This window comes from Ursus americanus, chromosome 2, assembly GCF_024610735.1.
Source record: "Ursus americanus isolate L20-20 chromosome 2, mUrsAme1.1.p, whole genome shotgun sequence".
Classification (NCBI taxonomy): domain Eukaryota; kingdom Metazoa; phylum Chordata; class Mammalia; order Carnivora; family Ursidae; genus Ursus; species Ursus americanus.
In genome coordinates, this window is record NC_142128.1 from 81202487 (window position 1) to 81456408 (window position 253922).

Genomic DNA, 253922 nt, shown 5'->3' on the forward strand with positions numbered 1-253922 from the left:
GAGGTGAGAGGAGTCCTCACTCCTGTTCTTGTTCTTCTTCTTACCATGACTACCCTTTCACCAGTGGTTGAAACTTTTGTACAAGAGTCAGAAAGACTCCTAGCCTATGCCTATTTTCCATCATGCCTCATCCCTCTCCAGAGGAAATGGTGGCAGAACTCTACTAGCATGAATTAAGAGGAAGGGAAAGGGGAAGAATACATGGAGAGAGAGAAAAAAAAAGCCAACAGCAAAGACTGATACCTCAGAATACTGTCCTGGTCACAGTGGTCCCCTGGTCTCTTTGGGTCTCATCAGAATTGTGAGAATTAAAGGACAAAGAACATGTAAGGGGTTTAGAATAGCGTTTGGAATGTACACAGTGAGCGCTTAATAGATGTTAGCTGTTATTATCCAGGGCTCCTTCACTCAGGGAAGGACCTAGGTTTCTGTCTCAAATCAGGTCCTCTAGGACAATCACTCACACACTCAAAAGTAGCTTTAAACTGTGCGAGTGATCTATTCCCTATGCTTCCCTAGAAGAGCTCAGCCTGGAGGCCAGATGCATTTCTGGTTTCCCTGGGGGTCAGGTTGTCATGGTACCCCTAGGGGATTCTCTTTCCTCCCAATATTGGTTTCCCTCTCAACCTCACCCTGAAACCCCAGGAAGCTCAGTCACAGGTCCAGTTGGTACCTTTCCCCCAGTACGCCCCCTCCCAGTACTGGTTTAGGTGCGGGTGGTGTTATTGACCTTTCTGGTAGCCCTGGGATTAGATAATTACGTCGAAATTCAGAAACAGCATACAATTTTTGGCACTGACATCTTTAATGAAATCCAATGAGCATTTATTGAGCACCTAAAGCGTGTACAATACAGTTCCTTTAAATACTTCTTTTTTTTAAAAAAGATTTTATTTATTTATTTAACAGAGATAGAGACAGCCAGCAAGAGAGGGAACACAAACAGGGGGAGTGGGAGAGGAAGAAGCAGGCTCATAGGAGAGGACCTTATGTGGGGCTTGATCCATAACGCCGGGATCACGCCCTGAGCTGAAGGCAGACGCTTAACGACTGCGCCACGCAGGCGCCCCTAAATACTTTTGATCCTTAACTATTTAGCCTGTTTTACTCGCTCAATTTGGATTAATGTTGATCCATCCTTAAGAGTTTTATGAAGAACAAATATTAAAATGAAAAACTGTTTGCACAATTCTTTGCAAATATAAATGCCTTGTGTAAATTATTCTAGCTACAGTATTGATATTAATTGCAATAACAACACTGCCGCTTCCCAGGCAGGCGGTAGAGAGCAGTCGTAAGGCCAACGGGAGAGGTCAGGGGAGGTGCCTCCAGCACGTTCTGCCCAGAAGGGGAGGAGCCTCCAGGAATGTACCCAAACCCAGCCCCTTACCCCGCCCCTTTCGTCGGTGCGGCGTAGGCGGTTACCATGGGGATGACGTCTAGAGGGCGGGGCGGGGCGGGGCTATGGAGAGGAGGAGGAAGATGGCGGGAGGGCGGCTCTGAGGAGACCTCGGCGGCGGCGGAGGAGGAGAGAAGCGCAGCGCCGTGCCGCGCCGGGGCCCATGTGGGGAGGAGTCGGAGTCGCTGTTGCCGCCGCCGCCGCCTGTAACTGCTGGACCCGAGTGGGAGTGAGGGGGAAACGGCAGGATGAAGTTCGCCGAGCACCTCTCCGCGCACATCACTCCCGAGTGGAGGAAGCAATACATCCAGTATGAGGTACCGGCGGCCGCCGGGGTGTGGGAGGACTCTGAGGGGCCACCATCTCGCCAGTCCCGACCTCACTGCCGCCTTCCGCTCCCGCTGCCTCCCAGCGCTTGGGCGGACTTTGACCCGGTGCGGCGGGGAGCCACTGCGGCATCCCCGCCGCGGCCGGCCCCCTCTGGGCCCCGCTGACCTTCCCCTCCCCCGCAGCCCCGCTGCCGCCGGGGTAACGGATATGCAGGCGGCGGGCCGGGAGGGAGGGCACAGCTCGGCCGGGGCTGGGGAGTAGTGGTGGGAGGGCGAGCCGCAGGTTGGGGAATCGTGGTGGGAGGGCAGCCCGGGGTCGCGGTGGTTCCGCGCTAATCCCCTCCACCCCACTCACTCTGACCTCTCGTCCCCACCCTGGGCGAGCGCCCCCTCGCCAAGGTTAGGTTTTGTTTCTCTCTGCTCACCTCTCACCGAGGAATCCTTCTCTTCCGAGATAAAACCCTTTAGTGATTTTCTTCATTCTACAGTCCTTCCGCTTTTCCCCACTTGCCCACTGTCGACAAAGGCTTTGTAACAGGGTTGAAACTTGATTTAAATGTATATCACATATGCAGTGGTTACTGTATGGAAAGGTATTGTAATCATCTATTCTGTTTTGATAAGACGGTGACTGTTCTTTTTACTGATTACGCGAAGTATACAAAGTAACCACATCTCTGGTTTTGACTCTCCTGTTGTTTTGGAATGGAGTGAAGGGGGAAAAGAAAATAATTAAAATTTTCAGGTTTTCTCTCCTAAGATTTTTGTTAGCGAGGGAGAAAACTGTATTGTAAACAATGTACTTTGAAAACATACCTGTGTATTGCAGCTATCATGGCCCTCTTTCCCCCCCAGTTTCTGTGATAACAGCTCCTGGAGAGTATTCAGTAGGTACTGATAAGGAACCTCACGTTAATATAGGGAAAAGTAAAGATAATGAACCCATTTATATATTCACAAGGCAAGATACCTGAAGAGCTTTAAGCACTGCAATAGGTTATTCTCAGTTGCTGGCAATTCAGCTCCTTGGATAGAGAAAGAAAGACTTATCTGTAACCTCCAGGAATTCACATCTATGTGTGTGCAGGAACAAAGAGTATAAAATCAATATGAACACAAGTATGTTAGCTACATTTTATGAATTAAAATATTTTAGTTCTCTTTAATTTCTATTTAAGTTCAGTGATAGGATGTTTAGGCAATAGCACAAAGTTTATTTTTCATATAGCTGCTGTAATAATTGAAGAAGACAGGGAAAAGGGTGTAGGTAAACAAAACCTTGAAGATTGTAAAATAAATTAACCTTGTAAAATACAGTATTTGATTATTGCCAGAAATGAAACGCCCAGAATTATTAATGCTTTCTTGTCACTTAATTTTCTTACAGTGTTTTGTGGCTACATTTTGTAAGAATGAAATAAGGCACTAGCTTTTCATCCTGTGGAGTTTTTGATTTATTGTTTCTAATAACATTTGGTCAGTTTTAAAACCTTGGCTAGAGTCCAGATTATGGTTTTTATTGAAAGGAGGGTATTGGTCTTTCATCTTGTAGTAGTAATTTTCAGCACCACTGCCAGTTCTTCATAGAGGCATAGGACACAGCATGCCAAAGCAACATCTTATACTTGTTATATAGTATGGAATGCCTGATTTGGGCAAAAGTAATAGTGGCTGGTTGTATGCTGTGATTCATTTTAAGTATTATAGCACTTAACTGTCTCATAGAATTGTATTAATTTGGAATATCTGGGGCTGGAAGGGGAAGCATAACATTTAGTTTGAAAATTCAATTACCTCTTGATTCGTAATGTCAGCTTTGTGGCTGGAGTAACCACAGTAATTCTGGGACTTCTCATTCACATACTCCGTTTAGACACTAACACTAATTGGTTAGGTTGGTTACAGAGGGAGTGTGACTGCATTATCTTTCCTGGGGCAATTATGAATTATTTTTTAAAAAATTCATTTATTATGGATAATTGAAATTCTATTCTGCAGAGTCCCTACTACATGACTCCTGTCCCAGATAAACTCATTGTTTGGTAGGTAAAATTAAATAAGGGGGACTTTTCTTTGTGAACTGGAGCCATGAAAGACATTTTTTTTTATAGGGTTGGGGTCTGTGTTGTATATTGTTTCCAAGAGCTGATGCTATTCCTTTAAAATACTTAAAAGAGGCATAGATAGGAGTTTTCAGAGTCCAGACATTTTGGCAACTTAAAAACTTAGGGGAAAAACGACATCTTAAAAGAGGTTAGCTGTTGCTAGAGAAAAGAACCTTCTTATAATGCAGTAACATGTAGTTTCTCATGTACGAAGATCATGCCCTGAAACACTGTTAGCAGAACAGACACTTGAGTTTGTTTTTCAAACACTGGTGGTGAAATTTTGGGGTATTACCCCTGATGTGTAGCCTGTGGTGTTTTCTAGTGCTGTGAACCACTATGAACTATTCAGCTTCTTTGGTTTTTATGTCATTTCACTGCATTAAATTTTATTTGAAATAAGAGAGCATTAGATAGAAACTGAAAATTTTGTTTTACGTCTATAATTATTTGTGTTATTGTGTATACATGGTCACACAATAAATGATAGTTCTTGTATATGTTAACCATGAGACCCTGAGGACAATCTTTTTGCCTTTTCAGGGCTCTTTCCTTTTCCATAACGTAAGAATATAGGGCTAGAGCTTTTCATGGTCCATTGTGGTTCATAGGTTTTTGGTTTAATTTTTAATGGTTTTTGGTTTTTGGAATGTTAAAAATTATTAATATTAGTGACTCTCAACCTAATAACTACTTGAGTTTCTGATTTAAAAATAAATTGTAGAGTTCATAAATTCAATCTTCATAGGCAGAATAATAAAGCATAAAAGAGAGCAACAAGAAGAAACTGTATAAAGAAAATCTATTTGATACATTTGTGAATAGTTTTTACAGAGAATAAACACAAATGAGCAGAGACCATCCCTGTTTCCAGTAATCTATTTGAGTGTAAATCTTTGCATAGAAAATAGAACATCAATAAATCTTTATGAGAGCACTTTAAAAAAAATTTAGAATCCGTGATTGCAATTTTAGAGCTCTGTAATTGATTAATCAAAATTAACAGACCAGTTTCAACCACATAGACTAGTATGACTGTGTTAATATTTTACAGAATATTAGCAAAAGAAGCAAATATTTTGATGCTTTAGGCTGCTGACTTGTGTTCTCATCCCTAGGGTCCTGTGCTGCTTTGGTTTCTCAGGAATTAGGAATGGTTTTTTTTTTTCAGTGTATACGGTAGTTTTGTTAAGATACTAAAATAATGAGGTATCTAAATTTCAGGATTTTAAAGGGAATTTAAACACTGTCTACCTTCTTGTTTTTTTCAGACAGGGAAACAAAGGTCCAGAGAGGTTAACTTGTTTGTCTGGGATCATTTATAGATAGCTCATCTCTTGAGCATAGAAGTGTAAGTAAGCATTGGGAGTCAGGCCACCCTAGCTGTGTGTTACCCTGATGAAATTACTTCCTCTTTCTGGGTTTTAGGTTTTTCATTTGTAAGGTGAGAGAACTGGACTTGATGGTTTCTAAACTCACAGGGCTATGTTTTCTAAGGACCTATCTAGCTGTAAATTTATGTTTTTATGGTTTAATTATGTTTGATATATGAAGAAGACAGAATTCAAATTTAGGACTATTTAATTAACATATACTGTAGTATTAATTTCAGAGGTGGAATTCTGTTGATTCATCAATTGCATACAACATCCAGTGCTCATTACTTCAAGTGCCCTTCTTAATGCTCATCACCCAGTTACTCCATCCCCTACGCACCTTCCCTCCGGCAACTCTCAGTTTGTTCCCTATAGTTAAGAGTCTCTTATGGTTTGCTCAGCTCTCTTGTTTTCTAGGACTATTATTAATAGCATCTTTCTACATTAAGGTTCTTTCAGAAAAATTTTGAAGAGGTTTTAATCTGTGAATGGAAAACTGACCCAATGAAACTTTTATTTAGCTTAAATAAATAAAAAGTGATGATCCTGGATTAATTTTTTGTTGCAGGATTTGGAAAAGGAGAGATTCTGTATAAACTGTACATTCCTTTTTTTCAAGTGTAAGGAAACATTGCCATGACTTTATTGTGATTTTTATTTATAGAACTATCCCATGAGAACACTTGTGTTGCAGGCTTCAATTTCCCAAAGGTATTATGTTGATTCGTTAGGGTTAACTTGTCTTGCTAGAACTTGTTTGAAATTTCCAGTTTGGCCACCCGATGGGGCACAAACCACTTTTTCTTTCATGCACTTCTGCAAATGAAAGTACAGTATAGCATATTTAAGATAACACTTGTAAATAAGATGCCTGGCATTTACCAATGTTTCTTAAATGAGTAAATGAATGTTGTATAAAAGAGGAATCTATTAACTATTCTTTATTATATTTGTATAATGAAGTATGTTAGGGTGAGTATCCTGGAAAGATTATACTTGTCCATCTATCCCTGAAGGTTGGTTTTGGATCAGCTTTTGGGTGAAGGCCCAGATCATAAGAACATAAGAATCTTATTTGACCCGTGGTGACCATGGAAAATTAGTCCTGGCTTCAAATCCAGTACTAATCTGGAAAGCATTTGAGAGACTGATTGACTTATGCTGGCTAGGGGTTTAAAGTATATTTGTATCATAGTCCCCAAAGGAGAGTACCCCAAACTTCCATGGAGTAAGAGAAGATAATATTAGAACTGTTAGTTATATTCATTTTTATGCATAAGACAAGGAAGAAATAAAATTTTACTAATATTTAATAAATGGATCAATTTGATGACCTTGCTAGGAGATATTCTGAGAAAAAAAAGGATTGCTAATATGTTTTTTACTTGTTTGTCCATTTTCAGCAAATATCAGTTCATCTAGTTTATAGGTATGTAGAATTTATGGATATTATCTAGTTTTGACTAAACTTACCCTTATAAAATGAATGTGACTTAGACTTAAAAAGACTCCTGTAAAGAAGCCCCAACAATACCACTAAAGCAAACACATGTGAACAAAAAAAAATGGCAGAGCTGATAATTCTACTTCTAGTTCTAGTTTTTGGTCAGGCAAATTACAGATAATAACAATGACACTTTAATAGATTGGACATGGAGTTTGCCAAAAAAATTTCAAAATAATTAAGATAATTCTTTGAAATAAGATTTTACATCCACTGTCAATCCACAGTGAACTTCACCCTAAGCGTATATTAAGCATTAAGAGTATCCTGCCTTTGTCAGGTCTGTTTTTCAGTTTATAACAATTCTAATTAAGTTTTACAATGAACTAATTCCTGAAGTTTGAACTAGACCTTTGAAATGCTGTATCATAAAATGTTAAACTCAGGTTTTAAAAATGATGAAACTTTTCAGTTATGTTGTTTTCTGAAAGTATTGTTATTGATGATAATTTCTTAGATTAAAAATATTTTTGTACGGGACACCTGGGTGGCTCAGTCGTTAAGCGTCTGCCTTCGGCTCAGGGCATGATCCCAGCATTCTGGGATCGAGTCCCACATCAGGCTCCTCCACTGGGAGCTTGCTACTTCCTCTCCCACTCCCCCTGCTTGTGTTACCTCTCTCGCTGGCTGTCTCTCTCTCTGTCAAATAAATAAATAAATAAATAAAATCTTAAAAAAATATTTTTGTACTATTTATAAGTGAAAAATAAAAATTGTTTATCATTGTCTCAACTTTTAGAAACTATTTAAAAATTCTGTTTTAGGCATGCCTTGGTGGCTCAGTTGGTTGAGTGTCCGGCTCTTGATTTCGGCTCAAGTCATGATCTCAGGGTCCTGGGATCGAGCCCCACGTTGGGCTCTGCACTGAGCATGGAGTCTGCTTGAGATTCTCTCTCTCCCTCTGCCTCTGCTTCCAGTCGTGCACTCTCTCTCTCTCTCTCAAAATAAATAATTAAAATCTTAAAAAAAATAAAAAGTTCTATTTTATAATATATACAGTTGTAGAAGGATATAATTTATCAATAAATATACTGGAAGTACATAGTAAGCTTTTGTTTTTGTATTTGATAGGGATATGATATAAAAAAAGGTTTGGAAGACTTTGCTCAAGTTTTGCAGCTTAACCCAAGCTGGTTTGTGGGTTCCCTTGTATTGAACTGGCCTTTGGGATTGAGAGAGTGTCAGAATTCACTAGGTTTGGCATTTGCTTTTTCACATATTCCTGTTACCTAGTAAATGCTGAAAGAAGCCAAGTTAACAAAGCTCATGAATAAATGCCTTAAATTATTTATTATTTCCAACAAATATTTATAGGGGTTCTATTATTTGCTGTAGGCTGATCAATTTATCCTGAAATTCTAGTTCTTTCATTATCTTAAAAATAGAAAAAACAATAGTATTTTTGTTTGTTTTGTTTTTGGTTTTATATTTCAGTCAATGCATGTTTTCAGAATTAAAAATGGTGTGGAAAGGGAAAATTGCATATTGAGGACTTGGAACATTGTTATAAATTTGGATCCCTTTGTAAATGATGTGGAAGACTTTCTCCTTAGCTTTTTAAACTTTTTATGTTATATACCTTTAAATCTAATTTGTTTTTATTTTTTAAAAATTATTTATTTTTAGAGAGGGAGGAGGAGCAGAGGGAGAAAATCTCAAGCTGACTCCCCGCTGAGCACGGAGTTGAACACTGGGCTGGACTTGATCTCACAACCCTGAGATCATGACCTGAGCCAATATCACGAGTTGTATGCTTAGCCAACTAAACCACCCAGGTGCCCCTAAATCTAATTTGTTTTTAGGATCAGATTTAGTTACCTCTTTCTTGCCATCACCATGCAGGTATGGTATATCTATAGGTACTAATCAGAAAATTCTTAAAAAGTTGTTTATTTATTAGAGGTTAGAGGAAAGTATAATTAACCTGCTGTAAGCATAACTTACACCTGTATATTCTCTGTAATGAGGATGATATGTTGATTATGTCTTCTCTTATTTGCTGAGGATGATCTGCAATATTTAGAAAGACTAGACTAGGAATAAGGAGGTGTAAGTCCTTAGACCTAGTTCTATTACTGACTATTCATAGAGAATTAGTGAACAAGTGATTTTTTTTTTTTTTTAAGATTTTATTTATTTGAGAGAGAGAAACAGAGAGAGACAGAGAGGGCACACAAGCAGGGGAGAGAGGCAGCGGGAGAGGGAGAAGCAGACTCCCCGCCAAGCAGGGAACCCGATGTGGGGCTGGATCCCAGGACTCGGCGATCATGACCTGAGCCGAAGGCTGACATTTAACCATCTGAGCCACCCAGGTGCCCCAACAAGTGATTTTTTTAAGATTGAAGAGCCGAAATGTAATCATTTAGGAAAGTGGGAAATTTTTAGATTATTGTGTGACTTATTTAGGGTAAATTGGTAAACTTGTAATTCAGAGTAATCCATGTACTTTCGAGGCTTTTTTTGTACTTCAGAGTAGTGGTTTTTAAACTTTTGGTTTTGGGACCACTTGAAACTCTTGACAATTATTGAGGATTCCAGAGTCTGCTGATATATGCTGTATTAGAAATTAAAACAGAAATGCTTAAAACACAGGAGTATACAAGCGTACCTACTAGAGACATGCTCTCACACTTCTTGCAGCCTCTGGAAAACAGTTTACTTGTCAAAGAATGAGAGTGAAAAAGCAAATGAAGTTTTGTATTATAATTAAAAAAAAAAAAAGAGTTTGGATCTTTTGGGCTCCCTGAAAGGGTTTCTGTTTTTTTAAGTTTCTTTAAGTAATCTCTACACCTAATGTCGGGGGGCTTGATTGCATGACCCCAAGATCAAGAATTGCATGTTCTTCTGACTGAGCCAGCCAGGGGCCCCTCCCTGAAGGGTTTCTGAGAGTTGTTGCCTTAGAGCCCAGGACTCCTTTCAGAAAGTTCAGAGATGGGGGCGCCTGGGTGGCTCAATTGTTAAGCGTCTGCCTTCGGCTGAGGGCGTGATCCCAGTGTTCTGGGATCGAGCCCCACATCAGGCTCTTCCGCTGGGAGCCTGCTTCTTCCTCTCCCACTCTCGCTGCCTGTGTTCCTTCTCCCGCCGGCTCGCTCTCTCTCTCTCTCTCTGTCAAATAAATAAATAAATAAATCTTAAAAAAAAAAAAAAAAAGTTCAGAGATGGCCTGAGAAAAAGTTCTTTAATTTTAGGAAGCACAAAGAGGAATAAGGGAATCTCTTGGGTGAGAATTCTCTGGTATCTCCCCTACTACAAAGGATGTTCATTTGGGAAAAGTGAAGTTGGCTTCCTTGGGATTCCCAATTCCATTCTCTTTCCTTTGAATTGAATTAGTAGATATGTGATCAGCTTGTCATTAAGGAGAATGGAATTAATATTTATTGAGCAGTTAGGAACCCAGTGTCAGCTGCTTTCCATAGGTTAATCTCATTTAATCTTCACAAAATATGATTTATTATTTTCATTTTAGAGAGATTAATCAGTTTGTTCATCGCTACACCCCTAGCAAGTAGTAGAGCCAGAATTTGAAATCAAATCTGTCATAAAAAGCTTTTGCTTTTATACAGGAATTGTAAATAACAACAGTGGTGATATCAGGGGGCAGTAACAACAGCTGTGATTTTTTTGAGTGCTTACCCTGTTAGGCACTGTGGTAGGTACTTTAAAAACATTTTCTCTTTATAGCAAGCCATTTAGGTAGGTTGTTAGCTCTGTTTATAGATTGGGGAAACTGAGTCTTAGGGCCATTGAGTAATTGATATATTGATACTGCTAATTGTGGGTAGGCTCTTCTTAATTCCTACATCATATTGCTTTATGAAAAATAAACCAATAAATTCATTCATTTATATATACATCCAGTTAGATGTAGTCTGATCTGTTCTTGAGCACCTGCTGAAGTATTGGCTGGTCTGTTTTTAGTCCCAAGTTTCAGTCTGCATGGTTTAGAGGTAGTGGAGTGTGGTCTGGAGGTCAGAGTTAATTTATATTTTCCTCAAGATTATCTGTGTGACTATTATTAGATAGTAGTTGGTAAGAGGACCTTATGAAGATGAGGCCATAAGAAAGAGATATTAGTGATAAGAGTAAAAAGAGGAAGATAAAAATGGGCACAGGGCACAGCTGTTACTATGCCAAGTTGTGGCGTTTGGCTTCTAGCTCATAGATCATGGAACATTAATTAGACCTGTAGGGAATTTCAGAGATTATTTAACGCAGTTCCTTTTTTACTTAAATGGGCAATGAGGTTTAGAGAGGTTAAGTGATTCAGGGTTACATGGTGTGGTTAGTGGCGGAGTTAACACAATTACCCTGTTTCATTTTATTGCTTATTATTTTGCCTTATATGCTAGTAGGTTCATATGCATACAGAGGACAAACTCTGAAGCCAGACTGCCTAGTTCATATTCCAGCTCCATAATTTACTAGCTAAGAGACCTCAGACAAGTCACTTAACCTCTCTGTGTTTCAGTTTCCTCATCTGTAAAATAGGGATAATAATAGTAGTTATAGCACTTTGTGAGGATTAAAGGAATTAAAATATGAAAAGTGCTTAGAACAATGCCTGGCACATAGTAAGAGCTATATATTAGCTATTAAAATTCTTTCTCCAGCAGAGCTCAATGGTACTAGATAATGTTGGGTTAACAGTATCTTTGTAAGGGAAACTGAGCCTTAAAGCTTGTCACTGTCGGCTTATCCAGTTCAGATTTTCTTGGAAAATGGCTTTGTTGATTTTAGCTATTACTCTTATTATTTGTGATACTTATATTAATAAATTGTCCTTAACCTTTTTATATATAGTGAGAAAACCAGGTGGGAAGAATTATATGGTTTTTGAAGTCCCCTGGGTCACTTATAATTTAGACATTATTTATTTAAGTTATAGACACTGTCTGTATTTTTTTTAAATTGGGGTGAAATTCACATGTGTATTCTTAAGTATGACCAAATAGCTTGAGTGAGTTGTTTGAGTTTTTAGTTATTTTCAATTTTCTAATGAAAATTTTATTTCTAATACTAGAATTGGTTTTGGAGTTGAGAAAGACCTTTCAACCCGTCTACTTCATAGATGAATTAATTGAGGGTATTGAAGCCAAGATATGTATGTGGTCAGAGTCTTAAAACTAGCTGATAGGAGAGCCTAGAATAAGAATATTGGCTTCCGACTCACTGCTGTACCTTGCTGAGGCTTGTCACTGCTGTAATGTGTGTTGTTGTTGTTGTTGTTGTTTTGCTTTTAAATTTTAAGAATGAATTTTCTTTGCAAGAGTCAGTATGAATTTAAATGTTCTAATGATTATTCGGATACTTTGCATTAATACATTTATCTGAATCTAATACAGTAGATCACATTATCAACCTAAAATAATTCTTGTGTGTGTCACTTAAAAGACTGAGTAAATTAAGAGACTCAGACCTTAAAAATACTATTGTTTACTCAGCTACAGAAAATTAGCCATTGCCCTGTCTAGTTAGAAACCTATCTTACTTGAAAAGACAGGACTGAGGAATTATGGTAAAGCTTGAGAGTTTAGGTAGGAATGAGCAAGCTTGAAAAATCATTTGGTCATTCCTCTGTAATATATATGTTTGAATGGTAACTCAGGTTACATCTGTTACCTGTATATTAGGAGTAACCCTCCCTCCCCACTAAGACCTCTTTTGACGTCTTACCAGGCCAAATCAGGACGTATATGACCAGAGCAGATCAGAATATGTGTAATGTGTTAAATCAATTCACGAAGTATTCATGAATGACTGCTTCCTTATTTTTTTTTTAATGATAAAGGGATAATGATAATACTACCAGCTAATGTTTATTGAATGTTTCTGATGTGCCAGGTATTTTACATTTAATCCTTATCCTCTAAGGTAGGTTTTGTTATCCTTGTTTTTAGAAGACACCGAGTCTTAGATTGAGTCAGTTGCCCAAGGTCACATAACTAATGAGTGGTAAAAGCCAGAATTCAAACACAGGTGTGTCTTATTTCAGAGCCTGGATTTTTAACATGGTGTTACTCTGTCAGGATCATGCAAGAGGCTAGAGATGTAAAGATAAGTGCCTGTCCTCGAGGAGCTCATAACTTGGGTGGTTTCCTCATCATAGTATACTGTGGTTGTGTTACAGAAGAATGCCAATTGATTTTGCCCTGAAGATCAAAAATATTTATCTTGGAAATTTTCACAGAGGTGGCATTTGAACCGGGTACCAGAGATTGAGTAGGGTTTGATTACATGGTGAAGAGGAGAAAGGGCGCAGGGGGCAATCTAGGCAGATAGAGTAATATTGAACAAAGGCATAAATAGGTGAAAATATCTAAGCATATTAATGAACTCTGGTTTAGTAGGTAGGTTGGAGAACTGATGTGGTGAGGTTGGAAGGGGAGACTAGGAGGGATCAAGGGGTGAAGGGATGAGTATCTTGCTGAATTTAAACACTTCCTGGGTGTGAACCATCAAGGATTTTAAAGATGTTAGTGGGGAGGGATCAGTACAAAGTGAGATGTGTAATTTAGATCTCGGAGGCTGCATTGGAGAGAACAAGACCAGACAGGAAAACCAGACAGTATGGCCAGATATACTGAGGGCTTGAGTCAATAGCTTATTTAATCAATTTTAGTATTTTTCCCATATTTTAATATTGAAATCAGAATACATCTTATAATTAATGCTGTGTCATAGATTAATTGGCAGACATGTTTTTCATTTTCAGAAGCGCAAAATATAATGGTGTCTGTTACCATTAGTGACATCTTAGATTTGATTAAATTTGATAGTAATATATATAATACTTAATGCTTACTGCGTGTATGTCAGGCAGAGTGTGTATGTCAACATCCAGCATCTGACAGTGTCTGCCATATTTAGCAATTTTTTTTTAAAATAACAGAAAGTGACCGAAAGGCCATGGAATCTACCTGGGACATCATTAAGGGTTGAGAAAGAGATTCATAAGAGCATGGTTGAAGAGTGAATGGAAAAAATAAGAAAAGTTCACGTTTGTCTCCACAGAGTGTGGCCAGAGCTCTAGAAATAAATTACTTTGGTATCAATGTAGAGTTTTTTTTTTTTTTTTAAAGATTTTATTTATTTATTTGACAGAGATAGAACAGCCAGCGAGAGAGGGAGCACAAGCAGGGGGAGTGGGAGAGGAAGAAGCAGGCTCATAGTGGAGGAGCCTGACGTGGGGCTCGATCCCGTAACGCCGGGATCACGCCCTGAGCCGAAGGCAGACGCTCAACCGCTGTGCCACCCAGGCGCCCCAATGTAGAGTTTTCTTATATTGTTTAGTCAGTGAATACAGATTTAGCCCTTTTATGTAATAAACTCAAATGCAGTTGTTTTTCAAATGTTTTTATAATAGCAGGTAACAAAGATGTTGATAAGCAGGTGAGGCACCACTTCTTATCACAGAGTTCATTGTCTTATGATAAACCTTTCTTTTTGAGTCAAATATACTTAATTGAAATATAAGTATTGAAATATAAGTATCTCAAATTATACTCCTGTTAGATATTTGCTAGAGAGAGCTACAAAATGTTTTTTCTAGAATTTGTTTGCTTAGTATCATGGCCTTTGAAAAGTTCAGTTCTTGACAGACGGAAAAATTAGAAGTTACATTAATTTAGAGATGACTGAAATTGAAATTATAATAACCCTGTGAGCCTGGGCAAGTCATTTAGCCTTTCTGTGTTAAAATTTTCTCATCCTTAAATTGGGTATAATAATAATGCCTACTTTAGAGGATCATGTGAAATGAAATGAATTAATAATTGGAAAGCACTTAGGACAGTACATGTGTATAGTAAGTAATAATACTATGTGTAGTAAGTGTTGTGTATGTATTAGCCATTATTACATATCTGTTCCTAGTGGTTTGAAACCAACAGTTGAGCAGGGTGCTAGTTGATTTATTTATTCTTGAGACAACTTGGGGAAGGGACTCAGTGAAACTCTAGGAAGAAAACAACTTAGCTACTATTCAATTATTGGACAAATGGAAGCTGAAAGAATTTTACCTTTTTAAAAAAGTCTGGTATTTCACAGAACGAAGTTTATGTTACTACTTGTTGATGGTTATTGATGAAATAAAAATATTTATACATTTTTCAAAGTTTTTTTGATTTTTGAGATAGATGAAAAACTGGGAAGAATGTTGGTAACTTTTTCCTTCTTTCTTCCACACTTCTGTTGTGAAGTCTTATTAGAATTGATTGATAAACTTACAATATTAGAGAAAAAAATGTTTTAGGAAAAGTAAAAATCAAATGCAATATTTTAAAATTCTCCCTTGACCTTTCTTTCATCTTAAAGACAATATTATATAACATGGTGGATTTTATATAGGGAACACTTAATAAACCATTGTTTATTTACAACTATAATTACAATGATTTAAAATTTTTAAAGATGTATCAATGATTATTAATAATAATTTAATGCATATTTTGTGAATCTGCCCTGTTAAACACAGAATATCCTATTAAAATGAACATCTTCCTTCCAAATGGTGTAATATGCAAACATACACAATATTGTAGTAGTTGGATCATTTTATTATCATTAATATTTGAAATTAAATAAAAATATCATTGGTAAAGATGAAGTAATACTATTAAACCTTTTTGTTTAAGAGAGGGAGGGGCAGTGGGAGAGAGAGAGAATCCCAAGCAGGCTCCACAGCTCAATGCAGGGCTCGATCTCACAACCCTGAGGTCATGACCCGAGCTGAAATCAGGAGTTGGACACTTAACTGACTGAGCCACCCAGGTCCCCTATTAAACATTTTTGAGTGCATCACTTTCTCGTGCTTAGCACAGTGATTTATTATGTAGGTGCTTCAGTGTTCATGTATTTTATAGGGAGTGAAGGAGGGAAGAATTCACTATAAAGGTTTAAACCTCGGGAAACTGGTAGAGAATAGCTACTTTTGGTGATGGTAAATTAGATCTTAAATATGCTAATTTCATGTGTGAAATGTTTATATGTAGAGAAGGAACTAGGATTCGAAAAATTCTATCAACAGATAGATTACCATAATTGAGATAGTAATTGAATTCACTAAGGGAAAGTATGTAAGGCAGAAAAGTAGAAATGCAAATAGAGGAAGTCTTGGAAAATACATGTTACAAGAGTCAAGAGTTGTAAAGATAAAATGGATTATTAGCAGTGACATGCTGTGTAGACAGGTCAGTGAGAATGAGAATTAAGGATAGGCTTTGGCTATGACAAAAGGAGCTTATTGGGATTCTGAACGTAAATTGTCTTTTGCAAACTGACTTCCAGGTTTTAAGAGGTTAAAGTCATTGATACAACATGTGTGTAATTTTCATTTGAGAAATGTGGCTACTAACAGAGTGAGGAAAATAGGGTGGAACCTTTAGGAGTAAGTAGGATAAAGCTTTAAAAGTTGGAGGATATATGAGATCTGTTCATATGTGAAGGCATTAGAGAAAGTAGCTTTAATTTTATCTAAATTTTTGGCTTTAATTGCATTTCTCTCATTTATTGGCTATGAGAGGTTCACAAAGTTATTTCTCTGAACCTCAGTTTTCCTTTGTGTAAAATGGGGATATTTACCTTCAGGCTAATTGTGAAAATTGGATGTAATAATATATGAAAGTGCCAGCAAGGGCCTAATAGAAGATACTCTTCAGTAAAGTATAGCTGTTAATTTCTGTCATTATTAAAAATAAGCCACTGGCGTAACTTTTATTCATTTATTCAACAGACATTTTATTTTGGGGTGCTGGTGCTTTATCCAGTAAGACTCTCTTTCAATGTCATGAAATTTCTTGGAAAGCAAATGATGGTAGCTGGACTTTTAGAATCTGTTGCTTGAGAAACTACCTTCTGACAAAATGAATTACTGTATTTCATAGATTCTAAGATGCACACTCCCCTCTTCCACATTCCAACACCTTTGAAATTGGGATTCGTCTCACACATGTCATAGTTTAACTGGTAATGTTTTTTTTTCTTAAAGATTCTTGAAATAATGCTGTGCCTTGACAATTGATGATGTCTTTAGATTCAATGAATATGGTAGTATTTTATTAAGTACAAATATCTTCATGTATTTTGACAAGTAGTATTTTTGTGGGAAACATTATTCAGCCTACAGAGAATACCTAGTTTATTAAGGTTTTGTGATATTGAAATTGGAGCTGTGAAGTGGTCTGACACCCATAGATTAGGAACCATTTTTGGGGCAGCTGGCTGGCTGAGTTGGAAGAGCATGTCACTCTTGATCTCAGGGTTGTGAGTTCAAGCCCCATGTTGTGTGTAGAGATTTCTTTAAAAGAAAAAGAAGAAACCATTTGTATAGACGTATAGGAAAGAGCATTGCAGAGCTTTTGGATTTCTTTTTGTTTTTGTTCAGATAAACTGGCAAACTGTTACTAAGAGCAAAAGTGAGAATTTTATGTTGTGATAACTATTATTTTTGGGCAAAATCCAACATGTTTTACCAACCTGTATAAAACTTATATGTTAAAGAGAGCTGGAAGCCAAAAGCGTTAAGAGCTTTTCTTGTGACTAGTAAATGAAAATGGTTTGAATTTTGTGTGGAAATAAAAGATAATGAAAATTGGGAAAAATAAAAAAGGGCTTTGCATTTAGGTATTTCATGAAACTGGAACTGCTGTGAAAGAATATAAAAGAACTGGTGTAGAAGAATTCAATAAAAATAACAGTAGCTTAAAAGTGAGATTGCTCTCTGCCCTCAGAATTTATAGCTGTTACCACATAAGAATGAGCCATATAGATTTAATTAGTTAGAAGAGAGTATTTGTTGTCAGCTTTATTTTATCACCAGAATAGTATCCTTAGACAAGGAAGATGCTGATTTAGTTTGTCAGACCTGCTCCAGCTTAGAAGTGCGGCTGCATGACTTCCCAAGGACATTCAGTGTAAGTTAAATTATAGTGTTGGTGGCTTTGACATATGGGAATGCAATTTTTTCTTATTATTGCTAAATAAATCATTTACTTCAAATTGTCATAATTTTCCTTTCCATAATTTTGTATACTTACAGGAATAAGAATCTTAGCTACTTTTTTTTTTTTTTTTTTAAAGATTTTATTTATTTATTCGACAGAGATAGAGACAGCCAGCGAGAGAGGGAACACAGCAGGGGAGTGGGAGAGGAAGAAGCAGGCTCATAGCAGAGGAGCCTGATGTGGGACTCGATCCCGGAACGCCGGGATCACGCCCTGAGCCGAAGGCAGACGCTTTAACCGCTGTGCCACCCAGGCGCCCCAGAATCTTAGCTACTTTGATCAAGATGAGCAGTGAATGTTGGTTATTATCTAATAACATGTACATTTTGTGACATAAAGATATTTTTCAAATCTACCTCATGTATTAATTATCTATTGCCATATAACAAGTTACCCCCAAACTTAGTAGCTTAAAACAATAATAAACATTTATCTCATGCTGTTCCTGTGTGTCAAGAATTTGGAAGCAGCTTAACTGGGTGTTCTGGCTCAGGGTATTGTGTTCAGTTGCAGTTAAGATGTCAGCTGGGGCTGCAGGTCATCTCAAGGCTTGACTGGGACTGGAGGATCCAATTCTAGATAGCTCACTCAGATGGTATGCAAATTTGTATGTGTGTGTGTGTGTGTGTGTGTGTGTGTGTGTGTGTGTTTGTGTTTTCATGAGGCCTCAATTCTTTGCCACTCAGAACTGTCTATAGGGCTGCTTCTGTTTTTTTATGGCTGGCTTCTCCCAGATTAGGTGATCCAAGAGAGAGCAAAATGAAAACCACAGTGTCTTTTATGACCTGGCCTTGGAAGCAGTACTCTGTGATTTATGCAATAATCTATTGGTTGTACAGGTCAGCTCTATTTTGTATGGGAGGGGTTGCACAAGAGCATTATTGCCAGGAAGGAGGAATCTTTGGGAGTCATCTCAGAGGCTACTTGCTACACCTGATATAAAAGTCTAATGATTAAGAAAACTTTTGGAAATAAAAAGAATATCAGAAAATTGAGTTGCCAAAAAGAGAAGTAAATCATAGAAAATAAGGTTTCATTTGAAATAATGGGCTATGTGTTTTTTTCCTCAAGAATGGATTATAGAATTTGCAGTACTTGGGCAGGATACTTTAGTAACCTGAGTCTCAGATCTTCAGGGGTAAAATGAGAAGTATGTTTACATTAAAGAGTTAAAACTCTGTGTTTTAAGAGTTAATGCATTAAAGAGTTAAGCAATGTGTTCAAAATACTCAAAATGATATCTGATAGTAGGCATTCAATAAATGTAATAACTATGATTGCTTTTATTATTGATCAGTATTTGTGGCCATCATTTCCTGAGCTTTCATGTATACTCAACCCAATGTAATCTAAGCTTGGTCACCCTACTGAAACCATTTATTGATGGTTACAGGTGAGCTCCTGGTCCTCAGATCTAATAACCTCCACTTAGTCTTTTTCTTTTTGATCTCTAAGCAGCTTTTTATTTTTCTTTCCTTTAACTTAAGGTTATATTTTTTAAATCTTAGATATGGATAGTTTAAGTTACAGGCTCTAAAGTAGAGAGTCAGAGTATAGGCATTCTAATGCTAGCTACTTTTCTTTATAATTCAGTTGTAGCATTCCAATTAGATAGGGAGATACGTAGACAGCATTCCAATTAGATAGATAGAATAGACATCTATATTCACCATCCAACTCAAGAAACAGAAGAATTATTAGTATAGTGAACCCTTCCTTGTTTTACTTAACTCAGATGTTTTCAGTCTTCTTTTTAAATTATTTTTCCAGCTTTATTGAGATGTAATTGACATATAACACTATATAAATGTAAGGTGTACAATATATTGATTTAATACATTGATTTATTGATAAATGGTTACTACCATAGATCAGCTACCACCTCCATCCCATCACATAATTACAGTTCTTTTTTGTGGTGAGAACATTTAAGATCTGCTCTCTTCACAACTTTCAAGCATATAGCACAGCATTATTAGGTATAATCACCATGCTGTACATTAGATCCTCAGAACTTATTAATCTTATAACTAGCAGTTTGTACCCTTTAATGAATATCCCCCCCAGCCCTTACCCCAACACACAGGCATGGTAACCACCACTCTATTCTCTGTTTCTCTGAGCTTGGCTTTTTTTAGATTCCACATATAAGTGATATCATACAGTATTTGTTTTTCTCTGATTTATTTCACTTAGATTAATGCCCTCAGCATTTATCCAAGTTGTTGCAAATGGCAGGATTTTCTTCTTTCTCATGGCTGGATAATATTCCATTATATATGTATGTACCGCATCTTCTTTATCCCTTCACCTGTTCACACTTAGGTTGTTTCCATGTCTTGAATCTTGTGAATAAATGCTGCACTGAACATGAGGGTGCAGGTACCTCTTCTCTAAGCAGTTTTTGATAGTTTTTAAAGCTCTTCTTTCTTTTTTCAGTGTTACATTAGTTTCAGGTATATAACATAATGATTCCACAACTCTACACATTATGCTGTGCTCACCACATGTGCATCTATGATCTGTGACCATACAGCACTATTATAATACCATTGATTAGTATCTCTTCCTTCCTGAAATGCTCCTTTAATATTTGTGGCCATGTGTATATATATTGATTTTTTTCCTCATTGTCTTCTCTGCTGCTTTGTATTCCAAAAGTTTATGTCTTGGGCCCACTTCTCACTTTCTGAGAAATTGCATTTATCTAGAGCTTAGGCAGTTTCAGATCATGTTTATGTAGATGATTTCCAACTCTTAACCACTAGCGCCGACCTAGCTTTTAAATTGTAGATCTCTATTTTCATCTGTCCATTAACTATCTCAGTTATCCTGTAGATACCCAAAATGGTTTGTCATCCAAATATCTATCTTTTCTTTCTTTTTTTTTTTTTTGCTCAAGTTTTTTTCTTTTGGATTTTCAAGTCAGTTAATAGTATCAGGAATTATCTTTCTTTTTACCTGGGCTCAAAATCTTGCAGATCTTTAGTCCCTTAGTTCATGTTTGGTTGGTTGTCTAATCTTTCTTTTTTGCTTCTTGGTTTTTGCTTCTTGGTACCCCCCTCTTTCCCATATTTCACCTGCTTTTCACCCCATATTTTCCCACATTTTTTACCCATATTTCACCTACTGCCTTAGACTTTCAATATGCTTTGTTTATTTTTAAAGTATTTAACATATTGTATTCTAATTTACCTATTTATGTGACTTCTCCTTGTTTGAGTCATCATCATTTCTTTAGAGCCTGGCACAGTGTACAGAGTAGACATCCAGTGATGTTCATTGAATGAATAAAGCTTGGTAACTTCCTTAATGATGATAATAATAATCTAGTGTGCCTCTTTTATGTAAGTACAAGCAAGGTGGATAAAACCCTGACTTTACATTAATATGGGGAGCAAGTGGCACAGATAACTAAAACATAAGGTAAATATATTAAGTGCTATAAATGGTTTCAAATAGAGTACTATAGGATTTCAGAGGAGGGAGTGATGATTCCTAGCTGGAGAAATCAGGACAAAGCATAAAAAAGGCTAAATTTGATCTAGACCTTGAAGAATGGTTAAGATTTGGAAATTAGATTTTACTCTCTCTTTTTTTTTTTAAAGAAGTTTTTTTTTTTTTTAAAGATATTTTATTTATTTATTTGACAAAGATAGAGACAGCCAGTGAGAGAGGGAACACAAGCAGGGAGAGTGGGAGAGGAAGAAGCAGGCTCATAGCAGAGGAGCCTGATGTGGGGCTCGAGCCCATAACGCTGGGATCACGCCCTGAGCCGAAGGCAGCCGCCTAACCGCTGTGCCACCCAGGCGCCCTGGAAATTAGATTTTAAAGGTGTGGGTAGGGTGGGGGATTCTAATAGAGGTAATAGTTGTAAACAAAGGCAAAGATGGAAGAAATATTGAGGTCCCTAAAATGAGTAATTTAATAATAAATAATTCATTTTGGCTTGAAGGTCAGGTGAAAGTGAAAGTGATTTTCTTCAGTTTGGAAGATAAGCCTAAAAGATAGTTTGGACCATTCTGGGTACCTTAGAGACCAGCAGAGGATTATAAGCTTTATTTTGTGGTCATTGGGAAATCCTTCTAAGTTTTCAAGCAGGAGAATCAGACTGATGATTTAGGAAGATTGATATAGCGGCAGTTTGTTAGGTATTTTAGAGAGATGAAAAGCTATAGGTTGGTAAACCAGTGAAGAGTTCACTGAAATAGTGTAGGTGAAAGGATAGGAGAGAATGTATGTAAATGAGGTTGTGATAGTGGCATTGACTGAACCAGATCATTAAACTCATGGGTAGAAAGGAGAATGTAAGAATGTTAACACGGCTAGGACAGGGATTTTTATTTTCCTCACAATGTATTCTAGGTGTCTAGAGCAGTGCCTGGCACATAGCAGATACCTAGTGAATATTTGTTGAATGAGTGACAACTGAGATTGTGAATCTGTGTGATTTGGATGTTGGCTGGCAATGGCATTAAAAGAAATATAGAACATGAAGAGAGCAGGCTTGGGAAAAATGAATTTTGGACATTCTGAGTTTGTGTTAGCAGACATGTGGCTGAGGATATAGTTTTGGGAGATATCCACATAGAAATAGTAAAAGCCACGTCAGTGAATGTCAGAATATATTAGCGCAGTAATTTATAAATGTGAATATAACATGACGTGTTCCAAATTAGTTGTTCCTATTATATATGTTTTATACATTTAATAATTTCAATTATAATTTATGTTGTAACAAATTTTGCATATTGAATTGCCTTTTGCTGATGGGGTGCTTTTAAATTCCATGAAAATTGACTCATGCATAATCCTAATATACTATAGGTTTTGGATTAATGTGCAAGAGTACATTAATTTTGAACTTTAATATATTACATTATAAGAATTTGTGTAAGAGTTTTTATTGACTTTGCAGATTATTTCTGTCATCAAAAACAGAGCTAGGTTAGTTTATTTTTATACGGGGATAGAAATGAGCATTAATTAGATGGTGATTCTTTGTACAGGACACATGAGAATGCTAGCTGCCCTCTTTTGAGGTTTATGATTTGATTTACAGAACTGCCCTTAACACTTCAGTATCATGAAAACATGACCGATTTCTAGACGATGAGACAAAAACCAGGTCACATGTAACTGACTTGTAAATTATTCACAGACTACCCAGTATTTCTGGTGAAAAAATTAAAAAGGGAATGCAAAAAGAGGAAGTAGAAACTGAAAAAAAATAATTGGAGAATGTTTCTCGGGTGCTGTAGATACGCTCATGGTGTACATGTTTTGAAAAATACATCGCAATTTTGTTATTCAGGAGTTCCATTTAGAAAAGTTTTCATATTAAAAAAAGTCTGTGGTGCAAACTTTATCTAATTATTAAACACTGTTAATAGAGATTATGACTGTTGTAAAGGTTTATGACGAATACCCCTTTCCCTTCCTCTTTAAATGCCTGTTTCATTGCTTACTATTCAGTAATTAGATTCCAACGTGCTGACTTTGAATGAATATTGAAGCCATGAGAACAACATGGGTTAGATATTTTATTGGTGGGAGTGTTAATATTTATAGTATGATATATATGAGGCTAATGGTGAGTTGATAGGAAGTAGGAGTTTCTTTTTCTTTTTTTCTAATTTTTATTTAAATTGTAGTTAACATACAGTGCAATGTTGGTTTTAAGAGTGGAATTCAGTGATTCATCACTTATATACAATACCCAGTGCTCATCATATCTAGTGCCCTCCTTAATACCCATCACTCATCTAACCCATCTGCCACCCACCTCCATCCATCACCGCTCAGTTTGTTCTTTATCTTTAAGAGTCTCTTGTGGTTTGTTTCCCTCTCTGTTTTTTTCTTTATTTTTCCTCACTCCCATATGTTCATCTATTTTGTTTCTCAAATTCCACATATGAGTGAGATCCTATGGTGTTTGTCTTTCTCTTTGACTTTTTTCGCTTAGCATAATACACTCTAGCTCCCCCCCATGTTGTTGTGAATGACAAGACTTCATTCTTTTTGATGGGTGAGTAATATTCCATTGTATATATATCACATGGAAGTAGGAATTTTTCTAGCTTCTCATCTCAGTTTGTGAAAAGGCCTGTGCTTTGGAAAGGAGATTAATGATGATCTCTGTGTTATTAAAAATGAACAACATAAGAAATTTGTAATGGTAGTATTATTGAGCATACATGTTAGGTTTGAGCTATACCCTGTTTCATACAATAGATATATATATTATAGAAAGTTTAATACAATCAGGAGACCTTGTTCTTTAAAGCATATGCAACCTGGGATTTGTATGTATTTTCTTAGGAGTCTGTAGGTTTCCTATGAGAATTAAAAATATAGTACATTCATGATGGTGGTATTCTGAAAATATAGCGTATTCTAGATCATGTAGATGACTGTCTTATAAACTAGTAAATGCCAGGAAATTGCAGTAACTGTGTTTATGCTTGTTTGGTCATGTTGGCTCCAGGTAGTATTGTACTACTTTATGAAGAGTTAATAAGGACTGAGGTATATCTAATGCATAAATGATGTATTCATGTCCAAATAGTTGATCGCCAAATGATGCCACAACCTACTGTATGATGTAAGTTTTGTGGTAGTTCACATTGGATTAGCTAACATTCTTTATCTTTTATGTTCTAAGTACTCTTCATGTATAATCATGAATTATAATTAATATGAGGATTTGTGTTTTAAGAGTTTTTAATTCTCATAATAGACCTGTGAGATATGTGCGATCACTTCTGCTGTATAGATGAGGGCATTGTTATACAGAGAAGTTAATTTTCCCAAGCTTACGTAGCTATTAAGTGGTAGAGTTGGTTTTCATACACATTGTCTGGCTCCATTGCTTCTACCCACTGTACTATGCTACCTCATAGTAGGGAGAGGTACTAGGAGAATTATATCACAGCTGATAGTCACATAGGCATTCCAAATTCAGAAGAACAGATATAATGACAGTATTGTATTCATGTTGCCAGTTGAGATTTTGTTTCCACAAACATCTTTTTTTCCTGTCATGTTAATGTTGTTTGTTGAATAGTATTGGTTTTGTGGTTGTGTTTGGATTTAATTTGGAAGATTTTACTGTTACCTGAGTTGTTATAAGCACTAAAGGAGTTTTTGCCTTAGTATATATATATTTCAATAACATAACAAAAACAACTTAACACTCAGAGTACAGTAGAGATATTGATATAAAAGATTGCTTTGAATCCTTTGAAAATCCAAGAAATCTATTGTGTGGCGGGTGGGTGGCTCAGTCAGTTAAGTGTCTGACTCTTGATATCAGCTCAGGTCATGATCTCAGGGTCGTGAGATTGAGCCCTGCGTCGGGCTCTGAGCTCTAAGGGGAGCCTGCTTAGGATCCCCTGCCCCCCATGCTCTCTCTCGAAGTAAATAAATAAATCTTTTAAAAAATCTATTGTAATGCACATGAATGTATATTGATTTTATTATACAAATTCAGAGGGTTTTATTTTTGTTTTTTTTAGGTGGGGAGGGGGAAAGGGAGAGAGAATCCTAAGCAGACTCTATGCCCAGTGCAGAGCCCATCACTGGGCTGGATCTCACAACGTTGAGATCATGACCTGAGCCAAAATCAGTGTCAGACGCTTAATGGACCAAGGCCACCAGGTGCCCCCAAATTCAGAGTTTTATACAAAGTAATGGATATCCTTAAAGGGAAACAGCATAAATTGAGGAAACTCTTTGAATGTGTTGTTTTGTGTAGTTGGACGTACTGTTCCTAATCCAGGCAAGTGGTTTCATATTATAGACAACAAAATATAGGTACTAATGTAGACATTACTTTGTAGGCTTTTTCCCCCTTCTTAGTTCCTAATTGGGGGCTATTCTCATGTCACAAGAATAGAATGGTATCCTGTATATGGAGTTCTCTAGAGACTTACTACAATAAAAAAACTTAGAGGTTTCTATTATTCAGAGGAACACTGAAGTAGTAAGAAGCAGAAAGAATTGTCCCTGATTTTACTGAGAGTTGTCTTGATTGAAATGAAATTATGATTCAGTTTTATAATCAAAGTGAAGGCTATCATCATTTTTCTCCTTATAAAATTTTAATCATCTTTTAAAAACTTAATTTGGTAAGCTTCCCTTTTGCAAATTTAATTCATTTTCATTAATATGTCACTAAGGTACTGCTTAGTATGCTTTTTCAGTGTGCTTTGTTCATTTTTAAAGTAATTTTCTCTGAGGAAGAAAGGCTTTTGAATTCAAGAACTATTTATTGAGCTTCTACTGTGTAGAAGCCACTGTGCTAGTCATTAATGGTTTATTTGGTTCTTGACAGCATCATTTAATTTTGGGACACATGCCATTTATACTCCAGAAGTAGAAAAACTTTATTCAGATATTTGAGTCTCCGATATTACCTGTTCCCATAATAGATTTATCTCTGTAAATATTCTCTGTCTGGGTTTATGTGTTCCTTCTTATATTTTTCTATCTAGAGATTTACCTTGCTGTAAGCAATCTATTCATTTACTCTCTTAAAATACCTAATGGAAGACTATAACATAACCACTACTCTATACTTGTGTAGGACTTTATTTTTTTTATTTTTATTTTTTTAAAGATTTTATTTATTTATTTATTTGACAGAGAGAGAGAGACAGCCAGAGAGAGAGGGAACACAAGCAGGGGGAGTGGAAGAGGAAGAAGCAGGCTCCCAGTGGAAGAGCCTGATGTGGGGCTCGATCCCACAACGCCAGGATCACGCCCTGAGCCGAAGGCAGACGCTTAACGACTGAGCCACCCAGGCGCCCCTTTGTGTAGGACTTTAATATGAAATTCCAGTCCAAACTGACATAAAGACTTTCTGATGTTTGATAAAATCTTCTGGACTAATTTCTTTTTTTAGACTCAGATGTCCTTGAGACATCTGAAATTTTAAAGAAAATAGTGAATGTGTATACTTTGTTCCTAAAAGAAGTTCCATACCTTTGCCATATTTACTTAGGGCTTTTGTACGTAAATAAGTTTAAGAATTAATGGTCAGTAAACATGAGGCTGAGCTTCAAATGTAGTCTTAGAAAAGTTGTGACCCAGTAACGAAGGTTTTGTAAAAAATATTTCTATTTGTGTGTTTTCTGACACCACTTCTGACCAGTTCTTTTTTCTACACTTGATCTTAACCAAAAGGCCGAGAAGTGATGACCAGTTCTTTTTTCTAACACCAATAACCATTTCTCTGACACCACCTGGGTGTCTAATAATTCAGTTTAATTCTGACACTATCCAGAGTTAGCACAGACCCCACGGGTAAAGGCTTAGTCCCATAAGACTGCCCTCACTTGAGATTCCAGCTATAAATGGGGTACCCAGGATACCCATACTTCTTCTGCCTGGGTGACTACAAATCTTTAGCCATTGGTGATTGAACTCAGTCCCCAGCCATTTTGTCTTCCTCAGAGATCTGGGGGTAGGGCTGAAAGTTTTATCCCTCTAATCACATTAATCAGGTGGTCAGTTTTTCTGGGGACTAATCTCTATCCTGAAGCTATTTTGGCTCCCCCCCCCCCCACTGCCCCACCATGAGCTGTCTCACTAGTATGTAGAAGAGAGTAGATTCTAAAGGTTTTCAGAAATTTGTACCAAGAACCTGAAACAAAGAGCAAATATTTTTTATTATACCACAATTGCATTACTGTAGTGTCTCAAATTTTATATAAACAGTGAATCTTACTGAATGTTACAGATTTAAGCATGTGTGCTGTTAAAATTTTTAAATATACACAATTTTCCTACGAAGATTTTTAAAAAACATGGATTAAAATGAGCAAAATGCATTGATTAAAAATTTTAATTTTCCTTGTTTCATTGGGAATCTTTTTTACATATGTTGTCAGGCTTGGTTAGTCATAGAACTAACAGGTTGGTCCTAAAGCAAATGGTAAATTCATTTGGAAAGAATATAATTTACTGGACTTGAATATAGAATGGGTTACCCTGGAGGTTTATTTCCTCCTTTTTGGGTTTAAACTTGAGTGACTCTAGGGCAGTGGTTCTGGGTGTGGGGGTAGTGTGTTCATTTTGTCCCCCACGGGACATTTGGCAGTGTCTGGAGACATTTTTTGTTGTCACGGTTTTGGTGGAGGTGTTGCTACTGGTGTCTAGATGAGTCTAGTGGGTCTCTTGATGCCAGGGATGATACTAAAAATCGTATTATGCACAGAACAGCCCCCCCACCTCCTCTCCGAAACAAAGAATTATCTGACTCCAAATGTCAGTTGTTGAGGGAGGCTGGAGGCCACTTTGAGAATCACTAATGTTAGGTGGTATTTGAAACTTTGAAACTATGGGACTGGATATAGCCACCTGTTTATGACCAGCTCTTCAGCACTGGAGCCTTATCCACTCGATTGATTCTACCATATTAATGGGTATAGGGAAATGCTTTTCATTACTGCCCCAAAACCACTTATTGGGAGACCGAACTGTAGCCATCCAAATTACTTATATATTATTGGTAGTTAATTCATTGGTTTGGAAAAAAACAATAAATCTGTAAATATATTTATAGTCCTGAATTCTTACGGAGGACTTTCCAGGCCTTCATTGAAAGAGTGTTTGTATCCAAGATAAAAAGAATTCTGGAGATTGCCTATACAGCAGTGTGAATGTACTTGACACTACTGAATTGTTAATGTTAAAATGGTTAAGATGGTGAATTTTATGATACTTTTATGTTACTACAATTAAAAAAATTTGTATCCAGTGTCTCATATTTTCTTAAGCAGAGTTCCATGTATTTCTCTAGGACCATTGTTCTCAGTTTCTGTCACTGTTTTCTTCTAGTCAAGAGTTTATGACCTCTCAGGAGATTTTTCATTCTTTTCCAAATGTCCTTTAATTTTTAAAGTGTACGTATTAGCCATTTTCTTAAAGATTGGACAATACTGGATTGATATGAAAGTATAGTATTTGGGTTTTAGCTTATTAAAATTAATTGATGTATTTTACTAAATTCTCAATTTAGGGAATCATGTAGTCTGGATATTGAAAAAGAAGTAATTGTTTAGCATCAAATGCTTTTAGTGTAAAGATTACTCATGATTTCATTCATTTTTTTTTTTTAATAGGCTTTCAAGGACATGCTGTATTCAGCTCAGGATCAGGCACCTTCTGTGGAAGGTAAGATGCATTAATCCCTAATTTAGTCACGTAAAATCCCTTTGTAAGGGAATATATATTAAACTGCATAGTATAAAACTAATATATCCTGCCCTATTATATAGATCTTTTATGCTTTTAAAAATATATATTATGATTACTTTATATTTTCAATCAGACTTTTTGTTTGTTAAGCTCACATTTACCCTACGATGGATCCCTTACTGAGTCCTTGAATCACCTTAGCATTGTGAATCACAGATACTGGTTTAGAGTCAAAGTTCTTATCTGTATCATCCCACCACCTCCAATGTATTTTTATATCCGTCTCTCCATCCATCCAACCATCCATCCATCCATCCATCCATCCATCCTTTAGTGAATCCTTAGTCCATAATTAGTCTGGGCAATTTAGTTTTTCCTTTCTATTTATGCCATGTCTTTAGATTGGGATTAGTGAAAAAACCAAACCAAACCAAAACAAAAAAACGAAGCATATTTACTGTGTGTATGTGTGTAGGTGATATAAGCATGTATATATATGCACGTGCACAGTTTGGCCATCACTGACCTAAGGACAGTAGTCCTCTCTCCAATTATCTTTATTGATCTTTTCTGTTATCTCAGCTTCTACTCACTGGCTCGTTCTTATGGGTTTAACCTTTAGTAGGTTTAGAGAGTTGTAATTTAAAGTTGTAAGAGTTCCTGTGTTATTAAATAATGGAGCTAATTCAACAGTTATTTCTTGAAGGAGTGTTTCCTCCAAGGCTGGGTAATCTTTTAAAATTTCACATCACATTTTTTTCAGGAGAGGTGAATGTGAAAAAGTATATACCAAGAATAATCTAGATAGTGTGTACAGATTAATATTTTTTTAATAATAATTTTTTGTTATGTTAGTCACCATACAGTGCATCCTTAACAGATTAATATTTTTATGAGATACTGAACTGGAACTCTATGAAGTCATTCTAGTGACAGGCTTTTGGAGGCTATTTTTATGACATGTAACAGATGCTTAAGTTGTTTAATAAAAAGTGTAGGTCTATAATTAAAAATCTCATTTCTTTGCTGAATCACTGAATTCTACTCCTGAAATCAAAAAAAAAAAAGAAAAAAGAAAAAAATCTCATTTCTTTAATGACGTAGAAATGTACATCTTTCATCTCTAACCATTCTGCATTCAAAATGTGCTTCCTTTAACATCTTGAAATCTTTACCAGGGTATTGGCATTTAGGTATTAGTTTTATAATATGTCACTGAATTTTGGATTATAATATTTAATATATTTAATTTTCTAATGTTTAACTGAAAGCACTTAAGATTTATCAAAATGTTTAGTTCTTTATTCTTATTTTATGTGTCTTAAAGAGTACCTCAATATTTTAAAAATGATTTTCTTAAAATTTCATTTTAAGAAAAATGAAATTACGTGGAAGTTTATCTGGTTCCCTCATGCTGTGTAACTTGCTTTATTATTGGTTCTTTTAATTTTATTCTCAAGGTTGGGCTACTTATCTTTAGTTTTTTTTTAAGTTTTACCATCCAGTTTGTAACAAACATATTCTGACATGTTCTGGTGATCCTCATTTCATCCCTTCATGCTGGCTCATGTTGCTAGTAATTTTCATACACTTTACCTGTTATCAGAGAAAAACTGAATTCTGTGATAATATGCTAAATTGCTTATAGTTAAGAACTTTTTTTTATCTCATTGCTCAGAGACATTAACTTCTTTGGACCCTGTTGTAAAGGGAGTATTGTGGGCTGATCATGCAGATGTATATGCTACTTTCATAAGGGAAATATTCCACACTTGTTTGTTCTTTCTAATCTCAAATTAAAGCCGTGTAACTTTATCTTCTTAAAATTTATTCTTTTCTTTTGAGGTACTTAAGAATTGAAGGTATTGGAAAGTGGTTTAAAGAAACACTGTTTTGTGTAGTATTGAGGTTAGAAAATGTTATTAGAGTGACTTTAATTTTGTGTTATTTGATCGTGATACTGTATTAATTTACTGTCTTTCTGTGGTGTTAAATTTGAATGGTAATTATTTCTGTCATTCATTCTTACTATTGTGTTTGTATTGCTAGGCTTGTTCTTTATAAATAATGCAGCATAAGCAGATCTATCAACCAAGTCTAAGATAAGGCTTTCAACTTTTAACATGTTTTAAAGGCAAAAATGTTTGCTAGTCCTTGATTATTTTTTTGAGTATTGTCTTTTTCTCTTTTCTTCACTCTCTTTTTTTCCTACATCTTTCTTAAGTTTTTAGTGGACTTAAAACTTTTGGTGTCAGTGAGCAAGTTCTTTTAATCTTAAAACTGAAGTATATCCTAAGTTGGTAGTTCTCAAATGTGCTCTATTTTTTTTTTTAAATATTTTATTTATTTATTCGACAGACATAGAGATAGCCAGAGAGAGAGGGAACACAAGCAGGGGGAGTGGGAGAGGAAGAAGCAGGCTCATAGCGGAAGAGCCTGATGTGGGGCTCGATCCCACAACGCCAGGATCACGCCCTGAGCCGAAGGCAGACGCCCAACCGCTGTGCCACCCAGGCGCCCCTCAAATCTGCTCTAGTTTTAATTCAGTTTGCCTGTGTTTGTTTTGTTTGTTTTATACAAATACTGATACTTGGTTCCCATCTCAGCCCAATTAAAATAAGATCTGGGAGTGAAGCCCAGGCATTGGTAGTGCTACACTCCCCCAGGTGATTTTGATGAATAGCCAAAGTCCAGAACCCTTGCCATAAATCTTAAATAATTTTGGCTCAATATGATCAATGCTAACGTCTTTTAGACAGTAATTAGTAGTAGATTTATAGGCTTCTTAAATTCATTGATAGTTTGATTATTCTGTTAGAATACAGGAGTATTTGTTTGCTTATAGCATCCAGAGGACATTTATATTTTTTAATATGTTTATTGTATTGAATTGGATCTAATAGCTGTGCTGAATAATTACATATGTTGAATGGCTATAGCTTAACATCATTATTAGAGTTAAAAAATATTTTTGCTGGGTGCCTGGGTGGCTCAGTCGGTTAAGCGTCTGCTTTCAGCTCAGGTCATGATCTCAGGGTCCTGGGATAGAGCCCCACTTCAGGCTCCCTGCTCAGCAGGGAATCTGCTTCTCCTACTGCCCCCTCCCCCATTCTTTCTGTCTGTTTCTCTCTTTCAAATAAATAAAATCTTTTTAAAAAAGAAGACATTTTTGCTGACTTGTTACTTTAGATGAGTTACAGTAAAATAAGCAGCTTCCTCACATTTCATACTATTTTTGTTTAAGATGGAATGGATTTATAATTATAGTGAAAGAAAGGTGACTTGAAATTGATTCTGTAAGAGTGAAGTGGTTTATTTTATAAAAGGCATAGTATATGAAAGTGTTTGTTGATGAGAAGTTGACCACAGACACAATTTTTTATACTAGTGAGTTATTTTCTTTCAACTTTGTAGGACATTTCAAGATAGTGCCTTTACTCATCATTAATATAGTGGGCTTTTTCCTCATTTAAAAATAAACCAACCAACCAAAGTGATTTCAATGCATTAAGAAATTAAGACATGTTCACTTAAAGCTGCTTTTTTTACTCCTATGAATAAACATTCAGATTTATGGTGTTTTGCTTCATCCTTTGAGAGTGAATTTCATGGATCATTCATTTATATATTAATTCTTGAAAAATAAAGGGTCTCTTTTTATTTAAAATATATGTCTTATAATTGTAATTAGGTAGTGCTCACGTTCCAAAAATATATACATAAGAAAACTTAAGGACTATTCTCAGGCATTCCTTACCAATTTATATTTAATCTCTTTTGATATATATTATTACCTACTCTTCTGTATAATCTGTTTTTTTGGTAACTATTTACATTTGGAAATATTCTATTACTGAGAAGGTGACTTAAATTCCATGTTAAAGTTTATACAATTTGTTGATTTTTAAATAATGGCATAAATAATTAAACATTTTAGTACTTAATTGGCATTTTTTTTCTGCAGAAAGACTTGTAGAGCAGCATACCATGATAGTAGAATGAGAAAATTAAAGTGACTAGAATTGTGGATTTTTTTAATATAGAGATTAGGTACACACCTAGAATCCTTGGAGTCAATCTTTAGTGGAATGTGTTTTAAGGAATTTTTGGAAAATGATGCTAAAAACGCTTAAACTCTAATGTGTTTTTACAATTCCTGCTGCCATGAGGTATTGGATATTTGGGACAGATTAAATGAGGCTGCCAGTTAATGGTTCCCCAGCAGTAAATCAGTGACACCTTAATAGGATTGTTTTGAGACAAAACAATTTAGTGTAGATGTGAAAACAGACCTCTTAATTGCAATACCCATTTGACATCATCAAATTTTCAGTAATAGAGAACTGGTGGTAAATAGTTGAGAGTAGAAATAGAAAAATTGATGAATTGATTTTTTTTTTTTTTATACCTCTTCTCTCATGCTTTTTTTTTCCTTTCCCCATTTGGTATCTCAGCCGCTTTATGAAATTAATATACTTGGGTAAATATTCACACCTTTTTGTGGTGGGGGTGAATTTCCCCTTTTCCCAGGGTACTTTTGATTTACATAGTTTATATACATATAAATTTATATATTACTCATTTAATTTATACACTATATTAATCTGTTTTTGTTTTTCTCTGGATTAATTTCAAGTAAAGCTTCAGGCTTTGACATTCTCTTTTAAAAATGTACTATCTTTTGTTTAGAAGCATACTGTTTTCTGCTCTTTACTTGTGATGGCAAAATAAGAGAATCTGACAGTCAACCTAAGTCACAGAATTAAGAGATCATTGACATTTATAACTGAGAGGGACTTCAGATCATTTTGCCTCACCTTCATTTTAGATTTGTGTGATCTGAGACCACGCTAATGTTGCATGGCTCAGTAGGGACAGTCAGTATTACTAATGCTGTATGTGTCAACAAAAGGAGAATTCCAGAGAAAAAACTAATATTGAAACATAAAAAATACTTTTTTTTATATTGACTTTGCATTTTTATCCAAATGATATATTCGAGTACAGTTTTTAATTGGGTATTTTTTTGAGTCTCTATTTTTAAAAGATTTATGAAGTGTTATTTTGAATAATACTGAACTGTATGACTTGTTGGGAAAAAGCTAATTTTAACTTTCAAGAACTCTCTCTCTACTCATTTTTGTTGTTCTTGTTGTTACTCCACATGGTTCCCAGACGTATTGGGGGAGGTTTATAGAATTAAAATATATTAGGTAATAATAGTTACAGAGGTAGAATAAGGGGGAAATTAAAATAGAATAGTGAGATAAAGCTCCAGTAAATTTAGTATATAGACTAGATACTGTAAAGATCCTAGAACAGAAAAAGAACATCAGGTAAAAATTAAGGAAATCTGAGTATATTATAGACTTGAGTTTATAATAATGTTTCAGTTTTGGTTCATTAATTATGACAAATGTACCATACTTACGTAAGATGTTAATGATAGGGGAAACTTGTGGGGGTATATGGGAACTCTGTGGACTATCTTTGTAACTTTTTTGTGAATCTAAAACTATTCTAAAATAAAACTTTTATTTAAAAAAATAGATGCCATAAGGTTTTATACAATTGCTAGAAGCGAATTGTAAATTCAACTCTCAATTTTCTGGGGTTCAGATGAGAACATCATTAATTTCAGAATTCATGTAAGGTAAATTTATATCAGTTTCTCAGAAAAAGTTCAGCTGTTATTGACCCTGAGATTTGAGAGAAATTCTTCCTTTGGACCTTCATGAAGAGTATTTGTTTGGTGTGGTGAATAGTATCCCTCCCCAACAGCAGTTTTACAAGCATGACAGTGGAGTTTCATAAGGCTCCTTCTTCCAGTCCAAGGGTATAATGTAAAAATTTATTGCTCTGACCTATAAGACCCTAAATAATCTGGTCTTGTGGTCATGACTTTTATCTTCTACCATTTTCCCCCTTCCCCCCAAAGGCACTAGTCACATTGCCTTTCTTTCTGTACCTAAATTAGCCCAAGCTTGCTCTTAGAATAAGGCTTTCTAGCTCTTGACCTGAGGAGAATCATTTGATCATTGTGGCTGTGTCCTTCAAAGGGCCTTCTGAATATCCAGTCTTACATAGCCACTCAGTCACTTTAAATTACATCACTCCATTTTATTTATTTCTTTTCATAGTATTTGTCCCTTTCTGATATCTTATGTATTTATGTTTCTCATTGATTTATTAGTTTTCTTGAGACCAGTATAAGTCCCTTGAGACCAGAGATTTTTTTGTCTTTTTTTCTGTTTTATACCTTATATCTGAAATACCTTACGTATTTACTGAGCACATCAATGAGTAGGAATAAAAATGAATCCTTTCCTTCAATCTTCCTTGAAGCCAAAGTACTATTTGTGGGAAAAAGGGAGTAGCTTGCTTCTTGCTTTTATTTTTGTTTTTAAATTTTTAACTTGATCTTGAGATGCAGAATTTTACTTGCTGGTTAGATGGCTAAGCATATTATTATTTGTTGTTGTTTTATAATGGTAATACTGTAATTTCATAAGGTATAGTCTGAGGTGACACATGTAGCATTTCTTTAAAACCAGTAGAGAAGCAGATGATGTGAGATCTTCATTGAAAGATTTTGTGTTTTTGTGGCATTGTGTTGTCTTGATGCCAAGTGTAGAGTTTCATTTGACTGCTGAGAAATCATATTTTATAAACTGTTGAGTGACTGTATATTTTTTGTAAGACAACCTACTAATTTTTGTGTTTGAAATGCTTCCTTTCAAAGATACATGAAATAGGCATAAATTTGAAAAATCATATATGAATTATTAGAATTTTTAAAATATGTCTATTCAGTGGAATATATTTTTTAGATTATCTGAATTAAAGTGGAAAGACCTACTGCTGCTTTGATTGTTTTCCTTTCACATTCTGCCTCTTGTTATCTTATAAAGTAATCTTTTGGGGAGTATATATAGCTAATGTTAACCTAATACAGCCCTCTGATTCAGTTGGCTTAATACAACTATCTGATTTTCTGAAGTGGAATGAATAGATACTGTTAAGGACGTAAGTCAGTGTCCACAACTACACTATCCTCTGCTATTCTGCCATGTCTTTAGTTTCCCCACCCCCTCCCCAATCTTGTGAACAGGTTTTGTTGGATCATTTTTGCTTAGGTCCCCTCTGCTTTTTCAACTTGGTTAGCAGATGTGTTACAATCTCCCTAAGCTCCTTAGAATTCAGCTCTTAGTGGCATTGAAGATGAAAGTATGCTTGTAAATTATTCATTCCGATTATACACTTGAATGGACAGAGTCCACTTCAGGCATCTTCTTCTACCTTACCTCTGTCCCCAGGTCTTTGTTGTTTTAACAGATGTGAGCTTGCTTTTTAGTTCTAGAAGATGGAAGACTGAATTGCATTTCTAAAATTCATGAAGTAGTTTTTGTATGTATATGATTACTGTCAAATCTATGCATTCATAATATATTACTTTTCTCATATTTATAATCTTGTATCTCCCCTCCCCCTGGTTTTCCATTTTGTTATCCTATATCATTATCTCCTTAAAATTATTTATATGACTCTTCTGAACTGGAAATAAAACCATTTTATATTTATAATAGGGAGAGCTATATCTAATTTGCTACATTTTCAGGTGATCAGTGGCAGGAGAGTGTCTTTTCTTTTCCACTTATCTGTTAGTATTGTTTAGTCCTTTATTATCGATTTTCAAAAATCTTTCTGCTTGTAGTGGGTTAATATTACATGAGAAGACTATATCCCAGGGACTAGTAGAGAGTTTAACCGAAAAAATGAAATACTGGATTCATTTGTAGACCCTGCAACCTTGTTTTGAGAGCCATTGAAAAATACAGATGGCTAAGAGTGAAAGTTGAGACAAGAGCCAAGCTAAAAAGATAATTATCATCTCTGTAAGAGTGATATACTTTTTAATCCTCCATTAACTTCTTTAAGAAAGGATAAAAAGATCTGATTGATATTCAAGCCATGTAATGAAGTTTTCGTTCTTTTTTCCTTCTTCCTTCCTCCTTCGTTCCTTCCTTCCCTCCTTCCCTCCCTTTTTCTTTCTTCTTTCTGATTTAAAAAAAATTGAAGCATAGTTGACACACACTACATTAGTTTCAGGTGTATACTGAAGTTATTTTTGAAGGGTATTATTTCATGCTTACAGTGGAATAGAATTGCATATTCATTTATATTGTAGAAATGGCCGCTTCTAGATAGTATTATTACCTGCAAAAATAATCTGTGTATTCTTTAAAGGTGCCACTAACCTCAGGCTCATTCACTAATAGGAAAGATGTGCTTCTGAATAGTAAATAGTATTGCTCTTCAAGTTGATGAAATTCCTTCTTTTTCACTGAAAGAGAATTAAATGTAATTGGATGCTCGTTGCTAAAACATAAGATAATGATATAAGTAGGTAGTAAAATTGTGACAAAAATGATTATCAACTTTGAGTAGCATACAGGTAGGAAGCTAGAAGAAAGGAAGAAATGCTTGGGACACAGGTTTATAATCCTTTCTTTGCACACCACAGAGTAAAGTCTTGTGTTTCAATTTTTCCTTCCCTTGTAAAAATTAATGACATACATAAAGATACTGTGTCAGTTACCACACAGTGCTGTTTCTTTATTTTTTAAATTTTTTATGGTAAGTTTGAAGGATGGAAGGTCATGAAGTAGAGGGGATAATTACAAAACATTAAATCATGAAACAAAATTTTTGTGACTTATTGGTATATACTCTACATGGCAGAGGAAAAGATAACATACCAAATGAATGAATCTGTTGATTTCAGACAGAGTTTCCTAAATTAGCTATTAGACATCTGGAACAATTGTTAAAGCTTCAAGATGGCAGAGTTTAAAGTAAGGTAAATTCTTTTTATGCTCTTTGTTTTCTTTGGGCAGGGCCACTTTAGCTGTTTAATGAAAGAATGCCACTGAGAAAGGTAGAAAGAAACATAAAAAGTTGTGATCAGTGACTAGTTTCCAGCAGTAGATGTACATCATTGAATAAAAGAAACAAAAATTCCTGCCTTCAAATTGGAAAAGATACTCAAAAAATTATTTACATTCACAATAACTTCTAATTATTGAGCCAGTGTGAGGAAGGAATAGGTAGTCAATATTTAAAAGAGTAGATAATTCCTTGTATTAGTTTTCTGTGGTTGTTTTAACAATTTACCATAAACTTAGTGGCTTAAAATGAGAGAAATTTATTCTCTTACAGTTCTGGAGGCCAGTCTCTGAGATCAAACTACACTTGTGGAATGTTGGAGGGAGAATTTGCCTCTTCCAGCCCTAGTGGTTGCCAGCTTGCTTGGCTTGTGACCACTTTACTCCAGTCTCTGCCTCCTCACTTTGCCTTCTACTTTGTTTATTCTCCTCCATGTATCTAAGGACATTTGTCATTGGATTTCAGGCCGCAAGAAATCAGGATGATTTCTTCTCAGGATCATTAATTACATCTTAAAGACCCTTTTCCCAAATAAGATAACATTACAGGTTCCAGGGATTTGACATGGATATCCTTTGGCTGGGGGTGGTGGTGGTGGTGCATTTTTGTCCTACCATATCCCTAAATCTAAATTGAAAAAAAAATACATTGTAATGCTCTTGCTTCAAATTGTGAACCACATCTGTAGATCCAAGTGAGGCATTTGCTTTTACATTCTAATCTAACCACATTTAAAGGAACTGCCAAATGATGTCAAAGAAAAATTCAGGTATGACACCTAGAAAGTGAAAAACTGACCAACAGATAGTTAGGCTTGAGTGTATAAAATAAAGGACAGTTTAGGGCACCTGGGTGGCTTAGTTAGTTAATGGTCTGACTCTTGATTTTGGCTCAGGTCATGATCTCGGGGTTATGGGATGGAGCCCTGTGTTGTGCTCTGCACTGGTCATGGAATCTGCTTGAGATTTCTTCATTTCCCTCTCCCTCCCCCATACCCCTCTCCGCCCATCTGCTTACGTGCTCTCTCTTTCTCAAATAAATAAATAAAATCTTAAAAAAAATTAAAGGACAGTTTATTGGCTTGTAACCAGAGTTACCTGCAAAGTATTCCAAACTATCCTTTCTAAGAATTTCTTTTACATTTCTTGTATCTACTCTCCTTCCTGGGGGAAACAAAAAAAAGCAGATTTCTTCCTAGCATACAAGTTAAGTGTCCCCTCTTCTCCAGAGTTTCTATTATGGGAATTTTCAAAGACATACAAATACAGAGAATGTATTCAGGATCTGATACCCATCACCCAGCTTCAGTCATTATCAATACAATGCCTAATCTTTCATCCCACCCCACCCCCCATTAGTTTGAAGCAAATTCCAGAAATTATAACATTTTATCTATAAATATTTTTAAAGAATGATCTCTGACCCCATTATCAAAATACAGTTACTATACATAAAAATATTAATAGTAATTTCTTAATATTATTGAATATCTGACAGGAGTCACATTTCCCTAATTGTTTCATACTCTTTTTTTTAAAAAAAAAGATTTATTTGTTTGAGTAGGGACCCAAATAAGATCCATCATTTGATAAATTGCAGATTGATTAATAAGTCCCTTAATTCTCCATTGATTTATAGCGGCACCATCCAATAGAGTAGCCACATGTAGCTATTTAATTTTAAATTAATTAAAATTAAAATGGAATATTCTGATCCTTAATCATCAAGTGCTCAGTAGCTACATGAGGTTAAGGGCAACCTTACTGGACAGTACAGAATATTTCTCTCATTGAAAAAAGTTCTTTTGGTCAGAGTTGATCTATAGGTTTTCCCTCCAACTCTTTTATTTATTTTGCATTTTCTGTTTTCCTTTTTAAAATATTATTTTTATTACTTGGTGGAACAAACTGGCTAGTTTGGTTTTCTTTGTCTCCCAGAGTCTGGATTTTACTAATTACATTCATGTGGTATACCTTAATATGGTTTCTATTCTTGTTATCTCTTGTAAATTTGTAATTAAATCTAGAGGCTTGATCTAATTCAGATTAAATGTTATGCATATATATTTTTTTCCTAAGAACATTTTATAGGTGCTGATGTATACTTCTATTAAGAGAGGGATATGTATTATCAGATTGTTTCTGTCTTTGTAATGTTACTAAGCTATTGATGATCAGTGCCTAGCCCTAGATTCATGACTTCATTGAGTTCACAAAATGGTGATATTCCAGCATTCCTGTGTTTATTAGCCAGAATTTTATAAAGAGAAACTTCCCTTTGTAAACTGGTTATTTTTAGCTATTGATATGGAAAAGGTAGGATAATTGCTTAATTCTTATCCTTTATTTTCTAGTTTTCAAACTAATACTGGTTTTCTAACATTTTCTGAAAGATGAGTGGTGAAATTTTTTAAAGTGTATTAATGAATTAATATATTTAAACATACTTGGTATGTTTTGGTCCAGTATAGCTTTATCCCTATTATTGATCAGATTTTCAACTTTGGCCCATTAGGAGCTCTTGTAGTTTCTCACTTGTTTTGATATGACTCTCATAACCCTTGATAGCTTCTTTTCTATCTGATAGAATTTTTCCACACTCATATATTTCCAGGGTGGGATCTGAGATTAGCTATTTTGCAAAGGAGACTTAGTTCTTTTAGTGATAACCAGTGAGTCTTAATTTCCTTAGAAGCCACATACGGGCATTTCTTTCAAATGTCAGTGGTACTGAGTTATTCATTGTTTCAGGTTTTATTTTTTAGCAGAAAGAAATATATATACATATATACTCACACATGCCTGCGCGCGCGCACACACACACACACACATGAAATTTAAAAATATATATATATATATATTTAAAAGATAAAATATCTGTTCTTTAAAGCTTAGATTCTTAGTATATTTTGAACTTCAAAGTATCTACTCTAGCTGAAAAAGTGAAATGTGATAAATTTTAAGATTGAATAATACTCTTAGGCATACCCACATGTACAACTTTTTGGGATTAGAGGGTTGAGGGTAGGGAATCTACCTGTACTGATTAAATTTTCATTTTCTTCATTGAAGGTTGAGAGGTGAAACATAGTTTATCACCTGTGAGACAGAGTGCCAGTTTGTGGTTCTTGATGAAAAATTGATCAGTTATGTATGCTTGTTACAAGAGGTGTGATCAGTGAGATTAGAAAGGGAAATTAAATTTATATTGGTGTATTATCATATGCAATTAATTTTGCATATACACCTGAGGCACATGAATCTTATTTGAGTTTGAAATATCTACACTTTGAATCAAACATTGCAAATTTAGCGTGATTAAACATATTTAAGAGTTTCTGTTGTTCGACAGTTGCTGTGCAGTTCCAAAATATGTTCTTATTAGGCTGCTCACAAAGGAATCTTTTGGTTGCTATAACGAGAAGATGAAATAGCTAAATTTGTGTATTTCTTTTAGAAAGAATGAAATAGAATAAAGTGATTTATATTCTAAGATTTATTATTTTTATACTCTTATTTTTTCTGAATGGAATGTCCTTCATCTTAGGTAGAAGGATGGATTGTTGTTATCTCTTTAAAGGACTACAACAATGGGGCTCCTGATAGCCTCAGTCAGCTGTCTGCCTTCAGCTTAGGTCATGATCCCAGGGTCCTGGGACCAAGCCCTGCGTTAGGCTCCCTGCTCGGTGGGGAGTCTGCTACTCCCTCTCCCTCTACACCCCCCCCCCCGCTTGTGCTTGCTCTCTCTCTCCTCTCTGTCAAATAAATAAAAGTAAAAAAAAAAAGATTACAACAACTAGTCTTTCTACTTAAGGAAAAACATGATACAGTTCACTAATGACACAGTAAAAAAGAGTATTTATAGCAGAGAGGAATTTTTAACAATATAAGAATAACACAGTATATTGGGTAGATATTCTCAGGAGTAGTTTATCCACAATAGCCATAAAATAATTTTCATAAAGAAAGTAGTAAGAAAATGATAACTGGAAGAGGTGAGATTTGAATTGGGTCTTAAGGCATAGTTACAGCTGTAGGAGAGGGCCTTCTAGGCAGAGAGAAGCAACAGGACAAAACCAAAGAGGTGCAAGACGTTCAGGGGAGATTCAGTAGAGCACTTTGAATGAAGTAGAGGGTTATTACAGGTGAATAGTGAGCTCTAAGGATGAGGCCAAATTTCCAAGGGGCTTAAATTTTTTTAAAGTTGGACTTTATTTGGTAGACCAGTATACTGAAACATTTGGGCTGTTAGTCTAATGCAGGTCAGAATTGAGAGATCATCTTGAGTTCCTTGTTCCACTTTAGCAGTATCCAAAAATAGTCTTGGTGCTGTTTTGAATGGGTTTCACGATTAGAAGTCCAGACGAAAGCAGGCTTTATTTAGTTACGGTACCATCCAGTCTCCAGTTCCGCAATTTTTATGTTCGGAATCCTTCAACAGTCTGCCATTAACAATAAGGGCCACGTGCTTGCTTCTTCAAGAGTATTGGGAAAAGCAGATTCATAATTTTTAGTTAGCTGTATGACCCAAAATATGCACAGAAGCAATCCTTTTTTTTGTGTGTGAAATTAACATAACATAAAATTATCTATTTTTTAAAGATTTTATTTGAGAGAGAGAGAAAGCACAAGCAGGGGGAGAGGGAGAGGGAAAAGCAGACTCCCCACTGAGCAGGGAGCCCAATGAGGGGCTTGATCCCAGAACCCTGGGATCATGACCTGAGCCAAAGGCAGATGCTTAACTGACTGAGCAACCCAGGTACCCCAAAATTAATGATTTAAAGTGTACTGAGATTCAGTGGCATTTTTATTGTATTCAGTTTTGTGTGACCATTATCTTTATCAAGACACCGAGCATTCTCTTTTTTTTCTTCCAAAGTTTATTTTTTATTTTTATTTTTTTAGTAATCTGTACACCCAGTGTGGGGCTTGAACGCACAACCCTGAGATTGAGAGTCTCATGCTTTTCAAACCCAGCCAGCCAGGTGCCCCAGGACACAGAGCATTCTTAGATGGAATTTACTTAACAGAAAACAAGGTTTATTATAAAGTAATTTGTGGCATGATTTAGCTTGCTAATTTTTCAGTATGTGTCGTAGAATTTTTTTTTTTTGGAAGCTTCCTTGCGATCATATTTAAGCTTATAATTTTGGGGACTCAGAAAAACTGTTAGAATGGAATTTTTTTGTTTTGATAGTAGTTGAAAAAATAAGCAACAAGGTGAAAACCTGAATTGATTTTTTTTTTCACTTTTGAATAGAATGAAGTCGTTTATTTAATAGAAAAATTGTTTTTCACATTAGAACTGTCCATGGTGGCATATGTATTTTGATTCTGACTTTTTAGCATGTCTACACAACACTATCTGAAGAGGGCTGTGGAATATAGGAGGACCTCTTTCTCTTCTATTTTTATTATAGGTTGTGTGTTATGGACCTAGAAGAGTCAAGGTTATGCTTCCTGATTTTAGTTTTCTTTTTCTTGTTTTTATCCCATCTCTCCAGGAAGTCTACATGATGTTTATTTGTAATAACCCAGTAGAAGCAAAGTGTTGATTATTGTAAACATAAATTCTGGGCATTCGTGCAAAATATTTTAGAAGGATTTTAGCTTTTATTTCTTGGTAAGAAGAGATCTTTCTGGGTTCTGATTTTGCTTGTGGATATCTTCAAGCTATATGCTAATTTTTTCTCTTAATCCCTTTGTTCTCTGTGAGGTATTGATGTTGGTGCTGAAGTAGTAACATGAAGATGGCAGTGGTATTTCCAATTAGCATTTCTTATTTAGGTCCTTAAGAACCTCTAGTGAGAAATTAGAAAAAAACAATTAGGTCAAATTAATTAGAAAAGCTAAGTAGACTATTTAAGGTCACTATATTCAATCAGTATGATACTGTTTTTAGATTAATAAGTAAAAATGCAGTGTAATTGAACATATATTACAAATATAAATTTTGTGAGTTATCAGATGGACTTAATCACTAGGCAGTAATTTCTGCTTGCTGTTCTTGTGGACTTTCACATCATCTATGATTTACAACACTGGTTCTAAAGAAGTACCCTTAATTTCCTGCTGTTGTTTCATTTAATAAACATTTTGTCATTATCTACTGTAGTGGCATATACATTTGAGGTAATGAAAATTTTGGAAAAAGTGGTAGTGATTGTACAACATTGCGAGTGTTTTTAATATCACTAAGTTGTACATTTAAAAATGGTGAAAATGGTAAATTTTATGTTATATAATTTTACTACAATAAAAAAGGGAAGAAAAATCTTATCAGTAATTGTATATTTCTGGAATGATTTCTTTGTAGTTATGGAATTTTTTAGTCAAGATTTTATTACAGGGTGATTTTTAATCCTAGCTTAACTGGCTTCTACTTTTAGCCCTAAGTATTCAGAAGAACAGGAAAATGGAATCTGGTTATGAATTTTCTTAAATGTTTTTATAAATGTATTATTTATCATGCAATTAAAAATTATAAACTTTCATAAAGATAACATTTAATTTTCTATGTTGTAAAATTAAGCATTTTGTTTTTATAAAATCTTTCCCCCAAAACGAAATGAAGTCTACTTCTCATTTTTTAAAAGATGATCCTTGAATACCTGTAATCCTAACAAGTGTGTAAGTGACAAGAAAAGCCATTTTCTTTTTTCTGGTTAATATATATTTTTAACAGCTTTTTTGAGGTGTGACTGCTATTTAAGAAACTGTATATACTTAAAATATGGAATTTGAAGTTACGGCATGTGTATACACTGATGAAAGCGTTAAATATAATCAAGATAGGGAACGTAGCCATCATTGCCAAAAGTTTCCTCCACACTTTTTCGTAATTCCTCTTTCCCACCCTAATTTTTCCCCTCTTCAGTTAACCACTGATCTTTTTTTCACTGTTAATCAGTTGACATTTCCTAATGTTTTATGTAAATGTGTTTATACTGTGTCTTCTCTTATTTATTAGTCTTCTTTCAGTCAGCTGAATTTTTTTGAGGTCCAAAGTAGTCATTCCATTTTACATTCCCACTTGCAATTCCAGTTTTTCCATGTTCTCTCCAGTACTTGGTATTGTCACTATTTTAGTAGGAATATAGTGGTATTTTATTGTGGTTTCAATTTGCACTTCTTTAATGACTGATGATAATTGAGCATTTTCTTTGTGCTTGTTTACCATTTATATATATTCTTTGGTGAAATGTCTTTTCAAATCTTTAGCCCATTTTAAAATTGGATTTCTTTTTTTTCTTATTCCTGAGTTTTGAGTGGTTTTTTTATATTCTGGATACCAGACCTTTATTAGATGTAGAGTTTGCAAAGATTTTCTCCCAGTCTCTAGGTTTAAAAGTGTCTTCTCAAGAGTGGAAGTTTTAAAATTTCAGTATAGTTTCATTTATCAGTTTGTTCTTTTATGATCATGCTTTTGGTCAAATCTAAGAATTCTTTGCTTAATTCATGGTGCAGTGGAATGAATGTTTGTATTCTCCCCACAATCATATGTTGAGTCCTGTGAATGGGATCAGCGCCCTTATAAGAAAAGGCATCAGAGTGCTTGCTTCCTCTCTTTGTACTCTGCTGTGTGAACCGTGTGAAGAAACATAAGAGGACAGCTGACTGCAAGCCCGAAAGAGGGTCTCATCAGAACCTGAACACACTGGTACACTGATCTTGGACTTCCCAGCCCCCAGAACTATGACAAATAAGTTTCTGTTGTTTAAGCCACCTAGACTATGGTAATTTGTTGTAGCTGTCTGAACTAAGACACAGGGTCACAAAGATTTTCTTTTATGTTTTCATCTAAAGCATTATAGATTTAGGTTTTGCATTCACGTCTGCAGTCCATTTTCAGTTAATTTTTTGTGTGTGATGTGATATATGGAACAAAATTCACTTTTTAAGTACAGGTATTATTGTTTCAACACCATTCGTTAAAAAGACTATCCTTTTGTTCACTGCATTGTCTTTGCATGTTTGTAAAAAGTCAGTTGTCTGTATATGTGTGGGTCTGTTTCTTGATTACTGTAGCTTTAGTAAGTTTGAAATCAGGTAGTGTTAGTTCTCTAGCTTTGTTCTTCTTTTGTTTATTGTTTGGCTATTGTAAGTCTTTTGCATTGCCATATGAATTTTAGAGTAAGAGATTTTGATTGGGATTGTGTTGAATCTTTAATTTGGGGACAGTTGACATCTATATGGTATCAACTCTCTTTAATTTTCCATCCTATAAATAAGAGATCTCTTCTCTTAGGTATTCTTTAATTTCTTTTAACAGTCTTTTGTAGTTTGTATAAGTTTTTCACATCCTTAGTCAGATTTTTCCTAAGTATTTAACATTTTTTGATGCTGTTATAATGCTATTTGTCTTTCCATTTCAATTTCCAATTATTCACTGTTAGTATATAGAAGTATAGTTGATTTTTGTATATTGATCTTGTGTTCTACAACTTTGGTAAACTCGTTAGTTCTGGTAGCTTTTTTGTAGATTTTCTATACATACCATCATGTCATCAGCTTTTTTTTTTTTTTTTTAAGATTTATTTATTCGTGAGAGAGGAAGAGTGAGAGAGCACCCTGCAAGGGGCAGAAGGAAAGGGAGAGAAAGTCCCAAGCAGTCTCTGCACTGAGTGTGGAGCCCAGTGCGGGGCTTGATCTCATGACCCTGAGACCACCACCCAAGCTGAAGCCAAGAGTCAGGTGCTCAACTGACTGCGCCTCCCAGGCACCCCCATCATGTCATCTTCTAAATAATACAGTTTTACCTTTGCCTTTCCAATATGGTTATCTTTTATTTTTCTTGCCTGATTACACTGGACCAGAATCTCTAATAGAATGTTGGTAGAAGGGGTAAGAGTGGACATCCCATTTGTTCTTAATTTCCTGAGTTTTATCAGGAGTAAGTAGTGTTGGACTTTGTTGAGTGCTTTTCCACATCTATTGAGATGATCATATAGTTTTTCTTTTTTTAGTTTGTTAATATGGTGAATTACATTAATTGATTTTTAAATGTTAAATCAACTGTATTTCTGGGATAAACACCATTTCTTAGTTTGGGCTGCTCTACCAATATACTATAAACTGAGTGGCTTATAAGCAATAGATATTTATTTCTCATGGTTCTGGAGACTGGGAAGTCCAAGGTCAGTGAACTGGCATATTTAGTGTCTGTTGGTGGCTTACTTCTTCACTGATAGCCATCTTCTTACTATAACCTTACATGGTGAGAAGAATGAGGGAATCTCTGTAGAGTCCCTTTTTAAGAGCACTAATCTCATTCATGAGGGCTCAACTCTCAGAACCTAAGCAACCTCCCAAAGGCCCCATCTTTTAATACCATCTCATTGGACATAAAGATTCATATCAATTTTTGGAAGATATGCATGCTCAGTATATAGCACTGTACTTTGTCATTACATACCTTTTTAAAATATTGCTGAATTACATTTGCTAAAATTTCATTAAAATTTTTACATCTGTATTTGTCTACAGGTATCTTTTCTGGTAATATCTTTGTCTTGTTTTGGCATCACGGTAGTGTTGGCCTCATAGAATGAGTTGGGAGAAATTCTTTCCTCTTCAATTTTCTGGAAGATTTTGTATTGAATTGGTATTTTTCTTCCTTAAGTGTTTGATAGAATTCATCAATAAAGGCATCTAGGCCTGAAGTTTTTTCTGTGGGAAGGTTTAAATAGGAGTATTTAGATTATCCATTTCTTTTGAGTAAACTTTGGTAGCTGATGTAAGTAATAAGAGATTTCAGAGATTATTTGGTCCATGTTTCATAAAGGGTGTTCTCTGGTATGTTGAATGATTTATGAGCAGGTGTTCTGTGGCCAAATAAGTTTGGGAAAATTTTAATAAAACAAAAATAGGATTTTCTACTATTGTTTATTAGTGTTTATTATTATTGTTATTATTATTACTACTTTAAATTTCAGGGCTTTTCCTACTTAGTATTTATTACACATTGTGAATCTCAAAGAAAAGGAGATTCAGTATTTAATGTTTCCCAAATTTATTTGACTATGGAACTCTTTTTTCTTTTTAGGGACTAAAGTTTTGTGAAGCACTTTGGGAAGGGCTGACCTTGTCCATTCCACTTAATTCAGAAGATGAGGTGACTGAGACCTAGAGAGGTGAACCGAATTCCCCAGGGTCACTAGTTAGTAATTGAGTAGAAATCATAGTTCTGATCAGTTTTGGGCCTCTTGCAACTAAAAAGTTAATATACCTTCTATTTATATTTTTTATGTTTCTCATTCAGTTACTCTTTTTCCTCACCTCTTACCCACTCTTTTTCTCTTCCCAACTGTTTTGCTCTTTTGTCAGTCCTATGTCATTTCTTTGCACGGTTAAGATACTTGAAATTATGGTTTTATATAGCTTCTCAAATCATTTTTTTCCCTTTTAGAATTAAGCTTTCATTTTTGTTGGTTGAGACCTAAATATATTGTGTCTTTCAAAAGCAGACTCCATTGTGCAATTTTTAAAAAATGTCCTGAGAATTGTAGAACTCTTCAAATGGGTGAGAATAATTTTTATTTTCTCTAACTCTAACAATAGAAAGTGTGACTCTAAGGTTGCTTTCATTCTGACATCTAATGTAGGCTAACTGTGGAAGTTTTAGTTGGTTGCTAAGGTAAGTAGGAATATGAAGAACTTGGGAACATGGATTGTTTTGGGGAGTTAAGATTGGAATGGACCTTATTGACATAAATGTAGCCATGTTTAAAGTTAGTGACCTTGGGAGGCTGTTTTTTCTCCTTGCCATTTGCAGTGAGGAAGCTGAAATAAAATGTACTTTGCTTTGCTAAGATACTAATACTGATGCATGTAGAAATATCTTCAGTATGAATTATTGAAACAATTTTTATTTCTGGGTATTCTGAATTTCACTTGTTTAGTTTTAACTCTATAGTGAAATATAAGTGTATCTCCTTAAGAGACAGTTCCAACTTCGTAAGTGTGTAACATTGAATAGGTTCAAATGCCTATTGTAGTTACTTTTTAATGTAATTAAGTCTTTGACAAATAATTAAAATTTGGGGTGTATTGGATGTTGCTCTGTAATAGTTGTTTCTTGGTATCTTTGTCCTGCAGGCACTGTATGACTTGGTTTGTGTCAGAATTTAAGTAACAGTAAACATGAGTTAGGTAATTCAGTGAAGAATATCAAATTCATGGGATATTTTTTGGATAGTGAGCCAGCGTTTGGAAAACAATGAGTTAATTAGGTTCTGAGGCAGTGTTGCTAGAGCTATTAATGGGTTAACTATTAAAGAGTAAAACATTTGGGGTGCCTGGGTGGCTCAGTTGGTTGAGCATCCAACCAAAATGACTGGTTTTGATCTCAGGGTTGTGGAATCAAGTCCCAGGTAGGGCTCTGCGCTCAGGGCTGAGTCTGCTTGTCCCTCTCTCCCTCTGCTCCTCCTCCCCATTTGTTCATGCTCTCTCTTTAAAATAAAAATAAATAAATAAATAAGTAAAATCTTAAAAAAAAAAAAGTCTGAATAAAATTCTCTATTGAAGTTAATTAAGTGAATTTGCAACTTTTTGCAGAACTTAACTCATTAGTTTGTTACTTTACAAATGTCAGTTGTGCTTTTATACTTTTCTTTTTTTGAACATTTTTATTTATTATTTTTTGTTTTTGTTTTTAACTTTTTATTTAAATTCCAGTTAGTTAACATACAGTATAATATTTGTTTCAGGTGTGCAATATAGTGATTCTTATGCCTTGTTAACATATTTCTTTTTATATAAAAGTAATTGTACTGTACTTTAAGCTTAGTTACCCCAACCCTTGCTTTTATTCTATCATGTAGACTGTCGATGTGGTTAACATCTCAGGGATTATGGTAGGAATCCAGATTATTTGTTTACTTGCATAAATGTTTCATAGTGGTTGCAAGAGTTGGGTAAATATTCTGTGTAGTACAAATTTTCCATTACAAGTGATTCCTTAGTATTTTTTTCTAATTAAACTTCATTTTGTTCTATAGCATTGATTTTTGTGACAGTTTTTAGTTTCTAAGACTTTTAAACTCTCCTTCTCACCTTTACATCTCTGTTATTGGTTGCTATCATTTGTACAAATTTTCCATTACAAGTGATTCCTTAGTATTTTTTTCTAATTAAACTTCATTTTGTTCTATAGCATTGATTTTTGTGACAGTTTTTAGTTTCTAAGACTTTTAAACTCTCCTTCTCACCTTTACATCTCTGTTATTGGTTGCTATCATTTGTTTTTTATTTATTTATTTATTTTATTTTTTATTTTTTAAAAAATTTTTTATTATGTTTTCTTAGTCACCATACAGTACATCCTTAGTTTTTGATTTAGTGTTCCATGATTTATTGTTTGCGTATAACACCCAGTGCTCCATGCAATATGTGCCCTCCTTAATACCCATCAGCGTTTGTTTTTTAAATAGCCATTCCCGTTCTTCTACTTTTCTTAGTTAATTGAATTCCAGGGTTTTTTTTTAGGTTTTGAGCTGCTTTGTTCAGAAGTTGAACTCTTCCCAGCCTCAGAGGATGAGTTTATTATTCCCTGGTCTAAGCCAGACTTTCTTAAAACTTGGACCCTAGTGGGTCTTTGAGGTATTTTTAGGGAGTGTGTGATGTATAAACTATTTTTACCATATTTGCTAAGAAGTTACTAATTAAAAAAAAACAAACTTCATTTTATCTTGAGTACATAGCAGAGTTTTTCCAGAGGCCTGTATGATGTGAGATACCCAACAGACAGGAGAAGCCAGATATTAGAGAGATTTACAAAATTATAAAGCGGTGCCATTTATTTAAATTTTTCTCATTTTGGAAAATAGTTATTTTTAATTAATATGTTATAATTTCAAGAGAATTGATAAATACATGTCATAAGCATTTCTCAAACTTTATTTTTATTATGGTAAATAGTGATAGATATTATTCATATAAACTAAGCCTTTTGGGAGATATTTAATAATCTTTTTAAGAGTGTATAAGAGGTCAGGGTGCCTGGGTGGCTCAGTCGGTTAAGTGTCTGCCTTCGGCTTAAGTCATGATCCCAGCATCCTGGGATCGAATCCCACGTTGGGCTGTCTGCTCAGCAGGAGTCTGCTTCTTCCTCAGCCCTGCTGCCCCCCCCCCCATACTCTCTCTGTCAAGTAAATAAATAAAATCTTAAGAAAAAAGATGTATAAGTATGTATAAGATGTCATGAAATAAAAGGTTTTAAAATGACTGGTCTAAGCCACTGTTTGTTTTGTTTAGCAATGAGCACGTGACAGTTTTGTCAAAACCTGAGGTGAGGATTTCTGTGGTATGGATGCCTTTGTAGATGTCCTTGTTTTTATAAGAATTGACACAAGAGAAGAAATACTTTCCTGTTAGACATTTGTTATGTGGTGATATGCCTGAAACTGCTGCAACCATCTTCTGACTATGAGGGGAACAACTGACATGCTAAGGGTGGCTGAGCAAAAAGGTGGAAAGAGTTCGAATCTTTGATGATGATGTTGATCCAAAATTAATGAACCCTGGAATTGCCATATTTCCAGACTTCTTGTTATGTGAGATAATAAATTTCTTTCTTGTTTAAGCTATTTTTATTTAGGTCTTATTTTATTTGCAGCTAAAAACATTTTACCTGAAAAAGCTTCATTTTGACCTATTAAATTCACGAATATTTCTATGTATAGTAATTGTTTTTACTTGAGACATATTTCTTTGTCAGAAACTTATTTTCAGGGGCGCCTGGGTGGCTCAGTCATTAAGCGTCTGCCTTCGGCTCAGGGCGTGATCCTGGCGTTCTGGGATCAAGCCCCACATCAGGCTCCTCCGCTGGGAGCCTGCGTCTTCCTCTCCCACTCCCCCTGCTTGTGTTACCTCTCTCGCTGGCTGTCTCTATCTCTGTCAAATAAATAAATAAAATCTTAAAAAAAAAAAAAGAAACTTATTTTCAGAGATAGGAATAGGGATGCTAGTCTCTGGATAAATCAATTAAGTTTGTCTTTTTGATTTTTTGTTCTGTGTTTTTGAATGCCCTTTGTCTTGAAATGTAACCAGCAAACTCCTACTCCAGCTAAATGTCATGTCCTTTTCTGATTTTTGTCTTCCCATGAAAGTTTTGTGTATAATTTTCTTACAGTACTGATCATATCATTATAATAATAATTTTTTGAACATTTAAAAAATTTTTAAAGTAATCTCTACACCCAGCGTGGGGCTCAAACTTACAGCTCCAGGATCAAGAGTCTCACACTGCAGCAACTGAGCCAGTGAGGTGCCTCTATTATTATTTTTTAACCTAAGGCCCCATTGTGAGCTTTTTTGTTTTTTCCAGATTCTCCATATGAGTGAAATCATTTGGTATTTCAAGTGAAATCACATGGTATTTATCTTTCTTAGTCTGACTTATTTCACTTAGCATATACCTGATAGGTCCATTCTTGTTGTCACAAATGGCGAGATCTCCTCCTTTTTTATGGCCGAGTAATATTCCTCTGTGTGTGTGTGTGTGTGTGTGTGTGTGTGTGTGTATTCCTCTGTGTGTGTGTGCGCGTGCGCACGCATGCACATATCAAATCCTTTTTTTAATATATTGCACCTTCTTTATCCTTCGTCTATTGTTGGACACTTGGATTGCTTCCATATCTTGGCTATTGAAAATAATGCTTCAGTAAGCATAGAGGTGCATATATCTTTTTGAATTAGCGTTGTTGTTTTCTTTGGGTAAATACCCAGTAGTGGAATTACTGAATCATATGTATTTCTGTTTTCAGGTTTTTGAGGAAACTCCATACTGTTTTCCACATTCATTGCATCCATTTACATTCCCACCAACAGTGCACAAGGGTTCCCTTTTCTTCACATCCTCACCAACACTTTCTATTTCTTCTGATACTAGCTGTTCTAATTCACATGAGGTGATGTCTCATTGTGGTTTTGATTTGTTTTTCTCTGATGATAAGTGATGTTGAGCATCTTTTGATTTGTCTGTTGGCCATCTGTATGTCTTCTTTGGAAAAATGTCTAATCAGGTCTTCTGCCCATTTTTAATTGGATTATTTGCTTTTCTGGTATTGATTTATAGAAGTTCTTTATGTATTTTGCATATTCACCCCTTATTGGATGTATCATTTACAAATATCTTCTCCCATTCAGTAGATTGCCTTTGTGTTTTATTGATGGTTTTCTTTGCTGTGCAGAAGTTTTTTATTTTGGTATAGTCCCAGTGGTTTATTTTTGCTTTTGTTTCCCTTGCCTGAGGAGACATACCATAAATTTGTTGTTAGGGTTGATGCCCAAGAGATTACTGCCTGTTTTCTGCTAGGAGTTTTATGATTTCTGATCTCATATTTAGGTCTTTAATCCATTTTAGGTTTATTTTTGTGTATGGTGGCAGAAAGTGGTCTAGTTTTAATCTTTTGCATGTAGCCCATTTATTGAAGAGACCGTCTTTGCTCAAAGGGGGTATATTCTTACCCCCTTTGTCTTAGATTAATTGACCATATAAGTTTGGGTTTATTTCTGGGGTCTCTGTCTTGTTCTGTTGATCTCTGTGTCTGTTTTTATGTCAGTACCATACTGTTTTAATTACTGCACCTTTGTAGTGTATCTTGAAATCTGGGATTGTGATACCTCCAGCTTTGTTCTTTGTCAAGATTGCTTGGCTGTTTGGGCCTTTTTTGGTTCCATGCACATTTTAGGATTATTCTGTTTCTGTGAAAAATGCTGTTGGTATTTTGAGAGGGATTGCATTGAATTTGTAGATTGCTTTGGGTAGTATGGACATTTTAACAATATTAATTCTTCCAATCTATGATCATGGAATATCTTTCCATTTGTTTGTGTTCTCTTCAGTTTTTTTTCATCAGTGTTTATGGTTTTCAGAATACAGGTCTTTTACCTTCTTGGTTAAGTTTATTCCTAAGAATTTGTGTGTGTGTGTGTGTGTGTGTGTGTGTGTGTGTATGTGTGTGTGTGTGTGCAATTATAAATGGGATTGTTTTCTTATTTCTTTTCCTGCTACTCTGTGTTAGTGTACAGAAGCAACAGATTTCTGTATATTAATTTTGTATCTTGCAACTTGACTGAATTCACTTTTTAGTTCTAGTGTTTTTTGGTGGAGTCTTTAGGATTTTCTATATATAATACCACATTATCTACAAATAGTGATAGTTTTACTTCTTCCTTATCAATTTGGTTACCTTTTGTTTTTTTTTCTTGTCTTACTGCTTTGGCTAGGACTTCCAATAAAAGTGGCAAGAATGGATATCCTTATCTTGTTCCTGATCTTAGAATAAAAGCTCCCCATGATTAGGATGTTAGCTGTGGATTTTTCCACATAAGGCCTTTATTATGTTGAGGTTTGTTCCTTCTAAAACCACTTCATTGAGAGTTTTTATCATGAATGGATGGTGAATTTTGTCAGATGCTGTTCTGCATCTGTTGTGATGATCATGTGATTTTTATCTTTCATTTTGTTAATGTGATGTATCATGCTGATTGATTTGTAGGTATGGAATCATCCTTGTATTCCTGGAATAAACCCTAGTTGATTGTGGTGAATGATCATTTTTTAATATATTATTGAATTCAGTTTATTAATACTTTGTTGAGGATCTTTGCATCTGTTCATTAGGGATATTGGCCTGAAGTTTTGTCTTTTTTTTTTTGTAATGGCTTTATCTAATTGTGGTATCAGGGTCATGCTGGTGATGTATAATGAATTTGGAGTTTTCCTTCCTCTTCCATTTCTTGGAATAGTTTAAAGAGAATAGGTATTAACTCTTCTTTAAATGTTTGGTAAATTCATCTGTGAAGCCATCTAGTCCTGGACTTTCATTTGTTGGAAGTTTTTTGATTACTGATTCAATTTCATTATCTAGTAATTGGTCTGTACAGATTTTCTATTTCTTCCTGATTCAGTTTTGGAGGATTGTATGTTTCTATGAATTTATCCATTTTTTCTAGGTTGTCCAATATAATTTTTTTTACTTGAAGTTTTAATCCATGAATTTCTTAAAGTTAGGGCTTTATTTTATTCAACTTTATGTTGCTTCATAATATGGGTTCCAATGCATAGTGGATAGATCATTATAGAAAATGTTTGAGGCAAAGATCTGCTCATCTGTGGCTGCCCAAGACAAGCCTGGTACACACAGCTTGATCTGCCTCAGCAGCCCATCAGGGTGCCCTGCATCAGCTTCCTGGCTGTGGAAGGACTGTGGCTGAAAGGGAACCAGAGGCCTAGCCTTGCAGGTGTGAGAGTTTGATGGGAAAGTCCTAATATCAAACTTCAAAACAATTTCATCAAAACAGGTTATTCAAAAGATGTTCAAACCAAATTTGGTGCAAAACCTCTTTCAAAACATTGGTTTGAAATAATAAGTCAATACATAAGTGGAGACCAAGTTAAGTGGATGGATTAGAAATGCATTTTGGAAGTAAACAAGACTGTTGGTTTCTTTTTTCTTGACTATTAGACACTTCCAGAAATCAAGTATTCTATACAACAAGTGAATGCTCCAGGTAGCTACCAGAAGATTTTGATATTAAGATTACACAGATCACATACATCTTGAATTTTTCCTATAACCTGATTTTAAGGATGAAATTTCACTGCTGTTTTGGATCATTGGATGTTCCTCGGGCATGTGAGGGAAGCTTGATACCGTCTAAGTCCATGGAGCTGCTCCCTCACAGAAATGAAGTCGATCTCTTTCTGTCTTGGCTCTTGTTTACATGCCCTTTTACCTATTTTCACAAAGCTTTGCGCTCTTATATTCTGTCTTGTAAGCGGATGTGTGAATAAGTTTCAGGTCCATTGAAATCATCATATGAGACTGGAATATCTTTTTTGTTTGTTTCAGCAACTAGAAAGAGTTGTGTAATGTGTACAGCTATATGACAACTCAGAATGCTGTCTACCAGAGTAATCACAAACTTGTCTAATTACCATGCTATTGCTCACCAAAAGATGCTCTAAGAGAAGGGCAATAGGCAGTAATATATAAATCGTCTTGCAGGGCTGAGGGCTAGGAAGAATGTGTGGATAGTGACCTTTTAAAGACTTTGAATGTCTGAAATATCTTTAGTTCACCACTCTCAATTTGGTTGGTTTGATTAAGCATTAAATTCTTTTTTAGAAGTTATTTTTACCTCAGAATTTTGCTGCTAAAAAGTCAGATGTCATTCTGTTTCCTCTTCCAGTGAATATGAATTTTCTCCTAGTTTGTCGGACTCTCTCTGTCCCTCTATCATTGTCATCACTTTTCTATCTCTGGTGTTGTGAAAATTGATGGTAATGTATCTCAGTGCATCTTTTTTCCCCTGTATTTTATTGGTACACAATGATATATTAGTTTCAGGTGTACAAAATAGTGATTAAAAAACTATACATTACACTGTGATCATCCCAAGTGTAGCTACCATGTGTCACCATAAAATGCTGTTGTAATACCAAAAAAAAAAAAAAGTTTGAATTAAGTTGCACGGTACTGTTGGGCAGTTGACTTGGTCACATCTCATTGAACCAATTAGATTAATGCTTTAATAACGTGACAAAACCTGGAGAACTGTAAATCATTACCTGAATTTTTGAATTAGATTATTTCAGAGAAAAATCCCAAGTAATACACTCACATGTATGCCCTTAAACATGGAGAGGAAGATGTGAGAGATCAGCCAATGGTAGACCAACATTCTAGTGGAAGATGTAGGGAGATTTGGACAGATGTGAGTATGTACAATTTATAAACATAATCAACATTATGGAAAATGGTAAAATAATAGTATGGAAAAAATTTGTAGATTGGTAGATGAGAGAGTAGGAGGAGGGAGGCACCAAGCGAATAAGCTGTATAATTTGTCTAAAAATTAGCAATGAAGAGAATGAGCCAGTTTTGGGAAAAGCCAAATAATAAATTTAGCTTTGTGTAACATGTATATAACTGATTAGGTTGAGCTTTTGATATTTCTTTATTTGTTGATTAAAGGTTAAAATGGTTTAGAGTGCCTGGCTGGCACAGTTGGTGGAGCACGCAGTTCTTGATCTCAGGGTCGTGAGTTCAAGCCCTTCATTGGGTGTAGAGCTTACTTGAAAAAAAAAATCAAAATAGTTTAAAGTTTAAAAATTTCATTTTTATTAATATGTTTTTCTCCCCAAATAGATTGTTAACTTATTGAGTCTGGTAGCAGTTCAACTTAAACCTTATTATGTCTCCTTTGCTTTGCTTTAGGGATTTAATAAATATCAGCTGATTAATTTTGTTGATGAGCAAAGCCTCTGTTGGGTTTAGAAGACCTTTCATTCAGAGGCTAATAATTACTCTTGGTCTCCCAGAGTTTTTGTTAAGAGCAGAATCAGACACAGTTTAGTCTCAGAAACTCAGATTATCCTTTTCCCGGTTTGAGTTAACTTCTTTTTTTTTCTTAGTTTCTTAGTTTCTTAAAATGTAAGCTTTTGTCTCTGTTAAAAACATTGTTGATTTATATGGCTCCCAGCTGCAGTCCTTTGCACAGGCAAAGTCCAGGTTCTTGGCTTTATGCCAGAGCATCAAAAAAGCCAATGTGCAAGCCTTAGCAGCTTCAGAAGGTCAACTCACCTCTCTAAGGTTCTTCTCTCTATGGAACTGGATCTTTTACCTCAAGGTTTTGTTCTTTCAGCACTTATTTGCTACTTTAAAACAGATTACTTATATTATTCAATATTCTAGTTGTATAACGTGTGTGCTAGTTGACTTCCAGCTACTCCTTCTTTCCCAGAAGTGGACCTTACTTAAGTGTATTATTTTTGAGTGTTCAGTAATTTGCTCATCGTCTAGGAGTGCATATTGATTCACTAAAGCAAGTTATGCTAAACTCACTTAATTTTCTTTTGAAGTTGGTTTTCTTAGTTGAGTAGGAGAATGATATAGGCAAACATTTCAGGAACACAGTTTTTTAACTTGTCATGCCATGTTTGTGGACAGGATGAAAAAAATGTGAGATGGATGATAATATAGTTAGGGGGATTTGTGGCTGATTAGACAACTTCTAACGGAGTAAAGACAGATTTATGTCAGCTGAAAGGGAAAGTTTTAGTTTAATATTTTTAGTAATTAAAATATTAATGAAAACAAGGCATGGTTTAAAATTGTTGTTTCATGAAGCAATTAAAAATTTGTTTCTCTTGACAGAAAACACATTAAAAAAAAAAAAAGATCTCGATGAGTTGAAACAGTGGTTTTTTGCCTGGGTGTGTCCCTCAGAACCACGTAGAAATTGTTAAAAAATATATAAATGCTTGGATTCCAGTCTATACTCACACTGCATCAGAATCTTCAAGGTAGGATGCTCTGGGAAATGTATTTTCAAAATAGGATTCTAAAGATTGTGATGGAAACTCCAGTTAAGAATGATGAGTTGTAATTAGTGGTGTGCTGGAGCATCTCTTCCCAGACCTTTGGTGTTGGTAGCTTGAAATTGACCATGATGGGAATATTTACATTACAGATATTAGTAAAAGCTACAAGATCAGCCTGCTACCTTGCTGAACATTTATCAGCCACTACTATTAAGTGTAATAGGATGGGATAAATGCGAACTTTAAAAAACCTGTAGGATGGGAGAACGGTGGCATGATTACAGTTAATATAAAAAATATTTAGGGATTTCCTGTTTTTTTGGTATGAGCTAGTAAGATACAGCTTTCAAAAAAAGTTAATGTTCTATATTAAGTTGTATAAAGCAAGAAAGGTATTAATACTACTGTGTGAAGCACTGATCATTAGACCATCTTTTTCTGGAGTAATGTAAATGATTACAGGTACTATGTTTTTTTAAAAGCATATTGATTCTTCATAGCTCTGATACTGAAGAAGAGTAAGAATTATTTTATATGACTATATAAGGTAAAATTTTGATTGGTGGGTATGGAGCAGCATATTTTGCTTGTTGGAACTTTCAAATAATTAAAATTGCCCTAAAGTCTCTTTAACAAAATTCAAACAAATGAATTTGAAGATCTAATTGGCTTTATTAAAGAATTTATGAATTAGGCAGTACTCCCATCTAGCAAGTAGAGAGGCTTTCCAAGGAGTTGTACAAAATGGAAGGTTTTTATAGATGAAGGGTGTGGGCAGGAAAGTTATTAGCAAAAGAAAAGGATTGTTCCAGGAAAGACTGGTAGGATGAAAAGCAAGATGTCTTCTCATGCAGATTACCTCATCTTTCTTTGAGGGATGGAAAGGATTCAGGTGACAAGACTCTTTGGCGCTGATGGAAAGAATAATTTTCTTACTGACCTTTTAAGGTCCCATTCCTAGAGAGGTTAAAACTGCAATTAGATTGACTATTAAGCCCTAATTTGGGAACTTGGTCTAAGTGACACTGCTTTGGGCCTGTGGTTTCCTTTTTTTTAACAAGTTAAACTGACTGAGATATAGTGAGTTTTGGAATTGGTTGTCAGGTGGCTACTACACACGAATATTGGAGGGATTTTTTTTTTTTTTAAGATTTATTTTATTTGAGAGAGAGCGCTAGCACACTTGGGAGAGAGAAAAATCCCAAGCAGACTCCCTGCTGAGCGCAGAGCCAGATGCACCCTAAGATCATGCATGACCTGAGCCAAAATTGAGAGACTGACACTTAACGGACTGAGCCACCCAGGTGCTCCTGTAGGGAATTTTTGCATTTGGTAGGAAGCTGAACTAGATCAGTGATTTTTAACCATGGTTGTACATTAGAATCATCTGGGGAACATTCAAAACAAAAACACCTCAGTGTACAGACTGCATTTAAACGGACTAAATGAGAATTCTGGAACTGGGGCATCTGTATATTTTAAAGCCCTTCAGCTTTTATTATATTGTGTAGCCGATTGTGAGAATCACTGGATACGATAAACTATAATGTATTTTCCAGCTTAATTTTACAAACGTAATCCTGATCATTGGATGGTAACACTTTGTTTTCCTGGAACAGATTTTGAATAATCTGCATTTGTAAAATACTTAGAAAACCTGGGATATATAGGTACCAAGAAAATACGTAGACATTGATTTATTGAATCTATGAACAGAGGTTCTAATTCTGGAAACCCAGGTTAAACATTTGTATGTTAATTTCATAATGATTAGCAGTAAAATAATTGAAATCCAATATGTTTAAAATCAAAATGCATTTAAAAATTATGAAACAATGGGGCGCCTGGGTGGCACAGCGGTTAAGCGTCTGCCTTCGGCTCAGGGCGTGATCCCGGCGTTCTGGGATCGAGCCCCACATCAGGCTCTTCTGCTATGAGCCTGCTTCTTCCTCTCCCACTCCCCCTGCTTGTGTTTCCTCTCTCGCTGGCTGTCTCTATCTCTGTCAAATAAATAAATAAAATCTTTAAAAAAAAAATAAAATAAAAATAAAAATTACGAAACAATAAAAAAGTTATGAATATATTTAGAATTTTATTTCTTATGGTTGAAATGTGACGATGATATTGGCAAAGTGTTAATGATTGCTGAAGCTGGACAGTGGGCACGTTGGGACTTATTCTCTCTACTTACCACTTTATTAATTTTGGAATTTCAATAAGTAGCTAAAAAAAATACAGCTAATGGTAGTCTTTTAACACATTGAAAAACAATGTGTTGCTGGTGTGTCCTGAAAACATAATGAATTAGAATGTAAAATTTTCCTCTTTTTAAGTTGGTTCTTTATTTTATGTGGCTATAATCTTTCTAGGAAAAACAAATTACTGGTGAATTATATTGGATGCTTGGAGCAGATACCCTTGGAAGCTCACAAAGCTCTCCGAAATTCTGTCAATGAGGATTTAGTACCTAAAGTAAGAGAGTGTAGGTTATATTTGCTAATGTATGCAGAGTGAGACAGTTTCCCCTATGGCCAGAAAAACTCTTGGTGTTCAGAGCTAAGCATCATTAATAATGGTTGTGCTAATTCCTAGTTCTTTTTCATGCACTCTTTAACTGTAGGGATCATGCCTTTAAGTAATGAATTGATGGTAATGTAGGAAATGTTAGGGTTCACAGCCAAAGGCCAAGAAAGAATTCTTGAGACATCTGTGCAGAAAGATTTTATTAAAGCACGGGGATATGACCTGTGGGCAGTAAGAGCTGCACTGGGGTTATGAGGAGTGGCTAATTCTTTCAAATTAGGAGGGGGTTAGGGATAGCGTACGTCTCTAAGGAATTTTGGAAGCAAGGTTCCAGGACCTTGAGGGGCCTAGCTATTATTAGGAAAAGGTCGTTTATTACTGTCTGGTAAAACCCTAGTCACAAGACCCTTCAGATGTATCAGTGGGCCATGTGCTTGGGGGATGATTGCTAACATATATCTTGGGAGGTAGAGATAAAGGAAGTTTTCAAAGGAATTTTTATATGTTAAAGTAGACTCACAGGATCCGGGGTGGGTTGGGATAATGTTAAGCTAAGATTGCCTTTGGCCGTCAGCAAAGTATTAACACAGGCAGCTGAGCTCCCAGAGGAAGGTCACTCTGCCTGTTTTAAGGATTGTCAGTGGACCATAAGTAGTAAGGAAATTTAATTTTTTTCTTTTGCCTTTGGTTCCGACATCAGTACAATCCTTTTTACAGTGGGTAGAGGTGGTGTTAGAGGAAGCTTCTTTTTTCTTCCCTTCTGTCCTCCCTGAGTTCCTTTCTTTCTTCTTGCCTGCTTTCCTTTCTCCTTCTCTCCTGTGTGCCCCACTGCCTCTCTGTCTTAATCTTTTCCTCTTTCACTTGTCTCTTCCCTTTTCTGATAGCTGTGTCTGTCTTTGCCTATTTCTCCCTGACAGTTTCTCCTTATGTCTCTGACTCATGGTTTCCCCTTTTACCTCTCCTTGTCTTTTAATGGTGCCTCACCCTTGTCTGATCCTCTCTCCTGTGTCTCCCTCCATTTGTTCATCTGTTTCTTTTTGTCTTTCTCTCCCCACTTTGCTATGTCCCTGTTCCTGACTGTTAGTCAACCTGTTTCACCCCCCTCTTTGCCTTTTGGGTGTCCCCCCCCCCCCCCCCGGTCTGCTTGTCTCCCTCTTCATTTTGTCTCTCCCTCTTTGTCTTTCTGTTTCTCTTGGTATGTCTCTTTCTCCCTGGCCATCTGTTTCTGTCTCTTCCTGTCTTTGTCTTTTTCTTGTTCTCTAGGCTATGTTCTGTTAAAGCTCTTTTTGTTGCTCACTCTTGCTTTCCATACCTTCTGTCTGTCCCCCACTCCCCTTTCTCTCCCTTGCTCATTATCTGTTACGTGTTCAGTCTCTGTTACTAATGTTTTACTCATTCTTTCACAGAAACAGTCATTGCTGATATGTGAAGTAACCACACAGTCTGTGTACAGAGATGCTGTGGGGTGCCATAGGAATACCAGTAGAATTTACGTTTACATTTTTTAGAGAAATGTAATTGCTCGAACTACTAGTTCTAGGTAGTTCACAATTTCGCTACATTCCTTTTGATATTACGTATTTGTGAAGATGGATTTTCATTAGTTTTAAGATAACATAATACTACACGAAAATCACTGAAATCAGGCATGGACCATGTCCAATGTGATTTCAGTGTTTGAGAAGTTACATGGTGCCCAACAGGACCTAAACACTTAAGTTATTTAGATCTAACTATTTAGTAAATGGAAATATTAGGTATTTCTTTTGGCCTGGAGTCACCATGAAAAAACTACTGGGACAAATTGTGATGTGATTCAGGTAGATTCTGAAACTATGTTCCCAAAGGGGATATAAACTGAGGTATATTATTGTGAGCCATGTTTATGTTAGAGGTGAGAAGTCTTCATTGTGTGAGTGGAGGTGTTGGTCCTTGGATTCCCAACAAGATTTTCATGGGGATGTGTGCTCTAATAGACAGAAGGAAAGTAGCAAGCACAAAGCAGTTTATTTAAGCAAAAGTACACTCTCAAGGAGGAGAGTTCCTCAAGGTAGAACTGGCCTGTGGGTTGTTTTTTAATTAAATATTATTGGGTCTCTCTAGGTTGTGAGGATCTGTGATGTAAAGTGAGGTGGAGTCTAATGGAGGCTGCTTCTAATTGTTTGGGAAACTCCTTCCACAGGTTGGGAGGGGGAATTTTTGACCCTACCAAGGTTTGTACCAGAACTGTCAAGGCAGCCTTTCTGGGGGTGGGGTGGGGGGTGGGAGTGGGGAGTGCAGTGCATGTAATGCAGATGCATTATAATGAGTCTAGGGGTTACCCTGGGGCAGAGGTGGGAGAGGAGAACTGCTTGTTCTTTACCTGTGATTCTTGATCTGTCAGGCCCAAGGTCATGGAAGCTACAAGGTCAGGATGTTGAGCTCCTGGCCTTATAACGTAGCTTTTTAAAAAATCCTCATCCTTGCCTCCAGCTCAAATGTCTGTCACTCCTACTCAAGGACTTGGGACTCTACCTTGGGTTATTCCTTCCCTGATCATGTCTAGCTTCTACCTAACAGTTATAATGGTGAACTTGGTAAAGCATAACTTCCTTGTGCACGGGACACTTCAAGTTAGAGATGCATATAATTTCTGAATATAGTTCCAGAGTAGGAAAAACTAACTTCTCCTGTATATCTCTCTGTTACTACTCACACCAGACACTTCATTTCTGACTCTTCTGACCACCAAATATGTAAGTTTTCTTCCCCCGCCAAGCTGTTCTCTGTGACACTATTGGTGTCCCATAATTCCATTCAATTTGGACACTCTATCTGGAGTTAATTCTAGATCCCACAAGTTAGGGGCTCAGGTCCCCACTTCGGATGCCAGTCACAAGTCCTAGGTCTTCATCTGTACTTCTGACTGACTGGCTATAAATCAGGGTTCTCATGACCTGTTTCTTGGGTTCAGTAATTTGCTAGAATGGCCCATGGAACTCAGGGAAATGCTTACCTAATGTTTAATGGTTTATTATAAAAGAATATGTTAAAGGATACAGATGACCATCCAGATGGAAGATATACACAGGACAAAGTATGTGGGAAGGGCTGTAGAGCTTCCATGCCTTCTACGGGCACATTATTCTCTCAGCAACCCAGAAGCTCCCTGAACCTTGTACCTTGGGATTTTTATGGAAGCTTCATCACACAGGCATGATCGATCATTAACTCAATTTCTGGCCCCTCTTCTCTTCCTGGATGATAGGGGATGGGGCTGAAAGTTATGAGTTTCTAATCATGGGTTGGTCTTTTTGGTGACAGCCCCAATCTAAGAAGCCCACTAAACATTTCCTTATTAGAACAAAAGATGCTCCTATCACCCAGGAAACTCCATGGGATTTAGGAGCTTTGTGTCAGGAACTGGGTGGGGAGACTTAACAACAGAACAAAAGAATCCTCCTCGTGCTCTTATTACTTAAGAGATTACAAGGGTTTTAGGAACTCAGAGCTTTGTGCCAGGAAGTGGGGACAGACACTGAAACATGTATTTTTTCTCTTATTTCACAGTTCCCTAAATGTATCGTCTTAAAATTTTCCTATTGACTTAGAGTTGAACTTTAATAAATCTATGACTCTAATTACTCTTGGTTCTTAGTGTACATGTTTTTGGGGTTGTGTGTGTGATTTATTACATTGTATGCCCACAGATTTACAGCCGCTTTTCCCCAGTAAATGTCCTGGTATACAAACTATTAGGTGTCTCCTTGGATCATCTCTAATCAGACCCAAATTTAGGGATGCCCAGTGCCTGTGTGAATGTGGAATAAGTATGTCTTAACATCTTCTATCTTCTTGATTATATTGTTAGACTATCTTTCTTCAGGTGCTTCTGCCAACTTATGTACTTTCCCTTTATGAATGTCAGCCTGAGAATATCTGTGTTGTATTTATAGCTGCTTCTTTAGTTTTATACCTGAAATGTTTCTATGAGGATAAAAGATTTCTAGTGGAATTCTACTCTGTCACTTTTTTTAGTTTTTGCAAATTCACATCACTAATCATTTATTTGGCTTTCAGATTATGCCTTATGTGTCATAATTAACTATATATTTTCCGGTCATATAATTTATGATTTTATAATGGTGGATGTTTAACATTTGCGTTTTTCTAGAAACTGATAAATGTTAAATTTTTTAACACTGAAGATTACGAAATGCATTCTTGAATTATTAGCTCAAATATAAATTACTGCTTTCATCACTTCAATAGAACTTTAGAACTTTTTTTTTAGATTTTTTTTTTAAGATTTTATTTATTTATTTATTTGACAGAGAGCTACATAGCCAGCTAGAGAGGGAACACAAGCAGGGGAAGTGGGAGAGGAAGAAGCAGGCTCCCAGTGGAGCAGGGAGCCGGATGCTGGGCTCGATCCTAGGACCCTAGAATTATACCCTGGGCTGAAGGCAGACGCTTAAGGACTGAGCCACCCAGGTGCCCCAGAACTTTAGAAATTTAACTTCATCTTTGTTCTCTGCTTTTTATATATGGTTGTTACATATTTTAGTACTACATATATTACATATATTTCACATTCTGCAAATCATTACAGGTTGTTTGTTGTTGTTGTTTTTTACAGTTAAAGATCATTTACCCCGTATTTATTTACTCTATATTTACCCTTTCTGGTATTCTTCATCCTTTTCTGCATTTATTTTTCCATTTGAGATCATTTTCCGTTTTCTAAAGGACTGCCTTTAGTTTTTCTTCTGCTGCATATCTATTGGCAGAAAATTCTGCCAGGCTTTGTTTGTCAAAAAACTTTTTTTTTTTTAAGATTTTATTTATTTATTTGATAGAGAGCCAGGCAGTGAGAGAGGGAACATAAGCAGGGGGAGTGGGAGAGGGAGAAGCAGGCTCCCAGCGGAGGAGCCTGATGTGGGACTCAATCCCAGAAAGCCGGGATCATACCCTTGAGCCCAAGGCAGACGCTTAACGACTGAGCCACCCAGGCGCCCCTGTCAAAAAACTTCTTATCACCATCCTTTTTTAAGGATGTTTTCACTGGGATTATAATCTCAGGTTGACGGTTTTTCTTTCAGCACATTAAAAATTCCATTCCATTGCTTTCTGGCTTCAGTATTTTCTCATGGAAAGGCAGCTGCCTCTCTTGCTGTTGCTTTTTGAAAATAATATGCCTCTTTTTCTTTGGATGCTTTTAATTTTTTTCCCCTCTTTTTGATTTCCAGCAGTTTTACTGCAATGAGCCTAGATGTGGTTTTCTATGTGTTTATTCAGCTTGGAGTTTGCTGAATTTATTGCATCTGTGGATTTTTATTTGTTTGTTTGTTTGTTTATTAAGTTTGGCAATCTTCTTCAGCCATTATCTGTTCAAATAATGTTTCACCGTATTTTCTCCATCTTCTCCTTCAGAGACTGACTACATATACGCAAGCCCTTGTGCATTCCTCGCATATCTCTCACACTCTTCTGTATTTTCCATTCTCTCTTCTTAACATGCTTTGATGTTATCAATCGAACTGTCTTCCAGTATACCTATCTTAGATTCTGTCATATCTAGTCTCCTATTAAATCCATCCACTGAATTCTTAATTTCATATGTTGTATTTTTCAGTTGTATAATATCCATTTCATTTGTTTCTATATATTTTGTTTTTCTGATGATTTTATCTTTTCATCTATTATGTCCATTTCTCCCAATATTGAAATATTAATCACAGATTTTTTTTTTTAAGATTTTATTTATTTATTTGACAGAGAGAGACAGCCAGCAAGAGAGGGAACACAAGCAGGGGGAGTGGGAGAGGAAGAAGCAGGCTTTTAGCGGAGAAGCCTGATGTGGGGCTCGATCCCAGAACACCCGGATCACGCCCTGAGCCGAAGGCAGACGCTTAACGACTGAGCCACCCAGGTGCCCCTAATCACAGATGTTTTAAAGTCCTTGACTTTTTTTTTATTTTTTATTTTATTTATTTATTTATTTATTTTTAGAGAGAAAGAGAACACGAGTGGATTGGGGAGGGGCAGAGGGAGGGGGAGAGAGAGAGAATCTTAAGCAGGTTCCACACCCAGTGTGAAGCCTGATACAAGGTTTGATCTCAGGACCCTGAGATCATGACCTGAGCCGAAATCAAGAGTTAGATGCTTAACCAGCTGAGCCACCCAGGCACCCCTAAAGTCCTTGACTTTTAAATCCAATATCTGAATGATCTGTGAGTCTCCTCTATTGTCTGGCTTTTTTCCTCTTGGTTAGCATGTTTTCTTGCCTATTTTCATTATATGTAGAATATCGTATATAAAAGAAGCTTAGAGTTTTCAGATGAATAACATCCTTGACTAGAGGTGATTCCCTTTTCTATGTTAGGCTGATAGGTCAGTGGCTGAGTACTTCAGTCCACTCAGAGATTGAGCTGGGTTTGGGCTTCAGTACAGTTTTAGTAGTTTCATTAAAATTCTGGCTGCCCTTGTTCCTAAGTCCTGTCTCTCAGGTGCTTTGGTTGAGAGCCTGGCGGATCTCTGTCTCTTCAGTCCTGAAATGCTACAGGAATTCAGCTCTGCTTTTCAGAGGTTCTCAGCCCACTCACTCTCTAGCCTCCTGCCCCATGTACCTTCCAATCTGGTAAATGTCTTGAGGAGCAAGTATACTGATTAGTTGTGTACTTGAGGCAAGGCCGCTTTCTGCCAGATTTTTGTGTATGCTCAAGTTTGTGATCCCATACAACCACTAAAAAAGCTAGTGGGTTCCTCCCCCCCACCCCCAATCAGAGATTCCCTATCTAGGCTAAGTCCATGCCCTGTATCGGAAATTGTCTCAGTCTGGAAACAAAGAAGCAACTGGTGATGATTAGTTCTACTCTGAATAGTTCTCCTCTAAGTCTTTGTGGCTCCCATAGCAATCTGATACTTCTACAAATAAGATTTTAAAATTTATCCAGCCTTTTCTAGTTGTTACAGTGTGTTTGCTTTGACCTACTTCATTCTTCTCGAAAGTAGAAGTCTGCAAGCATTTTTTAAAATTAAAAGGATGCAGTTATAAGAGCTGTTTAATAAAATATAAGCTTATTTCCCATATATAATATGATTTAGCCGAACCATTTCTCCTTACAAAGAATAATTTTTGATCTTTACTCTGATAATATCCGTCACTTTCATTCCTCCAGATGCAGAATACATTTTGAAGGAAATTTCAAATTTCTTTTTTTACTTATAGCAAAGGTAACTAGAAAAAGCAGCAGAAGTAACATAAGACATTTTACAAAGGAGCTGTTGAACAGATATGATGAGAGAAGACAAGTAAAAGGGAGTTGAAGATTGTGGTCACTGTAAAGTAAATACTTTTGAAGATTTTTGTAGTCAAAATACCCTAGAGGATCAAAAGTTCCCAGTAAGGCATAGTTTTTGTCCTTCAGATGTTTATATTCTAATTGGGAGATTTAAGATTAGGGTCATGTATATTTTAAGTGCCATTTGAGAAAAGGACATGCAACAAGGAAGTTTATCGTTAGAGAAGATGGTAGGGAGAAACAGTATATATAACTGGTCTGACTGAAAGGTTAGAAAATTGTATTTTTTTAATACTCGTACTTTTAAAATAGTTAAACCATTTTATTAATCTTTAATTCTTTCAGCAATATTTATTGAGTACCTGTATAATGCAAGGAGATAAAGTTATAAACAAGACAGGTATGGTCTCTGTGACTGTGGAGTTTATAGTCTAATGATAGAGAAGTATCATGCAGATACTCAACTTTGTTTTTAATAAGTAATCTGAAGAAATACAGGGTTTTTTGTGAGTTTATAGTGGGAAACTTGATGAGTTGGGGGTGGATAGTTTGAGACGGTTTCCTTGAGGAAGTGATTTTTGATTGAAGGATGTAGAGGAATTAACTGGGAAAGGGGTATAATTGAGATTTTTATACATTGTAGGACTGGTTCTAGAGATATACCCCAAATGTGATCATACCTCGGAATGCACTCTAGTTATCATCCACAAAAGTCTCTGCTATGAAATATAATAAAAGAATCAGTTGACGTTATTCTTACACACTACAAAAATGTGTGCATTTCTTAGTAGAGTATATTACACAATTATTGCAATAGGCAGTCTTATGAGACATTTAAATTATAATTTTTTTAAGTGTTCAAGAAATTCCTTAATAGTTAGAAAAACAACGTGAAAATTTGGCTTTAGCAATTTACTCATTTATCAAATACATAATGCATATCACAAATTTGATCTCGTCTGTTACAAAAATTAAAATTTATTAAAATCTATGCAAATGGCCTTAATATTTACAACTGTCAGTTGATTAGCCGTCAAAATAAGCATAGATTTCATTGGAGTTTTAAAAATTTATTTTGGTTTTAGCTCTACCTTGTAGAAACTTTCCTTAATATGTTTAGATCATTAAATTTACTTATATTTTTTGTTTTCTTTGGAATAGCAAATGAGGCAGTTATGAACTTCTCCCATGATTTTCTACAGAAATAATGAAGTAAATATTTGGAAATCAAGATTAACCTGTTTAGTCAGCCTTCTAGTGCAAATTGTGTTTGCTTTTATATTAACTTTGTTTTTGCTACTTTTATAAATCACCTCTAGCCTATTGGAGGTTGTGGGTTCCTTTGTTTTTTAAAATGAGGTTCGCTACATATAAACTTAATAGTGTTGATGCTCTATGTGATTTTTAAGACTGCTTTAGGAATTCTTATTTTATATGTAGCCAACTAACATGCCAAAAATAGATGAGAGAAATATACAAATTACAAACATAAAATTAACTGATGTACAGTAGTGACCTTATATATCCTTAACAGATGGATAATAGTGTTTAATAACGTTCAGTAAGTATTTGTGGAATGCCAGACATTTGCTAATATAGAATTAATTTTACCTTCAAGGATCTTGTTATTTCTTTAGGAAGATAAGGCTGTGTAATTGGATGCTCACTTGGGCAGTTCATTTTTTGTAGTTTTCTGCCCTGGAAGTCATATCAGCATGGGTAGACAAATAGTATTAGATCAGATTGGAAATAGCAGTTCATTTCCTTGAACTCTTATTGTATAAATTCCTTTTTATTCCGCTATATTCTTCCTTTGTGCAGAAAAATTTCAAATATTCGTCCTGGTATGTGACGGTAACTGTAATTCTGATTCATCCCCCTCTGAGAATTCCAGAATGCATCTTCTAATTGCCATATTTACCAGACATTGTGTTAAATTAGGTCTGATCATTCTGTGGGAGATAATTTTGGACGTATTTTGCTTCTTTCAGCTATATCTCAATAATATATTAATATTATAATAATGACTGATAAATTTGATCAGATGCCTTTTCAGTATCTATCAGTATGATTATATGACTGTTTTCTTTTAATTTGTTAGTTTAATGGATCTTACTGATAAATTTATTGGTATTTTATCTCTCTCCATTACCTTTTGGAATAAACCAGGCCTGTTGATAGTATATTAATTATTCTTTTGAACATTGCTGGACTATATTTTATGTGGGTTTTTTAAAACTTACTATGTAAGTAGTATATGAGTTACTGAAGCTCTCAGTTTCTTCACCTACCAAATACAAGTAATAGTAGTTACTGTTTCTAGTCTTGTATGAAAATTAATGGAGATAATATGTAAAAGTACTTAGAAGGGTGTCAGGCCCATAATCAGCTCTAGATAAGTTTTATTTATCATAATCATCTTTTTACTTTTCCCCTAAGTGAGGAATAAGATGGTGAAGCCATCTGATCTTGAATGGTACTTTATAGTCATCTTTTCAATTATTTCTGTAGTAATTTGACTATTCAGATTTCTTACTTATTATTGAGTCATTTCGGTGATTTTTATTTTGCTGGTAAATTATTCATAATTTTTAAAAAGATTCATTCTTTTATTTTAATGTGCAGGGGGAAGGGGCAAATGGAGAGGGAGAAAGAATCTCAAGCAAGCTCCATGCTGAGTTTGGAGCCCAAAGGGAGGCTCAGTCTCATGACCCTGAGATCAGGACCTGAACTGAAAGAGTCAGACGACACTTAACCAACTGCATCACCCACATGCTCCATTTATTATCTATCTATCTATCATCTATCTATCTATCTATCTATCTATCTATCTATCTATCATCTATCTATCTATCTATCTATCTATCTATCTATCTATCTATCTATCTATCTTTCTATCTATCTTGGGGGGGGGCAGAAGGAGAGAGAGACTCCTAATCTGACATGGGGCTTGATTTTACCACCCTGAGATCACGACCTAAGCCAAAAAATCAAGAGGCGGACACTTAACTGACTGAGCCACCCAGGTGTCCCAAATTATTCATGATTCTAAAGTTCACAAATATTGCTCTACTATTGCTTGGGGTATACTTTTTTTTTAAATAGAGAGCCCGTGTGAGCAGGTAGGTTGGAGAGGGGCAGAGGGAGAGAAAAAGAGAGAATCTTAAGCAGGCTCCATGTCCAGTGTGGATCCCAATGTGGGGATCATGACCTGAGCAGAAATCAAGACTGGGAGCTTAACTGACTGAACCACCCAGGCGCCCCTGGGGTATCCATTCTAATGTCTTTTAAACTCTCCTATATCTGTGGTTATGTGTCCTTTCTTTTTTATCTTGTCTGTTTTCTTTGTTTTCCTAATCGTGCTTTTGGATTTATATAACACCCTAACACCCTTTTATTGTTTTTTCAATTGGATTAATTTTAGCTTTTATTTCTATTGTTTGGCTTGATAGGTTTGGCCTGAATATTTTTTCCTTTTTAATTGCTTTCTGGATAACTTTGAAATTTCCTTCTAATATCTTCCTTTATCCAAGGGTTACCTAAGTAGTTAGGTAGTTAGTTAAGTAGTAGTAGTAGTAAATTTTTAAGTAGTTAGGATTTTTAAAAAAATCATTTTTATTATTTGATTTTAATTTTAGAGGATGTGGCTTTAAATATCCATGTTTTTAAGATCTGTTAAGGATTTGAGAATGTTCTATGGTCATATGATAATCTGTTTGAAATTATAAGAATCTGTTTTTATATATTTGTTGAGTTATATTTAACAATTGCATTTTTATTACCTTAATGAAGTCTTCTTTGTCTGTTCCTTTTGTCTTTTGGTCCATTAACTCTTGACCTAGAGAGCAGGAATTTTGTAGTTTTATGTCCATGTAGGGGGTGTTTTTCTTATTAATAGTGAGTGCTTTTGGTCTGCACATCTAGGTCTTTATATAATTTGTTTAAATAACATATACGATTATTTGTTTGAAGTTATTTAGATTGACTCTGCTATGACACGTACTGTTTGTATTTTAGATATCCTAAATACAGTCTCCAAATCTCTTATCATTTTCCTCATTTTCTGTATCATATTTTTTGCTCTGTGCTTAGAAATATTTCTTCTGTTTTTTCCAGGCTATAAATTTGGGTTTGAATGGTGAATATCTACTGAATCATTAATCAAGAAATTATGTTATTTAGAAATTGAAAAAATTTCTTGTTCCATATTCAAATTTACTTTAGTTGTCTGATTATCTATTGTTTCATCTCTCTCCTTCGATATTTTATTTCAGTGAGTCTTCTGATTATTTTTGTGTTCTGTTGTTCTGTATTCTGATTATTCTACTTGATATTTGCTCTGTTGGATCCCTTTGTCTTTGTTGGGCCTTTTGAATTTAGGTCTGGTGGTTGGACAGTATGAATTAGTGGGAATCTTGTGGATGGTTGAAAGCCAAGAGTTCCTACCCCCATGGATCTGAAGTGGTAAAGATATACAAGTTGTTCTCAGTTTCCTTATGGTGCAAGTAGGGGAATCCTTCTGTTTGCTATTCTCTCTGTACACTCTATAAGGAGACTCAGCCCACCCATTTATTATGGCGATATTAGGGAGGTGTGGACCACTAATGCTAGGCAGATGTCAGTCTTTTCGCAGGATTCTGTAGTGTTCTGAGTGTTGACAGCCTTCCAGAGTGACTTAGTTTTTCTTCCTCTTCCTAAGCTTCAGTGCTCTTCTACCATTGCTTGTTCAGTAAGTATCGCTTCAAGAAAAACAACTGCCAGTATTTGTTGCCAATAAGTAATTGGAGATTTTAAATGAAAATTAGAGATTTTAAAAAACCTTTATCTGCTACTGTAAGCTTGACAGCTTCCTATACTTAACACTTCTTTTGAGACCAGTAGTAGTATTAGCTAATGCCATTTTATAATGAAATGTATCAACTTTTGCAACATCTGTATAACCCAGAGAACTCATATTTTCCATATGACCAGTGCATGATATTACAAAGTAATGAATGGATGCAAGATCCATTAGAAGTGTAGGATAGACATGGGGGTTTTAATGTTAACAGTGTGAAAAAAGATGCTTAATGCATTGCCACTAACCTTTAAGAAGCTACCACTTGTTGTGTTTCGGTGTAGTGTCAAAAAAGAATATCCACAATTATCTGTAAAGGATATTAAGGTACATTCTATTTGCCAGCTATGTATGTGTGAGGCTTTATTTTCTTCAATCACAACATACTGAAACAGACTGCATGCAGAAGCAGATAGGAACATCCAGTTGTCTCCTGTTAAGCCAGGTGTTGAAGAGATCTGAAGAAATGAAGAACAGTGCTAATCTTACTACATTTCTTTTATTTTGGAAAGTATAATTATTTCTCTTAAAACACGTTACTTATGTCAACGCATTAATGGGTTTATTATTTTTCCTTGTTTTTAATTGAGATATAATTGACATGTAACTTTGTATTAGTTTTAGGTATACAGTATAATGATTTGATATTTGTGTATATTGTGAAATGATTACTACATTAAATTTAGTTAAAGCTATCACTATTTTAAAGTGAATTAGTAACTAAATAATGTAAATGTGTTAAATTTTAGTATGGTTTATATCCATAGATACAATCCACATAAACAGCACTTTTGGGGCATCAGTAATTTGGGGTCCCAGACCAGATTGTTTAAACAATCACTGACTAAGTTGATATAATGTAGTATCCTAATTGAATTTTCTAACTCTACCATATTCTTCCAAAATCTAATCTTGTTACTCTCCTGCTCAAAACTTTTTATTGTCTATCAGGTAACACTTAATACTTGTTTACTTGGATTGCAGATGGGTTTATCTCAGATTAACTTTCTAGCATACTTCTCAGTATTCTCTAAAGTTAAACTCGATTAGTTGTTGTTTCTTGAAAACCCAGCATTTTTTTAGTGAGTTGATTTTTGCTTATGCTGCATCTTCCTAGAAAGAATGCAACTGTCTTCCGATATCTACCAGTAGGAATTTTGTCCAAGTTTATAGATTCATTTAATGTCACCTTTCCCTAAAACCTTCTGTAATGCTCTTAGAAGTAATATTTTCCTAATACTCCTAGCTCTTTCTTTTTCCCTTATGGCACTGACCAAATTCTAATTTGTATTTTAGTTTTCTGTGTATATGTTTTATTCCCTTTAATATCTTGTAAGATATTAAAGGAGGAATAAGTTTGTACCTCTTCTTCCCAGTACATACTACTTGTATACAGTATGTGCCCAGCAAACATTTATTTTATGAAGATTATTACTTTATATGAATTATGGCTAGTATAAAAGGGTCTTTCTCAAGTTAGACAAATAATTTCGAGGCTTGTGTGTTGTTCTTTTTTTCTTGTTTTTAACCTCTTAAATTGTGAGTTTAACATTATCTGTCTAGGTAAGTGGTTTTTCCTGTCACGTAGTCTAACTTATGTTTTAGAGCATTGTTTCCTAAAATGTAATATGTATCCAACAGATAGGATTATTTTAAGTAGTACACTTAATAAACAGTTTCACTTTTAATCTTTATTATTTTGATGTGCAGTAGACAAAAACAATACTAGCACATCATGATTTCACCAAGAGCTGTATATTTTTTTTACAAATATGTTCCAGAAATTATTAATAGTTTTAATCTGGTTTATCCTCTTTTGACAAAACAAGGCTAAAATTATGGCACAGAAATAAGCATTTTATGATTGTCTTATTTCCTTAGCTAAGCACATCAGGCACTACCCTTTGTTTTCAAATGCTTGTTTATCATTATTACCTCTTTTTATAGAACAGAGAAACTGAAGGGTTATTATGTATAAGAAAGAAAAAAATGGTATATTTTTTATAGAGTTTTACTCTTTTTCAGATCAAGTATTTTGCTCTCTAAGACTCATTGCAACTTTTATTAAGAATCAAATAGGACAGACTTTTTTTTTCCCCCCCGGCTCAGTGACTGTAACACTTTCCTCATGGTGAGTAGTGTATTCAGTGACATCAGGAATTGTTTCTAAGGTTTCTTTAATTCTTTTCTAATGTAATTTAGTCATCACTTTTTTCTCTTTGAGTTACACACAGTGTTCATATAGGGACTAATGGGAACAGCTTAACCCTGTATCAGAAATGAATATATTAACATAGGAAGGCTGCTTCGTAGATTGTAGTTCATCAATGGATGGTAAGACTTAAAAAGTTTCCTGAATACATTCTGGATTTTCTCACCAATACTAATGTAATGATTTTCATTAAAAAAAATTTTTTTTTAAGATTTTATTTATTTATTCGACAGAGATAGAGACAGCCAGCGAGAGAGGGAACACAAGTAGGGGGAGTGGGAGAGGAAGAAGCAGGCTCCTAGCGGAGGAGCCTGATGTGGGGCTCTATCCCACAACGCCGGGATCACGCCCTGAGCCGAAGGCAGACGCTTAACTGCTGTGCCACCCAGGCGCCCCTCATTAAAATTTTTAACTGTATTAAGTAACTATTATGTAGTAGATTGTGGGGGGGAAGGTTTGGGGAGGTGATGGCCGTTTTGAAACATGTTCTCCATATTTAATAGACTTTTATAGTTTCCTCTAGTAGTGGGGATGATCTGTTAGTTCTTAATTTCTTTACCTTTAGAAAGGCATGTTTTGTTAGGAACACTTCATCTTGGTAATATCAGTTATAAAGCCAGGAAGCCAGTAGAACTGAGGGCTGTCGCAAAGAAAGAGCCAGAAAACTAGGGAAAACATTTTTTTTTTCTTTTCAATTAAAGACTAGGTGCACTTACTGAATAGAAAGTAACACTGGTCAAAATAATTTCATCTTTTTTTTTTCTTTTTAAAGATTATATTTATTTATTTGACAGAGAGAGCAAGTGAGCACACAAGCAGGGGGAGTTACAGAGGGAGAGAGAGAAGCAGGCTTTCTGCTGAGCAGGGAGCCCGATGCGGGGGTCGATTCCAGGACCCTGGGATCATGACCTGAGCCAAAGGCAGACGCTTAACCGACTGAGCCACCCAGGTGCCCCAAAATAATTTGGTCTTTATGTGAGATCCTCTGTTAGGAAATCTTACTGGTGTCCTTACTGATACTTATAAATCTTAAATTGTATTTTAATTTTTTAACTCCATGTGTTTGGTACACTTAAAAAATTATTTTCCCTTTGAGGGAAGTTTTTTTTTTTTTTTTTTACTATAACCAAGAAATTAAATGATTTTGATCATTTGAATCAGAATACACAATTGGAATTGTTCCTACTTCATTTTTTGGTTGTCTGTAGCAAATGATTTGTGTGCGTGTGTGTGTTTGTATGTGTGTGCAATGTAATTTTCAAGATAGTGATATTTGGATGATTATTAAAATGTTCTTATATTACTTTAATTTTGGATCAGGACAATATGATGGAACATGATGACATAGGTATTGTGGCTTAAAAATTTACACTCATTCCCTACTAAATGGAATCAACCTTTTCTGGTCACAATATTAGTTGTTTTTCTCAGTTTTTATTTGAAAAATTTATTTTGCAAAGGTCTTAGAAATAAAGGGCCCTTATGAGAGGTTCAGATATAGTGTAGTTCTGCTTCTAGTATGAATAAAATACTATAAGTGCTCTAATAATACTGTGTAAGAAATCATTTCCAAATACATTTTAAGTGTCAGACTATATCATCTACTTCGTTCTACTATACAGTGTATTATAATAGTGAATATAGTAATGTTGATTTATGAATGAAAAAGGCTATTAATACTCCAAGACTGTACTTAGGACAATGTACAGATAAGTTTAATCTCTGGGAAATTGTGAAGAAAAAAAGGATTTTTTAAATTTCCTGAACATTATTGGCCATATTGTTATCAGTAGTGCCAGTTTTGTAACAGATCAATCAAAGTTTCTGTGGCTTAAATTAATGAAGGTTTAACTCTCATTCACACAAAGTCCAGTGTGGATATGCCCGATCAGTACATTCTCCTAGGTTTGTTCTTTCCAAAAAGGTGATTTAAGGATTCAGCTTTCCTCTATCGTGTAGTTCTGTAGTTTTCAACCGGTGACCTTTAAGGTCACCATAGAAACGGAAAGAGGGTAGGATATTGTGTGGGAGATTTTAATTGGCCTGGTTTAGAAGTGGAATATATCGCTCCCATCTGCATTCTGCTGGCCAGAACTCTGTTATGCGGCCCCACCTAATTGCAGAGGAACTGGAAACTATTGTTTATTTGTGTGCCAAGCAGAAGAGGAGTTACAATTATATTGGTAAGCACTAACATTCTTTTCCACACTGATATTTAGTAAACTTGTTTATTTGTCAAAGTTGTGGTATTCAGTAAGCATTTATTACATGCTGTCTTATATGGACTAGTTTTCTTTAAACGAAAGAAGAGAAAAAAATCAAAGAACCTCAGATTTTTGAACATTTAAATACACAGTGAATGATAAAAGCAGTTTTTGAAGGTATAAAATAGTATAATTCAAATGTAATGTATATTAGCAGATAAGTTATTGGAGTGAGTTGAGTGAAGTCAGGGAAAAGTGAGTTAATACCTGGCTCAAACTGATTTTAAGTGTGATATTAATTGAAAGAGGAGAGCATAGAGGTTCTCACTTGAGAAGAATGAAATCTTTTTTTTTTTTTTTAAGATTTTATTTATTTATTTGACAGAGATAGAGACAGCCAGAGAGAGAGGGAACACAAGCAGGGGGAGTGGGAGAGGAAGAAGCAGGCTCCTAGCAGAGGAGCCTGATGTGGGGCTCGATCCCAGATCGCCGGGATCACGCCCTGAGCCAAAGGCAGACGCTTAACCGCTGTGCCACCCAGGCGCCCCGAGAAGAATGAAATCTAATGGAAAGTTAGCAGATAGACTTGCAAGAAAAGGGATAATATAAGAGAATCTGAAAGATAAGATTGGGGAGCTATGTTAGGGTTTTGGTCTGGTGTATCAAAATGTTTGAATTTGATATTTAGTAAATATTGATGTGTTTAAGCATCTTTCTAACATTTTATTTCTTAGAGATCAGTAGAGCCAAAGTGTGGTTTATGAAAAGATAAGTGGTTCTGACAGACGAAAAGAGAGCAGAGAGTGCTAGGAGATAGAAGAGGAGCTGCCTCTTTTTTTTCTTTTTAATATGATAATGCTTATTAAATTATCTTTCAAGAAATATTAAAAGGAAAACTTAGTTATCTAAACCAAACCTAAGCATAGTGTCTTAGAGAATAAATTTCATTAATGAGGAATGGCAAAAACAATTATATAGTGACATAGGAATTTCTGCAGATTTTCAGGTTCCATTGTTTTAAAACAGTAGGTAATGTGACAACCTCTTTTGGAACCTTTTTTTTTTTTAAAGTAGAGGTACAATATGAAAGACTGGTGGAAATAGATGATTATTGTAATTATCATCCAGTAAGAGAAATTTAAAAACTGTTAATATAAAGTAACATTTATAAATCAATGGGTTAGAGCAATCTGAGGTATGAGTTTATGTGTGGGATATGAAAATGAATATAATTTAACATCATTAGACCAGTGATTAATGTGTTCCTTTGGACCAATAGCATTAGTATCACTTAGGTACTTGTTAGATTTGTAAATTTGTGGGGGTGCCTGGGTAGCTCAGTCAGTTGAGCGTCAGAATCTTGGTTTCTGCTCAGGTCATGATCTCAGGGTCTAAGACTAGAGCCTATCATAGGGATTCTGCTCTGCAGGGAGTCTGCTGGAGATTCTTTCCCTCTGCCCTTCCCCCTGCTTACGCCTGTGTGCTCTCTTTCAAAATAAATAAATAAATCTTAGATCTGTAAATTTTTGGACCTCACCTCAGACCTACTTAATCAAGGGATGGGCCTAGTCAACTGTGTTTTAACAAACTCTTCAAGGGATTCTAAAGTTTAAAAACGACAGACTTAGAAGGTTATTGTCTCTTTTTGTACCAGCCAGTAAATTTCAGGAGTTATGTCCTTAATAGAGTGCTTAATCAGTTACAGTATCCAAATGAGAATGTTTAATTGGTAGACTTTATCAGAGAGTAAAATCAGAGCATGTGGTGGTTAGATGTCATTAGAATTTACAAGGACATTCTTCCATTCTGTGCTGACACTAGAGAAAATCCAGGTTATAAGATTTCAGTATGTAGATAACTTTATCTTCCCATTTTTCCTTTTTGGTACTATTTGTTGACATTTATTCATCAAGCCTGAGAGTGTTAAGTTTGACGGATTGGAACTGACAGTAGGCTTAGGTAGTTGTTAGTAATTGGTTTGCAGTGCCACTTGGGACAGTATCAAAATAGGTCTCTGAGAGAGGTAAGGAAAGAAGTTGTGCCTGTCTTGCATTTGAGCAGGGATTGGAAGTGTCGTTTTGCCACTGGGTCATAGTCTGAAAGTCATTGTCCCAATGTAGGTAAAATATGTCTTTCTAAGACACACAGTATTAGAGTTTAGATTTTTGTTATATACAGTGAGCATTTAAACAGAAATGTGTAAAGGAGAGAGTTAGACCTTAAATTAAAATGTTACTTTAAATTAATTTATACATTCAGTTATACATTTTAATTTTATTTAGAACTCTCATTTTAAAAGGACTAAATGAAACTGAAGAAATTAGTTAGTTGACAAATCGGCCTATGGTATAAAATGACTGAGGTATAATGTAACCTAGTTGAACAAAAATGTAATTGTACTTTGTTTTTAACTGATAAGTTAATTTATGGTTGTTAACCTGTGATTTGACTATTCTTTTGAAAAATCCTAAGAAAGTTAAATGCTTGACTATCAGAACAGTGGTACCAAAATAGAGTTCAGACTGTTTTTCAGCCTGACACAGTTGTCTCTCTTGCTTTGCTTTCCTCCTGAAATGATGTTTCCATTTTGGGGATGCGAAGAGCTATGATTATTTATAGACTAGTGCGTTTTGGACAGGTGGTGTGTTTACACAGGTCAGTGGAATTATCAAATGTCCCCCAAGACCTCTAATGTGAATACCTTTCATTTTGTCATCACTCTTCATATTTGAAAGAACAAAATAATTATGTTGGGTAGATGGAGAGCATTCTTTTTAATTTTATATTTTTAATGCAGCAGGTGTCCTCTAATATTAGGAATTTTCCCACAGTTTTGGAATGATAGCGTTATTGGTAATTCATACAGCTTTTTCACTGAAAAATTTTAAAGACTTTTTTTTGGGTATCTTCTTAAAGACCATACAAATTATAAATATCTCTCTCCTTTTTTAGTTTCTGCTTTGTGTTTGACAGAAGATTTTAGGGAGTCATACCCTTTAAGTACCTAAAGCATTAATAAATTATTGGAGCTTTTATATTATATAATCCCAAAATGATAATAAAGTCATAAAGTAACTGTCGGTAATACTACATAACAAAAACTTTACAACTTAAAAAAACTGAAGTTTAGAATGTACACATGTTTTTCAGCTCTAAAACCATTGCTTTCTTAATTATGTAAGAAACCTAAGAGTCAATATTCCAATTATTACTACAGCCATTGCCACAAAGACAGCAGATTCTTTCAGTCAACCTATATGTGATAGTTATCTTCTCTAGTAAGAAGACAGCTGTCTTCTCTGTCTTACCTACTAAGAGTAGTAGTTAGCTTGCCTTGAGACATTTGGCTGTTTCATGATCTTACATCACATGAGGAACTGCTTTTACTTCCTTGCAGTAGGCAGGAACTACTTTCCTTTTATTCTTTTTTAAGACGTCCTGCTTCTTGAGCACCACTCCTATCTGCTTAGAGACTGAATGATATAGTCCCATTCAGAAAGATGTTAATAGTAAAATGGTCTCCTTCTTTCTTCCTCTTACCTGTCTTCAGCTCCTTTTGGAATCTTCTCTTTGTTCTATATCCATTAAGCCCCGGTCATCCAAAGCCATCTTCAGTTTTCTATATTCTTTATTTCACTGAATTTACAACTCTTTGTAGGATCATCCTGATACTTTATGTACTAGGAGTAGTAGCTTGCCTGGAGACATTTGGCTATTTCATGATCTTACATCACATGGTTAAAAACCTTTTTCTATCTGGATATTGTGTGTGACCATTTGTATTCATCAGTCTTTTCTAACAGTTCCTATTTTACCCTTCCTTCTACAAACAAAGATAGAAGAGTGGGTTCTTTCCTGAATACGTTAACACATAGCTTAATAAAAAACCAGAATCATGTGCCAAATCCTGGAGGTGAGAGTTGGTCAAAAGAAATGAATAAGTAAACCATGGTCCTTACAAGGAAGAAGATTCTTAACTATCTAATTCAATGAGATAAATGTTACAAGGAAAAAGCCAAGAGCTGTGAGAGTAAGAAGGTGACATTTGGCCTTGAGAAAGTTTGGGAAGAGATCCTTGAATATCTAAGAGAGTTGACATTTTAGCAGGGTCTTGAAGCAGGGCTAACTTAATCCATCACTGTAAGCACAGTACCTAGGGAACCACAGTTCTCTTAGGAGCCTGCATAAAAGCTTCAATTTTAATATATTTTAAAATCAGAAGAAAAATGAATATAAGACTAATGAATATATTATAACGAACCCAACCTGAACCTGGATTATATTTATCTTTATAATAATGCAGTTGTAAAATATAATTTTCAATATTTTTAAAAATAGAGGTAACAATTTACCAAGGCGAAAGTGAACGAGCCTTGCAAAAGTTATATGCAGCATGGCTTAAAGGGTAAGGGTTTGTGGGTGCTAGGAACTGGGATTGGCAAAATCTTGAGTAAGAAGTTTATAATTAAATCACAGATTCACTTTAAGAAACTTAAACAAATATGGTTTCTCTTACACATGCTGCTGCTAGTTGAAGTACCATGATAGCTAGAGAAATACTACTTAGCTAAAATAAGCACTACTTGAAACGCTAAACCCCAGAAAAAGATGCCATTAATTAGTGAATGAAATAATCATTATGTTGAGAGGCAGTATCTACTTTAATATTTCCTCAATTGTCATCAATTTAATATCAGCCTTTCAAAAAAACTTATAAGATGTATACTTAATTGATAACAGAAATGTTGTTAAAACGTGGTGGTGTGGGAAATACATCTTTGATTCTTAGAAGCACTGTAGTTTTTTGGTTCTACAAACCCATTGCCATACAACTCACATCTTAGCATAGAATAATCCTCCATGGTGAAATAAGGATTGACCGTTTTAGACCTTGATTTTATTCAGCATTATAAATGATAACCTGTGTAGGTTAGTTATTATTTCTGTTTTACAGATGAGAGAAACAGTCAAAGAAAGATTTGGAGTATCTTTTCCCTGTTCTGACATTTAATAAGAAAGAGGTGGCACCAGGATTTTGAGTTGGGTAATGTTGATTCCAGAGGTTTTGCTCCTAATCAGTACACTTCCAAGTTGCTAAATTCAATTTTGGATTAGTTGAATTTAAGGTGTCTTTGGGACAGCTAATAGATGTTCAGCATGGTGTATAAGTCTAGATCTCAGTAAGTGGTGATATGGGCCAGAGATAAAGATTTTGATGTCTTCCTTAATAGGTGGTAGACTTTCGTTGGAAGAACCAACCCTGAAGATTAGTATCTTGGAAACCATGATGAGGGATAGGGTGTCAAGAACTATGAATGGTCAGTATTGTGAAATGCAGCAGAAGGAGCTCAGAAGATATGGATTGAAAAGGGTCTATTTGTCTTAGCAGCAATAAGAATGTCATTTGTGACTTGCGAAACGACGTATTTAATCAGCACTGCCTCTCTGTATTAGAAGGGAAGCTGAAGTACGAAAATATTAACCTTAGAATGTGACCTTAATTGGAAATTTGTAACTTTTATTTATTTATTTGGTCTTTGCAGATGTAATTAGTTAAGGATCTTGAGGTCCTTGTCTATAATGAGCCAGTGAGGAATGACAGAGATGCAATTTAGTTCTCTTTACTACTCATAAGGGAGATTTGATCTTTAATATGTTTTTAATGTGACTTCATGGAATAATGCCTGTTGAATTGCAAAAACCCACTTGAATTCAGAAATACATATTGTCAGACAGAATGTGTCTGTTCTGTATTTCATAGTCCAAGTCTATTTGAAACTGATCAAATAGTGTCTTTTTAAGTGATTTTAAACAGATTTGGGTATTACATTATGTCTCTCTCTAAACATTTAACTTGTTTAGACTTAACAAAAATTGATTTCCAATTAACACCAGATTTCATAAGAGAGAAAATATTAGCTAAATAATTAATTCTATGAGATGATATGTATTCCAAACAAAAACAGGCAACATCTGTTAATTCAGTTACACGAGGACAAGATTGAGCTTAGTCCTTTAAAGTTTTAAATATTGTTCAGAATTTTTATTTCAGACATCTTTTAGGTACATTTAGTGCTAATACTATGTCTTACCAAAACTTGAAGTCTTTGATTTGTATAGTCATTAAGTGTTTTTACTGATTGATCAAAGGGTGAAAGCAGATCAGCTGACATTCTCTTAACTTGAACTCCTTCCTGATGATTTCCTTCATCTATAATATAATGATAATTCATTATATTAATTTTTATTATCTTCACTCTTAATAACTGAGGTACTAGTTTTAAAAATTGACTTATAAATAAGATAGGAATAAATTATGTTCAGAACAGTTTTAGTATGTGTTCCATTTTATTCTAATTATGTGAAATTTTGTAATTCACAGTATAGTAAGATGTTTCAGAGGATTTTGAAGGTCTGCTAGTTTCAGCCCCCATCCATTGCATGAATTCCTTTTACATTATTATTGAGATGGTCTTATAGTCTTCTTTTCATACCTCCAGGGATAGATCATTACCTCTCAAGGTATACAGCGGCCAGTCTTGTGTGACTACCATATACTAGACATGGCATTGAACAAAATATACACTTGCCCTGTCTTCATGGAGTCTGTGACCCAGCAGTGATTTTAAATAAGTAATTAAAAGCATGTGAGCACTGTGAAGAAGAAATACATAGTGCTATAGAGTAATATGACAAGGAAATTTAACATAACCTGGGGGGTTCAGAGAATGTTGTGTTAAGGTATTAATCTTTTAGCTGACATTTGGAGGATAAATGGGTTAGGAAAAAAGGTGGGGCAGTTTTTCAAGTTGAGGAAAGAGCATGTACCAGAATCTAGAGTTAAGCATGGCACGTTCAAGGAACCTAAGACAATTACAGTGAGAGGGCATTCTTCTCATCGCTGTGGGAAACCTAGCATGTCTCTTATATATTGAGGACTAAAGGAACCTTTTAAGGATTTGCAGATTTGGAAGGTCAGCATTAGCAGTGGTGAAATAGTTCCCTTAAGTGACTTTATAAGAATTGGACATCAACAAAGTAGGGACAGGATGTGAAGAACATAAGAACACCTCTCACAAATAACTGGGGTGAGGATGGGGGAGTAGAGACCAAAAGAGATAAGAGATTTTATTCAAGTAAGGGCAACAGGTTGTAAACATTGGAGTTAGCACTAATACACCCAGAGGCTGGTAAGACTGGAGAAATTCAGGTTATATATTACCTAAAATGGCATTTTTAAAAACAAATGGTTAGGCAAAAGTTATTTTCTTCCTTTTTGTTTCATGTCTCTCCTTGCTGGGAAATGTAGTGGTAATAGTGATAATATAAATTGATATGGTTATTTGATTGCTTGACATTTTATTTTTTTAAGGTTTTTTTTTTTTTTTTTAATTTATTTGTCAGAGAGAGAGAGTGTGTACAAGCAGGGGGAGCAGCAGGCAGAGGGAGAAGCAGGCTCCCCACTGAGCAAGGAGCCCGATGCGGGGCTCCATCCCAGGACCCTGGGATCATGACCTGAGCCGAAGGCAGACACTTAACCGACTGAGCCACCCAGGAGTCCCTGCTTGACATTTTAAATTTTATTTTTTAAGTTAACATACAGTAAGGTTTACTTTTTTGGGGTGTACAGTTCTATGAATTTTAGCATATGTAAAGTCTGTGTAGTCACCACCACAATGAAGGTACAGAGTAGTTCTGTCATCCCAAAATCCTTGAGCTGTCCCTGTGCAGTCACACTTTCCTCCTACACATAACCCCCTATAGTTTTGTCTTTTTAGAGTGTCGTATAAGTAGTAGAATAATATGTATGTAACATTTGGCTTCTTTTGTACTGTGTAAGTCCTTTGTGATTCATGCAAGTTGTTCCTTGTATCAATAATCCATTCCTTTTATTACAGGCTTTTGTGTGAATATAAGTTTTTTATTTCTCTAGATACTCAGAAGTGGGATTGCTTGGTCATTTGGTAAGTCAATGTTTAACTTTATAAGAAACTGCCAAAGTGTTTTCCAGAGTGGCTGTTTCATTTTGCATTCCCGTTGGCAACATATGAGTACCAGTTGTTCTGTATCCTTGTCAACACTTGATACAGTATTTTTTATTTTAGCCATTCTAATATGTGTGTAAATGGTATCTCATTGTAGTTCTATTTTTTAGAGTCTTTCTTATAATTTACATAACATAAAATTACTCATTTAAAGTGTACAATTTGGATGTTTTTAGTATATTCAGAGTAGTGCAAGCATCACCACAGTCTTAAATTTAGAACATTTTCATCACTGTGGTTTTCTTTTGCATTTCTCTAGTGGCTAATGGTGTTCAGTGTCTTTTCACTTGCCATCTCTGTTTTGTAGTCTTTTTGTCCATTTTTTATTTGTGTTGTCTGTATTTTTCCTGTTGAGCGTTGAAAGTTCCTTATGTATTCTGGATGCAAGTACTTTGTTGATTATATGTACTGTAAATATTTTCTCCCAGTCTGTAGCTTGTCTTTTCATTTTTTATTTTATTTTTCTTAAAGATTTTATTTATTTGTGAGAGAGAAAGAGAGTGAGCAAGTGAGAGAGAGAGCATGAGCAGGGTGAGGGGCCGAGGGAGACAGAGAAGCAGACTCCCTTCTGAGCAGGGAGCCCAATGTGGGGCTCAATCCCAGGACTCTGGGATGATGACCTGAGCTGAAGGCAGACACTTAATCGGCTGAGCCACCCAGATGCCCCATCTTTTCATTCTTTTAACAGTGTCTTTTGCACAGCAAAAGTTTTTAATTTCGATGAGGTTCCATTTTTCAGTTTTATCATTTTGGTATCATCCCTAACCTCTGGTCACAAAGATTTTCTCCTTTATTCTCTTCTAAAAGTTTTACAGTTTTACATTTAGTTCGGTCATCTCATTTGAGCTAATTTTTATAGAAGGTGTGAGGTTTACGCCAGTTCATTTTCTTACATATGGTTGCTCACTTGTTCCAATATGATTTGCTGGGAAGATGCTCCTTTCTGCTTGAATTGCCTTCTGCACCTTTGTCAAGAATTAATTTGCCAGATTTTGGAGGGTCTATTTCTGGACTCTGTTCTTTTTCATTGTTCTCTGTTTCTGTCCATCCTTTTGCCAGTACTGTAGTATGAACATTTTCTTGGTTATGTCTTACAATCAGATACTGCGATTTCTCTGACTTTCTTGTTGTTCTTCAGAAATTTAATGGTTTATCTAGTTCTTTTGCCTTTCAATATGAATTTTAGACTCAGTTTATCTATTTATACCAAAAAAAATCCTCCTGGCATATTGATTGGAAGTATGTTAAATCCCGTGGATCAGTTTAGAGAGAGTTGACTTCTTTACTGTTTAGTCTTCTCCATGACCTATGGTAAGTCTCTCCATTTAAGTCGTCTTTTATATATTTCATCAATGGTTTATAGTTTCCAAGGTACAGATCCTATGCATATTTTGTTATATTTGTACTTGATTGTTTCCTTTTGTTAAAGCTATTGTAAATGGTGTTGTGTGTGTTTTTTTAAAGATTTGTTTCTTTATTTTAGAGAGAGTGAGAAAGAGCATGAGGAGGGGGAGGGGCAGAGGGAGAAGGAGAGAGAAAATCTCAAGCAGACTCCCTGGTGAGCATGGAGCCTGACATGAAGCTCAGTCTCATGACCCCGAGATCATGATCCCAGCTGAAATCAAGAGTCCAACACAACCTACTTAGCCACCCACATGCCTGTGGTGTTGGTTTTAAAATTTAATTTGCCAGCTGTTCATCGCTGATGTATACAAATATGATTGTTGTTGTTTTTTTTTTAATGTGTTGACCTTCTATCCTGTGACTGAAAACTCACTTATGAGTTTTAGGGGTTCTTGGTAGATTCCTTGGGGTTGTCTACATAAACAGTTATATTATCTGAGAACAGGGGCAGTTTTATGTCTTCCTTTCCAATCTGTATGCCTTTTCTTCCTTTTTCTTAAATTATTGCACTGACCAACACTTCCAGTATGATGTTGTATAGGTGTGGTGAGAGTGACTGTCCTTTTTCCTTATTCCCATCTTAGTCTTCACCATTTAGTATATTAGCTGATGTTTTACCCCCAGAGATGCCTTTTTATCAGATTGTGGAAATTTCCTTCTATTCCTAGTTTGCTAAATGTTTTTACTGTTGAAGGATATGGAATTTTATCAGATGCTTTTTCTGCATCAAATGATATTATCACGTGGTTTATATTTTTATACCATTCATAGGATGGACTACGTTGCTTGATTTTCAAATATTGAGCTATTTTTACATTCCTGGGATCTACCCCACTTAGTCGTGGTGTATTATTGTTTCTGTATATTGCTGGATTAAATTATCTAATAGTTTGTTGAGGATTTTAAAAATTTCTATCCAAGAAGGATATTGGTCTGTAGTTATCTTCACCTGTGCCATCTTTGTCTAGTTTTGGTATCAGGTAAACATCATTACCCTAAAATGAGTTGGGAAGTATTGTCTTCTGTTTTTTGGAAGATATCTGATAGTTTGGTATTCTTCATTAAATATTTTTATAGAATCCATCATTGAAATCATCTGGGTCTAGAGATTTTGTTTTTGGAAAATTGTTTTTGTGATTATCTAATTTCTTTAGCGGTTGTAAGACTCCTTAGGTTATCTATTTCATCTCGTGTAAATTTTGGCATTTTGTGGTTTTCTAGGAATTGGTCCATTTCATCTAAGGTGTTGAGTTTATGTGCATAGAATTGTTTGCACTATTTCTCTATTATTTTTTTAATGTCTGGGGTCTGTAGTTAAATCCCCTATTACATATTAAATGTTGGTAATTTGTGTCTTCTTTTTTCTCTGTTAGTTTTGCTTGACTTTTTTTTAAATCAATTTTTTAATTTATAAAGATAAGCTAGCTTTTGATTTCACTGATTATTGAGTTTTTTTGTTTTTAATTTGAGCAATTTCTGTTGTTTTCTTTTTTCCGTTATTTTGATTGCCTTGAATTTATTTTATTTATTTTTTTAGTTTCTTAATGTGGAAGTTTAGATTATTGATTTGAGACCTTTTCTTCTTTTCCCATATAAGTATTTTATACCATAAATTTCCCTCTAGACACTCCTTTGGTGCATTTCTCAAATTTCGGTATGTTGTAGTCTCATTTTCATTCAGTTCAAAATATTTTTATTTTCCTTGATTCCTTTTACACCTATGGGTTATCTAGAAGTAAGTGTGATTTCCATGTGTTTGGAGATTTTGTTGCTGTCTTTTTATTATTAATTTCTAAATCTTTTATGGCTTAAAGAAACATGCTTTATATAATTTCAATTCTTTTAAATTTGCTAAAGCTTATTTAACGACACAGGATAGGGTCTATCTTGGTGAATGTTCCATGTGTACATTTTCAAAAGAATAAAATGATGTTGTTAGGTGGAGTGTTCTTTAAATGCCAGATCCAGTTGGTTGATGCTATTGTTCAGTTCCTCTTTGTTCTTGTTAATATTCTGTCTGCTCTCTTTACTGATTACTGAAGGAGATATGTTGAAGCCTCCAACTGTAATTATGGATTTGTCTATTTCTCCTTTTAGTTTTGTAAATTTTGGCTTCATATATTTTGAAACTCTCATTGTTAGATACATACATATTAGGAAGTTAGGAATTCTTGATGAATTGGCTTGTTTCATTATGTGATGAATTTCATACCTGGTAATTTTCTTGGGTCTGAAGTCTACTTTGATATTAATTAGCCACTTAATATTTCTTTTAATTAGTGTTTGTGTGGTATGTATTTTTCTGTCCTTTTACTTTAAAACTACTTATATCATTATGTGTAAGGTGGGTTTCTTGTAGACATAGAAATAGTTGGATAGGGAGGAAAAAAGATGGCGGAGGAGTAGGGGACCCCTTTTTCAGCTGGTCCCCTGAGTTGAGCTGGATATGTACCAGACCATCCTGAAAACCCATGGGATCAGCCTGAGACGCAGAGGATACATCTGGATCTCTACAAACGAATATCTCCAGCACTGAATATTGAGGTACGAAGTGGGGAGCCGTGAATCCGCGCACAGATATCGGAAGATAAACGGAAGGGGGAGGGAGCCGCTGCGCTTGGGCACCGGGAAACAGTAGCCACCTGCACTGGGGAGTGGCTGGACTCGCAGACTGGCACCCACGAGAAAGCAGACTGAGACTGTGAGCCCGGGAACGCATGTGACCAGACTGAAAACCAGGGCGCCGGAGTGCTCACTGGAACCGGACTGATACCGGGAGCTCAGGAGCGCGTGCGACCAGACTGAAAACCGGCACTCCAGAGCACGCACGAACCACACTGAAACAGGGAGCTCAGGAGCGTGCATGGGACCGGGGGCGGCTGGCGGTGTTAGAAGCACAAAGGACAGAGACGTGCCGGCCCTGGAAGTGAGGGCTGGGAGAGGGGCTGTGGGGCGCACAACCCATGACACTGCAGGGTTTTTGGCAGCACCGACAGAAACAGAGTTAAAGGGGCCAAGAGAGCTCAGTGGAAAGCAGACTGCGATCTCTCTGTTCTGAGACAGAGGCTAGGATACAGCCACTGCTGCTCTGACTCTCAGAAGAGACACAGAAAACCGCCAGGGAAAGCCACCACAGAACAAAAGCCCAGAAATACCAGCTCACAATGTGCCCATCCCCACCCCCCTTCGCAGGGGACAGGGCGACTCTACCTAAACAGGGTTGCTTGAATATCAGCGCGGCAGGCCCCTCCCCCAGAAGGCAGGCTGAAAAATCAAGAAGCCCACATCCCTAAGGTCCCTATAAAACAAGTGCACACTGCCTGGGTCCTGGTCAATAATTTGGGCTCTGGGCAGCCCTGCAACCTCTCCTCATCAGAATGACAAGGAGGAGAAATCCCCCCCAGCAAAGAAAAGATAATGAGTCTGTGGCCTCTGCCACAGAACTGATGGATATGGATATAACCAAATTGTCAGAAATGGAGTTCAGAGTAACAATGGTCAAGATGATGTGTAGACTTGAAAAAAAATATTAACGAAAATATTAACGAGAATATAGAATCTCTAAGGGTGGAAATGAGAGCGAATCTGGCAGAAATTAAAAATGCTGTGAATCAAATGCAGTCAAAACTAGATGCTCTGATGGCCAAGGTAAGTGAGGCAGAAGAACAAATTAGTGAATTGGAGGATGGGATGGTAGAAGAGAAAGTTAAAACAGAAACTTGGCTCAAAAAAATCCAATCTCAAGAATGTAGATTACTGGAGATTACTGACTCAATGAAACATTCCAATGTCAGAATCATCAGCATCCCCGAGGGGGTGGAGAAAGAGAGAGGTCTAGAAGAGATATTTGAACAAATTGTAGCTGAAAACTTCCCTAATCTGACAAAGGAAACAAGCATTCGTGTCCAAAAGGCAGAGAGGACCCCTCCCAAGGTCGACCACGGCAGACCTACACCACATCACGTCATAGTGCAATTCGCAAATATTAGATCCAAGGATACAGTATTGAAAGCGGCCAGGGCAAAAAGATTTCTCACATACAGAGGAAAAAATACCAGATTAACGTCAGACCTGTCTACAGAGACATGGCAGGCTAGGAAGGGGTGGCAGCATATTTTCAAAGCTCTATCCCAGAAAAACATGCAGCCAAGGATCCTTTATCCAGCAAGGCTGTCATTCAGAATTGATGGAGAGATAAGGGTCTTCCAGGATAGGCAGAAACTGACCAAATTCGTAACCACGAAACCAGCACTACAGGAGATATTAAGGGGGGTTCTATAAAAGTAAAAAGGCCCCAAGAGTGATACAGAACAAAAATTTATAATCTGTAGAAACAAAGACCTCACAGGCAACGTGACATCATTAAAATCATATCTCTCAATAATCACTCTCAATGTGAATGGCCTAAATGCTCCCATAAACGCCACAGGATTGCAGATTGGATAAAAAGACATGACCCATCCATTTGCTGTCTACAAGAGACTCATCTTGAACCTAAAGGTACATCCAGACTGAAAGTGAAGGGATGGAGAACCATTTTTCATGCTAATGGACCTCAAAAGAAAGCTGAGGTAGCAATTCTCATATCAGACGGATTAGATTTTAAACTAAAGACTGTAGTTAGAGATACAGAAGGACACTATATTATTCTTAAAGGATGTATCCAACAAGTGGATATGACAATTATAAATATCTATGCCCCCAACAGGGGAGTAGCAAGATACAGAAAGCAACTCTTAACCAGAATAAAGAGACATATAGATAAAAATACGTTAATAGTAGGGGACCTCAACACTCCGCTATCAGCAATAGACAGATCACCTAAGCAGAAAATCAACCAAGAAACAAGAGCGTTGATTGACATACTAGACCAGATGGACCTCATAGATATATATAGAACACTATACCCCAGAACAACAGAATACTCATTCTTTTCAAATGCACATGGAATGTTCTCCAGAATAGACCATATACTGGGTCACAAAACAGGCCTCAACCGATACCAAAAGACTGAAATTATTCCCTGCATATTCTCAGAACACAATGCTTTGAAATTGGAACTCAATCACAAGGAAAAATTTGGAAGAAACGCAAACACTTGGAAACTAAGAACCATCCTGCTCAAGAATGATTGGATAAACCAGGAGATTAAAAATCAATTTAAACAATTTATGGAGATCAACGAGAATGAAAACACAATGGTCCAAAACCTGTGGGACCTGCAAAGGCAGTCCTAAGGGGAAAATACATAGCCATCCAAGCCTCACTCAAAAGATAGAAAAATCTAAAATGCAGTTTTTGTATTCTCACCTCAAGAAGCTGGAGCTGGAACAGAAGAACAGGCCTAACCCTCGCACGAGAAAGCAGTTGATCAAGATTAGAGCAGAGATCAATGAATTAGAAACCAGGAGCACAGTGGAGCAGATCAAGAGAACTAGAAGCTGGTTCTTTGAAAGAATAAATAAGATCGATAACCCACTGGCAAGACTTATTCAAAAGAATAGAGAAAGGACCCAAATTAATAAAATTATGAATAAAAAGGGAGAGGTCACAACCAACACCAATGAAAGGAAGGATCATTAGAAACTTTTACCAACAGCTTTATGCCAATAAGTTAAACAACCTGGAAGAAATGGATGCCTTCCTGGAAACCTATAAACTACCAAGACTGAAACAGGAAGAAATTGATTTTTTAAACAGACCAATTAATTATGAAGAGATTGAAGCAGTTATCAAAAACCTCCCGAAAAACAAGAGGCCAGGGCCTGACGGATTCCCCCGGGGAATTCTACCAAACATTCAAAGAAGAAATAATACCCATTCTCCTGAAGCTGTTTCAAAAAATAGAAACAGAAGGAAAACTACCAAACTCATTCTATGAGGCCAGTATTACCTTGATCCCCAAACCAGGCAAAGACCCCATCAAAAAGGAGAATTACAGACTGATATCCCTGCTGAATATGGACGCCAAAATTCTCAACAAGATCCTAGCTAATAGGATCCAACAGTACATTAAAAGGATTATTCTTCATGACCAAGTGGGATTCATCCCCGGTATGCAAGGGTGGTTCAACATTCGCTAGTCGATCAGTGTGATAGATCATATCAACAAGAAAAGAGTCAAGAACCATATGAGCCTCTCAATAGATAAAGAAAAAGCATTTGACAAAATACAGCATCCTTTCCTGATTAAAACCCTTCAGAGTGTAGGGATGGAGGGTACATTCCTCAGTTTCATAAAAACCATCTATGAAAAGCCTACAGCAAATATCATTCTCAATGGGGAAAAGTTGGAAGCCTTCTCTTAAGATCAGGAACACCACAAGGTTGCCCACTCTTGCCATTATTATTCAACATAGTACTAGAAGTCCTTGCAACAGCAATCAGACAACAAAAAGGGGTAAAAGGTATCCAAATCGGCAAAGAAGTCAGACTGTCTTCGCAGATGACATGATATACTCTATATGGAAAACCCAAAAGAATCCACCCCCGAACTACTAGAAGTTATAGAACAATTCAGTAATATGTCAGGATACAAAATCAATGCTCAGAAATCAGTTGCATTTCTATACATGGTTTGTTGTGCCTGGGGGCACCTGGGTGGCAGAGTCAGTGAAGCCTGTGACTCTTGGTTGCCACACAGTTATGATCTCGGGGTCACAAGATTGAGTCCCACCTCAGGCTCCCTGCTTAGGGCAGAGTCTGCTTGGGATTCTCTCTCCCTGTCCCCCGTCCCTCCTTACATGCAGACACGTTTGTGTGCACGTTCTCTCTCTCTCAATATCTTCAAAAAAAATTATTATATCCATTGCCTGTTATTGTTAGTAACACAAACATTGAGGAACTATTCTAAACTACAGGCTTACCTCATTTTATTGCACTTTGCTTTATTGAACTTCACAGATACTGCATTCTTTAAAAATTGAAGGTTTGTGGCAGCCCCGCATTAAGCAAGTTTATTGGCACTATTTTTTCCAACAGCATTTGCTCACTTCATATCTTAGTGTCACATTTTGATAATTCTTATGATATTTCAAGCTTTGTCATTATTATTTGAATTGCTTCAATTTCACGATAAAACTTTAATGGATGAGGAGTTACTTCCTACGGATGAGCAAAGACGGTGGTTTCTTGAGAGGGAATCTACTCCTGGTGAAGATCATTGAAACGACAACAAAAGATTTAGAATATTACATAAACATAGTTGATTAAATAGTGGTAGAGTTTGGGATGATTGACTCCAATTTTGAAAGACGTTCTTCTGCAGGTAAAATGCTGTCAAATAGCATCACGTGCTACAGAGAAATCATTTGTGAAAGGAAGAGTTAATCAGTATGGCAAACTTCATTAGTTTTGTTGTTGATTTGTTTTGGTTTTTTTTTTTAAAGATTTTTATTTATTTGAGAGAGAGAGACAGAGAGAACATGAGCAGGGGGAGGGGCAGAGGCAGAGGTAGAAGCAGACTCACTGCTGAGCAGGGAGCCAGATGCGGGACTCTATCCCAGGACCTGGAGATCATGACCTGAGCTGAAGGCAGATGCTTAACTGACTGAGCCACCCAGGTGCCCAGGCAAACTTCACTGTTGTCTTATTTTAAGAATTGCCCAAGCTGTTGGGCAGCAGTAGTTGGGCGGCCACTCAGGGTGGGTCAGGGCGGTCTCCTGCTGCTTCCTGGCCTTAACCATGGCTGACAAGATCCCCAGGAAGGCCAACCGCTGAGTGCTTGCTGGGCACACCCACGGCATCAGCACGTCCGTGTCCCTCAGAGTGGCCGCCATCACCTCCAAACCTGGGGGTAGCAGTGCCTCCAAGAAATTAGTGATCAAGAATTTCTGAGACAGGCCTGACTTTCCTGATAACTACATTCAGGACATCTGGAGAAGCTTCTTGAGGCAGTGAAAGCCATACATACAAGTAGTATCTCCATCAGATAGAACCTCAAAAAACTACCAAGCTGTTGAAAATATGTTCTTACAAAGTTTCCTCAACACTCTACAAACAGCTGTGCCAGGTCTGTGAAGATCATGTCCAAGCACAGATCTTTCAGTTTAGAGAAGACTCACCAGATAATGTTTTATTTTTAAAGAAGATTAACACATGCTGGCAAGATCATTGCATACAAATGATCATGATCAGAAGTATTTTCCTGTTTTTGCTTTGCACTTATGTACTTCAGAATTCCATGCTTCCTTCTATCTGGGATATGGGATTAGAACTTTTTAGAAACCATATCATTAGTGATAAAATGGTTCATAGTAAAAGTAGTATTGATGTAATTCTGCTATTAACTGAACAAGAATGAAGCAGTGAAGCAGTGGATAGAAGTTTATTGAAAAGTCTACTGAGTGTGCTCTCTGACCTTCAGGTATATAAAGATTCATTTGAACTGAAATTTTTGGAAGAAACTACTTGTTTATATGCTGCAGAAGGCCAGAATATGTTAACCATGTAAATAAGCGTTAGAGGAAGAGGGAGACTGAGTAATCACATATTCAGACCACAGCATACAGAAACCACTGATTGCTTTTGTGGAGAAACACGTATTAGGAGAACATTGAACAGCAATTCTGTAGAAAGGGCTTGACCATCTCCTTGATGAGAACAGTGTGCTGAGCTCACTCAGATATACCAGCTGTTCAGCCATGTGACACCTGGGCAGCAAATTCTGCTGCATCACTGGAGCGACTACATCAAGACTTCTGGGACAACAGGTGTTATCAGTCCTGAAAAAGGCAAAACTGTGGTACAGGACCTGCTAGATGTTAAGGATCATGTGGACCATGTGAGAGAAGTGTGCTTTCAGAGGAACAAGAAGTTCATCAACTTGATGAAGGAATCCTTTGAAACATTTATCAACAAGAGGCCAAATAAGCCCGCAGAATTGATAGCAAAGCATGTTGATTCAAAATCAAGAGCAAGTAATAAAGAAGCAACAGACAAAGAGCTGGAGACAAGGTTATGATAATATTCGGGTTCATTCACAGTAAAGATTTCTTTGAAGGCTTTTATAATTGGCAAAACGACAACTCATTGGAGAAAGCACCTCGGTGGATGCTGAAAAATCTATGTTGTCAAAACTAAAGCATCAATGTGGTGCTGCTTTCACCAGCAAGCTGGAAGGCGTGTTCAAGGACATGAAGCTCTCCAAGGACATCATGGTTCATTTCAAGCAGTATATGCAGAATCAAAGTGACCCAGGCTCTATAGACCTAACAGTGAATAGACTTATGATGGGATACTGGCCAACATATACACCTATGGAAGTGCATTTAACTCTAGAAATGGTTAGACTTCAGGAAGTATTTAAGACATTTTATCTCAGAAAGCACAGGGATAGAAAACTTCAGTGACAAACTACATTGGGGAATGTTGTTTAAAAAGCAAGTTTAAGAAAGGAAAGGAGTTCCAGGTGTTCATCTTCCAGGTACTGGTGCTTCTCATGTTCAGTGAAGGGGGTAGGTTCAGTTTTGAAGAAAAAAAATGGCCATGAGAATAGAGGACAGTGAACTTCAAAGAACATTACAGTCTCTGGCCTGTGGCAAAGCACGAGTTCTGGTTAAAAGCCCCAAAAGGAAGGAGATGGAAGATCGGGGCACATTCATGTTCAGCGGGGAAATCAAATACAAGTTGTTTCAAATAGCAGCCAGATCCAGATGAAGGAAACCGTTGAAGAACAAGTCAGCACCACTGATAGTGTTTCAGGAAAGACAGTATCAGATTGACCCTGCTATTGTTAGAATAATGAAGATGAGAAAGACTCTTTGTCATAATCTTCTAGTTTCTGAATTGTATAATCAGTGAAATTTCCAGTAAAGCCTAGAGATTTTAAAAAGAATTGAATTACTTATTGACAGACTATATGGAGAGAGATAATCACCACTACATGGCCTGATGTGTTGGCCAACTGCTTTCTCTCAGTGAGACACTAGAATGTATCTTCAGAGCAATGAAGCATTTCTGTGCTATCTCCAAGACTTCTGAGATTGAGCCAGATGAAGACTTTTGGAATAGAAAGCAAAGAGATGATTTTTCTTGGATCACCCTTCACAAAGCTTAAGGGTTTGCAAATGGCATATGTGTCTTTCCCTCCAGTTCTCGCTCTTAACTCTTTTCGCTGTTTGAATTGTTTTTGTTGCTTTGTGCAGAATGACTTTGAGATTGGACAAGAAGATATTGGTTAAAAGAGGTTCCTTTGTAAGATGTTGCTCTTGTGGCAGAAAGTTGAAAGTTTGGTTTGGTGTCTGTGTGTGCTCATGAATGCATAGTTAAAAAGACCCTCTATGCTGCGTTCATGGGCTGCAGAGATGACTGGTGTACTCCTAAAGGCAGGATCTCTTAGTTGATGGGCACTTAGTTTTAGAAACAAGAACCCTTTGTTGGCGGGCATTAGGAAGAAACAATGTCAAAAGCTGGCTAATTAATTATGAAATGTAAATATTGGCATCTGTTTGTTTCCTTTATGTTCCATATATTTTAAACTCTGATGACTGACTTTTTAGAGTAAGATTTCTCAGTGTGCCAAGACAACACCGGGTCAGGTGTGCTTGCTGCGGTGAACCCATGACCATCTTTGTTCTTCTTCCGCTGAGTTGTTTGTAGATTTTCTGTTTAGGAGTTTGGGAGATAGTATGTTTGTGTTTACTCTTCTAAGATTGAGTCTAGCAGCCCCTGTTTTTTGCTTGGGGTAACTGCTGTTTGATTTTTTTTCATTGCAGTATTTGTAGGATTGGTTTGTTTTTACAGTCATGCGTTGTTCTTTGTTCTGTAACCACTGTGAAAAGTTTTATAGGAGTCTTAAAGTCTTGAAAATGTGAAGAAGTTATTTTGTTAAAAGATTAAAAGGATTTTGTTGGACTTGGTTTCATGTTTTGTGTATATATAGGTGCCATAACTGTAACAAATATGCTTTTCTAGTAACATTTAAGAGTGCTCTGTATATTACATAATAGTGCGCTTCATTTTGATTAAAAGCTACCATAGGAATTTTGATCATGGTATAAATGTTTAAAACAATATTTTCTGGAATATACCAAGCTTATATAATTTGATTTTGTGCTAAATTATTAAAAAGTTTCTCCCTTTTAGAAACATTTTATGGGTTTCCATGTGAAAATCCTCACCATTTAAGTATTGTCATTATTTATCTATTTGTAAATATTCATTTGTGAGTTCTATAATATGTGGTCTATAAGAGACCGAACAGATTTTTACTTCTTAAATTTTATGTTCGTTGTCTCTAGAGATTGTTAATATTATAATTTAATGTAAACTTACTCTGAATAAAATTAGTTTAATTGGCCTTAAAAAAAAGAATAAAAGAATTGCCTGAGCCACCCCAACCTTCCGCAACTACCACCCTGATCAGTCAGCAGCCATTAACATTAAAGTAAGACCTTCCACCAGCAAAAAACTTGCTGAAAGCTCATTTTTTAGCATATGAAGTATTTTAATTACGATATGTACATTGGTTTTTTTTAAGGCATAACGCTGTTGCACATTTAATAGACTACAGTACAGTGTAAACATAATTTGTATTTGCACTGGGAAACCAAAACATTAATTTGACTTGCATTTTGCAATATTAATTTTATTGCAGTGGTCTGGAACTGAACCCTCAATATCTCCAAGGTGTGCATGTATTATCTAATTCAGCAAAGAGGTTGCTTATATCACTGATGAATAAGTGAGGTTATGTCATATGTCATTGTTGTTTCACTTTCGTTTTATTCTTTAATGTAAGTGAAAACATCAGATAACATTAAGATTGGAATTACATTTGTTTATCCATTGCAACCCTAAGTTGGCTTCTCAGGAGTTTGGCAAAATTATCAGAGCATTCTGTGAGAATTAGTTGGCTCTAAGAATTTATAATAAAGAATATTATCTTATTATAATTTTTAAATTGTGTCCTACAGCCTTCAAAATTTATAATAAACACACATTTCATACACACACACACACACCAGAGGGCTGATTATTAAACATTTATCAGCACACCACTGTGTCTAGCACAGAACAGGCATTCATTAAATGCTGCTTTCTTCTCTCTTTTATTCCCCTTTGGCCTTTTCAAACAGAATCAAAATATCTGCCATACTTTGTGTAATCAGGGTTGGTGAAAATAAAAATAGCACTGGCTTTACCTTCAAGTCTGTTACATTCTTCACTAGTAACACTTCCACCAGTATTAAAACATATCTTAGTTAGAAGGACAAATGAAGATTTGAGGGAGTATGGTTTTCTTTTGAGTTCTGTTGCTGGGGAGCTTTAGGTAAAAATACCAGTACTCAATTATATTTCAAAAAGGGACATTAGCAGCATAAAGAATATAATATTTATTGAATATTGAAAAACAACTGTGAATCATAGTGCTTGTCAACATTTTCTTGGAAATGTTTTCCCAAGAGTAATTTAAATTTTTGCTTTTATTTTGAAACTTTTTGTTCTTTTTCTCCCTTCTGTCCCCCTTCCGGTTTAATAAGGAAATGATATTATTTTAAAAAAAAACCAAAAACCATTTTACACTGGTTACAATCACAGGCTGATTTTCTTTCACTCTAAAGGTAAATTATAGATTCTTTGACAACCTCATATTTTCTGTCATTATGATGATTTTTCTTCCCATTTTTAGTCTGGAGTAAAACATTTTTTAAAGCTGTTTGACAGGTGTTTTTTTTTTCTTACACATTAAGAATATATTGTAGGGGTCATATAGTTAGTCTTCTCACTTCCCCTGCCTTCATCTATTTTAAATAGAAGAAAAGCAGCTGTACTTCTGTAGTGCATAGCTGATTGCTTTCCAGCTCCCAAAGGAGACAAACTAATTACTAAACACAGAGAAGATGAAACATTGAGATACCTTTCTGTGTGGATTTAATAGTTACTAATCAGGGAAAAGTAGGCCTTTACACGTTTTAATCCTATTACTTCCAGAAGAATAACATAGAGTAATAATGTTTCCTCCTCACGTATATTTGCAAATATATACAGGAAGGATTGAATTATGTTGGCATCTTTGTAGAAAACTAAGTGACCATACATATGTGGGTCCCTTTCTGAGCGCTCTGTTGTATTCCACAGGGTTTATCCTTCTGCCAGTGTAACACTTGCCTTCATTACTATAGCTTCATAGTAAGGCTTGAAATTGGACAGTATAAATCTTCCAGCTTTTTTCTTCATTCTCAAAATTGTTTGGCTATTCTAGGTTTACTGCATTTCCAAATAAATCTTAAAATCTTGTCAAGTTTTGTTAAAAAAACAAAAATGCCTGCTGGGATTTTGATTGGGATTGCATTGAATCTGTAGATCATTTTGGTAAGAATTGACATATTAACAATGTTTAACGTAGTAATCCATGAACATGATATATTTCTCCACTTATTTAAGTCTTGTTTACTTTGTCTTTGCAGCGTTTTTAGTTTTCTTTTTTTTTTTTTTAAAGATTTTATTTATTTATTTGACAGAGATAGAGACAGCCAGCGAGAGAGGGAACACAAGCAGGGGGAGTGGGAGAGGAAGAAGCAGGCTCCCAGCGGAAGAGCCCGACGCAGGGCTTGATCCCAGAACGTCGGGATCACGCCCTGAGCCGAAGGCAGACGCTCAACGACTGAGCCACCCAGGCGCCCCCGTTTTTAGTTTTCTAAGTAGTTTTAGTTCTCCACACTTTTTTTCCTCCACATTTTTATGTACAGATTTTGCCCAGTCTATCCCTAAGTATTTCATGTTTTTGATGTTATCATAGATGATAATATTTTTAAATTTTATTTTCTAACCGTTTGTTGATAGAGTGTAGAAACACAATTGAATTTCCTCGTTAAGTTCACTTATTCTAGTAGCATGTTTATAGATTTCTGAGGATATGGTACATACACATTATGTTGTGTGAACAAAAACAGTATTAATTTTTTTCATTTCTGATCCACATGCCTGTATTTTTTATAATTGTTACCCTGAAAGCTACAAGGCATTCCTTATTCATTTATGTAATTTTTGTCTAATCATTAGTAACTTCCTTAATTTGAGATCATAATGACCAAATTTTCTTGCTATTAGTAAATGGAGGAACTCTTTGGTATAGCTTTTTAAAAATAAGACCAGTCATTCAAAACACGCCTTTCATATCAGTACCTAGTAAATAATACTTGGAATGAATGTATTAGAAAACGTAAGTTCTAATTTTTTACAGAAAACTGAAGCTATTTCTTTGAAGCTTCTTTTAAGCTGCATCTTTTATCTGCTACTGTTTAAAAATTTAAGATGGATATTTTATATTAGTAGATTTATTTTGTGAGCCAAATAAGATTTACTTATAAAACAGCCAAACCCGCTGATAGCATTTTAAAATTTTGTGTGTTCTTCCATAATATACTTGTCACAGTGCATTACTGTTTTATATATTTCCTGGAAAATTAAATGTAGGTCACTTTCAGAGATAGAATAATTTAAGTGAACTAATAGTTCAGTTTACAGTGGCAGACCCTCTTTCCTGTAAGTAGAAAGAGCAGATGGCAATAATCATTGAAGTAAATCTCATCAGCATGTCTGAAGTTTTAAATGTATAAGGGATGTTGAGCTCATCTTTCTTATAGACTGTTGAAATTTGTTTCCATCAAGGAGGAAGGAGAAAGGAAGAGTTAATATCTAAGGGGAATAAATGTGTCGCCCATAAGTCTGGGGATATGAGCTTGAACCCTTATAAATATAGAAAGCAATGTAATGATAGTATCATCTATGACACTTAATAATGGAAAAAGAGGAAGGAAATAGTATAAGAGAAAATAAGATTGAAGCTTCAATGAAAGTTGAATGTTTATTGTATTAATAATTAACCTTTACTTGCAGACTTGAATGCTAACCTTGGCTGGCAGAAGATGCAGTGGGATGGAAAAGGAATTTTGGTTATAAATAAGAACAAAGAGGGGCGCCTGGGTGGGTCAGTCCTTAAGCGTCTGCCTTCGGCTCAGTGCGTGACCCTGGAGTTCTGGGATCGAGCCCCACATCAGGCTCCTCCACTGGGAGCCTGCTTCTTCCTCTCCCACTCTCCCTGCCTGTGTTCCCTCTCTTGCTGGCTGTCTCTCTCTGTGTCAAATAAATAAATAAAATCTTTTAAAAAAAAAAATAAATAAGAACAAAGAAACATGACAAAATAAAGGATAGTAGTTAGCTGAGACTAAATTTTTTAAAGGATTATTTATTCTCTTTTAAATTATATGGCTAAATTTGTTGGTTCTTTTGGTATAGTTTCATTGTAGAAGTTAAAATGATTTGGATATGAAAGCTTACCAGAAAACATTAGACAATATTGGTATGTCCCTATTCTTTATGTTTTCTGAGAGCTTTAGCAATAGAAACTTTTTACCAAAAGTCTTACATACTTGATTTTTGGCATATGAAACTTGCCTGATTTTCAACTTCTGTATGTAACTATTCCTATGATATTTTTTGGGAGATTTTTAGGAATTTCCTCATTGCTCTACCATATACCTTGGTTAAACAACTTGATTGTTGTGAAGAGGTTTGATTGACTGTAATTTCATTTGAGGATTAATGGATCCTAGAGTCTATGCTCTTTCATAGCCTGTGCCTCTGAAATGTCTTGATTGTGCAGTAAAATTGAGCATTCTGTTATATTTTTTAAAAATACAGCAATTTCCAAATCACAGATCTTCTGGCTTATCACTAATTCTCATTACAAACAGTATCAATGTACTTTTAAAGAATACCCCAAAAAATGAAGGTAGGGTTACTGATAATGATTTTAGATAGACACAGTGAATGGTAGAACTAAAAAATAATTCTCCAATTTGATAGTAAAACATTAAGCCTTAGAAGTCGATACAAGTACCATGTAGTAAAGAAGTATCAGGTATTTAAAAGTTCCTTTTAATGATTTAAAAACAAAAGCCCAAGATAGTTGTGTAGAAAGAACATTGTATTAGCAATGGAATCTGAATTTGAATCCTAACTCTGCCCCTTAGTTGACTTTTGGCAAATCAGTTTGAGCCTAACTTTGCTCTGTAAAAATGGTAATTGGCATTCTGACATTTCAAGATTCATGTGTGCAGTTCCTAGCACAGTACTGTAGCATAATGTAGACACTCAACAAATCATTGTTGCATCTTTTTTGAAAAAAAAAAAAGATGAACAATTAGAAAGTACTTGCTAAGGTAATCATCTTTAAAGAGGCAGTGCTGAAAATATTAGAACTGTCACTTCAGTTGCATTGCTAATAAATAATCTAAGAGGAAGACAAAGTTTCCTCTTTTTTGGTAGTAATATCATCTTGTATTAGTATCAGTTGGACATGTCTATATATTTTTTTAAGATTTTATTTGTTTATTAGAGAGAGAATGAGAGAGAGAGAGCACGAGACAGGGTGAGGGCCAGAGGGAGAAGCAGACTCCCCGCTGAGCAGGGAGCCTGATGTGGGGCTTGATTTCAGGACCCCGGGATCATGACCTGAGCCAAAGACAGACACGTAACCAGCTGAGCCACTCAGGTGCCCTTGACATATATCTGTATAATCAACATACTGTATTTGGCTGAGAGAAGGAAATGTCTTCCACTTTTAGTGTAGTCCTAGCACTGTGCTATACATACATTCCTATATATGGTTAACAAATGGGTGAGTATGTCTTTTAAGTTGCACTTTTATTTCTTCAACTGTCACAACTGTTGCTATTACAGTTCTTCTACAGTATTGTTTCCTACCACTAAAACCCATGTGTCCTCAAACATGTCAAGCTTTTGTTAGAGCCTTTGTATTTTCTATTCCCTTTGTCCTCACATTTTGCCAGGCTAGCTCCTTCTTGTCATTCAGGTCCCAATTCAAATGCCACCTCTTGACAGATGTTCTCTGACTACCCATTCTCAAGTCACTCTCCCTGCACTTGTTACAGTATCATATTACCTGGTTTCATTTTCTTATAGCCATTAAAGCAATCTCAGAGTATCTTAATTTAATTACTTGTTTATCGTTCCTATAGAATATGAGTTCCATAAGAGGAGGGCCTTGGGCCCCATTGTGTCTTATACTATATAAATGGCCCCTTGTGGAAAAGTTAACATCATTTATTTTGACTAACACTGTCTTTGCCTGTGTCCAATCTGTTTGTTTTATTCCTGCTAATTGACACATATATGAGAGCTCATTTCTGTTCTCTCTAGTTTTGTATATGTTTGAAATTTTCCACGGTATAATGTTTTATAAGGGAAAATATAACAATATAAATCATTATGTTACAGAAAAGTGCTTAATGATATGGAACCCAAGTTTGCCCTGTATTATTATTTTTTATATTTTAAAATAACTTTATAACGGTGGACTCTTCTCCTTCAAAATTTTTCGTGTCTCCTTTTTTGTTTTCTCTTCCTCTTCCCTCCCATCCCCCCCCATTACTCCCTTACCCCCAATAATTTACTCCAAAAGCCCAAATGCACAATATTGGAACTTGAATGGAATGAGGAGGGCACCTGCATGGGTGGGAGTGGATCACTGCAGCCATGGAATATTGGTTACACCCAGAGGATTAATCAAATAAGTAAATATGTTGAAGGTAATAGGAGCTAGGTTTCTTTTAGGGAAGGAAATCACAGATATGGAGAAGGATAAAAATAGAATGAATCCTACGGTGTTGGGCTGGCATTGGAGATACTACGATGAGCTTATGGTTTTCAACATACATAGGTAGACATAGTGTGTGGGTATGTATACATATGTGCGTTAACTCTGTGTCCTAAGAGGGGACTGGGAATCAACACTGCTATAACAATAAACACACTGAGCATTCAGATGTTAGTTTCTAAATATAATTAGTCCTACTCTAACACATGTTTTGAAAACATGAGTTTGCTCCAATACAATTACTATATTAGAATAGATAGAACACAACATGAATTTTGTGTTTATTTATATGTGTTTTCACCCTTAAGAAACACTAGGTGAATGCAAAATATTATACTCAGGTGAACCAAACTCTGTAGAAAGACACAGAATGCACACATGTGCACACCGCCAACATTTACCAGTTACCTTATTTTACCACTTGTGTTATGTGCCATACCCATCCACATCTGGTATAAACTTTCCCTGATTTTATATAGCTAACCCTCTTCATATCACAGTAATTCATAAACTTCAACCCTTTAGACAACCACTTCCATAAAGCAAACTTTAGATCTGTTTGAAGGTAAAGTGCCATGTTTACTGTGGCATTTATGTATTTCTTAGCCATTTAACAAATGTAAAAGTGTGTTGCTATTTTTATTAGGTTCTTTTTTTTTTTTTTTTATGGCCCTGGTAAAGGTTTGAGTTTGTGCTCCTAACCCCTTTAACCATAAGCCTTCTGGTTTTTACTAAATGACTGCTTTTTACTAAATTGTTGCAGTGATTTTGAGGAACATGTATATCACCCTATAGAACTGACTGAACTTTTCTTCACTAAACAAACCAGAATTCCTTGGAGAAGTGCCTGATTGCAGGACTGGGAAAGGTAGCATACGAGATGAGCCTGGAATACATTATTGTGCCACATAAGTAAAGAAGTGCTTGAAGAATGGTGGAGACACGTCAAAAGGGATAGAGAAGCCTTGAAGAGGTTTTGGCTTCTACTGGCCAAATCTAGGACATTTTAAGCATCAAAGTGAATAATGATGGTAACAAATGGAGATCTGTAAGTCTATACTGATATAAATTTAAAAATTAGTACATTTGGGGCGCCTGGGTGGCGCAGCGGTTAAGCGTCTGCCGTCGGCTCAGGGCGTGATCCCGGCGTTATGGGATCGAGCCCCACGTCAGGCTCCTCCGCTAGGAGCCTGCTTCTTCCTCTCCCACTCCCCCTGCTTGTGTTCCCTCTCTCGCTGGCTGTCTCTGTCTCTGTCGAATAAATAAATAAAATCTTAAAAAAAAAAAAAATTAGTACATTTAATTCTGATGAGGAATAGGATATTTACATGGCTTCATACTACCTCTCCACAAAATACTTATTAATTACAAAAGGGAGAATTGAAAACAAATGAGTAAATTTAAATTTGATTGGGAACAGAATATTCATATGCTTTCAAAGTACTGCTTCACAAAATGCTTATTAATTACAAAGAGGGAAAAGAATTAATTTCTAATAGAGAAGCTGCCACTTTAAGGTACCACCTTAGTCACATAATGAGTTAACATTACCATTAGTTGGACAAATCTAAATGGTGTGCTATTTGATCAAGTGCAGTAAGAACACAACATCACTTCTGTGAGATTCCAGCCAAAGATGCATAACTTGAATCTAACCATGAGGAATTCTCAGACAAACCCAAATCGAGGGAGAGCTTATAAAATGATTTCTTGTTATCTTCTGAAGTATAAAGGTCCTAAAAGTTTAGGAAAGAACTAAGATTCAGGAAAGATTGAAGAATCTAAGACATGACCGCTAAATATAACAGGTAATTCTGGGCTGAATCCTTTTAGTATAAAAGGATTTAGTATAAAATCCTTTTACTAAAAATCCTTTAGTATAGTAACTTTTGGAGAAAATTGAATGGGGTCTGAAGATTAAATGGTAGTATGTATCGGTATTAATTTTCTGGTTTTGTTGGTTACATTGTAATTATGGAGGAAATGGCATTGTTTGTAGAAATATACTCTAAATTATTTGAGGGTGGTATCATCAATTTGCAACTTACTTTTAGATGTTTAAGGAAAATGAAGGATTTATTTCTAGTTAACATGTTTTTTCTCTGATGTGTCATTTTTCCACATTGACAGTCAATTCTCTGACTGCAAGTAGGTGTCCAGTAATTCAGTTAAATTCTGATACTGTGTACTTAGAATTAGCCATCAGATCCCACAAGTTTAAGGGTCAGTCCCGTGGGACTGCAGATAGAGTCCCCAGGCACCCATACTTCTGCCTGACCAACTGCAGTTCTGGGGGTTCGCACTGAACCCTCCCCAGGTTCAATAATTCAGTAGAATGACTCGCAGAACTCAGGGAAGTGCTCTACTTAATATACTGGTTTATTATGAAGGATATAGCTCTGGAACAGCTGAATAGAAGAAATGCATGGAGCAAGATATTGAGGAATGGGGTAGTTGGTGCAGAGCTTCCATGCCCTCTCCAGGCACACACATTAATATATCCACCAACCCAGAAACTGTCTAAACCTAATTGCTTAGGGGTTTTTATGGAGGCTTCATTATATAGGTTTAATTGATTAAACTACTGGCCATTGGTGATTGAACTCAGACTCTAGCCCCTTCCGCCTCACTGAAGGTTGGGAGTGGGGTTGAAAGTTCTGACCCTCTAGTCACTGACTTGGTCTTTCTGGTGACCAACCCTTATGGTGAAGTTATCTAGGAGCCCTACCATTCATCGCCTCATTAGCATAAACTCAGGTAAGGCCTAACAGGGGTTCTTTTGAATAACAAAAGACATTCGGATCATACAGGAAATTCTGACAGTTTTTATGAGCTCCTGCTAGGAACCAGGGAAGACCACATGTATATTTTTAATTATACCACACTACTAGCACCTTATCTGTAACTTAAGATTCTTTGAAAAGAAAAAGGCTTTATTTATTTATTTATTTATTTATTTATTTATTTATTTATTTATTTTTAAAGATTTTATTTACTAACTTGAGAGAGAGAATGAGCAGTGGGGAGGGGCAGAGGGAGAGAGAAGTAGACTCCCGCTGAGAAGGAAGCCTGGACTGGGAGCTAGATCCCAGGACTCAGAGACCTGAGCCAAAGGCAGCCGCTTAACTAACTGAGCTACCCAGGTGTCCCAGAAAGTTTTTTTTAGATAAAAGTATTCTGTCCCCCGAAATATAAAAATGAAATCAGTAAATTCTAGGCAAAAGAGGGAATTCCTAAGTTCCTGTTCACAAATGAGCTTACTATTAAGATTGGAAACTAAGATGTAAACAGCTGCATAAATAACATCGATTTAAGTAAAGGATTTGAACATAATATATAAAAGAGTTGTGCTAAGGAACTAAATGAGTAACTGCTGAATTATTATCTATAATTATATAACCTGTATTGCTAAGCTTTTTAAGAGATTGAGTACCCCATCACAAGAAAAAGATTTCTTGTGTACAGGTACCTTTAGTAAACCATTTATTTATTCCTACTAATATGAATACTATGTTCATTATATAGTATACAAAAACAAGAATTTTAAGATAAAGATAGGAGTTGAAATTAGCAATATAGTTTAGTTTTCTTTATTTTTTTAGTGGGCAGGCAGAGGGAGAGGAAGAAAGAATCCTAAGCGGGCTCCACGCCCAGCACGGAGCCTGACCTGGGGCTCAGTCTCAGAATCCTGAGTTCATAACCTGAGCTGAAATCAAGAGTTAGACGCTTAATCGACTGAGCCACGCAGGCGCCCCTTCAGTGTATTTTAAAATAATTCATTTTATGTTTATTAACACTATTGTGAAATGACAAAAATAATACAATTTGGTAACAAGTTTGATGTCCTTTATTCAAGGGAAAATCCATGGATTAGAGGAGTACACAAGCAGTGGAACACTCTTCTTAAGGGATTTTGGATAAGAGCAGGTTTTATAGAGCCCTAGAAGGGGCAACTCAGAAACAGGGTGTGCTTGTCGAGAAGGTTGGGGATTTCCTGAGAAAGCTACAAGGTCTTCTTTTCTAGGGCAAGGTAAGCTAGCTAAAACTGAGTTGGAGGATGGGGATTGGTATATTTTAGATTTCACTGATAGGTGTTTCCTATAAGTGTGGGCTGACTTCGGTTTAGATTGATTATGTGGGCAGGGCTGGTGGAGTGGGCTCCCTTTTGTGGGTCCTAGCATATTAAATAACTTTATCAGTACAGAACCATTTTTTAAAAATCAGAGCAATGTGATAGAATAGGCTTAATTTTTCAATTGAGATTTAATTCACAGACCATACAGTTCACCTATTTAAAGTGTGTAGTTCAATGCCTTTAGTGTTTTCATGGAGTTATATATAGCCAGCACCACAGTCAGTTTTGGAACATTTCATTACCAGCCTCCCTCCCCTCTCCCCAAATTTCTCTACCCATTAGCAGTTACTCTTTTCTCCTCTTTATCTCCCCCAGTTGTAGACAACCACTAATCTGCTTTCTGTCCCTATGGATTTGCCTATTCTGGACATTTAATACTACAAATGCAGTCATATAATATGTGGTCTTTTGTGACTAGCTTCTTTCACTTAAAGTGTTTTCATAGTTCATTCATGTTGTAACATGTATCCATTTTCATTCCTTTTAATTGCTAAATATTCTATTATATGAATATCCATATTTTATGTAGCTATGTATCAGCTGATGGACATTTGGGTCACTTCCACCTTTTGGCCGTTATAAATAATGCTGAGATGAACATTTATATACAAGTTTTATGTGCCTTTATGTTTACCGTTCTTTTGGGTATATAGCTAGATGTGAAATTCTGGGTCACATGGTAACTCTGTGTTTAAACATCTGTACTAATTTAAATTCCTATCAGCCATGCACGAGGGTTCCACTTTCTCTATCCTTGCCACTTGTTATTTTCAGATTATAGCCATCCTGGGGTATAAAATAATATGCCATTGTGGTTTTAATTTGCATTTTCCTTCTCCTGAACCTCTTTTCATGTACTTATTAGCCATTTATATCTTTTTGAAAAAAGATTGATTTATTTTAGAGAGAGAGTGTGTGAGCCAGCAGTGCAGGGGCGGGGGGATGGCGGGGAGGGAGAGGGAGAGAATCTCAAGTAGATTCACTGCTGAGCAGGAAGCCTGATGAAGCCTGATTCTGGGCTTGATCCTGGTACCCTGAGGTCATGACCTGAGCTGAAATCAAGAGTCAGGATGCTTAACTGACTGAGCCACCCAGGCACCCCACCATTTATATCTTTTTGGGAGTAATGTCTATGAGATTCTTTGCCAATTTTTAAATTTGGTTGTCTTTTTATTATTGAGATTTAGAGTTCTTTATGTATTCTAAATACAAATCCCTTGTCAATTATAGAATTTGCAAATATTTTCTCCCATTTTGTGGTTATCTTTTTTTTTTTTCTTTTTTTTGATGTCCTTTGGATCACAAAAGTTTTAATTTTAAAAAAGTCTAATTTATCTGTTTTTTTCTTTCATTGTGCCTTCGGTGTCCTATTTAAGAGGACTCTGCCTAATCCATGGTCACAAAGATTTTTCTGTTTTTTTTCTAAGAGCAGTGTAATGTTATCTATGACACTTAGGAGTGGAATGGAACACTGGCAAAAGAAGGTCCTTAATCCATTTTGAGTTAAATTTTGTATATGATATAATATAGCATTTCCACACCGTTCTTTCACATGTGGATAATCAGTTGTCCCTTTACCATTTGTTTAAAAGACTGTTCTTTTCCTCATTGAATTGCCTTGGCACCTTTGTTGAAAATCAATTAACCATTAAATGTGAGGGTTTATTTCTATACTGTCAGTTGTATTCCATTGCATCTATATGTGTATTGTTATTCAGTATTCTGTATCTTTAATTATTGTAGCTTTGTAGTAAGTTTTGAAATCAGGAGTGTGAGTTCTCCAACTTTACTCTTCTTTTTCAAGATTGTTTGGATATTCTATGTTCCTTGTATTTCTGTAAGTTTTAGGATCAGCTTGTCTATTTTGGTAAGGAAACTGGCTGGGATTTTAATAAGGATTATTTTGAATCTGCAGATCAATTTAGGAAGTATTTCCATACAGCAGTAAGTCTTCTGATCCATGAAACGGGATGTCTTCCCATTTATTTAGATTGTCTTTAATTTCTTCCAGGCAATGTTTTATACTTTTTAGAGTAAAAGTTTTACACTTCTTTTGTTAAATTTATTCCTAAATATTTTATTCTTTTGAATGCTTTTGTTAGTGGAATTGATTTATTAATTTCATTTGGAATATACTTAGTTTTTAATATGGATATGCAAAGTTCTTTTCATAAGAGCTTGTTTTGGTTTTTTTTCTGGTCATCATATTTGAAAAACATATCTCACAAAGAAGAGTAGATCCAGATGGAAGTAGTTATAAGTTTATAAAATTGTTTACAATTTTGTAATGTGCAGAGTTTGTGTGTGTGTGTGTATTTCAGGAACAACAATTTAAAAATAAAATTTCCAATTTTGTAGTGTGCAGAGTTTGTGTGTGTGTGTGTGTGTGTGTGTGTGTGTGTGTGTGTGTGTGTGTGCATTTCAGGAACAACAGTTTAAAAATCTCATTTCCAAATATCCCTTTTCAAAAATCTCTCTCCATTAGTGCAAACCACTTTTGAAAAGCACATGCTTTCTTACTGATTGTTGAAATGTTACCTTTACTTTAGAAGGACAGATTGAATGTTTGTTTTTAAATTTTAATATTTGCTATACTACTGACAGTCACTTGTTACAGAAAAGGTCAGCAAATATGGAACTTCTTTCTGGTTTTAAGCTCTCAACAGCTTTTAAAAAGTACTTTTATCTTGAGATGACCAACACACTTTTGTGTTTAATAAATGATTTTTTTTTTAAGATTTATTTATTTATTTGAGAAAGAGCGAGAGAGAGAATGAACAGAGGGAGGGGCAGAGGGAGAGTGAGAGTCTTAAGCAGACTCCCTGCTGAGCGCAGAGCCCCACCTGGGGCTCCATCTCTTGACCCTGAGATCATGACCTGAGCTGAAATCAAGAGTTGGACACTTAACAGACTGAGCCACCCAGGTGCCTGTACAAATGATTTTTATTGTTAGCCTATCTTATTACAAACTACTGTAAGGATTTCATTACATTTTTCCCCACTACATCTTAAAGATACTGCTTTTTAAAAATAATTAATGACCTCAATGAGTTTGTGTAGCCTTTAGGTACTTCTTACTTCAATATCTTTATTGCAATAACTTGCTTATGAATGATAGAATGGAATATTTTTACAAATTCTGTTCTTCCTCTTTTGCTCACCTTAATCCTGTAATTCTTTTTAAATCTAGAGAAGTTGATTCATCTATTTATAAATGTTTTTTCATGAAACATTGCTTTTATTAAAGAAGTTATTTGCTATTAAGAATATATCTTTTTCAATACATTTTTCCTTAGTTATCACCAAAAAATTGTTCTTGTATTTCACCATTAAAATAAAATATGGCAATTTCATAAGCTGAGGTATATTAGAAAACCTGTTTTTTTAATTCAACCACATAAGCAACATTGTATAATTTATTCTTTTTATTTCTTCAAGCCATCAGGCAGTTTTTTATGTGTTTTTCAGTAGTGTATAATGAAAAGCAAATGTGTTTCTGTTTCCATATATATTCTGTGCATTGTTTTAGCATTTTTCTTTCCATGGCAGGAGGAATCATTTCCTCAGTGGTATGTGGGTCTTTGTAAGTGTGAAGAAGTTGCCAAAGCAGCTTCTAAACATTTTTTTATTATGCTTTCTAAAATTTTATCAAATACTTTGAATATCTTATGATTTTAAGTCATTGCTGACAAATTTATGAAGTTTTATCTCCATGTTTATGTACTTAGTTGTTAAATGCTTATGTATCTTGATAGTTTTATACTTAAAAAAAAAAGAAAGATTTTATTTATTCGACAGAGAGCATGTGGGGGGGGGGCAGAGGGAGAGGGAGAGAAACAAATGAATTCTTTGCTGAGCCCAGAGCCTGATGTGGGGCTCAATCCCACAACCCTGACATCATGACCTGAGCCAAATCAAGAGTGGGATGCTCAACCAACTGAGCCATCCAGGCACCCCTAGCTTCATACTTTCATTAGCTACAAAGTACACACCACAGTAAATAGCACAAAGTTTGTTGTTGATAATAATGAATGTAGGCCCATATTTCAGAACCTTATTGCTATTTTTGAATTTCATTAGTCAAATTTGTCAGGTCTGGATTAGATCATTTTTTTTTTTTTAAGATTTATTTATTTATTTGACAGAGAGACACAGCCAGCGAAAGAGGGAACACAAACAGGGGGAGTGGGAGAGGAAGAAGCAGGCTCCCAGCTGAGCAGGGAGCCTGATGCGAGGCTCAATCCCAGGACCCTGGGATCATGCCCTGGGCCAAAGGCAGATGCTTAACGACTGAGCCACCCAGGTGCCCCATGGATTAGATCATTTCTAATTTTGCTTCAAAGTGTGACTGATTATGATATTATATTGGAAATGGAAGTATTGGCTCCACTCTTTTTGTATTGTTTGCTTGTCCTTACATTATTAAGATATTCTATCCATGGCTTTGCTTTACTTTTTTTTTTTTGCAGTACTTTTTCTGATATTTCAATTAGTTTTTTCAGTAGACAATTTATATAGGTTGTATAAAACTGCAAAATACACACAAGTCTCCCTTCCAGTCCTTTTCCCTAGCTACGTGGTTCTCCCCAAAACATCCCTACTATAAGTTTCTTACAATTTTACTTTTGTTTTACACAATATTTTGCATCTTGTTTTTTCTATTTAATATATTTTGGAGATTATTCTGTAGTATATGAACAACTCCCTTGTTAAAAATGCCACGTAGTTTTGCATTGTGAAAGTTTCCAGTTTATTTAGTGTTACTCTTATGGGCATTTAGGTTTTTTTCAGTCTTTTGATATTACAAACAATGCTATAGTGACTATTTTACATATGTTGTTTTATATTTGTCTAAGTATGTCTGTAGGATAATTGCTGGAAATGAAAATTGCAAAGTTGCCATCCATATAAGTTGTGTTTTTTAAGATTGATTTATTTGAGAGAGTGTGAGTTAGGTGGGGCGGGACTGAGGGAGAGGATAAGCAGTCTCTCTACTGAGTGTGGAGCTCCACACAGGGTTTGATCCTAGGACCCTGAGATTATGGCCTGAGCTGAAAGCAAGAATCGGATGCTCAACTCACTGAACCACCCTGGTGCCCCCATAGTTGTTTTTTATGATCTTACCAGTAATGTGTAGGTGCTGCTTTCCTTCACACCTTCTTTAACACACTGTATTATCAGACTTTATTTTTGCTCATTAGATACATTTAAAAAATGGGTCACTGTGTTTTAATTTGCTTTCTCTTATTGTGAGTGAGACTGAACTTTAATAGCCATGCACATTTTTTTACTCTGATTTGCCTTCTTATAACTACTACCCAGTTTTTTTCTCTTGGGTCGTTGCCTTTTAAAAATTATCAGAGACACTCTTCTTCTGTTAAGGGAGTTAGGCCTTTGTTACATGATTTGCATATACTTTTTACCCAATTTGTGGTTGAGGTTTTGACTTACGATGATTCTTTTGTCATTCAGAAAATGATTTTATTTTTAAGCAGTCAAATTTATAAAACTTTAATGATTTGAGACAGTTAAGACTTCTTTTGTATTTCCTTCTAGCACTTTTGTAGTTTCACTTGTTATGGTTACTCTTTGATCTATTTAGAATTTTTTTTGTTGTAAGGTGTAGGAGAGAGAGAGATCCAACTTATTTTTTCTTTCCCATATGGTAACTCACCTTATTTGATTGAAATGCTAGCAAAAATGTTTTTAATTTGCTTATGCATTTTGTGAGAGTAATTTGACATTTTATAATATGGTCCACAAACCCACTTACTAAGGCACCTACTAACCTCAGTATGGACTTGAATGAATGAGCCAGAGTTGTGTGTGTTTTTATTTTTGTTTTTGTTTTGTCTCATCCTCTGTGTTGTAGAATTCCCATTTTTCTCTTAGGATACCTCACATATTGAAGGTAAACATGACAATGAAACAGACTATGGACCAAGTAAGGATAGTAACTTTTTATCTTTATTTTACTTATTAGTAAAGCTTACTTTTTTGTTAGAATAAAATGGACAAATGGATAATCTAATATGTTCTTGCCCACCCCATGTGATTCAGTTTCAGTCACCACACTCTGGAGACCACGGATCTCCACTATGAAAATTTTAATTCCAAAGAGGGGTATTTAGCATAAATGTGCTTTTTTAAAAAAAAATACACCTTTTGAGTGATTCTTTTTTTTTTTATATTAAATGCTATAATGGCAATCAGATGGCATTAACACGACGTTCATTGGTCATGTTCCTATTCTAGATTTTTAGCATATGCATCTTTAAAATGAGTTTCATATCTGGGAATACTTAGGTATTTTTGTTTGTTTGTTTTTGTTTTAAAGATTTTATTTATTTATTTGAAGAGAGAGAGAGCACAAGCAGGGGAAGTGGCAGGCAGAGCAGGCCTAGGGAGAAGCAGGCTCCCCGCTGAGCAAGGAGCCCAATGCAGGACTTGATCCCAGGGTCCTGGATCATGACCTGAGCCGAAGGCAGACACTTAACTGGCTGAACCACCCAGGTGTCCCTGTCTTAGGTATTTTGAACTCTAAAATTATTTCAGTGGTATCAGAATGCTTTGTAGAGAAAGCTTTCAAGGATGGTTATATTTCAACTAGCGAAAGGATGTGCGGAAAGATTATATGCGGATAACTGGATGCCGCAACATACTCAGGATAATTGATAAGTAAAGCCACTGCATTGGTGCAGTCCTTTGTTTTTCTACTGCTATGTTGCTTCTGTCTAGGAATAGTGGAAAGAATTAGACCTTGTACAAGCACTTAGTTGGTAAGTGGCAGAGCTAGGATTTGAACCTAGGCTGTCTGGCCTCCAGAACCATTTTTTTTTTGGCAGCTATAGTATAGTTCCATCAAATTCTAAATGATCTTTATATTTGCATCCACTCCGGCTAGTCTAATCTTCTTACATACATGGTTCTGATTTCAGTATTCAGTTCTAGTACCTTAGGCAGACTGTTTCCCTTATTTGTTTATATCTCTTCTATTCTCTCTGACTTCTAAATTTTTCCTAACCTTCAGAAATCCAGATCAAGTTCCATCTGATACTACTTTCAAATATATGCCCCCTTTTCTAAACTTTTAATGTATTAATAGTATTGTGGGTTTTACCATTTCATCATTCTTGTTTCCTTTATGGCATTAACTTACAGTCTTCATGGAGATTATAAGCCCTTGAAATCTAAAAGAAAGTGGAAAAAAATGAAAAACAAAAAAACACAAGGCCCCTGAGATACAGAGAGTTTAACTCATTGTGGTTATATAGCATTACCATTAATAGAATTGAGAGTAGAACTTAAAATTTTCTGTCTACTGGTCCTTTTCATCATGCCATTCTGCTTCCCAGTATTTAGTAGGTTACAATTTAATACTTGTTACCTTAATGTCTAGGAAGATTGTATTTGTTGGTGCTATAGACATATCCTAATGCTATGAGATCAGTAAAGCACAATGTCTTGACTTTCCAAAACACATTATATAGGTACATAACAGATGTTTTTGTACAACTTGGTGATAATGGAAAGGAATGAAATTGTAATTAGGAGGAATGAGAATAGTTTTGATAAATCCTATTAGTTTTCTGATGTACACATCATAGTATGATATCATTTAAGGAGAGGAACACTGAAGCTGGTGCATAATCAACATGCAGTAGGCATTTGTTGGGTATGTTTAATTGTCAATTATAATTCTAGGTAAGGGATAAACTTTAATGTTTCTGGCTCAGGTTTGAGATGTAAACTTAAAGGAATGAGATATGACTTAAGAAAAATTTTAAAGGAATTGTCATTATACTTATAAGTGAATTACTGTTAAGTATTTCTAGCAGTTTTTTTTTTAAACCTTCTAGTGAATTTGTAATTTGAAAATAAATTGTGGTAAATTAGACTTACAGTGGCTTAAAACTAAAAAAGGGAAGAAGTGATTCCAAAGGGGAAAAATCATCAATAAGAAAGTTTTCATTTTGTATCCTACATTAACATGTTTATATCTTTTGCCCTTTATTTCTTTTGTTGGGGTGAAAAAAATGAAGCAGTGTGCAATGAACTACAAATTTATTGTTTCATAACTCCCTTTAACAGAAGTTTTTTTCATAACCCTGTTTAATATAGGTTTAATGTGTTATCAAATAAATTTGCCACCAAAAATGGTGACCAGAGAGTTATGATGCTATTTATAGTTTCTGATGCTGAAGTTACAGATGCTCAGCTCAAAAGGGGAAAAAAAAGCAAATTTTAAAGAACTTTCTCTTGTTTCTTTTTTCTCTCCTTCCATTCCTCATTTGACCAAATTCTTGTTAGAACCTACGAATCAGGTGCACTTGCATGACTCAGTCAGTTAAGTGTCCAGCTCTCAATTTTGGCCCAGGTCATGATCCCAGGTTTTTAAGATTCAGCCCTACATCAGGCTGTGGGCTCAGAAGGGAATCTGCTTGGGATTCTCTCCCTCTCCTTTTACCCCACCCCCTTTTCACATTCTCTCTGTCTCTCAAATAAATACATAAATCTTAAAAAACAAAAACAAACAAACAAAAAAACCCTACAAATCAGTTTTTGGATTTAAGAGGAAGAAGGAAATCTTACTGAGAGAGTACCAAACACATAATTTCTCTTTGTTATTTTTCAAAAAGAGAGAAGTGTTTATATCTTTGTAATAAGCTTTAAAGTACAGCATTAAAAATATTGAATTGCTGACAGTTTTAAAGCAGTATAAGTAGAAGAGCTTTAATAATAAGAAAGAGCTCCCACCCACTCCCTTCACTCCTATTCAAATTCAATAGGAAATTGAATTTAGATATCATAGGGATGACTGGTTAGAAAATAATTGAAATCTTGTTCATTAAATGGTAGTAGGAATGATTGTAGTTTTCAAGACACAATGAACTGTTAAAAGATGAATCTCTTTAGTCCTTTTGATAGTGTAAGAATTGTAAAAATATGTAAAATGGTAATTTTCAGTGCACTTCTCTTTGTTGCAGATTCCTATAGAATATTAACTAGGTAAAAGTTGCTTGTGGCTTCTCATTGTATGTATTATTTTTTTAAAAAAGTATTTGGTGATCTTTTAATGTAATAATTTCCAAATAGTCGTAGGAGATAGGGAATTAGAAAAACTGGTATGTGTCTGGCATAGTTACATTTCTCCCCTTCTTTCAGTCTATATAGGCATTTGGGTTATGATAAAACTTGATTTGGGTTAATTCCTTACTTTTTAATGGTACTTTTACATTCATCAACTCATCGAGAACACTGAGAAACAGGTTATTGTAGCAATTAAAAGTTTGGGCCCAAGACCTGGGCTGTAATCCTAGCTCTGCCACTTACTACCCTTGTGTCCATGGACAAATTTCCTGACTTCTTTAGGCTTATATCTCCATTTTAAAACTGAGAATAAAAATATTACCTGCCCTCTGGTTATAAATGTTAAGAGACATAATACACACAATTTATTATAGAACATAGTAAGTATTCAATAATTGCTAGCTATAATTTTATTCTCTTTTAAGCATTTTTAAGGCTCCTTTTTAAAATATAAATATTCTCATATTCTTTGACTTTCTCTTAAGAGTTAGATTTATGGGGGCACCTGGGTGACTCAGTCAGTTAAGTGTCTGTTGCTCAGGTCATGATCCCAGGGTCCTGGGATAGGCCTGTCCATGGCTCCCTGCTCAGTGGGGCGCCTGCTGCTCCCTCTCCCTCTGCCCACGCCCCTCATCTTCTCTCTCTCGCTCTGCTCTGTCTTAAATAAATAAATTTTTTAAAAAATCTTTAAAAAAAGGGGGGGGTTGGATTTATGAACAAAAAATGCAAGGGTAAAATTGTTCTAGCATAGTTTTTTTTTTTTTTTTTTTTTAAGATTTTATGTATTTGACAGAGAGAGCACAAGCAGGGGGAGTGGCAGGTAGAGGGAGAAGGAGAAGCAGGCTTCCCACAGAGCTGGGATCCTGATGTGGGGCTCGATCCCAGGACCCTGAGACCATGACCTGACCTGAAGGCAGACGCCCAACTGGCTGAGCCACCCAGGTGCCCCTAGCATAGTTTAAAGTAGGAAAATTTTGAAAAAAATAATGTAAGTTCCAAATAATATGAAAACAAACTCCAGAACGTTCACACGAAAGAACACGATCAAGCTATTAAACTAGTGATGTTAAAAGGATATGTAATAACAGGAAGTACTCTTAACATAATGTTACATAAAAATACATAAACTACACACACATAGATAATGATCCCAATTCTGTACAGCGCATCCACGTACATATCGGTTCGTTGGGAAAATATGACAAAATTGTGGCTGAGATAGTCATGAATGGTAGGAGTACTGATGAGTTTTTGTAACAAAGGCTAATGACTCTTAACCACAAGAAACTGTTTAAAAAAATTTTTATTTAAACTTAGTACAGGTTTGATCTAAAACTAAGTTTTGCTATGGAGTTTATTTAGTCTGAGTGCTGTGTAAACACTAGATACAGTATATTATTATGTCCTGTTCATAGCTTTCTCGGAGGATCTGCTTCATTCATAGAAGATTCATAGGTCTGCTTCTGGACTTTCTGTGCCAGAAATAAATGGTCAGAATTGATGCTTCTGTATGAAACTCTCAAGTCCCATAATTCTGTTAAACCTTCTTTTGGGGAATGCACCTGAATTAATATTGAGAACATGATTAAGATTACATTTATGCAGTTTTTATGACTCAAGAAGGATGGAACATGTAGAGGATTTTGTACAATGAAATTATGATCATCAGGTATTTTACTCTGCAGGATTTATGCACACTACCCTTTAACACAGTTAAGTAGAAAATATTAAATGTGAATTTCAGGAGCACATAAACTTTGGTATAAGAATTAAAGGTTTCTTATTCCACTGAATATATTCCAGCCTATTTAGATATTTCAGATTCCTTCCTTTAGTAACTAGAGCCATTTCTCAGTATCCTTAAGGCTCTAAGCTGTTGTTTATAATGTTTCTCAGAATCTTGCCCAAATAAAAGGACTTTACTTCTCTCCATGTGAATAAAAATTGTACTGCTAAAGATTTTGTAAGTTCAGAAAAAAGCATTGCTTTTCACTGGCTAACATTCAGTAAGTTCAGTCAGCTGCAGTCTGCTTGCACTAATTTGTTCCAGGCATCCTGGAACAGGAAAGACTTGCTGTTGTATCCCTTCTCTTGAGAAATTTTAGCATTCTGAAGCAGTAGGTCTTAATTTTCTGTAAGGGAAATAAATCACTTTAAGTATTTTAAGAAAAATACAAATGTCTACTAGGATTTTATATCTAGTTTCAGAAGGAATTCCTTATAGTTGATCTGTGAACTTCTAGTTATGAGTGCCAATTTTAAGGGTGTCTTTGATTTTCTTTTGTGTCTATTTTTATGTCTTGGGAACTCTTTGAATAGTGCTTGTCCTTTTCTAAAGGAGAATTCCCACCCTGTTGCTTCCTAAATATATTATTTGTATTTTAATACTTATTTTCCTTATTTTGATGCTTTTTAAATGTTAAACATAAGGTCTGATTTTCTTGTGAAAGAATCATGAGGTACTAATGCATGTTCAGAGTTAAGCACAGAGGATGTGGAGTTGCAACCCTGTAACACAGAGCTATCCTCCTGTTTAACAAAGGAGGATTACTTTGAAGTTGACAAAGCAAAGGTAGCATTAAATACCTCTTACTGTCAAATTATGTGAAATCTTTATTGGAATAGTTATGATATCTCCTAGTATTTATTAACAAGTATATTGCCTACATCCGGCCCCTGGGAGAAATATAGGAGCCAAGGATTGTACAAAGTTCAGTGACATGCATAAGGCACAAAAGAGAGCTGAGGGGCGCCTGGTGGCTCAGATGGTTAAGCATCAGCCTTTGGCTCAGGTCATGATCTCAGGGTCCTGGGATCCAGCCCTGCGTCAGGCTCCATACTCAGTGGAGAGTCTGCTTCTCCCTCTCCCTCTGCCCCTACCCCCCCCCACCATGCTCTACCACTCTCTCTCTCAAATGAGTAAATAAAATCTTAGAGAGCTGAAAGATATTTGGACAAATCAAGTTTATAATAGCTAAGTCACCTGAAGAGAATTGCACTTATACTAGGAGTGTATGCATTTGTTCTAAGATCTAAATTGTATAATAAGGTTGCCTAAATGTAGAATTTAAGCTTATACTGTCTTGACTCCCCTAAACATGTGCTATGCTTCACCTGGTGACAGATATCCTAAATGTAGGTAGAAATTATTCACCTCCATGGATGTGTGATGTGTTCTATTTTAAGTGCAGAAACAATTATCAAGTGAGTTCTTTCATTGCAAGTAATTGGTGTTGAATAACTCAATAAAATAGGGATTTATTTTATTTTTTAAAAGATTTTATTTATTTATTTGAGAGAAAGAGAGCGCAAAAGCTGATGGGGGGGGGGGCAAGGAGGGAGGAAGCGTGAGAGTACAAGCACACCTGGCACTGAGCGCGGAGCCTGATGCAGAACTCAATCCCATGACCCTGAGATCATGACCTGAGCCGAAATCAAGAGTCTGGAGGCTTAACTGACTGAGCCACCCACGTGCCCCTAAAATAGGGATTTATTGAAGGACGTTATGGTAGTGCCTAGAATTGAAATAACAGAATAATCAGATCAACTGCAAAGAAAAAATCCAGGTAAACTTTGGTGCTCCCTGCATTAGGGCCCGTGCACTTAAACTTTTAGAACAGGTCTATCTATCAAGTTATCTGTGGTGAAGGACATCTATATCTGTTGTTTTTTAAATTCAGTATTCTTTCTTTTAAATAATTATTTTGGTTTTGATCTTACTATGTTTATATGTAAATACTGTTTAATTTTCATAGTTTATTACTTAATTAGCCAGCATATGTTTGCACATGTCCTTGGTGTAGCCTCTTGCTTCAGTGCTCAGTTCTTTCTTGGATATGTGTTTTCTCCAAGTTTCTGGCCTCTTAAAGTGCCTTTTTTTTTTTTAGGTAATACATTTAAAGAGATGGTTTTTCAGTTTTATCCAGCATTTTTAGGTGTTCTGTACCGTGAAGATTCCTCAGCATATCTAGTCTGCTTTGTTTCCAGAAATGGAAGTTTTAGTCTCATCATCCTCATCTCAAAATAATCTTGGTAAAAGTGCATCAGATCATATTATTCCTCTACTTACTGTCTTTTACAAATCTTACATAGTCCCTTCATCTGCTCCCTGCCTCTCTTTAGCTTCATTTTAGATTACTTTTACTTGGTATGGTCCAGCAGTACTAGATATTTTTCTCAAGGAAACCATATTCTCAGCACGCACACACTTCTTGCTGCCCCATATCCCTCAGTTCTTTCTTGATATCTCAATTTTTAAGTGTCATTTCATTAGGAAGACTTGCTTGACCACTTTTACACTGGCTTAGTTCCTGTTGTCATCCTCCCCTACCATCCTGTACTTTCTTTTTTATTACCTACATTGCTCTTACAATTACTTTTTAGTGATCTGTTTTCTCTCAAAGGACAGTAACTGTTAGCATTCTTGATCACTGCATTCCTAGTCAATAAACAGCACAATGCCCGGCACATAGTAGGCATTTAAAAAATATTTGTTGTTGAATATGTAACATTGATATTTAAGATTTGTTATAAGACTTCCATAAATTAAATAGCGTGGGGAATGATACTACAATTAAATAATTCTCTTGTCTGTTTGAATCGTTTCTTATTTTTTAATTTGTTTGCCTTCAGACTGTAGACAATTTAATCTTTTTTATTTTGAAATAATTTTAAACTTAAAAGATGCAAGAATGGGATGCTTGCGTGCCTCATTCAGTTAAGTGTCTGACTTCAGCTGAGGTCATGATCTCAGTGTCCTGGGATCAATCCCCATGTTAGGCTCCTTGCTCAGTGGGGAGTCTGATTATCCTTCTTGCTCTCCTTCTGCCCCTCCTCCACCCCATCTACCATTCCTGCATGCTCTCTCTCCCCCTCTCAAATAAATAAATAAAATCTTAAAAGAAAAAGTTGCAAGAATAGTACAGTTTATGGATACTCTTCACCCAGTTTTCCTCAGTGTTGACAGCTTACTTAACCATGACACAGTTATCAAAACCAGGAACTTAACATGTTGGTACAATACTATTCACTAAACCATAGACCTAATTAGAATTTTGCCAGATTTTCTCCTCATTTCTTTTTCTGTACAAGGATGCAATATAGGATCTCACAGTGCACTGAGTTATTTGTCTGTTTATTCTTCTTCAGTCTGTGACAGTTCCTTAGTTATGACTTTGATACTTCGATGAATAGTAGACTTTGGTGAGTTATTTTGTAAAATATCTCTAAGTTTATTTTTGTCTGATTTTTTTTTATTAGTAGATTCAGATTATGCCTTTTTGTCAAGAATACCATAGAAATGGTGTGCCCTTCACAGTGCATTATTTCAGGGGGCATATGATGTTGATATGTCTTATTTTCTTGGTGATGGTTACCTTGATTACTTGCTAAATAAGGGTGTCTGCTTAGATTCTGCACTGTGAAGTTACTACTTTCTTTTTTGTACTGATAAATATCTTACTGCTCCTCAAACTTTTGCCCACTGATTCAAGCATCCATAGGTTTATCTTACCTGCATCAGTTTAGTACTGTGGTGGTTTGCCTAATGGTGATTTTGCATTCCTCTCATTCCTTCTGCTTTTATTAGTTAGAATTCTTCTGTAAGGAAGAGCTGTCCTTTTCCCCACATTTATTTACTTATTCAGTTGTTTATTTATATCAATATGGACCTGTGGATAGACTTTTGATTCTGTGGATTATAATACAGTACTATCATTTTTTTTATTCTTTGAACTTTTGGAGCTTCGTCAGGCTGGCTTTTGTGTCATTTTGACATGTCGCCATCCTTTTGTGAGAGTTTATTTTCTGCTATCACAGGATACTCATACCAGGTTCAACTTGTATTTTCCCTGCACCAGCTCTGGAATCAGCCTCTTTTTCTAAGAGCCCTGACTCCTTTTATTGGAGAATGGTATTTAGAAAACAAGATCTAAGTGCCAGATGTGCTCATAGTTAGAGTATCATTTTTCCTACATTCTGACAGTGGATAGAGCCCGTGTGTGTGTGTGTGTGTGTGTGTGTGTGTGTGTGTGTGTGTGTGTTAACCCTTGCATATACACATATCTATTTCTATGTTTATTTACATGTATTTAACTGTGAATTCACACTGGTGTCTCTGATTCCACTCCAACGCATAAAGTTCATTGTAGCTTTTCTTTGTTTTTAGCTCCCCAAGACACAGTTCCCTGGTACTCCTTCTTCTGTTCTGTGCCTGAATTCACCTGGTAATCCTTGTCCCAAGAGATATAGACAGTCAGTAGTTGAATGTATTAAGTATGCTCAGGGTTGTTATGATTAGTAATGTTTCTGAGAAGGGTTATTTAAGAGGGTGTCAGGGAACAAGGGAGATAATGTGAATATGAATGTTGGGGTTCGGGAAAAAGATGGTTTTGGTATACTTAGGGAGAAAATGTTCAGGCAGAAGACCAGCTGGTCTTAAGGTTCAGAGATAAGAAAAATATGACTATTGAGGAAAGTGAATATAGTTCAAGATAGCTATATAGGTTGAGACATAGTTTGTAGTTTCATACCATTGTGGTTAGAAAAGATGCTTGATCTGATTTCAGCCTTCTTAAATTTATTCAGACTTGTTTATTGATCTAACATATGATCTATCTTGTAGAATGTTCCATGTGTGCTTGAGAAGAATGTATATTCTGTTGGTAGATGGAATGTACTGTAATGCCTTTTAGGTTCATCTGGTCTGATATATAGTTTTAGTCCAGTGTTTGCTTACTAATATTCTGTGTGGATTATCTGTGCATTGTTGAAACTGGTTACTGAAGTCCCCTGTTGTTACCGTGTTTCTGTCTGTTTCTCCCCTAGATGTGGGGATCAACCCCCTCTCTACTCTGGGAGAGGTGGGGAGTTGGGAGTTCCCTTCCAATTGTCTGGCACTTTGCTAGGGGGTTGGGGTTTATGGCAAGAGCATGTCTCAGCCTGTCCTGATCATTTCAGTAAGGATGATGTGGGCATTTTCTTATTCGCCTGATACGTAAGAGTCTCTGAGCTAGTTTCTGGATTTTTTTGTGGAGAGAAATTATTCTGTAAGTAGCTGTAGATTCAGTGTACCTGTGGGAAGAGGTGAATGCAGGAGCCTCCTATGTCACCATCTTGGACTAAACCCCCAATCCATGTTTTGTTTTAAGAGAGATGCAGCTAGAAAGTAGGCTTTAGTTGCTTAGACAGTTACAGTTAATTTGTCTATATGTCTATACGAGCCCAAACTGTGATTTTGGGATAAGAAATTAGCTAAGTTTTTTTTTCAATTGGGTTGAATGTGTTCTTTTTTCCTCAAGAAAATAAGAAATTTATAAATATATAAAATCACTGTTTTTAAAAATTGTATTTTAGTAGCCAGTTGTTCACTTCCTTAATTTCATTGTTTTATATACATTTCCTTTGCTCTCATCTTTCTCAGTATGATTCTGGGATGCGTTTTATTAATTTTCTGTTAATCATTTTAAGAGTCTTTTCATTGGTGGTGGCTTTTCTGCCCTAATTTGAAGAATAATGAACAGTCCCAGAATATAGAGGAGGAGGGAAGCATATAAAACCCTGGCTTTGAGAGAATTTGAGCTAAGAACTTAAAAAAAAGTTTTTTAAGTTGGTATGTTGCTATGAAATCAATAAAATTGGGAACATTGGGGAGATTTTTCAACAAAGAAGTAGTTTATGGATCTTAAGGAATTAACAAAGAGTAAAACGTACGTTAATTTTTCAATACTGTTTTTGTTAGAAACCTGTGTTTCCTTGCTTTTTATATCTGATTGGAATATTGATGTTATATTCATCATAAATGCATTCTATCTTTAGCTAGCTGCCTGGCATTTTAGAGAGAAATGAGGTAGTTGCATAACTGTAGTTCTTTGAAAGCTTTATTTCTGGAATAAGTAACCAGAGTGGTTTTACTTCTTATGGTTCATTCTTGTACTCATCTTTGCAAAAAAAAAAAAAAGACTGAAAATTCAGTTAAACTAATACTATTAATCTTGAGTAGTCAGATATCTTCTATATGCTTTGTTTATAATAACTCCAGTCTTTTAAAAAAATATTTATTTGTTTGAAAGAGAGAGAGCATGAGCAGGGAGAGGGGAAGAAGCAGACTCCCCTGCTGAGCAGGGAGTGCAATGCAAGGCTCCATCCCAGGACTCCTGGGATCCTGACCTGAGCTGAAGGCAGTCCCTTAACCTACTGAGCCACCCAGGTGCCCCTAAAAACTCCAGTCTTAATAATATATATGACCTGTTGCTTTGCAAGAAGTGAAAAAGAACTGTGATTAGTAATAATTCAGCTAAAGGTGAATTTAGCTAGATAAATTTAATTAAGTGGCTTTAAATAATGGCATTCACTTTCCAATTATATGAAGTAATTAATTAGGCTGTCAGAATTAGCAAATGGAAATCCTTCAGTAAAGAATAGATAATTTTCTTGAAAATATCATCTGTATATAAATTAGTATTTTGTCATGTTGATTCAGTGAAGAGCAGTGCTGGAAAAAAAGTCCTTTATTTATTGTCCTCTAAGGGAACCCATTTCCAGTTCTTCAATTTATACTAAGTCCTGAAATTGATTTGCCTTTAGTAATTTCCAGCAGTCATGCAGTTCCTTTTCAAATAACCTTTCCCTGATTTTACAAAAGAAAGCTTGGTCTTTTGCCAAATCTCATTTTTGTTGCAGTGCATTACCTGCATAACCCCCAAAGGGATAGTCTGAAATACTCAAATTGTTGGTGTAGACATCGAGAAAGTAAGTTTAATTAACAGGATAACAAATCCTTTTGAAGTCAAATTGTTTTCATTGTTTATTTTCAATGAATTGAAGGAGGACTTAATTGCTAGCTTAAAAACTAATTTTTTTTTAAAGATTTTATTTATTTATTTGAGAGAGAGAGAGTCAGCCAGCGAGAGAGGAAACACAGCAGAGGGAGTGGGAAAGGAAGAAGCAGGCTCCTAGCGGAGGGGCCTGATGCGGGGCTCCATCCCAGAACGCTGGGATCACGCCCTGAGCCAAAGGCAGACGCTTAACGACTGAGCCACCCAGGCGCCCCTAAAAACTAATTTTTAACAACATATCCATATGCAGTTTTTGGAAAACATGTGGAAGGAATTCAGAAAATTGACATTACTACAACAGACTTTCATTCTGATCCATTTATTTATGTAAAAAGAATTTCTCAGCACTTATATCTATAAGATGAAAAATAGTGATATCAGTGCTTCTTAATTGTCTCATTCTGCAATATTCATAATATTCTACCAAATGCGATGTCTATCATTCCAACAATAATGTAACATTTATCAATGGGTATATGAGCTAACTGGGAGAAAAGCTCCATCTATTTAAATTTAAAAATTAAATTTATTTTCAAATTCCCAATAGCATTTTACTTTTTATGTTTAGTATTTATCAAAGTTTATTACATGTTTATGTTGTGTTGATGTACTGTATTTCAGTAATTGAAATGAAACCAATGCAGAAGAAATTTTAATATTTACAACTTTATGGTAAAGAAAGTTTTTGTATTTAAATTATAATTTATAAACATTTAATGGCTAGGAAGTATGACAGGAAAATTTGTCCTGGAAGCTTTTTATCTCTCCTTCTATTTTTGAATGACGTCCTAGCTGGATAAAGTATTCTTGGCTGCATATTTTTCTCATTTAGCACCCTGAGTGTATCATGCCAGTCCTTTCTGGCCTGCCAGGTCTCTGTGGGTAGGTCTGCTGCCAATCTAACATTTCTGCCGTTGTAGGTTACAGATCTCTTGTCCCGAGCTACTTTCAGGATTTTCTCTTTGTCTCTGAGATTTGCAAGTTTCACTATTTTATTTCGGGGTGTTGACCTATTTTTATTGATTTTGAGGGGCGTTCTGTGTGCCTTTTGGATTTTGATGCCTGTTTCCTTCCCCACATTAGGGAAGTTCTCCACTAGAATTTGCTTCAATATACCTTCTGCCCCCCTCTCTCTTTCCTGTTCTTCTGGGATCCCAATTGTCCTAATATTTTTTCACTTTATGGTATCACTTATGTCTCGAAATCTCCCCTCATGATCCAGTAGTTGTTCATCTCTCCTTTTCTCAGCTTCTTTATTCTCCAGCATTTTGTCTTCTGTATCACTGATTCTCTCTTCTGCCTCATTTATCGTGGCAGTTAGAGCCTCCATTTTTTATTGCATCTCATTAATAGCCTTTTTGCTTTTGACTTGATTAGATTTTAGTTCTTTTATTTCCCCAGAAAGGGATTCTCTAGTGTCCTCTATGCTTTTTGAAGCCTAGCTAGTGTCTTTATAATTGTTATTCTGATCTCTAATTCCGACATCTTACTTATACCCATACTGATTAGGTCCCTCGCAGTCAGTACTGCGTCTTCTCTTTTTTCAGGTGAGTTTTTCCTTCTTGTCAGTCTGTCCAGAGAAGAGTAGATGAATGAGAGAACCAAATACTACAATGGCAACAGCGACCCCAGGAAAATATACACTAAACAAATCAAAAGAGATCCGAATCCGGAAAAGAAACAATTTTTTTAAAGAAAAAAAAAAAGAATATAATCACACTGGTGAGCAGAATAGAGCAATACACTGGATTCTATGTGTATTTGGCCTGTTTTTTAGAAAACTAGATCCCAGTGTCGCCGGGGTGACTCAGTCGTTAAGCGTCTGCCTTCGGCTCAGGTTGTGATCCCGGTGTTATGGGATCGAGCCCCACATCAGGCTCCTCCGCTGGGAGCCTCCTTCTTCCTCTCCCAGTCCTCCTGCTTGTGTTCCCTCTCTCACTGGCTGTCTCTCTCTCTAATGAATAAATAAAATCTTAGAAAGAAAAGAAAGGAAAAGAAAAAGAGAAAGAAAAACTAGACCCCAGTATTGCAAAGAAAGAAAAACACATATGTACAAAAATTAAATTAATACAATGAGAGGATAGAATGTAACTGTAAAAATGGAAATTACAAGACAAGAAAAAAACAAAAGAGAAAAAAACCCCCAACATTAAAAAAAAAAAAAGGGATATAAGCAGACAGGTGAACATGACAGAGCAGTACACTATCACCTGAGTTCATTTTGGTCAATTTGTTAGAAGAAACTGCATCTCAAAATTGTAAAGAAAGGAAAAGTTATATATGCAAAAATAAAAATAAATACATTGAAAGGCTAGAATGTAAATGTAAAGTGAAAATTTAAAAAGACCTTAACAAAACCAAAAAACAAACCAAAAGAAAAAGAACAACCAAAAAGAGAATATGATCAAGCTGGTGATTAGAACAGAGCCATTTTGATATGTTAGAAGACTGCATCCCAAAATTGTAAAGAAAGAAAAACATATATATACAAAAATAAGATTAAATATAATGAAGGGATACAATGTAAGTATAAAAATGAAAATTAAAAACTATTTTAAAAAGGAATTGATAAAATAAGAAATTGGTCGAAAAAAGAAAAAAATTAAAAAAAAATAAAGTTGAAAGACTAAAGAATCATGGGGGAACAGACATGAATTCTATGTGCTTTATCCCTCTAGTGCTGGAGTTGTGCGATTCTCATTGATAGGTAAACCTGGTCTTGGCTGGATGTTCTTGCGGATCTTCTGGGGGAGGGGCCTGTTGTGTTAATTCTCAAGTGTATTTGCCCCAGGCAGAATTGTACAGCACTTGCTAGTGGCCAGGCTAAGTAATCTGCTCCACTTTGCTCTTTGTGTCTTTTGTTCCCTGAAGGCTTTCTGATCAGCTTTAGAGGGTGAGAATGAAAATGGCGGCCTCCCAATCTCCAGCCCAGAGCTGAAAGCTTGGGGCCCACTCCTTAGTGAACCATTAGACAAAAGCAGTCAGTCACTCCTCTTAGATTTCTGGTTGAGTTCGCAGGTGTTCAGAATGATTTGATGGCTATCTAGCTGAATTTTTGGGAGTAGACCAAATTAAGGTCTCTTACTTCTCCACCATCTTGGACTCCAGAAATTACATTTAAGCTATTTAAATGTGTACAGAATCTTTTGTCATAACAAATGTATGTAAGACAGCTTTCCAAAATTGTTTTAGAGGTTACAAGGGCAAAAAACATCTGAAAACACTGGTGGATACTTGCTTTGCTACTGAATTAAGCTCATGGTAGAACTGTTTATCACTATTTCATTTATTGGCATTTTTGCCTAGCAGACATTAGGTAAATATTCATTGAGGTGATAAATAGTTTTGATTGTTATCAGAGCTAGTGCCAGTGAGATTAATTTCATTTCCGTTATGTGTCACTATGTAAATTGAAAGAATTTTTTGTTTTACCACAAGTATTCAAGCACATTTAGTTACACCTCATATGATGAAACCTCAAGATAGATCAGAAAATTTTGTTTAGGACCACTTTAGCCTAGTTGGATTTTGCAGAAATTGGCAGCTTTAATTATGGAATAGGATATTTGGAGCTGCGGGGGCCTTAGAGATTGCCCAGTGACATGCTGTCTTTGTCAAAGAGAAAACCAGAGCCAGAGGGTCACTTACTCAAGCAAATACAGGCAATTGACAATTGACAATTGACAACCTGTCACTAAAACCTATTGATTTTACCTCTAGACTATCTCTTGAATTTCTCCACTTACCTGTAGTGTCCTCACCCTGGTTAAGGCTATCGTGATTTCTCATTTGATATCTACTGTAGTACATCTGAGTGGTCTCCCCACATCCCTTCATTTACAAAGCATATCTGATCCAATTATTCCTCTGCTTAAAATCCTTCAAAGATGTAACCTTGGTTATAGGAAAAAGGCTCATCCTTTATCCTGGAAAGCCCTAACTGACCAGACCCTTGCTTGCTTGTTTCGCCTTAGCCACCATCTTTGTCCCCCTTTCTCCCTGGATTCCAGTCACACGGACCTTCAGTTTCTCAAATGTACATACCTGTTTCTACAGCATCTATATGCTGTTCTTGCATATATGCTTAGAGCACTTATGCTCTATCCAAATGCCTACTTATCCTTCAGATTTCATCTTAGATGACACTTAAGAAAATCCCACACCTCCCTTCCCCTGAGTCCTTGCAAACTAGATACGTCCCGTTGATATTTTTTTCTCATTTTTACATTTTCTTCAAAACCCATATTACATTGTGTATATTTATGTGATTATTTGATTAAAGTCTGTTTCCTCAGGTAGAGTGTAATCTCTGAGGGCGGAGTTTACATGTATTTTGCTTATCATTGTATTCCTGGTGTCTGCCCCATTGCCTGGTATATAGAAGGGACTTAATACTTGTTGAATGAATGACTCCCAGTTAGTTCTATTTCTACTACACCAGTGATTTTAGAGTAACATTTTTATTTTTGAAATCTTCATAACCATATGCTTTATATAATTCTCCCATCTGTTGATGAAGTAGCATTTGAGAAAAAATAGAATTTCAAGTTATTTATTCCTAATTTGTAAATCACACTTAAAAAAAAACACCTTTTTTTCTTAAAAACGTGAAATCAGTAGTGCTAAATATTCTTCGTATATTTGATTTAACTCAGTCACATGTTAATTTTTATTCATCAGCTCTTTCATTTATGAGTAGTTTTTGAGAAGCTAAGAAGTCATAGAATCTATTGGGTATGGAATATAAAAATGCAAAGAAGTGTGGTGGTGATATTAAAATTAGTGCCTCTCAAACCGTATTCCACAGAATAATGTTCTTGGAAATTTTACTAGACACTCTCCACCCCCTTTTCCATCTTTCCCCTGCCATTTCCCCTCTACCCCGGTGAAAGAGTATTCTTATAAATAACTTTGGGAAACACAATATAGTATATTTCCTTCTCATTGAATAATAACAATGTATATTAGCATAGTAAAGCTTCTTTTGCCTTTAAGCAGAGTTTTTCAGCCTTGACACTGTTAACATTTTGAACTTAGGTAACCCTTTACTGAGAGGCAGGGAGAGAGAGGATGATGTTCCCGGCCTTGTAGAATGTATAGCGGCATCCCTGTCCTGTATCCATTAAATGCCAGTAACACCCTTCCTGTTACGACAACCAAAAAATGTCTCCAGACATTGTCAATAACCCCTGGGAGGCAGGATCATCCCAGTTGGGAGCTACTACCATTTTTTTTCCCTAAGATTATTTATTTATTAGAGAGAGCAAGAAAGAGAGCACATACAAGTTGGGGGGAAGGGGCAGAGAAACAAGCAGACTCCCTGCTGAGTGGGGAGCCTACTGTGGAGCTCCATCCCAGGTCCCTGAAATCATGACCTGAGCTGAAGTCAGACACTTAACTGACTGAGCCACCCAGGCACCCTGAGAACTGTTACCTTAAAGAAATCAATTGATCCGTGTTTATAACTCCTATTTCCCAAACTTATTTGAATTCCTTGGAATTCTTCTCCTTCTCATTCTTCTCTTCATATACATACCAATGTCCTGGGAAATGCTATTCTAAATGATCATTTGGTGAAGGTAAACTAATTCTACTTTTGATTTTTCTACTTTTTAAACTTGCTTAAAACCCTTCAATATTTTTCATTGCACTTAGAATAAAATTCAGACTCTTTAACATGGCCTTTGCCTCCGTCCCTATCTTACCTCCTATCACTTACTACCTGCTATTAGTTCCATTGTAACCTGCCTTTCAGGTCCTCAACCTCCAGTTCCTTTCCTAATACATTATTCCCACTCCTGAGAATCATATTGCCCTTGCTCTTTCTCATCCTTTAAGTTCAGGTTTCAGATTAAACGTCATCTCCTATGAAGAAGTCTTTTCTGACCATCTCTTATCCTGCCAAAAGGATAGCTGTCCATCCCAGTACCTACCTTCCATCTCATACCCTGTTGCCTTCCCAACATTTTTCAGTTTGTAATTCATTGTTTATTTGTGTGGGTTTCTTTCTGCCTCAGTCACTGGAATGCAAACTCTATAAGGGACAGGAGCCACATCTGTCTTGTTTATCATTATATATATATATATATATCCCTATCATTTAGCACAGAGCCTAGCATCTAATAGGCACAATAATTATTTGTTGAATAAATAAATGAATATGTTTTAATTTATCAGTGTGTTTCCGTTATAGTATTAAACTTGGAGCTAAAATATGTTTTATTGAGATGTAATTCAGATACTATAAAATTTACCCTTTAAAGTTATATGATTTAATGGTTTCTCATATATTCACAAATTTCTACAACTGTCCCCACTACCTAATTCCACAACATTTTCATCACTCCTCATTCCCCCTTCCCCCAGCCCCTGCCAACTACTAATCTACTTTCTGCCTCTGTGAATTTGTCTGTTCTGGACATTTCATAAAAATGAAACGTGTGGTTTTTAGTGCCTGGCCTCCTTCCCCTTTATGTAATGTTTTCAACATTTATCCATGCTATAGCATGTAATAGTATTTCATTCTAATGGCTGAATAATATTCCATTATATGGATAGGCCATATTTTATTTATCTATTCATCAGTTGATAGACACTTGGATTGTTTTCACTTTTTAGCTGTTAAGAATAATGCTGCTATAGATATTTGTGTGTAAGTTTTTGTATAAACATGTTTTCACCTCTCTTGATATATACCTAGAAGTGGAATTAGTAAATCATATGGTAACTCTAATTAATTTTTTGAGGAACCGCCAAACTGTTTCCAACATGTTTGCACCATTTTTACATTCCCACCAGCAATGTATAAGGGTTCCAGTTTCTCCTCATTCATTTCAACACTTGTTATTGTCTGTCTGTCTGTCTTTTTTAATCATAGCCATCCTAGTGGGTATGAAGTGGAATTGTGATTTTGATTTGCATTTCCCTAATGATTGATGATATTGAAATGTTTTCATATGCCATTGGCCATTTCCGTAATTATATTTTTTTTTTTTGAGAAATGTTCATTCAGATCCTTTGCCCATTTTTTAATTGGGCTATTTGTCTTTTTATTGTTGAATCCTAAGAGTTCTTTATATATTCTGGATACTAGACCTTAGCTGATATGTGGTTTGTAAATGTTTTAACCCAGTCTGTGGTGGTTCTTTTACTTTCTTCATAGTGCTCTTTTATTTTTTTATTTTTTTTTTTTAAAGATTTTATTTATTTATTCGACAGAGATAGAGACAGCCAGCGAGAGAGGGAACACAAGCAGGGGGAGTGGGAGAGAAAGAAGCAGGCTCATAGCGGAAGAGCCTGATGTGGGGCTCGATCCCGCAACGCCAGGATCACGCCCTGAGCCGAAGGCAGACGCTTAACCGCTGTGCCACCCAGGCGCCCCCATAGTGCTCTTTTAAACACATTTTTTAAAATTTTGATGATGTCCAATTTATCAAAACTTTTTCTTTCATCCCTTCTGCTCTTTGTGTCATATCTAAGAAACCATTGCCTCATCTAAGGTTATGAAGATTTATGCCTGTTTTCTTTTGAGAGTTTTATAGTTTTAGCTTTTACATTTAGGTGTTTGATCCATTTAGGTTAATTTCATGTATGGTGTGAGGTTGAGTACAACTTAATTCCTTTGTGCATGAATATCCAATTGTTGGAGTTTTGTTTTTTAAAACTTTATTAATACATCATAATTTTTCACAAAAATTATTAATATTGTTTCAACATTTGCCATTCAAAAAAAAATGTATGAGGCACATACTATCTATCAGACATTATGTTGGGCATAGGATTTAAAAAGATTTAAGGGGCTCCTGGGTGGCTCAGTTGGTTCAGCGTCTGCCTTAGGCTTAGGTCATGATCCCAGGGTCCTGGGATCGAGCCCTGCATCGGGCTCTCTGCTTGGCGGGAAGCCTGCTTCTCCCTCACCCACCCCCTGCTTGTGTTCCCTCTCTCACTGTCTCTCTCTGTCAAATAAATAAATAAATAAAAATCTTTAAAAAAAAAAAGATTTAAGAAATCCCTGCCTTCAATACCTTATAGATCTGGAAATTAAGAACATTGAAATTTATAATAAAAAATTGAATGGAACATATAAGATATTTGAAGAAATTAATAATGGTTTCAAGAAATTGGTTTTTGAGAGAATGCATGTGAAAGATGACACTTCTGCTATTAAAATAAAATATTCCCAGGACAGCTGGTGGCTCAGTTGGTTAAGCATCGAACTCTTGGTTTCAGTTCAGGTCATGATCTCAGGGTGGTGAGATTGAGCCTTGCATTGGGCTCTGTATTCAGCAGGGAGTCTGCTTGAGTTTTCTTTCTCCCTCTCCCCCTTCCTTTGCTCCTACATGTGTGCGTGCACTTGCTTGCTTTCTGTTTCTCTCTCAATCAAATAAATCAATCTTAAAAAAAAAAAGAATAGAAATATTCATGGCAATTGCTGTAAAAAGCACTTGGTGGTGGTTGCTATGCAGTAGAATGTTTTACCTTGATTAGTACTCATAGAGTCATTTGCTGTTAACTTACTAATTTGAGAACTTTTTGTTCTCACCATTCTGGAGGACTGAAATGCAAGGGCAGGTGCAGGCTTTTCTGGTAGGGCCCCTCTTCCTGGCTTGGAGAGGGCCTTCTGGCTGTTTTCACATGCCTTTCCCCAGTACTCATAGAGTCATTTGCTGTTAACTTACTAATTTGGGGGGGAGGGGGTGGATGAGAAAGAAATTTTCTGTCATCAATAAATTTGAGGTAAAATTTTGACCATAATAGAAATGACAAAGAAATCTCTCCCCATTCTCTGTCGTGCTCTCTTTCATATAACTGACTGAATTAATATTTAACTCAGAGCAAAAGGTTCTCTACAGCAGTGTTCTCTGACTCATTCTTCACCAATTCTGGATTTTTTTTTCACCCCTTTGTCTGCCCTTTTTTTTTTTTCCTGTTGATGCTAATCTTATAATTGTTGATACATCTTGCTAAGATTTGCAGTTATATATGTTGCCTTTTTTTGAAGTAAGCTTAGTCTTTTGAGAATAATTATTTGAAAATTTAGGACATGTTAAATTCATTGTATTAATGTACGTGGGCTGCCATTACAGAATACCATAGATGTGTGGCTTACTGAGTAGAACTTTTTGTTCTCACCATTCTGGAGGACTGAAATGCAAGGTCAAGTGCAGGCTTTTCTGGTAGGGCCCCTCTTCCTGGCTTGCAGAGGGCCTTCTGGCTGTTTTTCACATACCTTTCCCCAGTGTCCACTGAGGGTATCTCTGATGTCTCTTCCTCTTCTTATAAGGACCCAGTCCTATTGGAATAGGCCCTGTCCTTAAGACCTCATTTAATCTTAATTATCTCCTCAAAGGCTGTGGCACATTGGGGATTAGAGATCCAACGTATAAATTTTGGGAGGTGGTGGCTACACAGGTCAGTCCATAACACTTAAGTAACACATCATAGTAATTTTTATATTCATTATTTTATAATAAGAAAATATAGTGAGTTTCTATAAAACTTAATTGTTACTGGAGAGGGGAAAAAAAACCCTCATGTTATCTAGGCTCCCTACACCTGTATTTCTTTACCTGTAAAACAAGGAAAATTGGCTAGTTGATTTCTGAACACTAAAATTCTGTTTCTCTGAGTTAGTGATTTCTAACATTATTCAGCAGATAAGTTATAGTTATAGGAAGCATCTTATAATAGAAATTGATGTTCTGTAAAATCAGCATTCTACGAACTTCTCGTAACAGAGTGAAAGGCTTAGTTGACCTGTGTGCCTCTAAATTCTTAGTTAACTCTTTTCAACTAGCTGTGCTGGTTAGGTTTTACTATTTATAATTTAAAGATTTGGATGCAAAATGTTCCCTTTTTTTCTACCACTTATTATACTCTTTATACAATGTAATTTATTTATCATTCCTGAATACATTTCATTGCAATGGATTCAAGCAATACAGTAGTAAGTGTAAGTAGCAAAATGTGAGACTCCCTCTCATACCTACTCCTCTTTCAGATGAGATAACCACAATTAACAGTTTGGTATGCATCCTTCCAATCTTCTTTCTATGAATGTACATATGAATATTGATTTATGCACATATCTTTTCATAAATGAGGTCATGCTGTCTATATTCCATTATTTAAATTTCTTATCAACAGTGTGTCTTAGGATTTTCACACATACCAGGATGTATGTGTATCTTTTTTAAATGGCTGCATAGTGTTGTGTGATGTTATTATATTTGGTTAACTGTTTCCCTTTTGTTGAACATTACTGTGTTTTCTTTATCACTATTAAAAACCATGTTACATGAACATCCTTGCACACACATCCTTTTGTGCAGAGATTCCTTTAGAATATATTTCTTACATGTGGGATTAAATGCACTGAACATTTTGACGGGTACTCTCTGATTGCCTTCCTAAATGGCTTTATGCATTTACATTCCCACCAACAGGGAGTGAGAGTTCATTTACCTTTACCATTGCTGAAATAATATTTTAAAATTTATTTCAATCTGTTGGTTTAAAATTTTTATTTCATTATTTTGAAGTCACATATAGCTGATATCTGGGATGTTGAGCATCCTTTGTTCATTGGCCATTTGTATTTTTCTATGACTGCTCTAAGTTATCCGTTTTTCTTGTGGAATATCTTTTTAATACTGATTTGTAAGACATTTTTGAAGTCTATTTTGCATGTGAATCCTTTATATGTTGAAGATATGTTTTCCCTGTTTGTTGCTTGTCTTTTAAGTTTGCTTATGGTATCTTGTGGAATGGAGATTTTTTCATTTTGTGAGAATGCCAGTCTTTCCCTTTGTGGCCTGTTTTGTGCAGTGTTTAGGAAAACTTTCCCTATGTAGAGTTATTTAATTTTTTTCTAGCGTTTTATAACATTGTTTTTTTAACTCCATTTGGAGTTTATTCAAATGAATGGCTCAACCCTATTTTTAATATGGTCCATTCTTTTCTCATTGATTTGAAGCACCCTTTGTCTTACTCTTAAACCCTATGAACCCGTTTTCCCCAAAGTGGACTGTTCCTGTGAAACCTGTAAGCCAAGATGATGTGAAGACGCAGTTACCATTAATTTATATAGGAACATTTTTTAGTGTTCCCAGAACCAAAAAATATCCTTTCTTGGGCTTTTCTGATACCTTAGGACATACTTTGCTAACAGATGCACAAAATAAATTGAGATAAAGCACAGATGCTTGCAGACATAGTTCAAAGCTGTGGCGGCTTGGGTGAGATGCTGAGTGCAGTTCCCAGGGAGGGAGCTTGGCGGTGCCACTCTCACTGCCCAGGCTGCTTGCTGCCTTTGTAATGGCTTGCTGCAAAACGAATGCTGAAAACTGTGTGTGTGTGTGTGTGTGTGTGTGTGTGTGTGTGTGTGCGTATTTTTTTTGTAAAAGCAGAAATCCTCTACAGATTTCTTTTCAGTTTGCAAGAACAGGTACTCATGATATGTCTTCTGTAAAAGCAAAGTAGTGTAACTCGAATTTTCAAAAATGGGGGGTACCTGTATATGCAGATCTATTTTTATGTATAGTTCTTTTCTCTTTTCTCTCTTTTTGCCATTACTTTTTAGTGTTGCTCTAACGTTACTCTACTCTTTTCTGATTTGTGGCTATTAAGTTATATATGTGAACCAGAAATCTACATAAGAGACTACTGGTATTTTAGATAAAACAGTCTTTAATCGAGGAAATGAAGAATTCGTATGAGATTGATTAACGAGTAGAATGTTCATGCTTTAATACATAAAATTTATTATATGTTTTAGTTTCTCAGAGGCTTATTTAGATTTTTTTGGTTTCTAGGCTCCTAGTAATATTTTATTTTTAAGATTTTATTTATTTATTTGAGATAGAAAGAAAGCATGCAAGCACAAGCCCGGGGGTAGGAGGCAGAGAGAGAGGGAGAAGCAGGCTCCCCACTGAGCAGGGAGCCCCATGTGGGGCTTGATCCCAGGACTTTGGGATCATGACCTAAGCCAAAGGCAGACGCTTAACCAACTGAGCCACCCAGGTGCCCCTCTTAGTAATATTTTAAATATTTGATCTTGTCGAATATGTAACCTGTCCGTATATAAATATTAATATGTTAAAATTATTTTTTTAAACAGAAGCTATATTTAAATTGCTTTGATGAACAACTTTGTTCTGTTAATAGAGAAACAAAGTAAATATGACCAAGCCTATACTTTGCTTTTGGGTTTTCTTTCCTAACAATATAATAAAGAATAAAATAATAATGAAAAAAATGGGTAAAGTAGAATGAGATATTACTCTTATTTTAAATCAGCTATAGCTAAATGCTATTATAAGAGCAGCATCTGTTACCATGGATCATCTCTAACTCAAGATCGCCTTAAAAGAAAGCTTTGACCTGATTTATGCTTTGTAAAAATAATTCACAGTGGCCTTGGGCTGCTATAGCCTTTATTGTACCTTAATTACGGAACTTACATGAGGAACTTAAAGTGGCCACCCTTTCCTTACTGTAAAATCAGTAGAATCCTGCGTTATCTGTTAAGTTCTAAAGCATAAGAAATAGAGAAGTAGATATATAACTAAGTCAAGGTTTTGTGTAGTGATAATTTTTTTTTTACATTTGTGTTATTCAAATTAAATGAATATATTTGACATGCTTTTTAGAACTTCATTTTAAGCTTTTGTTTTTCTTTAAAGTATCTCTGGTACAAAGAATTAGTATGTATATGTGCGTATTGCATATTACTCAGGGAAATACTGTTTCTCTTATCCCTGGACAGATGAATTGTTTAAGAGTTTTTGCGATTACACTAAGATAGTTATGATTAGCATCTGGAGTCTAGGCAGATATCACTTGAACAAGAAACATGCCCTTTTAGGCTTGGGGGTTCCTGAAGCTACATATATCTGTACTTGTGGTATTCAGTAAATCGACAGCTATATAATAGAACTCACAAAGTGGATATAGCTTGCAGAGGCATATATTGATTGGTCTACACTGTGTTTTTAAAATACATAGATTTGTGGCTTGTCCTAAAAATTGGAAGATGTGGCACCACAGGGCAACAACTAACTAGATGGACATGTGCTCTCACTTGCCAGAATCCATACCACTCCTTATCCTGAAGCTGTTAGTTGTCGTTTATCACCATACTTGTATAATCACCCATTTGCTCAATTCACTTATGTTCCTACCCAGTGACTATAGGCTTAGAATAGGCAATTTATAACCATCAGTCTACATTTTTTTTTTTCTGTATCTGGCGCAGCTAAGTGAAAATCAGTGGAAAGCTATTTAATATAGTAGAAACGATCAACTCTTTTTTTTTCCAGGAACATCTTATATATTCATTTCTTCAGTTTCTGTTCCTTTTTTTATTCCCTGAAATATTTACTGTTGCTAAATCCTACTCATTTCAACTCCCCAACACCTTGAATCTTCCTTGATCACATCTCTCTACAGTAGTGTCTTCTCCTGAAGTGTTAGAACACTTATTTTTTTCACCACTATAAATTTATTATAGTAGAGACTTAGAGAGTTTCATTCAGTTAAAAAATGACTATTCCTATGAAGAGGCCTTTCATTAGTCTTTGCTTAATATGGTTCACAGTTCATTGTTGTCATTTTGAAGAATAAGGAAGTAGCACCTTTAAATTTTATTTCCCTAGTTTTCTTAGTTGGCCTTTGGACATCATATTTAAATACTGTATTCCTTGCTTTCAGTTACAGATGAGGACACGGTAAAGAGGTATTTTGCCAAGTTTGAAGAAAAATTTTTCCAAACCTGTGAAAAGGAACTTGCCAAAATCAACACATTTTATTCAGGTAAGTAGTTTTTTGGTACAACAATCAGGGGACAATTTCTGCTGCTGATGAAAGAAAAACTCTGCCATGTCAGTGTTTAACCTTCTGATCATCATTTTTAAACTGGGGCTTGTTTTTCCTCCTACACTGTACTTAGGGATATTTACTTTAGCTGGGGTAGGGACGCATCTAGTACCTCAGTGTTTAAGCCTAATACGGTCATTGCCTAGATTCTTTTGCAGTTGCAAGGATTTGGGAACTTCATTGTGAACCAGTACTTTAATGGAGCTTCACTAAAGTCCAGTCTGAAGCTTCAGAAGAATCAGAAATTTGATTTTATTATTTCAGAGCTGAATTAGACAGTTCCTGCTTATTAATTAAATTACTTTGCCTTTCCATGGTATGGAATATTCCTTTCTATTGCTCTAGAGCATTGTCTCCAGAGTGACATCTACAAGATGCTATTGGAGTTGAGAAGGAAATACTAGAACTTCCATTTATTTATATCTGACCCTTTAAAATTCTGTTTTTTTATATATATTTTTATACTGTCCTACTCCTTTAATATCTTTTTTCATATCACAAAGCTCAAGTTTCTTGGCTCCCTCATCTATTCCAGTGGATAAGCCCCCCCCCCCGAATTATTTCCCTCTCAGTCAGTTATCTTAACCACTTTGTCCCTTGTGCTTTTTAATCTCCTCACCCTCATTGCTTTATAATGTTTCTGCCTAGTGAAACTCCACCTGTAGACCAATCCAGCCTTTTACCTTCTTTATGCCTACCCATAGGCTGCTTAGGATAGCCAGGGGAAAAAAATCACAGCGGAACAAACTTGAACCAGTATAAATTCATTGTTACATTATTAACTATGTCCTCAAAGTTGCACATGGGTCCTAATCAGTGCCCTTTTCCATGCTCCAAAGTGGGTTTGTTTGTTTGTTTTTTAAGTAGGTTTCACAACCAGCGTGGGACCCAACATGGGGCCCAAACTCATGAACCCACAACACTGAGATCAAGACCTGAGCTGAGATCAAGAGTCAGATGCTCAACCAACTGAGCTATCCAGGTGCCCCCCCCAAAGTGTTTTTCTAAACCCAGCACCTTTCTCTTGAATTCTCAGACCCCACCATCTTCTCCATCATGCTCATTATACCTCCTACTTTACATATAAATATAAAGGACTTCAGGGGCACCTGGGTCAAGGGATCAAGCCCTGCATCAGACTCTGAACTCAGCACAGAGTCTGCTTGAGTTTCTTTCTCCCTCTCCCCCTGCGCGTGCACACACAGACACACACACACTCTCTCTCTCTCTCAAATAAATATGTCTTTAAAATTTTTTTTCAAAAAAAACTAAAGAACTTGAGCTCCTGTTGATGTATAATACATATGCAGATCTATGCCACCCCTCCCCCTAAGTACTTGTTGACACTCTTACCCTTACTTATTTTCCTCCAGTCTTTTTAGGAAAGCTATCCCTCTTCAGTCTGTGGCAAATCTCTACAACTACTGACTGAATTTTAGCTCCTCAAGACCTGCTCCAGTAATTATTTCTTCTAAGAATTAGTAAATAAGTGCATCATTGACTTCCCTTTTTACTGGGTTAGTCTCCTTAGCAAGTCACTCCCTTCTGACAAAAAAGGAAGCAAATGCCTTAATTCTGTGTTCTTCTCATCTTTCACTTATGGCTGGGCTTCCTAGGAAAAAGAGCAATTTATGCAGAGACACAGAGCCATGAAAGGGCACAGTATATATGCATGTCCTTTGCACTACATTGTAAGCACCTAGAATGCAGAGACAGAATAGAAATACTGTTTGAAACTGTGCAATGATAGATTTTCAGCAAGGGAAAAATGTACAGAGAAATTGCAATATGCAAGAACAAAGATAATTTCCAATTAGGACATAGGAGGAAAAGAGGAACCAGCAGTGTAGACAGAAGGAGAGGGTGGCCATGTAATGAAGAATAAGGAAGAGTAAGCTAAAAGAGAAAGGCATTTGCAGGGGAAAGAGTGATTAGACGGAGAAGGGCCTGTAGTAAATGACCTAGGGCTGTAAATGCAAAATGTAAAAGGTCAAGTTAATTACCATTTTTCTTTTGCTAGGAATTTTTGGGGAAGGATCTCTGAGCCCAACTCTGTGTAGATAGTTTAGATCAGAAAGAATAGATAATGCTTCTTGGTATACAAAGCAAAAGAAATATCTACTCTTAACAATAGATATGTATTTTTTACATGTTGAGTTATAGTAAAAACTATATACAAATTGTGAACCATTACACCTAGTCAGGTATGTGTGTTTTATGTATGGTTGTATGCATCTATATATGTGTGTATATGTAATATATTTAAACAATTAAATTTTTATGGAATAATATCCTTACTATGTGTAATATATTATTTTCTGTATTTATTTCTATTTGACTTATAAAATGCTGATTTATGATCCACACAGCTGCTTTTATGACCCATATTGGGTTATAACCCTAATGTGAAAAATGGTATCTTAGATTTGATTGTTTTTCAAAAATAATTTTAGGCTTTCTACTATTAAAAATTTGGAGGCTACGATCGTAAATGACTTCCTTTTTCTGTGTGTATTGGCAGGGCCAGTAGGGCATGCCTCTTGGTGTCACCACAGAGTAGGTACACATGATAGTCTTCAGACTAACTTTTTACCAGGTCAGGAAGTGATGGGTAATATGAAGACATGATTGACAGAAACAGAATTTGGCCCTTGTCCTGAACAATATCATTTTTCTCCTTATTAGTCACCTTCTCCATGGCAGATTGTCTTATATACTGCATTTCTCAGACACTAGGGCACAGAAAAACTATAAATAATACAGGGATGAGTTCAGGTTATAAACCTACCTCCACCCACTTGTATCTCACAAATTACTTAATGGTCAGCTAAAAATGGTCACTTTTAAGTAGATATAGTCCTGACTAAAACTTCTAAATACCCCAAACAAAATGCTGTAAAAGGTAAACAAAACATAATGAATACTACTAAAATGTAGATACTTATTTTCATATCAATTCTGTTACCTACCAATTACATTTTGGATTTTTGAACCTTACTATTTTTTAGAAGAAGTTTACCGTTTAACCTTTCTAGGCCTCCATGTACTTGCTACTACTAAAATGAACACATTGATTCCCAGCCCTCTTGGGTTCTACCTGTGAGGAGTGAGAAGCAATTGTCAGTATTTCACAAAACCTGATATAAGTCATTTCATTGCTCTTTATGTTTTTTTTACATATTTTTTAGTTAATAATGTATAAGCATTTATATTAATAGATAAAATCTTTTTTAAAAAAATTTTTTTAAATTATTTAGTTGAGAGAGAGAGGGAGAGGGAGTGCATGCACCAGGAGAGGGAGAGAATCCTCAAGCAGACCCCCACACCAAGCGTGGAGCCCAGCACACAGGACTTGATCCCAAGATCCATGAGATCACCAGCTGAGCCAAAACGAAGAGTCGGACACTTAACCGACTGAGCCACCCAAGCGCCCCAATAGATACAATCTTTTAATATTTGAAGACCATGGAAGGAAAGGGAAGTTTTTTAAAGGAAGGCTCCATTTGGTGATAACATTACTAATCACTGATGTCTCCTAAGTCTCTTCTAGTACTAAAAATGGCATCAATCCTGAAAGCTGTAGTGTTAGAAATCTTTTTTGTGGTGATCAGTAATGTCCTTTTCCATTGGTCATATTAATCACTCTATATTATAGCATCTTTCTCTTTGCTAGAACCATTTTGCTTTCTCTCTCTATTCAAAATATTTTGCTTATAAGCAGTGTTTTTATGTGCCTACATAAAAACAAAATCTTAGAATATATCTGTTGCTTTTAATAGTCCACAGTTAAAACAGGCAGGGCTTTTCCTTTCTTTCTTTCCTTTTTTTTTTTTTGGTTGGAATGTTTTAAATAGCTAGGGGCTCTTTCCTTCGTTTCTAAACAATCTCAGTTTTTTTTTAACCTGTCCTAATTTTTTGGCTTCAGTTATTACGACTTCACAGCAGTGTTATGAGTTTTTCCTTTCTTTACCAGAAAAGAGAGAGGAAAGAAGGGAAGGAAAGAAATTGCAGTAGTGTTATTTATAAGTATGAGATTTATGGCAATAGAAGCAGATTTATTTCTTGGCTGTAAAATATTTTCAGGCTTCTTATATATGTAAGACCAATTGGATAATAGTTATTCAGAAGTATTCATATTACAGTTATTCCTATAATCCTGTTATGTTTTTCTTTATTCTTACTGAATTTGAAGCATTGTATATTATGCCACTGAGTGTGTGTAATAAAACATAAGCATTTTTTTCACTGAAATACTAAATATCATTTTATAAGTGATTATATATATCTGGTACCCACATAGCTAAATTATGACTTAATGGCTGATTTAGCTCTTTGCTTGTATGTGTGTAAAGACGTGGATTAAGTATATATTAGGGTGATCATAGGTCTGTAGTATTGTTTAAAATTCCCATTGTCTTACTATTATTTTCTATATCATGATTCTCTTGAGTTTATTACAACAGAATCCATTACTTAAGAGCTGTAAAGAATGGGGATTGGGAGGTTGGTTAGGAGAGAAGTAGGGGACATGAATTAAAGCAAGCAGTCTGGCTTGCTTTCTTGTTAACATATCTGATGATAATTAAAATTACAATTATTTATGTACTATCCACATGTCCACTCTCCTTCCCTCCTATCTTCTAATATTTGAAAACCGTGGAAGGAGAGCGAAGTTTTTTTAAAGGAAGTCTCCTTTTTGGTGATAACATTACTAATCACTGAAGTCTCCTAGGTCTTTCTAAGACTGCTAAGATTTTTTTTCTAAGACTGATGAGATGGGGAATGTCCCTGGTCATGGAGTAATACCGTTGCAGGATGACATCCTTATAAAAAAGCTGACTATCATCTAAATTAATGTTCTCTTAAGCTGTAGGCTATGACCCAATACATGGGTCAGGAAATTAAAATACCTGGGGTCATCACGAGCATTTAAAAAAATATATGAATAGGGGTGCCTGGGTGGCTCAGTCGTTAAGCGTCTGCCTTCAGCTCAGGGCGTGATCCTGGAGTTCTGGGATCGAGCCCCACATCAGGCTCCTCCACTGGGAGCCTGCTTCTTCCTCTCCCACTCCCCCTGCTTGTGTTCCCTCTCTCGCTGGCTGCCTCTCTGTCAAATAAATAAAATCTTTAAAAAATATATGTATGAATAGAATATAGTAGAATAGAAAATATCAGATTATATCTAATGTGTTTATTTACCAATTGTGTCTATTTCTTTTATGTACAATATGATACTTGGTATTTTAGAATTTTGCAAAGTACTATGGAAACTGACATGTAAAAGCATTGACTTTACTTGGAGGAAGAGAGAGGGATTGTGGAAAAGCCTCCGGAAGAAGTAAAATTTAAATTGGCTCTTTGAAAACGCGGGGCATTTTCACATGCTCTTGGAGGAGCATATTGGGGTTAACAGTGGTAGAGGACTTGGAGTGCAGTATTCCCAGGAAACACTATCCAGATGCATTGTGACATCAAAATACATGATATATTTGGGGGTGGGGAGGATAACAAACAGTCTGCTGAGGCTGGAGTTGTAAGAGAATAAGGATTCAGTTATTATTGTAGAAAAAATTGAAGAATGTTATGTTTTATTGATGCATGGAGATTTTAGACTTCAGTATTTGAGGTATAATGATTTCATGTAATAAGAATTCCAGATAAAGGCAGAACAAAAATTTTGTGTAATATAACAAAATTAATTATCCTGAGTCATCTAGGGTTGATCAACTCTTACAAACTTACTCTGTATTTCAAATAACACTGAGGTCCAAATATTGAATTAGCAAGCTCGTAACATTGCAAGATAAGTATACAAAAAATAAATGTATTCTAAGACACTGACTTTATCAAGAATTATTCTTCAGTTCCATAACAATATAATAGCTTTGTTATTCAGAAGATAGCTTATAGTTCTGAAATAACTTTTCTAAAAGTAAAATATATATAAATCTGGTGAAAACTAAGAAAATCTTGTTAATGCTATAGCTTTTTGAGGGACATAAAGGTGCTTTGAAAGTTTTTGGGTGGTTATTGGAAATTTTTATCAGATATTTTATTTTCTGAGAGCTTATGGCATTAAACATGTATTATTAAAGTAATAATGTGGCTCATTTCAAGCCACTTGATTTATTGGCATGAGTAGAAATTGAAATTTATTGTCAAAATAGGCTACTTTCATCAACATTTGTAAAATTACCTAGAAATATTCATTTTTATTTTGTGTGAGTATATGTATAGATTTTAATTCATAGGCAAAAGTACATTCTTATGTACACATTTACCCTTTTCCAGGTTCTGTGCTGCCCCCATATGTTTGAGATATCTGACTCTAGAAAACTGAGGTGTCATTGAAACATAGATTTCGATACTTAGTATCAAAAGCATCCCTTTCTCATCCCTTTTAAACCTGTTGATAAGTATTAAACCCTTTTGCTAAGTATAAAAATCTCACACCATAACTATGGTAATATTGAATTTTTTTTCCCAAATTACATGCTTTTACTCTCCTACTCCCAACAAGGGATTTTCCCTCATACACTTTTCTAGATAGTCTTGCCCTTAAGGAAGAAAATAGTTCAAAAAAGTAGCTGAATACCCCTGGTATTTATTTGTCCTCTATTTCTATATGAAACTTGGATTACCAGAGAAAAGTTTTTCCTGTATATTCATTCAGTCACTCAGTCAGCAAACATGGATTGAGGCTACTGTATGCAAGCTCTTACAATACAAAGATGATGATGATAGTCCACACAAAAATTTATAGGTGAATGTTAACAGCATAATTTATATAGTAAAAAAATTAGAAACAATTCAGATGTCTGTCAACTTATGAATATTTAAAGAAAATGTGGTATATCCACCCAACAAATATGTAATTCATTAATAAAAGGAACTCCTGATACGTGATACAAAATGGATGAACCTCAAAATCATGCTAAGAAGCCAGACAGATGCAGAAGACAACATGTTGTGTGATTCCTTTATAAAAGTGTCCAGAAAAGGCAAGTGTATAGAAACAGAAAGCAGATCAGTGGTTACGTGCGGTTGGGGGGTGGGAGTGAGGATTGACAGCCAATGGCCATGACAGAAGTATATGGATTGTTGGAAATGTTCTAAAATTGGATGGTGCTGATGATTGCACAACTCTACAAATTTACTAAAAATCAGGGGCGCCTGGGTGGCACAGCGGTTAAGCGTCTGCCTTCAGCTCAGGGTGTGATCCTGGTGTTACGGGATCGAGCCCCACATCAGGCTCCTCCACTATGAGCCTGCTTCTTCCTCTCCCACTCCCCCTGCTTGTGTTCCCTCTCTCGCTGGCTGTCTCTATCTCTGTCGAATAAATAAATTAAATCCTTAAAAAAAAATTAAAAAAAAATTGCTAAAAATCAGCAAACTATGCTTACCATGGGTCAATGCTATGCTATGTAAAGTATACCTGAAAAAGCTATTAAAAATTGCACACCATTAAAAAATGAAGTTTTTTTTCACCCCTCAGAGAAGCATTGGCTCAGAGAGCTCACTCAGTCAGTCAGTCAGTGAAACAAACATAAACAAAGAATTATGTTCAGTGTGCTTTGTATGCATGTTTGTGACCTCCTGAGAGTCCTACAGAAGGCGTTTCAAGTTGTGGCTGAGAGTTTTTAGGCAAGAAAGACTTACAAAACAATGATATTTGAGATTAGCCTTGTAAAATGAGTAAGGAGTTTGCCAGATGGGTAGGTATTTGTTTCTTGACTTATTGTTGGCACGCAGGAAGTAATGGTTCTTCTTTCTTTCCGTTTTTTGGACTTCTTTCATTTTTAATATCCATGTAAATTTATAATTACAAAACATATGTATTGACAACTGGCTAAAGAAGGTAAACAAATAGCAAATTCATATATTGGTCTCTTAACAATAAAAGTTGATCATTCATATTATGATTTTCTAGCTTTTGGGTCTTACTATTTACCTACAGCTTTTAATCAGCAAAATAATTTATAGTTGACCTTGGATAAATTCTCACATTCTTTCAGTAAATATGTGTTTGTATTTGTGTATATTATTTTTTCAAATGGCTTTTAAGTGGTTAGGACATAAATACTTAGGTTGTTAATAAAACAGAAGTGTTAAATATATCTTTTGGCCTAGGAGTATCATGAAAAAATTACAGAATCACTTAAGTGCACAGTGAACTAAAAAAGAACCAAAAGTTCTATATTGTTTTTGATCAGAAGGATAATAAGATGGACAGTTTTGCAATAGAAATGCTTGACTTCTCTAAAAAGAACCTTGAGATTCATTTTTCCTTTTCAGTGTGAGACTTGAAGATAGGTGAATTGTTCTCTTTCTTATAATATGGAAGACTAGGAAAAAATTCTGAATACCTCTCACTACAAAACAGTAAAATGCTACATAAAATATGCAGAATTATTAGATACAAAATAAAGTACATGCTTAGTATGGTTAAAGACCTAAAAAAGAGTATCAAAACCATGCACAAAAAGAAACTATCAAAACTGAGTTTTTGAAATAACCAATTAGAGGAGTGCCTTGGGTGGCTTAGTGGGTTAAGTGTCTGCTCATGTTGTTATCTCAGGGTCCTGGGATCAGCTGGCGCAGTGCTCCCTGCTCGGCAAAGGGAGTCTGCTGCTCCTTCTCCCTCTGCCCCTCCCCCCAGTCGTGCTTGTTCTCTCTCTCTCTCTCTCAAATAAATAAATTTTTTTTTAAGATTTTTTATTTATTTATTTGACAGAGATAGAGACAGCCAGTGAGAGAGGGAACACAAGCAGGGGGAGTGGGAGAGGAAGAAGCAGTCTCATAGTGGAGGAGCCTGACGTGGGGCTCGATCCCGTAACGCCGGGATCACGCCCTGAGCCGAAGGCAGACGCTTAACCGCTGTGCCACCCAGGCGCCCCTCAAATAAATAAAATTTTAAAAATAAAATAACCAATTAGAACTTTTAAAATGAAAATATAAGCACTGAAATTAATATCTTAATTAGTTAAACCTGTCAGGTGGAGATTAAGAGAAAGTTTATACACTTGAACATAGAGCTGAAGTAGTTATCCAGAATACCGTAAAAAGAGATAGAGAGGAAAATATAAGCTATGTAAAAGAGCAACAAGGTCAAGAGGCCATAGTTGATGCCTGTGATTTGCTTTTCCCACTACTCATTCCATATTTTCTTTCCCCTCAGCCAGAAGCCCAGTTGGCTGGGGTTTTTTACTGGATGGGATGACCCAAACTTTAATTCCTGAAGGATCTGAATCCTCAATAATTCTTTTCTTTGATTTCTGTCGTTTTCCATCAACTTTTATTACTTGTCATGGAAATACTAGGATGTGTTCCAGAGAGTCTCCTGGGTTATGGACACAATCCTCCATGCTCCTATTGTGTATCGACAATTCACTTTCCCCTTGGTAATCAAATCAATCACTAACCAGTAAACAGCTTCTTTGCCTACTAGTTCAGGGGTACGATGAGCCCAAAATGGCCAGGTGGCAGTCTCATCTTCCAATTCAGTAGAACCATTATTGTATTCCTCTGAAAGAAGCATTTTCCACTGAGAACTAACCAATAGGCAAAGTTCAAGTTGCAGATTGGGAAGCAAAAATTAAGTGAGTGATTTTTTTGGTATAGTAGTGAGAGGAGCCACTCCCACTTTGATCCCTTGATTCCTAGGCTCTGTACTTTTCTGTGTTTGTGAAAGCACCAATAAATATAATGGTCTTAATACTGCGTCCTGTAAGACAGAACCCAATTCTTACAGAGTATTGTCTCCTAACTCACTTTGTTAAGTCTCTCTTTAGGCCAGCAATTTCTGGGTATGTGGTAAGACCATTTTATTCCATGCATATGCTTGTTGCTTTACAACTTTTGCTGTGAAATGAATGTCCTGATCAGAAACAAAGCTGTGTAGAATACCATGAAAATGGATAAGGCATTCCAATTGATAGTGGTGCTAGGTGGGAACATTATGAGCAGGGAATGTACAACCATATCAAGAATACATTTATTCCAGAGAGGACAGATCTCTGCCCCCTGCATGATAGAAGGCATCCAGTGCATTCAACCTGGCACTAGGTGGCTGACCAGTATTGATGGGGAATGGTGCCATTTCTGGGGCTCAGAGACCATGCAGGTGTCTGTTGCCAGATGAGAAGGTGCACTGTTAGTTGCATGGCTGCATACGAGATCCTTTGGGCTCTGTTGATTTGCTCCAGTGATGATACCACATTTAAATAATAGCTGCCATCAGAGTGACCACTTGATTGAATTTGCTATAATCCAGTCATTTTTCAAGATCCATCCAACTTCTGCACAGACTAAACAGATAAATTAAATAGGGTTGTGAATAGATATCAACGTCCCTGCATCTTTCAAGTCTCTGGTGATGGCACTAACCTCTGGATGAGCTTTTGCTTCTTGGTTATTATCTTGATAGGGAGAAGTTCTAGAAACTTCCATTAGTCCTTCCTACAGTAATGGCTTTTACCCCTGGGTCACAGTCAACATGGAGATTTCTACAAGTATCCTGGTGTTTCTACTCCAATTATACATTTTGAAACGGAGAAAGCAATCATAATGTGAGTCTATGGACCACCTGGGTCCCCTGTGAATTAAACCTGGGTTAATATTTCATCTGTCACCTAAACACTGTAGATCTCCATTTGACTGCTGGACTGAGTGGCATTTGGAGTCTCCAGAAATTTGCTTCAGTTCAGAGATACATGGTAGGCATAATTCTAAGGTGGAGTCTAAGATCCCTTCCTCCATAGTGTATTCTCTACCTTCTCCCAGTTATTCAGTCAAACATCTACCTAGGTGTTGCTATGAAGCGATTTTGCAGCTGTAATTAAGGTCCCGAATCAGTTGACTTTAAGAATGGGTGATTATCCTGGGTGAGCCTGACCTACTCACATGAGCCCTTAAAAGAGACTTAGCTATTCCTGAGGAGAGAGATTCAAATTATGAATATTCACAAGGTTGTACAACCATCACCATTATATAAGTCCAGAACATTTTCATCACCCCCAAAGGATTCTATGCCCATTAACAGTCACTCCTTTTTCTTCCTGTGCCCTAGACCCTGGGAACCACAAATCTTCCTGTCTCTGGATTTGCCTGTTCTGAACATTTCATAGAAATGGAATAATAAGACACTATGTGGCATTTTGTGTCTGGCTTCTTTCACTTACCATGATTTCTTTAAGATTCATTCATGTTATAGTATGTATCAGTACTTCATTCTTTTTTCTTTTTAAAGACTTTATTTATTTTTTTGACAGAGTGAGAGAGCACAAGCAGGGAAGACAGTAGAGGGAGAGGGAGAAGCAGACTCCCCGCTGAGCAGGGAGCCCTATGTGGGGCTCCATCCCAGGACCCTGGGATCATGACCTGAGGCCGAAGGCAGACGCTTAACCATCTGAGCCACCCAGTACAGGCACCCCCAGTACTTCATTCTTCTTTATGACTGAATAATATTCCATTATATAATATACATGCTGTATTTTGCTTATCCTTTCATCAGTTAATGAACATTTAGGTTGTATTCCACTATTGTGAATACAAATTCGTGTATATGTACAAGTTTTTGTGTGAACATATATACCTAGGAGTGAAATTGCTGGATCTTAATGTAACTGACTCTGTTTAACTTTTTGAGAATTGACAAACTGTTTTCCAAATTATGTGGCTGTACCATTTTGCATTCTCACTTTCAGTGGCTTTTTAGATTCTATGTCTTCATCTGTAAAAACAAAGGGTACACTTGAGGTTTTGCAGGGAGGGAAGTGTGGGATAGAACGATAGAATGAAATGTTATACCAAAATGGTTTTTTTCCTATCTAGTTCTAAATATTACATGTCATATTTTTTTCCTAGAAATTTTAGGGAAACAGACCAGAATAAAAAGTAAAAAACCAAAAGTCTGTGAGAACTTTACCAGCTTTTTTATCTTGATGATTTGAAATGCTGGGTTTTTTTTTGGTTTTTGTTTTTATAGAAAAGCTTGCAGAGGCTCAGCGCAGATTTGCTACGCTTCAGAATGAGCTTCAGTCATCACTGGATGCACAGAAAGAGAGCACTGGTGTTACTACACTGCGACAGCGCAGGAAGCCAGTCTTCCACTTGTCCCATGAGGAACGTGTCCAACATAGGAATATTAAAGACCTTAAACTGGCCTTCAGCGAGTTCTACCTCAGTCTTATCCTGCTGCAGAACTATCAGGTACTTATCCTGGAAAATGGAACCTTCAAAGAATCGAGAAATTTGGAATTAACCTTGAACTATACTAATGGGCCGATCCAAAAAGGAAAATCTTTAGCATGTCATTATTATTTTTTAGGTTCTTTTTTTTTTTTTTTTTTAAGATTTTATTTATTTGACAGAGAGAGAGAGACAGCCAGCGAGAGAGGGAACACAAGCAGGGGGAGTGGGAGAGGAAGAAGCAGGCTCATAGCAGAGGAGCCTGATGTGGGGCTCGATCCCACAATGCCGGGATCACGCCCTGAGCCGAAGGCAGACGCTTAACCGCTGTGCCACCCAGGCGCCCCTATTTTTTAGGTTCTTAGTGTGATTTCAGATGTTCTTATTGGTTAGAAACCATATATCAAGGGTGGCAAAATTGTGTTAATAAGACTTCTACTTTTGAAGATCAGTTTTCCAAAACGTTTTGTACAGTGTGCACAAGTAACCCTTGATTCATGTTTTACTTCCTATTTTTAGAGTCATCTCTGATAGTAGTAAGTAGAAATAAATTATATATGTCTTATATATATAAGAAATTATGTATATAAGAAAATATATATATATTATATATATCCAGCCACTACTGGCTATGTAAGAGCTTTACATTCCTCCAAGCCTATAACAAAATTTCCACAAAGGCAATTAGTTAACTTTCCTGAAACTAACACTAATAATATAAAAGATATTAACTTTACAACTTGCCACTAAGAATCCTTCCAATTGTATTATCCATAGACTGTAACATAACTCTATTTAAAAAAAACTTTATGGAAGTACTGGATCATTATATTGTATACCTGGGACTATTATAACACTTAACTACATTAGAATGAAAATAAATTTTTTTTTAAAAAGTTGAAAAATATCTTGCGAAAGAAATTAGGTCACAGCAAATATGTATAGAGACTGAATATCTAGGCTACTGTGATATATCACTCAACAGTTTTAAAACCCAATCTGAAAAGTTGAATTACCATGTACACTAAACTATGGAAATAGAAGTCTTTTATTCATTTCTAATTCTTCACAGATTTTTTTACATATTTAAATTTGTTTACATATTTAAATCTATAACAAATTTATTGAAAAACAGATTTGTTCAATAATAAAACATTTAAATAGGCAAAAGCATCTAATCTTTAAAGAGACCTTACATACTATTCTTTTTCCATTTTGTTATTGTGATTAGTACTTCTAATCAGTGGTTATATAAAACATTATATAAAAACTAATGGTTATATAACAAAAGTATTCTAGGGGTAAATATTGGAATTTTAAAATAAAAAGTCATTATAGTCTCATAGCTGCAGTAATCTAAGTTGTTAATGCATGTACTTATTTCCCTCTCTTTCCCTTTCATAATTCTACCTTCCTTGGTAATTTAATATTTTATCATTCAAAGAAGAACCCAGTTGGAAAATAATTTTAGAAGAATAGTAAACTATATGATGATAAATTCCTTTCCTTTGAAATTTATCTGTAGCTTTATAATTTATATTTAAAAAGAAACAAAAATGTATTTCTTCTTTCTTTTAATGCTATAAAACATTAACATTTCATATTTCATTGATTGTGCTTATGTGTTGCAGAGAAACACCTTTGTTAAATTTTATTTTATTAACTTTCCCAGAAGCTTTTGTTTGGGGTCATTATAAAAAGCTCCTTGGGAAAACAAAAATAGTTGTTAATTATAAAAGTTCTGTTCTATTCTCTATTCTTTAAGGCTGGCTGTTCTGTAAGAATATATATTGGTAGTGAGGAGAAAGGAAAATTAATTGAAAGCAGTCTCTAAATCACGGTGTATGTACCCCTAGGAGAGCTTAAGATGATTTGTTAAAGTATGAGACAAAAATTATAAACAAAATTAGTAAGGAAGCAAAGTCTAATTTGGAGTAACTGCTCAATTTTTTTACTGATAGGGATATGTGATTAGCAAATTTGGGAGATCTCTGGTTTAAAGAACCATGCAAATCCACAGTATCCTGCTTTTTTGCATGTATCAAAGAACAACAATTTGAGAATGTAGAAAAGTGTAGTATTTTGATATTATAGAAATGGTGGAGGAGTGCAAGCTCCTATCCGTTATCAGCAAAACTCTGTATGTATGATCACTGTTATTCTTTTTGCACCCCCATCCCCAAACTGAGAATGGATGGAAGCAAAATGAAGTTAAAAGAAATAGATGATCTTTCATTTTCTGTGCTGGTTCATACATGCTTGCATAGTAGGGGGAAAATACATAGCTACACCAGTCCTTCAAAAAACAAAGAACTAATGTATTCAGTGTATGATAAATCCAAAATATTTTCTGGTAGTATCCTTTTGATCATGAAGCAAAATTATATAAATTAGCCTTTTTGAGAATAATTGTACATAAGAAAATAGAAATAAGAATGTTTTTAGTTTAAGACTTCCATTAATTTACTTGAAATAGGAATCATAGGGTTCATAGTTTAGGGTTTCTTTTATTACTGATGGCATACTACCTTGAAATAGATGGAATAAGAAAGAAGAGTTTTTTTCTTTTTTAAGATTTATTTATGAGAGAGAGCATGTGGTGGGGAAGGACAGAAGGAGAGGGAGAGAGAGTTTCAAGCAGACTCCTCACTGAGCATGGAGCCTGATGTGGGGCTCAATCTCACTACCCTGAGATCACAACCTGAGCTGAAACTGAGAGTCAGTCGCTTAACCATCTGTGCCATCCAGGTACCCCAAGAAAGAAGAGTCTTATCCTTTTAGTAGTAAATGCTTATATGAAAGCATTGCCATTTCCGTTAGTACTCAGTCATCAATCAGCTCATCAATGCATCATGCTTATTATTTTTCTTCTTTTATGGTGGTGAAAATTATAGTTTTTCTCATTTCTTTCTGTAGAATCTGAATTTTACAGGGTTTCGAAAAATCCTCAAAAAGCATGACAAAATCCTGGAAACTTCTCGTGGAGCAGATTGGCGAGTGGCTCATGTTGAAGTGGCCCCATTTTATACGTGCAAGAAAATCAACCAGCTCATCTCCGAAACTGAGGTATAGTAATCTCACTTATGTACCACGTGTTTTCAATAGCACTAATGTCTTATTTTTAATGAATAGTTCCTCATCTGTATTCTCCTTTTGTAATTAGTTGCTAGCTTTGAATACGATATTCTTACTCATGACTTTTTCTTTGTCACTATACATTCACCAAGAGGTTATCAGAATATCATGTATATAAATGGTTCAGAATTATTTATGTATTAGTCAAGATTAGTATAACGTGTGTCAAAATTGAATGTGTCTTCCTAGGCTGTAGTGACTAATGAACTTGAAGATGGTGACCGACAAAAAGCTATGAAGCGTTTACGTGTCCCCCCTTTGGGAGCTGCTCAGGTTAGTATTTGCTTCCAGTTGTTTGGTTGGTTGGTTTTGTCTATTTAATAATCAACACAATCTGTTTAGTTGATAAAACATACTTGTTTCATTACTTTAAAAAATATGTCAGGGACGTCTGGGTGGTTCAGTTAGTCTGGCTCATGATTTTGGCTTAGGTCATGATTTCAGGGTCTTGAGACTGAGCCCTGCATCAGGCTCTGTGCTGGGTGTGGAGCCTACTTAAGATTCTCTCTCTTCATCTCCTTCTGCCCTCCAACCCTACTGTCTCTCTCTCTCCTTTAAATACATACATACATACAGCCAGGTTTTTAAAGTAGTTATTACTATTGTTATTTTGTTTTTGAAAAATTCAGTGCCAGATCTCACTTCACGATGAATGAATTGTGATGCCTTCCTACCTTTCTCTTATCATGCTGTATTCCTTCTCTTGTTTATTCTTATCGACACGCTAACTTCTTGGTCTCCCCAAATTATTAAGGTGAGGTATTTCTTTCATGTTACAATCACCAAATGATTATGATTAGGTATTTAATGATACAGGGTGGGAAGATTCAGGTATGCTGGGATACTACAGAACTTCATCCAAAATGCCATAGTTACATCAAAAAAAATCTATTAAATGAGATCTACACAGTAATTATACCAAAAACATTTAGGATATTCTATTTCATAAAATAAGTCTCAATAAACTAAAAAGGATTTAAATCATAGAATATAAATTCTCTGACCACAGTGGAATGGAAATCAATAACAAAAAGATCTTTCTCATCCTAATAAAAGGCATTTATGAAAAAACCTATAACTAATATCATATTTAATGGTGAAACTCTGAATACCTTCTCCCTGACTAGGGACAAAAAGGATATTCATTCTAACCACTTTCATTCAGCATTGTGCTAGAGAATCTAGCCAGTGCAGTAGGATAGGAAAAAGAAATAAAAGGCGTTCAGATTAGAAACAAAGAACTAAAACTGGTGGAGTTTTTTGCTGATGACATGGTAACCTATGTGGAAAAATCCAGTGAATCATTAGAGTAGCTACTAGAACTAATTAGTGAGTTTAGCATAGTTGCAGAATATAAGACCATAAATAAAGTAAATTGAATTTCTATGTTCCATTCAGACCAATTTGAAATAAAAAAAATTGGGGTGCCTGGGTGGCTTAGTCGGTTGAGGTCTGCCTTCAGCTCAGATCATGATCTCGGAGTCTCAGGATCGAGTCCCACATTGGGCTCCCTGCTCAGTGGAGAGTCTGCTTCTCCCTCTGCCCTTCACCCTGTTTGTGTGCTCTCTCGTTCAAATAAATAAATAAAATCTGGGGCGCCTGGGTGGCACAGCGGTTGGGCGCTTGCCTTCGGCTCAGGGCGTGATCCCGGCGTTATGGGATCGAGCCCCACATCAGGCTCTTCCGCTATGAGCCTGCTTCTTCCTCTCCCACTCCCCCTGCTTGTGTTCCCTCTCTCGCTGGCTGTCTCTGTCTCTGTCGAATAAATAAATAAAATCTTTAAAAAATAAATAAATAAATAAATAAATAAATAAATAAATAAATAAATAAATAAATAAAATCTTTATAAAAAATTCACTTTAAGTTACCCCACTCTTATTAGTGTTGTAATAGTTGTTAATAGTGTAAGTAATATAGAAAACAAGTGTTCTTAATTTTGCCATTGTCTCCATGGTTCATAGTACCAAATATGTGAATTCTGAGTAATGGTGACCTACAAAATATAATGATATATACATTGTAAAAATGAAATTGCACTTGGATTTCTCCCATAAGAAAAACTCAGTGTATATATAATTCAGTGTTGAAGATTAAATTCTTATTTATTTAGGAACTGAGATTTTTGTAAAGGAATTCGAATAACTGGCAAATCTATTTTATATTACAGGAGAATGAAGGACGTTTCTTGGTTCTGATTTATAAAAAATTCAGTTCATAAAATATTTTTGTTTTCATGGTAGAGCTTTGGGACTCATACTACTAATTTATTACAGCATATACTAAATGTATGCAGTGTTTTGCCCTATGCCTAGCATGCTGTTTTTCTGTCTACAGCCCGCACCAGCATGGACTACTTTTAGAGTTGGCCTATTTTGTGGAATATTCATTGTACTGAATATTACCCTTGTGCTTGCCGGTAAGTTGTTTAAATTTTGAATTAAATTATCCTTATTAATATGCCTATGTTATCTTCTGTCCCTCTGTCAAAACTAGTGCCAAACTAACAGAGCTGCTACTGAAAGAGAAATTTGTCAGGTCTTAAGTTTTTGTTGTTACAAATGATTGGGAGGGATGGGGTGGCGTTTGGTCATTTGTTTGGTTTGTTTTTCCTTTTGGGCATAGTTATCCTTTAAAACATTGCTAGCTTATGACTTTTATTCTCCATCATTTTCTAGTTTTTATGTACAATTTATAATTTTTCAGAGTTCAGTTATCAAGAACCTCAGCTTCCTTAATCACAGTTGAGAGTAAATAAGATTACAGAATTCATGTACTAAAGTTCATTCACTTTGCTTATTGGAGACTCTCTCACATCCTTTCCAGAATGTATTTGCAGTTACTTGGAATATAATTTTAAGAAACATGGTTGTATAATTTCCTATTCTATAGAAGTTAAGAATTAGAGATAGGAGGGGGGCGCCTGGGTGGCGCAGGCCTTAAGCGTCTGCCTTCAGCTCAGGGCGTGATCCCAGTGTTCTGGGATCGAGCCCCACATCAGGCTCTTCTGCTGGGAGTCTGCTTCTTCCTCTCCCACTCCCCCTGCTTGTGTTCCCTCTCTCGCTGTCTCTCTTTGTCAAATAAATAAATAATATCTAAAAAAAAAAGAAAGAAAGAGGTAGGAGGAATTGCTGAAAGCAGGGGCACTCCCAGCCTCAAGAAATGATATAACAGCAAAGGAGACATTATCTTACTAAACTTCCCAACAGGATTTGACATACCCCTCAGCAGCATTTGGCATTGTGGATCATTCCTTCTTAAAGCTCTTTCTTCACTTGGTTTCGCTGGGAAACCACACTCTGCTGGCAATTCTTTCCAGTCTCCTCTGCTAGCTATTCTTTTCTTTGTGACATCTAAATGTTGGTCAGTACAGCTGTGCTGAATCCTCCAATCTCTTTCTCTGTCAACATGCATTGCCTACCTAGGCAATCTCTTCAAGCCTATGGCTATAAATATTATCTGTATGCTAATGACTCTCAAGTATGTCTCCTGTCTCCTCTGAATGATATCTAATTGACTATTTGGATTTGTAGTAGGCATTTCAAACATGCATGGACAAAATTTTTTTACCCCCAAATACGCTTTCTTTTCCATGGATCATCACTTTTTATCAGGTTAAAAACCTTTAGCCTCTCTTTTCTCTCACACCTCATCTCCAATCCATCAGCAAATCCTGTTGCTTTATCTTTAACAAAAAAAAATTTTGTTTGGCTCTGCACTCAGCATGGAGTTTGCTTGAGAGTCCCTCTCTCTCTAAAATAAAATAAATAAATCTTTTTTAAAAATTAAAATAAAATAAAATGTTTTTTTAAGTATAGTTGATACACAATGTTAAACTGGTTTCAAGTGTGCAACATAGTGATTCCACGACTCTACATTATGCTGTGCTTGTGACAAGTGTAGGTACCATCTGTTACCATACAACACTATTATAATGGGATTGACTGTATTCCCTTTACTGTACCTTTTATCCCTGTGACTTATCCATTCCGTAACTAGAAGCCTACACCTTCCATACTCCTTCACCCATTTTGAATCTGACCACCTGAAGCAGTGCCATCCATGTTTTGCTTAGTATACTGCAATAGCCTTCTGAACTTGTCTCACTGCAGCCACTCTTGCCTCCTTGTAGCCACCAATGTCTTTTTTTTTTTAATGTAAGTTAGATCATATCACCGCCCTCCTCAATATCTTTTTTATGGCTTCTCTTATAATCAAGTTGAAACTTCTTACTATGGCCTGGAAGACCCAATAGGGTCTTGCCCCTATGTATATTCTGACTTTATATTCTGACATCTTCTCCACACTCAGTTTCACTTGGTTTCACTCTGTTTCCAAATACATTTGTGGTGGTACTATTCCTTGAACACACCAAGCTCGTCCCATAAATGAGCCCCTGCAATTGCCTAAAAATTGCTTTTTCCCCTAAGATCTCTATGTAGCTTACTCCTTCACTTCATTCATGTAGTGTCTATTCAAATGCCACTTCTTCACTAAGGCCTTCCCTAATTACCCTACCCTAAAATAGCCTGTTCTGTCCCTTCAGCCTACATTAGTTTTCTTCAGAGCACTTTTAAGTACATGACATATTATTATATATTTATGTTTCTTCTGTTTTCCCACTGGCGTGTAAGTTCCTTGATGTCTGGACTTTTGTCTCCTGTTCACCATTGTATCTCCAGCACTTAGAATACCACCTGGGCCATAGAAGGGGTTCAGAAAATGTTGATGGAAGTCAGAATGGATAGAAGAGAAGGACTGAGATAAAATTAAATAATAAATAGAAAACACACAAATAGCAAAAAGACAGACACAAATCTTGAATGTTCTTGCATTCAAGGACTTTTACTGTAAGGGCAAATAATCCTGGTATACCTCAAGAGTGTGTATACTTAAGCTTACAATGATAACTGTGAATCATTAATAAAGGATTAAATTCTGTTCGGGGAAGTCTGCAAAGAAACATGACTTAGAAATAGATGGTATTATATAAATATCCATTATATTCTGTCTTCAGTGTTTAGTAATCATAATAGTGCCTGAACACAGAAGGTTTCTGTAACTGTCACACTTACTATTCTCGATTGCAAGGAGTGTGTATTTTTCATTTTGTTTTTCAGGTTTCTAACACAGTGCTACACGTATAGCAGATGATTAAGAAAAACTTACTGAACTTGTTTTTCCTCATTAACATTCTTCTTATTTAAGATTGTCAATTATAAATTATGAAATTATAACCCAAGTTGTAATGGCTCTTTGAGAGCATATGAACTTTACCTATTAACAGTGTGCTTTCATTTGTGTTTTTAGAATTCTCCTTCCTACCAGTTACTAAAAATTCTATCTAATAATTATGGCCCACTGTAAGCTCATGATTTAATACTGGTATAATTTATGATCATATTTTAATCTAGTTCTATTTCTTTAAATATATACAGCCTATTTATATAGACTACATGGAAATATTGCAATAAAAAACCCAGCCCTAGATTTTCAAGCTAGCTGTTAGGGAAGGAACACTGACTTGTCTTCAAAAGGCCTTGCTTGGGTTTCAGTCTTAGCTCCACTGTTTGTTCATTGTTTTGGCTTTAAGGGTATCATTTAACTTCTGAAATAATTTCCTTATTTATTAGGTGAGCTTACTACCTTAAATTTACAGGGTTGTTTTAGAATTCATTCATTCAACAGGTAAATTTTATGTATTTCATGGTTATGCTTGACACTTAGATAAGAAAATCCCTTTCCTTATCAAGTTTATTATGCCAGGGAGATTAAAACATATATTAAAACAGTAATAATACACTACAAGACAGAAAATGTTAAATGTTCTAAGCATGTCAAAGGAACAAAGTAATTACTTTAAATGAAAGCATCAGGGAAGACTTTATGGAGGAAATGGCATTTTTGCTGGACACTGATGGAATGAAAGGCATTCTAAGAGAAGGAGACAGAGATTTAGTTGGTAGGGGAAGAGGGTGGGGCATAGGAGGGGGCAGTGGGTTATGAAGGAGAGAAATGATAAATTCACCTAGTGTGAAGGAGAGTGTTAGATGATAAGAGTAGAAGATACTTGAGACCACTTCATGGAGATCAACTCAGAAGCATAAGTAAAACATGGAGCACGTGGGTGGTTCAGTTGGTTAAAGATCTGACTCTTGAATTTGGCCCAGGTCATGATCTCAGGGTCTTGAGATTGAGCCCCACGTCACACGTTAGGCTCCATGCTCAGCAGGCAGTCTGCTGGAAATTTCTCTCTCCATCTCCTGCTGTCGCTCCCCCCAGTCCTGCACACACGTGCACACACTCTCTCTCAAATAAATAAATCTTTAAAAACAAAAAAGACGTATGAAACATGTTTACAGTTGTAAAGCACTACGTCAGTATAAAATTATATGGGAATGTGATGGGAATTGTTCTTTCTCAGAAAAACCTCAGTCGTTTGTGTGTGAAATTTTTTCTTTTATTTTCAAGATGAGTATGGTTGTAATTATCATCATCAAATAATAAGAAAAAATAAACTTTATTCTTTTTATGTGAGTGCATTGTAAAGAAGTTTTTTTTAATTCAGGGACAAATTGAGGTTTTGTTTTCTTTTGTAAATACAGACTGTTTTGTGAGATAGTCTAATTTTTTTTTTAATGTATGTGGTTTATGCATTTAGTGTGGTGCATTATGTTCTCTCACCTCAGAACTCTTCTTTGTTTGATTTTTGTGTGTGTATGGGGGGAGGCAGGGTAAATATAAAGCCAGCTGTCTATCTTTATTTATCTCCCAGTGGGTACTGAAAGATAACAGTGTTGAGAGATGAGAGAGAAACACAGCAGTAGTAATGCATGTACAAGCACAATTCTTTTTTTCATTCACATCAAAAAATAATGTGCATAATTGCTGTAGTTTCTCAAGGGGATATGACCTGATATTTAGTAATTTGTCTGAAATGCACATATTTCAGATATTTAGTTTGATGAAGATGAAAAGTTACCTGATTTGATTTTTTAAAACTTGTTCTCTTATAGATTTCTAGTAACCTTTACTTAATTTGATACAATAATAATATATCATATTTCATTTTTTGGTTTGATAAAGATAGGAGTTTTGCTCTTTAAAGTACATATAAGGGTGTGAAATAGCAGGCACTCATACCCTAATAGTAAGAGTAGTAATTGTTTCAATCTCTTTGGAGGATAATTTGGCAGTATATGTAAAACTTTAAATGCAAGCACTTTGGTTAAGCAGTTTTATTTCTAGAAATTTATCTTATAAACATACTTGTATATAGATGCAAGGACATGTATGAGACAAGTGTATTCACTGCCATTTTGTTTATAGTAACAAAATCCTAGAAAACACTCACATGTCTATCAATTGGGAATTGTTTAAAAAACTAAATAAAGTTACCTCTGTACAATGAAATGCCATGAAGATATTAAAGTGAATGAGTGAAAATGGGTATAGCACTTTGGAGAACTGTTTGGCAGTATCTACCAAAACTGAACATATACTATACTGGGTTGTTTCTAACCCTCAGTTAATGTGTATTGTCCTGCTGTGAACATGCATATTCAGGGATTTGTTTGAGTACCTGGTTTCAGTTCTTTTGGATATATACCTAGGAGTGGAGTCATTCAGTTATGCGCTAATTCTGTGTTTAATCTTCGAGGCACCACCAAATTGTTTTTCATAGAGGCTGCACCATTTTTCATTTTCACCAGCAATTTATGAGGGTTCCATTTTCTTTACACCCTTACGGACTTCGTGGTTTTCCTTTTTATTTATTTTTTTAGTTATAGCCATCCTAGTGGGTGTGAAGTGGTATCTTGTTAATGTTTTGATTTGCATTTCCCTAATGACTAATGGTATTGAGCATCTTTTCATGTGCTTGTTGGCTCTTTGTATATTTTCTTTGGAAAAATGTCCAAGTCCTTTGCTCATTTTTTAATTGAGTTGTCCTCTTACTGTTAAGTTACAGGAGTTCTTTGTATATTCTGGGTACTAGACCCTTACCAAGATACATGATTTGGAAATATTTTCTCCCATTGTATAGATTGTTTTTCGCTTTCTTCATTATATCCTTTGATGCACAAAAGTTTTTATTTTGATAAAGCCTGCTTTCTCTATTTTTTTTCTTTCTTTGAACTAATTTTTGCACATGATGAGAGATAGGGGTTCAACTTCATTCTTTTGCATGTGGCTATGTAGTTGTCCCAGCACCATTTGTTGAAGAAAATATTCTTTTCCATTGAATGGTCTTGGCACGCTTGTTGAAAACCAGTCGGCCATAGATACATAGATTAAGTGCTAAACTCCCATTTGCATTCCATTTGTCTGTATGTCTGTTTTTATGCCAGTACCACAGTGTTTTATAATAAATTTTGAAACCACAAAAGGTGAGTCCTCTAACTCTATTCTTTTTCAACGATATTTTGGCTATCTGGGGCCTCTAGCAATTCCATATGAATTTGAGGATCGACTTTTCCATTTCTGCAATAAAACGCCATTGGAATTTTGATAAGGATTGTAATAAATCTGCAGAACACTTTGAGCATTGCTGTCTTAACAGTATCAAGTCTTGTAAATCCATGAAATTGGGATTTCTTTCAGCAATGTTTTGTAGTTTTTAATGTGTACATCTTACACCTTCTTAAGTAAATTAATTCCTAGATGTTTTATTCTTTTGGTTGCTATTGTAATTGGAATTGTTCTTAATTTCATTTCAGAGTATTCATTGCTGGTATGTACAAAGACAACTAAATTTCATGTGTTGATTTTGTACTCTGCAACTTGGCTGAATTTATTAGTTCCAGTGGTTTTATTGTGCCTTCTTTGGGACCTAGGCTTATAATTTTGTTTCCTGACTGTTGTATCTATGGATTTTGCTTAGGATTCAGGATGTAAAACCGTATATAGCTTTTTATTCATAATCTGCTAATTAATCTTGCTATCATATTTGACCCTTTATGGTCTCTTCTTCATTTAACAGCTGAAATATCCCTTTAAAATTATTAATTGGTCATGTCACTTGTGTGTAAAACCTTTCATTGGCTTCATACATTGAAGTAAAACTGTAAGTCTTGACAAAATACTATAAAGTCCTACCTGATCTTCCCTTGGCTAACTTTTTACCGCTTTGCCTCTCATTTATTTCAGTTATACTGCCTTTCGTCTTCTTCCTGTTCCTGGAACACCAGGCTCGACCTATCTTAGGGTCTCTTGTATTTATCTATTTGGAGTCCTGTTTTTCCATATATTCACATGATTCATTCTCTGCCTCCTTAAGATCTCTGCAAATGTTGGGGCATCTAAGTGGTGCAATTGGTAAGCGTCCAGCTCATAGTTTTGGCTCAGATCCTGATCTCAGGGTCATGGGATCAAGCCCCATGTTGGGCTCCACTCTCAGGACAGAATCTACCTAAGACTATTTCTTCCTCCGTCTTTCCCCCTGCCTCTCTAAAGTAAATAATCAAATCTTTAAAAAAAAAAAAAAAAAAGATCTCTGCAAATGTCATCTCCTGAGAGATCTTCTTAACCACCCTATCTAATATAGCACCTAATAACATCATTCTTCATTTCCTTTCCCTACTTTTTTTTCCCTTAAAACCCTTATCACTATCTGACATTATACAGAAGTTTCCAGATGAGAGATATTTTTTCTGTTGTTTATTACTAAATCTCCAGCTTTTTGAATGCTATTAGGTATAATAAGCATCTTATAAATATTTATTAAATTAATGAAAAGAGTCTTCCTCAAGCAAAAGGAAAAAGAAACTGATATATACTTAATACTCGTCATTGTTTTAGGTGTGTAATATATGTTGATCACATTTAATCTTTTTTTTAAGAACAATTTCAACTTTATTGTTATCTTTAAAATTTAAATACAGTTAATTAACGTATAGTGTATTATTAGTTTCAGAGGTAGAGTTCAGTGATTCATCAGTCTTATATAACACCCTGTGCTCATTACATCATGTGCCTTCCTTAATGCCCATCACCAAGTTACCGCATCCCCCCTTCCCCCTTCCCCTCCAGCAATCCTCGGTTTGTTTCCTATAATAAAGAGTCTCTTTTGGTTTCTCTCCCTCTCTGATTCCATCTTAACTTTATTTTTCCCTCCCTTCCTTGATGATCCTCTGTTTTGTTTCTTAAATTCCACACATGAGTGAGATCATATGTTAATTATCTTTCTCTGATTGACTTATTTTGCTTAGCATAACACCCTCTAGTTCCATCCACATCATTACAAATGGCAATATTTCATTTTTTGATGGCTGAGTAGTATTCCATTGTGTGTGTGTGTGTATAGACATATGTATATATGTGTATATATGTGTCTATATACATATGTCTACACACACACACACACACATATATATATATATACACATATATATATATAATATATATATATATATATATATATATATACACATATATATATATATACCACATCTTTATCCATTCATCTGTTGATGGACATTGGGGTACAGGTGCCCCTTCGGATCACTACATTTGTATCTTTGGGGTAGATACCTAGTAGTGCAGTTGCTGAGTCATAGCTCTATTTCAACTTTTTGAGGAAACTTCATACTGTTTTCCAAAGTGGCTGCACCAGCTTGCATTCCCACCAACAGTGCAAGAGGGTTCCCTTTCTCCACATTCTCGCCAACATCTGTCGTTTCCTGAGCTGTTAATTTTAGCCATTCTGACTGGTGTGAGGTGGTATCTCATTGTGTTTTTGATTTGTATTTCCCTGATGCCAAGTAACGTTGAGCATTTTCTCGTTGGTCTGTTGGCCATTTGGATGACTTCTTTGGAGAAATGTCTGTTCATGTCTTCTGCCCATTTCTTGACTGGATTATTTGTTCTTTGGGTGTTGAGTTTGATAAGTTCTTTATAGATTTTGGATACCAGCCCTTTATCGATATGTCTCTCATTCTGTCAGTTGTCTTTTGGTTTTGTCGACTATTTCCTTTGCTGTGCAAAAAGCTTTTTATCTTGATGAAGTCCCATTAGTTCATTTTTGCCTTTGTTTCCCTTGCCTTTGGCAATGTGTCTGGGAAGAAGTTGCTGCAGCTGAGGTCAAAGAGGTTGCTGACTGTGTTCTCCTCTAGGATTTTGATGGATTCCTGTCTCACATTTAGGTCTTTTATCCATTTTGAGTCTATTTTTGTGTATGGTATAAGGGAATGGTCCAGTTTCATTCTTTTGCATGTGGCTGTCCAATTTTCCCAATACCATGTGTTGAAGAGACTGTCCTGTTCCCATTGGATATTCTTTCCTGCTTTGTTGAGAATTAGTTGACCCTAGAGTTGAGGGTCTATTTCTGGGTTCTCTATTCTGTTCCATTGATCTATGTGTCTCTTTTTGTGCATGTACCATACTCTTGATGATTAGAGCTTTGTAATACAGTTTGAAGTCTGAAATTGTGATGCCACCAGTTTTGGTTTTCTTTTTCAGCATTCCTTTGGCTATTCAGAGTTTCTTCTGGTCCCGTACAAATTTGAGGATTGTTTGTTCCAGCTCTGTGAGAAAAGTTGGTTGTATTTTGATAGGGATTGCATTGAATGTGTAGATTATTCTAGGTAGCATAGACATTTTAAGAATATTTTTCTTCCAATCCATGAGCATGGAACGTTTTTCCATTTCTTTGTGTCTCCCTCAATTTCATTCATTAGTGTTTTATAGTTTTCTGTGTACAGATCCTTTGCGTCTTTGGTTGGGTTTATTCCTAGGTATCTTTTGGTTTTTGGTGCAATTGTAAATGGGATCGACTCCTCAATTTCTCTTTCTTCTGTTCCATTGTTAGTGTATAGAAATGCAATTAACTGTGCATTGATTTTATATTCTGCCACTTTGCTGAATTCCTGTATGTGTTCTAGCAATTTTGGGGTGGACTATTTTGGGTTTTCCACATGCAGTATCATGTCATCTGCAAAGAGTGAGAGTTTGACTTCTTCTTTGCCAATTCAGATGCCTTTTATTTCTTTTTTCTTTTCTGATTGCTGAGACTAGGACTTCCAGTACTATGTTGAACAGCAGTGGTGATAGGGGACATCCCTGCCACGTTCCTAACTTAAGGGAAAAGCTCTCAGTTTATCACCATGGAGAAAGATATTTGCTGTGGGCTTTCCATATATGGCCTTTATGATACTGAGGTGTGTTCCTTCTATCCCTACACTGTGAAGAGTTTTAGTTGAGAAAGGATGCTGTCCTTTGTCAAATGCTTTTTGGCATCTGTTGAGAGGATCATATGGTTCTTGTCATTTTCTTTTATTAATGTAGTGTATCACATTGATTGATTAGCGAATGTTGAACCACCCTTGCTGCCCAGGAATAAATCCCACTTGGTTGTGGTGAATAATCCTTTTAAAGTACTGTTGGATTCTTGATGAGAATTTTTGCATCCATGTTCATCAGAGATATTGATCTCCTTTTTGGTGGGGTCCTTGTCTGGTTTTGGAATCAAGGTAATAGTGGCCTCATAGAAAGAGTTTGGAAGTTTTCCTTCCATTTCTATTTCCTGAAACAGCTTCAGAAGAATAGTTATTGGGGCGCCTGGGTGGCACAGCGGTTAAGCGTCTGCCTTCGGCTCAGGGCGTGATCCCGGCATTGTGGGATCGAGCCCCACATCGGGCTCCTCCGCTGTGAGCCTGCTTCTTCCTCTCCCACTCCCCCTGCTTGTGTTCCCTCTCTCGCTGGCTGTCTCTATCTCTGTCGAATAAATAAATAAAATCTTTAAAAAAAAAAAAAAGAAGAAGAATAGTTATTGATTCCTCATTAAATGTTTGGTAGAATTCCCCTGGGAAGCCATCCAGCCCTGGGCTCTTGTTTGTTGGGAGATTTTTGATTACTGTTTCAATTTCCTTGCTGGTTATGGGTCTGTTCAGGTTTTTTATTTCTTCCTGGTTCAGTTGTGGTAGTTTATACATCTCTAGGAATGCATCCATTTCTTCCGGATTGCCTAATCTGTTGGCATATAGTTGCTCCTAATATGTTCTTATCATCTTTTGTATTTCTTCGGTGTTGGTTGTGATTTCTCTTCTTTCATTCATGATTTTACTTATTTGGGTCCTTCCCCTTTTTCTTTTTGATAGTCTGGCCATGGGTTTATCGATCTTATTAATACTTTCAAAGAACCAGCTCATAGTTTTGTTGATATGTTCTACTCTTCTGTTGGTTTCTATTTCATTGATTTCTGCGCTAATCTTTATTAATTCTCTTCTCCTGCTTGGTTTAGGCTTTATTTGCTGTTCTTTCTCCAGCTCCTTTAGGTATAAGGTTAGGTTGTGTATTTGAAATATTTCTTGTTTCTCAGGAAAGGCTTGTATTGCTAAATACTTCTCTCTTAGGACTGCCTTTGTGGTGTCCCAAAGGTTTTGAAAAGTTGTGTTTTCATTTTCATTCGCTTCTGTGAATTTTTAAAAATTCTTCTTTAATTTCCTGGTTGACCCATTCATTCTTTAGTAGGATACTTTTTAGCTTCCATGTATTTGAGTTCTTTCCAAATTTCCTCTTGTGATTGAGCTCAAGTTTCAAAACATTGTGGTCTGAAAATATGCTAGGAATTATTCCAGTCTTTTGGTACCACTTGAGACCTGACTTGCGACCAGTAGGTGATCTGTTCTGGAGGATGTTCCATGTTCACTCGAGAAGAATGTGTATTCTGTTGCCTTAGGATGGAATGTTCTGAATATATCTGTGAAGTCCATCTGGTCCAGTGTGTCATTCAAAGCCCTTATTTCCTTATGGATCTTCGGCTTAGATGATCTGTCCGTTGCAATGAATGGGGTGTTGAAGTCCCCTACTGTTATTGTATTATTACCAATGTGTTTTTTTAATTTTGTTATTAATTAGTTTGTATACTTGGCTGCTCCCATGTTGGGGCATAAATATTTACAATTGTTAGATCTTTTTGTTGGATAGACCCTTTAATTATGATATAGTGTCCTTCTTCATCTCTTATTACAGTCTTTGGCTTAAAATCTAATTTGTCTGATATAAGGATTGCTACCCCAGCTTTCTTTTGATGTCCATTAGCGTGATACATGGTTTTCCACCCCCTTGCTTTCAATCTGGAGGTGTCTTTGGGTCTAAAATAAGTCCTTTGCAGACAGCATATCGATGAGTCTTGCTTTTTTATCCAATCTGATACCCTGTGTCTTTTGATTGGTGCATTTAGCCCATTTCCATTCAGAGTAACTATTGAAAGATATGAATTTAGTGCCATTGTCTTACCTGTAAAGTAACTGTTACTGTATATTGTCTCTGTTCCTTTCTGGTCTGTTACTTTTGATCTCTCTCTTTGTTTAGAGGACCCCTTTTAATATTTCTTGCGGCGGTGGTTTGGTGATCACAAAATGTTTTAGTTTCTGTTTGTCCTGGAAGCTTTTTATCTCTCCTGTTTTGAATGACATCCTAGCTGAATAACGTATTCTTGGCTGCATATTTTTCTTATTTAGCACCCTGAATATATCATGCCTGTCCTTTCTGGCTTTCCAGGTCTCTGTGGATAGGTCTGATGCCAATCTAACATTTCTGCCGTTGTAGGTTACAGATCTCTTGTCCTGAGCTATTTCAGGATTTTCTCTTTGTCTCTGAGATTTGCAGATTTCACTATTTTATGTCGGGGTGTTGACCTATTTTTATTGATTTTGAGGGGCGTTCTGTGTGCCTTCTGGATTTTGATGCCTATTTCCTTCCCCAAATTAGGGAAATTCTCCACTAGAATTTGCTTCAATATATCTTCTGCCCCTCTCTCTCTTTCCTCTTCTGGGATCCCAATTGTCCTAATATTTTTTCACTTTATGGTATCACTTATGTCTCGAAATCTCCCCTCATGATCCAGTAGTTGTTTATATCTCTTTTTCTCAGCTTCTTTATTCTCCATCATTTTTGTCTTCTGTATCACTAATTCTCTCTTCTGCCTCATTTATCGTGGCAGTTAGAGCCTCCATTTTTTATTGCATCTCATTAATAGCCTTTTTGCTTTTGACTTGATTAGATTTTAGTTCTTTTATTTCCCCAGAAAGGGATTCTCTAGTGTCCTCTATGCTTTTTGAAGCCTAGCTAGTGTCTCTATAATTGTTATTCTCATCTCTAATTCCGACATCTTACTTAGGTCCCTCTCAGTCAGTACTGCCTCTTGTACTCTTTTTTCAGGTAAGTTTTTCCTTCTTGTCATTGTTGCAGAAAGCAGTCACTTTTCTATTTGTAGAATTGCAGCAGTTCTTTTCTTAGCTCTCTGGTTGAGTTCGGTGTTCTGAATGATTTGATAGCTCTTCTGGTGAATTTCTGGGACCAAACAAAACTAAGGTCTCCTACTCTGACATCTTGAAGTCTTTGGTCATGTTTAATCTTCTTAACAAACTTAAGAGAATTGATATTATTACCATTGACCAATAATGAAATGGAGATGTGGAAAAATAAAATAATTTTTCCTAGAGTAGCTAGGATTTGAAACCTGGTCTATAGTATTTGACTCCAAAGCAAAGGCTTTTTCTACCCTGTTATTTTTAAATTATTAAATGTGCTATGTACTATAGAGAATATAAAGTTAACTAATAAATAGTTATTTAAATTAAGTGTAAGGTAGTATGTGATTAAATTTCAAATGAATCTAATAAATAATTTTATAGTTATTTAGAAAACTGAGAAATCTTTAGCCAAATTGAAATATTTGGCACATAGTAGGCTCAAAATGAAACACTGATTCAATAAATTTATGAATAGTTAAGGATTTCACTCTTAAATATTAAGTAGAATTTGAATTGGTGGAAAGAAAGTGTAAGGCCATTTTAAGTACAGGGAACAACATAAGCAAATGTGAAAAACAAACTTGTGAAAAGACTAATAAAATTTATCAAGAGATAAGAATTAATGTTTAGGAGCACTGTGAGTTAAGTTTGGGAAAAGTGAGTTGGAGATCAGATCGTGATGAAGAACTTGAATTACAGGGATAAGGTGTTTGAACGTTATAGTTATTAGAGAACTATAGAGTAATAATGGTACTGAACATTTGTATGGGATATGGACAATAGAATATAATGGTTAAGACTGTGGGCTTTGGAGAAAAACTGTCTGAGTTAAAATCCTGGTTCTGCCCTCTACTAGCTTGGTAATCCTGAGCAAATTACTCAGCCCTCTGTGCTCTAATTTCCTCACCAGTCAAAGGGAGATAATAGTTTCTAACTCATAGAACCATTGTGAGGTTTAAATGAATTATTATATGTAAAAATAGAGAACAACCCTTAGCACATAGGAAACATTCTGTAAATATTAACTGTTATCATTTACATAACATTACAGTGTTCACTTGCTTTTATTTTCAGTTGCTTTCATGTATACTATGTCTTTTAATTTTCACAGCAACTCTGTGAGGTAGGTATTATTACCACCAGTTGAAGAACAGAGAGAACAAAGCCAAGGAAGTTATATCATGCCAGAAATCTTTAGCTGACAGAACTGATCTTTTGGTTCTAAACAGTTTCACTGTGATTCTCTGTAATCTAAGAAACGAATGGAACAGTGGACTAACATGCCAAAAGTCAAGTTTTAGGAAAATTATTCTGGTGAAATTTTGCAGAGTGAAATGAAGAAAGGAAAGAACCTGGAAGCAAGTTTGTCATTCTCTTGAGATGATCTAGGCTTAGGTTTATTTATAAAAACTTTTTATGCCAAGGACTGTATAATTGAGAATTAAGAAAGAAGACAATTATAGGAGACATCATGAATTTTGTAACTAACCAATTGATATTTTTTCAGCTGTATTTAAACTTGAAACAGATAGAAGTATATGGCCCTTGATAAGAATCTATCGGGGTGGCTTTCTTCTGATTGAATTCCTTTTTCTACTGGGCATCAACACATACGGTTGGAGACAGGCTGGAGTGAATCATGTGCTCATCTTCGAACTTAATCCGAGAAGCAATTTGTCTCATCAGCATCTTTTTGAGGTAATCAAAGCAAGACATAAAGTCCTATGAGTTTATTTCACATTAGCTATATAGCTGGTTTCGTGGATACTGAAATCCATCTTCTACTTGACGAAGATTACTGACATAATATCTAAACATTTATCGTACCTTTGTTTTATTGAAGATATTTCTGAGTAATGGTAAAAATAAAAATAAAATTTTCTCTTTGTCTTTCCCACCCTTTGTCAGATTGCTGGATTCCTTGGAATATTGTGGTGCCTGAGCCTTCTGGCATGCTTCTTTGCTCCGATTAGTGTCATCCCCACATATGTGTATCCACTTGTCCTTTACGGATTTATGGTTTTCTTTCTTATCAACCCCACCAAAACTTTCTATTATAAGTCCCGGTTTTGGCTGCTTAAACTGCTGGTAAGTCCAGAAATTGTCTACCATTTTTAGTGGTATATTGGTCATTGGCTTCCTCCAGGAGGAAATCCTGTCTGCTGTATTGTACAAGTCCAGAAGGCATTGTTCACTTTGTCATCTGTGTGAGTGGTGCTCTAGAGCCAGGGGCAAAGAATATAGTGTAATTGGTACATCTTATATTGTACCGTGCAGTGGACCTGGGAAAAGCACTCATGCATTTTTTTCCTCCTCAAAAAGAGTATGAAGTGTCAAGATACTGAAATGATTTTGGAAATTAATAATAATTAATTCATGATCAATTTAAGTATTTTTAAATACAAATTATTTAACCAGCCGTGATAAGATGTTGAACTCTTTGAATTTCCTTTTTTTTTTAGAAGTGGTGAAACTATTATTTTCCTGTAAATTGATAGTAGTAGTAAACCATTTTTATTTTACAGAAGATTAGTCCTCTAAAATTGGTAAGAATATCTTACCAGATTGCCAGCTTTAATTTGAGAAACTGACTTTGATTCTTGTTTATAATAAATTCCATTTCTTCTTCCACTTTACTTATTTCTTAATGATCTCAAAATCATACAGTCTCAGCAATAGAATATAGAATTTCTTGCAAAAATAGCTGCTGTATTTTTTGTGATAGTGTAAAGATAGCTTGGGGAAGGGGCTTCTGCTTACTGCTGAGTTAAACCAACTCTATTTTCAAAATTATTGGGATTGCTCTCCTGTAATTATTTCTTAGGTTGTGAATGACAACTAACAGTAAAGTGAAGATTAGTGATTAAATTGACTGGACTCTGCTGATACTTTCAGAATTTTTGTTTATTGTCTTACTTTTTTTTTCTACCTTAGAAAGCATACTGCCTTGAGAATTGTAGTTTTAACTTCTTTTTCCTTTTTATGACCCTTAATAAGATTAGCAGAATTTTTTTGTTGTTGTTCTTAGCAATACATTCCCTATATCTAAATTTTTGAATTCTGAGGACATAAATTATGGCTTTCCTATTAAAAAACACACAAGTAAAAAGCCACTTACATTCTAGTACAGGTTAAGTATTTATAGCAATCAGGAAAAGAAAATGACCCAGATATACTTGATTTTTTTCCCCCAAAGTTGATTATCATTTATTTGTATTTCTTGTTCCTTCCAGTAGGATTTTTATCACAAATTGAGAATATCCCTCTTTTCCTCCAATTTCATTAAATATTAATAAATAAAAGAGCAAATCATTCCCATTAAGTCTAGCACCACTAGAACTAACTTTGGGTCTAAGTGTGCAACTGAGATGTGCAAGAGTATTTTGAGAAGTGTGCAATCACCTTTCATACATTTTGTCATCATTTAGAAAATATGCTTTTTAAAGAATTTTTTATGACAGAAGAAAAATTTTGAACCAGTTTTTTTTATTTATACTAAAAATAAGTCATATCCAGTTAGTACAAAAATATTAGATTACCTTTTTATCTTGAGAGTATTTGTCATTTTATTGCTAGATTTTGTGGAGTTGTAAAACGTATTTGCATAAAAATGTATTCTTCTGGTTACAAGGAAATAACTTTAAGATTATAAATACCTATTATTTCCTGTTTCAACTATTATGAAATCTCAATAAAGTTATTTTGAAATGAGGTTTGAAAGACTCAGAAACTCAGATGTTAATATGGTTGTATCGTTGCAATAACAGAATAATATCGTTGTGTATATTGTGTGTAAAGTGAGCATTTCCCCAGTGCATCCTTCTCTGTTTAAATAGTAAGCTATGATTCATGCATGACCAGTTAGTCTTATTAGCAGAATGATTCCCTGTTGAGTAGACATTTATTGATGCATCAGCTGTGTGCTAATAAGTGAGGCCTTATTGATGGAATAGGTTGGCAGTGATGATATAATAAGGAGTAAGAGAATAGTAAAATGCACCATCAGAAGCAGCAAAATACACAAAGAAGTATTGTGGTTTGTTATATTTGTAATAATTCTATATAGGAAAAATGTTATTTATAGAGCATCTTAATTTTAATTGACCTATTAACTTATTTTAATTCAAATCTTACTGAGAAAACTTAACCTAAGACTTATTTCTAGTGAATTAACAAAAATATTTCCACCCTAGTTATGTTTCTCTTTTTTAAGCCTCATCATAAAGTAAAAGTACATTTCCTTCTTTTTTTTTTTTCTTTAATTTTTAGTGGAAAAGAACACATATCACTTAGCCATCGTGGTAGACACTGGATGCCATTTATATCCATATTGAAATTTGAATCTATGGAATTTACATGCTATGCTATATCTCCCCCAAAAAACTAAAAAAAAAAATTATTAAATTATTATTAGAAATTTATTTTGATACTTACATATCAAATTAGTACAGTTTATTTGCATTAATTAGGTCATAAATCTCTGCAGATCTGTATTTGCCCTAATTGGAAATCCAGTTGGGAAACATAAGCAATGGCTCAGATTTTCTAAACAAAAATACCAATTTATTCTTCTAAAAGGCCACTTTAAGTATATTTTTAAAAATTTATTGATTTATTTTAGAGAGAGAGAGAAAGAATTGGGAAAGGGGCAGAGGAAGAGAGTCCTAGGCAGAATCTACGTGGACCACAGAGCCCAATGTGGGGCTCCATCCCAGGACCCCAAGATCATGACCTGACCCGAAACCAAGAGTCGGGCACTTAACCAGCTGAGTCATCCAGGCGCCCTCAAAGCTACTTAAAGTTTTTAAATTAAAGTCCTTTCCTGTATAATTTGGAAATTGATTTTTCCAATAATTTCTTTGTTTCATAGTAAAATGTTTATGCATGTCTCTACTGTGAGAATAGAGAGGTATTCTCATTTAATAATGCACTGTTCTGGACATCTTTACATGTTAATTTATTTCATCCTTTTAATAACCATGAGGTTGAAGCTGCTATCAATCCACATTTTATAAATGAGGTAACCTAATTTCAGAAGAGTTAAATGCATAGCCAGTAAGTAATGGGGATGAAACGTGACCCAGACAGTCTGGTTCCATAATCTGTACTCTTAACCACTGCCATTTAACAGTGAGACCTGGTAGTGACCTTACCTAAGGTGTTTAACTTTGATCTAGTGGTTCAAATTAATAGAATATAAAAATCAAAAGAGTGTGATTATCCACAAGCCTCTAAAAGTAGAAATTAAACTTCATCTCCTTAACTATTTAGCTGCGTTAACTTAGAAAATGATGTTAGCATATATCCTTTGTAATAACTTATCAGTGGCCTTTTTGTGTAGGTGGGTAAAACACCAGACATTTTGAATTGTATCTAGCTTTCTTAATACTGTTACTCAATGAATCATTATCATTTTAATCAAAATCACAATGTAGAAGTTGGAAGACCTTAGCCAGAATAAGAAAGGAAGGAGAATTCTCATAAAGGGGAATTCAGATAAATACAAGAAGAATTTGACTATGTGTAAATGTCAGGAAGTTCAGTATGATCTGTTTATTTTCTACCCCCCGCCACCCTGTCTCTGACTGAGCTACTTGCTCTCCCTTCTTTGTATATCTAGGATATTTTGTGTATTTATCTGTAACGGCATTTATTACACAGTGCTATCATTATATCTTTCGGTATATATTTGCCCAACCAGACTGTGGGTCTTTGAGAGTAGAAACTATGTTCTATTTATCTCTGTATTTCCACAATGGCTGACATATAGTAATACTTAATCTTTGTTAAATGCTAAATGACTATAATTAGTTATAGTTACATAATTATATAATTATATACATATACAGATATATGTAATATATATACAATAATATGTACACAATACAAAAAAATATATACAATTATATAATTATAATTAAATGCTGAATGACTATAATTGATTCCTTCCTTAGTTGTATTATACCGACATTTACTATTCCCTCCTTTTTTCCTTTTTTCATCTTCTCCTATAAAATTTCCCTTCCAGTTTCTATTTTCATGCCACCCCCTTCCTTTTGTAGTCCCATTTCCCTCTTTAGTGCATTCTCCTCCTCTTCTGCTCTTATGGAAGTTTTCTGTATTAGCTAGCTTTTGAGGCTGGATTTGGCAGACTATGAGAGTGATGGTAGTCTCTCATGTCAGTGAGAAATTTGCCCTAGGCTATTGTTTTCACAAGAGTCCATGACTAGAGATTGAGTTAGATTTCCTGATCCTTTTGATATTATATCTTAAAATCCTCTTGTTCTGTCTCTCTGAATCTTTAAGTCTACTCTGCACCCCAGAATTTCTTAAAATACTGTATAAACTGGTACCAGGACCTCTTCATGCATAAATGACTAAAATCTCAACCACTAAGTCCCCAGCCCTCACCCCGCTCCGCTTCCCCCAAAACTTTATGGTTGTAAACAATATAGCTTGTCTCTCTGGCTTATTGCACAACTTATTGAAAGAGCAAGGAATGATCAAGAAACTGAGCCATGGGGACGCCTGGGTGGCACAGCGGTTAAGCGTCTGCCTTGGGCTCAGGGCGTGATCCCAGTGTTATGGGATCGAGCCCCACATCAGGCTCTTCCACTATAAGCCTGCTTCTTCCCCTCCCACTCCCCCTGCTTGTGTTCCCTCTCTCACTGGCTGTCTCTATCTCTGTCGAATAAATAAATAAAATCTTTGAAAAAAAAAAAAAAAACTGAGCCATGGACTCAAAATATATCCGCTCCAGAAGGTATTTCAAAGCTTATACTATGCCCTGCAGATATCTGGTCTAATTTCCAAAGCCCCACCCCAATACCTTTCAGAGATAGTTGATGTCCAGGGTGGATTCATAATATAACCACTTATCTCCCTCAATAATAAAGAAAAATGTTTACAGAACAAACAGAAAGAACCAGCCAAGTCTGAGGGGAAAGAGCCATCAGTCTCCCATGCTGAATATGTCTGCTAAATGAATATAGCTAAATAGCAAGAGAGCTGTAGATGTGGACTTATTTTCTCAAAACTGCTGCTCTGTGAGAATTCCTTGTTTTAGGAGTTCATTTTTACCTGTTTAAGACAGAAAGGGTACGACGGGATGAGGATAAAAGCTGCCTTCATTCCATCTTCACTTTCCTCGGCCTCTCAAGGCATTCTGCACAATTAGAGTCTGTTTCTGATGATTACATTAGTATCTGAGTCTTCCTCTCTCTGCAATGCCAAGTTTCCTTTTGCAGTCCTCAACAGTCTTCCACAGAATAAGTCAGGATGAGTTTGTTCTAGGTCATCTGTAAAAGGGGGATATGAATAGTATCAGGCTCATAGAATTGTTATAGTTAATTGATTATGAAAAAGACATTATGAGAAAAGCATACAGCATGGATTAGTACTCAGTACATTTAATCTGAATTCATTTAACATTGTTTTTATAACAGTGGGGATATGGGTTGATGATCTTTGTGGCATAATTTCAAGATAAATACCATTATTACCATGGCATTAGCAAAATGAAAGTGACTTTGGTTAGAGAATAGGCAGACATGCTTCAGGTGACGTACCATTCTTCCCTTCCTCTCCCTTGTAGGCAAAGAAGAGCTTCGTGTTCAGTTAGCTAAGCTCTCATCCCAGCTAAGATGGATATTCCAGAAATTATCATAGCACTTGGGTCCCTAGCAAAATTTACCCTAGAGCCTAACACTAGCCTAACATCCTTTCTGTGCTTCTATCTTCTGCCACCCTCTGCTTTCAGCTTCAACTATTCCCACCCTCTCCGCTTTCTGTTTTCTAACTACAGCTTTTCCTGCCTTCTCTACCCCACTTTAATTTCCTTTCTTGGTTATCTATTCAACTCATTCCCTTCACTACTAATGCTCAGCCTAGCCAGTGTTGCCAGGTCCCTCCCTGTGTTTGTGATTGGTTCATTGGTTTCCATTTTATCAGCTAAAGTAATCATGCTGCATGGTTCTAATTCATGTCTATGAATTAGAGAAATTTAATATGAATTTTCTTGTTTCTGTGTTCTTTGATTTTTTTTTTCTTTCTCCCAGTTTCGAGTATTTACAGCCCCCTTCCATAAGGTAGGCTTTGCTGATTTCTGGCTGGCCGATCAGCTGAACAGCCTGTCAGTGATATTGATGGACCTGGAATATATGATCTGCTTCTACAGTTTTGAGCTCAAATGGGATGAAAGTGGGGGCCTGTTGCCAAATAATTCAGAAGGTAGGGTATGAATGTGCGTCCATACCTCTAAACTGCCAATGTAAACCAAGAAATATTGGGAATGAGAAATTTAAGATCATGGTGAAACCTCATCCAATAATATTATAAACTTGATTAAATGTACTTGGCACTCTTTATCTGATATAATTTGGCTCTTAAATTATATGTTATGATTTTAGCCATCCATTTGCCAAGAGATTTGCAACTTACATTTAAAAGAATTCTAAAACTAAAAAAAAGAAGTCCTAGTACATTGGTAGTTATATCACAAATGCTTTAGTGCCAACAGTTTCCATCACAGTATTGCTTCATAATGAGCAAAAATGATGATTATTTAGAGTTAGATCACGTGCTTTGAGAAAGTCATTATAGATTGTTTTTTAATTCTTATTAGGGATCTTGTTTTTTCTTCTGGCTCTTTTTCCCACTCTTAGTGTATGCCAGGAGTTCAGGTTATTAAGGAATTTTGCCTTAATGACAAAGACCAAATTTAGACAGATTATGTAACATCTGACTAACAAAAGTTAATGAAGCCAGTGGCAACACATTTTCATTGATTGTCAGCAGACCACAACTGTATTGTAGCTTGATCGCACTATAATGCATTCTCAGAATTTGAAGAAAAATTGATTTACCAACTCCATTCTTCTCATTTAAAAATATAAACTCTGCTCTTCATTAAAAAAGGGTGGAGTACAGCATGTATAACCCATTGCCGTATATTATGGCAGTTTGGGTTCATGAAATTGACTAGAGTCATCAGTGATACTTGTATGTTTTCCAGATGTATTAAATTACAGAACTTTTTTCCTTTGATTAGTGTACTCATCTTCTAATTTTCCTATAGTTTTATCACATTCCAAAGAAAGTGATTCAGAAGAGGTAGTCTGAAATATGTATGAGAGGGCAGATTTTCCCTGTTCATTCACCCTATGTATTTACCTTCTTTCCTTGGTTTATCTATCACTAAAAAGTTTCAGAATGTAATTGTTACAAAGAAGAAAGTGATTCTGAAAGGCTTCTTGCTTTTATGGACTTTTGATAGTGGTTATAACATATAACAAAATGATATGAGCAGGTAATTTCTTTAAATTACAATTTTTTCTTCTTTGAAATCTTCACAGAACCAGAAATTTGCCACAAATATTCATATGGTGTGCGGGCCATTGTTCAGTGCATTCCTGCTTGGCTTCGCTTCATCCAGTGCCTGCGCCGATACCGAGACACAAAAAGGGCCTTTCCTCATTTAGTTAATGCTGGGAAATACTCCACAACTTTCTTCACGGTGACGTTTGCAGCCCTTTACAGCACTCACAAAGGTATTCTATGATTGTGAAGAGATTTTCAAAACCCAAAGATTTTTCACTACTTAAATCTGTTTCTTACTCTGGTTACTTTTCCACTTGTCATGTTCTTTTTTTTCCATTGAAGTTCCAGTCCCCTCAGTTATACTAGTTTGTTCTTGAACACAATTTTAGTCTCATTCCAGTATTTACTAACAAGTACCGTTAAAAGGAGTCAAAGTCATCCAGAATAGGAAGGATTTGTGATAATGTGTGAAATCCTGAATTATGTTTAATGTGCTCTATCTTAGACACCTTGGGCTTTCATTTGGTTTTTTAGACTTCTTGTTCATTAATGAGGTTGGGAAATGCTAGGTGAAAAAGATTCCCTCTGGCAATCATGTATATTTTTAATCGCCTTCCTTCACCAAGTAGTAAGAATTGTTTCCAGCCCATTTAACTGCAAATTGAGTTCTCTGATCTCTCTAGTTTCTTATCTCCATAGCAACCAGTTATTACTTGAGACTGCTCTTCTGTTGGGAGGAGAAAAAAGCTTTTAGGTTCTGAGCCACATGCAGTCAGTCCTTTTGAATTTTTAACCTTTTTCCAAGAACTGTCAATCAAAGATCTTGCTTTCTTTTACTAAAATGTGTTCTGTCTTTGTCTGTTTAAATCAATATCAGCCCACACCCTAGAGACTGCACCCTCATCTGTGGGTAGTAAAGAAATGTTACTTATTGAAATTATTATAATTATTTTTAAATACTTACGTAAAATTTTTTTCAGTGACTTTTTTTAATTGAAACACTGTATTTTAGAAGCCTTAGCTAGTAGCTCCTAGCTACTTAATCTGAAGTATGTCTGATGGTCTTGAAAGACTGGGGCAGTGGTTTTTTTGTGAGGCTTGCAATTTGGTCCAGTAGAACACTTTGTAACGTATTTCCACTTTCTACAGTAGGTTCTGCACTTAACAGTAATATTGATAATGCAGCCAGTAATTTTATCACTATGTAGGCACTCCTATTAAATGATATAATTTAACTAAGTGCTTCAGTGAAAGAAACACTTCCTGAAAGCTCCCATAATTTTAACTCTTGCTAAGGAATGCTGTTCTTTAGTCTGGGCATGCATCATGATTCACAAGGTTGTTACTAGAGAATTTATAAGTCAGGCAACTGATTTGATACATGGAACCCTATGCCTTAAGAACCCTTTAGTTTTCTCCCATGCTGGATAACAGTGTTTTTTGGGTTGACTATTTTAGGATATAACTTATTTTAACTCTACTGATACTAATCAGGATGAAGCTGAAAATCTGAATTCCTCAAATCTGCACCAGCTTCACATTTAATAACCTAAAGCTGGAAGCATGCTTTAGATAGTATTGTGATCTTCAGACTTTTTTTTTTTTGCTCATGTATTCCTTCAAAGAATTTTTAAAACTATATTATTTTATCATTTTTATTTTATTAAACTATATTCTCTGACATTTTTAAGTTCACATCTGAAATTTTTCATCTTAAGTTTGAATAATTTTTAAAAATGTAGTTTACAGGGACGCCTGTGTGGCTCAGTCATTAAGCGTCTGCCTTCAGCTCAGGTCATGATCCCAGGAGGGTCCTGGGATCGACCCCGCATCGCATCGGGCTCCCTGCTCAGCGGGAAGCCTGCTTCTCCCTCTCCCACTCCCCTGCTGGTGTTCCCTCTCTCGCTGTGTCTGTCTCTGTCCAATTAAAAAAAAAAAGTAGCTTGCAGTGTATTTTAAATATTCACATTTTATTTTTTATTTTTTTTAAAGATGTATTTATTTGACAGGGTGGGGGGAGGCCAGAGGGAGAGTGAGTCTCAAGCAGACTCTGTGCTGAGCACAGAGCCGGACAAGGTTCGATCTCACGACCCTGAGATTATGACCTAAGCAAAACCGAGTTGAACACTTAACTGACTAAGCCACCCAAGTGCCCCTTAAATATTCACATTTTATTTTATTTATTTATTTTTAAAGATTTTATTTATTTATTTGACAGAGAGAGGGAGAGCACAAGCAGGGTGAGTGGCAGGCAGAGGGAGAGGGGGAAGCAGGCTGTCTGCTGAGCAGGGAGCCCCATATGGGGCTTGATCCCAGGACCCTGGGACCATGATGTGAGTTGAAGGCAGATGCTTAACTTACTGAGCCACCCAGATGCCCAAATATTCACTAAAACAAAACTGCTAAATATTTCTACTAAGTATGTCCAGGTAATTTAAATATAAAAACATGGTACTCACCCTGTTTTTGTTTTTTTTTTTTTAATGAAGCAGCTTGGGGATCCTGGATGTCTGAGTCGTTTGAGTGTCTGACTCTTGATTGAGGCTCAGGTCCTGATCTCAGGGTGGTAGGATTGAGCCCCCAGCATTGTACTCTGCACTCAGCATGGAGTCTGCTTGTCCTTCTCCCTCTGTTCTTCTCCCCCACCCCCACTCTCTTTCTCTCAAATAAATGAATAAATAAAATCTTTTTAAAAAGTGAAGCAACTCTACAATCAAATTTTATATCTCTTTTCCATTAAACTTTAATGTTTAATATTTTATGTTTTAATGACTTTTGTCTGATACATATATATGTAAATTGAAATTAAGTTATTAATTTCCTGTTACTAGAAGATGCTAAGAGATTTTTCTTTCTGTGTTGTAATTATCATTACCCTGATTATTATTGATAGTTGGTCAAAGTAACATTACAAATGTATTCTACATTTTAATAATTATCACATAAGCGTTTCTTATTGAGGTAAATTTATATCACTTACTCTATTCCATTTTTCAGCTTTTATATAAGTAAACTCTGAGAAACCTTGTTAAATAGCTATATACATGAGAATGCAAGTTTTATTCTGCAGTGTCACTCAATTTTTAGACAAATCCTCAGTTATACACCAAAAATAATTTTGCATTGTAGTCCATCATCAGTAATTATTTTTATTGTTCTATCAAGTTTTCTTATCGAAAGCAAAGAGTTGAAAATAAACTGAAGAAAGTAAAGAATTAAACATAAACTAAATGAAAAAAGGATTTGTTAGTCACTAGAATCATTTGCTTTCTTTGTTTATACTGAGTATACTAAAAAGCTTGAGTAGAGTAGGACTATAGAATGTTTAATTTCAGATGTTCCTTGTTTAGCTCAGCACGCTCAAGAAACAATTAGGAGGGGCACCTGGGTGGCTCAGTCGTTAAGCGTTTGCCTTCGGCTCAGGGCGTGATCCCAGAGTCCTGGGATCGAGCCCCACATCAGGCTCCTCTGCTGGGAGCCTGCTTCTTCTTCTTCCACTCCCCCTGCCTGTGTTCCCTCTCTCACTGGGTGACTCTCTGTCAAATAAATAAATAAAATCTTTAAAAAAAAAAAAAAAAAAGAAACAATTAGGAAAATCAAGATATTGTTAATTTCAGTACACATTTGCCAGTGCAGTATTTTTTGGTAAAATGTTTTATCTTATGTTATTAAGTGTTTTTCTTTTTCTTTTAAATCTTGGAACTACAGATTACACTCCTCCAGTTTATAGAGAATATCTGCCATATCACCTAACTGGAAAACCAGTCAGCCAAATTAGAAAAAGTTAAAATAACATACTTACACAACATTTTGTAAACATTTCAATTCTAGTTCTGAGTTAGGTAGGTGAATGGGTAGGTAGGTGCATAAGCACACTTTTTCAGTAAGTATTACTGTGAATATTCTGTGTACCAGTTGTGCTAGACACTAAAAATGAAGCAAAAAAACAACATCATTCTTGCTATTAAAAAATTTAGGGGAGGGGCGCCTGGCTGGCTCAGTCGTTAAGCGTCTGCCTTCGGCTCAGGGCGTGATCCCGGCGTTCTGGGATCGAGCCCCGCATCGGGCTCCTCTGCTGGGAGCCTGCTTCTTCCTCTCCCACTCCCCCTGCTTGTGTTCCCTCTCTCGCTGGCTGTCTCTCTCTCTGTTAAAATAAATAAAATCTTTAAAAAAATTTAGGGGAAAGAGGTAAAAAGGCAGTAATTGGTTACACGATAGTTGCAATTGTGAATATGCTTAAAACTTCTGAACTGTATGCTTAGAAGTGGTTGATAAATTTTATGCTGTGTGTTTTGGACCACAAGAAGAAAAAAAAAAGACATTAAAATAGTGGGTAGAGAAATAAGCAGGGTACCATAATAGCCTACAGACAGCACAAGTCCCTAACCTAGCCCCCAGTAGAGACTTCCTAGAGGTAATAGTCAAGCTATCTCTTTGTCTATGTTAAGGAGAATTCCAGTTATCTCATTATGTGTTTTGCTCTAGGCTGTGTAATTGTGAGTGGTGGAAGTGTTTCTGTTTCCCACTTCTGTTGATCTTCAGCCTAGGGCTTCCAACCCCGCCCTCCCCCCCCAATAGAACCGCCCCTTTAAAGTGGAGATTGTAGTATATATTCTGTTCACTTCACAAATTTCTTGTAAGGATTTAATAAAGTATAGTGTACATGGAATCACCTTATAAACTCTAACTTGCTACACAAATGGAATTTATCATTAAATGAAATAGAATTTTCTTTGTTGTCTAGAGCTGGTATATGTGTAACTTCCTTTATGGAAAATCTTTTTAAGAGAAGCCCTTATGATCCCTTGGGTGGGGGCGTTGTACTGGACGAGTATCAGTTAGGAATGTGTTTGGCTTTTTGTTCATGTAACACAGATGTTTACTCACTAAACTTGATTCATGTCCCACAGTCAAATTTTTAAAAAGCAAGCATTTTTAAAAGCAAGAGGGACCATTGGTTATGTATCTTAATCATATATGTAAAATTTAAAAATAACACTTTGTATTGTTGACATATTAAGTATTTATATCACTTTTTTTTTTCCCTCCAAAAAGCCTAAAACAGAGGGGGAAAAATTGGAAAGACAACTCAGGGACAGTTGAGTGATGGTCAAAAGTAAAATTTGATTTTTTTTTTGTTTTGTTGGACAGTGTTCCAAGAGAAAAGGTATCAGAAAACATACACTTTAGAAATGATCCTTGAGCCAAAAAAATAGGTTTTGTGTGGTTAATGGGGTAGATATTTTTCTATTGAATTTATAAGTGTTATGATAAAGGATAAATTTTATGAGGAGAGGAAATTGTAGAGGATGGTGAGGTAATCTTGTTCAGATTCAGGAATCTGAGTCTTTTCAGAGAACTAGCCTACAAGAGTTACCATAGTAACTGCATTATTGGGGGCATTTTCGAGATTGTTTCAAAGGTTATGTCTATGCTGCATGATATGTAAAATGGTAGCATGACGGTTATCTCTGTACCTAGAATCATTTTTTTAACGGTGAGGGAAAAGGGAGAGGTTTAGACCCATTTTAGGGAGACTAATTGTAATATTTTAGCTAGCCCTCGCTTGTTATAGTAAGAAGGAAACACATTTTAAACATTTCAGTATATTTTACTTTCCATCATTAATTTTAGACACAAAAGAATTTAGCTAGCAGCCAATCTCCATATTTTAAGAATTCACATTTCATTACAAGCCTAAATTTGAAGCCAACTCCTACAAGTTTTTTGTTGGAATTAGGATTGGAGGAGACAGGAAAGTGTTTTGAATGTGTTTTGTGTGTCCTTGAGGTTTCTTGGCTTTGGCAGGAAAAAGCCTGTGGGAGGTACAATAATAGAAAAAGCCATTGTGTTATTTCTGACTCGTAGATGGGGAAAGAGAGCACTTTGTTAGATTTTCTGTTTTTCATTTATAGTTTCCAACTTTCTAAAATATTCATAAATTCTCAGTGGATTTTGCTCTTTGCTGTTCTCTAAATCTATAGGCAAAACCTTATTTTAAAAATACTTAATATTTTCCTTTTCACTTTTTTATTAGCATTTGCTAACAAGCATTTGCTGTTAGACTTTTTAAAATACTTAGAAAACAAGACATATTCTCTGCTCATTTACAAGCCGAGTTCATTTATGTTTGTTTGCTTGGTTGTTTTCCAGTGCCCTGAGAATTGTTTAACATTCTGTAAGGGGTGTTGTGCCCCCTAATGAGGATTCCTCAGCAGTAGTTCAGTGCCTTCAGTGCAAATAGTCATTTCATTGTTTTGAGTGAGCACACATAGTCCTGAAGTACTTCCTCTCTGGGGTATGGCCAGTATGTAACTGTTTCTACCCTGAATAATAGGCTGCTATGCCAGAATTTCCAAATGTTACCCTTGTTATATTATAATAGAAACATGTATTTTTTTTAAATTCTCTAGGGAAACTTTCATTAATTTTTTTTTAAAACACATACACAGAAATTTTAAAAACAACTCATTTGGATAAATGCTTTCAATTTTGGCATACTATTAAAAGTAGCTCAAATTTTTAACCCTTTTGAAATTTGATATATTCTGCTGTAATTTCTCTAGCCTAATTAATGCAAATAGATTTTTTTTTAAAAATTCATTATTCATCAATGTTGGTTTAAATTCTGATGCTAAAATCAAATGTGAGACACTGTTTGCTTCTGATTATTACTTTGACTTTTACAAATATTCTCAAGCTTTTATCTACTTGGCATTGTGCTAATTTTAAATGGTTTTATAAATATACACCAACAATCCCATTTGTAGTTCATCTTAAATTGCTTTAAAAATATTATAGCTTTGAATAAATTAAATTTCCTTTATATCTTCTTTGTCTTGTTTAAAAAAAAACTTAAAAAAAACACACCCACATATTCTTATACCCTGATACCATTTTTGTTGTCTTTTCTGTAGTCACCTTTGTTTTCTTAATTGCTCATACAACTGATCCATGTAATTTGTTAGCACTTCTGTGTAAATTATGTTACTTTGAAGCACTCATGTACAAAGTTTAAAAATAATCTGTATATTGCTTAGAAACTGGGAAAGAGGCTCTGTGATGGTTAAAATAAGAAGTTGAACATTATAAATTCAACTTACGAAATAATTTTATCTATTTGGAAAGGAATTTAAAGACAGTTGCTTGCAAACAGAATTTTTAACTTTCATTTCAATTTATTGTATGTAATTTTACATGAGAACATTGGTGGAAAGTATAAACATCAATGAAAATTATTGTGTATAAGTATTCTCAGCAGAAAAAAAATGAGCAGGCAAATGTATTATTGGACATGAATTCTAGGTTTTTTTCTTGAGTAGTAGATTATATATGAATCTGTTTCCTTCAGAGTTTTGTAGTATAATACAATAAGTTTACTAATCAGATATTGCTACATAATAAGTCACCCCAAAACTCAGTAACTTAAAACAGCAGTCATTTATTCTCAATTATGCATATGTGGGTCAGCCGGGAATTGGTGGAACTAGCCTGGACTCAGCTGGACAGCACTGTTTTAGGCCACTGTTCCTGCTGGGCTTTTGGCTCTTCCCTGCAGGTTTGGTTTGGGTCTGTTCTGTGTGTTTCATCTTGGGGCCCCAACTAAAGAGGCAGTAGTTACCCCCAAGGAAAAATCTTCACATGGTACTAGCAGAAACATTCCTATTGCATAAACACATTGTAAGCTTGTGCTTGCTTCATATCTGCTAACCTCCTACTGGCTGAATCAACAAGTCATATGTCCAGGCCCAAAGGAAGTCTTTTCATTTTGAAGCCAAAGAAAATTATTAAATAAAACATCAGTGGGGTAAGAATCATGAGAGAGGGGTGGTAGGGTTGGGCGTGGGGAAGATAGTGAATAATTTTAAACTGTAATCTAATCTACCACAACACAAATCTATTTTAACTGATTTTTTAATTGGAAAAGGATATAAACAATTTTGTAGCGTAATTAGACATGGCTAATAAACATATGGAAAATGTTCTGCTTCACTGATAGCAAAAGAAATTCAAGGTGAAATATTTATTAAAGAAGTGATGATGCTTATTGCTATCAAGGATGTAGAGAGATGAACACTCATTCTGTTCATAGAACACAAATTGGTAAGCAATTTGGCAGTTCTACGAAAAGTCTTAAAATCATCCATACCTTTTGACCTAGTAACACCCTTTCCATAACTTTTTCCTAAGAAAGTAATAAGAGAGGTAGGTAGAAATGAACTTACATTTACAGTATTATGTAGTAAAAAACTGAAATAATCTAATAAATGTCCACCAATAGGAAAATAATATGGTACATGGAATATTATATCGTGGCTTGTCAAAAGTAATGCAAAGCACCTGCAAATAGTAGATGAAGAATAATCATATTATTAAAAGCTAACATTTATTGAATATTTCTATGGGTCAAACACTCTTCTAAGCATTTAATATGTATTGACCCATTTAATCTTCACAGCAGCCCTATGAGGTATTAGAATCAGAGCTGGACAGTAATTAAAGTGGCAAAAGCACGTTTTATTCAGGAACTACTGAAGTAGAGGAAAAGAGATCTCAGTAGAGAACTAGGCTCAATTTTGAGTATAGGAACAAACAAGTTAGGATTTATAGCCAAGGAGAAGGATAGGGGTCAGTGGATGAAAAATTACTAAAAGGAAACATCAGGGGTGAGGGAGGATTCTGGTTAAGCTGACTTGACAGGATTCTTGCTCAAGGAAGACCAGAATGGTCAGATAAAAGGTGGAGGATAAAGAATTTTATATTGAGTGATCAGATATTGAGGGCAGGGGTCCTCTCTAAACTGACTTAGTAAGACTCTTGCTACAACTGGGTGGTGTAGACTTGACAAGGATAGATAACCAAGTTTGAGGCCTAGGGAGCACCATGGTTAAGTTAAGGAGAGAGTCTTTGTCAGAGGTAAGCACTTGATCGTCATTTTACAGGTGAGGAAATTGAAAACAGAGAAGTTAAGTTACTTGCCAAAGTCATAAATCTATTAAGTGGAAGAACCTAGGTTATGAATCTGAATACAAATAGTGTACTCCAAAACCAAGTAGCTATTAGGTGGCAAAGCTAGAATTCATACCCAGGTCTTGTGGTTATTTTTTATTCTACCATACTGCCTTCTACGTTTATAGAATGCTCTGAGCTCTTCCCAAAGGTTAAATGTTAAAGTAGTGGTAAACAAAGGCAGAAAGATCAGATAGAGTAGTGTGCTATTCCTACATGTGCCAAATAAATTTCTGTTTGAGAAAGCACGAAGGTACGTTGAGGGAGAATAATTCAAACAGTTCTTTTAAAAGAGTAGGTTCATTTTCTGATCCTTTGTTCCTAATGACCACACTCATGGAAAGCCAAAGACATTGCCAGGAACTGGCTATTTCACATTAACAGTCACAGGCTTTTATTAGTAGGAGCAATGTGGAGTCAGGCCAAATATGTAAATAATTTCTCTCTGCCAGAAAATTGAAAGTCATTCTTGAATTAGAGGGAAGCAAGCACTAACATATTAGTGTTGTTTTGAATGACAGGAAAATGGTTTGACATGAATAATTTACTTAGAGTTGTATTCTTTGTGAGGGTCTTAAAATTCACTTTTTAAGCAATACCTGAGGTAATTAGGTATTTGTTAAAGCTCACTGTTTTCTTAATATATATGGTTAATAAACAAGGAATGTTGCCAAGGTGCTTCTTAGAATGTAGTGAACAAAATATGAAAAAAAAGACTAGTAAGCTAATACTTAGTTTCATTGGTACTTTCAGTGAGGTACAAGATATGGTTTTCATAGAAATTTTTTAAGGAATTTTTACATGTTAAAAAAAATAGTGCTGCTACTTAATAGGGAAAATAAGCATCTACCTACTATTTAAATATCACATGGATGTGTTTCATTTCTTTGTTTCCTGTCATGTGGGATTCTCAGGGCTGCCTATAAATACTTTTTAGTCACTTCTGAATAATAACCTCGGGCATAATTTCTTTTTTTTTTTTTTTAAGATTTTATTTATTAGAGAGAGAGAGAAAGCCAGCGAGAGAGGGAACACAAGCAGGGGGAGTGGGAGAGGAAGAAGCAGGCTCCCAGCAGAGGAGCCCGATGCAGGGCTCGATCCCAGAACGCCGGGATCACGCCCTGAGCCAAAGGCAGACAATGACTGAGCCACCCAGGCACCCCCATAATTTCTTTTAAAGGCAGAATTGTACTACTTGGAACTATTTTATCCCTAGTCTCCTTAAAGGAAATGAACATCTACCAAACAAAGTGGAATACTAAAGCCCACCCAATTTCATAGCTGGTGTAGAAAAGACTGAATTCCTGAGGAAAGATGAACTGAAAGTCTAGGATCTGTTGTACAATCTTCCTCTTCCTTCTCAGTTATGAATACACAAACAGTCCATGACTTGCATGGACTTCAACTTAATGATTTTTCGACTTTCTGATGATGTAAAAGCGATACTCATTCAGTAGAAACCATACTTCACGTTCTGAATTTTGATCTTTTCCCAGGCTAGCGAGATGCAGTAAGATACTCTCATGATACTGGGCAGTAGCAGCAGCCACAGCTCCCAGTTGGCCACGCAATCACAAGGGTAAACGACCAACACACTTAGAATCATTCTGTTTGTCACTTTCAGTGTAGTGTTCAGTTACGTGAGATATCCAGCACTGTATTATAACACAGGCTTTGTGTGAGATGATTTTGCCCAACTGTAGGCTAATGTAAGTGTTCTGAGCACAGTAGGTTAGGTATACTGAACTCATTTTTGACTCATGATGTTTTCAGCTTACCATGGGGTTATTGGGATGTAACCCCATCATAAATCAAGGAAGATCTGTATGACCAAGTATATTTCCTTCCTCAAGAACTGAAAAAAATGATTTCACCTGATACTTGAAATCAATTTTTTTAAATCTTTCATTAAACCTTCTGTTGCAGAAAATGGAGAAAGTTAAACCACCTTGAGAGAGACATCCATCTCTGCTCAATTTAATCAAGTCTTCTGCCAGTAAGGATTTCAAAAGCACATTTTAGTGAAAGGCACTATCCTTTTTTTTAATTTTTTTATTTATTTTTTATTTATTTTATTTATTTGACAGAGAGACAGCCAGCGAGAGAGGGAAAACAAGCAGAGGAAGTGGGAGAGGGAGAGGCAGGCTCCCAGCGGAGCAGGGATCCTGATGCAGGGCTCGATCCCAGGACCCTGGGATAACTCCCTGGGCCGAAGGCAGATGCTTAATGAATGAGCCACCCAGGCGCCCCAAAAGGCACTATTCTGTCTGAGAGTGAGATCATGGGCTTTGGAGCTAGATACAGGAAGACTAGTTTAACTTAGCCACTTGCTAATTTTGTCACCCTGAGAAAGTGACTCAACTTCTTTGAGTTAGAGGTTAGTAAAATTGAGATAATAATTCCTACCTCATAAATTTATTATGAGAATTAAATTGTGTGAGTATACTATAACTGATGGTAATTGGTTATTGGTTTCCTTTCCATGATTTGTAGTGAAAGTGTGAAAAAACTCTTCTGCAAAATATTAGGAAAGAGGTTTTAACTACAGACATGGAACAATTCAAAATAATTATGAGTAGGTATCTGGATAAAATGGACAGTTATTTTTATGAAATGTAAATTAGCAAAGTAAATGCAGGAAAACATAGAAAATCTAAATTACAGATTGAGCACAATTTTCTTCATTCCTTTGGTTCTCCTTAAGTGTCAGGCCAAAATGTTTTCACAAGTGAAACCTTTCAAACCTTCAAGGAACAGTTTGTGCCATTTAAACTGTTTCAAAACTTAAAGAAAGAAAGCATCTTTTTTCTCTTTTAAAAACCAGCACAGGGGTGCTTGGGTGGCTCTGTTGTTAAGCATCTGCCTTTGGCTCACATCATGATCCCAGGATCCTGAGATCGAGCCCCGCATCAGTCTCCCTGCTCAGTGGGGAGCCTGCTTTTCCCTCTTCCTCTGCCTGCTGCTCTCCCTACTTGTGCTTGCTTGCTCTCTGTCAACTAAATAAATAAAATCTTAAAAAAAAAAAATAGCAAAATTCAGAGAAGGATATTCCTCAGTAAAACTATAACCTGGTCTTACATATGAATATACCAGAAAAATTGCTAATAAAACATTAGGAGCTAGAACCCACCAAAATGTTAAAAGGATAATATACTATGACTATGGTATTTTAGGGATATTTTAACAAATCACTGTACTGGAGGAGAAAGGCCATGTGATCATCTCAGTAAATGCCAGAGACATTGACTAATTAAAAAAAAAAATATATATATATATATACACACACACACAAACACACACACACACACACATATGTAAGGTTACATCTTAAATACAGCAGGTACTGTATTTTTACACACACACCTATCGTGACTAAAGGTGAAGTATTAGAGACATTCTCATTAAAATCTGGATTAACATAGGGTATTTGCCATCATCACTATTATTTAACATTCTTCAGATCATTACTCTTATGTAAGAAAATGAAAATGAAGTAAGAATATTAAAAATTTTAAAAGCATGAATAAAAATATATCAACATTTATAAATAATATGGTTGTCCAGTGCACTCAGTTTATTTGCCTTTCTATGAAATTTTCATGGTGAATGTGCAATTTTTTCTTAAAGGAAAAGTTATGTTCATTTAAAAAATTAAAAGGGTGTTGGCCTTGACTCTATTTCTAAACCTCTTTTTTTAGCCTCTTATATTCTGTTATTCTAATAGAGCTGTTTGCCAGTATGTAGATTCTTCGCACTCATGATTTCGTTTTGAATCTGATACCAGCCTTTTTAGAAAGTAAACAGATTTGTTTGTTTGTTTTTACGTCAAGAAGTTTAAATTGCCTGCCCCAGGTCATATGGCAGTGAGTACCAAAACCAGAACTCTCAGCCTCTGAATCCATTCCTTTTTATACTCTAAAAAGTTTTATTTCCAGCAAGGCAGCAAGATGTAATGCTGTGATTCTCAAGCTTTGGTATGTATATGAATCACCATGGATTATTACTTAAAAATACTTAATTCTTGGGCCCACCTTCAGTCTAATTCAGTAGGATTAGGGTGATGACCCCAAAGTTTGCCTTTTTAACATGTACATCATGATGCTTCTACTGACTGCTCTTAAGTAAATAGTAGGATGTAAAGAATAGAGATTGCAAATGGATGTGGTGTTGAGCAAATGTGGAAACTACTGAGTTTGAGTACTGCTTCCTCCTACTGTACTATTTGTAAGATCTTGGACAGCCAAGCAGTGAATGGTAGGGAAGCATTGAACATAATGAATGAGACCATGGGCTTTAAATTACAGCACCTCGAACATGTTACCTGATAATTACAGTCCCCACTTCATAAGAAGGTTCTAAGGAAATAGGTGTAAAGTTCTTTATGGAGAAATGAGAAAACAGGGCAGAGACTAAAAGTGTTACTTTAATGGAAGTATCAACAACAACAAAAACACTCAAGAAAGAAGTACCAAGGGTTCTTTACTGACAGATGATTTTATGTTTTCCCCATCAGCTTTTTTTCAGCTTCAAGTCATTAGAGACTATTTAAACTTATTATCTTTAATTAAATCTCACAGTGTATTGATGACTCCAATTGATGAGATGGCTCCTAAATTAAATATTTGAATAGGTGTTTCGGAAGTACTAGTAAAGTCTGAAATAATACAGGTTTTACTCCTAGCATTTAATTTGAAAGAATAGGTATCAAATGGAGATTTCTATAAAAAGGCATTACAGTCTTGGACTTTTTCACTCTGAGACTAAGAATTGTTTCAGATGGCATTTTTAGAGCTGATATGTTAAACTAGTATAAAATGTTGGCAAGTTGTGTGAAAAATGGTGGAAAAGATTTTGGCATTCCCTCTCTATGCATGCCTGCTATTATATATATCGTCACTTCTTTTTAGATCTGTTAATTAGCCATAATGTGGAAAATATATTGTTATTATTTTTTACATTTCTAGATTACATTTTTGTGATCTATATTTATTTTTGTTCAGCTCTAATTGCAGTACCCATCCATTATGGCTGCTGAAATCTTATCCAATCTTATTTCCATTTTTAACTGAATATAATTTTAGCTTGTGTTTGTGACTTAATTTTTTTCAGTTCATTTAAGAAAAAAGTTCCTGCCCATATGAATGTACTACCTGAAGTTTTCTTACAGCTTCAGAAAATAAGCATCTGAGACATTGTCAGTTTATAGGATCTTTCTATTTCTTTATAAAGTGATTATGGTAGACAGCATTCCATTTAGTTAAATGAAACTTTATAGGAGAAAAGGCAGAAACACATAATTTAAAAAAATTTAATTCAATTTAATTAATATTTACTGTATTATTAGTTTCAGAGGTAGAATTTAGTGATTCATCAGTTGCATACAACACCCAGTGCTCATTACTCCAAGAGCCCTCCTTAATGCCCATTACCCAGTTACCCCATCTCCCCCACCTCCCCTCTAGCAACCCTCAGTTTGTTTCCTGTAGTTGAGTATTTTATAAGGGTTTGCCTCCCTTTCTGTTTTCATCTTATTTTTCCTTCCCTTCCCCTATGTTCATCTGTTTTGTTTCTTAAATTCCACATCTGAGTAAAATCATATGGTATTTGTCTTTCTCTGACTGACTTATTTTGCTTAGCATAATACCTTCTAGTTCCATCCATGTCATTGCAAATGGCAAGATTTCATTCTTTTTGATGGCTGATTAATACTCCATGAAACACATAATTTTATCCACTCTAGAATTACTGTTATTTAGTGATATTACTAAAGGAGTTGGGAAAGGCAGCAAGCAATCTTTAATAAACACTGAAGAGATCATTTTATTATTGATGAGCCAGTAAATAAGAATTTTACAGGGGCGCCTAGGTGGCTCAGTCAGGTAAGCGTCTGCATTTGGCTCAGGTCATGATCCCTGGGTCCTGGGATTGAGTCCTGCATCGGGCTCCCTGCTCAATGGAGAGCTTGCTTCTCCCTCTCCCTTTTGCAGCTCCCCCTGCTTGTGCTTGCTCTCTCTCTCTTTCTCTCAAATAAATATCTTTTTAAAAAGGGATTTTACAAATAGTAAATTGAATATAAATACAATTTAGTAATTGAATTGCCTTCTTGATTACTTCTGTCACATCTATTTTATTCAGCAAACATTTACAAAACACCTGGAGAGTGTTAATCTGTGTTTGATGCTAGGAATGTATAGATGATCACAACATATCTTGCCTTTAAGACATTCTCTTGGAGCTCCCAGTTTAATAAGGGAGAACAACAAAATAGAACATAAAAAGATACAGTAATACTGTATTATCAGTATTGTGTAAAGTGCTGAGGTGGTTCAGAAGAGGGAGTTAGGTTAACTCAGGGTTTTGAGGAACAGCAAAGTTTTATTTTTGAAATTAAACTTTTTATTTTGAGATAATTGGAGATTCGCATGTAGTTGTTAGAAATAATGGAGATCCCATATGCCCTTCACACAGGTTCTCTAATGGTAACATATTATATAAGTATAGTACAATATCACAGCCAGGATATTGACATTAGTACAATCTAGTACAGAAGGTTTCCATCACCATAAGGATCCCTTGTGTTACTTTTTTATATCATACTGTCTTCCCTCCTGCCCCCACTTCTCCCTAGCCCCTGGCAATCATTAATATGTTCTCCATTTAATAATTTTGTCATTTCAAGAATGTTATATAAATGGGATCATATAGTCCTGTAACCTTTCGAGATCTGCTTTTTTCATTTAGCATAATTCTCTGGAGGTTTATCCAGGTTGTTGCATGAATCAAATTTGTTCCTTTTTATTGCTAAGTAGTGTTCCATGGTATGGATGGATGTACTTTAGTTTAACCATTCACCCACTGAATGACATCTGTGTTGTTTCCAAGTTCAGACTATTATGAAGATAGCTGCTATAAACATTCACATTCAAGTTTTTGATGAACATAAATTGTCGTATCTCTGCGATAAATCCCCAACAGTGCAATTGCTGGTTAGTGTGGTGGTAGCTGCATGTTTAGTTTTTTTTTTATAAAAACTGCTAAACTATCTTCACAGTAGTTGTACTGTTTTACATTCTTATCAGCAATATATGAGTAGTCTGGTTTCTCCGCATCCTTGCCAGCCTTTGATGATGTCACTTTTTAAAATTTTAGCCATTCTGATAGGTATGTAGTGATAACTAACTGTGGTTCTAATTCTGTTGAACATCTTTTCATATGCTTATTTGTCTTCTGTGTATCCTCTTCAGTAAAATGTCTTTTCATGTCTTTTGCCCATTTTTGAATTGGATTATTTGGTTCCTTATTGAATTGTTAGAATTTTTTATATATTTTAGAGACTAGCCCTCTTTGGATAATATTTACAAGTATTTTCTCCCAGTCTTCAGCTTGTCTTTTTTGTATTTTTAGTGATTAATGGACTTGAGTTTTTAGTATAGTTTTAGATTTGCAGAATAATTGAGCAGATAGTACCTAGAGTTCCCTATATCTTACCCACCCCATCGCACCTCGGTCTCATAGTTTCTCCTATTGTTAACATCTTGCATTAGAGTAAATTATTATTGACAATAGTCTGTAGCTTACATTAAGATTCATTTTTTGTGTTTTAGAGTTCTGCGGGTTTTTACAAATGCATAATACCACATATCCACCATAACAGTTTCATATGGGATAGTTTCATTATCTTAAACGTTTCCTATGTTTCACCTATTCAACCCTCTCTTTCCTCCTTCTGAGCAACCACTGATCTTTTTACTATCTCTATAGATGTGCCTTTTCTAAAATGTCATGTAGTTGGAACCATACAGTGTGTGGCCTTTATTTTAATTTAAATTCAGTTAGCCAACATATAGTACATCATTAGTTTCAGATGTAGAGTTCAGTAATTCATCAGTTGCATATAACACCCAGTGCTCATCTCATCATGTGCGCTCCTTAATGCCCATCACCCAATTACCCCATCCCCCCGCCAACCTCCCCTCCAGCAACCCTCAATTTGTTTCCTAGAATTAAGAGTCTCTCATGGTTTGTCTCCCTCTCTGATTTCTTTCCATTCTGTTTTCCCTCCCTTCCCCTATGATCCTCCGTACTGTTTCTTATATGTGTGTAGCCTTTTCAGACTGATTCCTTTCTCTTAGCAATAGGCCTTTAAGGTTCTTTAGATGTCTTTTCATGTTTTAATAGCTCATTTCTTTTAATTGCTAAATAATGTTCCATTGTATGAATGTACCACTTTTGTTCATCCATTTACCTCCTGAAGGGAATCTTAGTTGCTTCCAATTTTTCATAATTATGAATAAATCTGCTGTAAACATATGCTGGTTTTTGTGTGGTCATAACTTTTCAACCTGATGTAGGAAAGCAATTATGGTAAGACTATATTTAGCTTTGTAAGAAACTGCCAAACTGTCTCCCAAACTGGCTATACCATATCGCATTCTTACAAGCAGTGAATGAGAGTTCCTGTTGCTCCACATCCTTCTCAACATTTGGTAGTCAATTTTGGGGGGTTTTAGCCACTCTTTTAAGTGCATAGTGGTATCTCATTGCTGTTCTACTTTCTAATTTTCTAATGACAGTATGATGTTGAACATCTTTTCAGATATTTATTTGCCATATGTGTATCTTCTTTGTAAGGTATCTGTTCAGACCTCTCAACCATTTTTTAATTGGGTTATTTGTTTTATTATTGTTGAATTTCAGGAGTTCTTTGTATATTTTGAGTACAAGTCACTGGATAATATTTGCAGATATTTTCTTCCAGTCTGCAGCTTGTCTTTTCATCCTCTTAACACAGTCTTACACAAATCAAAAGTTTTTAATTTTTATGAAGTTAGGTTTATCAGTTTTTCCTTTTATGAATCACGCCTTTGGTTTTAAGTCCAAGAACTCTTTGCCCAGCCTTAGATCCTGTAGGTTTTCTGTGTTTTTTTTCCTAAGAGTTTTATGTCTTGTATTCAAATTCATGATCCATTTTGAGTAAATTTTTATATAAGGTGTGTGACGGATTGAGGTTCATATTTTTGCCTATGGATGTCTAATTGCCCCAGAACCTTTTGCTCAAAGGGCTATCTTTCCTATATTAAATTGTTTGTCTGCCTTCGTCAAAAATTAGTTGGGCATATTTCTGTGAGTCTATTCCTGAGCTCTCTATTCTATTTATCTATGTATCTATCCCTCACCATAGTCTTTTTTTTTTAAGTTTGACTGATTTTTTATTGGATAAATTTGATGTATGACATTGTATAAGTTTAAGGTATACACCGTGTTACTTTGATACATTTATATATTGTAATATGATTGCTGATGTAGCATTATTTATTACATTACATAATTATAGCATGATATTGTCTACTGTCACTTCCTTGGTTAAATTTATCAGTATTTTGTTGTTTTTATGCTATTATGAATGGGTTGGTTTTCCTTATTTCTTTTTCAGATTCTTTATCATTAGTATAAAAGAATGCAATTGATTTCTGTATATTGATTTTGTATCCTGCTACTTTACTGAAATTGTTGATGAATTCCAGCAGTCTTTTGACTTTGGGATTTTCTATATATCATCAGCAAATAATGACTTCTTCCTTTCTGATTTGGTTGCCTTTTATTTCTTTGTCTTGCCTAATTGCTCTAGCTAAGACTTGGAGTACTGTATTGAATAGGAGTTGTCTGAGTGGGCATCTTTGCCTTGTTCCTGATCTTAGGGGAAACACTTTCATTTTTTCTCCATTGATAGCTGTAGGTTTATTGTATAAGGCCCTTCTTATGTTGAAGTATGTTACTTCCATACCCAGTCTGCTAAGAGTTTTTGTCATGAGAGACGCCTGGGTGGCTCAGTCAGTTAAACATCTGCCTTCAGCTCAGGTCATGATTCCAGGGTCCTAGGATTGAGTCCCACATTGGGCTCCTTGCTCAGCAGGGAGTCTGCTTCTCCCTCTGCCTGCTTGTCCCCCTGCTTGTGTGCTCCCCCCACCCCGACAAATAAATAAATAAAATATTTTTTAAAAAAGAGTTTTTGTCACGAAAGGATGTTGTATTTCGCTTTTTCTGCATCTATTGAGATCATGTGATTTTTATCTTTCATTTATTGATGTGTATATGACATTAATGATTTGTGTATATTGAACCATCCTTACATCCCAGGGATAAATCTCAGTCATGGTGTATAATCCTTTTAATGTGTTTGTGAATTCAGATTGCTCATATTTTGTTGAGAATTTTTTTTTGAGAATTTATATATCTATTATTCATCAAGGACATTGGTCATAGTTTTCTTGTGGTGTCCTTATATGTTTTTGGTATCAAAGTAATGCTGGCTTCATAGAATGAGTGTGGAAGTGTTTCCTCCTCCTGGATATATTGGAAGTTTGAGGAGCATTCTTCTCTGAATGTTTGTTAGAATTCTCCAGTGAAGCTATCTTGTCCTGGAGTTGTCTGTGTTGGGGTTTTTTGATTACTCTTTGAATGTTTGTTAGAATTCTCCAGTGAAGCTATCTTGTCCTGGAGTTGTCTGTGTTGGGGTTTTTTGATTACTCATTCAATCTGTTTAATTCTTCTTTGAATGTTTGTTAGAATTCTCCAGTGAAGCTATCTTGTCCTGGAGTTGTCTGTGTTGGGGTTTTTTGATTACTCATTCAATCTGTTTAACTGTTATTGGTCTATTCAGATTTTCTATTTCTTCCTGATTCAGTCTTGGCCAGTTATATGTTTCTAGACATGTAGCGGTTTCTTTTGGGTTATGTAATTTGTTGGCATAAAATTGTTCATAGTAGTCTCTTATGATTCTGTGTTTTTGTAGTACCAGTTATAATGTCTCCTCTTTTCATTTCTAATTTATCTAAGTCCTCTCTTTTTTTGTTAGTATAGCTAAAGGTTTGTCAGCTTTGTTTATTTTTTGAGGAACCAGGTTTTAGTTTTATTGATCCTTTCTATTGTTTTTCTGGTCTTTATTTCATTTATTTCTGCTCTTACTACTCCTACTCCCTTCCTTTGAACTACTTTGGGCTTAATTTGCTCTTCTTTTTCTAGTTCCTTGAGGTGTTAATTTCAGATTGTTTGAGTTCTAATTTCTTAATATATGCATTTATTGTTTTAAATTTTCCTCCCCAAATTGCTTTTTGCTTTATCCTACAATATTTGATAGGTTGTTTTCATTTTCTTTTGTTTTAAGATAATTTTTTATTTCCCTTTGATTTGTTTTTTGACCCAATGGTTGTTTAAAGTGTGTAACTTATTTTTTTTTTCCACATATTTGTAGATCTTCTCACTAACCTGTTACTGATTTCTAGTTTCATACCATTGGGGTCAGAGAAGAAAATTGTCATGATTTGTCTTCTTAAATTTGCTATGAAATGGAAAAAAAATTTTTTTGCTATGATTTGTTTTCTTGCCTATCATGATTTGTCCTGGAGAGTATTCTATGTGTACTTAAGAAGAATGTGTATTTTGCTGTTCATTGCATGTTCTCTGTATGTCTGTTAAGCCCATTTTTTCTAAAGTGTGATTTAATTCCAGTTAAACCAGTCTATTCATTGCTGATAGCAGGGTATTGAAGTCCCCTACAGTTATTGTACTGTTGTCTATTTCTCCGTTAATATGTAAGGATTTCCTCTGCCATTTTATCTTTGCCTTCTGGTTATTTTCTCCATTGTTTCTTTTTCCCTCTGTTTGTGTCTTAAGTTAATTTTCCATGGTGATTTGCTCAGTCCACTCTTTTTTTGTTGTTGTTTCCTATTTCTGCTCTAAAGTTTTGCTTTGAGATTTACATAAAATGTCTCATAGGTAAAATAGTCCTTTCTCTGGTGATAGCAGTTATCTTCATTTACTTTTTAAGGTTTCATCCTTTTACTCTTCCCCTTTGATATTTTTAATATCACAAGTTAACTCTTTTTATGCTGTGATTTTGTTACCAAGTTATGGTATCTATAGTTATTTTTAATGTTCTTTTAATTTTTATGCTATAGTTAAGAGCTTAAAATACTGTTCTAAAAAAAAGAGTTACAGTATTATAATTTTGACTGTCACCTTAATCAATTTTGTGTACTTTGGTTTCAGCTTCGAGGGTTCCTTTCAACATTTCTTGTAAGGCAGGTCTAGTGGTGATGAACGACCTCAGCTTTTGTTTATCTGAGTGAGCCTTTTATTTCTCCTTCATATCTGAAGGATAACTTTGCCAGATAGAGCAGTGTTCCTGGCTGGCAATTTTTATCTTTCAGTATTTTGGATATGTCATTCCATGGTCTCCTGGCCCATAGTTTCTGCTGGGAAATCTGCTGATTACCAAGTGGAGATAACTTTGTATTACTGTCTTTTTCTCCCTGGCTGTCTTTAAAATTCTTTATCAGTGACTTTGGACAGTTTTAATGTAATAGTCTTAGAGAAGGTCTTTTTGTGTTGAGATGGTAAGTATTGTATTAGCTTCAATGACTTGTATTAGCTTCAAGTTCCTTCTCTGGGTTTAGGAGATTCTCAACTATTATTTGTTGCTTTTTATTTTTATTTTTTTCATCTTTTCAAAATTTCATTTTATTGATTGGTTGCTGGAATATAGAAATAAAATTGGTTTTGGATATTGATGTATCCAGTAACCTTGATAAATTCATATATCAACTCTGATAGATAATGGATAGATTTTACGTTTTCTATATACACAATCATGTTGCCAGCAAAGACCATTTTATGTCCTCTTAGATCTTCAGATATTTTATTTTTCTTATTTACTGCACCAAGTATGACTTCCAGTAAAATGTTGCTTCAAAATAGCATTATTAAGCATCCTTGTTTCATTTACAATCTCAAGGGAAAAATCTTTAATAGTACATCAGTAAGTATAAAGTTTACTGGAGATTTTTTGGTACACTTATCAGAATAATGATGTTCCCTTCTATTCTTCCCTTTGAAAAGAAATTTTTTAATCACAAACTGTCATTGAGTTTTAGCAACTGCTTTTTTTGCATCCATTGATAAGAGATTTTCTGCTTTATTCTTTAAATGAGTAATATTATGTTGGGTTTTTTATTATTAAGAGCTATTATTTTTAAAATGTATTCTCTGCTCCCTTCTCCCTCTCTGGGATACCCATTATTCTTATGGTAGCTTTTCTAATGGATTCAGATAGTTGTCCTACAGTTTCTTCACTTTTAAAAAAAAAATTTTGTTTTCTTTCCTCTTCCACCTGAATTATTTATATATTTCCGTTGTCAAGCTTGCTAATTCTTTTTTCCCATATGATCTGTTCTATTTCCAGTGAATTCTTCATTTCATTTATTGAGCTCTTCAGATCCAGGTTTCTGTTTGGTTCTTTTTTTAGAATTTCAGTCTCTTTGGTAAAGTTCTGCTTCTGTTCATTAATTTTATTCCTGAGATCATTGTGTTATCTTTATGAGTTTTCTTGTAGCTCATTGAATTTCTTTGTTACAGCTATTTTAAATTATCAGTTAAATTGCATTATTCCATATCTTTGGGTTCAGCAGCAGCAAAATTGACATTTTCTGTGATACCATATTACCATGATTTTTCATGGTGTTTGATGAAAAGTGTCTCTGCGGCCACATTTGAAGTAGCAAACACCTTTCTTATTTTTTATATAGGTAAGGTTTTGTTTATTTACTTTGATTCTAGCAGTTCAACAGGTTGGTAATTAGGACCCTAACAGAAGTTTTTGTTTTCTCTTAGTGGAGCTGACTTGCAGCTAAGGTTGGGGTCGTGCACATTAAAAAAACAAAAAACAAAAAAAACAAACAAAAAAAAAAAAACAAGCGTAGGGGGAGTGGTATATTTAGCCATTAAGTCTTTCAGTGTGCCCATGACCTGGTAAGAGTATCCTCAAGTGGGGGGCGGGCAAGGGGAGTGGTATCACAGTGTTCTGTGGGTAGTCCTCTTGCCTTCTGGGGCAGGCAGAAGAAACTTTCCTTCAGTTCTCTTCATCTGTCTTCTTTTCTTTCTTTTTTCTTATTATGTTATGTTAGTCACCATACAGTCCATCATTAGTTTTCGATGTAGTGTACTTTTCTTTCTTTCCATTCCCTCCCCCCTCAAACACAGCCACTGCTGTCTTTTGTCAGAGAGAGCAGCTGGTTCCTCTAGCTGCAGCATGAGTGGCTAGGCAGACCCCTACTCATTGCCTTTACCTTCCACCTCCTCTGCCAAAAAGGTTGTTCTAGCTCACTGCCGGACCAACCAGTGCCTTCTCTGCTACTGCCTGCTCCACTGCCATTTCCCTTACTCCACTGCCTTCTCCATGGTGTAATAAGCCCAATTTCAGAAACATGGATGGATGGATCTCTCAGGTGTGCTGGTATCCTGTGCAGAGGTGCTTTTTTTCGGTAATGGACGTCCGCTTAGTTTTAAATCAAAGGGGAGAGAAAAAGGCAATCACTGCCATGATGCTGATGTTACTCCACACAGTTTTGATTACTATAGCTGTATGATGTCTTAAAATTGAGTAGACTGATTTCTCCTACTTTATTTTCCCTTTTCAAAATTGTTTTAGCTATTCTAGTTCTTTTGTCTTTCTATATAAATTTTAGAATAGCATGGTCTATATCTACAAAAAGTCTTGCTACAGTGTTATAAGAATTATGTTAAACCTGTATGTCAGTTTATGGAGAGATGATATTTTTACTCTGTTCAGTCTTTTAATCTTTGAATATCTCTCTACATTTATTTAAATCTTTTCTTTCATCAGAATTTTATATTTTTCAGTGTACAAGTCTTTGATGTATGTATTTTTTGAGTGATTATAAAGGATGAGATTGTACTGTTAAATTTTGGTGTCCACGTATTCATTGCTAGTACATAGAAATATGGTTGATTTTTTATATTTATCTTATATACTTTGACCGTGTTGAACTCATTCATTCTCAAAGGGATTTTTTTTTTAATGTTTCTTACAATTATCTACATAGACAATCATGTCATCTACAAATGGGGACAGTTTTATTTCTTCCTTTCTAATCTCTATGTCTTTTACTTCCTTTTGTTTTCTTTCTTCACCTTACCGCTCTGGCTTCAGCTTCTAGTACTATGTTGAGTCAGAATGGTGAGAGCAGGTATTCTTGCCTTGTTTCCAATCTTACGAGGAAAACATTCAGTTTTTTACCATAATAAAGTTTCCTCAGCTAATACTGTAGTGTTTTTGCTGAAGCTTTATCAAGTTGAAGAAGTTTCCCCTCTCTTTCTATTTCTCTGGCTCTTTTGATATGACCCTATAGTTTTTCTTCTAAGCTGTAACCCATTAATATGGTGAATTACAGTATTAACTTTTGAATATTGGATCATCCTTGTGTCTCTGGAATAAACCCCCCTGGTGTTTCATCCCTTTTCTATATTGCAGAAATTCTATTTGCTAATATCTAGTTAAGGATTTTTATGTCTGTATTTATGAGGGATATTTGTACTTTTTTTGGGTGGGGGAAGAGACTGTTTTTTGTTTTGATATAGGTATAAAGCTAATTTCCTAAAATGAATTGGGAAGTTTTCTCTCTTCTAATTTGTGGAAGATTTCTTCTCTGAAAGGTTGATAGGATTCTCCAGTGAAACCATCTGGGCCTAGAGACTTATTTTGGGGTAGTTGTTAAATTACAAATTCAGTTTTCTTAATAGTTATAGCCTATTCAAATTATTATTTTATATTGGGTGAGTTGTGATAGTCTGTGTTTCTTTTTTAGGAATTTGTTCCATTTTATCTAAGTTGTCAAAATTTATGAGTGTGGAGTTATATTCTCTTATTATTCTTTTGATTTCTTCAAGTTTGGTAGTGATAGCCCCTGTTTCTAATTAAGCCCCAATTACCTAATATTGGTAATTTGTGTCTTCTTTCTTTTCTTGTCAGTTGTACTAGAGTTTTGTCAATGGTATTAGTTTTTTCAAGGAAGCTGCTCTTTGTTTCATTGATTTTTCTTTATTTTCCTTTTCAATTTCATTGACTTCTATTCTTTATTATTCCTTCTGTTTGCTTTGGATTTATTTTGTTTTTCTTTTTCTAGGTACTTAAGGTACGAGTTTAGATTATTGATTTGAGATTTTTTGTCTTTTCTAATGTATGCATTTGTATGTATAATATACATATAAGGGTACCATTTCCCTCTTAGCACTGCTGTAGCTGTGTCTCAAAATTTCAATATGTTGTATTTTCATTTCTGTTTAGTTCGGTGTATTTTTAAATTTTCCTTGAGACTTCCTCTTTGATCCATGAATTGTTTAGTAGTGTGTCATTTCGTTTCTAAGTATTTAGAGGTTTTTCTGTCACTGATTTTTTATAGCTTATCTATGTATATGTTCAGTGGACATTTGAATGTATATTGTTGGGTTGAGTGTTTATTAGATCCTATTGGTCGATGATGTTGAGTTCTATATCCTTACTTATTTTCTATCTCTTTGCTCTTCTCTTTTTGTTGTATCACTTCTTGAGGAGGAGAGTTAACATCTCCAACTATAATTGTGGATTTATCAATTTTTTCTTTCCGTTCTATCCGTTTTTGCTACTCTTGTTTGATGTAGATGCAATTAGATTTGCCACATCTTCTTGGTGGATTGACTGTTAGTCATTATATAATACCCCTGTCTCCAGTAATCTTCTTTGCTCTGAAATCTACTTTATTTGATAATAATATGGCCACCTTGCTTTCCTTTGATTGTTTATATTATATATATTTTTTTCCACCTTTTTACTTTTAACTTACCTATATCGTTATATATGAGGTGAGTTTCTTGTAGACAGAATATAATTGGGTTATAGTTTTTAATCCACTCAGTCAGTCTCTTTTAATTGGTATATTTACACCATTGACATTCAGTGTAATTACTGATATTTTTAGAACTTAAAATACGCCATTTTCTTTCTTGGTTTTTGGCTGTCTCTGCTTTTTATTTCTCTGTTTTTACTTGAACAGTTTTAAAGTTATGTTTTGATTTATCTATAGGATTTTTTTAGTGTATCTCTTTGTATAGTTCTTTTAGTGGTTGTTCTAAGTATTTGAATGCAAGTTATTGCAGTGTCCTAGTGTTGTCATTTTACCAGTTTGAGTGACTTATGGAAACTTAACCTCCCTTTACATCTCTTTACCCTCCTCCATTTATAATGTAAGGGTCTTAAATATTTCTTCTACATACATTTAGAGCCATATCTGTCAGTGTTATAATTTTTGCTTTAGCTGTCAAGCATAATTTGGAAAACTCAAGAGGAAAAAGAAAGCCTATTTTATTCCTCTATATTTTTGCTTATTGATTGGGTTCTTTCTTCCTTCTTGGAGTTCTAAGGTTTTTTTCTTGTATTATTTTCTTTCTGTTTAGAGAATTCAGTAACTCTTTTAGAGTAAATCTTCTAACAAATCTTTAGTTTCCATGTATCTGAGAATGTCTTGATTTCCCCTTCATTTCTTGAGGGATATTTTCATTGAGTATAAGATTCTGGGTATATAGTTCATTTTTTAGCACTTAATATTTTGTGTTTTTTCCTTCTAGCCGCCAAAAGATTTATGATGAGAAATCTGCAGTTGTTTATACTGTTTTAACCCTGATAGTTAACCTGTCAGGTTTTTCTTGGCTGCTTTCAAGATGGTTATATTTTCATTGTCTTTAGTTTTCAGAAGTTTAATTATCTGTGTTTGGCATGGTTTCTTTACGTTTATTCTAATTGAGCTTTGCTCAGCTTCTTAAATCTGTAGGTTTATGTCTCTTGCTAAATTTGGGGAGTTTTCTGCTATTGTTTGTTCAGGTACTTTTTCAGCTCACCCCTCTTTTCTCCTTCTGGGCTCTTTTGACACAAACGTTAGATCATTTAGGCCTTTTATTTCTTTGCTGAGGCTTTCTGTTTTTTTGTTTCAAGCATTTTATAATTGCTCATTAAAGCATTTTTATCATGGCTGATTTGAAATCTTTGTCAAATAATTCCACTATCTCTGTCATCTCCGTTTTAGCATCTCTTATTTTTTTTCATTCAGTTTGAGATCTTCCTGGTTCTAGTGATTTTCAATTGAAATCTGGACATTTTGGATATTATGTTATGAAACGTTGGAGATACATATACACACACTCATATACAAACATACACACACACGCACACACACATCCCTCCGCACCCTTAAGTATCCTTTGATTCAGAACAATTTCTGCTTTTACATGGTAGCATTAGCTGCCACCTAGCAGCCTTGACAGCATCATTTTCTTAGTCACAGATACCAGTGCATTTGTGTGATTATTTAAGTATTTTATTGTATTGTGTCTATTCTTATCAAAATAAGTGGAAATTATGGTAGTACATGTCATTATCATGAAGAAATTTTAATAGAATTAAAACAAAGATGGAAATCATTAGGCGTACAGAAAGCAATTTTTAAGCATCAGTGCCAGCACTCATTCATTTTGAAGACATTACCTATGTTCTGTTGTAAACAGTAAAAACAAAGAATGTTTGTAAGATGTTAGGAATATTATCATTAAAGATTGTGTCTACATGAAAAATGTTCAACAGCACTAGCCAACCGGGAAATACAAATCAAAACCACAGTGAGATACCACCTTACACCAGTTAGAATGGCAAAAATTAACAAGATGGGAAACAGCAAGTTCCTCTTACACTGTTGGTGGGAATGCAAGCTGGTACAGCCACTCTGGAAAACAGTATGGAGGTTCCTCAAGACGTTAAAAATAGAGCTACCCTGCGATCCAGCAATTGCACTACTAGGTTTTACCCCAAAGATAAAGACGTAGTGAAAAGAAGGGACACGTGCACCCCAATGTCTATAGCAGCAATGTCCACAATAGCCAAACTTTGGAAGGAGCCAATATGTCCTTCACCAGATGAATGGATAAAGAAGATGTGGTTCATATATACAATGGAATATTACTCAGCTATCAGAAAGGATGAATACCCACCATTTGCATCAACATGGATAGAGCTGGAGGGGACTGTGCTAAGTGAAATAAGTCAATCAGGTAAAGACAGTTATCATATGATTTCACTCATATGTGGAACATAAGGAATAGTGCGGAGGACCAAAGGGGAAGGGAGGGAAAACTGAATGGGAAGAAATCAGAGAGGGAGACAAACCATGAAAGACTCTGGACTCCAGGAACCAAACTGAGGATTATAGAAGGGAGGGGTGGTGAGGGATGGGGTCACTGGGTGATCGGTATTAAAGAGGGCATGTGTGGTGATGAGCACTGGGTATTATATGCAACTAATGAATCGTTGAACACTACATCAGAAACTAATGATGGGGGCGCCTGGGTGGCTCAGTCATTGGGCATCTGCCTTCGGCTCAGGGCGTGATCCCGGAGTCCTGGGATCGAGCCCCATGTCGGGCTCCTCCGCTGGGAGCCTGCTTCTTCCTCTCCCACTCCCCCTGCTTGTGTTCCCTCTGTCACTGTCTGTCTCTCTCTGTCAAATAAATAAATATAATCTTAAAAAAAAAAAAAACTAATGATGTACTATATGCTGGCTAACTGAACATAATTAAAAAAAAAAAAACCTCATTGCAAAAAAAAATAAAGATTGTGTCTAGGGGTGCTGGGGTGGCTCAGTTGGTTGAGTGTCCAACTCTTGGTTTTGGCTCAGGTCATGATCTCAGGGTCATGAGATTGAGCCCCACGTGGGCATCCCTGCTCATCAGGGAGTTTGCTTGAGATTCTGTTCCTTTCCCTTTCCCTCTTATCTCTCTCCTTGCTCGGTCACACTCTCTCGCTCTCAAATAAATAAATAAATTTTTATTTAAAAAGTTTTATTTTTAGGTCTTAGGAAACAAATTCCTCATAAACATGTATGTCTGTTACTTGACTTTTTCATAGTCAGTTCCCCCCCTTTTTTTAACGGGGGAGGGGTAGAGGGAAAAGGAGAGAGAGAATCCCTAAGTGGGCTCCACACCTAGCACGGAGCCCAACGCCAGGCTTAATCCCACAACCCCAACATCATGACCTGAGCCAAAATCAAGTCAGATGCTTAATGGACTGAGCCACCCAGGCGCCCCTCATATTCAGCTTTTTACAAGTTTTCAGGGACTCATTTTATATGAAGTATGCCCAGAAATCATGTTACCTTCCCCAAATCTGTTGGAAGGTAAGGTGTTGTGCAGAAAATTAAAAAATGAGTAAAACACAGCTATTGCCCTCAGTTTAATTTGGCAGATGTTGATTGTTCTTATCACATGAAGTGTAGTCCATAGGCCCTGGAAAAATGCTGACATGATACCTTTCCTAAAAGACATTATAGTCTAATGGAAAAGACAAATAGGTCCATGCACACGCACAATTCACTCTAGTGTAAAGTTAAATTCCTTTTTAAATGCTAGATAGGGTACGGTTTTATAGGAAAGAGAAGAGAAATGTGTATATAATAAAAATATAAGCACAGACAAAATGTTTTATGAAAAGAATACCATAAGAAGGGGGAGATGGCCTTTTCTAAACTTACAAGTGTTTTGTCCTTTGCTTTTATTATTAAATTGTTACTTATCTCAGCAATGTTAACTGAAGAACAGGGGTTTATGATAAGTCTTAGGGCTTTTCTCTAGCCTTCAATTCATTTTACCCTCTTTACCTGTAAGGATCACCATGTCTCCTAACTTGAGAAAATTGAGCCTATCAGGAGTCATTTCCCTTCACCTACCTTCTACCTACATACTTATTTAATCCAAATCCATTCTCACTATGTATTTGTCCCAGTCTTGGGTAACACTTTCCCTCCTAAGGGCTCTGACTTCATTTCTTTCTGTCTGTTTCAGGATCTTGCTCTGGCAGTCCTGCTTTTTCTTTTCTAAGTCTTCAATCTCTTCATCATTCCTAGCTCCTTTCCTTCAGCCTGTGTGCATACTCAGGAGTCCCTCACCCTAAAAAGACTTCCTTTGTTTTATTAAGCCATCTGGAATAGTGTTTCTTTTCTCATTCTTACATCTCAGAACAGTAGTTTGCCTGTCCTCACTGTCTCTGTTCCTGTAGCCACAATAACTTTGTATAATAATGTAAACATATTTTAAACCCTTGAAATATATACAAACATTAAAATTTATATTTTGAAAGAGATAAGGAGAAACTAACATTTGAGAGAGCTCTCATTTCTTTGGATCTTTGGTGTAAAGAAACACAGAAAGGATGAATTCAACCAAATTTAGTCAAATGCAGTGTAAATGGAAGACTTCTATTTCTGATTATCTCCTTACCCTTTTCATAGAAGGCACTTGTATTATTTTGGTGGTTCCAAAATGGGTTCAACCACTGTCTTATATATATGTGACTCCCAAATCTGTATCTTAAGCTTCTTATTTCTATTTCTGTTTGTTTCCTGAGCATTTTCCATCTCAGTGTCTCATAGGTACCTTAAAGTCAACATGTTCAAAATTAAACTCTTTTTTTTTTCCCCCGTTAGCCTTCTTCAGGCCCATGTTGTTTTCTATCTGTGGTTCATGGCACTGTGCTGCACAGTCATCCAGGTTAAACTATGAGTTGTCCTTGACTCTACCCTTTATCTCACCTCACAGTTCACCAGTTCCTACCAGTATTAGTCCTATTTTTCTTTTTTTGCCTGACCTCCGTAAACCTTGTATTTCCACTCAATTTTAGTCCTCATCATTTCTCACTAGGCTACTACTACAGCCTCCTTATTAGAATACCACTTACAGTCCTCACCCCTCCAATTCATCCCCCTTCCTAGCACTGCACTATTTAGTAATATAGTTACTAGGAGCTACGAGGTACATATAACTGTTGAGCACTTGAAATGTGCCTAGGCAAAACTGAGATGTACTGTAAAATACAAAATGGATTTTGAAGACTTATGAAAAAAAGAATCTAAAAGCTCTCATTAATAATTTTATATTATTAAAATAACATTTTAGATTGATTAAATAGACTATATTATTAAAATTAATTTTAGGGGCTTCTGGGTGGCTCCGTTGGTTAAGCACCAGCTATTGATTTCAGCTCAGATCATGATCTTGGGGCCTTGAGATCTAGCCCCACATTGGGCTCCATGCTGGGCGTGGAGCCTGTTTAGGATTCTCTCTCCCTCTCCCTCTGCCCCTCCCACCGCCATTTGTGTGTGCTCTCTCTCTCTTAAAAAAAATTAATTTTACCTGTTTACCTTTTTTTTTTTTAAGATCTTATTTATTTGAGAGAGAGAGAGAGAAAGCAAGAGAGCACGAGCAGAGGGGAAGGGCAGAGGGGGAGGGAGAAGCAGACCCCTTGCTGAGCAGGGAGCCCAATTCAGGACTTGATCCCAGGACCCTGGGATCATGGTCTGAGCCAAAGGCAGGTGCTTAACTGACTGAGCCATCCAGGCACCCATCTCTTTGCCTTTTTTAAAATATGGTTACTAGAAACTAATTAATATCATATATGGAACTCTTCCTCCAGTTCTTCATGTGACTGACTCCTCATCACTCAGGTATCAACTTATAGACCTTCTCTGAATACCATCTAAAGAAATTCTACCAGTCTCAGCCCTATTACCATGTTCTTTTTACTTCATGTCACTTTTCACACTGTTCTTTTTACTTCATGTCACTTTTCATTTTGTGAAATTATCTTGTTTATTTGTATATCTGATAATTGTCTACCCCCACTAAATAGTAAGGTTCACAGGGACGGGAAAGTTGCTCATTCGTGAGTAAGATTTCCAACTATGTGCTTAGTACCTAGAACATCTGACATGTAGTACGTGCTCAATCATTGGATGGATGGATGGTTTCTACACTGTTTAACATGGCTTAAGACTCAGCTTAAGTAGTACCTCCTTCAGGAAGCCTTTCCTGGCTGTTATCCCTCCTGAAAGCCTGGTTTATTGATTCCTCTGTTATGCACAGTTTTACAGTTGTACTTATACAGTGCCTTTTTGTTTACTTCATATCTCTTCTTTTACCCTTAGCCCTTAGTAGTTCTTCAGTATATCCATCCCCATTCTCTAAAATATGCCTCGTTGCCCAAAAGCATGCACCATGTTTGTTGAATATAGAAATAAAATTTTTCTTTTGAGTTCATGTGAAGTATTATAACTATATGGCAAATAATGCAGCTTATAGTAGTAAACATCTGTTGCATTAATAAATGAATTCCTGTGTAGTATTTTTTATTATAAAAATATAGCAGGGCTGCCTGGGTGACTTGGTTGGTTAAGCATCTGCCTTTGGCTCAGGTCATGATCCCAGGGTCCTGGGAAAATATCACTACCCTAATAACAACTATTTTCCTTAACCCACTTTTTCCTTTTATTTTAATTACACAAGTAAAACATGGATGTGTATATATCACTATAAAAATAAAATTCAAATAATACAGAAATACCTAAAGTTAAAAATGAGTCCCTTTAATAATCTTACTTCCTCCATCAGGAATAGATACCTCTTTTTCTATAAACATAAATTTTATATACAGTATGAAGTAATATATAGTATTTAAATTCCATTTTTCACATGCCTTAGAAATGTTTTTAATGTTACTTCATGGTTTTATGGAACTGTCTTTTCATTTTAGAGTTGAGATGGACGTAGAGAAACAAAGCTATCTTGTACAAAAAAGTTCCTTGGATAAAGAGTCCCATTTCTAGTTTCTTCATTTATCCTTAGGCCTAATGATTTCCATTTTTGTCTCAATCATTTTAAGATTATGAATTTTCTATAATCACAAAGTTGGAAAGAGGCAAAGTCTAGATTCAGACCCAGATCTTCTTACTTCAAATCCAGTTCTCTTTCCACTTATTGACTCTCTCTGAACTTAAGCTTTCTTAACTATAAAGTGGGAATAATAATGTCTTTCTTGCCTGCTCTTAGGACAAATATGATAATCACCTGTGGAGGTATAATACATGTTTTAACTAAAACACATTTTAACTAAAACACATTTTAACTAAAACACACTAAAGATCAGGAAAGTATCTATATCCATTTTTAGAGAACCATATTAATCTTGTAATTCAGTGTTTTATGTTTTTTAGGTTATGGGAATAGAACTAAGATGTGCTAGATGCCACACTCATTCATAACTTAGCGTACCTGTGTAGGTTTGGGCTCTGAAAACGGTGTCCAGTCTATTTTATTTGTTTTTTAATTTAATTTCAGATTAGAAACTAGTAAAGTGTTATCAGTGTAGAAAGGTGTTGGTTGAAAAGAAAACCATTCACTTTCTCTTTACACAATGCCACTTTTTTCGTTTTTAAAATATCTTCCCCAAAATGTGGTTCAAGGATGATTTTCATATATAATTTTTCTGGTTTCTCTCTTAGTATGTTTCCTGATATATTATTATTTTGCTTTATCCCTCCTGTGGTAACCATGGGTACAGAAGTCTAAGAAGCTTATTTTTGTTTTACATTCAGTAGATACCATTATCACAAATATTTCCTGTATGAATTATGCTTCTAACATGACAGGTGCGTAATAGAAGCTTAGGGTAGAATAGCAATGACTTGATTTTCTATGTTTCTGAACATCACTAAAGTGGGCTACCACACGTAGCCAAGAGAGAATTAGATGTAATTGCTTGCCTAAAGTGATAATATCTTTCTAATACAACCCCTGAATACCAATAAAGGCAGATTATTTCAGGGAGAAGCACTCCTCATTTGGGAGATGGGAAAGATCAAATAAAGGTAATAATTAAAAAGAGACCAAAATGTAACACGTGTAGACTAGGTGTACACTAATCATTTTTTGGAAAAGTAAGATAAGCCATTACTCATTCCAAAATATTCTGTTGAAATACTTGCTTTTTGAAAAGTTAGTAAGGGCTCGTATGCATTTATAGAAATTTCATGGAAATAATATGAGCTTAGAAAAGGAGGGAGGCCCTTGACCCATTGTACCATTTTAAGAATTACAGTCTAAGAATAGGACTTGTATTAAAATCTAGAACACATTAAAGAAAACTAGCATATTGATTTTTGTTTCCTTATTAATTCCTTTCTTTTGAACTCCCCCCCACAACCTCCTTTCATATAATAATCTGAATTTGATTATTTCTTTAGTAATTAGAAAAGAAAATCAGCTTTCAGTAATAACACTTGATATTACCTGTACTTACGTGAGAAATACTCATTTTTTAACCTCTTGCTGAATGTATCTATTACTTTACCCTCATCTCATTACTTTTACTAGCAAACAAAATGATGGTTCATTGTTGTGAAAACTAAATGAGATAATATATATAAAGTGCCTGACTTATAGTAAGCATTCGATTTTTTAAAAAAGAGTTGCAAATATAATTTACAATTAAGTTGCTGTCTTTATCTCTTTGTGTTGATCTTGTTTTGAAAATATGTGAACAGTGTGAATTTTATTAAGATGCTTCATTTGCTTTATTCTTTGCAAACCTTAGTATATAAGTTACAAGGTTTTTTAATGCACTCTTGATGCTAATTATTGAATAATACTACTCAGCTCGACTGTATCTTTCTATAGAATGAAGTAAACATCAGAACATATCCAGCTAAACTAGATAATAAATATTCTGTCAGGACTTTTAAACTGGTAATTTGTGTGTACAGTGTTACAGTATAAATAGTCAACCCAGTTTACTTTTGTTGAAGAAGAGTTTTTATGAAAATAGTTTAAATCTGAAAATGTGTTTATATCTAAGCTTGACTGTTCACTAGTATCACTTTTGGACCATTTAAAAAATATTGGTTTCTATTTCCAACCACTGACTTTCCAGAAGAAGCTGAACAGTGATGTGCTGTTACATGTTTAACAAACCAGCTCTTAGGTAGGAGTAGGGATAGGAGGTACTGATTTGTGTTTGCTGATTTCCATGGTGTAAATACTTCCACTGTAGCCAGTTTAAGCTACTAAGATAATATTGAATGTTGGGAAAAGGTGTATAGTAGCACAGCATTATATAATATTTCCATTATACAGATACAATAAACATGACCTTAAAAAAAGGTTAGTAGCAAAATGTAGTAAAATAATTAGGAAATAATGAATTTTGAGTTTTTATTACCTTTGTTTTTAACATAACTAATTGTAAGTTTATATAATTTACTTTTTTATAACTGTTGAAGTCAGGCCCAAAATGTCTTTTCCAGGCTCATTTTAAATCATACCCATTCTCTTACATCCTTCATATTACACACACACTAGATTTAGATTATTTGCAGCTCCTCAAACTCACCTCGTACTTTCCCACCCTCGTGCCTTTTCATTATCTTCCTTCATCTTTGAATGTCCTTGCCTCATCTGCCTGACTTTTGCAACACTATTTATTTATCCTTCTACAAATAACTCAAATGCTACTTCCTCTTATTTCCTACTGTTGGAAACACTCCCATTCTCCTTGATGTTCTCATAGTGCTTTGTTTATACTTCATTTTGAGTTCAAATTTATCATCAAAAAGAAATGGCTATTTCCACTTACTATATTATAAATTTCTAAAGGGTGCCTTTGAATCATCCTGTACTAACACTTTTAATACCTAAAAATAATTAATAAACACTTGTTTTATAATAGAAAGGACTTTAACTTATTTTAATGGGAAGGATTGTGAATAAGGCATGATACATCCTTTATTTTCTATGCCTTTGGGAAACTAACCAAAATTTAAACTTTTTTGAATTAGATGGTTTGTACCTTTTTCCTTATAATTCAGGACCATATTAATACCTATATCCTGCACAATAACAGGGAACACAAATAATATCATGATGACTCAAACTTACCAAAGAAAAATTTCATTAGAGAACATATGAAGCAATTGAGTGAAAAATACTAAATTATATAACTACATATGCAGATTATTTTTATTATTCTGGTTTAGTGTACTTTTTAATGTTCCCAGCATTTTATCTATAAACAACCTCTTAAAAAAAGCAAAAATATCATGCTTTGCTTTGTGATTTGAGAGAAATTTGCTTTCATATATGTCCTTAAGGATAATCAGTCTGTTGCTTTCTGGCATTTTATCTGGAATTAAAAGTATCTGATTGCCTTCACAATAAGTATAGAGAAGATCTAAGTATATGAAGGAAATGTCCTAAAGTAAAAACAATCCAAGAATTTCTTGAAGCAAATGTAGCACATTTCTTATTAGTGGTGTTTCATAATTTTTTTTCATCTTTAACCCTAATCTGCCACCTGATGGCAAAAATTAAAATGACATATTTTGTAATACTCAGAACCTCCATTGCAATTATTTGGATTTTTACGTATTCAGCATAGAGCCTCCAAAACTCCAAACACACATTTGTACAAATTTTATATATTTGGTAAATGTTTGATGATTACTTTGTACTTGAGGAGAATAAAAGTTACTATTAACTTCTATTAGACAGCGTTCCTACTAGGGAGGCTTGTTTAAAATCTTACATCCTTTATGGAGCTATATGAAGAATCTGTTTTTTAAATTAGTTTTTTTAATGAGGAATTTTACTTAAATCTAGCAATTTGCTCTTTTACTTTTCCCTTTTCTTTCTTCAGAACGAGGTCACTCAGACACCATGGTATTCTTTTACCTTTGGATCGTGTTTTGTGTCATCAGTTCCTGCTATACCCTCATCTGGGATCTGAAGATGGACTGGGGTCTCTTTGATAAGAATGCTGGAGAAAACACCTTTCTCCGGGAAGAGATTGTATACCCCCAAAAAGTACGTACAAAGAATGCTTGTATTTGTTTTAAAAACAACAACAAATCTAGTGTATATCCAGCTAAATCCTATTATGATGCATACCTAATCCCAACCTAATATATTGAGAAAATGCAACTAATTACCAAAAAATACGAATTCATTCAGTCATCAAAAATGTCAGGTGTTTACTATATGCTGGGCAGTATAGAAAATAAAAACAAAGTTCTGGTTCTCAAAGAGGCCATAAACTATATTAAACAGGTAAACAAATTGCAGTATAATGTGATAAAGTCTAGAATACAGGAATAAATAACTTACTATAATTTATGACCTAATTTTGAACATGCAGCTCACTCTCTCATATGCCCTCTTCTCCCCCCTTTGTTTGCCTGGCAAACTCCTGTTCCTCCTTTTTTATTTTTTTATTTATTTTTAATTGAAGTATAGTTGACACACAGTGTTACATTAGTTTCAAGTGTACAACGTAGTGATTCAACACTCTGTGTTATGCTACACTCAAAAGTGTAACTACCACCTGTCACCATACAGCACTGTTTCAGTACCATTGTATATATATTCCCTGTGCTGTACTTTTCATCCCAGTGACTTATTCCATAACTGGAAGCCTGTATCCTTCCACTCCCCTTCACCCATTGTGCCCATTCCTTTACCCCCCTCCACCCTTCTGGCAACCGTCAGTTTGTTATGTGTATTTATGGGTCTGTTTCTACTTTTTGTTTATTAATGTGTTTTTTAGATTCCACATATAAGTGAAATCATATGGTATTTGTCTTTCTCTTCTGACTTATTTCACTTAGCATTGTGCCTCCTAGGTCCATTCATGTTGTTGCAAATGATAACATCTCATCCTTTTTCTATAGCTGAGTAATATTGTCCATTGTATATATATATGCATCTTCTTTATTCATTCATCTATCAATGGACACTTGGATTGCTTCCATATCTTGGCTGTTGTAAATAATGCTACAGTAAAACAAAGGAGTGCAGATCTTTTAGAATTATGGTTTTTGTTTTCTTTGGGTAAATACCCAGTTGTGGAATTACTGGATCATATGGTAGTTCTATTTCTTTTTCTTTATACTATTTTCCACAGTGACTACACCAATTACATTCCCACCAACAGTGCATGAGGGTTCCTTTTTCCTCTCCAGTTCCTCCTTTTTTATATTTTTCTAAGCATATTTAGCCATTTGTCCTAATCCCATTTTACCCTCTACAAATTTCTGTTATAGCAGTTATCACATTGTATCTGCTTAGGTATCCATATGCCTCACTGCCCAGCATAGTTCCTAGCATATAGTAGACTTAATATTTGTGGAATAACTGAATAAATACTTGACTGAAAAAGCAGTGCTGTGAAAGCACAGAGGAAAGGAAGTCCCTGACTCTCCTTTGATGAATCAGGAAGACTTCTGTTTTCATTTATTTCAACAAATTTTTGTTAAAGTGCCAATTTAGTCTGAAAATATATGGATTATTTCTTAGGAATTATTTACATAAAAGGATAAGAGAGCCTAAATTAAAAAGTCAATAGACCAAGAGTATCATTATTTAGATAAAGAAATTAAACAATGAACTAGGAATCCTGGCAAGTGAACTCTGATCTCAGATGTCTAGCTACATAACTTTAGGCAATTGTCCTGTAGTGCATTCTCTTCTACTGGATTATCTCTTGATCCTTTCCCAGTTCTAAAATTCTGTGATGAGGAGGAATGTCTAGATTGGGTCACTAATACTTCATACTATGTCAGAATGTCACCAGTACTTCAAAACTGCACTTTGAAAAGTGTGTGAATATGTAATATTCAGTTGGTGAATAGGTAAGCCTGTTTTATTCAAGTGTGAGGACTAAAGATAGATGGTAGGAGAGTGGATACAAAGAATGATATGTAGGGTAACTTCAGATAAGCAAATGAAGACAGGAGGATATTAATTTACACTGACCTTTTTTTTAACGTAAGCTATAGCAATAATCCCAATGTGCAAATTTAGAATATATGACCAAGGCACTAGACATAGCTTTATAAATCTCATTTGAAAAGAAAATCAGGGGGCATCTCAGTTGTTAGAGCATGCCACTCTTGATCTCAGGGTTGTAGGTTCAAGCCTCACATTGGGTGTAGAAATTACTTTAAAAAACATTTTTTTTTTAAAGAAAGAAAATCAGTAATGTTAAGTACAAGTCAGAGAGCAGACATGAACTCAGGTAAATGATGGTCCTTTTGTGCTCACCAAATGTTATGCCTTTTTGCTCCTTATATTCTTGCCTTACTGAGCAATATAATACATTTGCTTCTCATGCTGATTGCTTAGATGAATTGTTCATATTTTTATATAAATGTCAATCCATGCCTCCTTTTAAATAGTTCTAACTTACTGGCTTCTATGTAGTGAAATTAGTGAATAGAGTTTTTCATTCAGTTTCCTTATTGCATATTTTCATGACCCTAGGAAATACAGTATATGGTTTCCTAGTTTATAATTTGCAAATTTATAAGAAAAATGTTCTGCTAGATCCCACATCCCATTTAATCTTAAAAAGACAAATATTGGAAAAAAATTCATTCTATTTGAAAAGGGAAAAAAAGCTATTGGTGGAATCCAGTGGAGCTTCATTTAAAAATTAAGAACACAGTTAAATGAATCTTAAAATCAGCTCCTAGGGTTTAACAGTGCGTATTGCTGAGCACCACATCCGGATCCAGGAAGTATTTTTGTTATCTCCATATTAAAACTTAATTTTTCTCTGTCTCTTGACCTCATATTAAGTGTATTCCTCCCAAGACTTTCACATTTTTGGTAACATCAGCTCCCACATAGTCAACTGTGGATCATTTTAAAGACTGACTCTTAAAGTAACATGAAATTGCAGTTCTTCACTGAAGCCTAATAATGAGTTCACTAGATGTGAATTTATTCAAAAGCTGCGTGATCACTGTATTGGATGGATGGGGGAAGGGACAGGGAGGTATGTAAATATGTTAAATTCTTCATAAAATTTATCCTAATCAACAGTGGATAACATCTCCAATTCATTAATCAAGATATGGCAATATACACACATTATTTAGAAATATGAAGGATAAATACTAGGAAAGATAGCTACAAATTCTGAAATTATTTCCCTAGAGAATGTGAGAAGAGAAGGTGGCAAGGGGACTGCTCTTTTTTCATTACTAGCCTTCTAACATGACCAGTATTCTTTTGTTAAATTTTGTAAAAAAAATAATAAATGCGATAGTGTAAATACATGGCAGTTCTAGTTTCCAAAAGATGTCACAACGTTTAAATACATATATTTAAAGAGCTGATTATCCAGAGATTAATAACAAACAAATCCATGAATTACAGTTCTAATCTATTGGCAATTTGTGTACTTAAAACTTTTGCTAAAAATGGATTCCTAAATAGTGGGTATTGGTACCTGAAAGAATTTGAATGCTGTCTTTCCCACGTAAAAATAAAACGTTCCTTAAATTTAACCCATGTTTGTGATATCCAAGCTTCATGTCATTTAATGACCTCGAAAACAAGGTAAAGCTCCTTCAAATGCGGAATAAGGCAATTTGAGAATAAAAGTGCAAATAACACAGTTAATTAATCTGCTAATCTTTTTGCTCTTGAGTATTAGCATATGATGTACACATTAATATATAATCTCAGTCAGATCAAGGATCTCATCTGGTTTATATTTCTGGAGTTTAGAAGAGAGCCTGGCATACAGTATGAGAATAAAATATATTTGTTAAGTGATTAATGAAATTCAATAAAACTTCATTTTGATATTGCACTACTTAAGGAAGAAACTAAATTGGAGAGATCTTTCTAAAATAGAAAATAAAATAAAAGTAAAACCATTTTTCTTCTTTAACCTGTGCTTGTTGATGGGACATATGTGAGTCTTGTTGCTGTGATAGGTGTGCTTATTTGTGAGAAACATAATGGTAAGTGTACTCAATTTGCTTATTATTCCTTAGGCCTATTACTACTGTGCCATCATAGAGGATGTGATTCTGCGCTTTGCTTGGACTGTCCAAATCTCAATTACCTCCATGACATTGTCGCCTCATTCTGGGGACATCATTGCTACTGTCTTTGCTCCCCTTGAGGTTTTCCGGTAAGCAAACTACCAAAAAGTCTATCAAAAAAATTTTTCCCTAGAAGACACCCAGTACTTACAAATTAGAATTTATTAAAACTTAAACTTGAAAGGCTTAAATTTTCCAACTTTTCTCAAACTTATTAGCCTTAGAGTTGGAAAATCCTTCTTGAAGGTCTAAGAGGTTAATTCTTACAAAGTTAAAAGTACTACTAATGATGGCTTAGAAGCTTTTTTTAGAATTGGGCTCCATTAGAAGGGTCATGAGTGGAAATTGGGAGGTAAAAAGTCTTAGAACAGAAATTAAAATAAAAACCTTTTGAGAATCATTATTTGCAATTTGACATTCTGGGATGTTCAGGCAGCTTTTTCACTGGAAACAAAGGAAATGCCAGAGGAATTATGTTTTAAATCTTCCTAAAGACATCAGTGATCTAACAAGATAGCCTAAAATCTAAGTAAAAGCAGGTACCCCAAGGTAAGCAAAGCATTAAAGCTAATTTTGCACTAAAGAAATTTGCCAAACCTAGAGACTTTGAGATTCAGTTGTGATAACAAGTTAAAGTTTGTTTGACCTCATATCATAGCTTGAAAATATATAAAACAAAAGTTGATGTTGCTAAAATGTAGAAGTAAATAAATTTACAATTTTAGAGAAAGATTTTAACATACTTTTCTCAGTAATAAACAGAGTCCAGTTAACCAGCTTGACCTAATTGACATATATGGAGCACTGCATTCAACAACTAAATACACATTCTTTTATTTGCATGTAGAACGTTTACCAAAATTAATCACATGCTGGACCGTAAAGTAAGTTTCAACAAATTTCAGAGGATTAAAATCAAAAAAAGATAATCTGAGAATCCTCAAATGTTTAGAAATCAAGCAGTATATGTCTAAATAACCCATGGGTCAAAGTTGAAATCGTAATGGAAATTTTAAAATATTTTGAACATAATGAAACTGATAATGTGACAAAAGAAAATGCAGGTTAAAGCCATGCTTAGAGGGCAATATATAGCTTTAAATGTATACATTGGAAAAATAAACAGCTTCAAAAAAATTTTAAAACAGCAAATCAAATCCAAATGAAAGTAGAAAGAAGGAAATATAAAGAACAGAGATTAGTGGAATAGAAAACATAAAGTAGAGAAAATTAACATGCCAAAGTAAGTTCTTTTAAAGTGAATAAAATTGATAAAATGTCTAAATATGACCGATGGAGCAAAAAAGAAAAGCACAAGTTACAAATAACAAAGATCCTCAAGATATTTTTTTAAAAGTGTAATATGAGGGGTGCCTGGGTAGCTCAGTCAGTTAAGCATCTGACTCTTGATTTCAGCTCAGGTCATGATCTTGGGGTTTTGAGATCGAGCCCTGCATCTGGCTCCATGCTAGTCATGGAGCTTGCTTAAGATTTTCTCTGTCTCCCTCTCTCTCTACCCCTTCCTCTTCTCCCCCTTCCCCTTCTCTTAAAAAAAAAAAAAAAAAGGAATAGAATGATATTATGAGCAACTTTATGCCAATAAAATAAAAAATTTAGATGGAATGGACAAATTCCTTGAAAAGCACTGTTTATTAAAACCAATAAAGAGATAGATATTAAGGAGGGCAACATGATGAGCACTGGGTATCATGTAAGACTGGTGAATCACTGAACTCTACCTCTGAAACTGATAATACACTATATGTTAATTAATTGAATTTAAATAAAAATAAATAAAACCAATAAAGAAGAAATCGATAATCCGATAGGTTTTTATCTATTAAAGAAATTATATTCATATTAAAATCCTTCTCACAAGGGGGGGTGCCTGGGTGGCTCAGTAAGTTAAGCATCCAACTTGATTTCAGTTCAGGGTCATAACCTCAAGATCATGAGGTGAAGCCCACATCGGCTGTGTGCTCAGCAAGGGGTCTGCTTGAGATTCTCTCCCTTTCCCTCTGCCCCCCCCAACATGTGCATGCATGCACGTTTTCTCTCTCTCTCTCTCTCTCTAAAATAAATATTTTTAAAAAAATCCTTCTCACAAGGAAAACTGTAGGCCCAGGGAATTCCTCCAAATATATGAGGAGGAAATATCAGTTGTACATAAAACTCTTCCAGAGGAGAGAGGCAATTAAAGGAACACTTCCCAGTTCATTTTATGCAACCAGTGTGGCTTTGATATCTAAAACTACGAGGACATTCCAGGAAAGACCAACCAGTCTGTCTCATGTAGAGAAATGCAAAACTCCTGACAAAAATATTAGCTAATGAATCCAACAACATATAAAAAGCATAATACATGACAGCCAAGTTAGTTTCATTCTAGGAATGTGAGATTTAATATTCAAAAATCATTTAACATTTAAAAATTAATCTGTGTTAATTCACCACATTAATAGAATAAAGGGGGAAAATCCTTCATGTGTGTAGAAAACACCATTGAGAAAAGTCAGTACATGTACAAAAAAATAAGATCATATATAATGGTAAAACACTGTAAGCTCTCCCGTGAGATCAGGAATGAGATTATTATGCATGTTGTCACTTCATTTTAACATCATACTGCAAGTATAGCTAGTGTAGTGGAGGGTGGGGAGGAGACAGTGTAAGAAGTAGAAAGGAGGGGCACCTGGGTGGCGAAGTCTGTTAAGCGTCCAACTCTTGGTTTCAGTTTAGGTTATGATCTCAGAGTTGAGAGATCAAGCCCTGTGCTGGACTCTGAGCACAATCTGCTTGAGATTCTTTCTCCCTCTCCTTCTGCCCCTCACCCCGGCTTCCTTGCATGCACGCTCTCTCTCTCTCTCTCTCAAATAAATCTTTAAAAAAAAAAAAGAATTAGGAAAAACTAAAACTAATTATTCGTCCGTGACATGATTGTATATGCAGAAAATTCAAAAGAATTTACAAATATGCTATTAGAATAAATGTACTGTGTCCCTGAATAAAAGGTCAATATAAATAAAAATTTAATGTTCTAAAAAACAGTCCCAAATAACTAGAAAATGAAATCTTAAAAAAACACACCATTTTGAATAGCATCAGAATATATCATATACCTAGGAATAAATTTAATGAATGATTATGTGTACAAAAATTGACAAGCCAGTTCTATATTTTATATGGAAACAGGATGAAGAATAGCCAATACTGGGAGTGCCTGGGTGACACAGTCGGTTGAGCGTCTAACTCTTGGTTTTGGCTCAGGTTTGATCTTATGGTTGTGAGATCGAACCCTGCCTTGGGCTTTGTGCTCAGTGTGGAGTCTGCTTGGGTTTCTTTCTCCCTCTCCCTCTGTCCCCCCACCCCCCGCTGACTTGCGCTCTCTCTAAAAATAAATGAATAAAATCTTTAAAAAAAAATAGAATAGCCAAGACTATGCTGAAAAGAAAAAAGTTAAAGGACTTATACTCTCAAATATCAAGACTTACTATATAGCTACAGTAATCAAGACAGTGCCTGGTATTAGTGAAAGAATAGACAAGTAGTCCACTGGAACAGAATAGGGAGTCCAGAAACAGACCCACACACACACTGACACTACCTGGTTTATGACAAAGGTGGTTAAATAACGGTGTAGAAAAAGAGGTTCTTTAATAAATGATATTGAGCCAACTGGATATTCGTATGGGGAGAAGAAAGTGAATCTTGACTCTTACTGTATACTGCATACACAATCAATTCCAGGTGGATTGCAGAACTAAATATGAAAGGTAAATTAATAAATAAACTCTCTAGAGCATAGGAGGGCACTATGAAGGCAGCTTTCAGTGTGTGATAATACTACATTTTTTATTTCTGAGTGGTAATTACACAGTGTGGTCACTTTATAATAATCAAGTTGCCCACTTAATGATTTGCACAATTTTGTATATCTGTGTAATACTTTAAATGCTTATTTAAAAAAAAGCAGCCTAAAAGAAAGGATTGTCATCAAAGAAGTGGCAGTTAGGTTGACTGCTGACTTCTCAACAGTAACAATGAAAATCAGAAGTCATTAAAATGATATTTTCATTTTATATATAGATATATAGAAATATCTCTATATGTGCTGAAAGAAAATAACAGTCTACCTAGAACTCTTTCTCCATGGAAAATATCTTTCACAAATGAAAATGAACTAAAGATATTTTCAGACATGTTTATAGCATTCCTCTGAGTCAGGATGGGCACACCTCTCACAGTAGTCTTATAAAATAAGATAAAACCTGTAAACATTAAGATAAACTTGAAAGATCAAGGTTGAATCTGGAAATAGTATCCTTGTTGCTCTTAGTGCCCTTTCCCAATCATGTGCCAACCCTCTTCTTCACTTTCCCAAATGTCTAGGTAGGACCTGAGACTCTTCATCACTACAAGACCTACTCCCCTCCCACTTCTCTCTCTTCCACATACGATGCTGCTTTATGAATTAAAAAAAAAATTTTTTCTCATAAAGAAAAAAATTCACTTTTTAAATTCTTTTTTTTTTTTTAAGATTTTATTTATTTATTTGACAGAGAGAGACACAGCCAGTGAGAGAGGGAACACAAGCAGGGGGAGTGGGAGAGGAAGAAGCAGGCTTCCAGTGGAGGAGCCTGATGCGGGGCTCGATCCCAGAACGCCAGGATCACGCCCTGAGCCAAAGGCAGACAACTGAGCCACCCAGGCTCCCCCAGTTCTTAAATTCTTGATTATTTCATTTCTCCTTTAAAAATTATTGGCTTAATAGTAGAATCAGATGTTCTATCACCCATAAAAAACAAAAGCAAAAAGCCTCCTTTGAATCTACTTTCCTCCTCCAACTCTTCCCCATTTCTGTCTCCTTTACAGCAGAATTCTTCAAAAGATGTCTGTACTTGGTATCTCCACTGTCTCACTCCTCCCCATTCTCCCTTTAATTCAACTCAAATCTTTTTCCCCAATACTCAAACTAAATTGCTTTTGTTAATAATCTACGATAACAACAGTAATAATAACAATAATAGCAGACACTTATGTATTGCCCACTATGTGCCTGGCACTGTTCTGAGCTCTTTACCTGTATTATGAATCCTCACAATAATGTTATGAGGTAGATACTATTAACTATCCCATTTTGCTGACGCCACTGAAGTCTAGGTTAAGTAACTCCTCCAAGGTCGTTACACCTAGTAAATGGTGGAGTCATGATTTGAATCTAGACGGTCTTTCAGAATCTGTGTTCTGCCTCTCCGTTTTGCCAAATCCAGCAGTCATTCTCTGTACCTACCTTACTTTACCTCTCAGCAAAGCACTTTTTTCACTTCATTTCTCAGAAGCTGTACCCTTCCATCTTCCTAGCTATTCCTTCTCAATTCCTTCACTGGTTCTTCCTCCTCTTCGCAGATGGTAAATGTTGGAGTGTTCCAGCGTTTAAACCCCTGCCCACTTCTTTCTTCCACTTCTATTATTCCTAACCCCATGACTTGTGCAGTTCTCCAGCCCTAGACTCTCCCTAGAACTGCAGACACATATCCATCTAGCCAGTGGAATTTCCCCCTTTGCCTAGGCCATTCTAGTTCCCTCCCACCTACCACCACACCATGGTTTCCTGTTTTAATATTCTAACCCTTCATTCCTTGTTTTTATTTCATGAGTGGAAACTTGATATACGGGGAGAGTTACAGTTTCCAATAGGAAGTTCAGATTTTATAAATAAAATCCCTACTTACTCCATTTTGCTAAGGCGATTTGTGTGGAACTTCTTCCGCCTGGAGAATGAACATCTGAATAACTGTGGTGAATTCCGTGCCGTGCGGGACATCTCTGTGGCCCCTCTGAATGCGGATGACCAGACACTCCTAGAACAGATGATGGACCAGGATGACGGGGTACGAAACCGCCAGAAGAACCGGCCGTGGAAGTACAGCCAGAGCATATCCCTGCGCCGGCCTCGCCTCGCTTCTCAGTATGTATGGAGACTTTTCAGAGTCGAATTTCCTTCAGGTGTTGGCACTGGTTAACATTTAAGCTAAGAAGGTATCAGGTTGAGCCACATGAAATTGCTGGCATTCAGCCGTTTTTCACCTACGAAAAACAGCAATAGCAGCAATTTTATACACTCCAACCTATAGAATGTCTTAACAAATAGAGTAAAATGTCATTAATACATTAATTAATGCATTAATGCTATGACTTTGACATTAAAAGTACACCGGGGAAAATTTGTTGGAGAATATTTCCTTGACTCTTCAGCATGTTTTGTATACAGATAATTTTCAAGTTATAAACTTTAGGAATCCTGGCTCTGCCACTTGGCCCCTATGTAACTTTGACCAAATTACCTAATATCTCTATATTGCCTTTCATCTTAAAATTGAAATTAATATGATCCCTGCTTATAGAGTGGTTGTGACATGGGATTTAGACCAGTTTCCTCACAGAAAGAGTTCTTATATATAAATAGTTTATGTAAATATAAGTTATTATTATAATTTTCTTACCAAAATGCCCACAACAGTATTTTTATAAGTCATTAATTTTGTATGATCCTAAAAAGAACAATAAATGTAGAATATATTGTGGCTGCATTTGGAACTTAGAGACAGATTTCACAGTGGATTGGAATGATGGGGAGACTTAAGTTGAGTGTGGGCAGTTGTCTAAAGGATAAAAGAGTGCTTGACTAGACCAGAGGCACAGTAAAGACATAGAGGCAGAAGGAAAGCCATGTGACTAGAACTATAATAAAAAAAAAAAAAATTAGCTGAATAGATGAAGTATGATTGCAAAAGTCTGGAAAATACAAGCTTGATCATAACAGGCAGGAAGGATTCAAAGAATGTTTTTCTTTTTTTTTTTTTTTTTTTTTTTTTCCGGAGAATGTTTTTTCATGGAAGAATGACATGAAAGTAGTATTTTCCTAAGTTTTAATGGCACTGTGCAAGATACATTGGGGAATGGAACACTAAAGTCCAGAAGACCAACTAGAAGTCCACCGTGGTATTCAGAAGTATCAGACATTGAGGACTTGGGTTAGGATGCTTTACAATAGGACTAAAAATAATATGAGGAGATGTTTTAAAGGAAGTAAAAAATAGGAGGTGGTAATAGTAGCGCATAGGTATAGGAGAGCAGAGTAGAAATTGCCCAAGGTTCAAACAGAATTTGGAAGTTCTGTGAAGAGGACAAGGTAGAGAAAAGAAAAGCAGAAAAACAGCTAAGCCTGAGGAAACACAAGCAGGAGAAAAAAGAATAAACAAAAGGAGCAGGAAAGGAATGGCCAGGGAGGTCTTTGGGAAGAACATCAAAGCAAATCATGAGACTATTGTAGTAAAGAAGCAGAGTTTGAAGAAGCCAAGGAGGTGGGTGCGAGGGATGGTGGGGTCAGCAAGTGCCACAAAGGACTGGAGGACTGCAGATGGTTGTCTCATTGAGCTGCTAAATGTGAATGTGTTATCCTTGTTAGTCACCAGCAGAGGGCAGTCTAAACATACACTATTTCTGCTTCAGAAATAGGGAGGTTCTTGGCACTAGATTATTACATTCAATTTCAGGTGTTAAGTGGAAAAACACTGAGATACAAGATTGCAACTGGAGGAAGATGTTTAGAACAATGGAACAGGTTATGTGCAATGGAGAGAGCAGGAAATCTAAAATAAGAAGTTCTGAATTTGAGTACTGACTGTGACTCCCGCAGCCTTTAGCACATCCTTTACCTTTTTGAATGTCGGTTTCTACCTCTGTCAAGTGGGAATAATAATACCTACTTCACAATCATAGGGCTTATGAATTGCAGATTATTTTAACATTATCAAATCCCATTTTTCATCTAGTACAGGAATCTCTTCTGCCTCCTGATTAGATAGATGGTCATCTTGCGCTGACTGACAATTGTCAGTGATAATGAAGTTTATAACTAGATGGGGCACCTGATTTTACTGTTGGATGGTTATCATGGTGGCTAGCTTATGTTAGGCTGAAGTATGCTTCACTGTAACTTTAACCAGTTGATACTAGTCAGGCTCTCATAACCTAGTCTCCTCCCTCTTCTCTGTCATACCCTGTCAGCTTTTTGAAGATAGCTGTCATGCCTCTATGTAGGTCTTATCTTCTGCTGATTTACTCACCTAGTTTCATGTGTACCTTAAATGGCAGTATTTCTATCCATGCTCGTCATAATTCCTTATATTTGTCTCATACTTTACTGATGCTTTTTATATACATTTTCTCACTTGATAGTGACACTGTCTCCATGAGGTAAGAGTACTATTATGTGAAATGGGTATTATTCCTGCTTTATAGAGATGAAAATTAACACTCAAAAAGGTACATCTTACAAAGTCAGTACTTAAACTCAGACCTTCTTTTTTTTTACTCAAGTAAATTAGCATACAGTGTTTTATTAGTTTCAGGTGTACAATATGATTCAACATTTCTATCCATTACTCAGCATTCATCATAATAAGTTACTCTTATTTCCCCCCATCCTCCCACCCATGTCCCCTCTGGCAATCAGCAGTTTGTTCTCTGTATGTAAGAGTCTGGTTTTTGGGGAGGTTTTTTTGAGGGGCGGTCTCCTTTTTTTTTTTCCTTTGTTTGTTCACTTGTTTTATTTCTTAAATTCCACATGTGAGTGAAATCATATGGTATCTGTCTTTTTCTGACTTATTTTACTTAGCATTATACACTCTTAAGTCCATCCATGTTGCAAATGGCAAGATTTCATTATGTTTTATGGCTGATCAAACTCGGATCTTTTTCTAGGTTGCTTCTCTCTCTGCTACACGTGATCGGCCATTTTTCTTGTTACCTTCCTCTGGTTGCAGTTTAGTTTCTTAATGTTTTTCCAGTAATACCCAAAATTGAGGATGATACTCCAGGAGTAGTCCATCGGATATAGTATATAGTGCCCACTTACGATGTATTTTTAATGGTGATAAGATGGGAAATATATCTAATACCATGAACATGTTTGTATTTTAATAATGGACTAAATGCTTTTTTTCCTCTTATTCCATTAGATCCAAGGCTCGTGACACTAAGGTATTGATAGAAGACACAGATGATGAAGCTAACACTTGAATCCTCTGAAGTCTAGATTAATATCTTTGGTTTTCCTACTCTGCAATTCTTTCCTCGACCAACGCAACCTCTAGTACCTTTCCAGCCGAAAACAGGAGAAAACACATAACACATTTTCCGAGCTCTTCCAGATCGGATCCTATGGACTCCAAACAAGCTCACTGTGTTTCTTTTCTTTTCTTCTGGTTTAATTTTCATTTTTTCTATTTTTAAAACAAATATTTACTTCATTTTGCCAATCAGAGGACATTTTAAGGAACAAAAACATAGTATCTTATGGATTGTTTACAATCACAAGGACACAGATACCTATCAGGATGAAGAACAGGCATTGCAAGGACCCTCTGATGGGACGGTACCGAGATACCTCGGCTTCCGCTGGGCCCGGTTTTGACTGGTTGAAACCGGACATTGATTTTTAAATTTTTTGTCAGTTTATGTGGAGAATTTTTTCCTTTCCTTCACACCCAGCGCAAAAGCACTGGCCGCACTTGCAGGGAAAGTGCAACTTAGAGCAGTACCTTCATTCACGAAGCTACTTTTTAATTTGATGTAACTTTTCTTATTTTGGGGAGGGTTGCTGGGTGGGTGGGAAATATGATGTATTTGTTGCATATAGTTTTCTCATTATTTATGAAACTTAACCATAAAAGAATGCTGTAACTCCTGTGCAATGAAGGTGGTAACAGTGAAAGAAGACAGGGGAAACTAATGTCGGACAGCGTTTGAGGGTTTAGTCCACAATACCTCTTTCATGAGACAACTTGCACCAGTTTGACTTTTTCTTTCTTTCTTTTTTTTTTTTTAATTTTAAGCCAAAGTTTTATTATTGAATTTTTAAGTTGCTGCTGCTTTAGAATCCTGAGCATGTCTTTCATAACAAAGCATCTATACACTTCCACATAACCGGTTGAAATTTTTTTTGAGTTCTGATACTTTTCATTTTTTAAGGAACAAATGTGGAATATGTTTGCCCATACTCCCACCATAACAACTGAAGTTATGCCTTATTAAGCTTCAGCATTTAGGGTAATTGAAATGTAACCTTTACTGACGCTGAATGAGAAGATAAAGCTATTTCAGAGACTCCTTACACCCTTATTGGATAGTTTTTCTTTTGGATTCACTTGCTTTAGCCAGAATTTGATCAAATTAAAAGTCTGTCTTGGGGAAACCATATTTTTGAGAGCAAAGAACAAATTATCCTTCTTCTGTCACATTACATGAATAAAACAAACCTTGGCAGTCATTTCTCCCAGCAGTTTTAAAGGATAAACATTGGATTTCATGCCCTCCTTTGAGAGAAAACCTGCTTTTAAGATTTTTGGGGTCTAAACTTGGTCATAAACCAAAGGTATATTTCTTAGACATTTCAGACTCTCATGATCTGTGCACAATGCCATTTTTACTTCTTTAATTTCTTTCCTATGTTTCTAAGTCATCCAAATAAGCCCCAAAACCTTAAAGGATTTTGCTTCCTTGAATGTGGTTGGCATTAAATCGAGCATTTCATTATCTAACAAAATTAATATAAATACCAGGAAAAAGTGAAGTATGTTTTAATCCTCCCTTCCCCCCAGATCCAGATGAAGATTCCAGCATGAACATCAGTGGATGCATGGAAGTAAATTACTTCAGTCGTTTTCAGGTTAATCGTAGGCAAAGAGATACATGAATGGAAGGGCAGCTATAATTATTACTTACTTAGTCTTGAAAATATGTGGTTACTGCCCCTTATAGTACCCCCTTGGTCAGCCACTCTTCTGCTGCGTGTTGCAAGTCTTCACTCATACCTGTCATGATTCCCGTAGATTGTATTAAAGTTACTGTTACTACCAAAATTCTATCAATTAACTGACAAATAGTTCATCTTTAAAGGAGTTTATTCCATTTTTATTCTGACAAGTTTCCAAAGTTTTTTTCCCTTTCCAAATTGAGATTTTTTTTTTGAAAAATCATACAAATTTTTGGCTTTTGTTGTTTTTTTATGTTTTGCCAAGCATGTTCCTTGGCCCAAAACTGAAGAGGAAAAGTTTAATTACTGTTTTTTTAGTTTAAATAAATTAAATCATTTATAATAATCAGTGGTAACAATTTAGTGACCCTTAATAGAATGCATTATTTATACTTGGGATTTTTTTTTCTAACTATATTGTTTTTGTACTTCAAAACTATGGGGGAAATATCACTGGTCTGTCAAGAAATAACAGTAATTACTGAGTTAGAGAAGTCCAGTGGACCAGTCATTTCTTGTACAAATAAAACTGGTGGTACTAATGTGTATCCAGAGCAATTTGAATTGTCAACTTCATTTTCTATTAGTAACACTGTATAATGACACACATAAAATCTTACAGTTGACTTCTGGTATTTGAACTCCCCAGTGTTTTGCTTTCAGTGTATGCTATAGCCAATTTGATCTTTCTTCAACTGTTATTATTCTAGGCCCTAATCAGTATTATTTTTTCATAAATAATGCAATGTTAGAATTTGTTCCTTTTCTGATGTGTTTGTCCTGTTAGCATAGTCTACTCAAGAATGATAAGGCTTATGTAGCTTTCAGCTTACTATGGCAGATGCTCAAATAAGTATTTAAATACACAGCTTTATGTGCCTTGTAAAGCTGTAAAGAGAAAAGAGGATTTTTCCTCATCAAGGGGAAGCAGTTTGGGAGACAGAGTATACATTTAAATTTTCTTCCTTGAAAAAAAGGCAATGTGAATTTTTCTCTTCTAAGTTTTAAATGCCCTAGCAGTTGCCAATGCTGTGTCCTACCTAATATTTTATTGGAGATATCTGTACACTGAAACTCTCAGAACTCTTAGGAAATTAATATCAGAGAGTCATTTTAAAGGAACAGCAATCTGACCAAAGGTAAAACTTTATCCGATTTTAGGTTTAGAAATTCTAGTCTTATTTTATTTGAGAATCAGTTTATATCATCTGTTTAAATACTCCCCAAAGGAATGAAAAGAAAGTATGAAATGAATAAAGTTCATTGATGAGTGTAGAGAAATCAGAAGACAAAGAAAAATGGCTTATTTTCTACTCACAAATATGCACCTGTCCTTAAGGCTGCCTATACCATTAAAATGGAATCGTTGATAATTTCATATCATACAGAGAAACAATAAAATGATCAAATTTAACTCATCATTAATTAGGTTATAATGGTAATTTTTAAGATTGGAAAGAAGTTGAAAACACATATGCAACTTTCTTTTCCAATGTCTCTCATTTTTCTCCTTAAAAAGTTGCTTAACTTCAGAGTCAGAAGCAATGATGTGAGAGAGTGCCAGTCTCCTCATCAGTAACCTCTATGGACCCTTAAAGAGAGGAAAATGGGGCATAGCCCCCAGGATCTGCAACTCCCCAAAATTTTCATCATGAGAGTTTTAAGATTTTAATAGATTTTGCTAGTAGGTTGTTGATATATGGTATCCTTCCTCTATGGTTCGACGAAAGTACATTCATGATAACTACAGAAAGCAGTTCATCCTTTCTTAAGAGGTGAACTAAGGCATGTTAAGAATAATTTAAAAAAAAAAAAACAACCAAGTAACCTATTACTGAGTTGTACAGGCATCAGCTTAACAGGCATTTAGGTGAAGAAAAATAAAATGATCGTGGAGATAGCAGAGAAGAGTGGGAAGGTGTTGGATTGTGGCAGCAAGAAGCAGGGTGGTTAAAAAGTGTGTGAAATTGGTGGTATTGGTCATGCCTCGCTGTCTCTCCTTCAGTGGTTATGTTCTTAGTAGAGACCTGCCTTTATTTTCCCGTCGTCTTTTTTTTCATTATTTGCATTATTCAGGAAATAATACCCAAATGCAATTTCCTAAACAATGACTAGAAAACTTCTTAATCTAAGGAAACTAATTTAGAAAATAACCATATCCATGACATTATTTTATTTAAAAATTTAAAATTCTCTGAAGTGATTGTACTGTTTGGTAAACAAATTTCAGAATACAGTCCTCTTTAATTTGCATGAAATTTGCCTGTCTCAGAAAATAAGTACTTCTTGCTATATAACATATTTAAATTTTTTAAATTAAGATTGCTTCTCAGATTTAAAAAAATCATGTTGAATCTATGGCTTTTTCAACTACAAAATTGCCACACTTTTCTCAAATCTAATTTAAAAAGCCAGCATCATTACATATAAGATCTATAGTCACTAGGGTAAGACAATACAAGTTATGGTAGAACTTCAGAAAAAGGTGAAGAATAAATCAGATTTATCAGCTTAGCTCATTTTACGATGCATCTAACTTTTATTTCTTGCTTATGAGGATTAGGAGAGTTAAAATGAGATTTTACAAATTACTTAAACACATTTCTACATTTCAGGTATCAGTCTCGATAGTAAGTCTTAAAAGCTAACTTACTGCATTATATTTTCAATCTGTACAATGTCAGAACACAGTGATAATGTGGGATAGAATTGATTATATTAGAGCATAAGAAATTTGTAATGGTCAGTACTAAGGACCAGTAATTTAACTGGCATTAAACCATACTTTACTCACCACATGAAAAAGTAAAATCATCTCATTAGATTGGAAAGAGCTTAATTTAAGCAATATGAGAAGTTTGCCTGGGAATGGAGATTGATTGGTACACTTCATAATGGCCTTTCTTGTATCAATTGGCAAAACTCTGATGCTGAGTTGCCCCTTAAAAACAACCTTCCATAATGTATTTGCTTACTTATGGTGGAAGAGGAAGTGAGAGGGACAAGATGAGAGTTTCCCCTGGAGTGAAAAGAATCATTATACTAATTTTCATCTAAAATATGTTTCCCTGTAGCAGACCTTTGGTTTATTTTATTAGTATATCAAGGCCACCTTCAGTTTTTTTATGGTGCCATCAACTTAAGGAGGACAATCAAATAACCAATTGTTTGCCTTGGATTCACTGTGTCTGCTAATTACAGTCTCATCTTGTATACCTTCAAAACCAGTTACTTGACTAAACTTCCGCCATATTACCTTAGTTCTTCCTATGCCCTTTCCTCTGTACCACCACAAATCAGAGGGAAGACTTACTACCAGAAAGGTGTGGACTTATAAGAAAGAGCAAGGATTCCATCTCACTACCCAAACTTCCTGAAGTTCCTACCCAGAATTCCCTGATTGTCCTGTAACAACACCAGCATGGTGGGAATAGGGTGAAAGATTGTGGGGAATCCTGAAAGAACCCTGTAATTGAACATGACATTGTCATTCTTTTGAAGTGTAAAGTGCAATTGTGAGCCACTCACATTTGCAAAAACAGAATTCAAGCTTTATCACATTGTTGATTAATTTCTTGCTATATTCTGGATTAGCACAGAAGCTTGTATCAATGAAGACTATTTAGGAGGGGAATAGGGTGTAAAATGTATCTGTCTTTTCAAACCCTCTCCCTCTACTCATGTTTCCTTCGCCCCCTACCACATTGTGTTCGTCGAATGATACTATTCTATTAAACCCTGAGCTATAGTTGTCTAAAGTAACTATGGAATGTGATTAGTCCTCTGTGGGTGCTTCTTTCGCTCTTTTTTCTCCCTTGCTTTCTTTCTTACTCTCTCCACTCTGGTAAATGGAAAAGGTGACGTCAAAGAATTGATGCTTGCTTGGACTCATGTTGTATCTGTGACTATGCTATTAGCTGTCTCCTTTTTCCTTCTTATATGGGTAGAATTCTTACAATATGTGGAGTTCCCTTCTTGATAAGTAGGTTAAATGCACAATGTGGTACTGTTTTATAGTTTCTAGATGGTTGTATAAAGCAAAAAGTTAATGTGGTTATGTGTTTTTAAAGAAAATAAGTGATTGGTTACAAACTGTCCTTTTTTCATTATTACAAGCTCTGTTTTCCAACAGTTTTCTGACTCCTTTGTCATTGGCAAATGGCTTGTGTGATTGCATGTTTTTCTCTCCGGGTTTCTTGGATTCCTGAACATGATTCTTCTTAAGACTAATGTGTATAAGAGTTTAGGGCAAACATATTTCAAGAATGAAACATTTTTTAACTTTCACTAAATTAAAAAATAATCTTAAATGGCCTTTTGTCTTTAGGTAGTATTAGGCATCTAATGGATACAACAGCTCATTTTTTTGTACTGACAGAGTCTCAAGTATTAGATGAAATGGTATGTCTAGTTGTATTTTGGAGAGCTGGACTCCTGTTATCACGACATATCCGTGTAGAGAGGAGATAGTAGCTATAGGGCGTTGAGATTGGATGGCTTTTTTAAGTGTCACTGATGCCTACAGAAGGATGATGAACACTGAGGGCAAGTTCAGGCAATTGGAAGCCAGATGTGGAAACAGAGGGCCTCTTTAGTTGCATACAGCATTCTCATTTCCTACAGTAGGAGACAAAGGGAAAGGAGAAAGAATGAAGACCGAGGCAGGACTTAATAGCGTAGCAGAATTTCAAAGACAGGCAACCAAGACAGGCCATTATGCAAGGTCAGGGTCCTCGCTGGGAAAATTGGGCACATCAGATGCAAGATCTAGTTGGATTCCCTCCCCCCAAAAGATTTTAACTCCACAAGCCCCTGGGAAGTCTGAGTCTATAGACCTATTTCCCCATAATCCTCACTAGCACTCCCCATCCCTACTCCATGATGGGAGACTTTAAAGAGGCTTCTCTTGTGCAAAACAACACATGCGCCACTCAGGATCCTCATAACTCAGCTGGGGACATGCTGGGCCAGCTAAGGGAAAATAGACTATACACTCTAAAGGAACCATATGAAAGTATACAGGTACTGATAGTTGGACTCCGAGATCCTGAAGATGCTTGAAGAAAGGAGCCAGAATATAAAATTTAATAGAGTTTTTGACACGGAAGTGCTCCCCAAGATACAGAATTTAATTCCCTAGCAAAGATCCCGGGGGTTGGTGCAAACTTGCTTCTAGCGTGGCTCCTAGAAACAGAAAAAGTGATGGCCCATGTTGAGTGGAGTTAAAATTCCAGAACTGCATTGGCACACCATGAAGGATGGAGCTAAAAGTCTCAGGGAAGCGGGCATGCTGGATGTACTATGGCTGGAAGGCCAAGAGGACACACCATGGACAAAGGTCCTGAAAAAGACACTGTTCAGAGGTGCACTAGCATCACTAAAAATTCAGAGGTGACGTCTATAAAGACACCACTACAGAACAATGTTGGCTGATAGCAACGGAGATAATAGGATTCTGAAATACAGAGCCAGGTGGCAACATAAAACCATCCAAAGCCAGGAAGTCACGATTACTGTCCTGACTGTAGCCAAGAGGGTCAGAACCACAGAATTATGAGAATAATTCCTACAACAGTGTCCCTAGAGACAAAATAGATGGGCAGTCACCCAACTACGGAGCTTATACTAGCAGAAGTCAGTGATGGACAACTTCAAAGCTGAGGCCAGCTGCCCCAATAAAAAGTCACAATCCCTTGCCCAATTTCTGAACCTGAGCAGGCCAGTTTTCAGACCCAGAATGCTGACAGAAGAGATGGCTCCGTCCACAGGAGGCAAAACACCGCAATATCCTGGCAAGTATACACAATAATGACTAGGTAACTATGCATCAGGGAAAAGGGAATACCCAGACCTTTGAGGGTGGTTGGACATAGGGCATGGTTGGACATAGGGCAAGACCTGAATCATCATGGCCCCCATGTTAGAGTGGGTCCAATGGGGGCCAGATAATAAATGTAGTCCTGACCAATGTCCAGTTTACAGAGATTCTCAGCATCCACGGACCCACTCAGTGGTCAGTTACTCAGTCTGCCAATATATAACTGGAATGACCTATTTGGCAGTTGGCCAAATCCCCGCTTTGCATTCTTGGTCTGCAAAATAAGAGCTATCATATTGGAAAAGGCTAAGTGGAAGTCTCTCAAATAACCTTCCTCCCCAGACATAAATAAATGTAAAGTCATTGTGGGGAAAAAAGAATAGAGATTTCTTGCCACATTCTATTCATCTCCTCCTCTCAATCCTTATTAGTTTGACCAGTCTGGTCCCTGAAGAAACCACATGGAGTAGGAAGGGTCACTAAACCATCACGATCTCAAGTATAATAACCCCAGTTGCAGGCACAGTGCCAGATGTGGTATCCTCATTAGACCAGATCAATACCACCTCAAGTATATAGTATACAGCCATTGATTGGGTGAAGGCATTCTTTCTTTCAGTCAAAACAAAAGATCAGAAACAATTCACATTTCCATGGAAATGATAAACATTAACAGTTTTGCTCCAAGGCCATATTAAGTTCAAACATATGTGTACCAGCTGGACATCCACAGAAAAACACATTTATCTCTTTCATCAATGATATTGTATTGATTGGGTCAGATGAGCGAGAAGTGGCTAGCTTGCTGGAGACCTTTATAAGACATGTGTGTTCCAGAGGGTTGGAGCTAAGCCCTGCAGTGATTCAGGAGCCTGCCACAACCGTCACATTTTCAGGAGGCCAGAAATCGGGTCCAGGAACCAGGACATCTGCAAAACAAAAGATAAATTATTGCGGCTTGTACCTCACTATGAGGAAGGAAACATGCCTGGTAAGCCTCTTCAAGTTCTCGAGTCAGCATATTCAATACCGAGAGATACTGTTCTGACTCATGCACCTTGTGACATAGAAGGCAGCCAATTTTAAGTGAGTCCCAGAGCAGAAAAGACCTCTGCAGCCAGCCCAGGCTACCACACAGGCGATCCAGAGCCATAGGATCCGACAGACCTCATGGGACTAGAGGTATCCGTGGTGAAGAAAGACACCATGTGAAGTTTTGTGGCAAACTCTAGTGAGAGAATCGCAATGCAAGCCCCCAGGGCTCTGCAGCAAGGCCACGCAATCTGCAGTGAAGAATTGTGTGCCTTTGGAAAACAACTTAACCTGCTAGTAGGCCCTGGGAGAGAGTCACCAAGTAATGTTGTGGCTAAAACTGCCCATCAAATACAGGGCCCTCTCAGACCCCATGAGACTAGCCCAGCAAGAAGCCATCATAAAGTGCAAGTGGTACCCCCGGGATTGAGCACCAACAGGATGAGAGGGCATGAGCAGGCTGCATGAGCAGGTAATCTAGACCTCCCGCCATCTTCCATGATTGCCCAGGACTTCCTCTTCCTGGGCACATCTATGGCAGGATGAGGGATCCTGTAAGACCAACTGACAGAGGAAGAAAAAACCTGAGTTGTTCATGGATGGGTCAACACCATTTGGGAGTGCAAGCTGAAATTGGATAGCAGCTACACTACAGCCTCACGCGGGGCGGCGGCAAGGGGGGGGTGCCTTAAAAGACAGTAATAAGAGAAAATCCTCCCAATATTCAGAGCTTTGAGTAGTGTACTGGGTCATCCACTTGGTGTAGAAAAAAGAAGTGTCCCGAGGCTAGAATATATAGTGGCAACTGGCCTGGCTAGCTGATGAGGAAAAACAGGAAAATTAGGGATAAGGGATCTGGGATGGAGGTAAGTAGATGGACTTATAGAAGCGGACCGGAAGGAGGAAAATCTTTGTATCATATGTTCACAAACCCAGAGAGCATCCACCATTGATGAAGAACTTATGACTCAGCCCACTGGCCTCAACCAGCCTCTGTCACCAGCCACTCCAGTGTTGGCACAATGGAAACATGAACACAATGTGGGAGCAGAGGTGAAAGCTATTTACGGGCCAATGGCATAGACTCTCACTTACCAAAGATAATTTGGCTACCGCTGCCACTTACGTTATCCTGCCTACAGCAGCGACCAACACTGAGTCCCCAGTAGAGCACCATATTGATTGGTCTTCCTCAAGAGACAAACCAGCCACTTGGTAGCAGTTTGACTACATTGGGCTCTTTCCATCCTGGAAAGTTCAGAAGTCTGTTTTTTGTTCTCAGAAGATTAGAAACCTATTCAGGTCATGGATCTGCCTTGCCTTTCCTGACCACAGAGGCTCAACCAGCATCACCATATGAAGGCTTATAGAGTATTCCATCCACTGGCATGGAAATCCATGTAATATCACCTCAGACCAGAGGACCAAGTTTACAGCATAGAAGTTATGTGAAAGAGCTCAGGAACATGGGGTTCGCTCTATTACAGCATATAATTCATCACCCAGCAGCTGCCACCTTGAAGGAGCACTGCAATGATATACCGAAGACATGGGATGTGGGTGTCCTCCTCCAAGATTCAGTACACACATTGAATCAAAGACCTGTGTATGGTACTGTGCCCGAAAAGGACACAAGGTCTGAGTACCAGGGAGCAGAAGCAGTAGTTGTAGCTCCACTTTCCGTTGTATTTATTAATCCTCTTTCTGCTTTCTGTCCCCCTAACTTAGCTCTGCAGGATTGGTAGTCCCATTGAATTATGAGCTAAGGCACTTTGGGCTTCCTGTGTCCAAGCACCAGCAGGCAGGAAGGGGACTCACCTTGCTGAGAGTGTAATCGACTCCGATCGTCAGGAAGAGGAAGGGCTGCTATGACACACTGTGGGCAGGGAAGATGATGTTTGGCACCCAGGTGTGGAAAAAGCATTTGTGTTTCAGGGGACGTCATTTATAACATATCTTTCCAGATGATCAGATGCTGGTTGTGTTCCCTGTCTTCAAGTAATTTTTCAACTTTCTGTAAATTGTAGGTAATTGTATGTAAATTCTGTCTTGTCTGGTGGTGATTTTAATTGACTTTTCCCACTGCAGAAAAAAAAAAAATGTTGTCTCTACTTGCAATTCATCCCAACATCCCTTAATGCCACATATGCTTGTGTTCTTTTGACTTTCTTGAATTTTGTGTATACACATATCTCATCCATCTTTGTGTCTGTTTAAGAATCCTGATTTTTTTTTTCCTGAAAAGAAAATTACCTTTTAACACAGGTGACTCGGGCACCTTTGGTACTCTCTTGCCCAACAGTGACAGTAAATGGAGAGCCATAGAAACCTCAGCTTACAAAGGGCTCACGTCCGCTGGAGATGAGGTCTGGGTCATAGCAGCCTAGCCTCTGAAGCCAGGAGAAATGGTAGCCGATGATGAGAGGCATCTAGAATGGATAACCTTCAGCTGTGCGAGAATCCAATGGCAACATTCGAGGCTGGCTCATCTTACTAACTTCCCCTTCCGAGAACAAACCATCAGTTTGTTCTCTGTATTTATGGGCCTGTGTCTGCTGTTTTTGTTTCTTCATTTCTTTCGTTTCTCAGATTCCACACAAAAGTAAAGTCATGGCATTTTTCTTTCTCTGACTTATTCCAGTTAGTATAATACCTTCTAGGTCCATCTGTGTTGTTGCAAATGGCAAGATCTCATCCTTTTTTTAGATTGCTGAGTAATAGAACACTCCTAATCTTTACTGAACCTGGTCACTTGTCAGTCTACCCACCACTTCAAATTCCCCATACTAGACTGTACTCGAGGGCTAGAATGCTATCTATTTTTCTATCTTGGGTGTGCAACCATAATGCCTAGTTTACATTAAGAAATATTAGTTGAATAAGTAAATTGAATAAATTCATCAAAAGATAATTTTTTGTGTATGAATGTTAATAGCAGCTTTATTCATAACTGCCAAAAATTGAAAACAAGAAAATATTCATCAATAGGTAAATGGATAAATAAATTGGGTACATAGCTTAGTCTGGTGAGGCTACAGTTACAAAAGGGTACTCACGGTGTAACTTAAACCACAGAAATTTATTTTTACTTGTTCTGGAGGCTGGAAGTCCAAGATCAAGGTGTCAGCAGATTTGGTTACTCCAGAGGCCTCTCTGCTTGGCTCGCTGTGTCTTCACATGGCCAATTCTCTGTGGATGTGTCAAAAGATAATTTTTAAAAGAGGGCATAATCATGCCTCTCATATAACTATAAAATGAGCACATGTCAGAGATTTTATTTAAGTCATTAATTAAGGAGAGAACCAGTAAAATGTTACAACCCAGTCAAAAAAGAATCCAAAACACGAATATATAGAATGGAATGCTGAGAAAAACTTACAAATAAAAGCAAAATCAGCAATATTCTGCTGGTCAGTATCCATGGGGCTAAATTCCACTAAATACAACTGGCATTTCTATGGGCGAAAATCATTTGCATTACTATCCATTTTTCTGCAACTTAGAGAATTATAAAATGGCTTGATAATCTGGAAGGATACAGTAGACGGTACCCCCAATAATCTCTTTAGTCCGTGTCAATGCCTGTCACATTATCCCCTACAGTTTAATTAATGGCTAACTCCTCCACCCCAAATTATGCATTTATTTATCAAGTCATTTGACATAATCTTTTAGAAACCACACAACAAATACCCTAGAGAAAAATCCTTTTCAGCTTTAGCTAAAGCCAGCAGCCTGGTTTAGGTCCTGGGGCAGATGGAATCCCCTTGTCAGTTGTCCTCTTGTTTCCTTTAAATTTTCACAGATTTGGCCCAATTCTTAGCAAGAGATATTATTAACAACATCAATATTAGCAAGGGAAAGACTTTGTTGTCTTAGATGCTCTGAAGAGTTAGAAAAGGCTAACCACCTTTTGGGTGATGTATAGGGCTCTCTACCCAACCATGATTTTCACCCCTGCTTTCTTGGGGGAGAGAGAAGTCTGGTGGGCCCAGCTCCCAAGGCTGGTACCGAAATGGAGCTGGACGTCAGGGGAGAAATGTTGGAGGAAGGGGCCCAAGGGGGAGAAAGGAGAACAGGAATCTAGCGAGGCAAATCTGTGTCAACAGCATCTAGGAGGGAAAAGTAAACAGCCGCGAACCGTACAGACTGCCTCTCTAGATGTGGCCGCTTGTGAAGAGGTGACGCAGGGCTCAAGGGGGCAGGGCTTTGCACACATACAATCCGAACTTTCAAGGGCTTGAAAATCCTCAGACACTGGCACTGCCAGAAGGCTTTCTAAGAAGCGGCATAGAATCCACGTTGGCCGGATCCCTGAGCCCACTTGAATGGGCTCCGCTCCTCTCAGCTCAGGAAAGGTAGTGCTCCACACCCTGGCTCGGCCCGAGGAGACCCTGTCCCCGTGTGCTCTGAAAATCATGTGTCACAGCCGCATCATACCTTCAACACACGCTCCTACACACAACCCCAGGTCTCCCCCAGGCACCCCTTGGGGACACCCTTACCTCCTCTGGGTCCCCTCCACCCCTTTGCTCTCCACCACAGCACTTTTAAACTGCTTTGGGGCCCAACCTCTTGAGTCAGGAGCTCTTGACCTTTTCATTACCAGCTGAGCTTTTCATTACTAATTTTCACAGACACTAAGTTTGTTTTAAAAAAAATTGTCTAACAAACCAACCATATCTATTGCATAATAATCCTTGTCCCCATGACAACCAATCCTGCCATACTGAGTTGATCTAACATCAGTCAAAAGCAAAGACACTTCTCATGGTAAATGTATAATTTCCATTAGACTTCTTTAAATATTGGAAATAGCTTATGCTTTTCTCCCCAGTTGGTGTCTGGGGACCCCAGGTTGGGAACTTCTGAGAGCTAACCTTGAGTGGGTGCCAAACAAGCCTCCCTAGTTCTCCCTTTTCACAGATGGGCAAACTGAGGCTGTTAGTTTTAAGGTGAATTGGCGTAATCAAACTGACAAAGAATCAGAGTACAAACTGAGATTTTTTAAAGTCTCCCCTCTTTGGTCTCTAACTCCTAGCACTAGGCTTTCTGAAAAAAATAAAATAGAGCTGGGAGGGGCTGCCCCTTGCCCCGAGGGAGCTTTTTCTTACTTGCGGTGTGGAGCTTTCTGTGGGATCTTGGAATTTTCTGTACAGCTGCTGCCTGCTCCTCCCCCTCGGGCAGAGAGGCCTTGCCCAGCTTGGCAAGAAGAAACCTGAGAGGTTATCTGGTCAGGTTGTCCCAAGTAGGTGTCCCAGGATGTTGACTGCTATTTTGAGGGAAACGACTTCTGTGGTCAATTATTCTGAGAAAGGCAGGGTTAAACAAAGGTAAACCAGTTTAGTTTTGTTTTGTTTTCACTACAGGACTTCCTTGACCCTTTGAAATGCCTTTGGGCCTAATGACCTGCCAGGAGAATGAGATAGCATATAGCATCACCCAAATTTTTGGGACCTGAATTCTCTTTTTCATAGGAGATCTATTAATACCTCATGGAACCCTGGGGTTCTGGGGAACATTTGTTTGGGACCTGTGAGTCCAGTCCACCATTTCCAGATGAAGAAACTGAACTCCATGGAGTGACCAGGCCAGCGCCGATTCCAGGTTGCTAGAGTCCAATCCTGGACTTTTCAAACTTGGGTCTTTCCCTCCATACCTCACCCACCATGTACCTTAATTTAGACAGACATGGAGGGAATTCTGCTCAGAGAGGATCCTTCTGAGGTTCATGTGTGTCCTCAGCAAAACCTCCCAGGCTGGTGGGCGCAGGAGGGTCCTGGAAAGGGCTTCCCTCTGCAGGCCCCAGACAAGCCTAGGTCTAAGGCACCCATCCGCAGTGGAGTGGGCCCTGCAGACTGGCCTCCTCTGGTGGTGCCCCTGCAAGCCCGCATCTCGTGGCCTCGGCCAGAGAGACCTGGGCCAGTGACTCCCAGGCGTCCCCGGGGAAGGTGTCTCCAGGAGGAAGAAAGGACCCGCTGCTCTCCAGGGCTGGAGGAGCGGCACCGGCAGCCAGGAGCGAGGGCTTGGCAGGGCTCCAGCCTAACTTGCCCGTGTGCCTGAGGCAGTGTTCTAGGGGCTGCCGGCAGCGAGAGAAACAGGCAGAGAGAAACAGGGTCCCCTTCAAGAGCAGCCTCAGGCCCTCACTCCAGAGACCGGATGCCAAAAAGAACAATGAAGAGCTGGGCTTTCCTGGGCGATGGTGCTCTGCAGCTAAGATGTGAGGTCCTTCCCCTCTGCCCAAAGCAGCTTCTGAGATTCTGGGGAGACCTCTCCCGCCCAGCACTGAGCCACTCTGCTTGGCCAGGTTAGACCTCCGTTGGCAAAGCCACGTCTTCCTCCGTCCCTGCCCGCCCCTCAGAGTGTAGGAGGGGCATGGTGAGGAGCTGTCCTCATGCCTTAGATGACCACCCCCAACTCAAGCCTTGTTTCCCTTCGCGCATGGGGGATGGGGCTCCGATTCGAGAGGGACGCATTCTTGGGGGGGGGGGCGCCCGAGAACAGCAGTCTGGTGGGGCCATGTGTGGGACTCTCCCTGACAGGCAGACACAGCCTGGTGTGTGGTTTCCAAGCCTGGAGAGGGGCTGGGGACAGGGTCGCTCACCAGCCTTGTTAACTATGGGCAAATTCTTAGGCTCCCTTGAGTCTTGGCATCTTCCTCTGTATAACCTGACCTGGGATGGTTGTTGGGGGGGATTGACCCGCTACACAGTGCTGTTCCAGTGCCCTCACTGGCATCCGCCTTCCACAAGGGGAAGACAGTGTGTAACTCACACCTCTGTGGACATGGGAGGGGCGATGTGGGGAGCGGTGCCCACAATCCAGGACCCCAGCACATCAGCCCTGAGTGAAAACCTCCTTAGAGAGTCTCTTCGACAAGTACATGCATTTCCACCATCCTCAATACCCTCGTCTCGTTCCCAGACCCGAGCTTGACCCTCTACCAAATTAGTCCCCAGACAACCTGTGAGGTCTTGGGACCACCACTTACCAGCTGGGGAAACTTGGGCAAAGTAGTTAGTCTCTTTGAGCCTCGGTGTACTCATCTATAAAATGGGGATGATAATATCAATTCCTAGGGTTGCCTTGTGAATTAGACTAAGTGACAAATGCAAAATGGGCTGATTGCTAAGCTCAGGCCTTAACCTCTGCTTAGAGCTTAAGGACTCACAGACGTGACAAAGAAATGAACCCACTGAAAAGGCGCTCCAGTGAGTGGTGCTGGGACACAGGGAAGGGGTATTTTCTCTGGCTGGGGGTTGATCATGAGGGCACTCCCGGTGGAGAAGGAGGGACCCTCCGGGTGGGGAGTACACAGACGTGTTTACGGAACGTGAACTCCAGGGTGCTGTGAACGGAGTGCAGGGTGTGTACAGGAATTGGGAGGATATGAGACGAAGTTGGAGAAGGCGGGTTGAGGAGTTTCAGTACCGTGAGCCACTTGGGGACCACATTTCACCGGTCACGAGGACGATGTGCACAAGGTTTGAGAAAGATCACCAGGTGGCTGTAGGGAGAGACAGGACTGGAGCAGGGAGGCCAGGCTGGAGGTGGGTTCGGTTCTGTGATGGAGAGGCTGGTGCTCCAGACTGGGACAGAGGCTGGGGAGACAGGACAGGAGATGCCTCCAAGAGCAGGGAAAGGGGCAGCATTGTTGTCTTGGAAGGCGAGGGAGAGAAAATTTCTCAAGGTGCTGGCTTGGGTGATTGGTGATGCCATTCTCTGGGAGAAGATTTGGAGAAGGGGAAGATGATCCATTCGGATCCTACCATGTCAAGTGTCAAGTGTCTGAACAGGACGGGGTGCCCGCCCCCCAGTTATGGAGCACATCGTAGGAACTTGGTAAATACCTGTTGGGGACCAGCATGGAGGAGCTTAGCAGACAGGGCACCTATGAGGGTGTAGAGTGGGCGTCTTCAGCTTGCAGGGGTGGACAGCTTGGATGTCTTGGATTTAGATGACGTCCCTCTGGAAGCCCACACAATGTAGGAGTGGGGGGAAGAGCTCTACCACGGGCAGGAAGAAGAGTCGAGCAGGAGCAATTAGAAATGAGTGAGGATAACCAGGAAAGAGAGAGGTCATGGAAGCTGAAGGAAGAGACAGATCCAAAAGGGGCAGAGTCGCAAACAGTGTCCTAAATCCTGCAGCCCTGGGCCCTGGCACCTGGGGGCAGGGCACAACCACTACGCAGGTGCAAAGACTATTGCTATTTTTATATAAAAAGAAGACTCATTCAGAGCTAGAATGAGCAACGTTGCTTCCTTTTAACATTTTTAATTAATAAACCTCCACAGAATTAACATAGTTTTTAACCACATGGCTGCACGTGCAAGTTGTCTGAGACTTCCTGGAGGTTCAGGAACTCAGTAGAGGAAAGTGGTTAGTGCGTGGTCTTTGGAGGCAGACTGTGGTCCTCCACTTACTCACTTTGGGTCTGAATCCTGACTGCCACCTACTGTCGCGCAGGTTACTTGACCATTCTACACCTCATTTCTTCACCTAGAAATATGAGTTCTTACTGATGAGCATTGATGAGAAGATTCTATAAAAGGACACGTATGACGCACTTAGCATAGTCTTTGCATATTGGCAATCAAGAAATGTTAGCTATGGGGTGCCTGGGTGGCTAAGTCGGTTAAGGGTCTGCCTTTGGCTCAGGTCATGATTCGGGTACTGGGATTGAGTCCTGCGTCAGTCAGTTTCCCTGCTCAGTGGGGAGCCTGCTTCTCCGTCTCTCTCTGCCCCTTTCTTCCCACCTCCCCACTTGTGCTCTGTGCTCTCCTCTCTCTCAAAATAAAGTCTTTAGAAAGAAAGAAAGAGAGAGAGAGAGAGAGAGAAAGAGAGAGAGAAAGAAAGAAAGAAAGAAAGAAAGAAAGAAAGAAAGAAAGAAAGAAAGAAAGAAAGACATGTTAGCTACAGCAATAATATAATACTAACTATTGTTAATCCAGTCAACAAATATTTATTGAGTACCTACTATGTGCTAGGCAATATTCCAGGGCAGGGTAGGGCTGTCCAGTAGAAACACAATGCAAGCCATAAACACAAGCCCTGTATGTAATTTCAAATTACATATAATAGCCATACTCTAAAAATGCATCAATTACATATAAGTATTTACATATAGTATTAGATATAATATACTTTATTTAACCTAATACATCCAAAATATTATCATTTCAACATGTAATCTATATGAAAAATTATTAGTGAGATTTTTACATTCTTTTTTGTGTGACCACTTTGAAACCCACTGCGGCCGCCATATTGCACAGTGTTCTCTAGAGGCTGGAGATACAATGATAAGTAGGGACAGAGTCTGCCCTCACAAAGACTTACGTGTTTGAAGGAGAGATGGACAATAAGAAAGAAAGGGAGTTATCGAATAAAATAATTATTGACTATACTATCTAACTTCTACCCCACCTAGGAATAGGGTCTGACCCGGAGGGTGAGGTATATTTCACTGACTGCTTATCTCTGTTCCACTCCAGAGTACTGTTCACCCAGTTCTAGCTCCCTGATGCCCAGGGGACTTTAATCCTGTTCCCTGCAAGGGACAAGATCAGGGAGGATGCTTACTGAGCTGGTAAACTTAAAACAACCGTAAGCAAAAATAAAAATAACCGTATTATTGGTGTGGATTTCGTTAAACGAGATCCATTTCGAAGAGCCACTTCCTTTATTTGAGGGCTTCAGAAGGAAGACGGTGCTAAGTTGTCCTCTAAAATTAAATGGCAGAGAGAATATTGATACTCTTAGAAAGAAAAGTTATTTCTCTAAGTTCTTTTTATGATTTGTTATAATGACTTCTGCTTATGAAAATGGAACATTGTAAAAAGCCTGAAAATATCAAAAAGTACTAAGAAAAAATCTACCCAGACCTCAAATGCAGAGATGAATATTTTGATGTGTTTTCTGTCTTGTTTTATGCACAGATATGTATATAAATGTAGCTGTTTACCGATTTCTCGTGCACGTTTATATGCTTAAAATCAAACCGTAAGTCCTGTTCCTCTTCTGCTTTTCTGCCTAACACTTGCGTGAGCACGTTCTTATTTCACATTTCAGAACAGAGTGTGCTTCGAAGGGCTACGTAACGCCCCACCTTACAGAGATATCATAACTTCCATTCTAGGTGGACGTGGGTTATTCCAATATTTTGCTACTATAAATAATGCTGAATGAACTTCCTTTTACTCAAACCTTTGTTCTCATTTTTTATTTCCGTAGCATGGACCTTAAGAAAGGCATTGCTTTGTCCAGAGTTATAGCATACTTCAGATTTCTGTTTCACCACGATGAATTAATTGCCTTAAAAAATGCTACATGTCCCATAAGCGATGTGAGGAGAAAGCTCCTCTAACCGTACCCTCCCAATGTCTGCTATTACACTGAAACACTTTTTGCTGTTTTAAAGGGCTTAAAGGGTTTTAAGCGGTAACTTTATAATTATTTTCGTTTTCATTTCTGTTTTCTAATGATTTTGAACATACCATTTTATGGTTATTAGCTGTCTGTACTTCCTCTTTTACTGCAAACTATTTCTGTGCTGTGCTCGTGTTTCCTGTGTTCTTTGATGTACTGGCATCACATTGTGACTTAAATCTGTACGTGTCTAATGACTAACAATTTTGAGCACCTATTCATGTGTTTGTCGACCGTTTGGATATCCTTCTTGTGAAACGCCTAGTCACGTCTTTGTCCATTTTTAAACTTAGTTTCTCAAACTGAGGGCCTCAGAGGGGAGGGGGGTGGGGGAATGGGATAGACTGGTGGTGGGTAGCAAGGAGGGCACGTATTGCATGGTGCACTGGGTGTTATACACAACTAATGAATCATCGAGCCTTACATCGGAAACCGGGGATGTACTGTATGGTGACTAACATAATATATTAAAAAATCATTTAAAAAAAATAATAAACTTAGTTTCTGTCTTTTCTTGATTTTAAGAAGTTCAGGTGTATATTGGCGGTATATAGATATTGCAAACGTCTCCAAGTCTGTGATTTGCCTTTTCACTATCTTAAAAATGTTTTCTGATAAACAAATTCTTAATTCTGATGAAGTCTAATTTATCACTTCTGTCTTTCAAAGTTAGTACTTTTTTTGCTTCTTTAGGAAATATTTTCCTAGCCCAACATCCTAAAGATATTCTCCTGTTTTCTCCTAGAAGTTTGATTGTTTGGCTTTCATATTTTGTTCTATAATCAATCTCACGTTAGTTTTTGTGACTGGTATGAGGTAGGGGTCAAGGAGTCAAGATGTATTTCCTTCCCAATATGGATACACAATTGGCCGAGCACCGATTATAGGAAGATTACCCTCTCTTGCACTGCACTGCAGTGGGGCTTCGGTGGTAAGTGAGGAGACTGTACATGTGTGAATCTGTTTCTGGGCACTCTATTCTCTTAACTCTTTTATATCCTTTACATGTCCGTATAAACTTTAGAATCAGCTTGTCAATTGTTAGCAGAAAGAAAACCTGTTGTGATATAGGTCAGAATGCACTGAATACTGTTATGGGTTGAGCTATGTCCCCCAAAACTCGTATGTTGAAATCCTAACCCTCAATACCTCAGAATTTGACCTTGTTTGGAAATGGGATTGTTGTAGATGTAATTAGTTAAGATGAGGTCATACTAGAGTAGAGTGAACCCCTAATCCAATATGACTGATGTCCTTATAAGAAGAGGGAATTTGGACACAGACACGCACGCAGTGAGAACACCTTGTGAGGACTGAAGTTGTATTGGCACAAGCCAACTACCAGAAGCTGGAAGAGAGGCCTGGAGCACACCCTTCCCTAGAGCCTTCAGAAGGAGCGCTGCCCTGCTGAGACCTTGATTTTGGACTTCTGGCCCCCAGAACTTTGTCGTGTAAACCACCAGTTTGTGGTACTTCATTACCACAGCCCTTTTGAAGTAAACAAATACATAGATCAATTCTGGAGGAATTGACATCTTAACGATAGTAAGTTTTTTGATCTATGAACATGGTATATTCCTCCACTTATTCACATGTCTTCAATTTCTCTCAGTAATGTTTTGTAGTTTTCTTTTATATTTTAAAGATTTATTTATTTGTTTGTTTGTTTATTTATTTATTTTAGAGAAGAGAGAGTGTGCGAGCAAGGGGAGGGGCAGAGGGAGAGGGAGACAAGCAGACTCCCCACTGAGCGGGGAGCCTGACGTGGGGCTCGATCTCACGACGCTGAGATCACGAGCTGAGCTGATATCAAGAGTTGGACGCTTAACCAACTGTTTTGTAGTTTTCAGTGCAAAAGTCTTGCTAATGATCCTTGTCAGCTTTCATTCCTAGGCACTTGATGTTTTTTGATGCTTTTATTCATGGCACTTTTTATAAATCTCACTTTGGACTTGTTTGTTGCTAAGTGTATAGAAGTGCAATAGATTTTTATATATTGATTTTGTAGCCAGAAGCCATGCTAAATTTACTTCTTAATTTTAAGGGTTTGTAGTGCCTTTTGAATTTTTCTATAATCATGTAATCAGCAAATAATTTTATTTGTTTCCTTATTTATGCTTTTTTTTTTCTTTTTCTAGTTGTATTGCACTAGATAGGGCTTCCCTTACAGCACTGAATAGAAGTGATGCTACTGGATAGCCTTTCCTTGTTCCCAAACTCAGGAAAAGTGTTCCATGTTTCACTACTGAGTATCATATTAGTTATATATATTTATTTTTTGTAAATGTGCTTTATGAGATGAATAAAATGTAGGATCTGTTTTTATATTATGTGCATAAATATATTATGTATACCATGTATATAGACAATATACATACTATATATTTACTGTATTCATTATGTTACATTGCTCTGATTATTTATTTTGGCATAGTTCCTCTCTATTTTAATTATTATAAACTTAAAATACAATTTTGTGCTTTGTAGCATAGCCTCCTTTCCTCCCTTTTTTTTCTTTCCTTTCTTTTATATAATTTTTTTCTTAAATATTCTTGCCTATATATGGAATCTTGACTGAAATCACATCTAAATCTTTAAAGTCAATGAAAATTTTCATCTTCATAATATACAATAAGTGTTGTGAGCACTAAGTATTTCTCCATTCACCCAGGTCTTCTTTCACATATATAGTAAAGTGGTGTTTTTTTAATATAGTTTCCATATTTTTAGAAATTACGAAATCTATGTACATTATATATACGCTATATTATACGCATTATACACATGATATGCTATGTGCATACGTATAATGTGCATTGTGAAGAATAATAAAGTAAACATCCGTATATTTGCACCCAAGTCAATAAAGCATTACCTCTGCCTCTGAACCCCTTCTCCCCAGTTGTCATCTGCATTCTCTTCCCACACTGCGGAGGCCACTGTATAATCATCTGTGTTAGTAATTCTCTTGCTTTCTCTTAGTTTGACCCCATATGCATGGTATGTGTCTCTAGAGAATGTGTTGTTTAGTTTCATCTGTTTCTTTTTTCTTGCTCTGCTTGCTTGGCAGCTCGTAAGAATCAGCCTCGTTGTTCTGTGTAGTTACCATTTGTTCATTTTCGTTGATCTCTAATGTTCCATTTTACAAATACACCAAAATTATCCCTTCTACTATTGATAAACGTTTGGATTGTTTTCGGTTATTTTGTATTGTGAACAATGTTGCCATTGATTTTCTTGTAAATGTCTTTGGTATAAAGGTTATTTCTAAATGGGTTATTACTTTTCTGGATTATACTCATATATTTCTTCATAGTGTCTCATATGTCTTAAGCAAATGAATAATATATTTCTGAACACTTTACTGTCTTTTCTCAAGATGAAAAACTGTCACAAACATGACTTCAGGTCTCAGTCATGCTCCAGTATTCTTCTCCCTGAATCTGGTTTCATTTTGCAGATGACAAAAGTGCCTCGGCCAAGATGATAGTGATTACTGACAGTCAGGTTAAAGCCAGGTGTCCTCTCCTCACCTCGATGTCGCCACCCACAGAGCAGGCAAGGTAGAATAGGAGGGAGAGTATTACAATATTTTCCTAATCCCAGTCACTTCCCTGTGGTTAGGATTATGAAATGCAAAACTGTGATTTGGACTTGGGCATGGGAACAGATGCCTAGCAGAGTGAGGGCAGATGTGGGCTGAGGGGCCATCAAAGGCGGTGAAGTCCGAGGTCCTTATCTGCAGGGAAGGTCCCCGTCCCATCTCCGGGGACACCATGCCCACCAGCCTGGGGAGGTGGTTCGGGCTAACCCCAGCCAGGGAAGAACCATGCTTCTGTTCTCCTCCGGACTAGGGCAATTCAGGGAGGTGTGGCATAGAAGAGTGTGTGTGTGTGTGTGTGTGTGTGTGCGTGTGCGTGTGCGCCTGTGTGCGTGTGCTGGAGTGTGCAGAGACGCATTAACAAGGTGGTGCTTTCTGGCGGTGCCCAGTTGTGTTGCCTGAATGTATGCATTTCTGGGACCCTCTCCCACCCTGTTTGTGCCTCTCTCTCATCTGCTCCTCTCTCCTCCCCCATCCATTTCTTATTCTTTTTTTTTTTTTAAGATTTATTTATTTATTTATTTGACAGAGAGAGACAGCCAGCGAGAGAGGGAACACAAGCAGGGGGAGTGGGAGAGGAAGAAGCAGGCTCATAGCAGAGGAGCCTGATGTGGGGCTCGATCCCACAACGCGGGGATCACGCCCTGAGCTGAAGGCAGACGCTTAACCGCTGTGCCACCCAGGCGCCCCCCATCCATTTCTTCTGATAGCAAAGTTATCTCTCGATTTCCAGGCTCACTCAGAAGCCTAATGCCCCTACCACTGACTGGGATCAGTGAGCATGTGGGGGAAGAGGGAGGAAGGGCGGGGGCAAGTAGGCCTGGGCATCAGGTGAGAATGAGAGGCAGTTAGGAAGCCTGGGTGCTGGTCCTGGCCCTGCCAGGGACCAACTTCCTCACAGCCCCTGAGGCAGGACTGGCTATGTCGAGTGAATGAACCAAATCCTTCGGAAATGACCTTGATCCTTTCAGCAAGCAGCGGCCCTCTCTTCTCCTGTCAGGCATCCTTACTCGATAGGGATTTTTTCTTTCTTTCTTTTAGCTGCCTGGCATTTAGTCAATACCTTTTATGTGGCAGGCACGTGGTAGGGGCCAGGGACACAGATTCAGATCAGGAAGTGCTCTGTGACTTGTCAGTGTGATAAATGGTCTGGCAGCAGCGGGCCCGCAGTGCTCTAACCCAGGTTAAGAGGACTGTGGAAGGTACTGGGGAAGACTTCCCTGAGGAGGGGCCATTGGGGTTGTGCAGAAGGTCTAGTTGGAGACAGCCAAATTGGCATGTGTGTGAAGGGAAGCAGGGTGTCTCAGGCTGAAGGAAAGCCTGGGCAAAGGCAAGGAGACAGGAATCAGGAGGCCAGTCAGGGCAGCTGGAAGCAGTTCCATGTGGTGAGCGTGCAGGGTGGGCTGTCGGGCTGTGAGCCGAAGCTGGAGGCCCACAGGCCTTACGAAAGGGTTTGAGTTTGAACACAGGACAT

At 36.2% G+C, this 253922-nt stretch overlaps 1 protein-coding gene and 2 pseudogenes across 2 annotated transcripts; all 3 read left to right on the top strand.

The window, feature by feature from the left end:
- Positions 1–1461: 1461 nt before the first annotated feature.
- Positions 1462–235703, top strand: XPR1 (xenotropic and polytropic retrovirus receptor 1). Of its 2 annotated transcripts, XM_045811338.2 has the most exons (16): positions 1462–1716; positions 28840–28891; positions 85185–85215; positions 140093–140194; positions 152244–152467; positions 155363–155512; positions 155771–155854; positions 157916–157997; positions 172340–172530; positions 172741–172920; positions 178890–179061; positions 180186–180380; positions 216553–216719; positions 220700–220839; positions 226497–226718; positions 229774–235703. In XM_045811338.2, exons 1-16 carry the CDS (start codon positions 1712–1714, stop codon positions 229832–229834), a joined length of 2058 nt encoding a protein of 685 aa, XP_045667294.1. In that variant the 5' UTR covers positions 1462–1711; the 3' UTR covers positions 229835–235703. The 2 variants fall into 2 exon arrangements, with proteins under 2 accessions (XP_045667294.1, XP_045667293.1); XM_045811337.2 differs by lacking the exon at positions 85185–85215.
- LOC148110668 (cullin-4A pseudogene) lies at positions 94384–95002 on the top strand (annotated as a pseudogene).
- On the top strand, positions 95766–96357 carry LOC148110669 (cullin-4A pseudogene; annotated as a pseudogene).
- Positions 235704–253922: the final 18219 nt, after the last annotated feature.

What these genes read in the sequence shown, in the direction of transcription:
- XPR1 (XM_045811337.2), top strand. Translation starts at nt 1,648, where the DNA reads ATGAAGTTCGCCGAGCACCTCTCCGCGCACATCACTCCCGAGTGGAGG. An exon ending in TCAGGCACCTTCTGTGGAAG is followed by an intron (nt 28,892 to 140,092) that starts GTAAGATGCATT and finishes CCTTGCTTTCAG; the next exon opens with TTACAGATGAGGACACGGTA. An exon ending in CTCATCAGCATCTTTTTGAG is followed by an intron (nt 172,531 to 172,740) that starts GTAATCAAAGCA and finishes ACCCTTTGTCAG; the next exon opens with ATTGCTGGATTCCTTGGAAT.